This window comes from Lithobates pipiens, unplaced genomic scaffold (assembly GCF_037356315.1).
Source record: "Lithobates pipiens isolate NorthernLeopardFrog02 unplaced genomic scaffold, aLitPip1_a1.2 Scaffold_8, whole genome shotgun sequence".
Taxonomy (NCBI): Eukaryota; Metazoa; Chordata; class Amphibia; order Anura; family Ranidae; genus Lithobates; species Lithobates pipiens.
In genome coordinates this window covers 107,331,839-107,620,196 of record NW_027507903.1, presented here as the reverse complement: position 1 = coordinate 107,620,196, position 288,358 = coordinate 107,331,839, and the positions used below count along the sequence as shown (strand labels likewise).

The window sequence follows — 288,358 nt, the reverse complement described above, 5'->3', positions numbered from 1 at the left end:
AGTTCCCTGACACTGGGGCTGCAGGCCTGTTCATTGATGCTGCCCTTGTATTAAAGTATTAAATTCCGCTGCAGCTGCGTGACACTCCACTTTCCATTGAGGCTCTTGATGGAAGACCTCTACAGCCTGACCATGTGACTCATGAGACTGTTCCATTGTTCATGGCCGTAGGGGCTTTTCACCATGAGATAATCCAATTCCAAGTTTTTTCCTCACCTATGTTTCCGCTGGTTATTGGTTGTGCTTGGTTACAGAGACACAAACACTCTTTTGATTAGCTCCATGCTGAGGTTCTCTCCTGGTCACCACAATGCAGTAAGACATGCTTCCAGAAGGTAGCCAAGGTCCTGTGCACCTCTTCACTCTCCTCCTTGCTGGAGGAGTACCGAAATTTTAGCGATGTCTTTGACAAAGGTCAAGCCGGTAGTTTGCCTCCACACCGGTCATATGATTGCGCAATTGACCTTCAACCTGGTGCTATACCCCTTCGTGGCCAGGTTTACCCTTTGTCAGCCTTGGAGGATAAGGCCATGGAGGAGTACGAAAGGCGCACTTTCTCAAGGTTTCATCCACAAATCCTCATCTCCTGCTGGTGCTGGTTTCTTCTTTGTGAAGAAGAAGAGTGGCGAACTGAGACCTTGTATTGATTATAGGGGTCTCAATCGTTTCAGGATTAAGAATGCCTATCCGATTCCATTGATTACAGAGTTAAGGGAGCAATTTTCATGCTGCTTGATTTGAGAGGGGCATACAATCTCATGAGGATTAAGGAGGGCGACGAGTGGAAAACTGCGTTTAACACCAGAAGAGGGCATTATGAGTGCCTCATAATGCCTTTTGGCCTTTGTAATGCGCCAGCAGTTTTCCAGGGATTTATTAACGGTGTCCTCTGAGATTTGTCACAGTTACGTGCGGTGGTTTATCTCGACGAGATCCTCGTATTTTCCAAGTCCCTGGAGAGCCACCACACAGATGTCTGTCATGTGCTTCAGAAACTAAGAGAGAACAATCTCTATTGTAAATTGGAGAAGTGCAAATTCCATTGTGAACAGTTTAAATTCCTGGGTTATGTCATTTCCACTGTTTGTTTTTCGATGGACCCAGAGAAACTCTCAGTAGTCCTACAGTGGCCCCGACCCATGAGTTTATGTCCTCTGCAGCATTTTCTTGGCTTTGCCACATATTATCGTATGTTTATTCATAACTTCTCGTCTCTGGTCAAGCTCCTGACTTACATGATCAGAAAAGGCGGTAACCCACAGAGTTGGTCTCTGAAGTCCATTAAGGCCTTTGAGACTCTCAAGGCTGCCTTTGTTTCTGCTCCTGTGTTGGCACATTCTGATTCTACATTACCTTTTATCCTTGAAGTTGATGCTTCTGAGACTGGAGCTGGCGCCCTTCTGTCTCAGCATCCTACCTCTTAGAGCGCTATGCATCCTTGTTGCTACTTTTCCAAGAAATTGTCACCTGCGGAGTGCAATTACAAGATTGGTGACAGAGAGCTGTTAGCGATCATTTTAGCCCTGAAAGAATGGAGACAACTCCTCAAAAGTACAACTGTGCCAGTTCTCATTCTTACTGACCAAAAGAATCTCTCTCCCAGAAGGGCGCGATGGGCTCTTTTCTTGTCTAGTTTCAATTACATTCCCATTCTTACCCGGTACTAAGAATGTAAGGGCTGACGCTTTGTCACAACAATCTTCCTCCACTTCCAAGACAGAGTCAGTTCGGATTCCTGTGATTCCTCCTGATCATATTCTGGCTACGGTTCGCACCAGTCTCACTTCACCTTTGGGTGACAAAATTCTTGCTGCTCAGGTCCATGCTCCTCCTGAGAAACCTTGTGCCCGCTACTTTATCCCAGAGAGTCTCTGTACTGCTGTGCTCCAGACTTACTATTCTCCCAAGGCTGCTGGCCACCCTCAGAAGAATCAACTCTTTTGGGCCATTTCCCAACAATTCTGATGGCCTAGTCTACGTGCAGATGTAAACCCCTTTGTAGCTGCTTGTTCCGTGTGTGCTCACAGTAAGACTCCACAACACAATCCAGTGGGCCTCCTACAACCTATACCCAATGGAGAGAGGCCGTGGACCCACTTGTCTATGGATTTCATTGTGGAGTTACCCAACTCCCAAGGCAACACAGTTATCCTTATGGTGGTTGACAGGTTCTCGAAAATGTCCCATTGTATTCCACTTAAGAAGTTTCCCACTTCTAAGGAACTGGCTTCCATTTTTGCTCAGGAGATCTTTCACTTACATGGACTACCCAAGGATGATTGCCTCGGACAGCGGTAGTCAGTTTGTGTCCTGGTTCTGGCAAGCCTTTTGTGCACAGTTGGGAATTCAGCTTGCTTTCTCCTTGCATATCACCCACAGTCTAATGGGGCTGCAAAACGAGCCATCAGACCTTGGAGAAATTCCTACATTGCTATATTTCTGACCATCATAACAACTGGTTAGACCTCTTATCGTGGGCGGAGTTTGCTCACAATAGTGCCTTGAATTCTGCTTCCCGATTGTGGCCCTGTTTATGGCAAACTATGGTTTCCAACCTTCCATGTTGCCCCACTCATTTGTTGCACAGAGTATTCCTGCGTTAGAGGAGCATCTCCGTGGTCTTCGTTCCACTTGGGAACCAATCCAGGAGGCTTTGTGACATGCTAATGATAGGTACAGACTCCATCCGGACCACAGACACCTGCTTGCACCTTCCTACCAGGTTGAGGACATGGTCTTGCTGTCATCTCGCAACCACTTCGTGTTCCCTCTCTGAAGTACACACTTCGGTTTATTGGGCCTTTCCGTATTCTTTGCAGGATTAACCCAGTGGCTTACGTATTAGACCTTCCTTCTAATATGCGTATTTCAAATGTATTTCATGTCTCCATTATTAAAACCTTTGGTCTGCAACCGCTTTACCACCTCAGTACCTCGTCCTCACCTTGTACAGGTTGATAACCATGAGGAGTATGAAGTACAGTCCATTGTTGACTCCCGTAGGTTCCGTGGGTGCATACAATACCTGGTGCGTTTGAAAGAGTATGGCCAGAAGGAACGCTCTTGGGTCTCATCCTCGGATGTACATGCCCCTCTCCTCCTCCGTGATTTCCATAGATGTTTTCCCCTCAAGCCTGGTGGACCTCCGGGGGGAGGGGTCATTGCGGAGGGGGTACTATCAGGGCTGGGCTCAGCACTTCCTTCTAGCTGTCGGCTAATTGCCAGCTCCTATCTCTCTGCAGTGACTCACCTGTTGATGATATCCTGCTTGTCAGTCCGGCCTACCTAAGCCATCTATTCCAGAAAAAAGTCCCTGGCCCTTTCCATAAAATGCAAATATGTGAAATACATCCATAGGGAACCATGTTAAATGGACTGTAGTGTGTTTCTGGAAAACTGAAAATGCACTAAAAAATGCATAGCTGTGAACCAGGTCTTAGTGTGGAAAGGAAGGACAGGAGCAGTGCCCATCTCCACTGAAGGCAGTATGTTTAGGACTCTGTGTGTTCAGGGATGAAGGTCTGGAATGAAGAAGTCCTGTGTTCTGGACATTTGTCCCTAAACCCACCCTATTGCGCCAGAAACCACTCAGTACAGCTGTCAGCCCCATCCAGCCACAGCCTGTCATAGATTGTGGCAGGCTGCCTGCAGCAGGGCTGGACGCTGCACCTGTCTCTCTCAGGTGAACTAAAATACTGGGAGGTTTGCAGTACTCTTATGCCGCGTACACACGATCGGAATTTCGGCCAGAAAAAGACAGATGAGAGCTTTTCATCGGAAAATACGACCGTGGGTATGCTCCATTGGAATTTAGCTGGCTGAATTCCCGCCAGCAAAAATTTGATAGCATGTTCTCAATTTTCCCAATGGAAAAACTTTCTGTTGGAAATTACGATCGTGTGTATGCAATTCCGACACGCAAAAACTCACACATGCTCAGATTCAACTACAAGATGGAAGCTATTGGCTACTAGGTATTGAACTTCCTTTTTCTAGTCCCATCGTACGTGTTGTACGTCAATGCGTTCTTGGCGGTCGAAAAATTTGGTGTGACCGTGTGTAGGCAAGACAGTTCGAGCGGAATTCCGTCGGAATTCCAACGGGAAAACCATCAGAGCTTTTTCCGACGAGAATTACGATTGTGTGTACGCGCCATTAGATGATCCCATCTGCAAGAGGCCTTCAAGGACACATTCACTTACGGAGAGGCTGAGTCGCTGACGTCGGCCTACAGCGGGCTGAAGCCCGCTGTCTGTTGAAAGGGGTCACAGAAGTGCAGAACAAACTGCACTCCTTAGATCCACAGGAGAAGTACAGCTAAACAAGCTTTTTTTTTGGTAAGGTTAGTATCTTTATATATTCCCACTAGAAACAGTACGTTTATAAAGAAGAAGAAAAAAGACAAGAGTAGAAGAGCCCGGTGAAGTAACCTATCAAAGTCATGGGGCCATTGACTACTCCATATATGGATATTTCTCTTTAGTGTTTTTCTGAATGGTCTGGAGTTGTGAATAAAAATTTAAATCTCAGTGTTTGCTGATGGCCCGTGTGGTGGGATGACTATTGTACAATGTAACTGAACCAGAACATGCAGCAGACTTGCAGAATGTTTGTAAAGAAAGTTGATCTGGAGTCATGCAATTTAGACTTGCTGCAATTGAGCAACAAACTCGTGAAGCCTGGCAAGCCTAGCAATAGCTTAACAAGTCATTTTCAAACTTGCATCTCAATTGCTTGCTATCTGGGAGCTTTCCTTTTATAGATTTTCTACACCCCTCTGGGTGTAGAAGAAAAATTGCAGCTCAAAAGCTCCAGACCTGTTGAAGACACCCACCCTATATAATCTTGCAGGTGCTGTCTCTGCTCAAATTAGGAAGGAAGAAAAAATCCTGGACCTCTCACCGCTAAAGGCATCTTTATTGAAAGATTAAAATCCAAAAACAGTCATATCTTAGGCATAGAAGACAGGGAAGAACAGCTAACGTGTTCCACATCACAAACAGATGCTTTTTTTTTTTAAATCAAAAGGTTTTTATTGCTCAAGAAACACAAAACAACATCATACATACTTGCCATTACATTGTGTATCGTCAGTCAAGAGTCAGTTACACAACCATTAGTCACAACTTGCTGTATGCATATGTATGAGGATGCACATTTTGTATTAGAGGGGTTATTGAATTTTTTTTTACTGACATGGCCTTTCGCTCTCTTGCTAATGAGTCAGTAATCCTAGCATCTCCACCTCTGCCCTAGTGTTTATACTTTTGCCCACCCAAGCGTGTCTCCAGGTACCTCTATGAACATCTAAGCAAGGGGTGCCCAACCAGTGGCCCGGGGGCCACCTGTGGCCCACGGAGCCCTCTGATGTGGCCCGCGACCTCCTGCTCTGGGATGGAGTGTTGGCAAGCCCAGATTGTGGGTTGCCAACCCGCCATCCCAGAGCATCAGTGTTGTGAATAAATCCACTGGTAGAGCTTCTGTTAAAAAAAAAAAAGTCACTGGTAAAGGAAGCCGATGCTTCCTGTATAGCACCAACTCCTATCACAGGTGGAGTGACACCAAATGCGATCTGTCTGAGACAACAGCCAGCGATACCTGAATGGAAAACTGTTATTAAAGGTAAGTTTATTACTTAAATCACAGTGTATATATGGGCATATCTGTTCTTCGGTGGTTACTGGGCTGCTTTCAAACTGATCCGCGGGTGCAGCGCAGAACAACTGCGGGTTATCTACACTGAGCCATAGACTTCTATTATTACCTGCAAGATTAGTGCACTTTCAGAAAGTGCACCACACCCGTAGGATATAATAGAAGTCTATTTGCAAAGTACAGCTAACCTGCAGGAAAGCCACTGGTGAACTTGTCTGCACCATCTGTGTGGGTAAACCACAGCGCATCAGTGTGAAAAGAGCCTTAGGCCCCATTGACACTATCGGTCTGACCCTCTGTTCACTTCTATCGAGCCGCAGATGTAAACGGACTTGTGGCCATTTACACCCCACTTGCCTCCAATCAGATCCATCCCCTTCTATCTGGGAAGATGGGATCCAAGGGCCCATAGAGTAGAGTGGGTTGTAGCCGTGTTGGAGCTGCATATGCACAATGAACATGGAACTGTCATCCTTCTGCTCCACTCATTGTGGCCCGTGACCGGTTACCAAGTGGCCCTCGCTCTTCAAAAGGTTGGGCACCCCGGATCTAAGCAGTCTCACCTGTACCAATTCTCTAGGGCTTATACCTGGCGTATCCAGCCATACAGCCCACAACCTGTCAAATTTTCCAGGATTCCTGGTGCTGGTAGATGTACTTTTCCATGATAAGAGTGTTGCACATATGTTGAATCCATGTTTTAACCATCGGCGGTGTAGCATATTTCCAGCTCATAAGTATGGTTTTCCTAGCTTGAAACAATGCTCTGGCAAAAGCCGTCCTTATCATCTCCTCCGGGATTGCCCAGTGGATCAAGGGGGACATTAGTTTGAAATACCCGGTTGAGTAGGGCCAGTACCCCTGTCCAGTACCTGTAGAGTTTTGGGCAGTGCCAGAGGAGATGCGTTAGGTCACCCGGAACTATCCTACACTTGCCACACAGCGGGTCTGGCATTTTACCCATCTTATGCAGTTTTACTGGGGTGTAGTGCACTCTCAGTAAGAAGTATAATTGGGAGACTTTTTGTGATACGTTTAATGAACAGTTGTTAACAGCCTGAAGGGCCTCTTCCCATTGCCCCCCTGTGATGGGGCCCAAGTCTGCCTCCCACTGTTAAGCTGCCTTCATGGGGTATCCCTCCAGAAATGAAGAAAGAAGCATGAGGTAACATTGGGATATTATACCCTTTGTGTCTATTGCATGTGGAAAATAGGGGTGGGAGACTGTACCCATTCCACTGCGGCACCCTGAGCCTGAACAGCATGTCCTTATTGTAAGTAGTAGAAGAGCATGTTGGAAAGTAGTGCATATTTAGATTGCAAACCTGCGAATGAGAGCAAATTCCCATAATGGAAGACATGTTTGAGGTGAGTAATTTCCACAGTGCGCCACCTGGGACCCTGTTGAAGTTTGGCCAGTTCCCCATAGGACTTATTCCCCCAGATTGGGCTGTATGCTGTGTACCCCGTGACAGCTGTTTGACCTTGTTCCACACTTTCTGAAGAAGTGTATAAGTGGGCATTTGTTTGTTAGGCCGTTGAAACACCTGAGCCTCCAGTCCCTCTGGTACTGATTCTGCTCCTGTGCCAGTCAGCAGAAGTTTAGCTGACAAGCCTGCAGGAGACGGAGCCATAGCTCCTGTCAGATGCTGCAGATAGTATATCCAAGGGTTGGGGAGTGCAAGACCTCCCCCCTCCCTTGGATATTGCAGCTGTTCCAATTTGATCCTAGGGGGGTTAGTGTGCCATAATAGTAATCTGAACAGGGAGTTGACCACTCAAAATATTTTCAGTGGAATAACTACTGCCGTGTTATGTATCAGGTAAAGGAGTTGGGGCATCTTGATGAGATTCATCTTTCCTGCCAGGGACATCTTGAGTCTGTTCCATATATTTATTTTATCTCTGAACTGAGTCAGCAGGGGATATATGTTTAGCCTATTGTAATCAGTCAGTTTGGGGGATATATAAATGCCTAGGTATTTAAAGGAAGTCACTATGGGGACTGGAAAGGGAAGATCTGCATTCAAACCAGGAGCCCCATCCAGGAACATCAGTGCGGACTTGGACCAATTAATGATAAGGCCAGAAAAGTGGCCAAAGTCTGCAAAGAAGGGACATTGCATGAGACAATGAAGCATCCACGTCCTCCAAAAAGAGGAGCATGTCATCGGCGTAGAGCATTATTTTTCTCCTGCAATTCACAAAAAAGAAGGGGGTTGCGCTATGGATAAACTGAAAAAAGGATCGGTGAATAAGAGGACTGCTACTACCTCAGGCTCACAACAAAAAGTTGGAACTGTATATCTGTATTGTAAATGTAGGTAGTAAGGGCGCTCTACTCTAATATTTTGTATAACCCCAGGGAATAAAATACATGTGAAAATGAAATACATATAAAAATAAAATAAAATTGGTGAAAATAAAATAAAATAAAATTGGTGGGTGTGTTTTTATAAATCCTGGAAAAAAAAAACTGCACAATGTGAAAGATAAAAAATAATGAATGCACGGTGTGAAAATGAATCAATAATCAGATACTAATCTGAAAATTATACCATGTGCTAAATATATGTCCAAGTGTGCAATAACTAAATAATATAAAAAATATATATATGAAAAAACGTTTGTCACAATTGTGTACAGTGGTACAAATACTAGGCAAATGTTACTCCTCTACTTAGTGTCCATAATACACAGATTTAAAACATGTGAAAACAAATCCAAAGGTGCGAAGTGATAAGTGCAAATGATCCTTGGGGGGGTACAAAATCTGGTGCGATTTGGTGCAATTCTCATGCAATAGGCAGAATTCGCACTCACCAACTCCCCTGCCCCTGCAGGGGTAGAAGCGCCTTCACAGTATTAGCCAATGTGTAGCTATTTGTTGATCCTGGTGTTCCGCTCTCTATTGGTCCCAGTGGTCTGTTTGCTGTCTCAGGGATGTAATACTCTCGCCCATAGCGTGATATTGTAACCAAAGTTGGTGATATTGTAACCAACGTTCAATATTTATTACTTAAAAAGAGAAAAACTACTCACAAGGATACAATATTAAGACCGCGATATATGTAAACACTGTTTCTTGAAGGGAGAGTCCATGTGTGTCCTAGGCTATGTTAAATTAATTTTATTTACCTGAACCTTTTGTGTGCATGAGGTTCATGCACTCTTCCACCTGGGAGTAAGATCTCTTGATATACAACAGAATTTACACATATTTTCTTTTTTTGAAGTGTATGTAATTTTCTTTGCTTGAATTAGTGCCTTACTGGTTCATGTGGTTTGTTGCCACCTAAGCGCCACACTTTTTTGTTTAAATTTTTGTATGTTACTGTGTAGTCTTCAGTAGTGTTGGCAGCTGGGTAGAACACATCTTTTCACAGCGCAGTATTTTTTTACACCTTTATTCCTGTCTCAGGGATGTAATACTCTCGCCCATAGCGTGATATTGTAACCAACGTTGGTGATATTGTAACCAACGTTGGTGATATTGTAACCAACGTTCAATATTTATTACTTAAAAAGAGAAAAACTACTCACAAGGATACAATATTAAGACCGCGATATATGTAAACACTGTTTCTTGAAGGGAGAGTCCATGTGTGTCCTAGGCCACTCCCTACGCGTTTCGTCATACGACGTCCTCTGGAGCGGAGGACGTCACCATACCGAAATCCCTTAATTTTCCGGCATTCCCTCACCTGTGCAGTGAGGGGTTCGATAGCCAGTGCAACTAGCAGGGGAGACAGGGGGAAACCCTGCCTAGTTCCCCTGCCTAGTGCAAAGAGGTGTGACACAAACAGATGCTTAGTCATAGCTGTGTCAGATCCTCTGAGTGGATATAGGAGCGGGCTATACCACATGCATGCCATCATGGATTGGTATCAGGAAAGGAAAATTACGGTAAGTATTTGACACAGTTTTCCATTGTTTTGAAATAGGAATCAGACTCTGAAAATTGACATTAGAAGCCAGTTTGGAGGATTACTGAAAACAGCTTTATTAACCCTTTGATCGCCAATTAGGTATCTTATTCATCATGAAAATAAAACCATTAAAACAATAGTTGTAAGCTTATTTTATATATTATTTGGTGGTATTTAATTTCACTCTAGAAGTGATCCAATAAGTCACCCAATCACTCTTCAGTCTGGTACTCTCCCACTTCTGCTTCCAGTCAAGGGGTTTAACATTTTCACCAGGATCCACCGTAGGTAATGTCAGGGTCACAAGTGAAGAGAGATTTGTGAATTTCCATGAACTGATTTACTTTGCACAGTTTGAATTTAAAAGTGCTGAGTCCTAAGTGCTTTCAGGTTTACAAGGTCACTGACTCACCTTGGAGCTGAACCTGCAGACTAGGAACTTAAAATAAATGTAAAATAAATAATCCATGCATACACAAAACACTCATAGGACCCACAAACATACATAAATGCCTATTATCCTAATTAGCTGCACACATGTTAAGATTAGGATAACATTTTAGTTCTAAATAGATTAGTTTTGAAGGATTTATATGTCTGGGCTATTAAATATTTAGCATATTGTTGTTTTTTTATGATACACAATGCTAGCATAATTTTAGGTTTATTCATTACCATAACATTTTATTTAATATGGAAATTTTGAAAATTATATGAGGTCATTTTCCTAAGCTAAATGGGTGATTGGTGTTGATTTACCAAAGGAATTAACACTGTTTACTTTGAAAAGGGAATGTTCATTAAGGACTACTACGCATTATCAAAAATCAGATGAAAATATCTGTATTCGGAACGATCATTCAATTTTCTGTCTGTTATTATACTGAGAGTTGATGTTGATCGTTTAGATAAAAATTTATAAAGAGACAAGTTGGAAAATATTTCTTATTAGTTACCAGAATGATTTCCGTTTTATTAGTGAAGTATTTGTCCTTAAAAAAATTGAATAAGTAAGACTGTGCATGATCAGAAACAAAATACGACTCGGCAGAAGATCCCATCAATTTTTTTTCGTAAACAAAAAAGAATTATGGTATGCAGGATAATAAAAGATTGTTTTAAGGTGATAAAAACTGAAAGTTTTGTGATAGTGATAAGTGAATAGCAGTATATAGTACAGTTTACCAGTATACAGATTATCTTTTGGACTACAAATTAAGGGGTATGAATAGTTATTACTATTGTTGTTGTTTTTATTATTGATAATAATACTATTTTGATATTAATGAATGTTAATACTATGAATAAAATGGTCAAACGCACATTACATTCTGATTCTGTGCTGGAATGTAGATATGTACGTAGGAAGTTTTTCCGTGTCATTCAAGATTTTTTGTCTTATAAATGGCATTTTTGATTTCAAGATGGCACAGACAGTCATTAAAAAAAATCAAACCATTGTTCTTCTGATTTTCTTATATTGTGAACCAGGCTTTAACTTTGATTTTTTTTTTCTTTTATTTCCCTTTAGTTTTTTTTTAGTTTTTTTAATTTCCCATGCATATGAATTGGCATTCAAAGCGAACAGATTGTCACCTTATTTACTAAGCTATGTGAACATACACTTTGCAAAGTGAAAACTTAACTTAAAGGTCTGCCCCTATTTATTTACAAAATTTACCCCATTACAACAGCATTAAAGTGATATTAAACATAAAATATTTAATTGCCATTATTCCTTCTTTTTATGTATAAAGATCATGCCACTGTATTTAATTCAATATAAAAAAAAAATCGAAGCATCTTATTTAATAATTGTTGTTCAGCAGCGGTCACATGATGTTTCCTAGGTCTTTCCTGTCCTCAGGGAAAGCCCTGAAGGAGGAGTTTTTAATACTCTGTTTATTTATAAACAAATAAAGAGGGAGGCAAGGCTGGAGAAACTGCGGAAATTGGCGAAGCCTTTGGCCCCCAGGGCAAACATCAGTTTTTTAAAGGCAAAAATTGGTGGACTGAGGAGTCCATATCTAGGGGAGAACAGTCTGGTCCAGAAGTCCAAGAAATCCAGAACAGCAGCAGATGACATCTATGTTCCTGGGCTGTGGTCATACAAGAGCCTGCATCTTCTGTCAGACCAGACTGAACCCAGGTCATCACACTCTGGTCTTCCTTCCATGCTTCCTTCCAGGCTGTGGCTGTGGTGCTAGAGGTGTGGCAGAAGGAGGAGGAGGAGGAGGAGCATGGTCAAAGTCACACAAGTGCGTTTTTTGTGTCATTTGGCCCTTCAACCCCTTATTTAAAGTTTGGAAAATTATTTCCTCACACATGAGGCGTTGCCCCTCCTCCATTTGGTTCAGTTTGCACGCAGCTAAGGCGGCAAAGGCCTCTTGATATGTGGGGGTGGCTTTAAGGGCTGCAGAAGCCTCCCCAATTAGCCTGAGCACGACTCCTCCACATTCCCCCTCTTTCTGGTCCTTTTGGGTGGAAGGCGGAGGGGAGGGACCTGTGATTGAGTAAGGCTCCTAGCCTGCCCACCTCTTGGCTGCCACTTACCCCTGCCTCCTCCTGGCTGCCACATTCCACAGCCACCTCCTGGCTGTCGCATTCCAAGCCCTCCTCCTGGCTGAGGTCTTCCTGTGTATGAAAAAGGGACATAGTTTTAATTTTTGGTTCATCAAACACACACACAATTTTCAGCTCTTGACTGTTGCAAATTGTTAACAAATAGAAAAGACTATCATTCTAAGCCCAGCATTTTTCATTCTTGGCCCAAATATTTTGGCCACTACTGCCTATTGATATGTAAAACACTTTATAAAATCAGCAATTAGTGAGCAAAAATCAAGCTAACATCATTCATTATTACTCCAAAAATATGTAGAACAATACTATACCTGGCTCAAGCTGGGCTCCTCCACACCTTCCTCACTGGAAGGCCCAGGTTGGGCGCCGGAAGCCTCAGCAAGGGTGGAATGAAGCGTAGAAGGAAGTGTGGAAGGAAGAGTGGAGAGGGATTCCCTGACCTTAGTCTAGTCTGACAGAAAATGCAGCCTCTCATAGTACCACAGCCTGGGGGCATAAACTTCATCTGTTGCAGCTCCAGATTTCATGGACTCCTGCACCTTCTTGAGCTCCCTCAAATATGTACTCCCCAGGCCACCAATTTTCGTTTTTAAATAGGTGATGTCTGCCCTGGGGACCACCGGCTTCACCAACTCCAGCAGTTTCTCCATCGTTGCCTGCCTCTTTAATTTGTTGCTGTAGTGGGGATGTTTAGCTTGCCATAGACAGGGCAACTCTCTGTACTTGTTGATGAAGAGGGGGAGGAAGCTGTGGTCCTTAAACCCATCCATATTATCTGCAAGACACAACACAAGATAAACCCTAATGTCAGGCTAAACTCTCCTAATCGTGTCCTAATATAGGACTCAATCTAGAAGCAGTATGGGCTAGTGATGTACCAAGTTAAAATTGTACCTTAGTTTGAACGATCGGCGCGACAGCTCCTCCCTCTGCTCACAGATCGTATGTACGACACACGCATGTTACGTTTTATTTACAGTGCACATGCATGAAACTCCACCCACCCCTGATGTTCTTTCTACTCTATTCCCCGCCCCTTCTCTTTGGGTGCAGTGGGGAGAGCACATGGCGGAGACACAGCAGGTGCGTACAAAGTATACCGGTAACGAGGAGGACGAGGAAAGCCCGAAGCCAGAAATGTCCAGTTCCCGGTGGAGAAGATTTAAGGCCTCAAATATGTCTTTTGGAGAGATGTTGGAGATGGTAGACATATTGAAGAGGAACGACTATGATGGAAAGTATGGACCTTACCCAAACCCAAATGTCAGAAAGGCCAAGATCATGACTAAAGTTGTCTTTAAAGAAGAGTCTTCAGAAGAATTTTGGGGTACGACAATCCATGGAACAACTGAGGAAATGCTGGTCAGACCTGGAACACGATCAGTACAGAAGGATCAAGCGAGTTCTTCAAAAAAGTAAGTAGTTGTCGTGTGTTCATATTATTATTATTGCTTGCATACTGCTCCATGTGCTTTGATTTAATGTTGTACAGTTTAAAATGGCCACTTTCATGTTCATGGGTTCAATCATTCGTAATAAACATTGTTCGTTAGCCCACTCCAAAGACAATGTTTCTGCAAGTTGCACTTGACTACATTTGTTCACAAAACAGGTAAGTATTCCAGCTTTAAAAAGTGTCAAAAATAATGTTTTCAGCTTTGAACTCTGCCAAAAAACACAATTGCACGACACTTCCAAGCATGTTTCATATTCCTATTTCTGCCCTCAAATATCTGTGTGCTAAGTATTCCTTTTTTACATTCTCATAGGGGAGAGAAGACTCGGGATGTCTGAGGACACCAGGAACCTTACACCTCCCAAAGAAGGGGAAATACCAACACCACAAGTAGAGCAGGAGGAGGAAGGAGAGATTGTAGAAATTGGCGAAATTGGCACCACAACAGGTAAGTGTCTGAGACCACAGCTTCAGGTAAGCTAATCAATGTATGCCTGCATATTTATAATACACTGTGTTTTTTTTTTTTGCTTTATTTTTAGGTGATGTGGATGTTGTGGAAGGAGAATCACATTTTACCAGTGAAAGTGCCCAGATCATCGGGGAGATAATGGGGTGCAATCCCGATTTAGATAATATCAAGAAAAACATCAATGATGTTCAACAAAAAATGAACATCATTCATGTTTTAGGGAGAATCTGAAACAATCAAAACTAGCTAGCATCCATTTTCATTTTTAAAAAACACTTTTATATTTTTATGAAAGCCAAATTTGGAAGATGCACACAGTGTGTCAACATGTGCTATCTCCCATCATGGGGGATCAATGTACGCGTTTTGTGAGTGCAACCCCTTCCTTGCTACTAAAGTGGCTGAGAAGTGGCTGAGATAAGCACTGAAAAACAAAGCGTACTATATCAAGATATAGGCTGCAATGACAAACAAATGCGAACTAACTACATGCACTGATAAGCAGATACTCACCCACAAGCACAAACTGTAGAGCAGTAACGATCTGAAGCACAAATCTGAAAAGCACGAATCGTCTCTAACCAAACTTCTACTAACACGCGATAAACACGAGATCAGCAGAAGGAGCCCAAAGGGTGCCGCACGTGGTGCTGAGCTTCCCTTTTATAGTCCCGTTGTACATGGCTTACGTCTCCGCGTTCTTGACGACCGGAAATTACGATAACTTTGTCCGACTATGTGTAGACAACACCAGTTTCAGACAAAATCAGTCGGAAATTATCCAACGGATTTGGTGATCAGAAAGTCCGACCGTGTGTATGGGGGCTTAGTCCTTTTTCCAAAGATTTATTTGAAAGAAACATGAAGTTTTGCAATAGAGGGATAGAGGGTTAAGGGGAGTTCAGGTACCTTGTAATTGCGGGTTAGAGGTATTTCCTTGATCCAAAGGACAAACAATTTCCACAGGCTGGATCTAGCAACCACCGGATAGGCCCCTCTCACTGACCTAGCAGCCGGTGAGATGCTCGAACAAAGTTTCTGCCACAGACTTGTCAAATCATTGTGCAATCCTCTGCCACAGGAAAGCACAACCAGCAACTTGTTGAGAAATTAACTAGATGCTGACTGCCGGCTGTCAAATGACGGCCAGGTGGCGCACCTATTGTGGCGGGAGGCCGTCATATGACGGCCTCCCATTTAAACAGGGAATGCGCGCGATCGTCCCTGTTTCTTCGGTGGCGGCGCGTCACGGAGACACCGCTCACCACCGAAGGGGGTGAACAGCCATTGGTTATGGCTGTTTACCACGTGATCGGCCGTGATGAAGTCACGGCCGATCACAGATGGTCACACCCCGACTGTGCACGGCGCATGCGCACGTCGGTGGCGGCGTGTTCCCCGGGAACACTGCTCGTCACCGGCGCTGGTAAACAGCCATTGGCCGGCTGTTTACCCACCTGATCAGCTGTGATCCTTTCACAGCCGATCACTAAAATGTAAACAAACCGCGGTAACGAGATGTTACCGGGTTCTCCTCCTCACACACCGATCTCGTTACCGCCTACAGTGTACACCAATCATACTGATTGCCCCCCCCCCAATAAAGAGGACCTGTCACCACCCCTCATAGTACCTGTCAATCACAGTCCATCAGAGTACCTGTCACAGTCCATCAGAGTATTTGAGTACATGTCACAGCCCATCAGAGTACCCGAGTACCTATCACAGCCCATCAGAGTACCCGAGTATCTGTCCCAGCCCATCAGAGTACCCGAGTACCTGTCCCAGCCCATCAGAGTACCCGAGTACCTGTCACGGCACATCAGGGTACCCGAGTACCTGTTACGGCCCATCTGAGTACCCGAGCACCTGTCACGATCCATCAGAGTACCCGAGTACCTGTCACGGTCCATCAGGGTACCCGAGTACCTGTCACAGTCCATCAGAGTACCGAGTACCTGTCACAGTCCATCAGGGTACCCGAGTATCTGTCACGGTCCATCAGAGTACCCGAGTACCTGTCCCAGCCCATCAGAGTACCCAAGTACCTGTCACGGCACATCAGAGTACCCGAGTACCTGTCACGGTCCATCAGAGTACCCGAGTACCTGTCACGGTCCCTCAGAGTACCCGAGTACCTGTCACGGTCCATCAGAGTACCCGAGTACCTGTCACGATTCATCCGAGTACCCGAGTAGCTGTCACAGCCCATCAAAGTACCCGAGTACCTGTCACAGCCCATCAAAGTACCCGAGTACCTGTCACAGCCCATCTGAGTACCCGAGTACCTGTCACAGCCCATCTGAGTACCCGAGTACCTGTTCCAGTCCATCTGAGTACCCCGAGTACCTGTCACAGTCCATCTGAGTACCCGAGTACCTGTCACAGTTCATCTGAGTACCTGAGTACCTGTCACAGTTCATCTTAGTACCCGAGTACCTGTCACAGTCCATATGAGTACCTGTCACCGCCCTTCAGAGTACCCAAATACCAGTCCCCAAGCCATCAGAGTACCTGTCACCAGGCCATTAGAGTACCCGAGTACCTGTCACCAGGCCATCAGAGTACCCGAGTACCTATCACCAGGCCATCAGAGTACCCGAGTACCTGTCAACAGGCCATCAGAGTACCAGAGTACCTGTCACCAGGCCATCAGAGTACCCGAGTACCTATTTGCAGCCCATGTCTCATAGAATATACGTTGGGGTGTTTGCTTTCCAAAATGGGGTAATTTTGTGGGTAATTTCACTGTCCTGGTTGTCCAGGACCTTCACAAGTGTGATAGGTAGGAATAAAATGAGATGTGTCATTTATGCTCCTAGAACGCCTGAACGTACTACTTCAATGTTCGGCCTCTCTATGTGGCCAGGCTGTGTAAAAGTCCTACACATGTGGTATCGCCATACTCGGGAGGAGTAGCAGAATGTATTTTGGGGTGTAATTTTTGCTATATACATGCTATGTGTTAGAAATATCTTATAAATTGACAATTTTGTGTAAAAAAAAAAAAATGCGTTTTAATTTTTTTCCACATATTCCAAAAACTTCTGGAAAAAAATTAACCATTCAAAAGACTCATTATGCTTCACAGATTATACGTTGGGGTTTTTGCTTTCCAAAATGGGGTAATTTTATGGGAAATTCCATTGTCCTGATACTCCAGGGCCTTCAAAAGTGTAATAGGTGGATGAGAAATGAGATGCGTCATTTTTGCTCGTAGAACGTCTGAAGGTACTACATCAATGTTGGTGCTCTGTATGTGGCCAGGCTGTGTAAAAGTCTCACAAATGTGGTATCGCCGTACTCGGGAAGAGTAGCAGAATGTATTTTGGGGTGTAATTTGTTGTATGCATATGCTGTGTGTGAAAAATAACCTGATAATATGACAATTTTGTAAAAAAAAATAATAATAAAAAAAAATCTTAATTTTGCAAAGAATTGTGGGAAAAAATGACAACTTAAAAAAACTCACCATGCTACTTACGTAATACCTTGGAATGTCTACTTTGTAAAAAGGGGTCATTTGGGGGGTATTTGTACTTTCCTGACTTGTTAGTGTCTCAAGAAATGAGGTACACCTGATGTACTGAAGGCCTGATCAGAAGTGATCAATTTTCAGTGATTGGCACCATAGTTTGTAGACTCTATAACTTTCACAAAGACCAAATAATATATACTAATGTGGGTTATTTTTACCAAAGATATGTAGCAGTATAAATTTTGGCCAAAATTTATGAAGAAAAATTACTAATTAGCAAAAATTTATGACCGAAACAAAGAAAAAGGCATTTTTTTCACAAAATTTACGTTTTATTTTATTTATAGCACAAAAAATAAAAAACCCACTAGTGATTAAATACCACTAAAAGAAAGCTCTATTTGTGTGGAAAAAAGGACGCAAGTTTCATATGGATACAGTGTTGGATGAAAATTGGTCTGGTCAGGAAGGGGGTGTAACTGCACTGTATTGAGGTGGTTAAAGAGTTGTCACACAGTACCAGTTTCTTTCAGCCAGTCCGGCAGTACTGTGTGATAGGTGACCCGGGATGATTCCTCCAAATGAGTCTCCAGGCTCTTCCAGAGATACCAGCCTTGTTGCTCTGTCCTCTCCTGAAAAAGTCCTCCCCTGGATCCTCCAGTCGCTTGGCTTCTCCCCAAAGGCAAGACAGAACAGGACCACCCCTGGATTGCTAGGCCCAAAGACTTTTGGGCCCACCCTTTCAGTTACAAAACCTCGGGCCAGCCGGTCCCGAGACATAGAGACAGGCAGCACACACCTCAGGCCAGGAGGGCCATGAGGTCAGGATAACGAACCCCAAAAATATGGCGCCTGTACCTTAAGTACCCTTACCCAGCACAGCAGGTGAACAACTCCCACTGGGCTATTTCTGAGTAAAAGGGGTACCCAATGCATTCAGCCTGTTGCATTTACAACACTTACCGGTGGCCACACCCACGGCCAAGTGGAAACTAGTACAACCCAGCTGAACTGGTACAGAAACCAGAACTTTGACATAATTAGTCTGAGCCAAACTGCAGCTTCAGACAAACTTACATTTACAAAAACAATAGTGTCTGCTCATTAGGAGCAGGGTGCTACACGTATAACATGTTTGCTATTTTTAAACAAAAAACAAGACTTTGATTTCGCTTTAATACTGCTTTAAAAGCACTTTAGGTTATGTTTACCGATTGGTCACTGCCCCAAACCAGACCTTACGACTTCAAACCACATGCATACAGATTTGTCCAATCTGCATATAACTATATAATTTGTGATAAAAAAATTTAATAAACTTGGCACCAACAGTGTGAACTAGTGACAAAAAATGTGTGCAGCTGCTCCTTCAGACTGGCTTCACACTGCCGTATCACAGCAGGGGTCCGGTGTGTTAGTGTTCACCATTTCAGGTCTGATCAGAAGATGCACAGGAGCCGCTCTGGAGATGTGTGAACTGGCTTCATAGAGAGCCGGTCACAATCTCCTGACATGCGAATTGGATGCAGTGAAACCCACATCCAATTCGCAATAGTGTGAACACAGCGTTAATCACTTGCCGCCCGCCATATAGCAATATGACTTCTGCAAAGTGGTTTCAATATCCTGACCGGGCGTCATATGACATCCATCAGGATATCAAGCCACTGCACGCCTCCGCATCACCGATGGAGACTCTTTACCACATGATCAGCTGTGTCCAAATCTCGTGTAATCATCAATGTAAATAGGAAGAGCCGTTGACCTATCAGTGCCCATCCATGCCACCTATCAATGCCCAACCGTGCCGCCTTTCAGTGCCCATCCATGCCACCTTTCAGTGCCCATCAGTGCCACCTATGCATACCCATCAGTGCTGCATATCAGTGCCACCTATCAGTGCCCCATCAGTGTCGCATATTAGTGCCCATCATTAGTGGCACCTCATTGGGGCCCATTAGTGCCACTTTATCAGTGCCCTTCAGTGCAGCCCCATCAGTGAAGGAGAAAACTTACTTATTTACAAAGTTTTGTAACAGAAACAAAAAAAAAATTTTTTCTAAATGTTATTATTTGTTTAGCAGAAAATAAAAATCCCAGAGGTGATCAAATACCACCAAAAGAAAGCTCTATTTGTGGGAACAAAATGATAAAAATTTAGTTTGGGTACAGTGTTGTATGACCACGCAATTGTCATTCAAAGTGCAACAGCGCTGAAAGCTGAAAATTGGTCTGGGCAGGAAGGTGTATAAGTGTTGAAGTGGTTAAATGAAACTTGCCACTTTAAACAAACAGAAAATTGAAAGTAAGGCGCTACTATTACAGCAAATTAAATCATAAAAACAAATCCAAATAATACAAAACAGGAAGCGAAAATTCTAACAGGACGTGCACTTTCTAAACAGTATATAAAGACGAAGACAACAGATATGTGTATCAGGGATGTATATCATCTAAGCCCCTGTACACACGGTCGGACATTCTGCCAACCAAATCCGTTGGATTTTGTCCGACGGATTGTGTCCGAAACTGTTGCATACACACGGTCGGACCAAGTTGTCAGAAAATCCGATCGTTCAGAACGTGATGACGTTATTTCGTTACGACGGGACTACGTTCAGGCTAGTAGCCAATAGCTTTGGTGTAGGAATTTGATCTGAGCATGCGTGGCACTTTGTCCGATCGGAATTCTCTACACATGATCGGAGTATGTCCGATCGGACCAGTTTGTCGGAAAATATTTTCAAGTTGGAAAATTGGGTCCGACGGATATTCCGACGGAATCAGTCCGATGCATACCACACACAGTCGGATTATCCGACAACACGGTCCGATAGGACACATTCCGACGGATTCTCCGACCGTGTGTACAAGGGCTAAGGCTGTTCACTTCACTGGTTATATGTGAGGGTTTACATCCATTTTAAGAAGTCACTATATACTCTCAAACATGGTGATTGAAGGACTTATAAAAGGACTGTTTTATATTGCTGAACAGCGATGTTTTTTGTTTTGTAATATTTGGATTTGTTTTCATGATTTTTGATTTTTTGTATATATATATATATATATATATATATATATATATATATATATATATATATATATATATATATGAGGGCCAGTATGGTGGCCCGTAATTATGGGAGGAGCCCGGAGGGTATTTAATCAGACCACCCACAACAGTCTGTGTTGGTTCCAGTGCAAGGTACTGCACATCAAGGGGCCGACTCTGCTCAGCTCCCTCACGGTCAACTATCTGTGCGTCCAATCGCAGGTGCACTTCGGCTTCTTCATTCGTGGTCTTCGTCGGCGGTTCCTGCTCATGGTCGCAGATAAGTAGTATCCAAATCTTTTCATATCATGTGCAAAACTTGCGGCTTATCATGCTTACTATCCTGCACCCCTTTCGCAAAACCTACCTCTGAGTCGTTGACACTCATGTCCCGACATCTTTCGGCACAGGCATAGTACTTTTGTAAATTCCTTCTACCAAACATACGATTCATTCATAGCTCCAAGCCTCCGAGTCGCTGTCAGTCGTTCTCCAATATCACTCGCCATAGGTTTCACTGGTTATAAAATTCACTGTTCTCATCCTTTTTTGAGATAAACAGGTATTGTTTGTATGGGTTTCTGTGCCTGATTGAGGTGTAATTAAACCCGCCTGATGTCTTTCCTGCACTTGACTAGCCTGGGGGGATGGGTGGTTGATAGGTGTTTGGTTTCACAGTAAGGAATGGCATACACTCTACAACCAATTCGTATCAGATACTCCTTACTGCCAATTTATATCAGATTCATCTCCTACATTTTTTAAGCTGATTCGTGTCAAATGCATTGCAGAGGCTGACTCTGCCAACTCACTGCGTGTCCACGTAGTTGTACCTTCGAGATCAGTCGTATATCTTCATCGATTGTCCCACACTCGGACTGCTACACACTCGCTGTCGCAGGTAGAAATTTGTTGTTACCGCTCCTCTAAAACTCTAATAGTTACGTTATCATGTTCGTTTATCATGTTCGTTTTGCAAAGTCGCACTTTCGCCACCGTAAGTCTTTCTATGTCATCTTTCATGTATTTCATGCTTTCTACCCAATGCGGGTTTACTCGAGCCGTTCACTTCACGGTCGATGCGGTCAAATCCGACATTCAAGCCCCTTACTCACCTCGCATCTACGGCCGATTCGAATCTAGTCGCAACTTCGCTTCTATGTTTTGGATTCTCGGCAATCACAAGCCCCTTCAACCACCATCACCATTTAGTTGATTCAAACCCAGCCATATCATCGGCAATACGGTCAGATCTGTCATACGAGCCCCGTAGTCACCTCACATCTATGGCCGATTCGAATCTAGTCGCAACTTCGCTTCTATGTTTCGGATCCTCGGCAATCACAAGCCCCTTCAACCGCCATCACCATTTAGTCGATTCAAACCCAGCCATATCATCGGCAATACGGCCAGATCTGTCATACGAGCCCTGTAGTCACCTCGCATCTACGGCCGATTCGAATCTAGTCGCAACTTCACTTCTATGTTTCGGATCATTGGCAATCACCAGCCCCTTCAACCACCATCACAATCCAATCAATCCGAACCCAGCCATATCCTCAGCGATACGGTCGGATCCCATATACGAGCCTCTCAGTCGCATCTACGGAGGATTCGAGTCTAGTCGCAGCATCGGTGCAACGATTCCAGTCCTTGCCAAACACAACTCTAACAACTAAGCCGAATCCTGTTGCATCACCGACTCAAATGAGTCAAATCTTTCGCAGACTATTCCATAGCTATAGCCCAGTTCAAACTAGTCACATCGACTGTACGAATTCAGCAGTACTTACGTTTGACTTTCTCAGTCTATCCATACATGATCATACACAATTCTCTCCACCAATTTGCTCAGTGTCGCGCACGGTCATTCCTACATAATCACTTTTCCTCTATAACCTTTTCTTTCGCCTTTCAACAAAGCTGCGTTCTTGCAAATCGCTGCAAGTCTTTCTGCATTTGGCTCAAAACTGCCAATCGTCTCCAGTAGCAGCACTGCTGTTCACCTCATACCTACACACTTATAATTCCGAAAAACATTGCTTTCACCTTTCAAATAAAGCTGCTTCCTTGCAATCGCTGCAAGCATCGATGCAATGGCTCAATACAGCCACTCATCTCCAGTAGCAACACGGCTGCTCTCCTCATTCCTACACACTTATAATTAAATTTATAGATTCAAATAAAGCTGCCTTCTTGCAATCGCTGCAAGCATCTCTGCAATGGCTTAATACGGCCACTCATCTCCAGTAGCAACACAGCTGCTCACCTCATTCATCCATTCATTCATTCTCACCTCATAATTCAATTTATAATTCAAATAAGGCCGCTTCCTTGCAATCGCTGCAAGCATTTCAGCAAGCGGCTCAAACTGCCACTCATCGTCTCCAGTAGCAACACGGCTGCTCATCATTTTCTCTGTCGCTTTCCCCTTTTTAGGCCAGTTAGAACACCAGTTAGTCTACCCTGCACCAGGTTTGGATAGTATCTCCCAAAAAAAAACAAAAAAAACAAAAAAAAACATTGTCGAGGGCTTGCATCTTCACCAGGGGGCCAGCTTTGCCCCAAACAGCTCTTTCCAATCCCCCTTGTCAAAACGAAATTCTCATGTCACCTTTCTACAGGCTCCCGGTCAACTCAGTTCTCGACCCCAACCAGTCGACTTCACAACTAGGGCATAAAGTCAGGTGTGTAGTTCAATGGGATTCCCCCTTTCTCTTAAACACTCTTTCACTACATATTTTTACTTCACATACAGAATTTGACTTGCTCCTGGGGCGTTAGCAACTGTCACATACTTCTGTGCACTTCACTCTGTTTTCGAAGCACAAGCCTTCAATACGCAGACAAGGTCGCCTAATCTCCATACTTGCTGGCAGTGCAAGCATTAGTAGACCGAACCCACGTCAATTAACTACAGATCGCAATATTCCTACTTTGTATACCAGACTTTAGCTACCCACCCCAGTCCGCCCTGGGGTGCTCTGGTTCATTAGTCTGTGCCGAGCACAGACTGACACCCGAGCTATCGGTTACCTAGCCAGTCACGTCCTGGCTCACCTCGGTTGTCACGCATTCTTTTGAGTTTTCTAAAGTCACACTCAACAGCGCTCGAGCGCAAACCAACTGTCACTATGGCTGTCGTTCCTTGTCCTGTTCTTCTTCTTGTTTTTTCCTTCCGCCTTTCATCTTATCTACCCAAACGCAACTATCCCCTCCTACTTTTGCAACTTACCTCAAACATACGCACCCCCCCTTGCTTTTAGTTGACGCCATGTCGCAGGCAGACAGTGAGGATTTTGCCTCAGCCCTGCCATCACCCTTTTGCGGGCTCCGCAAGTGGCGGTTTACAGTCTCACAAGAGCTTGGACCATTAAATAAAAAATAAAAAAACTCATAGCAGAACGGTGTCGCAAGAGTAAATCCTAACCTGCCGCAGCCAGGAAACCAAGCTTTTAGGCTACTGTTTCCACTGCCAGTGGCAGCCCTTCCAGGCACCACTTCAGTCTATCTTCTTTGCGATTACTCAGCTGCACTCCTGGGTAACCACACTGTCAACAGCAGTTGCCAAAGTCCAAGCAGAGTGACAGCCCTGGAGGTACGCCCAGCTGTGCCCCTACCAGCTCCAGTCACCACCGTCATTCCCGTACCTTCACTTACAGGTACACCCAACTTCTGCACCATTGTCTTCCCTGCACACCTTGTCCTAGCAGGGCATCTAGGAGGACACCTTGGATGACAACGACCTTAACTTAGCATCCCTCCTCATAGCAGTACACAACTTGGCCTAGAACAAGTCATATTCGCGGGGAGATGTCTCCATCATCCTGAAGGCCAGAGACCCTTTACTTAATCGCAAGCTCACTGTCACAGAGTTTGTGCTGGCCTTGGGGACAGTCAGAGACATGCTAGGCAGAGCAACCCCAACAGGAGGGTATAATTGGACCCGTATCTGCATGCAGCAGGTCACAAGTACGCAGGGTGCCCATCCTTTGACTATCACCGCTCATTTTCAGCCAAGGCAGCAGCCAGACTCAAGGTGATCCTTTATCTCCCACCTTTTAGTGTTTCTCTCCCAGGTACAAGACCCTGACTAAATCCTTAAATTAAGATGTGCCAGCTATAGCAGATCTGCCCATGGGAGTCGAATTTCTCACAAATTGGAATGGCATGCCAATGTTTATTCCCTCAGCATCTCTCTCTTCATCTCAGGTAGTCATGGTCACCACAGCCTCCACAGGTCCTCGCCTCAAGTTTTGGCCAACTTGGGTTTATAGGGCCATGGCCGTCAGAAATCCTATTGATTCCTGGGTTGAGTTAGTCCTCCTCTTTGTTCGACCTCTACCCCATTGTCGCAGCAGCTCAAGTCTGGTGCAACAACTGGGCAGGACAAACAGTGACGTTCGCCACAGACAACCAAGCCACAGCCAGTATTATAAATAAAGGAGGTCCTAGTAGCCGGCCATCGTGGCCTTCCTGCGCAGGCTGGTGCCACTATCCCCACAGCACCAATCTAACGTCCTATGCGTCCACATCCCAGACAAATGCAATAATCTGGCCGACGCACTACCCGTTAACTTTGCTTCGTTATTTTTGCAGGAACCTGGAACCGACCCGACCATGTCTCTTATCCCACACTGGTCGTAGCTAACCTCGGATTCAAAGAACACTTTCACAACGCTACCTGCCTTATTAATCTTTCATTATCTCACAACACCCTGAAGGCCTACCGTGCAGCCTAGAGGTTCTACTGTATGTCAGGTTACTAGCCTCAAACCCCAGAGCAATACTAAGAGTTCTCCATCACATCCTGGTCTTCATATCATGCCACCACACACAGTTGGCATTGTCACACAATACCTTAGACTCTACTCAGCTGACATCCAGTATTTCATCCCCTTATGAGATCCTAACAAACCGTCTTGTGTGGTATTCACAGGCAATGACCCAAAATCAGTATCAAACGGCTACCCGTCACCAGCGCCATATTCCGAGACGTGTCTTTCATCCTGTCACATTCCCCTTTGGTTAAATTCAGCCTGGTCATTCAAGCAGCCATCTACCTGGCTTTCTACAGCTTCTTACGCCCCAGTGAATACTGTCACCATCCCAGTTGTAAAGTGTTACGTAGACGCCACCTCACACGCCATCAGACTTACTTCATCTTGCTCCTCAGGGTGTCCAAAACACAATAGTCCGGTCCAGGGGTCGACATCAAACCTTTCCAAACTCTCAAAGCCTGGTGCCCCGTGTCCATCCTAGATCAATTTTTTGGCCCATATGTTTGATCCCTCGCAGGACAGCCCATTACTACCGTTCCCGATTAGTACCCCAGGCAGCAACCAGTTCATTAGTCACGTCAGGTTCCTTTTGAGCAAATTAGGCCGGGACCCTGGCCATTTTCTTGGACATTCTTTTGCATTGGAGCAGCATCAGCAGCCTCACGAAACGGGGTCCCAGTCCATGCGATCAAAGATGGGCAGGCGGGAATCCATCTGCTTTACTCGATACATCTCCAATCCACAAGTGGAAATGTCATGAGCCTTCAGCAACTTTGCCCTGTAGTGTCTTGTTGTACATAAATTAATAATTACCTCCCTAAACCAAGTCTTTTGTGGCCTTCTCTTGGCATATCGCCCAGCAGACCAGGGCTCACCGCCCAGCTCACCAGGGCTTACCTTACAGCAGACCAAGGGCACAATTCAGGTCTATTTTATGTTGTTAGTCTTGTGACGTGTTTATGTGTTCTTTCATATCTCTTAGAGGGGAGAGCTCCGGCTATATATATATATATATATATATATATATATATATATATATATATAATTTATTTTGTGAATCATGGTCTGGGTGCACAATTCTCTGCAGCTCAGACCAACCTATATGCTAATAATATTCAGGAGAATCTAAGAAGTAAGGAATAAGTCTCCTAATTTGATTACTCTATTACAGCATAGCATTTCTCTACAATTTATTTTCTTGACCTTAAGTTGTGCTGCCACCATGTGGGTATTAAGTAACATGCCTTTTTTCGTTTTTCCTTTGAGCATGATCGATCACAATATCAAGTAATAAATATACCATGATTGGCTAGTTTACATAGCGTATCTTGCAACACACGACATACAGTGGGGAAAATAATTATTTGATCCCCTGCAGATTTTGTAAGTTTGCCCACTTACAAATAAATGAAGGGTCTATCATTTTTATCATAAGTGTGTTTTAAATGATGGAGACAGAATATGAACCAAAAATCCAGTAAAAACTCATGATTCAAATGTTATAAATTGAGTTGCAGTTCAGTGAGTAAAATAAGTATTTGATCCCCAAGCAAAATATGACTTAGTACTTACTGGAGAAACCCTTGTTGGCAAGCACAGAGGTCAGACATTTCTTGTAGTTAGTGACCAGGTTTGCACACATCTCAGGAGGCACTCTTCTTTACAGATCTTCTCTAAATCCTTAAGGTTTCTTGGCTGTCGCTTGGCAACTCGAAATTTCAGCTCCCGCCATCATTTTTCTATAGGATTAAGGTCTGGAGACTGGCTAGGCCATTCCATGACCTTAATGTGCTTCTTCTTGAGCCACTCCTTTGTTGCCTTTGGGGTATGTTTTGGGTCATTCTCATGCTGGAAGAAGGGAAGAAGGTTCTCATCCAAGACTTCACAATACATGACCCCATCCATTGGCTCCTCAATGCGGCAAAGTCGGTCTGTACCTTTAGCAGAGAAACAGCCTCAAAGTATACAAAAAATATAGGACAGGGGAAGAGGTAACCAACCTCACGGGACTTTTAAGGGTATCAATAATTATAAAATATTAGGGAGAACCTACATAGGGATCAGACACAATAGACCAGAGATAAAAAATCTCAGAAATGTATTACAAAGAAAACAGAAAATTGACAAAATTTGCTAAAAAACAACACCATATGTAAAGATCCATCCAATACACGATGATTTTGAAGAATCACTTTTGAACTCAGTCAATATGATACGATGCTCGACATGTTTCACTCATGAACGAGTTTCATCAGGAGGTTTAACCACTTCAGCTCCGGACCAATAAACACCTTAAGGACCAGAGGTCTTTTTGCAATTTCGCACTGCGCTGCTTTAACTGGTAATTGCGCGGTCATGCAATATTGCACCCAAACGAAATTTGCGTCCTTTTCTTCCCACAAATAGAGCTTTCTTTTGATGGTATTTGATTGCCTCTGCGATTTTTTTTTTTTGCTATATAAATGGAAAAAGAGCGAAAATTTTGAAAAAAAAAGATATTTTCTTCTTTTTGTTATAAGAAAAATCGAATAAACTAAATTTTAGTCATACATTGAGGGCAAAATTTATTCAGCCACATGTCTTTAGTAAAAAAAATGTCAATAAGCGTATATTTTTTGGTTTGCGCAAAAGTTATAGCGTCTACAAACTAGAGTACATTTTCTGGAATTTACACAGCTTTTAATTTATGACTGCCGATCTCATTTCTTGAGGTGCTAAAATGGCAGGGCAGTACAAATCCCCCCCAAATGACCCCATTTTGGAAAGTAGACACCCCAAGGAAATTGCTGATGGGTATGTTGAGCCCATTGAATATTTATTTTTTTTGTCCTAAGGGATTGAATAATGACAAAAAAAAAAAAAAAAATTTTTTTTACAAAAAGTTGTCACTAAATGATATATTGCTCACACATGCCATGGTTATATGTGGAATTGCACCCCAAAATATATTCCGCTACTTCTCCCGAGTATGGGGATACCACATGTGTGGGACTTTTTGGGAGTCTAGTCGCGCACGGCACCCCGAAAACCAATCACCACCTTCAGGATTTCTAAGGGTGCAAATTTTTGATTTAACTCCTCACTACCTATCACAGTTTCGAAGGCCATAAAATGCCAAAATAGCACAAAACCCCCCAAATGACCCCATTTTGGAAAGTAGACACCCCAAGCTATTTACTGAGAGGCATGTTGAGTCCATGGAATATTTTATATTTTGCCACAAGTTGCGGGAATATTACAAACTTTTTTTTTTTTGCACCAAGTTGTCACTAAATGATATATTGCTCACACATGCTATGGGCATATGTGAAATGACACCCCAAAATACATTCTGCTGCTTCTCCCGAGTACGGGGATACCACATGTGTGGGACTTTTTGGGAGTCTAGTCGCGCACGGCACCCCGAAAACCAATCACCACCTTCAGGATTTCTAAGGGTGCAAATTTTTGATTTAACTCCTCACTACCTATCACAGTTTCGAAGGCCATAAAATGCCAAAATAGCACAAAACCCCCCCAAATGACCCCATTTTGGAAAGTAGACACCCCAAGCTATTTACTGAGAGGCATGTTGAGTCCATGGAATATTTTATATTTTGCCAAAAGTTGCGGGAATATTACAAACTTTTTTTTTTTTTTGCACAAAGTTGTCACTAAATGATATATTGCTCACACATGCTATGGGCAGAAGTCAAATTACACCCCAAAATAAATTCTACTGCTTCTCCCGAGTACGGGGATACCACATGTGGGGGACTTTTTGGGAGCCTAGCCACGTACGGGACCCCGAAAACCAAGCACTGCCTTCCGGATTTGAATATAAAATGCTATAAAAAACAAACTAACCAGAGTCACCCGTAACACTTATACGGTGATCAGTGGTGAAAGGGTTAACTAGGGGCAATCAGGGGGTTCAAATTTTTATTAGGTAGTATATGGGGGTCCCTGGCGCTATATAAAAACCTGACGGGGAACCTAAATAACTAACTGGCTAACCAGCGTCACCAGTGACACTTATACTGTGATCGCTGGTGAAAGGGGGTGAAAGGGTTAACTAGCAGCAATCAGGGGGTTAAAACCATTATTGGGTAGTATATCGGGGTACCTAGCGCTATAAAAACCTGGCGGTGAACCTAAAAAAATAACTAGCTACCTAGCGACACTAGCGACACTGATGCAGCGCTCAGAAAAATTATCGCTTAGTGACACTGGCAAAAGGGGGTGAAAGGGTTAACTAGCGGAAATCAGGGGGTTAAAACCATTATTGGGTAGTATATCGGGGTACCTAGCGCTATAAAAACCTGGCGGTGAACCTAAAAAAATAACTAGCTACCTAGCGACTGTAGCGACACTAATGCAGCGATCAGAAAAACGATCGCTTAGTGACACTGGCAAAAGGGGGTGAAAGGGTTAACTAGCGGCAATCAGGGGGTTAAAACCATTATTGGGTAGTATATCGGGGTACCTAGCGATATAAAAACCTGGCGGTGAACCTAAAAAAATAACTAGCTACTTAGCGACACATGCAGCGATCAGAAAAATGATCGCTTAGTGACACTGGCAAAAGGGGGTGAAAGGGTTAACTAGCGGCAATCAGGGGGTTAAAACCATTATTGGGTAGTATATCGGGGTACCTAGCGCTATAAAAACCTGGCGGTGAACCTAAAAAAATAACTAGCTACCTAGCGACTGTAGCGACACTAATGCAGCGATCAGAAAAACGATCGCTTAGTGACACTGGCAAAAGGGGGTGAAAGGGTTAACTAGCGGCAATCAGGGGGTTAAAAACATTATTGGGTAGTATATCGGGGTACCTAGCGATTATAAAAACCTGGCGGTGAACCTAAAAATATAACTAGCTACCTAGCGACACATGCAGCGATCAGAAAAATGATCGCTTAGTGACACTGGCAAAAGGGGGTGAAAGGGTTAACTCTAGGGGCAATCAGGGGGTTAAATCTTTATTGGGGGGTGATAGGGGGCTACCCTGGACCTAACACTAACTGTCCTGACAGTTTTTACTGTCACAACTGACACTGAATGCATTGATCAGTAAAGAAATGATCAATGCAATCAGTGACACTGTGACTGGGGGGGGAGGGGGGGCGGGGGGGGGATCGGGGGGGGATCGGGGGGGGGTTTGTGTGCCTGTGTGTACCTACATGTCAGTGTAGTGTTGGTGCACACTTACTTTTAGTCTTCTCCTCGTAGTCCGGTCAAAAAGACCACCCCGAGGAGAATGACATCACTTCCTCCTTCCTGTGTAAACAATACACAGGGGAGGAAGCTTCTCATTGGCCAGGAGCGATCCAGAGGGGGTGGCCGAAAACCAACGGCCATCCCCTCATCACGGAGCGCTCCTGGACCGAATCGGACCGCCGTAAACAGCGGGAGGGGGTCCGATCGGACCCCCCACCCGCTGGAAGGCAATCACGTAGATGTACGTGATTGTGCCTGCCTGTGCCATTGTGCTGACGTACAATGGCAATACGGCGGTCCTGAAGTGGTTAAATATCTATGACATAAAATAATGCTGTACGGATAGACCTATGGAAAGAATTAGATACATAGAAAAATATTACAATCGAATGTTTCAACAAAATATATATAAATATAGGAATGAGCAAAAAAATAAACAAAATATACACAATGATTGGGGCATCTGGGTCATCAGAGATCAAAGGGCTGAAAGATTTTTGCTCTCGCCTGCAATTGATTCGACAAAAATTGAACGGTCAAAGGTAACCAAATACAGTAACAGCCAAAAGGGGGGAGCCTCAAAAATAGGTAAATTGGAAACGTCCGGATCTTTATTGCTTGCAGAGAAACCCTCTCAAATATCAGTCTGAATTAAGGAATAAAGATAATAGGAAAAATAGCATGTCAAAAAAAGTGCTGCTACAAAAATCGCAAAAGTTGCAAACAATAGGAGTACATGATCATTAAGCAAAAGGGAAATATTGCAGTGCAAATCACATCCGATCTCTGTGCGATTCGAGTTCAGCCATACAGATAGTATGGCTGAATTCGCGTCGCACCCGCCGCAAACTCGCATGGGACCCTTTTTTTGGTCCGCAGCAGAATCGATAGCACTGCGATATGCGAACTGATCTGGGGGTGTCATTAACATTTCACTCACACTCCCAGCAGTTCGCATAGGGCAGTGTGAACTGCCGCCGGGAGGCATGCGATGCGGGAACCCGCCGCGGATTCGTGGCGTTCCTGCATCGCTCCAGTGTGAACCCAGCCTAATAAGCGATCGTTTTTCTGATCGCTGTATTAGTGTCACAGGTGACGCTAGTTAGGCAGGTAGGTATTTAGGTTCGCCGCAGCTTTTTATAGCGCCAGGGACCCCCATATACTACCGCATAAAGCCCCCTGATTGCCCCCTAGTTAACCCTTTCACCAGTGATCACCATATAACTGTTACAGGTGACGCTGGTTGGTTAGTTATTTTTTTATAGTTTCAGGGCACCCGCCATTTATTACCTAGTCTCACTAGTGTACCCCTAAATTTAGGGGTGTCTACTTTCCAAAATGGGGTCATTTGGGGGGGGTTTGTGCCATCTTGGCATTTTATGGCCTTCAAAACTGTAACGCCCTTAGAAAGCCTGAAGGTAGTGCTTGGTTTTCGGGGCCCCGTACGCGGCTAGGCTCCCAAAAAGTCCCACATATGTGGTATCCCCGTACTCAGGAGAAGCAGAATTTATTTTGGGATGTCATTTCACATATGCCCATGGCATGCGTGAGCAATATATCATTTAGTGACAACTTTGTGAAAAAAAAAAAAAGTTTGTAATTTTCCCGCAACTTGTGGCAAAATATAAAATATTCCATGGACTCAACATGCCTCTCAGCAAATAGCTTGGGGTGTCTACTTTCTAAAATGGGGTCATTTGTGGGGGTTTTGTGCCATCTTGGCATTTTATGGCCTTCAAAACTGTAATAGGTAGTGAGGAGTGAAGTCAAAAATTTACGCCCTTAGAAAGCCTGAAGGTCGGTGCTTGGTTTTCGGGGCCCCGTACGCGGCTAGGCTCCCAAAAAGTCCCACATATGTGGTATCCCCGTACTCAGGAGAAGCAGCAGAACTTATTTTGGGGTGTCATTTCACATATGCCCATAGCATGTGTGAGCAATATATCATTTAGTGACAACTTTGTGAAAAAAAAATAAAAATAAATAAAAGTTTGTAATTCTCCCGCAACTTGTGCCAAATATAAAATATTCCATGGACTCAACATGCCTCTCAGCAAATAGCTTGGGGTGTCTACTTTCTAAAATGGGGTCATTTGTGGGGGTTTTGTGCCATATTGGCATTTTATGGCCTTCAAAACTGTGATAGGTAGTGAGGAGTGAAATTACAAATGTATGCCCTTAGAAATCCTGAAGGCGGTGCTTGGCTTTCGGGGCCCCGTACGCGGATAGGCTTCCAAAAAGTCGACCACATGTGGTATCCCCGTACTCAGGAGAAGCAGCAGAATGTATTTTGGGGTACAAATCCACATATAACCATGGCATGTGTGAGCAATATATCATTTAGTGACAACTTTGTGTAAAAAAAAATAAAAAAATTTTTTTTTGTCATTATTCAATCGCTTGAGGCAAAAAAATAAAATATTCAATGGGCTCAACATGCCTCTTATCAATTTCCTTAGGGTATCTACTTTCCAAAATGGGGTCATTTGGGGGGGGTTTGTACTGCCCTGCCATTTTAGCACCTCAAGAAATGAGATAGGCAGTCATAAACTAAAAGCTGCGTAAATTCACGAAAACGTACCTTAGTTTGTAGATGTGACAACTTTTACACAAACCAATAAATATACAGTTATTGACTTTTTTTTTACCAAAGACATGTGGCTGAATACATTTTGGCCTAAATGTATGACTAAAATTGAGTTTATTGGATTTTTCTAATAACAAAAAGTAGAAAATATCATTTTTTTTCAAAATTTGCGGTCTTTTTTACGTTTATATCGCAAAAAATAAAAATCGCAGAGTCAGTCAAATACCTTTAAAAGAAAGCTCTATTTGTGGGAAAAAAAGCACGCAAATTTTGTTTGGGTACAACATTGCATGACCGCGCAATTACCAGTTAAAGCAGCGCAGTGCCAAATTGTAAAAAGACCTCTGGTCATTGACCAGCAAAATGGTCCGGTCTGAAAGTGGTTAAAGCCTGATCTAAGATAAAGATAGAGAAGCAGACACAGGCAAAGTTAAGTGTTAACTATAACCATGCATTAGTAATGGAGATAATCTATCAGAAAAAATTGCAAAAACATCCAGCACAGACAGCCAAAATGCCTACCTTAGTTTGTAGATCACAGGGCATCCAAAAAGGACAATCCCCCTCAGAGAAAGTAAAGGCAGAAAGAAACTGCCTTATGAAGGGTCTTCCCCGCTCAGTGGCATCTGACATCGCTGCCGAGTGGCGGGCGGAAATGACCCTTCATACCAATCTCGGAAACGTACCGCGCATGCGCGTAATGACGCAGACTGTCGTCACACGCGCACGGCGGCCATCTTGGAAATTCCGCCAGCCATCAACAGTGACGGTGGAAGGGAGGGTCCAAAAATAACGTGCCCGCGCATGCGCCGAGTGACGCAACACTGCATCACCCAAGCGAAGACGCCATCATAACCCCTGGAAAGCCCACATTAAGAAGTGGGCAGAAAAGAATAGAAAGAAAAGGGGGAGAGGGAACAGACCGAAGAATACTACATCAACCCTTCAGGGAAAACCCAAAAAGAGGAGATGCGATGGATGAAATGCCCGCCTAGAGAAATACCCAAACCCAGCCGCATCAGAGGGGGAATATGATCTCCTTTTACCAGAGGGCGTACTGATCGCTCCGAGCTGAAGGGAAAAGCATCCCAGGTTATGTGGCAAATAGGCTAATTGGTATAAGGGAAAAGGGGGACTTACATGAATGCAATCATGCACAAATTGATTGATAATGCCAAGATTGCATCAAAGCCCCTTGCGCCCATGCAAGCTAGGTCCGAAAGTGCCCAATAATAATGATAAATCATACAGAAGAGAAAACAAAAAGTTTTTTTTAATTTATAAAGGCTTCCTAAATGGGTTTGAACATAAGTCAAATAAATATCAGGTAAATAGAGCAGATTGGCAGGTGTAATGCATATTCCAGCCCGTTGATCGCTTAACCACTTTATAATACAACATATCAAGAATAAAATAGTGCACACTTGTCAAAAAAAGACAAACCACCATTCATTGATCAAAGAAAGGGTTTATAACTCATCGCATCGTTTAACCCTGGGGCACATGTCGCTCTCAAAGTATAAATCCAACGTTCCTCTTTCTGTAAGAGTATGCGATCATAGTTCCCGCCTCTTTCACCAGGAGGAATCGACTCCAAAACAACTGCAGAAAGGGGTCTGGTATGGATATTAAGGGGAACCTCGCGTCAAAAGAAAAAAAAAATTGATGTGGGGGTCCCCCTAAAAATCCATACCAGACCCTTTATCCGAGCACGCAACCTAGCAGGCCGCAGGAAAAGAGGGGGGGACGAGAGAGCGGCTCCCCTCCCTCCTGAACCATACCAGGCCACATGCCCTCAACATTGGGAGGATGCTTTGGGGGTCTGTGACCCCTCAAAGCACCTTGTCCCCATGTTGATACGGAGAAGGGCCTCATCCCCACAACCCTGACCGGTGGTTGTGGGGGTCTGCGGGCGGGGGGCTTATCAGAATCTGGAAGCCCCCTTTAACAAGGGGACCCCCAGATCCCGGCCCCCCCTGTTTGAAATGGTAAAAGCTACCATTTCGCAAAGAAAGTGTAAAAAAATAGTTAAATAAGACAAACACACTTTTGAAAAATTCCTTTATTAAAAATAAAAAAAAAATTTAAAAAAGATTCCAGCGGTGGTAATCGACTCTTGCTATCCAGCGACGGACAATCATCTCTCCGGGGTCCAGCGATGGCTCATCTGAATCAGCGCAGCAAATCCCTCCATCTTCTGTCTCCACAGAGGAGACACTGCGGGGATTCCGGCGGCCTGACGTTTGTTATATGCGCACCCCTCTGATGTAACACAGGCAGGTTTCCCCTTGCGTCAGAGGGGGGCGGGGTCAGGTGACGGGTGGCCCCGCCCTCCGCATATAACAAATGTCAGGCCACCGGAATCCCCGCAGTGTCTCCTCTGTGGAGACAGAAGATGGCTGGATTCGCTGCGCTGATTCAGATGAGCCATCGCTGGACCCCGGATTGTTTCACTTTAATCATTATTAAAATCACTGCTCCCGAAAAAACAACAGTTTTTAAAACTTTTTTTTGCATTGATACATGTCCCCTGGGGCAGGACCCGGGTCCCCAAACACTTTTTAGGACAGTAACTTGCAAATTAGCCTTTAAAATTAGCACATTAGATTTTGAAAGTTGGAGTCCCATAGACTTTAATAGGGTTCTAAAGTTCACACGAAGTATGCTATATACTAGCTCCGTCGAATCTTCTTTATATATTCGACAGACACCATAAGCCTTCAAAGACAGATTCGACCGTAATTCATGTGGATTTTCGGACGAATGCAATTTTTGAACGAAAAATAAAATAAATAAAAACGAATTTCGGGAGTAACTAAATAAATGAATTTTTCGGACGAAAACGAAATTCCGAAACAAAATATTTTACTCTGCACATGTCTACATATGAGTGTTCTACAAGCTTAGTTTTCCTACGTGTTCTACAACAAGGTCTGTGGGCAGAGACTTATCCTTGTATGTTCTACAACAATGTCTGTGGCAGAGACTTTTTTCTGAGTAAGTACCTTGTTGGCTGCTAGGCCTTGTGAGAGAGGGACTGTCCAACTTGAGTGAACATCCAGTTGCGAATGGCTATTCTCTGGATGCAGTCAAAGTAAGCTAATTCTTCAACATTGACTGACACTAAGCCCACGTACACACGGTCGGAGATTTCCACAACCAAATCCGTCGGATTTTGCCCGTCGGATTTTGTCCGCCAGATCTTGTCTGAAACTGTTGCATACACACGGTCGGGCCAAGTTGTCTGATTTCGCAGGTGGCCAAGAACGCGGTGACGTAAGCCGTGTACGGCGGGACTAGAAAAAGGAAGTTCAGCTCCACGTCCAGCACCCTTTGGGCTCCTTCTGCTGATCTCGTGTGTATCGCGTGTTAGTAGAAGTTTGGTGAGAGACGATTCTCGCTTTTCAGATTTGTGATTCAGAGCGCTACAGCTCTTCAGTTTCTGCTTGTCCGTGCGTATCTGATAATCAGTGCGTGCAGTCAGTAAGTATTTGTTGATCATTGTGGACTATATCTTGGTATAGTACGCTTTGAAAGACAATTCTTATTGTCTGCTTGCTTCTGCTATTCAGGTCGTTCTTTCAGGCTTTGCTGTTTATCTGTGCTTTCTGGTGTCCGCTCTGACCAGCCGACCGTTTTCTAACCATGTTTCCTCTACGTACTCGTCGTAGAGTTTCTGCTGTGCAGGGGCTTCGTGTTGGGGTTGCTACTTTGACACAAGCCCGGTCCATGAACAGGGAGGGGAGGCGTTTGTGGACCAAGAATTGGTTGCGCCAGCGTGACCAGTTCTCGCACATGCCTTTGCTCCGTGAGATCCAGGAGAATAATCCTGATGATTTCAGGAATTATCTCCAGATGACGGACCCCATTTTTCACCGTCTGCTGGCTTTGCTGACCCCTTATATCACCAGGCAGGATACCTGCATGCGGCAAGCCATCACTCGGGAGTAGAGGCTCATCGCCACGTTGCACTACTTGGCGGCAGGGAGAAGCCTTCAGGACCTCAAGTTCTCTACAGGCATCTCCCCCCAGGCTCTGGGGATCATTATTCCAGAGACCTGTTCTGCCATCATTCAGGTCCTGCAGAAGGACTATATGAAGGTAAGTTTTCTCCTTTAACATCACATTCTATGTATTTCATGATTGCTAATGTCTGGCATTTCTTTCCTCATTCCCTACTTACCATCATTGCAATATGCTCTAATTTATATGCTGTGCCCCTTTGTCCTCATGCAGATTTGCCTCACTAACTTCCCCACCATGCTCTTCTTGGCCCCTAAAACTATAGTCTAGTCACTTAACAATGTCTTTTGTCAGCTCCATAGTATTGCTTTACCCTAAAATGTCTACAAATGTGATGTGTGTGCTTCAATTCATGCAGAGTGTTTTTTTTTCTTTTTTGGGGGGGGGTTGTGCCAAAGTCATTAGGAACCCCCCTCCCCCCAACTGCTAGGCCAGCTGATAGCAATCCTCTATCTGATGACTTTACCAAACCCAATACACACTATACCTACCTTTTTGATGCTCACATTTATGGATGAATTCACCTAAGCATGTAGTGTAAGGGCCTGCCTCAATACTTTAACTTTTTTATTTTTTTTTGGCTTTTAACCTATTAATTATCTGGATATGTAATAGCAGAATGTCAAAAAGTGCTTACATTTTGATAATTTTTTGGTATTCTGACACTTCTTACCTGTCCGGTGGGCTGCCAATAGTGTAACAAAGGAGGGGCTTCCCAAAGTATCACACATTATTTAGCCATTCAGCTCTCAATCAAGTGGAGAGGGTTACCTGTCCTAAACATCCCCCCCCTCATTTTTTTAGCAAGGGCCCATCAGATGGGGGGGGGGGGGGGATGACTCTCATAAGGGGACATTAGACTTTAGGCTTTAAATACTCAGTTCACAAAATGTTTAGCGAATTTAGTCCCAAAATGTTTTTGTGTAATCTGCTTGGAATGTTGATTGGTCAAACTAATAATTTTTGTTCTTGTTTCAATCCACAGTGTCCTTCAACGCCACAGGAATGGCAGACTGTGGCCTCCTACTTTGCCAGTCGTTGGGACTTTCCCAATTGTGGAGGAGCAATAGATGGGAAGCATGTCCGCATCGTCCCACCACCCAACTCGGGGTCATACTATTTTAACTATAAGGGGTTTCATAGAATCGTGATGTTGGCGGTGGTGTCTGCGACATATGAGTTTTTGTATGTGGACGTGGGCCAAAATGGACGGATGTCGGATGGTGGAGTGTTCTCACGGACGGAGTTCTACTGGCGTCTCCAGAGTGGCAGTCTGGGCTTGCCACCCCCAGAGGAGAATCAGGAAGGACTCCCGTTCGTCTTCGTCGCGGATGAGGCGTTTGCCCTGACGAACCATCTGATGCGGCATTTCCCCCACAGGACCCTCACCCCAGACCATAGGATTTTTAATTTCCGCCTGTCCAGAGCCCGAAGAGTGGTGGAGAACACTTTTGGTATACTGGCCAGCCGATTCCGCCTTTTTCTTACGCCTATTCACATGGCGGAATACAAACTCAATCATATAGTGCTGGCGTGCTGTGTTCTGCACAATTATTTGAAAAAAATTTCTGCTAACTATGCGGTCTCAGTTGGCCAACAACAAGCAGACTTGATGGACAATGCAGATAACTTCAGGGGCCTTCAACATGCTCATCCTGGTTTGCCCCCCCAAAGCGCCCGTGAGGTTAGAACACAATACATGGACTACTTTGTGGGTAGGGGGGCCATTGATATGCCCGAGAATGTCTGAGCAGCATTTTAAAATTAAATTTTTATATGAAACCCCTTCATTTACTGCTTGGCTTGGTTTTATGTGTCTCCTAGGTATAATTATGTTTGATAAAGTTGTGCCTTTTTCACCAACAGTGCAAACCCAAGTTCTGTGCGAGATGAGGGGACAGTCTCTTCTTCAGATAATGTTATTATGTTGTGGGTCTGCTACACACACACCTTCTTTTTTGGTAACTAATGTATGTAGCGCATTAGTGACCCAAATCGTGCTCATTTTTAGAACCATGGCAGGAAAATGGCATGATTGACCAAATTTACACATCACTGTGGGTGTTTTTTTTTAGTAAAGGCACATCCACTATGCACTACAAGTGCACTGCAAAAGTACACCTGAAACTGCCCTGGGAGTGCAAAGTGGAGTTGCCTATAGTAAATCACACTCCTTCTCAGCACAAACTTAAATTGTACTCCAAATACATTTTTGGTGCCGTGAACAAAAAAGCCACACATTGTTGCTAATTGAACTGTTTAATCCAACCACACTCACATGTGCGTTTTGAAAAGGTTTGTACAACCAACCTAGAAATTTTGTTTTTTCAACAAAGAGTTTTTTAAAAATTTGTTTTAATTATTGTTTTGGTGTAAACAGGCATATATCTAACTGTAAAATACAGAACACAGGAACATAAAAAGTTCCACTTTGAAAAGTGAAGACAATATCAGACATGAGTATGTACAAACTGGCCTGATCTTGCCTTCATCACATGGTGTGTCACCCCAGAAAAATCCAAATTTGGAAGATGCACACAGTGTGTCAACATGTGCTAGCTCCCATCATGGGGGATCAATGTACATGCTTTGGGGCTGCAACCCCTTCATCTCAGCCACTTTCCACAAAACACATACATTGATCCCCCATGATGGGAGATAATGCATGTTTCCACACTCTGTGCATCTTCCAAATGTCGAATTTGGAGAACTACAACATTTTGGTCTTAAAATTCCAAAAATAAGACCCTATCTAGTTTGGGGTGTTTCTCACTCTCCCCAAAACATCAATGATGTTTTTCCAATTTAAATTAACATCATTGATGTTTTGCAGGATATGTTCCCAATACCCATTGCACCCCATTATCTCCCTGATCTGGGCACTTTCACTGGTAAAACGGAAATCGTCTTCCACATCACCTACAAAAAAAAAGAAAAAAAACATGTAATTTAAATATGGTGACATACATTGATGAGTTTACCGGAAGCTGTGTTCTCCGACACTCACCTGTTGTGGTGACAATTTGCACATCCTGCACGATCTCTCCTTCCTGCTCCTCTGTTTGTTCTTTTGGAAGTTGTCCTTCTTTGTGAGGGGTGGGGTCCCTGGTGTCCTCATACTTGCCGAGTCTTCTCTCCCCTATGAGATTTGTAAAAATTAAATAATTATCACAGAGGGCATAATTAACAATATGAAACATTGTTTGGAAGTGTTGTTCAATTGTTTATTTTGGCCGAGCTTCAAGGTCAGAACATTATTGGGGACACTGTGTTCAGCTAGAATACTTATTTGCATAACAATGTTTCCTACGAACGAATGAAACCATGAACTTGAAAGTGGCCATTTTAAAATGCACAACATGAAATCAAAGCACAGGGAACAGTATGCAAGCAATAATAATCATATGAACACACAACTACTTACTTTTGTCCAGAACACGCTTGATCCTTATGTACTGCTCGTGCTCCCTCAGTTTCAGGTCTGACCAGCGTTTTCTCAGTTGATCCATGGATCGGTGTACCCCAAAATTAGGCAGAAGACACTTCACAACTTTATTCATGATCTTGGCCTTTCTGATATTTGGGTTTGGGTAAGGTCCATATTTCCCATCATAGTCGGTCCTGTTCAATATGTCGACCATCTCCAACATCTCTCCAAAAGACATATTTGCGGCCTTAAATCTTGTCTTCCTGGATCGGGACGTTTCAAGCTCTGGCCTTTCCTCACCCTCCTCCTCGTTTAGTGCAATTATTATTGCGCACCTGTGTGCTCTGCCCACTGCGCCGGAAGCGAAGGGGCGGGGAATAGTCTGGAAAGAACATCAGGGGCGGGCGGAGTTGCACGCATGCGCACTGTATATAAAACGTAACACGCATGTGTCGTCCGTACTATCTGTGAACAGAGGGAGAAGCTGAGGCAACGAACGCGCAAACAAAGGTACAATTTTGAACTTGGCACATCACTAGGCTACACTGCTTCTAGATTGAGGCCTGCATTAGTGGAGTTTAGCCTGACATTAGTGTTTGTCTTGTGTTGTGTCTTGCAGACATGGACGGCTTTAATGACTACAGCTTCCTCCCTCTATTCATCGATAAATATCGAGACCTGCCAATCCTGTGACAAAACACCCATCCTTTATACAGTAGCAGAGCAAAGAGGCTGGCAGAAATAATGGAACTGGTTGAGTTTGTGAAGCCGTTGGTCCCCAGGGCAGATGAGAAATATATCAAAAAGAAAATTGGGAACCTCAGGAGTACATATCTGAAGGAGAGGAATAAGGTGCTGAAGTCCATGAAATCAGGAAATTCAGCAGCTCAGGTTTATGTTCCCACCCTGTGGTATTATGACAGGATGAGTTTTCTGTCAGACCAGGCTGAGGCCAGACAATCACTCTCTACTCTTCCTTCCACGCGTCCTATGCTCCATTCCACACCCGCTGAGTCTTCCGACGCCCAACCTGGGCCTTCCACTCAGGAAGAACTGGAGGAGCCCAGCTTGAGCCAGGTATAGTATTGTTGTACATATTTGTGGAGTCAAAATGAATGATGTTAACTTGATTTTTGCTCACTAATTGCGGATTTTAGAAAGTGTTTCACATATCAATAGACAGTAGTGGCCAAAACCTTTGCGACAAGAAAGAAAAATGCTGGGCTCAGAATGATAGTCTTTTCTATTGGTTAACAATTTGCAACAGTGTTGATGTAAAAATTGTGTGTGTTTGATGAACCAAAAACTCAAACGATGTCCCTTTTTCATACACAGGAAGAACTCAGCCAGGACCAGGAGGGTGTGGAATGCAGCAGCCAGGAGGTGGCTGTGGAAAGTGGCAGCCAGGAGGAGGCGGGGGTAAGCGGCAGCCAGGTGGTGGGCAGCCAAAGGAGCCTCACCGAATGCCAGGTCCTTCCCCTCCGCCTACCACGCAAAAGGGCGAGAAAGGGGGGGAATGTGGAGGAGTCGGCCCTGTGGCTGATTGGTGAGGCTTCTGCGGCACTACAAGCAAAACCAACACACCAAGAGGGCTTGGCTGCCTTGATTGTGTGCAAGCTGGAGAAAATGGAGCAGGGGCAAGAGATCTTGTGTGAGGAGGTTATTCTCCATACCCTCAACACGGGTCTGTTGGGCCAAATGACACGAGAATCACACTTGTGTCATTTGGCCCATGCCCCTGCTCCTCCTTCTCCTTCTGCCACACCTCCAGCACCACAGCCACAGCCTGGAAGGAAGCGTGTAAGGAAGACTAGAGTGTGATGACCTGGGTTCAGTCTGGTCTGCCAGAAGATTCATCCTGTTGTAGTACCACAGCCTGGGAACATAGATGTCATCTGCTGCTGTTCTGGGTTTCATGGACTTCAGGACCAGACTTCTCTCCCTCAGATATGTACTCCTCAGGCCACCAATTTTTGCTTTGAAATATTTGATGTGTGCCCTGGGGGCCAAAGGCTTCACAAATCTCCCCAGTTTCAACATTGCTGCCTCCCTCTTTATCTGTTACTGACACCGAAATAAAGGTATTTTTGGTTTGGATGAAATACTTGCGTATGTGTTTTCCTTACAAAAGGCCAGTTTATTTGTGAGCAGGCAGGTACATTTCCAAAAAAACAAAGTGAAATAAATAACAAGGGGTGTTAACACTAAACAACCTCCTGTAGATTAAAAAAGAAAAACAAAATCCCAAAAATCAAATAATGTTGTTGTTGTTGTAAGTTTACACAAAAAAAAATAAAAAATAAGGATAAATGAGCAAAGTGTCTTTAACCACTTTCAGACCGGACCATTTTGCTGGTCAATGACCAGAGGTCTTTTTACAATTTGGCACTGCGCTGCTTTAACTGGTAATTGCGCGGTCATGCAATGTTGTACCCAAACAAAATTTGCGTCCTTTTCTTCCCACAAATAGAGCTTTCTTTTGATGGTATTTGATTGCCTCTGCGATTTTTATTTTTTGCGATATAAACGTAAAAAGACCGCAAATTTTGAAAAAAAATGATATTTTCTACTTTTTGTTATTAGAAAAATCCAATAAACTCAATTTTAGTCATACATTTAGGCCAAAATGTATTCAGCCACATGTCTTTGGTAAAAAAAAAGTCAATAACTGTATATTTATTGGTTTGCGCAAAAGTTGTCACATCTACAAACTAAGGTACGTTTTCTGGAATTTACGCAGCTTTTAGTTTACGACTGCCTATCTCATTTCTTGAGGTGCTAAAATGGCAGGGCAGTACAAAACCCCCCCCAAATGACCCCATTTTGGAAAGTAGACCCCCTAAGGAAATTGATAAGTGGCATGTTGAGCCCATTGAATATTTAATTTTTTTGCCTCAAGCGATTGAATAATGACAAAAAAAAATTTTTTTTTTTTTTTTTTTTTTACACAAAGTTGTCACTAAATGATATATTGCTCACACATGCTATGGGCATATGTGAAATGACACCCCAAAATAAATTCTGCTGCTTCTCCTGAGTACGGGGATACCACATATGTGGGACTTTTTGGGAGCCTAGCCGCGTACGGGGCCCCGAAAACCAAGCACCGCCTTCAGGCTTTCTAAGGGCGTACATTTTTGATTTCACTTCTCACTACCTATTACAGTTTTGAAGGCCATAAAATGCCAAGATGGCACAAAACCCCCACAAATGACCCCATTTTAGAAAGTAGACACCCCAAGCTATTTGCTGAGAGGCATGTTGAGTCCATGGAATATTTTATATTTTGCCACAAGTTGCGGGAAAATTACAAACTTTTTTTTTTTTTTCACAAAGTTGTCACTAAATGATATATTGCTCACGCATGCCATGGGCATATGTGAAATGACACCCCAAAATAAATTCTGCTTCTCCTGAGTACGGGGATACCACATATGTGGGACTTTTTGGGAGCCTAGCCGCGTACGGGGCCCCGAAAACCAAGCACCGCCTTCAGGCTTTCTAAGGGCGTTACAGTTTTGAAGGCCATAAAATGCCAAGATGGCACAAACCCCCCCCAAATGACCCCATTTTGGAAAGTAGACACCCCTAAATTTAGGGGTACACTAGTGAGACTAGGTAATAAATGGCGGGTGCCCTGAAACTATAAAAAAATAACTAACCAACCAGCGTCACCTGTAACAGTTATATGGTGATCACTGGTGAAAGGGTTAACTAGGGGGCAATCAGGGGGCTTTATGCGGTAGTATATGGGGGTCCCTGGCGCTATAAAAAGCTGCGGCGAACCTAAATACCTACCTGCCAAACTAGCGTCACCTGTGACACTAATACAGCGATCAGAAAAACGATCGCTTAGTAGGCTGGGTTCACACTGGAGCGATGCGGGAACGCCACGAATCCGCGGCGGGTTCCCGCATCGCATGCCTCCCGGCGGCAGTTCACACTGCCCTATGCGAACTGCTGGGAGTGTCAGTGAAATGTTAATGACACCCCCAGATCAGTTCGCATATCGCAGTGCGATCTGCAAACTCGGATCGCATGGTGTGAACACCCATGCGATCCGATTCTGCTGCGGAACAAAAAAAGGGTCCCGTGCGAGTTTGCGGCGGGTGCGACACGAATTCAGCCATACTATCTGTATGGCTGAACTCGAATCGCACAGAGATCGGATGTGATTTGCACTGCAGTGCGGTGCGAATCACATCCGTTCTCATAAACCGCTGCAATGTGAACCCAGCCTTAGTGACACTGGCGACGGGGGGTGATCACGGGGTTAAACCTTTATTGGGGGGGTTAGGGGGGTACCTTAGAACTAAAGGGGGCTAACCCTAACTGCCCTAACAGTTATTACAGTCACAAATGACACCAATGCAAAAAAAAAAAAAAATTACATTGGTGTCACTGTGACTGGGGGGCAGGGGTAATTGGGGGGGTGATCGGGGGGGTGTGAGTGTGCCTGGCATGTTCTACTGTGTAGTGTCGTGTTGGTGCAACTCACCGATCCTCTCTCCTCGGTGTCGCAACGAAAAATACCGACACGGAGGAGAGATTACATCACTTCCTCTCCTGTGTTTACATTACAGGAGAGGAAGTGATGTCACGGAGCATTTCCATTCGTCGGGAGCGATCGCGAGGGGGTGGCCATGAATGAATGGCCGTCCCCTCATCCCGGATCGCTCCCGAACGAATACCGACCGCCGCAGGCACCGGGGGGGGCCCGATCGGGCCCCCCACCCGCGGGAAGGCAGGGATGTACAGGTACGCCCATATGCCTGCCCGTGCCATTCTGTCGACGTACATCATCGTGCGGCGGTCGGCAAGTGGTTAAAGGAGATTTTTAGGGAAGCCCCCCCCCCCAAAAAAACATCCCAAAAATATAAAAAAAACAATCAAACATTGTGTAGATGTGACGCAAACTAAAATTGTATTACTGAAATGGTTAAAAAAGAGTAATGAAATCCGTTCGGGAGAAGTGTGTGTGACTAAGCATCAAAGGAAGTCGGTTCTTGCAGCATTGTAAAGAACAAGAGAATGTGCTTGATGAATGATTTTTTAACATTGCAGCGTGACGAATGTGCTATATCAATTACGAGCAGTAGTTTTACCTGAACGAGCACTTCCGTGTCGGAATTTGAATGTGAGCATGCGTGGCACTTGGTCCGATGAAAATGCTCTACACATGATCGGATTAGGTCCGTCCGGCCCAGTTGGTCGGGAAATCTTTCCAACATGTTGGAAAATTGGGTCGGACGGAGATTCGGACGGAATCAGTCCGATGCATACCACACACAGTCAGATTATCTGACGACACGGTCCGATAAGACTCATTCCGACAGATTCTCTGACCGTGTGTACGCGGCATAAGAGTACCTGAACTTCTTTTCCAATCCTCTGATCTCATTTTATAAGACTGTTTATTGTCTACATTTTTTGCATGCAGGTGGCATGAGTCGGCGGAATTAGCACTGTTTTATAAGAAAATAAAAAAGAAAATAAAGTTTTAAAAGTTTTAAGGTTTAGAGGAGAGGGATCCATTGAGATTGGATGGACCCTGCCTTATAATAGTCTGTGTATAACATATTGTTTGTATGTTTTTTTTCTTTCTCTTCTAGGATTCTATCAAGCTGCCGGAAAAATGGGTGGTTTAGGTAAATAGGTTTGGGTGATAATCTTTATGTATGATAATTCTGTGTTTAAACAATGTCTTCACACAATACTGGAAAGTTTGTTTTCCTTCCCTCTTCCCATTCCTACCCCAATGTTCAGGTACTCTAGGGTTTTTTTTTTTTTTTTGATAGAGCTAGTTTGTTGTCTCTGGGTTTTTTTTTTTTTTCCTGTCTTTCTCAGATGATGAGGACATTGTCTAAATTAGCAGGAGGAGTGTGTAGCACCAGCTCCTGAAGAGCACGCGCTATGTGTTTTTCAAATTTAAGGTTACACCTGAACTACAGTTTGGTTTGGGTATAATTGTCTAAATTTGGACTTCAACATCAGTCTGACTGGACTATGAGATGTTCAGCCTGACCACAGGGGACACTGTCTCTTCCGGCAGGCATGGAACTATGGTCTGGTTGGGGGCATAAATTACTCTCTCGGAGCCTGCCCAGTGGGAGTGGCACTCTTGCTGTGCTTTCTGGGAGAGGGTATTTAAGATGCGCACATCAAGTTGTTCGGGGGTTCCGGTCCAGAAGCATGTACTGACTTCATGGTCCTGGTCCTCCTAACCAGCCCCCAGGAAGGCTATGGCCTGGGGTGCGGATCCACCCAATCTTGTTGTCTCAGGGCTGGCTAGCCCAAGACAAGGAAACTAAAGGAGAATTCTGAGGTGTTTGGGTGCCGTCTCCGGTTTGGCAGAGACCCAGTGACTTCATGCTATCCAGGGGAGGACTCCTCAGAAGAAGGCCACGTATGGGTTGGTTTCTTAGCAAGAGCCTGGGGGAGCTGAAGTACCCAAGACAATCCGGTCTCGTGGATACCTTCGGCGGCGAGATTGACACCTCGCTGTCCCCGTCACCTGTTATGGACTTAAAGGGGAAGCCCTATGCAGAAAAAACGGTGTGGGGATCCCCCCAAAGTCCAAATCAGACCCTTATCCGAGCACGCAGCCCAGCCGGTCCGGAAAGGGGGTGGGGACGAGTGAGCGCCCTTCCTCCTGAGCCGTACCAGGCCGCATGCCCTCAACATGGGGAGTGCTTTGGGGAAGGGGGCCCCCCCACGCCAAAGCAGCTTGTCCCCATGTTGATGAGGACATGGGCCTCTTCCCAATAACCCTGGCCGTTGGTTGTCGGGGTCTGCTGGCGGCGGGGCTTATCCGAATCCGGGAGCCACCTTTAATAAGGGGGCCCCCAGATACTGGCCCCCCACCTTATGTGAATGAGTATGGGGTACAATGTACCCCCACCCATTCACCTGGTGAAAAAAGTGTAAAAAAAAACACAACACAAGGTTTTAAAATAATTGCACAGCTCCGGTGGTCTTCCGTCTTGGGGGGTCTTCTCGTCGGACTCCTCTGCTATCTTCTGCTAGCTCTTTTACTAGAGGAGGAGCCCGGCTTTCTTCTTCCCTGCCGCCGTCCGGGGGTCTTCTTCCGACTTTGCCCGCAGGCCCCCACCCGCAGACCCCGACAACCAACGGCCAGGGTTGTCGGGAAGAGGCCCTTGTCCTCATCAACATGGGGACAAGCTGCTTTGGTGTGGGGGGCCCCCCTTACCCAAAGCACCCCCCATGTTGAGGGCACACGGCCTGGTATGGCTCAGGGGTGGGGCGCTTGTTCGTCCCCACCCCCTTTCCTGACCGGCCGGGCTGCCTACTCGGATAAGGGTCTGATTTGGACTTTGGGGGACCCCCACTTCGGTTCTTCTTGCCAGGCCTTCGCTTTCTTCTTCCAGCTCTTTTACTAGCGGTGGCCGGTCTTCTGTCGCCACCTTCTCTTCTTCTTTCTTGAAATGTTGACTCGACGCTCTCTCTGGCCGCAATGACAGGGGCGCGTTGTGCGGCGACTTATATAGGGACAAGGGTCACTGTGACTGTGACATCGTAAGGGGTCGGGGTCACCATGTGACATCACCTGGTGACCCTGCCCCTTGTCCCTATATAAGTTGCCACACAACGTGCCCTGCCAGAGAGAGCGTCAAGTCAACATCTCAAGGAAGAAGAAGAGAAGGCGGCGACAGAAGACTTAAGGGCAGCCACCCTAATGCATCACACCGCAGAGCTAAGCAGGTGCAGGGCACTGCTGACTCCCCGCATATTTTAAAAAGTTCTTTGGTGTGGGTCTTTTTTGACACGTGTGCAGCAGATTGCAACATTGCTGTTTGCAACATATGTCTGAAGCGTATCAAGCGTGGCCAAAACAGCAGCTGCTTGGGCACCACATGTTTGACCAGACATATGACGACCTACCATGCAGTCCATTGGCAACAGCACTTAAAAGACCCACATCAAAGAACAAGGCAGACCTCTCCTTGCTCCTCATCAGCTGGGATCTCCAACCCCAATATACAGTACCTCCAGTCCTCTCAGGTGTCCCAAGTACTTGCAGCCAATCTGCTAGTGGTACACCAACATCTGATTTTAGTAGGCAAATTTCCCTACCCCAGTTGCTAAACCGTCAAAAGAAATTTGGTCCCAGCCATCCACAAGCTCAGCGTCTGAATTCTAGCTTGGCCAAATTGCTAGCACTGCAGCTGCTGGCTTTTCAGTTGGTAGACTCTGCCCCCTTTCGTGAATTTGTGGAATGTGCGGTACCTCAGTGGCAGGTTCCCAAATGCCATTTCTTTTCATGGAAGGCCATTCCGGCTCTCTACCAGCATGTGGAAAGCAATGTCTTGGTCTCTTTGGACAGGGCGGTCAGCAGTAAGGTGCATAATACCGCTGACTCATGGTCCAGCAGGCATGGACAGGGACGTCACCTTTCTTTCACAGTGCACTGGGTAACTGCTGGCAGCTGGGAAGGATGCAGAACAGGGTTCAGTAATGTTGGAGCTTGTTCGGCCACACGTCTCTAAAATGCTAGTAGGGGTGGTTCTGCCACAGCTCTCGCCTCCACCCTCTCCTCTTCTTCTTCCTCTGTGGCCTTTTCCTCTGCAGATTTGTCCTCTGAACCAGCGGTGCTCCGTAGGCATTCAAGGGGCTACGCAAAAAGATGCCATGTGGTGCTTGAGTTGGTCTGCTTAAGGGACAGGCACCACACTGGGGCAGAGATTGTCAGCTCTGCAGGTGCAGGCTCAGAGGTGGTTGACGCCAAGCCAGCTTCAGCCAGGAATGGTTGTATGTAACAATGGCACCAACCTCCTCTCCACCCTCCAACAGGGACATTTGACCCATGTTCCCTGTTTAGCTCACGTCCTGAATTTGGTGGTGCAGCAGTTCTTGAGCAGGTACTCGGGCTTACAAGATCCCCTGAGGTAGGCCAGGAAAGTCTGTGGTCATTTCCGCTGGTCATATAATGCCAGGGCTCGGCTGGCTGACATTCAAAGAGAATGCAACCTGCCCAAGAACCACCTCATTTGTGACATGCCCACCAGGTGGAACTCAACATTGGCAATGCTGCAGCGGCTGCACATGCAGCAGAGGGACATCAATGAGTACCTGTGTGAGTATGGCACCAGGACAGGGTCAGGGGAGCTTGGCTTTTTTTCGCCACGCCAGTGGCTACTGATCAAGAATGCATGCACTGTCCTGTCACCATTTGAGGAGGCCATGAGAATGGTGAGCAGTGACAGTGCATGCAACAGTGATACGGTCCCTCTTGTCTTCCCGTTGGAGCACACGCTTCGTAGAATAATGGACAGGGCACTTGAGGCACAACAGCGGGAGGAAGAGGACTTCCTTACCTCTCAAGGTCCCCTTTATCCAGATAGTATTCCTGATCACACAGGAAGAAGAAGAGGAGAAGGAGGAGGATTGTGTCAGCATGGAGGTTGAGAATAACACTCAGCATCATCAGCAGTCTTCAAGGGATCGGCATTAGCATTAGAAGCAGGCCAGCAATAGTACCTGCCATAATTTTCTCAAGACATGATCTGTGTTTAGTGCCAAATATATAATGTGGTTACTTCTGTGCTACCATTAACAATAGTGTCTAGTGTGACTGTGTTTAGGGAGCTGCGCACATTCAAATGCATTCCCGCACGTGAGAAATTATTAAATAATGAGGCAGTCACAAGGTCGGTGATGTAACATGTGGGAGGAGTCGGGTGACGCTAAGACCCTATTTGTAGATATATTTTCCAGTTTAAAGGAACGTCTACTTGTTTTTTAATGTAATTGCATTTCTATTAATAAAAGTTGGTTGATTTTACATACTACACTATGGATACCCACCTGTGTTTATTTGAGTGACTGGGAGCCAAGGAGACGGAGGATCCCTTAAAGAGATATAAGCCCACCAAACATCATTGAGGGAAGTGCCCACCATTAAGGATACCATTGAAGGAATAATATATCCATACACACCCCTCGAGCGTCCAAGCGTATTTGACCTAACAAGCATATGTTTCTTAGGTCCACTCCTTAGGGTGAGCGCATTGGATTGAAGGTGGTGGGAGAATGTTGTACATGATAGTGGGGGTCACATCATTCGCACAGGGATTGGAGTAGGAGTTCTGGTGGAAATTGTATATTTTAAAATAAGAGCTTTATAAAATAGACTTTCTATGGACTTTTTGTTCATATCACGGACACTAATGGTGATTTAAAATGTAAATTTGTATTAATTTTTGTTACTCAATTTTGTGTTCATGTGGGTCACATATTCACAATCTTATTGATGTTACATATCTCACAGAATATTGAAAGAGAGCGCCACATTATCTCTCATTATTTAACCACTTAAGCCCCGGACCAATTTGCAGCCAAAGGACCAAGCCCCTTTTTGCGATTCGGCACTGCGTCGCTTTAACTGACAATTGCGCGGTCGTGTGACGTGGCTCCCAAACAAAATTGGTGTCCTTTTTCTCCCCACAAATAGAGCTTTCTTTTGGTGGGATTTGATCACCTCTGTGGTTTTTATTTTTTGCGCTATAAACAAAAATAGAGCGACAATTTTGAAAAAAATTCAATATTTTTTACTTTTTGCTATAATAAAAATCCCCAAAAAATATATAAAAAATATTTTTTTTCCTCAGTTTAGGCCGATATGTATTCTTCTACATATTTTTGGTAAAAAAAAAATGCAATTAGCGATTATTGATTGGTTTGCGCAAAAGTTATAGCGTTTACAATATAGGGGATAGTTTTATAGCATTTTTATTATTTTTTTTTTACTAGTAATGGCGACAATCAGCGATTTTTATTGTGACTGCGACATTATGGTGGACACATCGGACATTTTTGACACATTTTTGGGACCATTGTCATTTATACAGCAATCAGTGATATTTAAATTCACTGATTCCTGTGTAAATGGCACTGGCAGTGAAGGAGTTAACCACTAGGGGCAGTGTAGGGGTTATGTGTGACGTTATGAGTTTTTTTTATTGTAAGGGGCGTGGCCTGGCATGTGACATCACTGATCGTCTTTCCCTATAAAAGGGAACAGACGATCGGTGACTGCCACACTAGGAAGCACGGGTAGAGGTTTGTTTACACAGACCTCTCCTCGTTCTTCAGCTCTGTGACCCGATCGCGGGATACCAGTGGCGATCGGGTCCGCTGGTCCCACAGTCACGGTTACGGAGCTCAGGACCGGGTCGGGAGTGCGCCGGTGGCGGCACGTTCCGGACCCACAGCTGGGCACCTAAAGAGCCACGTACAGGTACCTGATTGTGCCCAGCCTAGCCATTCTGCTGACGTGAGGTGGTCCTTAAGCAGTTAATATGATCTATGTTTAGAAATGTAATCAAGACCAGGGGAGGGCTGGCAGCCTTAGGCCTGGTGGGCAAGTCCAGTCAAGTGGCCCATTGAACCACTGAATCAGCTCACCACATTCCCCGTACAGAGAGAGAGGGAGACTGCTCCACATTGCCCCAAAGAGAGAGAGACTGCTTGACACTGCCTGCACAGAGAGAGAGACTGAGAAAAAGAGCTTGACCCTTCCCCACACCCAGTACACAGACCAATGAGACTGCAGGAAGATGAAGACTAAAGACTGTGCTGTCACTGTCACCACACTAAGCACTAGCTGTGGAGTCTGGAGCTTCTCTGGTGAGTGAGCACCACACCACTGGGCAAGCCAAGCAAGCAGAGTAGCTGAGAGTCACAGTGAGTGCAGCAGGCTAAACACGCAAGTCCTGCTGTCTCCCCAGCATGAACACCAGATTCACCAGGGTGCAGGTTCCTCCTGTCTCAATTGCGGATAGTAAGAAATGCACATGCAGGCGCATGCCGGAGCACCGGCCAGATTAAGGGCATTGTGGGCCTGGTGCTGCAGTGGAGCAGGTTTAGGAGTGGCAGGGATATGAGGTAAGTAATGTCATATCCCAGCTCTTGCCCAGACTTGGTCACAGCCCCACAGGGCTGTAATGTTAGGGAAGCCCAGAACTTGAATTACCAAGCTTCCGTAAGAGCCGTGTGTGGGTGTGTGCTCTGAGGTGAAAGTTTCCAAGCCATCAGAATACAGTGATCACTGCTGGCAGCTATAGCAGCCAGCACTGATCGCTAAAAAACATAAAGACACGCTGGTTGTACTGTCAGTTGATGGAGTCAAATTCTGTACAACCAGTCTGCACAGAGATAGATTGAAATGTCTGCTGAACCGGCAGAATTTCAATCTGTCTGTTGTGGCCTAAGTCCACCAGTCTCTGGGTTTAATAATATCCTCAAATCTTCTGAAAGGGGGGCTCCACTTAGGTGTAGAAATTCACTTTGAACTCCACCTTATTTCCAGAACTCTCTTTAGGGTCCTTTAACACTGAAGGCGTTTTACAGGCGTTTTAGTGCTAAAAAATAGCACCTGTAAAGCACTTCTTATGCCACCCCAGGTTTCCCACTGGGGCGGTGCGCTTGAAGGACATTCTGAAAAGTCCAGCAAGCAGCATTATTGGGGTGGTTTGGGAGAGGTGCCAAGCCCATGGAAATGAATGCAACACGGCCGTTTTTAAAACTTTCTTTGGCCACTAGTGGGGGTTAAAAGTGCCCCGCTAGCGCCACTAAAACAATGATAAAGCGCCACTAAAACGAGCAGCGCTGTACCACTACCGCCCACATCGCCCCAGTGTGAAAGTACCCTTTGGTATTAGATGTGCAAACAAAAAGGTGAGACCACATCTAATACCTACAGAGAGTAATGGAAATGAGGTGGAGTTCAAAGTGAACTGTGTCATTACCTGCAGGGATTGGCATTTAGGGGGGTTAAAGCAGGCAGGGATGAAATGTGATATCAACTATTCACTGCCTGTCAAATGCCTCTGAAAAGTGACCTGAGCATGGATCACTTTTCAGAGGAGTGGCAGTGGCTGCTGCAAGTGAATACAAGCATTTAGGCTCACACTGGTGTGCTGCAGTTTGGTTGCAGTGCGGGTGTACTGGCGGGTGTCACACCCCCTCAGACTTCTTTTAGGTTACTCATTGTTGCTGCATGTTCTGAAAGTGCACCAAACATGCAGCATGCAGGACGTTTTGTGCACTTTCAGAACATGCAGTAAAAATGTGCATCCTCTATGTCCCAGGGGCAACATGCAGGATGACTGCCAGTATACCAGCACTGCAGCCAAACTGCAGCATGTCAGTGAGAGCCCACATCATACCACCTAGCCCTAGGAGGGCAAGGTACTGGCACAGGCTGCTAGAAAAAAAACTCTTTGGCTGCAGAGAGGAGGAGAGAGGAGCAGCTCACTTACTTGGATGGTCCCAGCCTCCCAGGAGCCTCACTGGATTCCAGCCAACTGCTCAGATTGAGCAGAGAGCAGGTCCAGCCTCTGCCAGCCAATGGTGTGGAGTAGGGAGGGGCTGGGCGGGGCTGTGCTGTGTTGTCAGCCCTGACATGAAGACATGGCTGGCTCACAGTACTGGACTCGGCCAGCTCAAGAACTGTGCATGTTGCGGTTTTGAGCTGACGACACAGCAGCCTTTGCCACAGCATATCAGAGCAGCCCAGGGGGCAATTGCATCCCAGCCCCCTGGCCCAGCCCTCCCCTGATCAAGACCTCCCAGAAAAACCTCAATTGAGGCTAGGTTCACACTGGTGTGATTGCAGACATTGCATGTGATTTGCACCGCATTCCAGTGCACATCACATGGATGTCTGTGCGGTACAATTTCAGCCATACAGTTTGTATGGCTGAAATCACATTGCATTCACATCAAAATGCAGGAGCCTTTTTTCCCTGCACCTGAATCGCATTGCATGCATGTTCATGCCCATGCAATGAGATTCTGGCAATCACACTGTGTTTTACCATTTGTTTCAGTGTGTCTTTAAGATAACATTGACACTGCCGCATTGGGTGCCATGCAATTTTAATGCGATGCAGGAAACATACAGGATTTGCTGCTTTCCCGCATCTCATAAGTGTGAACCAAGCCTGTAGGGTCCCCTTGTCATCACCTCCTCTCTTGTGGGTTGCTAATCAATCTATGGTGCAGTCCTCCGTCAGGTGGTTGTGTACAGTTTTGGTGCCTGTCTAGTGGTCACAGTTTTCTTACTCTCATCCTGTTTAAGCTTTTGTGGCTCCCTCCATATCTGCCTCTGCACAGCTCTGTTCTCTACTCATACGATCCAACATGTAAGCCCACATGCTATTTTTGCTGGCAGGAGTGTTATGCCGCGTACACACGAGCGGACTGTATGGCATACTTAGTCCGTCATACAATCCGACAGACAGTCCGTCATACTTTCGACTGAACGGACTTGACCACACACGGATGCACAAACAGTCCGTCGAAAGCTTGCGCGATGACGTGTACAGCACGTACGACGGGACTAGAAATAGTCGAATACACAGCAAAGCAACCTTCCGCCGTGTAAATCCTTTCTGGGCATGCGCCATTCTTAGTCCGTCGAACTAGCCTACTGACGAGCGGATTGTCCGCTGAAACCAAAGTACGACGAACAGAATTTCGAAAAATCCGAAATACTTAGTACGCCAGACTGCACGCTGAAAAAGTCCGCTGAAGCCCACACACGAGCGGACTGTCCGCTGAAATGTGTTTCGACTGACTAAGTACGCCATACAGTCCGCCCGTGTGTACGCGGCATAAGTCTATGTACTGAGCATGCATGTGTGGCTGGCTAGTATCTCTTTAAATGAGTATCCTACTCCAGTGTCTGGTTGCTTACTGTAGAACTTAGGCTCAATTCACACTAATCCATTTTTTGATGCATTTTGCATTTTGTAGAAATGCAGGGAATTTTTTTAATATGGGTTCTTATGGAACCTGTTCACATCAATGCATTTTTGTGCCTCTGTGTTTTTGGAAAGGGTCGGGGACTTTTTTTCCCCACAAAATGCAGAGCTTTGCATGTAATAGAATTCAATGGACCCGCATCCAAAACCAAAACCCACATCCACGTGATTTTCCTGCGATTTTGGCACAATTAGCGTTTTTTTTTATACTATATATAGCTGGTTGCTAAGGGGGGTGCCGGGAACCTGGCCGCTGCATCCTTAACAACCGATGAGTCGTCAGCTGGCTTCCCGCTTTAAAAAAAAAAAAAAAAGTGAAAAAAAAGCAGCGTGGGGTCCCCCCCCAGGTCCATACCAGGCCCTTGGGTCTAGTATGGATTCGGAGGGGGCCCCCACACACCAAATTTTTTTTTAAATGCCGTGGGGGTCCCCCCAAAATCCATACCAGACCCTTATTCGAGCATGCAGCCCAGCCAGCAGGTCAAGACAGGGAGGGGACGAGTGAGCATTCCCCCCTCCTGAACCATAACAGGCCGCATGCCCTCAGCATCGGGGGATGGGTGCTTTGGGGCAGGGGGGGTACAATGTACCCCATACTCATTCCCATAGGGAGGGGACCCCCTTGTTAAAGGGGGCTTCCAGATTCCGCTAATCCCTCTGCCCGCAAACCTCCAACAACCACCAGGCAAGGGTTGTCGGAAAGAGGCCCTTGTCCCCATCAACATGGGGGCAAGGTGCTCTGGGGTGGGGGGGCACAGAGCCCCTCCTGCGCCAAAGCACCCATCCCTCCATGTTGAGGGCATGCGGCCTGGTATGGTTTGGGGGGGGGGGGCGCTCTCTTCCCTCCCTTTCCTGACCTGCTGGGCTGCCTGCTCAGATAAGGGTCTGGTATGGATTTTGGGGGGACTCACACACCATTTTTTAAAACATTTTGGTGTGTGGGGGTCCCCTTCGAATCCATACTAGACCCAAGGGCCTGGTATGGACCTGGGGGGGGACCCCATGCAGATTTTTCTCTAGATTTTTTTTAAGCCAGCAATTCTTTTCTTTTTTTACATTCAGCGGGAAGCCCGCTGACAACTAATGACTCATCAGATGTTAAGGACGCGGCAGACGGCTTCTCGACCCCCTCCTTAGCAACCAGCCATATACAGCATAAATATCCGCAAATAGCGACAAAATCGCTGTAAAAACGCCTGTCCAAAAAACGTGGCGAGCATTGCAAAGAGCATTGCAGAAACGCTCAAAAGCAACATGCCTAGTTGTGAATCAAACCTAAGTGTGGCTTTTGTGTGTGCTTTTATAGTCTTGCTTGCTGATCACCTGTTTCCCATCATGATTGTGCTGACTGAGCAAACTCTGCCTGTCCCACCCTTTGCTGTGGATGTCCCAGTACTGACTTTTGGCTAGTTATGCTTCTGCTCTACCCCCATTGTGTTGAATCCGACTGGTTGGTTTGACCGTTGGTTCATCCTCATTTGACCCTCTGACTTTCATGCATTATCTGTGGCCTTCATTCTGTTGGGTTCAGGTTCTTAGGAGTTTGCCAGAAACATAAGTCACCCAAATATCGTGCAAGAATTTGATGCTCTCAAGTGTAAAAATCATTTTAGTAATGGTTATTAAAACCAAATATGTTTGTCTTCCTTACAGAAGTAATGTTAAAATGGGTTTAAATGATTAAACTGTAAAGTGATGTAACATGAAACTATGTCCACTTTTCGACTCGCCTTGGAGATCTGTAAATCAGACCAGTTGTGTAACTTTGTACGTTTCAAATCTGAGCTCCCAGAAATAGCAACAATACATTTCTGCAAGGATTTTTTTTTCTATAAAATGAGGTAGAACTTCATTCTAGATAATAATATGCAATGTAAAGGAGACATTCATAAGAAAATTCAAAAATTTCTTAGAAAACTCCACTTAACTTTCCCACCACAGGGTTTTCTGTGGTAAAACCAACAGACCCAATCTTCACCTTTCACGGTGGGTTTCGTTAACAAACCTTCAGGAGCTGGGGACCCTCAGGGAACCCACAATCCTGGACCTATAATCACACCTCTGCCAATAAAACTTTATGGTTTTAATACCAAAAGTACTGGATCCCGGGTCCAGCTCTCTAAAAAGAGAAGCGTTTACAGGCAAAACCTAATTTCTCTTACGTTCACTGATTGACACAGCTCCTTTATTTTTTACCATTGGGTTGTTAGGCCACCTTCAGGAGAGGACTAGGCAGAACATGTTAACATGTACAAAAAATAGAACTTTCTAGTTCCGCCCAAGGGGCGGTCCCTTCGGTACCAACCCCCCAGCCTGCTTCCTGCAGCCTCAGTTTTTTTCTGCCTAGTGAAGGAGATGGACCTAGGAACCCTGTGGAATTTTTGCAGAAGTTTTGTCTTTTGCACAAGATTAAGATCCTGTGATCTGCTATCAACAGTCTGCTGGGTGACAGGCTGGATACCCTTATCATTGTAGTCCCGTCAGCCTGGCCAGCGAGCGTGTGCAGACCATAGCTACGTGCTGGGTCGGTCACGACATGCCCCTCAGGCTCCAGGGGCGGCCGGTGAGCGCAATGCTCCGGGGCACACATATGTATATATATATATATATATATATATATATAACGATTTCGGACTGTACAGGCCACACAAGGAGCAATTTGTACTATAAAATCATACAATTTATTCAATAACAATGTTAAAAAAACTAGGTAATTAATAATACAGTTGTTCCCAAAATGTTAGACGAGTAAATATCTTTGCAAACAAGTACTATGTTTATCAACATTGTTACCTTACTGAAATTTTCAAGATATTTATGAAAATAACAACCAATACAGAAAAACAGGCTATATGTAATTTCGAAGAGGACTTTTTCAGACTTTTGGGTTGTGGTAATATGCCCTTTGCGATGTGTTACCATATGCATGGCCATGAGCCTACCGCTGAGCATCCCAATTGCTGTTAATTTTGAATGGCTCTCCAATGTGTCACAAAGCACCTGCACTACAGCAAACCACAAGGCAAGACTTGTGATGTGCTGTGTTGGGTGGGCAAGCACCACACAAACCCAATTGGGCACTGTTTTTATTTATTACTATAAATACAACCAGCAATAGAGGATCATTATATATATATATATATATATATATATACACACATATACACACACACAGTATCTCACAAAAGTGAGTACACTCCTCACATTTTTGTAAATATTTTATTATATCTTTTCATGTGACAACACTGAAGAAATTACACTTTTCTACAATGTAAAGTAGTGAGTGTACAGCTTGTATAACTGTGTCAATTTGCTGTCCCCTCAAAATAACTCAACACACAGACATTTATGGCTAAATGGCTGGCAACAAAAGTGAGTACACCCCTAAGTGAAAATGTCCAAATTGGGCCCAATTAGCCATTTTCCCTCCCCGGTGTCATGTGACTTGTTAGTGTTACAAGGTCTCAGGTGTGAATGGGGAGCAGGTGTGTTAAATTTGGTGTTATCGCTCTCACTATCTCATACTGGTCACTGGAAGTTCAACATGGCACCTCATGGCAAAAAAACTCTGAGGATCTGAAAAAAAAGAATTGTTGTTCTACATAAAGATGGCCTGGGCTATATAAAGATTACCAAGACCCTGAAACTGAGCTGCTGCACGGTGGCCAAGACGATACAGTGGTTTAACAGGGCAGGTTCCACTCAGAACAGGCCTCGCCATGGTCAACCAAAGAAGTTGAGTGCACATACCCCGCGTCATATCCAGAGGTTGTCTTTGGGAAATAGATGTATGAGTGCTGCCAGCATTGCTGCAGAGGTTGAAGGGGTGGGGGGTCACTCTGCGTGGCTATCGTCCCGAAAGGAAGTCTCTTCTAAAGATGATGCACAAGAAAGCCTGCAAACAGTTTGCTGAAGACAAGCAGACTGAGGACATGGATTACGGGAACCATGTCATGTGGTTTGATTTGACCAAAGATAAAATTATTTGGTTCAGATGGTGTCAAGCGTGTGTGGCGGCAACCAGGTGAGTACAAAGACAAGTGTGTCTTGCCTACAGTCAAGCATGGTGATGGGAGTGTCATGGTCTGGGCTGCATGAGTGCTGCCGACACTGGGGAGCTACAGTTCATTGAGGGAACCATGAATGCCAACATGTACATGTACTGTGACATACTGAAGCAGAGCATTGGTTCCCTCCCTTCAGAGATTGGGCCACAGGGAGGTATTCCAACATAACGACCCCAAAACACACCTTCAAGATGACCACTGCCTTGCTAAAGAATCTGAGGGTAAAGGTTATGGACTGGCCAAGCATGTCTTCAGACCTAAACCGTATTGAGCATCTGTGGGGCATCAAACGGAAGATGAAGTAGCGCAAGGTCTCTAACATCCACCAGCTCTGTGATATCATCATGGAGGAGTGGAAGAGGACTCCAGTGGCAACCTGTGAAGCTCTGGTGATCTCCATGCCCAAGAGGGTTAAGATAGTGCTGGAAAATAATGGTGGCCACACAAAATATTGACACGTTAGGCCCAGTATGGACATTTTTACTTAGGGGTATACTCACTTTTGTTGCCAGTGGTTTAGACATTAATGGCTGTGTTTTGAGTTATTTTGAGGGAACAGCAAACTTACACTGTTATACAAGCTGTACACTCACTACTATATTGTAGCAAAGTGTATTTTCTTCAGTGTTGTCACATGAAAATAAAATAAACGATTGACAAAAATGTGAGGGGTGTACTCAATTTTGTGATTATATACATATATATATATTAGTACTGTGCAAACGTTTTAGGCAGGTGTGAAGAATTCTTAAAAAAATATATAGTTTAATTGTTTATTTTTAAATGAAAAGTGAGAGAACAGAAGAAAAATTTAAATCAAATCAATATTTGGTGTGACTACTTTTTGGCTTCAAACCAGCATTAATTCTTACACTTGCACACTTTGTACACTTGTACAAAGTCAGGGATTTTTAGGGATTAGAGTCAGGTGTATGATTAACAAAATATACCAAGCAGGTACTAATGATAATCAATTTTATATATACCAGTAGGTTTAAACACAGTCATTAACTGAAACAGAAACTGTGGCTTAAAATTGGGTGAGGAAGAGTCATACTCTGCTACTAAGGTGAGGTTGTTGAAGACAGTTTCATGTCACAGGTCATAGACCATGGGAAGAGAGCCCTGATCTCAACATAATCGAGTCTATCAGGGATTACATGAAGAGACAGAAGGAAATGAGGCAGCCTACATCCACAGATCTATGGTTAGTTCTCCAAGATGTTTGGAACAACCTACCTACCGAATTCCTTCACAAACTGTGTATAAGTGTACCTAGTGATGCTGTTTGGAAGGCAAAGTGTGGTCATACTAAATATAGATTTTATTTGGATTTCTCTTCTGTTCATTTAGTTGTTTCTTAATATTTCTGTTAACCACTTGACCACTGGGCACTTAAACACCCTTAATAACCACACCAATTTTCAGCTTTTAGTGCTCTCACATTTTGAATGACAGTTACTCAGTCATGCAACACTGTACCCATATGAAATTTTTGTCCTTTTTTTCACACAAATGGAGCTTTCTTTTGGTGGTATTTAATCACCGCTCGTTTTTTTATTTTTTGCGCTATAAAAGTAAAAAAATGAATTTTTCTTCCTTTCTGTTATAAAATTTAGCAGATTAGTAATTTTTCTTCATAAATTTTTGCCAAAATGTAGACTACTACATATCTTTGGTAAAAAATAAGTACAAATTGGTGGATATTATTTGGTCTTTGTGAAAGTTATGGAGTCCACAAGCTATGGTGCCAATATCTTAAAATTGATCACACCTGAAGTACTGACGGCCTATTTCAATTCTTGAGACCCTAACATGCCAGAAAAGTACAAATACCCCCCAAATGACCCCTTTATGGAAAGAAGACATTCCAAGGTATTTAGTAAGAGGCATGATGAGGTTTTTGAAGTTGTCATTTTTTCCCACAATTCTTTGCAAAATCAAGTTTTTTTTCCTTTTTTTTTTTCTTTGAACAAAATTGTCATATTATCAGTTTATTTCTCACACACAGCATATGCATACCACAAATTACACCCCAAAACACATTCTGCTATTACTCCCGAGTATGGCGATACCACATGTGTGAGACTTTTACGCAGCGTGGCCACATACAGAGGCCCAACATGCAGGGAGCGCCATCAGGCGTTCTGGAGCACCCAGGACAATTCTGACATTTCTCTCCTACATGTAAAAATCATCATTTATTTGCTAGAAAATTACATAGAACCCCAAAACATTATATACGTTTTTTTAGCAAAGACCCTAGAGCAGTGATGGCGAACCTTGGCACCCCAGATGTTTTGGAACTACATTTCCCATGATGCTCAACTACACCGCAGAGTGCATGAGCATCATGGGAAATGTAGTTTCAAAACATCTGGGGTGCCAAGGTTTGCCATCACTGCCCTAGAGAATACAATGGTGGTCGTTGCAACTTTTTATCACTTACGGTATTTGCGCAGCAATTTTTCGAACACGTTTTTTTTTGGGAAAAAAACATGTTTTGTGCTTAAAAAAAACCCAGTAAAGTTAGCCCAATTTTTGCATAATGTGAAAGATGAAGTTATGCTGAGTAAATAGATACCTAACATGTCACTCTTCATAATTGCACACGCCCGTGGAATGGCGCCAAACGTCACTACTTAAAAATCCCCATAGGCAACGCTTTAATTTTTTTTACTGGTTACATGTTTTGAGTTACAGAGGAGGTCTAGGGCTAGAATTATTGCTCTCGCTCTAACTTTCGCAGCGATACCTCACATGTGTGGTTTGAACACCGTTTTCATATGTGGGCGGGACTTACGTATGCGCTCGCTTCTGCATGCGAGCACATGGGGACAGGGGCGCTTTAAAAAAAATATATATATTTTTATTGTTCATTTTACTTTATTTATTTTAGTTTGACATTTTTTCCCCCCAAAAAAATTTTTTGATCACTTTTATTCCTATTACAAGGAATGTCAACATCTATTTAGATCTAGATCTATTTATTCCAAATGTCATACAGCTGTTTTAGGCTTATTGGCATAAAACAATAGCTTGCGTAGCGTCATCTTAAAGTGAGACCCCTTTTACACTGGGGCGTTTTGCGCTAGAAATAGCCTCTAAATAGCGCCTCCCATTAATTTCAGTGTTAGGAAAAGTCCTGCAATCAGCATCTTTGGGGTGGTTTGCAGTTTTACCCAAACACCCGGCCCATTGAAAAGCTCTTCGGAATCAGTGCAACACGGGTGTTTTTACCCCAAAAAGTGCCGCTAGATCTTGTGGTGCTTTAGCGCAAACAGCCGGCGCTCTCAGTGCGAAAGGGGTCTAAGAAAATAAAGATAATTTTCTTGTAGATGCAAACTTAGAACATTCAGGAGGATGACTTTCTTTTTCAAAAGAAAATGTAGCCAGGCAGGGGTGTGCTAAAGGGAATGGAAGAGTCCTCTATTGATACACAGTTGTGCGTTTTCAGATTGAGAGTATGTGAAGATTTCATTACAAATCCTTAAATACGTTTATTTATTCATCCTTTTTTAAGTGAGCAATTCTCATTTGTCAGCTTCAGGCATAGGTGACTTTAGCCAGTAGAATCATTCTTGAACTTGCAATACAAGAGCGACATCTTGTGGTTAACTACATTTATTACATTTGTATACAGCACACTTACCTGGTCAGTGCTATTATAGAGGAGAAGAAATTGATTCACACATATTTCTGTGCTGTGCTACTTTCCTTTTCACCAGCCTGGAAATTCGTATCATATAATATTATAATATATAACTTATATCATATAATTTAAGAACAGCTAGCTCAGCCCTCATAGAAAATGTTCTTGAAATCTAGCTTACAACAAGGTGCCCAGCCATATTGCTGTAGGCGAAAGCATTTTCCTGGTGCCAACATTGCAACATACATGTGGTCTAGTATGCTGCCATGGATTGGCGCAAGGAAACGAAAATTACAGTAAGTTATAGGTTTGATACAATTTTCTGTTTTATGTCATTTTCATTAGAGATTTACTAAGTACACCTGAACAGGGTGTGTATGTAAATTAGCAGGATACGAACTTTTCAGTGTTCTTCGTAAAGCTCTACTAAATACTTGTCATTGTAAAAAATGGACGTATTAACCGCTTGCCAACCATATACTGTATATATACGGGAGCAAGGCGGCTCTCCTGCGCAGGATCACAAGCCTTCGGGTTTGGGTGCACCATACCCAGCGATCAGCTCCTGCTGTGTCTCACAGTGGAAGTGGGACGCCATCGGCACCTGCCGCTGCTTTGACTACACAGGCAGAACGGCGGTCTGCCTATGTAAACAAAGCAGATTGCCATTCTGTTACTACAGAAGACATGGATCCTGAGGTGATCAAATACTACCAAAAGAAAGCTCTATTTGTGAGAAAAAAAAGGACATCAATTTTGTTTAGGTACATCTTTGCACGATTGCGCAATTGCTAAATTAACGTAGTGGTGTATAGCAAAAAAATGGCCTGGTCATGAAGGGGGTAAACCTTTAGGAGGTCAAGTGGTTAAATGTTACTGCATGTGAAAAGCAGTTAATTACAGGTCAACTCCCAAAACACATTTATGTAACAAAAAAAATCCAACACAATGAGGTGAGAGGCAGAGCTGAAATGTGAGAAGCACAAAATGATTGATAAAGCGTGCTGATACCTCTGCAATGCTCCAGGATCTCTCAATCTTGCTTGGTTTCAGTTTAGGAATCCAGTGGATCCCCTGTGCGGCTTAGGGTTGCCATCTGTCTGTGATTCACCCAGACAGACCGGGTTTTGAATCATGTGTCCGGGTTTCAGGGGGACTGAAACCCGGACAAATTATTCAGATTGGGCTACAGCTCCCCAAGTAACCAAGATAGTCACACACTAATCAATTTCCATCCAGGAGCTGTGGGCTGCTGTCTGAGGGCAGATTAGGCATCACAGGGGGGCCAGGGCGATGATGTCAGCAAGAGCAATAAGTGTTCAGGTTTGGCTTTAAGAAAAGGTGGCAACCCTCCTGTGGCTACAGCATTGTTCCAGCGAAGTTTTATGATTTGGCAGGTAAAAGGAACACTTACCCCAGAATGCTTGAACTTACAACAGTTTTCCGGTAGCATCCTCTTCTTGACGTGTGGCATTGTCCATGTTTTCTTGAGGGGGGCATTATGCAAGTCTTTTTTGTTGCATTTCTGCTCCTACCTTACAGAAGCAGTGATGCAGATGTCACTACTTTACTCAGCCTATAGCGTCAGAGAGAACACAGTGGTGTAGAGTTGGATTGCCTAGTAGGTTGAGTTTTCAATCAAAATCCAGAAACTTTCTAGCTATAACAATAATATGGCCCTATTTTGCTTAGCCGTTTTTTATGTAGGCGAGGTCTATGCCCAAAATCACACTAGGATTTCACAAACTACCTTTGACACAGTCAAATATCAGAATCGGGGCTGCCACAGAAGTTTGATTAGGATTAGTATGCAGAGAGAGGACATCGAACAGCACATATTCAGCAAGTATTGGCACATGCATTACTGGCATGTTGATACTTTTGCTACATCCCTGCTATATTTATGTACACCCGAAAAAAAGACCTTTGGGTCTGGGTGCGTTTGGGTGTCATTACCCCTTAATGGCAATGCAAACACAATGCAATTGTCACGCAACAGGCTCACACTGCAAATCACACTGTTCAAAATTGCCTGAGGCTTGTCATTCAAAGAGGAGCAGGAACTTCTTTTTGGGGGACAAAGGGGCCTAGGGCAGCTCATTCAAGTAAATGGAATGCCCCTTTGCGATGCGCAAAATCGCATAGCAGGAACACTTGTTCCTACTACACGATTATGTGAACAGAGCCGTGATATACATGTACAATAGTTATTTTAAAATGTACTTTAAGGCTCGATTCACATCTATGCATGTTCCTTGTAAGCGTTTTTGCAGTACTTTTTGTGGTGCTTGTCGTGTTTTTGGACACGCGTTTTACCGCGATTTTGCCGCGTTTTGCATTTTTTTTTCTTTTTTTACACAGTGGTTGCTTAGCAACCAGATATATACAGTGAAAAAAAATAAAAAGCAAAACGCAAATCGTGGCAAAAACGCGTTAAAAAAGCGGTACTTGCATTTTTGATGCAGGTCCATTGACTTCTATTACATGCAAAACGCTGCATTTTGCATGAAAAAAAGTCCCTGACCCTTTCCAAAAACGCAGAGGCACAAAAATGCATTGATGTGAACATGTTCCATAGGAACCCATATTAAAAAATTTCCTTGCATTTCTGCAAAATGCAAAATGCATCAAAAAACGCGCTCGTGTGAATCGAGCCTTAGTGAGTGCTGATTCAACCAGTGGGGTTAGGGTACTATTCAACGTGTTTCTTAGACCAGTGGATCTGTTTCATCAGGAAACTGTGGAATATGTCTGTATATTTATACATGAAAATGTACCTGTCACAGGTGAAAAAACAAGACCCACTCCAGCTGGCAAGTGGGTAAAAATCAAATGGCTGCTGCAATACACATTTCCATATTATTCAAAAGGTAGGCTCAATCAAATTCTAAGATAACGAGGTATTCAAATAGATGTTTCAATGTACGCTGGAAGTTGATCTTTCCCTTAACACCGGAATGCAGACAAGGTCTGGTAGAACTAATGTACCAGAAGCTTACGCTATATGATTGACTTTAACATTGGTTAGATCATGAACCTTGACTTCATCCTATATGCTATACATATACATACCTCCCAAAGTTTTCAGATGGGGAAGAGGGACACCTATTAGCAAAAGTAGACCCCTTTCGCAGGGCGTTTTGCAGGCACTATAGCGTTAATAGTAGCGCCTGCAATCTGCCCTCAAACAGCTACACCATTGTCTCCAGTGTGAAAGCCATCGGGCTTTGACACTGGAGCGGTGCGCTGGCAGGACGTCAGGAAAAGTCCTGCCAGCAACTTCTTTGGAGCGGTGTGTTTACCGCTGCTCCCTATTGAAATCAATGGGGCAGCGCGGCTATACCGCCAGCAAAACGCTCCTATTGCGGTGCATTCTGGGCCATTTTAACCCTTTCTCAGCCGCTAGCCCAGATTAAAAGCACCCTGCTAGCAGCTGAAATGCGCCGCAAATCCAACGGTAAAACGCAGCTAAAAATAGCAGCGTTTTACCGCCGATGCTATGGGCGGCGCAGTGTGAAAGGGATCTTAAATTATGGGTTAAACCCACAAGTCCTTTTTTTTCCCACTACTATTCCTTTATATTGGCTTTTGAAGTTTACAAGTACAATTTTGAAATTGGATGAACGGTTTAGCACTGGGAATTTGGGAAACACTTTTTGAAGGATAAAATGTGCACTTATTATACAACTATATAGATCAAACCAAAATGAGGGACAAATAAGGAGTAACGAGGGACAGAGGGACTTTATTTCAAATCAGGGACAGTTGGTAGCTATACATATGTACCAGGTATCTATTTACATTATTACACCTCCCATCTTTGCCCTGATGTTGGTGTAGCCAGGTACTGGGCTATGACAGTATTGAGACAAAGGCATTGCTGTTGATTTACATATATCTCTCATCTGAGCTATTGCTGTTGTACTGCACAATTCTCCCTCCAGCCAGGAGGGAGAAAGCCAAGTCAAACAAACCCATAGACATTAACAGAAAGCACCTGGACTCCTGGGAGGTGTAGGCCAAAGCAGCATAATGAAACAACTGCCTCTCTGAACTACAGGTCCAATAGACTCTATACAGCAGGAGGAGCCTCAAGGGGCATTTTATTATTTTGCACAGGAAAGTCTGCACAAGAGTCCATACCTACAGTTTAGCTTGTGCCACTGACTGTGTGCAGAAGGGCGATCCAATCTTCTCTAGAGCCTGAAATACAGAGCAAGTGGAGATCCAGCAGCACTTCCGACTTGCTGACCTTATGGGGTTGCCACTGAGAGATTGTAACATTCATCAGATTTCTCAGTCTAGCTAATGAGAATGCAGAAGCACCAAAACCAGGCCCAGCAGGCCTGCTTCCAACACAAGAGCCTACTGCCCCCTCCAGGAGTCAGTGAGAGGGCCACTGGCCCATTTTTACACTGTTCGCAGTAATCAAGTGCTGAGAGCACGACACAGACCACACAACCTGCATCTCTTTACAGAAATTTCTTACCTCATTACCATTAAGCCTTTACTGCACCTTTATAAAATCTGACCTGTGGTCATGCTGCATCATTTCTACCTTTGGCCCATTTTTACTTCCCTGTGCGCAGAACGAAAATAGGATTTTAATAAAAGCTTACCTGTAAAAATCCTTTTCTTTGAAGAACATCGTGGGACACAGACCCATAGTAATTACTATGTGGGTTAGTTACAGGTCACCTTTAGGTGATGGACACTGGCACACCCTAAGACAGGAAGTCCACTCCCTATATAACCCCTCCCACTACTGGGAGTACCTTAGTTTTTGTAGCAAAGCAATACACGTGTATACCAGAAAGAAGGGAGGGACCTCTGTGTCCCCTGATGTACTTCAAAGAAAATAATTTTACAGGTAAGCTGTTATAAAAATCCTGTTTTCTTAATCATACGCCACACAGAGCTATAGTAATTACTATGTGAGATGTCCCAGAGCAATGCCAACTGAAGGTAGGGAGACACAACAAAATTAGGGCACCATGAGATTAGATTTATACTGCAGCTTGCGGCACACTTCGCCCAAAGGCAATATCCTCATGATCTTTTAAATCTACCTGATAGAATCTGGTAAATGTATAGACTGAAGACCAAGTTGCGGCCTTGCAGATTTGAGCCATGGAGGCTTGGTGATGCACTGCCCACAAAGCACTAACAGCCCTTGTGGAGTGCGGTTTGATTTGAAAAGGTGGAATCTTCCTCTTTAAACCATCACTTTGAACTTGTCAAATCCATTTAGAATTAGTAGATTTCGATGCTGCCTGTCTTCTTTTAGGACCTTCAGGCAATACATACAAAACATCAGTTTTCGAATCTGAGCAGTCGCCTTCAAGTAGACTTTGACTGCTCTCACCACATCAAGAGAATGTAGCGACCTTTCTTCCTTAGAACCGGGTTATGGAAAAAATGAAGGTAATACAATATCCTGGTTTAAATGAAAACTTGACACTACCTTTGGTAGAAAGTTAGGATGAGGACGCAATACTACTTTATCCTTACGAATAAATATGGCTCTTTACAAGAAAGAGCAGCCAACTCTGATATCCTTCTTTCAGAAGATATGGCTACCAGAAAAGCTAGTTTCCTTGTCAAAAGGACCAAGGGAATGAATATGTTGTATTGGCTCAAAATGCTGTTTTTGTAAAGCTGACAGAACTAAATTCAAGTCCCAGGGGTTACCTAACCGGAGGATCAAGCCGCGTTACCTACTGCATAAAGTTATGAACCAAAGAATGCAAAGAAAGTGGTCGCTGAAATAATACACACAAGGCCAAGACCTGGCCTTTGATAGTACTCAAGGCAAGCTTCATTTCTAACTCCATTTGCAGAAAGTCAAGGATTCTACCTATAGATCTACTTCCTGGGGTGCCAACCCCTGGATTCACACCAAGAGACATATGCCTTCCAGACTCTATAATATATAATTCTGGCGGGCTGGCTTCCTTGCATTAACCAAGTTAGATACCACTGAACCCGACAACCCACACTTCTTCAGAATATGGGTCTCAATAGCGAAACTGTTAAATTTAGTGTTTGTAAGGTAGGATGGAATACTGGACCTTGCAAGAGAAGGTCTGGACGTGGTGATAGGGTCCATGGGTCTCCTACCACCATCTTTATGATCTCTGCAAACCAAGATCTCCTGGGCCACAAGAATCACTGACTTCCCTTCCTTCTTGATCCTGCGACTTTGTGGAAGCAGCAGAACAGGAGGGACTGCATAAATCAGTGAAAACTGATTCCACAAGGCATCTGTTCCCCAAGCTAGCGGATCTTTTGTTCTTGACACAAACTTTTCGATCTTCTTGTTGAACCTGGACGCAAACAGATCTACATCCAGAATCCCCCATCTTTTGACATACTGTTCAGTCTCTCGGGAACAACTGCTGGCGACTCAAGTAGTCTGTCTGCCAATTCTCTATTCCTGGAATGAAGACTGCCGATAGGCAAGGTCCATTGTTTTCTGCCCAAGTTAAAATATGATTCACCTCGTTCTGGGCCGCATGACTTCTTGTGCCGCTTTGGTGATTGATATAGGCCACTGCTGTGGCATTGTCGGATTGGATCCTGACAGGACAATTCCATAACCTGAACATCCAGGCCCTCAGGGCTAAAGCACGCTGCCCGAATTTCTAGAATATTCATGGGCAAGGTCATTTTTGATCTGGACAATTTCCCTTGGACATTCGCCTCTTCCAGGACTGCTCCCCAACCCGAAAGGCTGGCATCTGTTGTTACCACCTTCCAGGTAATTGGTAGGAAGGATTTTCCCTTCTGCAGATTCTTGGTTATCAACCACCAACTGAGGCTCTGGCGCACCTTTGGAGACAAAAACATTGGGAAATCTAAAGCTTGGACCTTCTTGTTCCAAGCTGATAGGATACTTTTTTGCAGCAGTCTCAAATGAAACTAAGCATAAGGAACGGCCTTGAATGAAGCCACCATCTTTCCCAACAACCTCATACAAAGTCGAATAGGATTCTTCTTTGCCTTGACTACCTGAATCAGCTCCCTTATGGCACTGATCTGCACCTGGGGTAAGAATACCCTCTTATGGACTGTATCTATGATCAGACCCAAGTATTCAAATCTCCTTGATGGTTTTAAAGCGGTTGTATAGTCATTTTTGTAACTTTTACCTACAGGTAAGCCTACAATAAGGCTTACCTGGAGGTAAAAAGAATAATCACCTAAACCTGTACGGTTTAGGAGATATTCCCTTCGCAATGAGCCGCTGACTTCAGCGGTGCATGCGCACTGGGGATTCTCAGCTGAATGTCCGACAGACCCCAGACCCTGCCGGGAAGAAGACTACAGAGTGCATGCACGGGAGTGACAACCGCGCTGGAACCGCAATACCCGGAAGACACGCCAAGGGAACATGTCAGCTCCCTCAGCGTGGACCGAGTGAATTGCCATCACCTCATTCTAAGGTAAGTATTTTTTATAATGAGCTAGTATGTGGTGTATACTAGCTCATTATGCCTTTTCCTTTACAGGTGTCAAAAAAAAAAAAAAAAGCGGGTTTACTACGGCATTAAGGAAGATTGCTCTAGGTTGAGAATCCAATCTAGGTATTCCAGGTAGTTGACCGTGGTGACCATACTTTGGTCTAAGTGGGCTACCGACTGGTCTATCAAGAGTAGATCATCTAGGTAAGCTATAATCGTTATACCCTGGGCCCTTAATCTGGCTAGCTTTGTAAACACTCAAGGGGCAGTAGCTAGACCAAAAGGCAGAGATACAAACTGGAAATGAAGATTTTCTACCTCGTAGGGTAGATATTTCTGGTGAGTGGAGAAAATCGGCACATGGAGGTATGCATCCTTGATGTCGATTGATGCCAGAAGTTCTCCTCCTTGTAGGATGGAGACTACTGATCGGATTGACTCCATACAAAAAGAGCAGATATTCAAAAACCAGTTTAGATCTTTGAGATCTAGAATGGGTCTGACATCTCCATTTGGTTTTGGTACCATGAAAAGGTTTGAATAAAAACCCAAGCCCTACTCTTGTATGGGGACCACCAATATCACCTTTTCAGACAAAAGATGGTCCGATGCTCGAAAGAGAGACTTCTTTTTCTCTGGATTTCTGGGAACGTTTGATCTGAGAAAAGGAGGAAATGGGGACTTTTGGAACTCTAGTTTGTACCCTAGAGTAATTGAGGAAGCCATCCATTTGTTTTGACACTTGTTCTGCCAGACCCTTGAGAACTGCAGAAGTCTTCCCCCCACTTGAGCGAATGGGGGCGCTCCTTCATAAGGAGGCTTTAGTATTTTGTTTTGTAGGTTTCCTTCCCCATGACTTCTTTTGTCCCGGGGTTGACCCTGAGGTTTACCTCTTGAATTTAACGGTGGAGACCATCGAGACTGCCTGGAGGCTGATGCTCCTGGCACTGGGGAAGAGGATTGTTTAAATGAAATATGCTTACTCCTTTTCCTAACTGGCAAAAGGAAATTCTTTGGATGTACTTATCCACATCATCCCCAAACAGCCATTCACCATGAAAAGGAAAACTAACCAGGAGCTTTTTGTAGGGCGCTTCGGCTGACCATTTTTTCAAACATAGTATTCTACGCATATGCAGCAGCGTAAGGCGTGAGGCCTGGAGGAGAATAGAATCTCTCATAGCGTCTATTGCAAAACATAACGCCGCTGGTAGCTCGGCCAAATCTTGGGCCTGCTGATCAGGAATAATCTTGAGCACCTCTTGAAACTGGTCTCTCAAGGATTGACACACACCAATTGCTGCCACCACAGGCTGAGTCACTGAACCAGCCAGAGAAAAAGGTGTTTTTTAATAGGAATTCCAACTTCTTATCCGTTGGATCCCTAAACATTTGAGCATTGTCTACCAGACAAGTTAAACTTTTATTCACAGAGGATATAGCAGCGCCAATTGCTGGCATCTCCCATTTTTTATTACATTTTTCCTCCATAGGATAAAGTGTTGCAAACTTTATAGGAGGATAAAAATGCTTATCTGGGTGACCCCACCAATACACAAGCTTTTCCAGCAAAGAATGGATACACAGCTTGGGGAGGCTTTAGCGAACCCAAACAAGAAGTAGGTTTAACAACAGACTCAGTTAAGGGTAGCATAAATGTGGAGCGGACCAATTCAATAAGGAATTGTACCATATAACTTTCAGATTGTGAACCCGATCCCTCTGCATCTGACCCCTCAGAAGAGGAGTCATCAGCCACTTCTCAGTCCCCTGAGAAAAATTCATCATCTCCCGCCTGCGGTTCCTCAGTTTGAGGGTCCTGAGTAATGGATGGCTTAGTCCTACTCTGGGAAAGCGATTAAAGCCACTAACCTTTGCTCCAATCCCAATATGGTTGAGGAAAAAATTTCTTCAGTAACATAGAAACGGGCTGCAGTGTTGCACCTCCAGAAGTCCCTGATGGCTCGCTCGGACCAGCCACTTCAGATCTCTCAGGGACGGATGCCAATTTAGAGATGATTTTAGGCTTTTTTGAGCTTGAATAAGTACCTCTTGAGCCCTTTTTTGGGGCGTTTTTTTATCCCCCCCCCCTTCTGACCATAGGCGATGCACAAATACAGAGGTACTACCAGAATAAATTGCATTCACTGCTTAAGCAATAGTCCAGCAACTGCTGCTGCTATTAATGCTCAGCCTGATGCTTTTAGTAAATGTGCCAAGGGAATGCCTGTGTGACCAACCTCTTACATGCCCCTTTTTGCTTGTGTCCCTCCAACAGCTGCAGCCAGCAAATAATGGAAAACTGGAAAAGAACTGCGCTATGGTAATAGAGATGCACTAATAAAGCGCACCTACAATTTAAACAGGGTTTCTATACAAAACCAGTGGAAGCTGCAACTCTCCTGTATGGCATAACTACAGTGACAAGAATATAGAAAAAATTGAATCGCACTAAATCAGTGAAAATGTGAACTTTGAGTTTATAAATAACCTCACTTGTATGTCAGAATCACACTGACCATGGAATTACCCACGATCAGCGTGAATCCAAGATAGGAAGAAGAGGTTATATTTTCAATTAACCGTGCTGTGTTGTGAAACACAGAAACTGCACCACATATAAACAAAATAAATCATACATGCATCTTCTTATGAGTTATTAAACAATAAATCCTCACAAGAATATAAATGACATAGTATAAAATGAAGAATATAGGAAAAATTGTGATGTACCTATAAAGTCCAATATAGAGTGAGAAATGCAATATGTAAACAAAAAGGTGATATCCCTTTAAATAAAATCCAATGGTATAGGGAAATCAAATATATGTAACATACACCTGTGTATAACTAAAAATTGTGATCTGTAAAGTCCATCCATAAAAGAAATCAATCTTCGGATCCTGATGTGAGCCGTGTAAAATCCACCACCACTATATAGAGTTACTTCTTACCAGAAGCCCATGATCCCCCATTACAGAGGATCACAGAGAGCATGTAGTAATAATGTAATCTCCTGGACACCTCAGGCACTCCTGTTGATCTCCCAACCCTTTATAAGACTTGCACAGTCTCCTCAGCGTGAAAGGTTAGCCCAAAACTGTTCAACTCATCTCATATGAACCCGGACTCATGGGCGTATATGCATGGCATGAAAAGATATAGAGGCTCCAAATAGTGTAAAACCTTCAATTTATTTTAGATAAACATCATATTGCACTTACAAGAACGTTGTAGTAGGAAAGCCTTAAGTCTGGTGTGCCAGCCGGTGTTTTGCCAAAAACTGTCCCATCGGATAGTGTCCGCCACGTACTGTGCAGGCGCAGCGCTTGCGCAGTACAGAGGACAAGGAGACTCGGAAAGTCTCCACAGATGAACGGCGCCTACGCACTGAGTCCAGGTTTAAGCCCCACCATCCAAGTGGACATACGGTAGCACTTAATAACAGGGCCGCTCGCCATGCTTCGGGCACGGCCTTGCTTCGCTCTGCAATTTTTTATTCTAACTTTATGTCTACTTGGATGGTGGGGCTTGAACCTGGACTTTCGGCGTCCCCTTGTCTTCCGTACTGCGCAAGTGCAGTACAGGGTGGACACTATCCGATGGAGGACTATATTCGACACAACACCGGCATTCACACAGACAGACCTGTCCTTCCTGGATACTTTAACACCGAACACGAGGTGGTATCAGTGCGTCGCTCCACCCGCAAATAATGGAGCTTTTAAAACATACTCTCGTGCTGGGCGTTGCCACACACCAACACTATGCTAAGCACCACCCTTGCGTCACATTGCACCCCCTCTTTTCAAAAAGAGCATTTTTACGGGCGGCTGCAGGCCTCCGATCTGACGTGTTGGGCTTGTTTGTGGGGGGGGGGGGGTGGCAAGGAGGAGAACCAGTAATTCAACCTCGGTGCAGGGGCAGTAAAAAGTGGAGCGGAATGGCTAACCGTTCTGGCCTCCCCCTATCCAGGGAGAGCTTTTTCCAAGAAAATCCCCCCCATCTTACTGGAGTTCTGGGGCTGCTCGCCAGAGGAATCTGCAGCTTCTACGGAGACAACGTGACACAGCGTAGGAAAGCATGACAAGGTACGTGCTCTATACAGCCCCCAGTGGTGACCTTTAGGCATAACAACATTTAATTTTTAAAGGAGACAATTCATTAAAAACTTTAAAATTCCTTAGAAATCTCCACTTAGCTTTCCCGCCGCAGGGTTTTCTGTGGTAAAACCAACAGACCCAATCTTCTCCCCTCAGGGTGGGTTCCATTTAAAAAACCTTCAGGAACTGGGGCCCCTTTTTATCAGGGGATCCACACTCCTGGACCCATAAAACACCCCGCCAGAAAGAAACAAAAGCACTGGATCCCGGGGTCTAGCTCTTTAGAAAGAGAAGCGTTACGGGCTAAACCTCATTTCTTCCTGCACAAGACCCGGGTACCATTCAATTTGGCCTAAAAAGACACTTTCAATGGATCTGGCTGCATAGCTAGCCCCAGCAAGGTTTGCTCCAGTGGAGCTTAGCGCAGCACATCTTTACTCGTGACCAACACCTAAGACACTGGCGAAAAAACTGAGGTACTGCCAGTAGCGGGAGGGGTTATATAGGGAGTGGAATTTTTGTTTTAGGGCGTGCCAGTGTCCATCACTTGAAGGTGGCCTATAACCCACATAGTGATTACTATGAATCTGTGTCCCGTGATGTACGATTTACCACTTCCGGACAGCCGCATGCTGATTTACGTCCTCACTTTGAGGACTGGTATCGTTATGGCAGCAGCTAGCTGCTATAATCCCGGTATCGCTGTGTTCAGCCAGCGGTCTGGTACTAGATAAAAGTGATCTCTGCTGCGGATTCGCAATAGGATCCTTTCCGTGGCTGTGCATGGAGACGAGTGTGGGGAAGATTTTTTTTTATTGCATTTTAGCGTAAATATGAGATCTGAGGTGTTTGTGACCCAGGCTCTTGTATTTAAGAGGTCCTGTCATGTTTTTTTTTCTATTACAAGGGAAGTTTACATTCCTTGTAATAGAGATAAAAGTGTCACAATTTTTTTTTAAACAGTGTAAAAATAAAAGGTAAAATAAATAAGAATAATTTTTTTTTTTAAATGTGCCCCGTCCCGCTAAGCTCGCGTGCAGAAGTGAACGCATACACGAGTAGCGTCCGCATAGCAAAATGGTGTTCAAACCACCACGTGAGGTATCGCTACGATCGGTAGAGCGAAAGCAATAATTCTAGTCCTAGACCTCCTCTAACGCAAAACATGTAACTTGCAGAATTTTTTAAATATCGCCTATGGAGATTTTTAAGGGTAAAAGTTTGTCGCCATTCAATTTTGAAGCGTGACATGTTAGGTATCAATTTACTTGGCGTAACATTATCTTTCACAATATAAAAAAAAACTGGGCTAACTTTACTGTCTTCTTTTTTAATTTAAAAAAGTGAACTGTTTAAAAATAAAAAAGTGCGCTTGTAAAACCGTTGCCCAAATACGGTGTCACAGAGAGTATTGCAACAGCACCATTTTATTCTCTAGGGTGTTAGAAAAAAAATGTATAATGTTTGGCGGGTACTAAGTAATTTTCTAGCAAAAAGTTTTTAACTTGTAAACAACACAAAAAAGAGGCCCAGTGCTTAAGAAATTGCACCTTTCACCATCTTACTGCATGCAGGCTTTGCAGAACAAACATAAATGCAGCAATGTTCAATTGAAGGGCCAGAACGTTAGCCGTGATCAACCTAAAGGATTGCCCCTTTTGTTCCCCCCTTTACTGTTCTTTTATCATTAGTGCACAGTGGCAGTGTAGCTCCCCTAGTGGCAGTTAAAACCTCATTACTGCCTTCTATTGCATTTGAGGTGGGGCTGCTACTGTTTAAGCTGGCCTGGGCATTATGGGTCAGTGATGCTTAGTTCTTTACTGTTAACCATCCTGTATGCAGAACTATGTTACCATAACTGCCAATGTGTTGTACTTGTTTGGCTATCAACTTTACTGAATAACATTGTTTATCCTTGCTAACTGGTTTGGTGCCTGCTTTCAAGATAGTACTACTATTGGGTGATAGGAATTATTTGTTGTGTTTACTGGTCTTTACTCTTAACCTGGTGTGTCAAAGGGCCTGGGGGCCCTTGAGAAAATCGAGGTGAAAAACAGTGGACCCATCCTATCCAGCAGCTCCTTCAGGGGTAGCACAACCATGGCAATAAAGCAACATATCAACAGGGAAACAGATTCAAATACCTCCTTATCTTGGAGATTGCCGATTGAGCCTACCTAATAAATATTATATACAGTGCCTTGAAAAAGTAATCATGCCCCTTGACTTTTTGTCATGTTACAACTTACAACCAAAAACATAAATGTATTTTATTGGGTTTTTATCTGATAGACCAACACAAAGTGGCACATAATTGTGAAGTGGAAGGAAAATGATAAATGGCTTTCAAAAATTTTCAAACAAATATCTGAAACGTGTGGCGTATATTAGTATTCAACCCCCTTTACTCGGATACCCCTAACTAAAATCTAGTGGAACAAATTGCCTTCAAAATTCACCTAATTAGTAGAGTCCACCTGTGTGTAATTTAATCAGTATAAATGCAGCTGTTCTGTGGTGCCCTCAGAGGTTTGTAAGAGAACCTTAGTGAACAAAGCATCACAAAGGCCAAGGAACAAACATCAGACAGGTCAGGGATAAAGCTGTTGAGAAGTTTAAAGCAGGGTTAGGTTTAAAAAAAAAAAATATCCCAAGCTTTGAACATCTCATGGAGCATTGTTCAATCCATTATACAAAAATGGAAAGAGTATGGCACAAGTGCAAACCTACCAAGACATAGCCGCCCACCTAACCGGACTGGCCGCCCACCTAACCGGACTGGCCGCCCCCACCCCCTATTCTTCCCCCAACACTACATGATGCGTTAACCAACCGAACCAGCCGATTGTGGATCCGTACTGCTATAATGATTCAAGGCTTATGCTCATATTTGATGATGCACCTTTTATGTACTCTTGCTTCCCTTGATATATGTAGTGCTATGTTTTTGTTTATGTACCTACTACTTCAATAAACAAAAACTGAAAGACCGATTAAGGAGAGCATTAATCAGAGGACAACTATTAGTCGTGCACTCAACAAATATGGCCTCCGTGGAAGAGTGACAAGAAGAAATCCATAAGAAGTCCTGTTTGTAGTTTGCGAGAAGTCATGTGGGGGATACAGCAAACATATGGAAGAAGATGCGCTGGTCAGATGAGACCAAAAGTTCACTTTTTGGCCTAAAAGCAAAACCCTACGTGTGTCGGAAAACTAACACTGCACATCACCCTGAACACCCCACCAGCATCATGTTGTGGGGATGCTATTCTTCAGCAGGGACAGGGAAGCCGGTCAGAGTTGATTGGAAGATGGATGGAGCAAAATACAGGGCGGTCTTAGAAGAAAACCTGTTAGAGTCTGTAAAAGACTTGAGACTGGGGCGGGGGTTCATCTGCCCACAAGACAACAGCCCTAAACATACAAGCAGAGATACAAAAACAAAAACTTGTAGCTGTAATTGCAGCGAAAGGTGGTTCTATAAAGTATTGACTCAGGGGGGCCGAATACAAAAAAATTACAATAAAATATATTTATGATTTTGGTTGTAACTTGACAAGCTCTTTTAAACTGCTTTTAATGTAAGAATCCATTTGTCTTTTGAATACATTTATATTATTTATACGTAGTACACTATGGGATGCCCCTTTTTTGTTCCTACATAATATTCAGAACCTTGAGATGACCATGTAACCAGGAGCCCTGAAGGGAAGGTTTTACACCATCATATGGGGTTTCGAGCCTGGTTTAACATCATCCAGAATCAGAACATTCAACATGCCTGGATATTAGATATCTGGAACTGTAAGCCCATCATATAAGAGCTATAAGGCTGATTATACTTCTTACTGAGATAAGAGCTCTGGGAGCATTAAGCTATTGCGTAGCCACAGAAATTGTGTTAAGAATCTGTTTATATCTCTTAGCCCCTGTACAAACGGTCGGGGATTTCCACAACCAAATCCGTCGGATCTTGTCCGAAACTGTCGCATACACACGGTTGGACAAAGTTGGTGAAAAATCCGATCTTTCAGAATGTGAAGACGTAATTTCGTTACGATGGGACTACATTCAGGCTAGTAGCCAATAGCTTTGATGTAGGAATTTGATCTGAGCATGCGTGGCACTTGGTCCGATCAAAATTCTCTTCACATGATCGGAGTATGTTCGATCGGCCCAGTTGGTCGGGAAATATTTCCAACATGTTGGAAAATTGGATCCGACGGATATTCCGACGGAATCAGTCCAATGCATACCACACACAGTCGGATTATCCGACAACACGGTCCGATAGGACACATTCCGACGGATTCTCCGACCGTGTGTACAAGGGCTTAGAAGAATCGTTTCACCACATTTGGATATTTTGGACTTTGATCACTCATTTCATTGGTATACGTGTTCATCTGGTTTTAGCACATTATTGATTTATCATTTACACTATTTATGAATTAGGACGTTGCGCTGATCACTTCTACTTACATTTATTCTTGTGCACTGTGTATACTTTAGGTATAGCAGCAGCTTTTGATGATTTTTATTATTATTATTATTTTAGTTATTCACATGGTAGTGCGAGGGACCACACCCTTCACAGTTAAAATCTAACTAAGGCTAAACCTACTCATACCCCTATTCTAAGACTATTCTATCTACCCTGTGAAATAATTTTTTTTTTATTCTGAAGCCGGCACTTTGTTACGGTCACCTGATCTCTTCAGCAGCATCTTCATTGGAGAGGAGAGCTCGCTGACAATGGCAGCAAATGCCTGTGCAGTGATATCACCCATATGCTTACTATGAGGCATCTGTTGATGGCTGCCCCTCTACACTGAAGCTGGCACTGGGACCTGATCATGTGACCGGACTGGCTTCAGAATAGGCAAGTATAAGCATCTTTTCTTTCACAGGATAGACAGAATAGTCTTAGAATGGGAAGAGGAATAGGTTTAGCCCTAGTTAGGTTTTAACTGAACTTCCACTTTATTATTTGTTACTACAGAAATTTCAGTTGTAAAGTTTGCATCAACACATGTAAGTCAATTCACTAAAAGCAATTAGTTACTTTAGCTGATATTTCATATATTCAAAGGTTAGTGCATTGATATATAGAATTCCCCATTTACTTCATGCATACTGACTAACTTCAAGATATCGGTAAGATGTGTGTTAAAATATGTCATTCAACATATTAATGGTTCTTTTAAAATAACTTTTGTATGTACATGTATTTAGGGGCATCTAGAAGTTCCAAAATATCAGGTTAATCTTAAGGGCCGGTTCACACTGCGGGCGATGCGAGGCGACACCGACTTGCCTCGCCGCGACCTCAGCGGCGACTTGCAAATGACTTCTGTATAGAAGTCAATGCAAGTCGCCCCGAGGTCGCCCAAAAGTAGTACAGGAACCTTTTTTCTGAGTCGGAGCGACTCGAGTCGCTCCTCTCAGAACGGTTCCATTGTACAGAACGGGGGGCGACTTGTCAGATCGCGGCGAGGCAAGTCATGTCGCCTCGCATCGCCCGCAGTGTGAACCGGCCCTTAATTAGGGCTTAGTAGAAAATTGTTTCTCGTTAGAAAATTGATCACACGTCACTTCTCTGCCTTTTGGCTAAGATCAAGTATAGAAAATTGAACACACTAACGCTGATTTCTTCACATTCATCAATCTGAGACTAAAGTACTTGACTTTTCAAAATAGGAAAGAAGCTTTAAACAAATTTCAGAAAAGATTTTGGCTGAATAGTTTCAGGTAACCTGTTTGGAACAAAATTGGTGAGAATATGAAAGAACTTACAAACTTGGGAATGTTGGAGCGATATTTTGTAGAAACCAGAAGGATAGAAACGGTTAGAATGTGTAGAATATTAAATATGTACTATTGTTGCTGGTCTGGTATTTTTGCATCTATTTTTCAGATGTGGCTTGCTGTGTGTTGAGACATTATTCTGTGGTATATGTGGGTTTTTTTTTTGTTTTGGATAGGGGCGGGGTAAAACCAGGCACTTTTCTTTTTGCTGTCTGGGTCCCCATGGAGAGAGTCGCCCCCTTATGTGGTGAGCATTGGAGCTAGGATAGAAAATCAAACATTTCACAGCTGTCGCCATAATAACAGGAAAGCTTCCAATGGTGATTTATGTTTCAGGCACAATTGCCTAAGAAATGACTATTTCTGACTTTCTTGCGTGTGTCCTGGACAAGAAGCAAAAAGGAAAACCAAAATGGGACAGAGGCAGGAAGGAAAAAATAAATAAATAAGGGTGCTTTATCCATTACATATGCCACCCATAACAAGAAAAAAAAAAGGAATTTTGACGTACATGTTAAATCCATATCTTAGGGTACAAGAAAAGGGAATCGACCATGAGTTATATGCTGCCATCTGCAGGTGATTGGACACTGGAAAAAGGATGCAGCCCCTAGTGACCCCATATAATGCCACCCACTCAGTGAGGCTTCAGTCTTGTTAGCAAGCACGAGAAGTGGAGAAATTAAGCTCAAAAAGGGGACTGTGCTGTAAGGAATTAAGATAACAGGGGATCAAAGGGCAAGATGTCGTGCTGGCTTGTACCCGAGTGGGTAGGATTATATAGGGACACTAGGGGCCGGACCCTTTTACAAAAGGAGGGTAATTAAACAACCTGGAACCCCAAACACCCCTTATCCTGAGCTCAAACACAACCTATGCCATCCCTTCCATGTCTATAGTTTACCAGATTGCCTATTCAGAATAGGTTGTTTAGTCTGACCTCCCCTGCTTGGGTCTTAGAATTAGGAATTTGTAGCCTGAGAGAAAAACTACCCCTGTGCTGTTGTAAAGCTGATCTAGCTTTTCTGCCATTTTAAATAGCTGGCCCAAAATATATATTATACTAACAGGTGTGCCTGCTGTAGGTTGCCTCAACTAACTACAGTTTGCAACCTTGTGTTCCAGGTGTGAAACAAAACTTCCTGTCTCACACCAGGCACAAAACAGAGTCAGGCTTGAGCAGCACACATAGGCAGTTTTGTATTCTCTCAATGAATTCAAATCTTCCTGATTGGCTGAGACAGAGGTGGGCTGAGGATGTAAAAAAAAAAAGCAAAAGGCATTTTTCCTGCTTCGGATCGGTAGCCTTGTATTTCAGCCTTAGGATCCTGCTCATATGACACACAGTAAGACATTCTGGAGAGCTGATGAATTAGGTTCTCCATGGCATTCACACAGAATATTTGGGCTGAAAATAAAAGTTGTAACTTTGTGTTGTCCACCTCGGGAGAAATTACATCATGAATTTTGTACCCAGTTTGCGCAATCGTGACTAGCAGGTCAGGTCCTGCTTGCGCCAAGTAGGTTTTTAGAAAGATCTTTAAACATCTAGTTACTGAATCTTTAAAGGAGGGGCTACCTTCAATAGGGATCATAGAATAAGTATTTAGCTCAAGAATGGCTGGGTCCAAAGTGGAAATGGACATTTTTATTTATGTTACTTAAGTCCATAGGACACAAGGCTTTAAAACGGTCAGGCAGGGGAAAAAAACCTCTCCAGGTTTGGCCAGTCGCTTGATAAGACTCAACTTGCCTGATTCAATCAGGCAACAGGTGGCAAACGACCAGCTTGCATTATCTGCAGACAATGGCACCCACAAGAGAGTGGAGGTAAGTTTAAGCAATTCAGTACATAGAAAGGAACTTCCAATCCCCAAATCTGAATTAGTAAATGCTATAATACCATAACCTACGACTATTGGAAGTCCCAATGCATATGTGCCCTTAGAGCACAGCACTGCAGTATGTCTTGTAGGATATAGTGTATACTACAGACCCAACAAGACATGTAAGGTAAGAACAAATATGTAAAAGGGGTACAGATGACCCTTTCTTACCTTTTCCATATTGACAATTCCAGCTAGGGTTCAGACTTCACCCATGAGAGCAGGCATAACCACAGAGGGGTCTTCAGGGTTTAAGTGTTACAGGTATTGACCAGGGCCCTGGACCTGTATAGCACCCTGCAGCTAAGTACATTTGTTGAAGCATACATTACAGGGCAGCCCTGTGACTGTGGGGTCTGGATACAGTTCCCAAGGTGTGCTTTAAGGTCACCTGAAACTGCTGGTGAGCCACGAAGGCAGTAAGTAATCTGATCTTGATAAGTGTCAGAGATTATTTGGTTAATTTTTTCAAGAAGACACTAGCAGGGTACTGTTCCAACAAAGCTTTTGCAGCGAGTGTGAAATCACCTGAAGGTAGCAGCATATAAAATAAAGTATGATCTATGAATCAAGGTTTGACTTTAAATTTTAAACATCTAAAAACATTAATATTTCTCATGAATCCATATTTTATCCCATAAGTCTCTCTCACTACCGAGAGCTGCTTTTTCTCATCCGGGAAAAATTATGTGATCCCCTGAAGATTTTGTAAGTTGCCCACTAAAAAAAAAACAAAAAACAAAATGAAGGGTCTATAATTTTTATCATAGGTCTATTTTAAATATCAACCAAAAATCCAGAAAATACACAACATACAAATGTTAAAAATTGAGTTGCAGTTCAGTGCTTAAAATAAGTATTTGATCCCCATGCAAAACATGACTTAGTACTTGGTGGAGAAACCCTTGATGGCAAGCACAGAGGTAAGATGTTTCTTGTAGTTGGTTACCAGGTTTAAACACATCTTCAGGAGGGATTTTGGTCCACTCTTCTTTACAGATCTTCTCTAAATTCTTAAGGTTTCTTGTGTTTTGCTTGGCAACTCAAAGTTTCAGCTCCCTCCATAAATTTTCTATAAGATTAAGCTCTGGAGACTTCTTGAGCCACGTTTTTGTTTCCTTGGCAGCATATTTTGAGTCATTGTCATGCTGGAAGACAAACCCATGAACCATCTTCAGTGTTCTGGCTGCGGGAAGAAAGTTCTCATCCTAGATATTACAATAAATGGCCCCATCCATTGGCCACTCAATGTGGCAAAGTTGGTCTGTACCTTCAGCAAATGGCCCCAAAAGATAGTTTCCACCTCTGTGCTTGACTGTAGGGATGGTGTTCTTAGGTTTGTAGTGAGCATTTTTTTTTCCTCCACATGGCGAGTCTAGTTAATGCCAAAGAGCTCAATATTGGTCTCATCTGACCACATCACTCCCAATCCTTTTCTAAATCATTTAGATGTTCATTGACAAACTTCAGACGGGCCTGTACATTTGCCTTCTTGATGAGGGGAAGCTTGTGGGCTCTGTGGAATTTCAATCCATGGCGGCATATTGTGTTACCAATGGTTTGTTTGGGTCCCAACTGCCTTGCGATCATGCTCCAGACCAACGGCAATAGATGTTATTTTGTAGTTCTTCCATTTTCCAATAATCGATCCAACAGTTGTCTCTTTTTTGCTAAGCTTTTTGCTGATGGTCTCTTAGCCCATTCCAGCTTGTGCAGGTCTACAATCTTGTGCCTGATGTCCTTTGACAGCTCTTTGGTCTTGCCCATGACGGCAAGGTTTGAATGGAAGAAAAATTCTGTGGACAGGTTTTTATGCACATAATGAGTTGTCATTAGGAGCACCTTCTTAAAGTTTAAGTAAACCCCCCCTATCGTTTTCAGCCAAGGAAGCTGCCATCTTTGCCTCTGTTTAATCAAGAGCTGTCATGATGCTGCACATGTGATCAGTTATGACACCAGCCATTGGATGGTTTTACAGTTTGGTTGAGAGCACAACCAATGGGAGTGTTACATTTGTGGCACATGCCGGAAATTAAACTGTTTTATGGATGAGTTTGCTTCCGCTTGAAATTGACAGGACTAATTCGTGTACTACATACTGTAGCCAGTCTGTGGGAGTTAGAATTATTGTTGGTTGGTAGAAGATCAAATACGTTTTGCTTACAGAACTGCAACTCAATTTACAACATTTGTATTGTGTTTTTTGGTTGATATTCCGTTTCTATCATTTAAAATGATAGACCCTTCATTGCTTTGTAAGTGGGCAAACTTACAAAATCTGCAGGGGATCTAATTAATTAATTTTCCCTACTGTATATCACCGTTAAAACCAGATAGAATGTAGTGGCACTTTAGGAAACCCTAAATCATGTAATAATCTTTGTTGTTTTCTACGGGCAACGTCAACAAATTAACATGCATGCAGAAAAATAAAGCTGTACAATATCTTTAGTGAGTTGAGCAAAACTGCCTGCACACTAAACACAGGCACAGGGAATACATTTCTATGTAAACACTTACTGGTTGAGCAAATAGCGGAGTTTTATAGCAAAGCATGTTGCACCGGAGGTCTGCTATTCTAGGTAAGGGATGTGGGGGAAGCCATACAGTATTTTTTCTGTGAAGTACACATGTATTTTAAGCGTTTACCATTACAGAGCTCAGCTTTCCACATATGTAGACTTAAAAAATAATAATTTGCACACATACAGGAGACCACCACTTTGATAAACAAAAGCGTAATACAAACTTGTGTATTTTTTTTTTCATTAAAACTGAAAGAAAAAAAAATCAACTTTGCCACAAAGACTTAAAATCTGTATGCAAAAAAAAGGAAAAAAAAATAGCTACATAACAGAAATATAACTTTACATCTTTATACAGATACGTACGAGGGTTGCCGAGGTGAGAAGGATTTTGTTCCCCAATCACCCACATTAAAGGTGTAAGGGGTAAAGTTTATTTCATATACAATAAGTTCTGTTTACAACCAAGCAATACAAAAGAACTTTATTGGAAAACTTCCAGAAAGGGTTAAATACATTTTTTTTGTATTTTTATTGAAATTCCTTCAAGTCACCTCTTGGTATGAAGAGGTGTCACTACCAGAGAGTTGATGCCTAAAAAATGTTTTGATATCAATGTGCATCTTTATAGGGTGGTGGGAGATTGACGACTCTGAGAATAATCCCCTTAAAGATTGCATTACAAAAATAACTGGACAGTCCCAGATAAATGAAGTTGAACTTAACCAAGAACAGAGAGGTCACTGAGACAGTTTTGCTGGCAGAAGACAGAGTACTAGACATAGATGGTTACAGTACCAACGAGCTGTTGGAAAATAGCAGCAGTCTGGATGACCCCATAATGACAACTGTATGTCATCTTCTGCATTCTCAAAGTATGATGCGCTCGACTGAAAAACCTACTTTTTCACCTAAATATAATTTCCCATAACTGTATCTACAGGGGAAAGAGTTTGACTTTACATTTATAAGACACTTAATGAAGGTCATGACTCATCTGGGATTCTCCTTATAGATATTTAAATACATTTTACTCCCTGTGGCCACAAAGGGATTTCTCACATGTGGTGATCACTTTCCTGGAGTCACAAATGCTTTTATTGTTGCCATCTAAAATAAGGGTGCCTGTAAACACAACCCAGAATTCAACAAAGTGCATCTTTTTAACAGAGGGACACAATCCTTACAGGTTTTATCATTCTCTTGTATGAGAACACGTATCTCCTGCAGATAAACGGGTACACAATGTACTTTGCATGCTCTCTAATAAAAAATATTTTGAAATATTAAATGAAGGCCAACCAGTGGGGCTTTCTTGCTGATCCAAGACAAGCATCCTGCCATATTTAGTGGTTAAACAGATCTAAAATTCACATGTGAAATATATCTCCCCATTTTTTAGATTAGTGTCTTACAAAAGAACCTTACCAGGTATATACACACACACATTATACACAGCCAAAGGGCATAACTGGGAGTCCTGAATTGTTACATCAATGTCTTCATGCCTCCGTATAATTATAATTAAAACTATTTCATTTGTCTGATTTTTTTTAGGGGATTATCAAAACAGGAGGTTAAGAGATTTATGGTTAATATTTGTGTTGTTTGATTAAGAAGAAAAAGCATTGGTGGGGACAAGTTGAGTAGTGCCTCAGAACTGCTCAGACAGTGCAAAGGGACATTAACTTTTAGCCTGTAGGCGCACAAAAGAGTACCCTCTGTATCTCTAGGTGGTTGGCCATTGTAGCACAAAACACCAAGTTCTAGTAACTGCCATGACAAAATGCAGATATCAGAAAAGAGAAATAAGGAACTGAATGATATTGAAAATAAACAGCTCCAGAACAATCATTCCCAGAATGTTTTAAACAAAACCGAATACCCCCATATTATGTAGATGCCATGTATGCAAAACCCTCCCTTGACCTGCGTAACCTGTGAAAATCAGATGCCTGAGCATGTGGTCAAAACAAATCTATAAACTGATGAGTCATGGTTGATGGAGTGTCAACGGGACAGGAACAAACTCGTCATAATAACTTGAAAATAACATTTAACCAAAGTCTGTAGGCACAGGATGCATTTTCCCGACCTTGAATGTTTCACAATTTGACTGAGGTGTTTGAAGCTGTGCACTCATATGCACTATGAAAAAGGTTAAGTCTTCTCCTCACAGCCCAGTTCACTGGAGAAATGCAAGAATAAATACAGTCATGTTTTGCAAAACCAGGTCTCCATAGAATAGGAGGAGGAGAGCTGAGCTTTTGGAGGGGCAACAATTAGACTTGTATGTCCTGGATCTGAAGAGGAACTGAAGAGCCCTTGGTGGAAACACCATTCAACTGCGCCAACTCATCCAGATGTGTCCTGTGATCCAGTCACATGACTTGTGTAGACAGGGACCTTGACAAATTTTTATCTGGAGAGAAAAATAAAGGCATAGTCAGAGTGGGCCCCCTGAAACAAAATATGTTTAAAGGCGAACTTGAAGCAGATATAAAAACCAACCAATGCATGCAGTTATGTATTATTGCCATTTCAAATGTAGCCAACGTAAGCAATTTTACTTGTTGTCAATCTCTTGTCCTTTTCATAGCAGCAGACTAAAGAGGGTGGGAGCAGACCTAGGGGCAGCTGTGATGTGCTATATGCACATTTGTTCATAGAATAAGTGCTAACAGTGTTGAAAAATCTGTATATCCAGTGTCCAACTACAGGCTAGGGGTGCATAGGTGACCCAAGGTATATTGCTTGAGTGCAGCAGAAAAAAAAAAATGTAATTAACCTGGTCATGCCGTCTGTCGAGGCTGTGTAAACCCTGGGACTGTATGGTCAGAAATATAAATGTGTGCAGTAAAACAACTCATATATGAATTTCAACTATGTATTTAATTGCTTGTCTGGAGCTGGGTTTTACTCAATGGTTGTCTAGATGATGTAGAACAGATAGAGCAGTGCAAGTCTGCACATCTATAGAGCATAAATTGTGCATAGTCTCTGCAAGACAAATGTCTTCACAGACAAATTTTTCAGTTTCCCGCATGCTTCCTTTTTTTTCATCTTCTTGAATAAAATAGACCTTCATTATCAAACTGCCTGAAGGATGGGATGTTCTTATTGACAATGGCACCCAAATTGTCCTTTTCAACCTCTCATACTTTATTGGGTGAAAACAACGTAGAATCTAGTTGAAAATGCTAACCAGTACACTTCTCTCTTCTAGATACAAACACTTTAGTTTATTTCACAATCTGTTTTCAATAGTATATAGCATTATTTTAACCGGTTCCCGACTGGCCGCTGCAGTTTAACGGCTCCCCTGGGTGAACCGCCGTAGCTGTAGGTCAGCCCTTTAAGACTCTGTAGGAGGCGCATGCCCAGAGCAGATGCAAGTGCCCGGTGGGTGCGATGACCGCAGAGCACCCGCGATTGATCGTGACAGGGCGAGAACCGGGATCTGTGTGTGTAAACACACAAATCCTGGTGCTCTCAGTGGAGATTAGAGAGATTGTATGTTCATACTAAGTATGAAAACCGATCTCTCTTCTCCCCTAGTCAGTCGCACACCCCCCAAAGTTAGAACACATCTAGGGAACGCAGTTAACCCCTTGATCCCCCCTAGTGTTAACCCCTTCAGTGCCAGTTACATTTATACAGTAACCAGTGCATTTTATAGCAGTGATCGCTGTATAATTGTCAGTGGTCCCAAAAATGTGTCAAAAGTGTCCTATTTATCCGCGGCGATATCACAGTCCTGACAAAAATCGCAGATCACCACCATTACTGGTAAAAAAATATATAATAATAATAATAATAAAAATGCCATAAATCTATTGCCTATTTTGTAGATGCTAAAACTTTTGCACAAACCAATCAATATACGCTTATTGCGATTTTTTTTTATACCAACAATATGTATAAGAATACATATTGGCCTAAACTGAGGAAAAATTATTTTTTTGGGGAAAAAAAATTGGGATAGTTATTATAGCAAAAAGATAGTGTTTTTTTTCAAAATTGTCGCTCTTTTGTTTATAGCGCAAAAAAGAATAAAAAACGCAGAGGTGATCAAATACCTCCAAAACAAAGCTCTATTTGTGGGTAAAAAAGGGAATTTTTTAAGTACAGTGTCGCACAACCACGCAACTGTCAGTTAAAGCAGTGCTGTATTGCAAAAATGGCCTGGCCATTGAGCAGCCAAATCTTCTGGGGCTCGAGTGGTTAAACAGGTAGATGTGCTCAGCAAATTTTACCTTTGGCTTTACCTTACAGAAAGGTTTTTTGTTTTCGTGAGCAGATGTGGAAAGACTACCGTATATACTCGAGTATAGGTCGATCCGAATATAAGCCGAGGCCCCTAATTTACCACAAAAAAAATGGGAAAACTTATTGACTCGTGTATAAGCCGAGGGTGAGACATGCCTGTCCATCTCTGTGTCCATCCCTGTGTGTCCAGCCTACCTGTGTCCTGTGCCTCTTTGTCCTTCTGCAGCCTGTGTCCTTCTGCAGCGATCTGCATGTAAAAACATACGGCGGCCATGCCAGGATCGCCGCACCTCTTCTCCTCGTCTGTGACAGACGGCGGCCATTCCACTGTTCAAAAGCCGCGCCTCCGTCTGTGATAGGCGGAACACTCAATTTCCCAGCAGTCAGTGTTCTGCCTATCACGGACATCCTCTCATCCTCGTCCGTAGTATGAGGATGAGTGGATGTCCGTGATAGGCGGACCACTGACTGCTGGGAAATTGAGTGTTCCGCCTATCACAGACAGGGAGGCGCGGCTTTTGAATAGTGGAATGGCCGCCGTCTGTCTGCACGACACGCTGATCGGGTAGACAGACGGCGGTGACTCGAGTATAAGCCGAGGGGGGCACTTTCAGCCTAAAAAAAGGGGCTGAAAATCTCGGCTTATACTCGAGTATATACGGTAATCAAAATATTTTTTATGTTTCCATGCTATATGCACAACTGATATTGCCAGTTAAACAGTAATTCATTACAGAACATGTCAGGGTTGAGATGTTTAAGTTAAAGAGGCAAACATTTCTAAGCACTATTTTATACTGTACAAACTTATTATTATTATTTTTTTTTTAAATAGTATTTATTTGCATTTTCTTGTACAACAAAAAAAAAAAAAACTTGACATACAAATAAAATCAAGTAGTTACAGGATCTCTTATTGTCAGTAATCAGTACTGACGTGACGATGAAGGATGAAGCATCTAAATGCACAACATGGTACATGACTACATTTGTTAAACTGCACATTTTACACACACACACACACACACACACACACACACACACACACACATATATATATATATATATATATATGATAAATAATACTCCATACACATGAAGTCTTGATAGGTGTCAGTGATGCTCTTTCTACTCAAAACAAGACAAGAAAGAAAGCTTGTGTGCTTCTTGCTAGACTGCTAGGAAAGCTGTCTGGTTCAAGAGACATCTAAGAACCATTATATAATGTTATGACAATAGCCTGTACACAAATTTAGATATTTAGTTGTTTAGATAAACTGTCTGGAGGACACAAGCTTCAGGATACTAGAGGAATACATACAAGTAAAGGTGCAGCTAAACCAAAAAAAAATAAAAATTTGAATACTAAACATGGCAGAATAACTAGAAACTTACAATTTTCACCTCCGCGGGGGTGGGTAAAGTGATGGAGCGGAACCCTGCTGACTTGCTACAATGGGTGTAGATGACAAACCTGCAATCAGAAAAGGTACTTAAATATGATATATATTTTTAAATCTGGAAATCAAAACAAAATCTTTGCCTCGCCTTTTAAACAGAGTGAGGAAGAATAGGAACCATTGCGCTTTTATTGCTATCTGAATTCTTGCTTGGAAAATTTCCCCTCATTTCCAGTCCAGATGGCCCCTGCCTCTTGAAACAAAAACCTCACAAGGTTAAGTGACCAGAATTTTTCCCCACTTCAAAAATAGGAAATACATTTGGCTGCAGTTTCATTTTAATGGTTTAGACTACCATACCTTTAGACCCCTTTCACACTGAGGTGCTTTACAGGTGCTAGAGCGCTAAAAATAGTGCCTGTAAAGAGCCGCTTCTTTCACACTGGAGCGGTGCGCTTGCAGGACGTTAAAAAAAAACTCCTGCAAGTAGCATCTTTGGAGTGATGAAGGAGCGATGTATACACCACTCCTGCCTATTGAAATCAATGGGGCAGCGCGGCTATACCACCGGCAGCGCTGCTGTAGTAGCGCTTTGCAGTGGTTTTAACCCTTTCTGGGCCACTAGTGGGGCACTTTTACCCCCCACTAGCCGAATAGCGCCACAAAATTGACGGTAAAGCGCCGCTATTTTTAGCCACCGCACCCACCGCCCCAGTGGGGCCTTAGAAAGTGAAAGCTCGTGACTAAAACAACTCTTTAAAGTACAAGCGTGGCCAAAAGTTTTGAGAATGACACAAATATTCATTTTCACTAGTCTGCTGACTCAGTGTTTTTAGATCTTTTTGTTAGATGTTACTATGATACACTGAAGTAGAATTTCAAGCAATTCATAAGTGTTAAATACAACGATAATTGCATTACGTTTATGCAGAGTCAATATTTGGAGTGTTGACTGTTCCTTTTGTTGGCAAACTTGTTTATTATTTAAATATAACAAAGATTGACAAATTGAGTACATACAAGGTTGGTGGTACAATATTCAAATAGCAATAAAACGAAAAATATTGATTTATGAACAGGATGACTATATAACAATGTAAAAATGTAACGAGTACAGCAATGAATAAAGCAATAAAGTATTACATCAAAAGCATTAGAAAATTCCATCAGAAGGAAAAAAGTAAGCTGGTGACTATTGGGTTCATTTTGCAAGAGCAGTAATAAGGAGCTCAATCGAATAGCTTTATTTTAAAAACAGAAGAGATAATGTGTATATAAGTACCACGCAATATTAAAAGAAAGGTAGAAAACAAAAAATATGAGTAGAGAGAAGAGGGTAGAAAAAAAGGGGGGGGGAAGGGGAGGGGGGCGGTTTACAAGTGGTGATGCGATCCCAAATGAATAGAAATGATAGTCAAGGCAAATGGAGTACAACTACCAAGGCAATAATAATTTGTCATCAAAGTCTGGAGGTAAACAATGCTCAACCCAAGGAAACCAGTTTTTCAAATTGACGATCCAATCTCTTTCGATTGCTTCAATTTAGAATGAATAAGAGCTTTATTAGTTCTGTGTATGGTTTCAGCTGGAATTAAATATTTAGTTTTCCATGCCTTAGCAATGGTTTATTTTGCGGCTGTTCGGAGCTCTAAAAGAAGGCAAAAATGATTCTGTGTGATTCCATCAGGTTTCAGGTTTAATAGGGCTGTAGCAGGATTGGGCTGTATAGGTGTAAAAAAGAGGTTGCCTTCCAGAATTTTTGGGCAATCCCACCAAATATGACAAGTGCCAGACTCTGAACAGCCACGAAAACAAGCTCCAGGGTAATCAGAAGCATATTTCGATATTCTAGCGGAAAGCAAATACTAATGGGTTAGCACCTTAAAGTTAGTTTCCACAACATTAGAAGAAGCAGACTTAGTGGTGGACCATATGACAAGTCAGTAGCATTAAATGAGCAAATAAGGTCTGGTTCCCATTTGAAGACATACAAGGGGTGACCAGTGTTAGTACTAGATAAAATTTGCTTATAGAGAACGGAAACAAATCCTCTAGCATGAGGGTCAGAAATACATATGCGCGACATCTGGGATAGTTGGGAGTTGGAATTGAGATAAGGTTGGAAACATTTTTTGATTTGCAAATATCGGAACAGTTCAGATTGAGGAAGTCCAAATTTATCACAAAGTAGGAAAAGAATGTATGGAGGAGGCAGATACCAAATTATATAAAAACTGGATAAATTAGCTTTATTCCATGCTTTGAAATAATTAGGAACGATCCAGGCAGGGTAAAAGGCTGGATTTTTAACAAAAGAAAAGGGCGGTAAATGAGGAGATTGAAGGCCAAGAGAAGTCTTGAATCTGTCCCAGATGGATGAAGAATGTTTTGTGATAGGATTGCGAACGAAAGTACAATCAGTTGGTCTTAACCATATCATGTTAGATACTGAAATAGGGTCACACTCAAACTCAATTGTTACCAATAAAGGAATTTCTTTAATTGCATGGTATTCTGGTAATTGTGCAAGGAGTGCAGCACGATATGAAGCAGAAATATTTGGGAGACCTAAACCTCCGCAGCATTGTGGGAGACAGACAGTGGATTTAGAGGTTCAGGGTTTCGTTTTACCCCAGATAAAGGAGATAATTCTACGCTGTATAAGTCGTAAAAAAATAGATGGAACTTGGATTATTATTATACACGATTTATCTAGCGCCAACAGTTTACGCAACACTTTACAATGTATAGGGGGGGGGGACAACACAATTACAGTACAATACAAAAGGTACAGGAGGGCTCTGCTCATAGAGCTTACATTCTAAAGGGAGAGGGTGGTGGTACAAAAGGTAATATCTGACTCTAAAAACCTGAGTAATATAGCCATCTTAATTACATACATTTTGACTATCCAGGATAGAGGGATGGAGGACCATTGTGATAATAATTCAGTAACCCGTTTTAGCAATGGAGGAAAGTTAGTTGAGTAGAAATCAGTTATCTTAGGATTGAGTTGTATTCCTAGGTATGGAAGTCTATGAGGTGTCCAAGATAAGCAAAGTGAATCTTTAGCAAGCTGAAGGTCTGAAGGAGGCAAGATAAATATTGAGTCCAGTCAATTTTTGATAGTTAACCGTTAAGCCCGAAATGTCTGCAGAATGGTTTAGGATAGAGAGGAGATTAGGTGCTTTGATATGGGGAGATCACATGAAGAGTAAGCTGTCATCTGCAAAAAGACATACTTTATGGCGACATCCATCTTTTATGTTTGGATCAGATCAAAATGAAATGGGCCAAGGGTTCATTAAGGAGTGCAAATAGGAGGGCGAAGAAAGGATATCCTTAACGGGTGCTTCTTCCAATAGGGAAAGGGTCTGATTTAAAACCAGCATATTTGATAGATGCATTCGGCTTGTCGTATAAGGATGAAATCCACTTCAAAAAGTGCAGTCCAAGCCCCCATTTTTGAAGAATATATTGTAAGTATGGCCATGAGACAGTGTCAAAAGCTTTTCTTATATCAAATGATAGGTAAAAAAAAAAAAAAACCCACACAGGTAGAAGGTAGAAGTCTGGATTTAGAAACATGGGTGAGTAAAGAAACTCTACGAATATTATCACTTGATGGGCGCAAGTCCGCCTATTACTTGATTCAAACGGGTTGTAAGTATTTCAGCTAAAAGTTTAATGTCAATAATAACCACTTCAATACAAAGCACTTGTATACCTTCCTGCCGAGACCAATTTTCAGCTTTATCACACTTTGAATGATAATTGCATGGTCATGCGACGCTGTACCCAAACAACATTTTTATAATTTTTTTCCCCACAAATAGAGCTTTCTTTTGGTGGTATTTGATCACCTCTGGGGTTATTTTTTATTTTTTGCGCTAAAAATAAAAAAAAAACAGGAAATTTGGAAAAACAAAAATAAGTTTTTCTTCGTTTCTGTTACAAAACAAAACTTTGTAAATAACTACGTTACGTTACGCTGGCAGGCATCACTGATGGGCAATGATTGCCATGCCTGGTGTGATATAGTGGGCTTACTTGGTGGTCATGGGTGGGCATCCCTGGTGGCCATCCTCAGGGTTAGGGGCTGTACTGATAATCAAACCCCCCCCCACTCCTTGTCAGGAGAGCAGCCCATCTGTCAGCGCGAGTAGAGGAAAAGCCGATACATGGCTTTTCCTGTTTACACTGTGATCAGCTGTGATTGGACACAGCTAATCACGTGGTAAAGAGCCTCCGTAAGTGGCTTTTTACCTTGATCAGAGATGTGGTGTGTCAGACACACCACACCACCAATCAACGCGACTTATGCTGCTGGACATCAGGATAATGAAACCACTTCTCAACCGTCATTTTGCTATATGGCGGGTGAGAAGTGGTTAAGAAGCGAAATAGGACAGTAATTTGTCCAGGAGGTTGTATCAGATTTATATTCTAAATGAAAAGAGTGTCCCCTCAACAACGTATTGAAGGACTTGGAATAGGAGATAATATATCAGGCAATTTCATATAGTAGGAAGCAGAAAATCCATCTGGGCGTGGACGTTTATTACGTTTAAAAGCCTTAAAGCTGCAATGACTTCTGTTGCAGAGATGGGACATTCAAGTCATCATCGGTGGGTTTGTGAGAGTGTTGGAAGGGTAAATTGTGAAAAAAAGGGAGTCAGCAGCAGCATGGTCAAAATTATGGTTGGAATCTCGTTGAAGTAATCCCAGGAGACATTGCGGCTAATGCACCCGACATCTCGCGAGATTTCGGGTGCTACAGCCGACATCTCGCGTGATTTGGGTTATCACAGCCGAGATCTCGCGAGATCTCGGCTGTAATAACCCAAATCACGCGAGATGTCGGCTGTAGCACCCGAAATCTCGCGAGATGTCGGGTGCATTAGCCGCAATGTCTCCTGGGATTACTTCAACGAGATCCCAGGAGACAGTGCGGGCTTCAGCAGGAAATGACGCTGATCCCCGCAAGAGACCGCCCATCGCCGCAGGGGTTTAAAATAAATTACTACAGATTACAAAAGGTAGGTGAATCCAAAAAAAAAAAAAACAGGTGGCATTATGAAATATTTGAACTAGAGGCAACAGAATGGGCAAATGTTTTATTATGAGTGCAGAACCCCTTTAAGGGAGGTTTCTTAGTCCTCGGTGGTGATTTTAATGTCAGTCCTGACCCCTTACTTGACACTAGAGTTGCACGATTCTGGCCAAAATGAGAATCCCAATTTTTTTGCTTAGAATAAGAAGATCACGATTCTTGCAACGTAAAATCTTTAACATTATACAAAAAAAAAAAAAAAAAGGGCTAACTGTACTGGTTATTTATAAAAAAAAATTTAACTAATGAAAGTAATTTATTCCCAAAAAACTGCATATAACTACATATAATGTTTGGAGGTTATAAGTAATTTTCTAGCAAAAAAAAAAAAAAAGATTTTAACTTGAAACCAACAAATGTCAGAAAAAGGTTTAGTGTTTAAACTTTTTTCACTTACACACAAAGTCTATTCCATTAACAAATTGTTACAATGCTTATACTTAAGTTCAACTGGTAAAGAATGTTTTGATTCTATTTCCTTCCTTTCTTTTGATGGCTGTGGCTTCAGAAAAGCAAAGAGAATTCTTTGTATAGAAAGTATTGGGGAACACTTTAGTAAAGATTGCAATAACGATTCTTGACGATTAATCATGCAGCGCTACTTGACATGTCCCACACCCGACCCTCATGCTCTTATGCCTTCCTCAAAAAATTTCGCTAGGCCCTTCAGTCACACCTCCTGATCGATAGTTTGAGGGTGCTTCACCCCACGGGCAGGGGCTTTAGTTACTACTCCAAAGTACACAATGTATATACCCAATTGGATCACATCTATGTAGACCACCCTACACTCGAGCTTCTGCAGTCTGCTTCCATTGGGAACATAATATCTGATCACGCTCTGGTAACGATGGCTTTCACCTTACCGTCTGGCACCCTCAGGGCCTGGATGTGGAGGCTAAACAAGAACCTGTTGGATGATACTGCAGTGGCAGCTAGGGTAGCGGATGCCATAACTCATTTCAAACAAAACACCACAGAAGACCTCAGTAAAGGTATAGTGTGGGAGGGTCACAAGGTGCTAGTCAGAGGGGAACTGATCTCTTTATGCTCCAAGCTATAAAAAAACGCGTCAAGCAAATTCCAAAAAGGTTCTTGATACCCTCCAAAAGGCAGATCTCCAACATAAACATAGTGGAGACCCTGAGGCACTGAAGAAACTGAGGGAACTGTTCTTGCGGTTGTTAGATCGCCAAGCACGTAAGCAAGCTAGACACGTCTCATAAATACTATGAACATGGCAATAAATGTGGTTGTATGCTCGCAAGGGCTCTTTGAAAGACGCACGCTGAGGCATACGTGCAGAAGCTTCACTGCCCCTCAGTCGAAATTGTGGGCCAGTCTTCTAAAATTGCCTTAGAGTTTCAGGAATATTGCTCCCAACTGTACAACTTAACCCCTGACCTGCCCCTGAATGCTCAGGAGCCCAGATCCATGGCCATCCAGGAATATCTGGCTTCGGCCGATGTTCCTCCCTTGATCACAGATAAATGTGCCACGCTGGAGCTGATGGATACACCAAGGCGTACTTATAAGGATTTATGTCCCCTCTTGGTGACCCCTATGTATACTAACTCCATAGCCGAGGGCAATACTATTCCCCCAGAGGTGCTGCTGGTTCACATCTCAGTACTTCCAAAAGGCAGCAAAGACCCTACAGTCCCTCAGAGTTACTGCCCCATAGCCCTCCTTAAAGAGGGCTCATTATGAATAACTTACCTGAGAACGAAGCCCCCGAAGCAGTCCTCCGTCTTCCTCTTCGCCGCTGCCACGTATCCCAGAGTGACTTCTCACTGTGATTCGCCGGAGCCACAATGACGTCACTCCCGCGATCTGCGGCCTGCCCAGTGTGTCGTTGTCTAGGGCGCATGCGCCGTAGACAGCGGTGGCTGTCTTCAGGTAAATATCTCCTAAACCGTATAGGTTTAGGAGATATTTCTTGGACCTACAGGTAAGCCTTAATCTAAGCTTACCTGTAGGTCAAAGTGGTTTGTAAGGGTTTACAACCACTTGCAGGTAACCATGGTTAATACAGGAAGAACAATGATTTCAAGCACCACAATCCTTTTAAAAGAGATGTTTTTTTTGTTTTTTTTATAGATTCATACTTACCTAGGTGGATGCAGCATCAGACCGATTGCTGCACCTGTCCCCTGCCGCCTCTTCACGGAGAACCAAGCCATCGCACATCGCCAATGGCTCGGTTCTCTCACCTCCCCGAGCAGAGAAATGCTGCCTGTCAGTTAGCATCTCTCCTGCTCTGCTCCTCTGCGCACATTGGAGCTCTGAGCTGTAGAGGGGCGGGGAGCAAAACTAATTGCACTCCTGTGACTAATAGGAGAAGCCCAGCCTAAAAAGCTCAGGCTGGACATCTTCTTTAAAGTTTCCAGTCTGCTATTTTAACTCGATCAGCATTACAGAGTAATTTCCAGCCTTGTCCTCGTCAACAGTGGCACTTGTGTTAATGAGAAAATCATTGACATGATTAGGGGCACCACCCCCCCAGCCACGCACCCGGCCCCTTTCAGGATGCCGGATGTATGAATTCCAATGGGGTGGCCCCAATAGGCTTCAAAATAGGGTTGGGCTCGGGGCGCAGAGCACTGCGCTACGAGCCTACCCAGGTGTGTTACAATACCGAATGTATGGTCTCTATTGAAACACTGATCCTCCTTTTGGCCAATCAGGAAGTGGTGCCACTGTTTACCGCCAGGTACGTGGTCAGCATTGTGCTTGCTAGTTCACAAGCCTGTAACTTTACACTTAATAGCTTAAGTTATTACTAAAATTTGTAATAATCAAATGCAGAGGCAATTATTTATGACGAAAAGTATATATATATATTAAAGGGCAACCGTAATGCTGATGCAGCCTGCGATGAAATGGAGTAGGACACTCCTGGCTTAGAGGAACTAAATCTTTGAATATTAAAGCGGTAATAACCCCAAAACAAAAAAGTAATATATTGCAGCTCATCTTTACCTACCAATCCTTCGATTTGGTGTGGCTGCTTTTGGTTTTCTTAGTCCACCCCCCCCCCCCCTCCCCCTCCTTGGTTTTCACCTGGTGATCTAGCCATTAACACACCTTCTGTATTAGAGTTGCCCACTCTGGTTGGATGAGTACATGGACACCTTTGGACAGCAGTATTGTTAATCTAGGGGAGGGAGTGTTAAATGTACCAGCAGGTTTAATTACACCAACAAGCTGAAGTTAATTTCCAGCTAATACTCTAAACTGTTACAGCAAACACTTTTTTTTTTAGATAAAAGTTTTACATAAATAGATGAAAGCAGACCATTGTAATCACCCTTGTCAGTATTAAATTGCTTGTCTCATCGCTGTAACTGATATATCTGTAGGAGAACTTGTTCTGTTGAAAAACTACTAACTTAATGGCAGGAACACCAGATAAAAATCAAAAATAAAAAGGAAAGCATAACAAAGAAAACAAATGCAGCAATCACATCTAAGAAGTGCTTAGCTGCAATATAATTAAGGTTTGTTTTTGTGTCTAATACTGCTTTAAACCCTTACAATTCACTGTTTGCTACAGGTAAGCCTATAATAAGGCTTACCTGTAGCTACCCCGGATATCGCCTAAACCTACACGGTTTAGGAGAAATCCCCTGCATCTGCATGTGCTGATGTCATCGGGATATGCGCACTGAAGTAATGGCATGTACATGCCGTTTACTTCAGTGTGTGCAGTTACTGGTGGCACCCGTGCACATGGCAGTCACAGTGCTGAGCCATGATACCCGGAATTAACTCCGGGTAGAACTGTCGCCGGCTGGTGCGGTGTACAAGCACCGCAGTGGGGGCTTCGATCTCAGGTATTACATAATGATCTTGTATGCTATGCATACTAGCTCATTATGCCTTTGTCTTGCAGGTCTTTTTTTTCATGTGGGTTTACAACCACTTTAAATTTCCACACATGAAAAAACTTCTCTACAGTGGCATAAACAGTAATATAAAATTACTCATGGGCTACCGTGGATGATAAGTTCTTATAATTTCGTATCCTCACAAATTGATCCTACAAACTTATCTTATCGTGTGTGTGCGTGTAGGATAATATGTTGCCAACAAAAATGAATTGCCTGCACACTGTTTCCAGCCCAAACGCAACTCCATACCATTGGATGACAGAAGCGCACAATGGTCTTAAAGTGGAAAAAAAAATTTTTATTGAAAAAAGAAAACAAAAATTTTGAAAACCATTTATCATTTTCCTTCCACTATACAACTATGTGCCACTTTGTGTTGGTCTATTACATAAAATCACAAAATACATTTAAGTTTTTGGTTGTAACCTGACAAAATGTGGAAGATTTCAAGGGGTATGAATACTTTTTCAAGCCACTGTGTATACTGCCAACAGTTCACACTAGGGGTCCAATGGATCAAAAAACTCACAGATCGGATCGTTCCTCGGATCAGAGTCACGGATCGGATCATTTTTCGGATTAGCAAATAATAATTTAATTTGCAAAAACCTGTGAAAATTCCACCACCATATAGTCCCCACTGTAATATCCACAATCTCCCCCACTGTAATATTGGCCGAGTATGTCTGGGTACGGCTGCGAATGGCTGGGTACGGCTGAGCATGGCTGGGTATCGCCGAGTATTGGCAGGCAGCGCATCATCGCCGAGTATTGGCAGGCAGCGCATCATCGCCGAGTATTGGCAGGCAGCGCATCATCGCCGAGTATTGGCAGGCAGCGCATCATCGCCGAGTATTGGCAGGCAGCGCATCATCGCCGAGTATTGGCAGGCAGCGCATCATCGCCGAGTATTGGCAGGCAGCGCATCATCGCCGAGTATTGGCAGGCAGCGCATCATCGCCGAGTATTGGCAGGCAGCGCATCATCGCCGAGTATTGGCAGGCAGCGCATCATCGCCGAGTATTGGCAGGCAGCGCATCGCCGAGTATTGGCAGGCAGCGCAATGCCGAGTATTGGCAGGCAGGGTATTGGCTGAGTATTGCTAGAGTATTGGCAGGCAGGGTATTGGCTTAATATTGCTAGAGTATTGGCAGGCAGGGTATTGCCAGGGTATTGCTAGAGTATTGGCAGGGTATTGCTAGAGTATTGCTGGGTATGGAGGGATGGCTGCCTCCATCTCTGGATCTCTCCCCTCCACTGTACAGATTAGTACAGAGAGGGGAGAGAGGAACCAGCGTCATGACATGACACCGGCTTGTGTACAAGTGATCGCTCCGTCGGAGCGATCACAGTGTAAACAGCCTGGATGTAGAAAGATGGCCGCTGCTTCGGAGCTAGGCCGAAGCCACGGCCTTTCCTAAGGCCGAGACCGCGGAGCGCTTTGTGGATCACGGCATGTGGCGATCCCAGCGGGTGACCTGTTCGGATCACGGATCGGTGACGATCCGTTGCACCCCTAGTTCACACCGTGCTTTACAATATAAAAGGGAGACAATACAGTTACAAAACAATAAAATACAGGAGGTTTAAGACGGCCCTGCTCAAAAGAGCTTACAATCTAACAGGGTGGTACAAATAGTTTTAACTGTGGGGAATAAGCTGACGGAAATGGTAAAAGATTAGTTGGAGGCATGATAGGCTTCCCTGAAGAGATGAGTTTTAGGAACAGCCTGAAGGCAGCTAGAGTAGGAAATAGCCGGACAGATTGAGGTAGAGCATTCCAGAGGATGGTATAGGCTCTGAAGAAATCCTGGAGAAGAGCATGGGAGGAGGAGACAAGGGAATTTGAGAGCAGGAGGTCTTGAGAGGAGCAGAGAGGATGGTTTGGGTGATATTTAGGGACAAGATTGGCGATGTAGCTCGGGGCAGAGTTGTGAATGGCTTTGTACGTTGTGGTTAGTATTTTGAATTTAATTTGCTGGGCGATCAGGAGCAGGTATAGGGATTGGCGGCAGACACTGAGCAGTAGGTTGGTAAGGTAGATGAGTCTGGCAGCAGCATTCATGATAGGCTGAAGAGGGGATAGCCTATGGAGAGGTAGGCCTAATGAGAAGGGAGTTGCAATAGTCAAGGCAAGAGATAACTAGGGAGCGTGCGTGTGTGTATGTGTGTGTGCGTGCGTATATATATATATCTGCAATGTTGTTTATGTCACTGTTCAACCCAATGGGCTTTCTTCACCTGTTTTTTCATTTATTTAGAGAAATGGTGGTGGTGTGTTTATACATACATACAAAATAAGCGTTAGCGTATTTTATCCTGTATAGACAATGTAGCTGATAAAAACTGCCCTATTTTCGAAGATATCAAGTTGCTGGCTATGCTATTATGTATGCTGCTGCAGTGAAGGTGTGGAGACACTTAAGCCTGGACATAGATTTTTCTTTTTTCCCCATTGGTAATGATTAAGCAGTGCGGATTGGATTTGTTTTGTGAACAGTAATAAAGCTGTGAGGAAACACAGATTTAGCTTTTGGATTAATAAAGTATTCTAAATCTAAAGACTGCTAAAATAAATATTTGAAAATCAAAACACCAAGCCTTAAGGCCGGGTTCACACCGCTGCGATGCGGGAACGCCGCAAATCCGCGGCGTTTTCCCGCATCGCACACCTCCCGCCGGCAGTTCACACTGCCCTATGCGGACGGCTGGGAGTGTCAATGTTATGTTAATGACACCCCCAGATCCGTCCGCAAATTGCAGTGCGATCTGCCGACTCGCACAGGAATCGGATCGCATGGTGTGAACCCCCATGCGATCCGATTCTGTTGCGGACCAAAAAAAGGGTCCCGTGCGAGTTTGCTGCGGGAGCGCTGCGAATTCAGCCATACTATCTGTATGGCTGTACTCGCATCGCTACGGAGATCGGATGTGATTTGCGGTGCGAATCACATCCGGATCTCCCCCCGCAGCAGTGTGAACCCAGCCTTAACCACGTTACTGAATATAAAGGCCAATTTCAGCCCAAACTCTTTGTTTCAGTTTTCTGGGCTCGTTAAACGTATTTTTTCCTTTTATCCCTTTTCTGTTGGAAGATTTCCCCTCATTTCCCCCTGACTGATGTTAAACTGAACAGAAAGTAAGGGGGGGAAGTCCCTAAAATGGGGACACAGCAACAAGACGTTAGTAGGGGAAATAAAATTTGTCTTTCCCATGGCAAGAAATGTTTACATTTCTTGCCATGGGATCAAAAAAATTTAAATAATCAATTTGCTAGGGTCAACAAGAACTTTTTGGAAAGATGAATAATAAACACACTGGTTAATGTTAACAGACTGTCTAGAATGGACTCCACATCCTACAATATTTTAACAATGGGGGTGGAAACAAAATTGACTTCTTGACCTTACAGAAATTGCATGGAATGTGAAGAGTACATTACCTGCGCCATATGGCAGTTGATACTGGCCAGGCAAAAGGGAGTATCCAAGATGATGGTGGTGATGGTGTGTGGACATTAACCTTTGGGATGGGGAGGTTCGGGGCCTTTCTGAACTCCTGTCACTTACACCTCGGTCTGGTGCCCCCATACTACTGCAGCCACCTGCTGTAGAAGCACCTGATAGACTGCAGCCCCCTCGATCACGGTCCTGGGGGGATTTATCTGTGATCTTTATGTACAGAAAAGAAGAAGATAAAGTGACATTATTAGGTGGCAATTCATTTATCTTTCATTTTAAGTATCAATGAAACTGTTATCAACACGTCAATCAAAATGGAGAACACATGGAATGTTATACATGACCGTTACAAGGGTACATTATTCAAATTGTCATCTGCATTATTAGGATGCACTCCTACTTCAAAACTAAAATATAAATGACAATTATTGTTTTAAGGTTTAGAACTATGTATTCAAGTAGACAGAATACCCTAGACACAAGAACAGCATTTTACAAAGCTGTTAAAAAAAAATCTGTATGGTATTGTAGGTCTGTAATGAGCACACTTGGTATGTAGGCAAAATATTAAACTAGCATTCAAACCCCTTAGGTTCTGTGATGCTAAATTCTGCACAGCTTTAGCCTAACACTACCACTACCCACACAAATCACAAATCTTAAAGCAGGGGACTCCAAACTTACTAAACAAAGTGCCAGTTTATTATCCTTTAGACTTTAGAGGGGCCGGACTGTGGCCACTAGGAGCAGAAAATGTTTTGGCATCGGTAACAATGTCCAATCATTGGTGTTAGTAGGAGGAATAGTATCCTATTGTTGGTGTTAGTAGGAGGAATAGTGTCCTGCCATTGATGTCAGTGGAAGTAATAGCGCCCGTTATTGATTTAAGTGGGAGTAATAGCGCCCCACCATTGGTGTCAGTGGGAGGAATAGTGCCCCATCATTAGTGTCAGTGGGAGAAATATTGCCACATCATTGGTGTCAGTGGGAGAAATATTGCCACATCATTGGTGTCAGTGGGAGAAATATTGCCACATCATTGGTGTCAGTGGGAGAAATATTGCCACATCATTGGTGTCAGTGGGAGAAATAGTGTCCCATATTTGGTGTCAGTGGGAGGAATAGTGCCCCATCATTAGTGTCAGTGGGAGGAATAGTGCCCCATCATTAGTGTCAGTGGGAGGAATAGTGCCCCATCATTGGAGTCAGTGGGAGAAATATTGCCACATCATTGATGTCAGTGGGAGGAATAGTAGCCCATAGTTGGTGTCAGTGGGAGGAATAGTGCTGCAAGGGTCGTGTAAAGGCAAGCAAAGGACCGCAGGTTGGAGATCACCGTGTAACTAAAGGCAAAACGTTTTTTTTCGTTTTGGATAGAGTGGAGAGAGATTTCAACACCTATCAGTTTTTATTGCCGTCTGTGCTCCCATTAGGGAGATTCACCATCTCTATTTTTCCTGTTTACCATTATCATTGAAGGTGAAAGTAAAAGAAAATCACACATTTTGGGTTGTCCCCAGAAAAGTAAGAAAGGGGAAATCTTTCAATGGGCACAGTAATTCTGGTGACCTGGGTGTCCCCAAGGAATTCCCTTAATTTGCAGGGATTTCCCCTCATTTCCTGTTTGGCTATGGGACAGGAAGTGAAGAGAAATCTCTGCAATAGGACACAAATGTCAGAGAAAAAAAAAATCTGACAGGGGTTACAACTAGAGGTCGACCGATATATCGGCCGGCCGATATTTGCCGTTTTTTAAATAATCGGCATCGGCCGATTGTGTTGATAAAAAGCCGATTCTACAGCGGGACTTTGAAATGACTTCTGTAAGAAGTCAGTGTGAGTTGCCTGAGTCGTCATAGCAACACTTTCCTCCTCTCTGGGCAGACTGCCAAGAAAAGAACTAAATGATACAATGTTTACACTGAATGAATGAAGTCATCTCTGTGTAGAAGTTCTCAGTTTAACCATTTAAAGACTAAATCTTTTTTGACACTTGTTGCTTACAAGTAAAAATCCTGTATTTTCTGCCAGAAAATCACTTAGACCCCCCCAAAAATTATATATATTTTTTTAGCAGAGATCCTAGGGAATAAAATAGCGGTTGTTGCAATATTTTATGTCACACGGCATTTGCACAGAGGTCTTTCAAATGCATTTTTTTGGGAAAAAAATACACCATTTAAAAAATAAAAATAAAATAAAAACAGTAAAGTTAGCCCATTTTTTTTTTTTTTTGTCCAAAAGTTTTGACTACCCGTTTTTTTAATCTAGATCATACATACAAGTAAACTGATTGGAGGTTTGTTTTGTTTAATAAATGTTTAAAGCGGGAGTCCGCTGGGGCTCCGCGTTTTTTTTTTTTTTTTTAAAAGCCAGCAGCTACAAATACTGCAGCTGCTGACTTTTAAAATAGTGACACTTACCTGTCCAGCGCGCCCGCGATGTCGGCACCCGAAGCCGATCTCTAGATCGACACTCGAGTGCTGCCGCCGCCATCTTGGGTATGGGAATCAGGAAATGGAGCCTTTCGGCTTAATTTCCCGGTTCCCTACTGCGCATGCGCGAGCCGCGCTGCGCAATGAGGACAGTCCCCGCTGCCTCTGGGATCTGTGTGTTTCCCAGCAGGCAGCGGGGCACTTGCGGAAGGGGGCGGGCACTTGCGGAAAGGGGCGTAATGTACGCCCCTTTCCGCAGAGAGCTAGCCCGAAAGTGGGTGCAGTTACCTGGATTATCCAGGTAACTGCACCCCCCTCCCCCCTGAAAGGTGCCAATTGTGGCGCCGGAGGGGGGGAGGAATCCGATGAGCGGAAGGTCCATTTTAGGGTGGACCTCCGCTTTAAGTGTAAGAAATTTTCTGCATCACTTATGAAGGCTGCTTTCACACTGGAGCGGGCAGACGTTGATGGTAAAACGCAAGTTTTAGCGGCTCTTTACCATCATTTTAGCGGTGCTATTTGGCTGCTAGTGGGGCACATATAACCCAGCTAGCGGCCAAGGAAGAGGTTAAATGCGCCCATGAAGCACCGCTGCCAAATCGCATTGCATGCGCTTCGGCAGTGGTGCCCATTCATATCAATGGGCAGGAGTGGTGGAGGAGCGGTATACACCACTCCAAACGTGCTGCTTGCAAGACTTTTTTTTTTAAGATCCTGCCAGCGCATCGCCTCAGTGTGAAAGCACTCTGTCTTTCACACAGACTGCAGGAGAGCCATTTTGCAGGCACTTTACAGGCGCTATTTTTAGCCCAAAAGCACCTTAAAAAACGCCCCAGTGGGAAAGGTGTGTTAGATCAAGGGGGATTAAAAATAAATAAAATAAAATCGGCCTAACATATCGGCCCAAAAAAATCGGCATCATATATCGGCTATCGGCCGCCATGATTTCTAAATATCGGCATCGGCCAGAGAAAAACCCATATCGGTCGACCTCTAGTTACAACCCTCCCTTAGTCTATCAAAAATGAAAATAAATAAATAAATAATAATAAAAAAAAAAAGTTTTGCCCATAGTTCTACTTTAATTATAGTTATGACACAAACACATTAAACACTCAAGTTATGTACTAAAAGTGACTGGTTCTCTTTACAGCTACAGTCATGCAAGCCCTCACATTAGTTGTAACACAAAAAAATGAAAAAACTGCACTTACCGTTGGAGATTTGCTTTTGTAATGGCTAGCATGCTGTTGTAAAATATCAAGTGCTTTGGATTCAGAGGTGGGTTTACAGCTGACACTTGGACTGGTTCGGGATTTCTCCGATTCCTCGCTACTAGAAACTTTGTTGCCATATGGGGAGAAAGGATAACTGGAGGAGAGATAAGAACCTAAAAAAAAAAAAAAAAAAAAGGAAGAATATGAAAAAAAGAAAAAATTTTTTATTAAAGTATTGCATCAAAATAAATTTTAGGTCCACACGTCAAATGATTTAAGATAACAGATGGAAAATGAAAAGCATAATAAAGTTAATCAATGTTCATATATGTTTACAGTTTTTGATTTAAAGGAGAAGTTCACCTTTGGGAACATGTTAAGTTACACCATTTTGTAGGGTGGAACATGTAGCATCTTGCCAATGCTGCAGCCACTGCCTGCATTCCCTGTGGTGGCAGTATGGGTAGAAGTTTCCCAGACTAGCTGTCACTTTTTGAAATCAGTGTGGCTGTGTGAGGCTCCACCCACACGACCATGTCATTCATTCACAAAGCTCTGTGTAAACTACAAGCTTCTACTTCCTTTGTGGCTGTCGGCTTGTAGTTGTCAATGATCTACCACAGCGCTGTTGTCCGCCATGAAAGTTCATTGATTCTTCCCGTCAGTGTATCTGCTTGCCCATACGGGATGTATGGCACACAGATACACTGACAGATCAGCAGGAGTCCTGCACGGCCCTAGTGACATGCTGATCGCTGGTGCAAAGCTTTACAGGCTCCAAAAAAAAAAAAAAAAAATTACATTTTATTTACCTGCAAAAAAAACGTACATTTTTATTTTCTTTAATGTGAAGTTATCCGTTGACACTTTTCACTTTTTTTCAAATGTAATAGATAAAAGATTTTTTTTTCTTTTATACTGTCACTAGCGCAGTACAGCCTAATTATATAACTGATGTGGCAGTGATAATTTTAAATTTTTTGAAATTATTATTATATTATAATACAGGATTTATAACACAACAGTTTATGCAGCGCTTTACAACATAAGGACAGTACAATTACAATAATGTTTAATAAAAATAAAAAAATTTTTTTTCTGTAACATACTGTGACCGGAGCAATGCAGTGTTACCATAGTTTTTAAAAACATTATGATTACTTACTGAAATTGAAAACATTTTTTTTTACCAAAACGGATTCTAGGGCCTTAACAACTACCGCATATACTCGAGTATAGGTCGATCCGAATATAAGCCGAGGCCCCTAATTTACCACAAAAAAAATGGGAAAACTTATTGACTCGTGTATAAGCCGAGGGTGAGACATGCCTGTCCATCCCTGTGTGTCCGTCCCTGTGTGTCCGTCCCTGTGTGTCCGTCCCTCCCTGTGTGTCCGTCCATCCCTGTGTCTCTTTGTCCTTCTGCAGCGATCTGCATGTAAAAACATGCCAGGATCGCCGCACCTCTTCTCGTCTGTGACAGACGGCGGCCATTCCACTGTTCAAAAGCCGCGCCTCCGTCTGTAATAGGCGGAACACTCAATTTCCCAGCAGTCAGTGTTCCGCCTATCACGAACATCCTCTCATCCTCGTCCGTAGTATGAGGATGAGCGGATGTCCGTGATAGGCGGACCACTGACTGCTGGGAAATTGAGTGTTCCGCCTATCACAGACAGGGAGGCGCGGCTTTTGAATAGTGGAATGGCCGCCGTCTGTCTGCACGACACGCAGATCGGGTAGACAAACGGCGGTGACTCGAGTATAAGCCGAGGGGGGCACTTTCAGTCTAAAAAAAGGGGCTGAAAATCTCGGCTTATACTCGAGTATATACGGTAATCGATTATGAAAATAGTTGTAAAGTATTTTCATAATTGATTAATCAGCCAGGAGATTAGTTGGCCTGCCTACAGAATGCATTATTATCTAAAGGCTGATGTCTTTTTTACTTAGCTATAGGGCCTCTCTATACTATACTTTGCAGCTTGCTATTAGGGCATTTTGAGGGCAGGAGGAGCCAGAAGAGTCGTTGGGGGACCCCAGAAGAGGAGAATCATGGCTGTTCTGTGCAAAATCGTTACACAGAGCAGGCAAGTATAACATGTTTGTTAAAAAACAAAACAAAAAAAAAAAAACACTTTAACCAGTTCCCGACCAGTGCACGACGATGTACGTTGGCAGAATGGCACGGGCAGGCAAACTGCCGTACAGATACGTCCAGTTGAAACTGCTGCCCTGCCATTGCGTGTGCGCGACGGTCGGGACCCCCGTGAGGCCGGTCGCTGATCCCATAGACTCGATCGCCATGGGGATACCCGCGATCGTCTCACGGGGAGATACCGATGTAAACAGCATCTCCCCGTTCTGCCTAACAACAAGTGACACTGATCTCTGCTCCCTGTGATTGGAGCAGAGATCAGTGTTCACTAACACACAGCCCAGCCCCCCACAGTTAGTAACACTCCCCTAGGACACACTTAACCCCTTCACTGCCAGTGTCATTTACACAGGAATCAGTGCATTTGTATAGCACTGATTGCTGTATAAATGACAATGGTCCCAAAAATGTGTCAAAAATGTCTGACGTGTCTGCCATAATGTCGCAGTCACAATAAAAATCGCTGATCGCCGCCATTACACTTATAGTAGAAATAAGTGGCACTTATAAAGAGATCAGTGCTAAAATGCAGATTACTGTGTAAATGTGACTGACAGGGAAGGGGTTAACAGTAGGGGGCGATCAACGGGTTAACTGTGATAAATAGGGAGTGATTCTAACTGTGGGAGGATGGGACTGCCTGGGTGAGGAGAGCGATTGTTGTTCATACATAGTATGAACAACAGATTGCTCCTCCTCACCCCTGACAGCAGACAGATCTGTCTGTTAACATTGACAAATCTCCGTTCTGTCTCTATGTGGAGCGTTCGCGTCCGACGGTCACACGCATCGGCTCTGGAGTTGCAGGCGTGTGCCCCCTAGTGGTCAAAAGAAGAACTGACGTATAGCTATGTCAGTTCGCCCAGGGGAGCCGGTTGTACTGCGGCGGCTGGTTGGAAAGGGGTTAAAGACGTTTAGTACTACTTTAACATAAAAGATTTCCATCTCCCTTCCACCCTTCATATAGATTCTCTGACTCCTAGTTAAATGCCCATATATCCTACTTCTGGGTGTAGTGTGTACGTGTGCGTGTGCGTGTGCGTGTATATATATAAAATATATGTTTTCACTGTTTCATAGTATAAATTAATCTCTTATAGTAGGGAGTATCTGATCTTTTTGTACTATAAAGGGCTAATTTTAGTTTTTTTAACCCCATTTTGTCAGGTGACAGAAAAAAAAAAAAAAGCATGCTGCTTCTACTAAACATCTTAGGTCTGGTTCACACCTATGCGTTTTTGGTGCTTGATGCCGAAACGCACTACAGTTCATTTAACATGGTTTCCTAAGGGACACGTTCACATCTATGCTTTTTTTCAGCAGTTGGAAAAGGTCAGGGACTTTTAAACGCAAAACTGTGCTTTTTTTTTGCTTCAAGGTAGAAGCTGCAGAAAAGCAAGTAGTGTGTTTTTGCCACGATTTGTGTTTTTTAATCTGCCACAACAAATTGGCAAGAAAGCATAAATAATGCACAACGTTGCCATGATTTGCGTTTTTTAATTTGCTACAACAAATTGGCAAAAAAATGTAAAACGCAAATCGCAGCAAAATCAAACGTGCAAAAACACACAGCAAAAAGCACTGCAGAAACAGATCAAAAGCAAACTGCATAGGTTTGAACAGAGCCTTATGATGGCCATATACTTATCAATTTTCGGATGAGAATATTCATACCAAAAATCTTTGTGCATTTGATCAATGAATGTCGTTGAAAATTTTTCTTGCTTTTAACATTCAGTTTTAATATGAATGTCATTTCTGAACAAAAACCGCATACACTGAAAATTCCTTTCAACAAGAAGTTTTCTATTCTGCACCTTCAAATTTTCCCATCACTGTGGTAGAAAACCAACGTCGAATTGACCCCACTAAAAATTAGAAAATCGAACAAAAGGTTCTTAAAATGTATTTTTATTTTGAAGGAAGACATTGTTTTTGCATGGCCAGCATAAGTGATAGCAGACACAGGGAGCTTTCATCAAGCCACCTGCCTATGACAAGGGAGTCAGTCATCCATAATATATTACAGTTCTGTCTGAAAATCTGCAAAACTGTCTTTCATTTTTTTTTCTTCTTTAAATAAAAAATTTGAACTTGGAGTCTGATTATATTTAACAGATTCAACCTCTAATAGTATATACAGTATCTCTTCTGCCTGGTATTCTCAGAGTGGATTCGTATATATACTGTATGCTGGATACATTCTTTGTGCATACAGCTATGACCTCCACAATCACTGGCTACTCGCACACACCTGTCATTTCAGATGCAGAGATTTGAAAATTTCTTGCCACTGCAAATTGCAGGGTGTGCTAAACAACCCTCTGAATGTTGCCTTATTAACCTCTTCCCGATCAGCCGCCGCAGCTGTACTGTGGCAGTTTGGCTCTCCTGGGCAAACTGGCGTAACTGTACATCAGTCCGCCTTTTGACCATTAGGGGTGGCGTGACGCCTGAGCCGATGCGCGTGCCCAGTGGTCGTGATGACAGCCAGGCACCCACGATCACTCCACACAGAGACAGAACGGAGATCTGTCAATGTAAACAGACAGATCTGTCAGGCGTGAGGAGAGCGATCTATTGTTCATACTGAGTATGAACAGCGATCAGTCTCCTCACCTTGTCAGTCCCACTCCCCCAGTGTTAGAATCACTCTCTAGGTAACACAGTTAACCCCTTGATCACCCCCTGTTAACCTCTTCCCTGCCAGTGAAATTTACATTTATACAGCACTGATCGCTGTATAAATGCCAATGGTCCCAAAAAATGTGTCAAAAGTGTCCGAATCTGTCTACCATAAGGTCACAGTCCTGATAAAAAAAAAAAAAAAAAAAAAAAAAAAAATCGCAGATAAACTACCATTGCCAGTCAAAATAAAACAAAAAAATGCCATAAATCTATCCACCATTTTATAGACGCTATAACTTTTGCACAAACCAATCAATATACGCTTATTGTGATTTTGATTACCAAAAATATGTAGAAGAATACATAATGGCCCAAACCTAGGAAAAAAAAATCGCTTTTTTAAAAAAAATTGGGGATATTTATTATAGCAAAAATAGTGTTTTTTTTTGTTTGTTTTTTCAAAATTGTCGATCTTTGTTTATAGCGCAAAAAATAAAAACCACAGAGATGATCAAATACCACCAAAAGAAAGCTATATTTGTGGGGGAAAAAAAAAAGAACGTAAATTGTTTGGGTACAAAGTCGCATGACCGCGCAATTGTCAGGTAAAACGACAGTGCCGCATCGTAAAAAAAAAATGGCCTGGTCATTGAGCAGCCAAATCTCCCAGGGCTGACGTGGTTAAAAAGCAATTCATGGTGCCATACAAACTATAGTAAGGCCTGGTTCACACCCTATGCATTTTTTTGTGCATTTTCAGTTTTGTAGAAACACACTACAGTCCATTTAACATGGTTTTCTACGAATGTAGTTCACCTCTGTGTATGTTATGGAAAGGGCCAGGGACTTTTTTCTGGCATTTGGTTTCTTCAATGGATCAAAAGCGTGTATTGAAAAACGCAAAATGCACCTGCAATATGCAAACGGCATAGGTGGGAATCGGCCCTAAAAGGATGAGAAGGTTTTCACGTTTATTGGTGGAATATCAAATAAGTTAGATAAAAACAATGTTTTGGGGCCACACAGGGTCCCTTCCTTAAGTGGACCTAGTGATGATGGTTTTAAAAAAAGGTTGACCACACACCCAGGTATGAAGCAGTGATGATTACTTTATTGAGGATAAAAAGCCATCAAGATGCATCATTAGACACCATGAGACCTCTATGCAGGTATAGCAAGATTAACGCGGTTCACAAAGTCAAAATCTTAACAGGGCCGCACCGGACCCCCTGCTGCAAGCCGGAGCAAGCGTGAACCTAGCCTTAAAATATCAAATCAAGAATAATGTGCTGGTGCTTTATTCCTGTCAAACCCTGCACTGGGACAGTGAACTAATTTGGTGGAATTTTCCATAAGATGATTGTTGATATATCAGTGTACTACTGTAACAACACATCTAAGTATTGTTCGTGAAATCCTTTTTTTTTTTTTTTAGCACTAACATTTTCAGGACATGCTCTTGGAACCTAAAGTTTACCCAAAACTAAAAAAAAAAAAACAGCAAATTTATAAAAATACACTTGAAAACCAAAATTCTTCTGTGAGTAAATAAACATCCTGAACCAATACCTGGGTAGTTCTGCATCATGACTGCTGGCATTCCACGATAGCTTGGATGGTTGGGGTCATAAGCTTGACTATAGGTATAGCCATGCATATATGGGATATAGGACTGGTGTTGAGTAAGTGGCGATGACACAGGAACATGAGTACTGGTACGGTGGTCCTTAGGCAGAACACGAAGGTCCTCCGTTGCTTGTGGTCCCTTCACTTCCAAATTAACACTTTCTTTGCTTTCCTCTTTAGGGGCAGCTTCCTTGCTGCGGCTCCGCTCTTCCTTGACCTTCCTTTCCCGTTCTTCTTTCCATCTTTCATCGTCCGCTTTTAAAGCATCTGTGTACTTGGGATAAACATAGGACCACATGCGCGATTCTGCCTCCTGCTGCTAAACATTGTTAAAAAGGAAAAAAATTTAATCTTTAAGTTCCTCATGAAACAATGCTGAGCATATGCGCACAATGGATTTAAATTACAAGCTTCAAATTTCTTACTGAACCAACATGAAAACTACTGCCCAAGGAAGAGTCAAGCATACAACACATTGGATTCAAGCAAACAAAATCTATATATATCCATACATGTATACACACACATATGCAGTACTGTGCAAAAGTTTTAGTCAGGTGTAAAGAAATGCTGTAAAGAATTCTTTTAAAAATATATATTTTAAATGTTTTAAATAAATTTACAAATGCAAAGTGAGCGAACAGAAGAAAAATCTAAATCAAATCAATATTTGGTATGGCTACCCTTTGGCTTCTAACCAGCATCAATTCTTAAACTATACACAAAGTCAGGAATTTTCGTAGGATTAGCGTCAGCTGTATGATTAAACAGGAATACCAAGCAGGTGCTAATGCTCATCAATTTTGCATGCTGGTTGAAAAACAATCATTAACTGAAAGAAACCGTTGTGCAGGCGGCTTAAAACTGGTCGAGGAACACCCAAACTCTGCTACTCAGGTAAGCTTGAGGAAGACTGTTTCATGTCACAGGTCATACACCATGGCAAGTCTAAGCACATTAACAAGATAAGTAAACTGCATCCGCAAGGTCTCTCCCAGGCAAAGACTTCAAAGCTGACTGGGGTTTCAAGATGTGGTGTTCAGGGGTTTTTGAAGAACAAATAAATGGGCAAAGCTGAGGACCGTAGATGCAGTGGTAGGCCAAGAAAATTTAATGCGACAGCTAAAAGACACATCGGGCTTACTTCTCTGACATCAGAAGATGTTTAGCAGTGCCATAAGCACAGAAATGGCAGAAACCAGTGGGACCCAGGTACACCCATCTACTGTCCGGAGAAATCTGGCCAGAAATGGTTTTAATGGAAAAATTGTGATGTGAAAACAAGGCTAAGCGACTCAACTATGCACAAAAATAGGATGTTTATAACAGCTTACCTGTAAAATCCTTTTCTTCGATGTACATCAGGGGACAAAGAGCCATAGCAATAACTATGTGGGTTATTACTACTGTCCATCAGGTGCTGGACACTGGCACGCCCCTAAAAGCGTGAACTTCTCCCATATAACCCCTCCCACTACTGGGAGTCCTCAGTTTTGTAGCCAAGCAATCAAAGTGTATAAGAAGGGAGGGACCTCTGAGTCCCCTGATGTACATCAAAGAAAAGGATTTTACAGGTAAGCGGTTATAAAAATCCTATTTTATTTTCTTACATCAGGGGACACAGAGCCATAGTAATAACTATGTGGGATGTCCCATAGCAATGGCAACTGAAAGAGGGGGGGGGGGGGGGAGGAGACAGAATCAAGGAAACAGGAGGCCAGAGGACTCGTACTGCAGCCTGCAGTATATGCTGTGCCCAAAAGCAATATCCTCATGACCTTTAATATCGATTTGATAAAATCGGATAAACGTCTGAACCGAAGACCAAGTTGCGGTCTTACAGATATGAGCTATAGAGGCCTGATGATGCACCCCCCAAGAGGCACTAATTGCCCTGGATAAGTGTGCTCTTAATCTGAGAAGGAAGAATTTTCTTCTTTAAGCTGAAGCTTGAACAATCACTTGACAAATCCATTTGGAAAATAGTAGATCTTGACGCTGCCTGTCCATATCTTGGACCCTCTGGCAGTACAAAAAAAAAACTGTTTTGCGAACCTGAGTGGTCGTCTTTAAATAGATTCTGATCGCTCTTAATACATCAAGAGACTGTAATGCTTTCTCTTGCCCAGATTAAGGCTTCTGGGGAGAAAGAAGGAAGAATAATTTCTTGGTTTAAATGAAAACCTGTTACCACTTTTGGTAAGAATTTAGGATTTTAGGATGAGGACATAAAACCACCTCATCCTTATGCATGCATGATGAAATATGGCTCTTACAAGACAGAGCCGCTATTTCCGATACTCTTCTAGCAGAAGAAATGGCAAGCAAACAAAGATCATCTTTCTTGTCAAAGAACCAAGAGAATTTCTCGTAAGGTTCAAACGGCTTATTTAACAAAGCCGATAAGACCAATCTTAAACCCTAAGGATTTAAAGGTGCCCTGATAGGGGGAGGGATAAACCGTGTTATACCATGAATAAGCTACGCACCAAGAGTGGGAAGCAAGAGACCATAGGAAAAGGACATCGACACAACCTGGATCTGGCTCTTGAAAAAAGTCAAGGCCAGCTTCATTTCAGATCCCATATGCAGGAATCCTGCCTATGACATACTTCCTGGGGTGCCAACCCCTGGATCCATACAAAGAAACATATGCCTTCCAGACTCTATAGTAAGTGTTTCTGAAAGCCGGTTTCCTGGCGTTAAAGTAGACACTACCGAAGGAGTTATAGAGTGGGATTCAACAGTCAAACCTGTTAAATTTTTCGTCTGTAAGGTATGATGAAATACCGGACTTTGTGCAAGAAGGTCTGGCTATAATGGCAGAGTCCAAAGGACTCCTACTGCCATCTTTATGATCTCGATAAATTAAGATCTTCTGGGACCAGGCTGGGGCCCCCAGAATCACCTCCTATAGTTCCTGCTTAATCCTGTGGAGAAGGCGCAGAAGAAGCAGAGCTGGAGGAAATGCATAGATCAGTGAAAAATGATCCCCTGGGAAGACTAATGCGTCTGTTCCATCTGCTAGCGGACGCCTTGTTTGACATAAAGTTGTCGACCTTATTAACGAATCTGGACGCGAATAAGTCCATGTCCGGAGCACCTCATCTGACATATTGCTAGGAAGAGGTCGGGGTGAAGAGATCATTCTCCCAGAAAGAATTGTTGGCATCTCAAGTAGTGCGCCTGAAATATTAAAATTGCAGATAGGCAAGGAGTGTTGTGTTCTGCCAAAGCTAGAGCATTATTCACCTCTTTTTTGGGCTGCACGACTTCTCGTGCCTCCCCTGGTGATTGAGGTTAGCCACTGCCGTGGCTCTGTCAGACTGAATCCTGTCAGGACAGTCCCGTAATCTGACCGAAGAACTCCTACTGCCATCTTTAGGATCTCAGTAAATCAAGATCTTCTGGGACACGCTGGGGCGACGAGAACCACCTCTTTGTTTCTGCTTAATCCTGCGGAGAAGGCGTGGAAGTAGCAGAGCTGAAGGAAATGCATAGATCAGTGAAAAACTGATCCCATGAGAAAAATAATGCGTCTGTTCCACCTGCTAGCGGACCCCTTGTTCTCAACATAAAGTTGTCGACTTGGTTTATGAATCTGGACGCAAATAGGTCCATGTCCGGAATACCCCATCTCTGACATATCGCTAGGCAGATGTCGGGGTAAAGAGATCATTCTCCTGGAAATAATTGTTGGCGACTCAAGCAGTACGCCTGAAAAAATGAAAATTGCCAATTAGGCAAGGAATGTTGTGTTCTGCCCAAGCTAGAACATTATTCACCTCTTTTTGGGCTGCATGACCTCTCTTGCCCCCCGGTGATCGTTGTAAGCCACCACCGCGGCCTTGTCAGACTGAATCCTGACAGGACAGTCCCATAGTCTGACTGTCCAAGATTCTAGGGCCAGACATACTGCCTGAAACTTCCACAAAAGTTGATAGGCAAGGTTCTCTAACCTGGACCATCTCCCCTGGACAGAATCTTCTTACAGGGCTATTCCCCAGCCTAGAAGGCTGGCATCTGTTGTTAACACCTTCCAGGATAAAGATTTTCCCTTTTGCTAGATAACAACCACCAATTTAGGCTTTAACTTATGTCAGGAGCCAAGCGTATTGGAAACAAACAAGGCCTGAATCTTTAATTCCAGACCGACGAGATGGTGTCTTGAAGCAGCTTTTGAGTAAAACTGCGCATAAGGGGCCACCATTTTCCCTAAAAATCTCCTGCACAGCCGAATGAAGGAAATTTCCTTTGTTTTGGCAAGTTGAATTAGTCCTACAATGGAACTAATTCTGGTCTGTGGAAGAATACCTTCTTCTGTATGGTATCTAAGCCGAATGGCAGGGCCACAACTGAAAAGATAATTTTATATTTCAAAAACGAAGAAATTACTGGTGAGTGGGAAAATTTTGCACATGGAGATATGCAACTCCCCTCCTTGCAGGATGGACACAGCCGATCGAATTATGAAAGGATCCACTGTTTAAGTGTCGATTCAAATCTTCAAGATCTAGAATGGGTCTTACCTCTGTTCGGTTCTGGAACCTTAAAAGGTTTGAGCCAAAACCCCATTCCACTAAGGGAACCTCTAACAGCTGATGCGGAGGCCAGAAAGAGAGACATCTTTTTTCTCTGGATCCTTAGGAACATTCTCAGAGGAGAAGGAAACTCTTGCATAAAGACTGCCCTATCAGCAGCTCAAGGACCTCACAGACAGCACCCAAACAAGGACCCTCAGATTAAAAGTCTGATGCTCTACGGACCGGGCTCTCAGAACTATAGTCGTGACCTAGAGAAAAAAATTGCAGAAATCCATCTGTCCTGACATTGTTCCTGCCAGATCTTTAGAATCGCAGGACCTTTCCCCTCACCCAAACGAGTGGGGGTGTCCCTTCATGAGAAGGCTTTAGCCTTCTGCTTTGTGGTCTTTCTGCCCCAAGATCCCGATGCTGCCCTTGGGGACTTTCCCTTGATCCTGACGGTTGAGGCCGCCGAGACTGCCTAAAGGCAGATGCCCCAGGCATAAGAGAGGCAGCCTCCTAAAAGGAGAACCTCTTTTTTACAAGTAAAGAGAGCTTTACCCTCGTTTGGATGTACTTATCCAGATCGTCTCTAAATAGCCGTACCCCAGGAAGGGAAACAAACTGGCTAAGAGCTTTCACATGGTGCTTCGGCTGATCAATATTTCAGCCACAGAACTCTGCGAGAATGCACTAGTCCAAGCATAAGCCAAAAAGGCTTAAACAATAGAGTCTTTCATAACATCTACTGTGAGACATAGTGCGTCAGATACATCAGCCCATTGCTGGGCCTGCTGATCAGGCAGAATTTAAGGAATCTCCACAAACTGTTCCTTAACACTTTGAAGTCCACATTTTTCAATGAGTTAGCGTGACTCAAAATGTGACCCACCAAACTGGTGGAGCAGAACATTAAAGGGTTAATAGACTGAGATACACCAATTGCAGCAAGAACCAGCTGCGCTACTGAACTTCAAAAGATATCTGGTCTTTAAAAGGAAGTTCCAACTTTAATTTGCTGGATCCTTTAACATCAGTGCATCCCCCGGACACGAGACAAGAGATAATCCAAAGCTAGAAAGAGAGAGACTTCTTTTTCACTGGATCTCTGGAAACGTTTGATCTGAGAAAACGAGGAGACGGGAACCCTCGGAACTCTAGTTTGTAACCTAGAGAAATTGAGGAAGCCACCCATCTGTCTTGACATTGTTCCTACCAAATTCTTGAAAACTGTGGAAGCCTTCTCCTTACTCGAGCGAGTGGGGATGCCCCTTCACAAAGAGGCTTTAGTATTTTGTTTTGTGGGTTTCCTCCCCCAGGTCTTCTTTTGGCCCTCGGACTAACCCTGAGGTTTAACTCTTTAACCTGATGGTAGAGGCCCTCATGACTGCCTGGAGGCTGATGCCCCCGGCACCGGAGAAAAAGTAAGTTTTAAAAGAAAAAAAATGCTTAAACTTCTTTTTAACGGGTAAAAGGGAACTTTTCCCATTAGAAATTCTTTGGATATACCTATCCAGATTGTCTCCAAATAACCGTTCACCATGAAATGGGAAATTGCCCAAGAGCTTTTGCATGCAGCTTTGGCTGACCAATTTTTCAACCATAGGATTCTATGCACATGTACCAGCCCTAGCATGAGCCGCGAGGCCTAGAGAATAGAATCTTTCATAGCGTCTACTGTAAAACACGCTTTTGATATCCCGGCCAAATCTTGGGCCTGCTGATCAGGAATAATCCCGATTACCTCCATAAACTGCTCCTTTAAGGACTAAGAAACTCTGATCACTGCCAGTGCAGGCTGAACCTGTGAGCAAAATATAATTTTAAAAGGGAATTTTAACTTCTTATCTGTTGGAACCTTTAGCATCTGAGCATCGTCTACTGGACACTTCAGGTACAAAGGTTATAGCAGCATCAACTGCTGGAAATCTTCATTTCTTATAGAACTTTTCCTCCATAGGATAAAGTATTGAAAACTTTTTTGGAGGAAAAAACGGTTTCTCTGGGTGCTGCTCCCACTCAGAATACATAAGCTTTTTTAGCCATAAATGGATAGGAAAAGCATGAACAGATGGGAGGAGGCTTTAGTGAAACCAAACCAGAAGTGGGCTCATCGATCAACTGCACTTACTGGTGGTAAAAATGTGGAGCGGACCAATTCAGTGAGAGACTGTAAGAACCACCTTTCTTGCGAACCTGATCCTTTTGTATTAGGTTCTTTGGACATCAGCCTCTTCCTGGTCCCTTGAGAAAAATTCGTCATCTCTCGCCCCTTGTTCCTCAGCATGAGGGTCCTGAGCAATGGGCAGGGACCCGTTATGCTTAGTCCCACTCTGGGATGCGATTAAAGCATCCTTTTTTTTTGCTCCAAACATAGAATGGTTGGAGAAAAAACTTCCTTGGTCATATATACAGGGACTGTAATGCTAAAAGCAGCTGCAATGCTTGCCCCTCCTGATGGCTCACTCTGACCATCTACATTACTCTCAGGGGAGGAGGCCCTCTTTTTTGAGATGGGTCTCTGCTCCCTAGTGACTATAGTTTTTCTAGAGCCCTTTTTTGAGGGGATTTAACCTCCCTTCCAACCATAGCCTGATGCACAAAGCAGAGGTACTACCGGAAGGAAAGCATGCATTGCTTGAGCAATAGTCCAGCTCTGCTGCTGCTATTAATATTCAGCCTTATGCAGTAGCAAACTGTGTCAAAGGAATGCCTGTGTCGCCAAACCACATATATACCTCACTCTTGTATCCCTCCCCAGCTTGAAACACCAAAAATGGTGCCTTTAAAACACACATTCCCCACACTGGGTGTTGGAGGACGCCAACACCGCGCTAAGCCCCACCCCCCCCATCGCTACGGCCCTTCCTCTCACCTTTTAAAAGAAAGCTTTTACCGCGCAGGCTCCGATCCTATGGGATCAAGAGAGAAATGGAGGGGGCGGGGCCTGGAAGCACACGAGCGGCGGGTCATTCGCATTTTTTTTTTGAGCGCTCTTTCCCCCGAAGAAAAAAACAGCACGGGGGAGGGGGGGCGGGACCTCTGGTGGGGAGGCAAACTCCCCCCCCAGACTTACCAGAGGTCTGCTGCCAGCCGGAGGAAGAGAAAACTGCTGTTTCCTGGACACATTGTGGGCTCTCTGAGAAGCATGAGACGTAAGTGTTCTATACAGTCTCCAGTGGTGACACATAGGCATGACAACATTTACTAATTAAAGGAGACATTCATAAGATAATTTAGAAAACGTCTTAGAAAAACTCAACTTACCTTTCCCACTGCAGGGTTTTCTGTGATAAACCAACAGACCCAATCGTCACCCTTCATGGTGGGTTCCGTTAAACATTCAGGAGCTGGGGATCCTCAAGGAAACCCACAAACCTGGACCTGTAATAGCACTTCCGCCAGTAAAACTTTATGGCCTTAATACCAAAAAGTACTGGATCCCGGGGTCCAGCTCTCTAAAAAGAGAAGCAATACAAGACCCCGTTTCTTCAGATACGAGGCTCGGGTACCATTCAATTCAGCCAAAAAAACACTTTGAATGGAATTGGCTGCATGGCTAGCCCCAACAAGGATTGCTCCAGTGGAGCTCGGCACAGCACATCTTTACTCGTAACCAACACCTTAGACACTGGCGAAAAAACTTAGGTACTCCCACCAGTGGGAGGGGTTATATAGGTAGTGAACTTTTTAATTTAGGGCGTGCAAGTGTCCATCACCTGAAGGTGACCTATAACCCACATAGTAACTACAATGGCTCTGTGTCCCATGACGTACGATAAGAAAATAGGGGCTCTTGATACCAAGCCACGGTCAGGTAGACCAATAAAGATTGCAGCCACAACTGGCAGAAGAACTGCTCAGGATACAAAGAAAAACCCACAAGTAATCGCAGGAGAAATACCGTCTGCTCGCCAAAAAGACGGCGCGGTTGTTTTTAAGGAGCACAATTAAACAATACATGAACAAAAAAGAGCTGCATGGTAGAGCTGCCAGAAGGAAGCCCTTACTGCACCAATGCCACACAAAAAAAAAAAAGTAAATGAGGCATGTCAAGGTGGTGTTGGGCATATTGTAACCATTTTTTTTCTGTGGAACTTGTAGAGTAAAGGCTTCTTTCTGGCAACTTGACCATTCAGCTTTTTTTTTAGTTCAAGTATCGTTGTATTCTGCTCCTTAACAACAGTGACACCATCTGTTTTCAGAACAGCCTGTATTTCTTTTGAGGTTACCTGTGGGTTTTTCTTTGTATCCCAAACAGTTTATACAAAGGAAGCACTCCTATGGCCACATCCGTATAGGAAATTTGGTAACTAAAGAAAAAATGGGCAAAAAATAGCCCAGGGTCAGACTTTAGAGGCACATTGGACAGTAGTGGATATAAAAAAATATTTTATTTGTGACAAAACATAGTACAGACACGGCAAATAATAACAAAAATAATTAAAGGCATTTAATACACTCTAAACATAATACATCACAGGGAAGAACATGCATCATGTACATAACAGGTAGTCCGTGTGCGTCAACGTGTTTCGCTGTTTAGCGCCATCAGGACACATTCAGGGGCTGTGGGAAAGAACAAGTCTCACTATCTTGCAAATTAGCCCATAGAAGATAATCTCCCCAAAAAAATATCAGGTATCACCACAAATAGTATTCAGATACAGAAGTGACTCAGAATATTATATACCATGTATATTAATAATTTTAATGGGTAGAGAGAAAGCCAAATGACAAAGATGATGGGGGGGGGGGTGCATAGACACAGCCAATGGGACCACAGCACTAAGATGTTTGTATATGTGGTTGTGTTTGGCCAAATATCTATACTATTAGTGCTGTGGTCCCATTGGCTGTCTATACCCCCCCCCCCCCCCCCCACCATCTTTGTCATTTTGCTTTCTCTCTACCCGTTAAAATTATTAATATATGTGGTATATAATATTCTGAGTTACTTACTTCTGTATCTGAAAACTATATATGGTGATACCTGATACTTATTGGGGAGATTATCTTCTATGGGCTTCTTTACAAGATAGTGAGACTTGTTCTTTCCAACAACCCCTGAATGTGTCCTGATGATGCTAAACAGCAAAACGCATTGACGCACAAGGGCTCCCTGTTATGTACATGATGCACACGGGCTCCCTGTTATGTACATGATGTATGTACATGATGCATGTACATGATGCACATGGGCTCCCTGTTATGTACATGATGCATGGGACCACAGCACTAAGATGTTTGTATATGGGGTTGTGTTTGGCCAAATATCTATACAATTAGTGCTGTGGTCCCATTGGCTGTGTCTATGCCACCCTCCATCTTTTGGGTTTCTCTCTACCCGTTAATATTAATATACGTTGTATATAATATTCTGCCACTTATGTCTGGTCATAAATATTCAAGTATCTGAATACTATATATGGCGATAACTAATTAGTGGGGAGATTACCTTCTATGGACTTCTCTGCAAGATCGTGAGACTCGTTCTTTCAAACAACCCCCGAATGTCTCCTGATGAAGTTAAACAGTGAAACGCGTGGGCGCAGAAGGGGCTCACTGTTATGCATATGATGCATGTTCTTCCGTGTGATGTATTATGTTTAGAGTGTATTATATGCTTTTAATTCTTTCCAATGTGCCTCTAAAGTCTGACACTGGGCTATTTTTTGTCCAATTTTTCCTTGTATCCCAAACAGTTCCTGTGGCCGTTGTGGCTGAAATCTTTCTTGATCTACTTGGCCTTGGCTTGGTATCAAGAGATCCCCAAATTTTCCACTTCTTATTAAGTGATTAAACAGTACTGACTGGCATATTCAAGGCTTTGGATATCCTTTTATATCCATTTCCATCTTGTAAAGTTTCATTACCCTGTTATGCAGGTCTTTTGACTGTTCTTTTCTACCTCCTCATGGCTCAGTGTCTAGCCTGCTTAGTGCATCCATTTGAGAGAGCTAACAAACTCATTGACTATTTATACACAGACGTAAATTGTGATTTAAAAAGCCACAAATGTGGGCAATTAACCTTTAATTGCCATTTTAACCTGTGTATGCCACCTTCTATGTCTGTACCAAGGCCAAACATTTCAGGGTATGTAAACTTTTTATCAGGGCCATTGGGGCGATTTCTGTTATTATGATTTAAAAAGTATCCAAAAAATTATGCGATAATAACTGGCTTCATGTGATTGCTTTTCTTAAATAAAAGACAGTTTTTTGGCATGATCAGTTATATTTTCAATATTAATGCCAAAATTTCACAATTTCTGCCAGGGTATGCAAACCTTTGAGCACAACTGTATACACACACAGTATCTCACAAAAGTGAGTACACGCTCTCACATTTTTGTAAATATTTTATTATATCTTTTCACGTGACAACACTGAAGAAATTACAGTTTGCTACAATGTAAAGTACTGAGTGTACAGCTTGTATAACAGTGTAAATTTTCTGTCCCCTAAAAATAACGCAACACACAGCCATCAATGTCTAAACCGCTGCCAACAAACATGAGTACACCTCTAAGTGAAAATGTCCAAACTGGGCCCAATTAGCCATTTTCCCTCCCTGGTGTCATGTGGCTCGTTAGTGTTACAAGGTCTCAAGTAGGGCTGCAACCAATGATTATTTTCATAATCGATTAGTTGGCCGATTGTTTTGATTAATTGATTATTCGGTTAATAACCATAAAAAAATTGTGGTGTATAATTTAATTAATATGTAAAGTTTTGAAAAAAAGGTAATTCATTGCTAAATATCTCTATGCAGTGGTGCATATAAATAACCAACTAGATGGTTAGGGAGTAAAATATCTAATCCAGAGTAACAGACAGAAGAGACATACTGTATATACTATTAGAGGAGATATACTGTATATACTATTAGAGGAGATATCGCTCCTATAAACTATTAGTGGAGAGATATACTGTATATACTATTAAAGGGTGAATCTGGTAAATATCAGACTCAGAGTTAAAAACATTTTTATTAAAAACAAAAACAATGTCCTCCTTCAAAAAAAAAAATATATATTTTTTTAAGAGCGTTCGGTCGATTTTCTAATTGTTAGTGAGGGTCAAACTGACGTTCATTTTCAACAACAGCGACAGGAAAATTTGGAAATAATAGAAAACTTCTTGGTCAAAGGAATTTTCAGACAGTGTATTTGGTTTTCGTCCAGAAATTACATTCATTTTAAAAACAAAATGTTAAAAACAAGCGAAAATGTTGACCAGCATTCTTTCTTTCAGCGAATGTACAAAGATTTTTCGTCTGTATATTCTCATTTGAAAATTGATCCGTGTGGCCAGCATAAGGCTTGGTGTACACCAATGCAGTTTGCTTTTGCTCTGTTTCGGCAGCGCTTTTTGCTGTATGTTTTGATTTTTGCACATGTGTTTTTGATTTGCATTTTTTTTGGCCAATTTGTTGTTGGGCAGATTAAAAAACACAAATTGCTGCAAAAACGCATTACATGCTTTTTCTGCAAAAAAGCACCATTTTACGTGAAGTTGTCCCATAGGAAACCATATAAATGAACTGTAGTGCGTTTCTGCAAAAGGCACAAAAAAAAAAAAAAAAACACAGATGTGAACCAGGTCTAAGATGTTTAGTAACATAATGGGGTTAATAAAACTAAAATTAGCCCCTTATAGCACAAAAAAAAAAAAACTGATAATTACTGCTGTAAGGGGTTCATTTTGTTACTGTAGAACTGTGAAAGTAATATTTACAGTAGCGATTATTTACACTATATTTTGTAGTGTAAAGGACTCATTTTAGTTTTTTTTTAACCCCATTATGTTACTGGTCGATTAATCGATTATTAAAATAGTAATCGATTTCATAATCGATTAGTTGTCGATTAATCGATTAGTTGTTTCAGCCCTAGTCTCAAGTGAATGGGGAGGAGGTGTGTTAAATTTGCTGCCATCGCTCTCACTCTCTCATACTGGTCACTGGAAGTTCAACATGGCACCTCATGGCAAAGAACTTTTGCCAAAACCCTAAAACTGAGCTGCAGCACGGTGGCTAAGAACATACAGCGGTTTAACAGGACAGGTTCCACTCAGAACAGGCCTCACCATGGACGACCAAAGTTGAGTGCATGAGCTCAGTGTCATATCTAGAGGTTGTCTTTGGAAAATAGACATATGAGTGCTGCCAGGATTGCTGCAGAGGTTGAAGGGGTGGGGTGGGGTGGGGGTGTCAGCCTGTCAGCGCTCAGACCATACGCCGCACACTGCATCAAATTGGTCTGCATGGCTGTTGTCCCAGAAAGAAGCCTCTTCTAAAGATGATGCACAAGAAATCCCGTAAAGAGTTTGCTGAAGACAAGCAGACTAAGGACATGGATTACTGGAACCATGTCCTGTGGCTTGATGAGAGCAAGACAAACTTATTTGGTTCAGATGGTGTCAAGCATGTGCGGCGGCAACCAGGTAAGGAGTACAAAGACAAGTGTGTCTTGCCTACAGTCAAGCATGGTGGTGGGAGTGTCATGGTCTGTGGCTGCCTGAGTGCTTCTGCCACTGGGGAGCTACAGTTCATTGAGGGAACCATGAATACCAACATGTACTGTGACATACTGAAGCAGAGCATTAACCTTCTCCATTTGGAGACTGGCCCGCTGGGCAGTATTCCAACATAACAACCGCAAACACACCTCCAAGATGACCACTGCCTTGCTAAAGAAGCTGAGGGTAAAGTTGATGGACTGGCCAAGTATTTCTCCAGACCTATTGAGCATGTGTGGGGCATCCTCAAACGGAAGGTGGACAAGCGCAAGGTCTCCATAACATCCACCAGCTGTTATCATGGAGGAGTGGAAGAGGACTCCAGTAGCAACCTGTGAAGCTCTGGTGTACTCTATGCCCAAGAGGGTTAAGGCAATGCTGTAAAATAATAGTGGCCACACAAAATATTGACACTTTGGGTCCAATTTGGACATTTTCACTTAGGGGTGTACTCACTTTTGTTGCCAGCGGTTTAGACATTAATGGCTGTGTGTTGCGTTATTTTGAGGGGACAGAAAATGTACACTGTTATACAAGCGGTATACTCACTACTTTACATTGTAGCAAAGTGTAATTTCTTCAGTGTTGTCACATGAAAAGATAGAATAAAATATTTACAAAAATGTGAGTGTACTCACTAAAACAGTAAGCTATATTTGACATTTCGTAAAACATAAGTATATATCCACTGTGATAACTTTGTAAATTTTCAGGGATAAAACTAGAAGCGCATTACAATTTTCTCACAGAAATTGCAGAAAATTCAAACACCACACAGTTATAGAGCCTCACAATGGCAGTGATATTAACCAATGAATTACATGTGCAGCCATCTTCTAATGATTGATGCCTGTAGCATTAAATTGGCACAATTTAGCAGTCAAGATATCTTTAAAGTCATCTTCCTAAATCTCTAGCCTTGGACTAGCATGACATGAAATGTCATGATAGACAAAGTATGTTTCCGGGTCAATGCATAAACTATACAGATCCATATACAGGTACCTGCACTGAGTGAAAAATCTCATTGCCAAAACCTAGCACTTCTAATGTGTCACCATAAATACTTCCTGCAAAAGTATGTCAGGTGTTATCAGGTCTTAGAGCATGTTAATACTTCCTGCAGGGGCTTACAGACAACTTAAAATAATAGCCTCCAATAAAAACAGACAGCATACTGAATAGAAATGGTGGAGTAGACAGTAGTGAAAAAGCAATACAACTATGCACAATGTAATTTATTTGTACTGGCGAATGGTCTTTGCAACATCAATTTTTTTTTCACAGAGCACCAATGATACCTGTCGTTTGAGGGCGTTTATTTAGTCTGTTTTGTAGCAATATATTTCAGGGCCTGGATTTGAACCAGGAAGCTCTACTGTGTCAGACAATATGTCTTCTTGCTGAGCCATCTGGAATGCTGGACAATTCCTTGAATGATCTTGCCTTGAACCTTGAACTCTTTGCTCCTCCTATGAACTTTTGGCGGTCTCTGCACTTCCTGTTTGCCAGACTATTATGCTCTCTCCAGCCAGTCTCTCACTTTTGCCTTTCCTGCTGCTGTCCATATCTTTACTACCACTTGTTAGCCCTTGTACACACGGTCGGAGAATCTGTCGGAATGAGTCTTATCGGACCGTGTCGTCAGATAATCCGACTGTGTGTGGTATGCATCGGACTGATTCCGTCCGAATCTCCGTCTAACCCAATTTTCCAACATGTTGGAAATATTTCCCGACCAACTGGGCCGGACGGACCTAATACGATCATGTGTAGAGCATTTTCATCGGACCAAGTGCCACGCATGCTCAGATCAAATTCCTACATCAAAGCTATTGGCTACTAGCCTGAATGTAGTCCCATCGTAACGAAATTACGTCATCACGTTCTGAAAGATCGGATTTTTCGCCAACTTGGCCCGACCGTGTGTATGCAACAGTTTCGGACACAATCCGTCAGACTAAATCTGACGGATTTGGTTGGCAAAATCTCCGACCGTGTGTACGTGGGCTTACAGACCCTTGGCTTGTTCGTCAACTATGCTTCAGCTTGATCCCAACCTGCAACTATTTGTTACCGACCTTTGGCTTGTTTACTGACTACACTTCTGTTTAATGCTTACCTGCTATATCTAGATATCTAGTACTGGACCCATGGCTTGCTCACCTCCTGGAGTGGTGATCCTGGAGGACTGCGACCTGGTACTAACACATAGCTAAACCAATCTCCACCATCAGGAGCTCTGGTGAACACTGGTTTGTACTTAGATTCTGCACCACAGGTGAGCCTGCGTTATTTGCCAGGGTGACCTCCTTGAATACCAATCATGCTGGTCAGTGGGAGTCCCCCTACTGTTTTAGCTACTGGTCACCAAACCTGACCCCAAACCGTGAGACAAAATGAAGATCACAGGAACAGAGAGGAGAGTCCTCAACTGTATAAACAGATTTTCCTGGTACGTCAAAATCCTAATTTTCCTGATTGCACATTACATGACACAGGCTTCTTTAAATCAGTACGACTGGGGCATCCAAAAGCAGTTCAACTGAGTGGTGGGTAACACAGCAAACAATGCTAACAAGCCCATGTAACAGGTCAAAAGGGCTCAAAAGTCTCAGAGCAGCTTACAAATTAAACAGACATCAGAGGCTTCAAAGCAGAGTTCCACTCAGTTTTGCGCTTATTAAAAGTCAACAGCTATAATAAAGTGTAGCTGCTGACTTAATAAAACATACACTCACCTGTCCCACGATCCAGCGATGTGGCGGCCTGAACCCTCGGTTCTCTCTGGCATCACGAGTGTGGGCACCCGGCTGTGACAGCTTGCAACTTCACAGCCAGGTGTGCACAGCGTACGCGCGAGTCACAATGCGCCTCACCAATGGCCGGGCAATATTCTAAGATCTGTGACCTGTCACAGAAGATTGCAGGTAAGGAGGGGGGAGAGGAGACCTTCTGCTCGAGTTGCCTAGGCAGCCCGAGTGGAAGTGGGAGCTGGGTACCTATGAAAACTAGGTACCCACTACACCCCCAAAAAATTTCATGCCAAATGTAGCATGTCAAGGGGTTAGGAGTCCTTAAAGAGGAAGTTCCACTTTTAGGTGGAACGCCACTTTAAAGTGATTGTAAAGTCTCCTCTTCCCACCCTCCCTTTTTTTTTTTTTTAAATAACAAACATGTTATACTTACCTCCTCTTTGCAGTTGGTTTTACACAGGCCACCCTGGATCCTCCTCTTCTGGGGTCCCTCTTCACTGCTACTGGCCCATAGGAAGCAGCTTGCTAGGGAAGCGATGTTCCGTCGCCGCCATCTTGCTAGACCCCACACTCGTCCACAGTAAGGATACAATAAGAAGGGGGAAAGCGGACATGTTACACCCACCGGAGGTTTTCATTTTACACGTATTTATAAGAGTAAAGTGAGTTTCTATAGTAAAATACAGGTCTTAGAACCTATGAGATGAGCAGGGTTGCCCCTGCTTTTAAAATTCAAGATCTAAATAGTCAGACGGAGTTGTAAGTCCTGTATTAAACTATATAAACTGACTTTACTGTTATAAATACATGCAGAATGCAAAACTCCGGTGGGTGTAACATGTCCGCTTTCCCCCTTCTTAGTGTATCCTTACTGTGGACAAGTGTGGGGTGTAGCAAGATGGCAGTGAAGGAACATCAGTTCCGTAGCAAACTGCGATGGGTCACCGAATATGTCATTACAGGGGCACCTGAGCGGAGCTGCAGCTCTGTGTCCATTCAGACACAAAGCTGCCGTTCGGCCCTGCCCCTTCTCTCTTCCAATTGGCTAACTGACTGACAGCTGCGGGAGCCAATGGCGCTGCTGCTGTGTCTCAGCCAATCAGGAGGGAGAGTCAGGGTCGGCCGAGGGACTCAGACATCGCTGGCATGCATTAAGTTAAAAAAAACCTTCTGCCTTTACAACTCCTTTAACATCCCCCTGGAAGAACTTAAAGTGATATTAAAGTAATTCATTTTTTTATAAAAAAATAAATAAAAACATAACATACATGTCATACCTGCTCTGTGCAGTGTTTTTGCATAGAGCAGCCCCAAGCCTCCTCTTCTCAGGTCCCCTCCTTCCTGCCGGCTCCCAAGTCGTGGCACTGCGTGTCCGTTCACACACAGAGCCATGGCTCGGTTCCACCAGTCTCTTCTCATTGGTCCACTGGCTGTGATTGACAGCAGTCGGAGTCAAATGTCACAAAGTTCAGTGCAAGAGACAACAGCACAAGATGCAATGAGGTGTGGAAGCAGCAAACCTATTGCCTCACTGGTGTCAATGCAGCCAGGTGGTGAAAGGGTTTCTCCATATGAAGAACCATGGGTAGCGTTCAAGCTTCCCTGATCAAAAGCAGAAGTCTTCTTTCAGAAGTGAGAGGTTGTCTGTCAACTAAGGACACTAGGAAAAATTGAGGATAAAAGGTAACAGGATTCAACCCATGGTCAGACCTTTGAGGAGCCTAAATCCTCTTCAACTAGCAAATCCTTTTTTTAGTGGATAGAGTACAGAGCAGTTACAAACATTTGTGTGCTGTTTGAGCGATTTTCCTTTACTTTCTGTCCAGACAACAGGACAAAAAAAGGAAATCTCTCCTAAAAAAAATAAAAAAAATCACCTTTACACATGTATTCCCATGGTATGGATTTTCCTTATGTTATGGTGACAACCATAATAGTTAAGACTTTCCATCACTTGTTACAGAGATAATGATCGCCAGTAGGGATGAGCTCAGTTGTTCTTGAATCCTAGTTTCAATTCACCTAGGATATCCCACCAAGATACTGTCAATGCACACCATCAATCATAAGATGCAGTGTGCAGTGACAGGTTCTTGGCAGGATCGCTTAGGTGGATTCAGACTAGGATCTGAACACACACCTGAGCCCATCCCTAGTCACCAGGATAAATAGAGAACCTATCTCCCCCAAGAGGGAACCAGGCAGCAATACAATCCAGATAAGGGATCTAAATTTGACCTACTATTTTCTTAATAAAAAAATATTAAGATGGACATACATTGAGTGAAGGAGGGTTAGACACTTCTTACTTACACCCTCAGAGGTGACAGCTGGCCATTTAACATGGAACTTTATGGAAAGTATTAAAAATAGGCAAAAAGGCAGGATTTTTTTTATCAGAAAAAAGACAGGCTTTGTCTCTTCTGAATCAAAGTTTTCTACCTTCCTGTCCACGGAGGTAAGCCTGCGCTGGTCATTGAACAAATTTGGCAATGTTGCGATAACTGATGCGCGGGAGTTACATCATCTTGGCCTGGCCAATGAAAGTGACTGGTGATTGAGAGCTGGAAGCCAGGCGCCCAAAGATGTCAGGAGCCAGAGTGGAGCATTAGGACGCAGCATCGCTGGACTGAAGGCAAGTATAGCTCCGCTTTAACTAGAAAAAGATTATAAACCTTCCCCATTCTATGCAAAAAATAATAATTGACTACTAGAGTATTGCTTTGATGAAGTGGGGTGGTAAGAAATGCAAAAAGTGCTATTACAGTTTGTAGGAATATTTTTCTGAATAAATAAAATAATCAAACTATAGTGACAATAGAAGCTTTAAAAACAAGGCATCTGATTATAATGCATGCTTAAATACCCTATTTTACAAAAACTTTTTAAAGTAGCCAAAACATTACCAATGCACTTTTATTCAAATAAAAATTAAGATGATCAATTCCTTACCTGTCTATACCAAAGAACAGGGTCTAGACCAGTCTGTCTATTACATTCGCTTACAGGTTTGGAAGGTTCTGGAGTTTTTACTGTGTGTCCTGCGCCATCCAGTATTTTTGTCTTTAATCCCTCTGGCTGCTGCACTGACATTTTTGCAGATTCCTCAGGCTTTGGAATAATCACAGATTTGCCAGGGTCAGGCACTGGTCCTAGCTCCTTAGGCTTACTGGAAGATGACTTCCCTAAATCTGTCAGACTTGGAGCTTTTGTGAGTGTAGGAGGTACTGAAGACTTGTGCTTCCATTCTTCCTTTAAAGTGGCCTCTCTGTCCCTCATGGCCATCTCATTTTTTTTTTCAATGCTACGTTGCTGCTGTTGTTCCAGGTTCTGCCTTTGTTTCTGATGCTCCTCATACTGTTGTCTATATGCTGGGTTAGTACTAAGTAGATGGGCATGATATCCTTGATCAGTATACCCATAAGGAGGAACATAGGCATACTGATTATAGTAGAGTGACTGCATGTACATGTTAGGACGCTGTTGGATCACTGAAGGTTGCTGGCTAGTGCTAAGTTCTGGCTTTTTATCCTCCTGTTGTTCCACCTTCATTTTCACTTCAGTAACTTCCAAGTCTTCCTCTTTCTTGACTTTAAGTGGCTGACTTTCTGGTGTAGTTTGACCAGTAGGATTCATGGCACCAGGACCAGGACTGGAATGTGCATAGTTTGGAGAATAATAGGTTTCAAATGTCTGGTAGTATGGGGATTCTTTGTTCTGGGGCTGAGGTGGAAAAAGGGACTTTTTGGCACTTTCCTTTACCATCTGCTCTGGATCCTTGACCTTGGTCCCCTCCATTTTACCTTCTCCATCTTCTCCTGCATCAGAAATATCAGAGTAAGCAGGACTGTTTGTTTTAGCTGAAGTCCCTTCTGCCCCATTTTGGGTCACAACATGTAGAGGTGTCATAGGCTGATTAGGACTAGGGTTTTCCATTCGGTTTGAAGTACTTCCTCCTCCACCTATAGAGGGACTGGGCGCATTGTCTGTGAAGCTATAGATTTTGTCAGCCTCAGCCTTTATGCTGGCCAGGCGGCTCTGGTGAGCATCAGAGCCATTAGGAAGTCCATCACCTTTGGTTGAAGAATCTGTGACTGCTTCTCCATAAGGACTTTTCCCTTCTTCAGGACGCACAACTTTCATGGAAGTTCCAGGACTTTCTTCATCCCTTTGCTCTTTCTTCTTTTTATCCTTTTTCTTTTTATCTCTCGATGGAGTTAATGCTGGATTTATACTAGATGGCTCTCCCATAACTGTTGGTTTGGGTTGTATGGGCTTAAGTTGTGGGCTAGTAGGCATGGTTTGTACTACTGTAGGAGGGAGGCCAGATGATGAGCCAGGACTTGAAGCGGTGAAGTTGGTCGCCTGAATGGTATACATCTGTTGTGGAACCAAAGCAGGAGCAATGGGACGGGCAGACTTGATACTTTTTGAGGAAGTCACCTTATCTTGTTTGTTATTCCCATTACCTTTCTTGGCTGCATCTTTTTCACCCATTCGTTTTTCCTGTGACTCAAAACCATCATTGCTCGTATCATCTGCTGCCATGGGGCCTTCATCTGACCCATCATTAGAAAGTGCTCCAGGGTCAGTGTCACCTTCAGTACCCAGTTTCTTTTTGCATAATCCTTTACTTCCGAGCTTGGAAGAAAGTGTAGGACTTTGTGGTTCAGTTAAACGAGTCTTGGGTGTAGCAGATCTAGCAGGGGAGAGAGAACCTTTCTGAGAAGGAAAAGTACCATTGCAGCCACCCATATCAAGGTGAATATGAGGCTCTTCACCACATTCACTATCTCCATCTGCCTCCGGCTTACTGTCATCATCTGTATGTGCATGAGCCTGATGGTATTTCAGGCCATTAATGTGCTTGTATTTCTTGTTACAGTTAGGGTGTGGGCAATCTATTAATATTGGTGAAGAACAATTTCTATCCAGTGCAGCTGGCTCTACCTTGATAGTGCTTAATGGTACAGTTAAAGGCAAGGATCCAGCCAATGGGGCAGATGAAGATCCCATGGAATTTGTGCGAGCACGTTTACTTCCTTTGGAATCCTCTGAGCTTGAAGTAACTTCAATGTCAGATGGGGGCTTGCTTTTTCGCTTGCTAGCAGATGAAGGGCTAGCCTTTATATCCTCTGATGTATTACAAGGTGGTGGACGATGATCTCCTGAATTCTGGCTTCCTCGTCTCCCTTTGTTGTTTGCTCCAGCACGAGTCTTGCTGCTACTACTGCTGCTACTGCTTGCACCTTTACCATCAACAACTGATGTGCTTTCTGCAATGGGAGCGTTGCTACTTGGACGCATGCGTTTACCCCTACCCCGTCCATTCCGCATCTCCAAGTCACTGGTGGGAGAGTCGCAGAATCTGGAGGGGGAAAGGGAAAAAAAAGGGAGCGTGAGGCACTAAGTTTTAAAAAGCAAAAATCATTTCATTTTTGAGAATTAGCTAGATGCCATGATTCAAACTCACCTAGGTGGTGCCCAATCATGCCGTGTGCAATCCAACAGTGTGCCAACATAGGTCTTGTTTCTCCAAGTCACATTTACTACCAGCATACCTATAAATGTAAAAGACAGTCATTTAGTGGCAAGTGAAAGTAAAGGAATTTTGGCAAAATCCTTACAGCATTTAGAATGTTGATCAGTGTAAAACTTAAAAGTGACTGTAAGTGCTCATGCACACGGACGTTTTAAAAAACTGGCTGAAAAGCTAGCTCTGACACCTGGAAAATTTTTACCGCATTTTTCATTGGCGTTTTTGCGCTTTTTAGCGTTAGCGCTTAAGTAGCGTTTTTTAAAGAAACACATCTCTTGGCTATAGCACTCCCAAATTTCCCACAATGCCACAGAAAACAAAGAAAATATGTTACGCGTTTATGTGCGTTTTTCCGCGATTCGTGTTTTTACAGCTCTAGCTCCGCGCCATGGAACGCACTGGTCCTGGGTTTTTTTTACAGCTTAAAAACACCCATGCCATTTGCAGCTCAAAAACGCCTAGGTGGGCATGAAGCCATAGACTAACATGGACAGCCGTTTTTAAAGCTGCAAAAAAAGCTAAAAAAAAAAAACAGCTGTAAAAACGTCCGTGTGCATGAGGCCTAAAGGTTTGTTTTTTTAACCACCTCAATACAGGGCACTTACACCTCCTTCCTGCCCAGACCAATTTTCAGCTTTCAGCGCTCTCTCACACTTTGAATGACATGCAACACTTTACCCATATGAAATTTGCATCTTTTTTTCAAACAAATAGAGATTTCTTTTGTTGGTGTTTAATCACTAGTTTTTTATGCTATAAATAAAAAAAACTGTACATTTTGTGAAAAATAAAAAATGCCTTTTTCTTTGTTTCCGTCATAAAATTTTGCAAATTATTATTTTTTCTTCATACATTTTGCTCAAAAATTATACTGCTACATGGCTTTGGTAAAAATAACCCAAATTAGTGTATATTATTTGGTCTCAATGAGTGGTATAGAGTCTACAATCTCTATACCTGGTTGATTGGTGCCAATCACTGAAAATTGATCACATCAGGTGTATCTAATTTCCTGACACTAACAAGTCAGAAAAGTGCAAATACCCCCCAAATTACCCCTTTTTAGAAAGTAGACATTCCAAGGTATTACGTAAGTAGCATAGTAAGTTTTTTTTAAGTTGTATTTTTTTCCCCACAATTCTTTGCAAAATGAAGATTTTTTCCTTTTTTTTTACAAAATTGTCATATTATCAGGTTATTTCTCACACAGCGCATATATATATATATATATATATACACACACACATATACACATATACATACACACACACACACACACACACACACACGTTAGACCCCTTTCACACTGGGGCATTTTACAGGCGCTTAACGTTAAACAAAAGGGCCTGTAAAGCGCTTGAAAGAAGCCGTAACTGCAATCCCAATGTAAAAGCCCGAGTGCTTTCACACTGTGATCCCTTTCACACTGGGGCGTTTTTCAGACGCTTTAGCGTTAACGTTTTTGGAAAATGTGTAAAAAAAAAAAAAGCGTTTTCATTTTTTTAACACAAAGTTGTCAATTTGTCAAAAATGACATCCCAAAATACATTCTGCCATTTCCCCCCCCCCCAAGTATGGGGATACCACGTGTGAGACTTTTACACAGCCTGGCCACATACAGAGGCCCAACACTGAAGTAGTACCTTCAAGCGTTCTAGGAGCATAAATTATACATCTCGTTTCCTACCTATCAAACTTTTGAAGGTCCTTGAGCACCAGGACAGTGGAAATACCCAAAAAATGACCCCATTTTGGAAAGTAAAACACCCAAACCTATATTCTATGAGTCATGGCCTGGTGACAGGTACTCAGTACTCATGTGAACCGTGACAGGCATTCGGGTACTGTGACAGGTACTTTGATGGGTGGTGACAATCAGTAATTGGTGTACACCATATGTGGTAACGAGATGTTACCGCAATCTCCTTCTCACACACTATCGGTGTGTGAGGAGGAGAACCCAGTAAAATCTCGTTACTGCTCTTTATTTACATTTAGTGATTGGCTGTGAAAGGATCACAGCCAATCACGTGGTAAACACCCGTTGGCCAATGGCTGTTTACCAGCGTCGGTGACGGGTAATGTTCCCGGGAACACACTGCCACCTACGTGCGCATGTACCATGCAAAGTGGAGCATCGCCATGTGTGATGTGGTAAACAGCCATGCCCAATGGCTGTTCACCCCTCAGTGGTGAGCGGTGTCTCTGTGACATGCCATCACCGAAGGTACAGGGCTGCGGGCATACAATTGTGCACATGCCCTGTTTAATTGGACGGACATCATAACGCCCACTCACGCCTGGCCATCATATGACAGCTGGCGGGTGGCAATCGGTTAAATAACAAACATGTCATGCTTACCTGCTCTGTGCAAGGGTTTTGCACAGAGCAGCCCCAATCCTCCTTTTCTGGTGCTCCTGGCTCCTCCTCTTCATTGAGGGCCCCCATGGAAAGACGCATTCCATGGAAGCACTCGTGCAGGCACGCTCCCAAGTTCTGTTGTGTCCATAGACACAGACAGCAGGACTTTACCCACCCCGTGTCACTGAAATTTGATTGACAGCAGCGGGAGCCAATTGCTCTTGCTCCTATCAATCTATCCAAATAAGGACCAGAGACAGTAGCTAGAGATGCCGGGCTCCTTCCTGACGCTGGAACGATCAGGGTCAGGTAAGGAAAAGGGGGACTCTGGGGGGGCAGCTGCAGCACAGAAGGTTTTTCACCTTAATGCATAGAATGCATTATGGTGAAAGACCGAGACTTTACAACTCTTTTAAGACGTCTGCACATATCATCCAGAGTAAAAAAAGTATCCTAAACCGTGTAGTCTTTAAATCAATTGTACCAACATTACACTGTATAGGGGTAAGCAATGTGTACTGTTAAACAGATCAGCTGCAAAACAGATTTAGCATGCTGGCAGATTAGAGATCCGATGGAAAGACTCTTAAACTTTACTAACCAGTTGCGGACCAGCTGCCAGTTTCACTGTTGCAGGCTGGCCCAGCTGCGCAAAATCACGTAGCTATATGCTCCGCACGCTCCCCCGCCGATCAGATTCGATAAATCCCCGGGCCAATGATATCTGGCCTGGACCTGGTTATCAGTCCTGACAAATGAGATCCTCCCCCTGTCTGTAACTGTAAACACTGACAGGGGAAGTGATGTCATCTCTCCTCGTGTCAGTCTGTTCCATTCCAGACCGAGAGGAAAGAGCATATAAAAGTGAGTTGCACAACACTACACTGACACCAGGTCACATAGGGACACAATTCACCACCCGATCACTACCCCCCCCCCCAGTTAACCCCTTCACCCCCTGTCAATCAGTACAGAAATAAGATTTTTTTTTTGATCGCTGTACTGGTGTCATTAGTGACAACTCAGTGTTGGGGTAATTAGTCTTAGGCACAGATAGGTATAGAGACCCCCCCCCCAATAAAGGTTTAACCCCTTGATTACCCCATCGCCTGTGACCACAGTATAAGTGTCACAGGTGACGCAGTTTAGCTAGTTTATTTTTTATAGCATCAGGGCCCCCACTGTATTTTAACCCGACTTAGACGACGGGGGCGGGGGGGAGCCTGCTTGAAGTGTAATAAATTGTTAGCAGTGAACTGGAGGGATTCACGGAATGTTTTTGTTCTGTCCTTGCTACACGCAGACACGGCAGTCCAAATTCCTATGGCGACTGGTGGTGTGGAGAAACCCCTCTGTGTCCACGAATACAACCTTAATATGGTAGGGGTGAACTTCAATGACCAGTTGTTGGCACCGTACCTAAATGCCGTAAGGCCAGACGCTGGTACAAAAAAGTGTCTGTTTATTTAATTTGGCTTTGCTAAATGCTTTTGTGCTGTACAAAGAGTGAGGGCGGACTGGATCCTTCCTTAAATTCCAGGAAGAGATCGTCAGAGCCCTTCTGTTTCCAGACGGTGCTCTTGTCCAACTTCCCAATCCAAATGCAGTGAGCTGGCTGCATGAGAGGCATTTTCCTTTTGTCCTCCCTGGTAACCCTACCCAAAGAAACCCCCAAAAAAGATATTGTGTCTGCAGCAAACACGGATTTAGGTGCGACACCAGCTTTTATTGTCCCTCCTGTCCTGACCAACCCTGGTCTCTGCATTTGCGAATGTTTCAAACGCTACCACACACTAGTGGAGTTTTAGCGTAGGGTACAGCACCACACAGCCAACACACTAACACTCTCGAAAGATGTGACGCCCATCACATTTGGAGAGACCTTAATCTGCAACTTTCAGTTTACAGTTTTTTTTTTTTTTTTACAGTTTTAATAAAAGTGAAAAAAGTGGGGGGGAAAAAAAAACACAAAAAAATATAAAATTAAAAAATCCAAAACTAGTTGTGTTTGTATTTTTCTTCTCTATTGTTCTCTCACTTATGGTTGCACTCTACTGTCCGCTCACTGTTCTATATATATATCGTTCTCCCTCTGTTTTACGGTATTTATTTTGCAGGTATTGCATGTTATACTGTAATGTTTGTTTTATTGTTAACCATCATTTCCTTAGCAGGTACGCCTTTCAGCTGCAGCACAGGTTTATTTATCATGACAGCAACAGCATTTTCTCCCACAATACATAAAGCCGTGACTCCAGCGCTGTCGGAGGTGATTTCACCACCACAGTTAAAAAGCAAACAAAAAAAAAAAGTTTCATAAAAAAAAAAAAAAAAAAAAAAAAGCAATCCTAGTGGCCAATTAGCCTCTAGACGGCATTTAAAAGCAGTGGGAGGGAACATTTCCCCTCCCCCCATCCCAACAGGGAGCCAGAGAATGCAGCCAGTGGTTCAACCAGCTGACCATAGAGCTGATCAGTGACCAGAACCGCTCCAATCATCTCTATGGCCTAAGAAACTGGAAGCTACGAGCATTTCATGACTTCGGTTTTGCCAGATATAAACAGCATCATTGAGAAATTGGCAAAGCATTTTATCACACCAATCTTGGTGTGGTCAGATGCTTCGAGGGCAGAGGAGAGATCTAGGGTCTAATAGACCCCAATTTAAAAAATTAAAAAAGGAGTACCTGTCACTACCTATTGCTATCATAGGGGATATCTACATTCCCTGAGATAACAATAAAAATGATCAAAAAAAAAAATGAAAGGAACAGTATAAAAATATAATTAAAGCAAAATAAACAATAATAAAAAATAAAAAAAGCACCCCTATCCCCTCTTGCTCACGCGCAAAGTTGAACGCAAGCGTTAGTCTGGTGTCATATGTAAACAGCAATTGCACCATGCATATGAATTATCACCACAAAGGTCAGATCGAGGGCAGTAATTTTAGCAGTGGACCTCCTCTGTAGATCTAAAATGGTAACCTGTAAAGACTTTTAAAAATGTATGTAGTTTGTTGCCGCTGCACGTCTGTGCGTGATTTTAAAGATAGTGTTTGGTATCCATGTACTCAGCATAAGATCGCCTTTTTTATTTCATCAAACATTTGGGCAATATAGTGTGTTTTAGTGCATTGAAATTAAAAAAAGTGTTTTTTCCACACAAAACAAATTGCGCTTAAAAAATCGCTACGCAAATACTGTGTGGGAAAAAAAATGCAACACCCACCATTTTAATCTGTAGGGCCTTTGCTTTAAAAAAATATATATATACATGTTTGGGGGTTCAAAGTAATTTTCTTTAAAAAAATATATTTTTTTCATGTAAACAAAAAGTCTAACTAGCTTTGTCTTCAAGTGGTTAGAAGAGTGGGTGATGTGAGACATAAGCTTCTAAATGTTGTGCATAAAATGCCAGAACAGTTTAAAACCTCCCCAAATGACCCCTTTTTGGAAAGTAGACACCCCAAGCTATTTGCTGATAGGCATGTTGAGTCGATGGAATATCTTATTTTCTGTCACACGTTTTGGGAAGATTACACTTGTCACTAAATGAAATATTGTTCAAACATTGCATGGTTATATGTGGTTATATGTGGAATTACACCCCATAATACATTCTGCTGCTTCTCGAGTACGGGATACCACGTGTGAGACTTTTTTGAAGCCTAGCCGTGTACAGTATCCCGCAACCAATCACCGCCTTCAGGCTTTCTAAGGTTAGGGGGATGTGCCACCTTGTCATTTCATGGCCTCGGAAACTGTGATAGGTGGTGAGGAAGTGAAATCACCATTTTATGCCCTTAGCAAGCCTGAAGGCGGTGATTGGTTTTCGGAGTCCCATACACGACGAGGCTCCCAAAAAGTCTCACACATGTGGTATTCTCATACTCAGGAGAAGCAGCAGAATGTATTTTAGGGTGTAATTTCACATATTCCCATGGCATGTTTGAGCAATAGATCATTTAGAGACAACTTTGTGCAAAAAAAAATATATATATATTTTTTTTAATTTTCACACTTGTACCAAAATATAAAATATTCTATGGACTCAACATGCCTCATCAAATAGTTTAGTTGGGGGTGTCTACTTTCTAAAATAGGGTCATGGGGGGGGTTGTGCTATTTTGGCATTTTATGGCCTTTAAAGCAATGATTGGTAGTGAGGAGTGAAATCAAACATTTATACCCTTTGAAATCCTGAAGGCGGTGATTGGTTTTCAGGGTCCTGTACGTGGCTAGGCTCCCAAAAAGTCTCACACATCAGGTATCCCCATACTAAGAAGCAGCAGAACGTATTTTGGGGTGTAATTCCACATATAATCATGCCACGTGTGAGCAATATATCATTTAGTGACAACTTTGTGTAATTTCTTTTTTTTGTCATTTTTCAATCACTTGTGACAAAAGAATAAAATATTCAATGGCCTCAAGATGTCTCTCAGCAATTTTCATGGGGTGTCTACTTTCCAAAACTGGGTCATGGGGGGGTTGTACTGCCCTGCCATTTTAGCACCTCAATAAATGAGTTAGGCAGTCAAACTAAAAGCTGCGTAAATTCCAGAAAATGTACCCTAGTTTGTAGACGCTATAACTTTTGCGCAAACCAATATACGCTAGACTTTCTTTTTAACCAAAGACATGTGGCTGAGTACATTTTGGCCTAAATGTATGACTAAAATTGAGTTTATTAATTTTTTTTTGTAACAAAGTAAAAAATATAATTTTCTTTCAAAATTTTCGGTCTTTTTCCATTTATAGCGCAAAAAATAAAAATCGCAGAGGCAATCAAATACCAACAAAAGAAAGCTCTATTTGTGAGGGAAAAAAAAGGATGCACATTTTGTTTGGGTACAACATTGCATGACCGCGCAATTACCAATTAAAGCAGTGCCAAATTGTAAAAAAAAGTCCTCCGGTCATTGAGCTGCTAAATCATCCGTTGCTGAAGCGGTTAAAGAAACCAAAAATAAAAAAGAGCATATTTCCCTCTACTTTTTGAAAGAGTGAAGCATACACTGTATTGCTTTATATCAACTTTAATGATCACATGTAGCAGCATAAAACCTTAGTGTTCATTATATGCTTTAATACTCTATATAATACCCTATAACAGAAACACGGAGACAAAGTGGTTTCAAAATCCTGACCGAACGTCACATGACGTGATCAGGATTTTGAGCCGGTGCGCATGGTGGCGATCGTTGTTGTGGGGTGTCAGTCTGACACCCCACAACTACGATCTCAGGAAAGAGTCTCCAAAGGAGACTCTTTACCACGTGATCAGCCATGTCCAATCACGGCTGATCACAGTGTAAATAGGAAGAGCCGGTGAACGGCTTTTCCTCACTCGCGTCTGTCAGACGCGAGTAGAGGAGAGCCGATCGTCTGCTCCTCTGACAGAGGATGCCCACAATGGGCCACCAGGGACGCACACCCCCGAGGATGCCCACACTGGACCAGCAGGGACACCATCAGACCACCAGGGATGCCCAGCACCAGGTATGCCCCCCCCCCTAGACCACCAGGGATTCTAGTCAGTGCCCACAATGGAAGCCAATCAGTGCCCACAATGGACGCCAATCAGTGCCCACAATGGATGCCAATCAGTGCCCACAATGGATGCCAATCAGTGCCCACAATGGGCATCAATGATTGGCATGCACTATTGTTTGGCACTGATTGGCATCCATCAGTACAGTATAATACAATACAATGCCGCTTATCAGTGCCCATCCATGCCCATCTGTGCCGCCTATCCATGCCCATATGTGCCGCCCATCAGTGTCCATCAATGCCACCTCATCAGTGCCACTTCATTGGTGCCGCCTTATCAGTGCCCATCAGTGAAGGAGAAAACTTATTTACAAAGTTTTGAAACTGTATTTTTTTATTTGTTTAGCAAAAAATAAAAACCATAGAGGTGATCATTTGCGTACAGTGTAGCATGACTGCGCAATTGTCATTCAAAGTGCGACATTGCTGAAAGCTAAAAATTGGTCTGGGCAGGAAGGTGTTTAAGTGCCTGGTATTTAAGTGGTTAAACTGTGCATATTTTACTAGTTGCAGAATCAGTACATAGATTTTCAAAAGCATACTGACTCCCCTCTAATGTTCGGTCCCCGGCATTAACCGGGGGCCCGCATGGGACAGGGCAGAGGGCTCTTTGCCTGTGCATTTTCTCTCCTTTCTCTCAGCAGGGCTATTGGTGCAATATCCCTTAGCAACAAGCCGTCATTGGAGGAATTTGGCGGGCTGTTTCTTCGCTCCTATGACTGCTTATATAAGCCGGACGCTACCTCAGCTTCACAGCCACCTGAAGAGGACCAGTTTGCGCTCAGGTGTACAGTTAGAATGGAGTCTCTCCTTCGTCAGCTTCTGGAAAAAGCAGAAAGCTCGGGCGGTGAGGAGTGGCTGAGGCACTGCTTAGCTGAAGACCCTCCTGCTTTTTCTTCTCTCCCTGCCTGTTTGACGCCCATGCCGAACATTATGGAGGAACACAGGAATTCTCCTTCAGCTGGCAACTCCCGCACACCTGTAGGAAAAGGAAAGAAGCAGAAAAAGTCGGCAGCCCCTGCTGTTCCTTATTCTAAGGAAGATTCTTTCACCTCTACTTCTCGTTCCAGGTATCTTAAAGATGCTGCAACTTTATCCTCCTCATCCTCCATTCCAGAAACCAGCGCTGCAGCTCCTTTGGGACAGAATGCTGTGTCAGATATCCCGCCTGGTGAGAATCCTGTTTCTTCGTTACCTGACTTAATTGTTATCCTTAATTCTTTAGCAAATGCTTTTACTAGCCTGTCAGAAGGGGAACAAGGATCTCCCTCTCCCTCTCTCATTGCCAGGGCTCTGTTTGCAAGCGCTGGCAGTTCTTTTCAGAATAGACAGCAATTAAACAATGTTTCAGTTCAAACAACTATCCCTGTACAGGAGGCACTGCCTTCTGGTACCTTACAAGGGGCACATTTATTTGGTGCAGCTCAGGAGACACAGCCTGCTGGTGCTCCTATTAATACTTTGTCAGGTGTACAGTCTTCTGGTACTTTTTCCTATAATTTGCAGCCAGGTGCACAGTATTCTGGTGCAGTGTCAGGTGCTCAGTATTCTGGAGCGATATTACAAAATCCTGTTAATCATTTGAATATCAGTACTGCTCCCCCTATTGGTGTAAGGGAAGATGTGCAGCCTTTGCTTGCTTGAGGTGCACAAAATATTGGTGCTTATCAAGATGGTACTGGATTGCAGCAGTCAGTCACTGCGGATGCTTTAAAGGTTGGCCCTGTCTGGAACGCTATGCGTTCGCAGGGTAATGTTACTATTCCTATGGAGAAACAGTTTAACCCTTTAAGAACTCAGAGCATTTTAGTGAATACTGGTGGTCTTTTACAGCCTAGTTCTTGTAATAATACACCTTGTCAAGTAGCAGAAGCTTGTATGAAAGAGGCGCTTCCGTGCGAAATCTCCCCGTTAGGTTTCCACTTGTCTTCCTCAGTTAAGGAGAAAATTTGGAGAGGAGAATTTGTTGATTTATTATCCCTCCTGCCTTCTTCTAAAGAATTTCTTTCTAAATTAGATAAGAAATCAGAGGAGCGTTCAGAAGAAGATAGAAGGAGAGCAGTACCTAGAACATTCCAGAATTGGCTGCAAGCATTCTGTATTTTCGCTTCAGTTATGGGTGAAAAATTTCCAGAAAAATGTTCTGGGCTATTTCAACATCTAGACATTGTTGCTGAGGCCTTTAGGCATTTCGGGGGTATTTCATGGTTTCATTATGATGAGAATTTCAGGCAGAAGCTGGCGGTACACCCTTCCCTACGTTGGGGTGTGAAAGACGTTGGCCTTTGGTTAAATCTGATGTTGCCTCCAAAACCGCAGGTGCAATTCAAAGCACCCAACTCTACTAATAATTCATTTCGCAAAGGTTTCTGCTTTGCATTCAATGAAGGACAATGCAGATTTCTGGCCAACTGTAGATACAAGCACGAGTGCTCATATTGTACAGGGTCACACCCGGCTTGTAGATGTTATCGAAAGGCCTCTGCCATGTCAGGTCAGCCTCAATCCAGGGATGGGTTTTCAAAAGGCACAGACAACTGTGAAATTGTCAAACATGCTTCCTTGGCTAGAAATGTATCCAAACACCAGGATGGCGGAGCTGCTTTATAACGGCTTCAAGCATGGTTTTTTAGTCCCTGGTTTTTCTGGGTCTGGTTGTAAGTTAGTGGACAATTTGCGTTCGGTCTTTTCACACCCAGAGGTTGTTAGGGTTAAAATTGAGAAAGAACTAACAGAGGGCAGGATTGCGGGTCCGTTCTTCTCACCCCCTTTCTCCAACTTCAGAATTTCTCCATTGGGCGTAGTTCCCAAAAAAGAGCCAGGCTCTTTTCGCCTAATACATCATTTGTCATACCCTGCTGGCGAGTCTCTTAATGATGAGGTTGCTGATTTCGATGCTTCAGTTACGTATGCTTCTTTCGATGAGGCTTTGGTTCTCCTTGAGCATTTTGGAAGGAATTCATTAATGGCCAAGGCGGATATTAAGTCTGCATTTCGTTTACTTCCAGTACACCCGCAAGGCTTTAGTTCTCTAGGTTTTCATTTTAACGGATATTTTTATTTTGATAAATGTATGCCAATGGGCTTCTCCTTATCTTGTTTTTACTTTGAGGCTTTTTCTTCTTTTCTTCAATGGGTAGTGTCTGTGGTGCATCCCGGTGTTGGTTATATTCATTATCTAGATGATTTTCTTTTCATAGGTCCACCTGAATGTTCTGTTTGCTCTGATTCTTTGTCAGCCTTCTTTGATATTTGTGAAAATTTTGGCATTCCCCTTGCCCAGGAGAAGACAGTGTTTCCATCTACTAGTCTGGAATTTTTGGGCATTGTCATTGATTCAAATGCCATGGAATTCAGATTGCCTCCATCAAAGCTTTTCAAGATTAGGTCGCTAATATCCTCTTTTATATCTAGACGGAGAGTTCTGCTTAAAGATGTCCAATCTCTATTAGGCTTGTTTGCTTTCGCTGCAAGAGTAATTCCGGTAGCTAGGATTTTTTCTCGCCGTTTTGCTAGGGCTACAAAGGATTTAAAAAATCCTTTTTCTCATGTTACCATGTCAAAAGCCATTAAAGATGATTTAAAGGTATGGGATGAGTTCTTGTTAGGTTTTAATGGATCAACGGTATGGCAGAAAGAATTTATAGACGATTTTGAATTAGGCCTTTTTACCGACGCTTCAGGTTCTATAGGCTTTGGTGCCTTCCTGGCAGGTCATTGGTGTGCTTCAAAGTGGCACACATCTTGGAGGATTCCTGAGATTGCGCGTAACCTAGTCTTGTTAGAATTATTCCCAGTAGTGGTGGCGGTAGTTATTTGGTGTGATTTGTTTAAAAATCGGAGAGTTTTAATTCACACGGATAATAAAGGTGTCCTATTCGCGATTAATTGTTTATCTTCTAAGTCTGATTTTGTAATCAAATTGCTTCGTTTCTTAGTTCTCCATTGTATGAAATATAATATTTGGCTTAAGGCTAAACATTTACCAGGTGTAAGCAATAGCATTGCAGACTCGTTATCTCGTCTTCAGTTTTCCAGGTTCCACGAATTGGCTCCGGAGGCAGACCCAATTGGCTCCCAATGCCCGGAATTCCTCTGGGGCTTGATTTGGGATTAATCTCCGCCAATTTAAAGAACTCCGTTTCACTGAGAACATGGGAGGACTATCTGCGAGCATGGTCGAGATGGGATAGTTTCTGCTCTACATACAATTTAAGTATTGCCAGTTGTAATGCTTACACAGCTCTGTCTTTTGTTACTTTTTTAATCCATTCTAACCTTAGTGCAGCTTCTATACATAAAATTTTGGCCGGGGTTTCCTTCTTTCTAAAATTTTTTGACCTTCCGGCCTTGTCTTCTTTCTATACAGTACGTCAGGTATTGAAAGGTTTTAGGCGTTCCCATTTGGTTAGAGATGGTAGGAGACCCATTTCTATTGATCTTTTGGTTAAATTAATTCAGACTTTGCCTTCAGTATGCTATTCCCCTTATGAAATTTTATTATTTAACGCAGCTTTTTCTTTGGCATTTTTTGGCGCTTTACGGGTGGGTGAGTTTTCCGCCTCAAATAAGTCTTCATGCGCTATCCTGTTAGATAGTGATGTGTTTGTTTATTCAGATTCTATCACTATATGCATCAGAAGATCAAAAACCGATCAGGTTGGTAAGGGACGCATGATTAAGTTGGGTCGGGCAGGGTATATTCCTATCTGCCCGGTCCAAAATAATTTAAATTTTATCGCCTTTAGACCTTTCTTTCACGGGTCATTCTTTATTCACAATGACCTGTCTCCTCTTACTCGTTATCAATTTTCTTCTGTCCTTTCTTCTTGTCTAAAAACCCTTGGTTTGTCGGGCTTTTATTTCTCATCTCACTCCTTCAGAATAGGGGCTGCCACTGCTGCTAACTCTATGGGTTTTTCTTCTGAGGAGGTTCAGAGGTTGGGTCGTTGGGACAGTGTTAGATATAAGTCTTACATTCGACCTGAGTTAGTTACTAATTAAGTTTCTTTTCAGATTTTCCTAGGTTCAAGGTCTGGATTATAGGCCATTCATTTATTCATTGGGCCTACAAAAGAGCCGAAGCACGGAATTTCGAAAAGACTTTGGGTTTTAAGGTTCATGCTTTGCAAATCTTTTGGCATGGTGTTAGGGGGTTACGTTGGAAAGATGTAAGAAATGAATTAATTTATTTAAATAATGTTTGGCCCAGCCCGGATCTATTAATAATCCACGCTGGGGCAAATGATATTGGTAAAGTTAAAACTTGGAATCTTTTATGTGAGATGAAACAGGATCTCTTTTCGTTTAAGGTCCTTTTTCCATCCGCAATTATCGCTTTTTCTGAGATGATTCCTAGGTTACTTTGGTCCCCCTCTAGCAATTTATTTTATCTAGACAAGATTCGTAGACGCTTAAATAGGACCATTCATAATTTTTTGGTTTCTTCCAATAACTTATCCTATCGCCACGTTGAGTTGGAAGGTTTTATCTCAGGTCTCTATAGATCAGACTTGGTACATTTGTCGGACATAGGTCTGGACATTTTCAATGTAGGTTTGCAGAATATGATAGAGAAAGCCACGGTGTTGGGGGGGCCTCAGCGTTTTGTTTCACAATTGGCTTCGGCCGGTGGGGTTCGTCTTCCAGTATAAGTCTGGAAGGACATGGTGATTGAGATCTGGTATTGGATCATTTTGTTAATTTTGAAATTTAATTCTATGCTGAAAGCTGATTTTTTAGTTAATGTGAATGTAGCTAATTTGGGTTACCCCTTGAATAAACACCGTGGCCATTTATGACCAAATATACTGTGTGTCAGTTTCATTTATTTATTATTAGCTACTCTGTACTGTCCCATGTTCGGTCCCCGGCATTAACCGGGGGCCCGCATGGGACAGGGCAGAGGGCTCTTTGCCTGTGCATTTTCTCTCCTTTCTCTCAGCAGGGCTATTGGTGCAATATCCCTTAGCAACAAGCCGTCATTGGAGGAATTTGGCGGGCTGTTTCTTCGCTCCTATGACTGCTTATATAAGCCGGACGCTACCTCAGCTTCACAGCCACCTGAAGAGGACCAGTTTGCGCTCCCACCCCCCCCTCCCTATTTTTATGATTGTTTAGTCACGGTGATATTCAGTGGGGGTTCGTCTTCCAGTATAAGTCTGGAAGGACATGGTGATTGAGATCTGGTATTGGATCATTTTGTTAATTTTGAAATTTAATTCTATGCTGAAAGCTGATTTTTTAGTTAATGTGAATGTAGCTAATTTGGGTTACCCCTTGAATAAACACCGTGGCCATTTATGACCAAATATACTGTGTGTCAGTTTCATTTATTTATTATTAGCTACTCTGTACTGTCCCATGGGTTTTATTTTCCAACTTGCAGAGGGCTACTGTCCAGATTCTAGAAGAAGCCAGATGCCATTACAGCGAGGCTTACTGGCTGTTCATAGTATCAATCAGCTCCACAGATATTGAGCTAGTCAACTTACTTCATGTAGAAGATGGCTAAACAATCTGAAAACCACCATACAATTCCAGTGTTCTGTAAATCTAAACTACAAAGACATTTTATATACAGCAGGGATAACCAGCCTTCAGGCAAAAAAAATAAAATAATCATTAACTGGGTAAATTATTACACAAGTTGGAGAAGAAAAAAAATGAATATGCAAACTAAAATCAATTCACTACTATGCAGGCAACCCAGGAACTTTCAGAAAAGGCAATTCATCTCTGCACCTGCAGCTTTCCGGAATCATTTCAGATAGCAGATGTCTGCACAGCTGCAGGAGCTCTTTGCAGCGTAAGCAGGTATGAATAAACCTGCTTTCAAGCAGTCAGTAGTACTGTCTCCCAGACAGCATGGCACTGATACAAACCCTAAGGAATCCCATATTACATCATATCTGAAGCCCAGAGACAACAGTCAACCCGATTCCTCTGGAACATGTCTGCACCAAACATCTGCTATTATAATTAATCCATAGGAATGCCTAAAGCAGAACTAAAACCGCACCACATACGTTCAATTTCAATAACTCACCCTCAAATTTTACTTTTAAATGTTACAACTGGTAGCAATACTCTAAATGAACATAAACCTGAAGCCAAAATTAATAAGCTACGAAAAACATCTGTGAAAAAATGCAGCATTTAAAAAGTCCTTGGTCTTTTCTTCCAGGTAGCTTCATCTACCCGTTTCCAACATTATTCCAAATCCTACAAAAGCTCAGCATGCCTTCTGTCTAAGGCTGGCCAGATATCATACAATTTTCCTTTATATTTACCAACACCATATAATATGAGGTCAAACCTACACTTTTTATTCATATGCAATCAGGCAGGATCTTGCACTACATAAGTGAAGGTAAATCTAAAAGGAAATTAAATAAGAAAACTGTATAATGAATCCCAACCACGACACTACCTGCCTGGAGTTTGCATGTTCTCCCTGTGCCTGTGGGGGGTTTCCTCCCATACTACAAAAACATGCTGGTAGATTAATTGGCTCATGTTTAAATAGGCCCTGTGTGTATGAATGTGAGTTAGGTACTTTAGATTGTAAGCTCCTTGAGGGCAGAGACTGATGTGAATGTACAATGTATATGTAAAACACTGCGTAAATTGATGGCGCTAATGTAAGTACCTGAAATAAATAAATGTACGGCCAGCTTAAAGAGGAAGTAAACCCTAATGGGTTTACTTCCTCTTCGATTCCCTGCAAAGGTAAGACATAATGGACTACTATGCATCACATAGTAGTCCATTATGTGTCACTTACCCGACACAGGAGCCAGCGAAGTCACCGCTGTCCCCTGTAGTCCCGAGCATCCATCTTCTTGGTGGGTCTCGCTGCTCCGCCGCACGGGAGCCGCCACTCACGGCATATCGCCTTTAACTGCGGCGCTCTCAGTGCGCCTGCGCACCGCTGTCTACGGCGCATGCGCCTTAGACAGCGATGCCTGTCTTTCGGCAAATATCTCCTAAACCGTTTAGGTTTAGGAGACATTTCTTGGACCTACAGGTAAGCCTTAATCTAGGCTTACCTGTAGGTCAAAGTGGTTTGTAAGGGTTTACAACCACTTTAACTATCAAGCTACCTTAACAATGGTAAACACCTCTGAGCTTACATGGAACCCAGGGTACTCTACCCCTCCTTCATTCACACTTTGTTATAGAGCAGGACCCACTGTAAAACTGAAGATCAGCAGTAGTAGCCGGCTTCCTGTGCACATTGCATAATACAGTTCTAACGCTGTGTTCCACAACCTATTTCCCTTGCAGCTTTATGCTTTAGGTCAGGGATATGCAATTAGCGGACCTCCAGCTGTTGCAGAACTAAAAGTCCCATAAGGCATAGCAAGACTCTGACAGCCACAATCATGACACCCAAAGGCAGAAGCATGCTCACCACTCTTCGGGCACGGCCTCTCTTCGCTCGGCTATTTTTTATTCTAACTCTATGGTGGGGCTTGAACCTGGATTCAGTGCGCAGGTGCCGTTCATCTTCGGAGACCTTCGGCGCAAGAGCCGTACAGGGTGGTCACTATCCAACGGGTGACAGTATTCGACAACACCGGCACCTAAAGTGTGCCAACAATGGAAATACATAGTGCATGGTATGTCTTTAAAAAAATAAATTGGGGGTCTAAAGTCTTTGTTATTTTATCATTGATATAAAATAATGTTTACACAGTAGGCGTTGCTCTGGTTGAAATTTACAGGTAATTTTGTAGACTATGATGTCCACATTTTTTGTAAAAACTCAACATTTCTGGAATTCAGAGCTGGCGGTTTTATTGTTGCTAATAACTAATTTGAGGTAAGGTCTGAAAGGTGCCCAAAAAACCATTATATAACTAAAAGGCTGTCAGCCACAGGACAAATTACTACAGGAAATTAAACATTATGGAAACACTATAGAAAGCACAGAAACCCAGAGGTCCCTTTGTTAAGATGCTTGCTGAAAGTTACAGTGGGGATGGAAAATATTCAGACCCCCTTAAATTGTTCACTCTGTTATATTGCAGCCATTTGCTAAAATCATTTAAGTTCATTTTTTCCTCATTAATGTACACACAGCACCCCATATTGACAGAAAAACACAGAACTGTTGACATTTTTGCAGATTTATTAAAAAAGAAAAACTGAAATATCACATGGTCTTTCCTTTTTTTTTGTGTGTTTAGTTGTTTAAGCCCTAGACAGCACCACATGTACCCACACAGCAGCGAAACGCACCAAATTTTCTGTCACTATGCATTGCTTGCAATAATGCTGAAAAAAAAGTAAGCCCTGCATGCACAACACTGACAGTAGACCACAGAGTGCAACAGTGTGTTTTTATCCTGTGGCCTCTAGCGTGTGCCTATCCTAAATAAATCCATTCCAATTTATTTACATACATTATTTTAGACCCATTGACCCAGTTAGTGGGTATATCTGCTTCGTTATACAATGCAGGAACACCATGACTAGTGTTGGGGCGTTGTACATAACCTTCTGAAAAAACATCACAGCACACTGCTTTATTACTCAATTTAAGAGCCCCCCGTCTTCTGTGGCTTGTAAAAGCTATCCAGCGGCTAGTTAGCCATTAGGATTGCTTTCACACAAGAGCCAACTGTCAGCTCTAAAACAGTACCGGACACCTGCAGCTACAGGCATCATACCGGTATAACTACTCAAAACTCTAGCGACTTATGGGTATTACTTCATATGGGCAGAGAGCTGCAGGAGCTGGAACATGTTTAATGTTCCACCTTAAAAAAACAGGTGGAACATGTAACATGTTCTGAAAGTGAATTTATCCTTTAACTAGTGGGAACTTGGACAGCCATAAGACCTTTAGGACAAATTCACAGTGATGTGATAAAATGCAGAGAATATGGATGTAATTTTTCATCCATTTTAAGCACGTTTTAATGCGTGCCGACACATGTTTTGGCTCGCAGGAAAAAGTCATTGCATTTAGCAGAATTTCGTGTGACATGACATCCTGCGAGTCAAAAAAATAAATCTTTAACAAATTGGTACTTAACACCAGTCAGACTTAGCAAATGGTACCCAGGTACGTCAGAGCTCTGCTGGAGCTGTGGAGGGGCAGGGGGTGATATGATGCATATATGGTGGGATTGTCCGAAGTTGCGAGGTTTCTGGGATGGGATGGGATTTGCGCGCAGATCCGGGTCATCACCGAGACCAAAATTGCCCTCACGCCTGAGTGCTGCCTACTCCACATCTCCAGCTACTCTTTAGGCAGGTACAAAAAATCAGTGGTGCGCCACATGCTGAATGCGGCTAAGACGATCATTCCTCGGCACTGGAAGTCGCCCCACCCTCCTTCCCTGCGGGAATGACTCTTAGAAGTAGACTTTTTATATAAGTTGGAAGAAACTGTAGCAATGGCCTCAGAAAAGACCGACAAATTTCATAAACTGTGGAGACCCTGGTTTATTTTTAAACTTACAGATGAGTATGCAAAACTTTGTACTGGTTGATTTGTGACAATTGGCTCGTTTAACTATATCTCTGTATAATGTGACTTTACCAAAGTTGGTTACTATGATATACACCTATGCAAATTGGTATATTATTGAATGAAGGACTGAACGGCTTGCCCTTGTCTTGTACTTCAGTTAGGCCTCTACCCAAGGTAACATTGGCTCACTATTTGGGCCGCTTGTGCCCTGTTCACCCCTCGGGTCTGGGGCCTATGGAATTAGGGCCCTATTAATTGTCCCCCCCTCCCTTTTACCCCTCCCTCTCTATCTTGTCCCTCACCCCCCTCCCCTAACCCTTTTTAGACACTTAAAAATTTCTACCCCCACAATTGAAGATATTATGTTGCACGGGCTAAAGGGGGTCTTTGACATTGACGTTCCATTCTTTGGCCCCTGCACCTATAGAGACCTTCCTCTGGCTTGTCTTTTCTATGTATCAACTCTCAACACTGAACTATGAGGTTCTCTATAGCGGATTTATGTAATAGAACAACATGTTTCTCTTTTTTATGCCCTACGGGCTGAATGTTTATGGATATATTTGTTCTTTTCTTGTATTGTATTAAGCTGTCAATTGTTTCAATAAACTATATTGATATATAAAAAAAAAAAAAAAAAATCTTAGGTCAATGCAACATTGTAGTGTGAACAGGCAACATAAAGAATTTTTTTTTTTTTTTTTTTTTAGGTGTCCCTGTGTTGACTTGTGTTTTACAACTAAAACGTAGATCAATGCACTAGTGTGAACTAGCTCTTACAGATGTTCTAATCTTTTCCTACTCTGTCCAAAAATAAGGAGAAGGTTTTGGAGATATATATATATATACACACATACACACACACACACACACAAACACACACACACACACACACACACACACACACACACACACACACTAACATTCTTATGAGGCTTTTTATCATGCTATTCATCTACTTGGGACTTTTAATTAACCTTTTAAGTTTCAAAGGACAAATACACCAATCAGCCATAAAAATTATGACCACCTGAAGGTATGCTGTGATATCTGGCAGCCAAGCCATCAATTGGATTGAGAACTGGAGAATTTGGAGGCAAAGTTAATTACCTTGAACTCATTGTTTTGTTCCTTGAACCATTCCTGAATTCGTCAGACCAGGCCACCTTCTTCCATTCCTCCGTATTCCAGTTCTGATGCCCACTGTAGGCACTTTTGCCCGTGGTCAGCATGGGTATCCTGACTGGTCTGTGGCTACGCATATCCATACACAACAAACTGCTACACACTATGTGTTCTAGACACCTTTCTATCAAGACCAGCATTAACTTTTTCAGCAATCTGAGTTACAGCAGCTCTTCTACTAGACTGGGCCACACCAGCCAGCCTTCACTCCCCACATGCATCAATGAGCCTTGATTGTCCATGACCAGTCATCGGCTTTCATTCTTTGGACCACTTTTGGTAGGTCCTGACCACTGCAGATCGGGAACATCCTACAAGAGATGCAGTTTTGCAAATGCTCTAGCCATTACAATTTGCACCAGGTCAAAGTTGCTCAAATCCTTACACTTGCTCAGAGACAACATGTTCACTTGCTGCCCAATATATCCCACCCACTTGCATATGTAATTAGATAATATATATTATTCACTTCATCTGTCAGTGGTAATATTGATATGGCTGATCAGAGTATGTTTCCTAAAAAATTCACCAAGTGTAACACTTACCATCTTCTGTCTCCTGCCATACAATGCCTTCCAAGTTCACGCTGGTGCCCGGTTCACATGGTCCAAGACATTCTGGCTCAGTGGCTAGAGCAACATCACTGGTGTTAACACCAACAGATCTTGTGCGTACCATAATCTGCTCACATGGAGAGGAAATGTCACTGTTCACCATTGGGACTAGAAGATGCAGAGGAAGCCCCGTAGACGCACACACAGGAGACTCCATCTAAGAAAAATACAAAAAAAGGTATAAATTTGTTATAAAAAAATAAAGAAAGAATGAATTAGATGTCCATTTTACTACAGGAATTAGGCAAACTATAACGTCTATGTTTTGCTTTACCTGTTTACAGGCTTGAGCTTTCCCTGGGAGACCTCTGGGCTTTCCCAGGCCAATTCACAATCTTGCCAGCTTTTTCCAAGTCTGCAAGACCTTTCCCGAGAGAATGCATTGGAAAACTCCAAAGGGAGTCTCTGTACCACATTTATACAGAATGCCCAAACAACATTCAACTGACATCTCTGCAAATGGTAACACTGTAAATCTTCACAACCTTCAAAGATATTTTTGCACCTTACAACATTTGTCACATAAGCTACTCAGACTGCATATAATTGCCCTTGCTAACTACTACTTGCAGAACAGAAAAGAGCGAATGTCAACCTGTTTACAGACCTGTGCTGCACCAAATCAACCAATTAGACAAGAGAGGGAAGAAAATGATCTCCAGGCTGCGGTGGTCACTAGTATTCTTACTTCCAGATCCTTAAATACATGGAGTCCAGTAAGAGAGCACCAGGATATTGTCTCCTATTGCACCCACCATATCCAAGTCAAATATCAGTAAAAGTAGAGCAAATGGTAATTTTTGGGCAAACTGTGTGGGATGTTCAGGATTGCAGAAACTATTTTTCAGCAGCATGGTAGAAGCACCCATTCTTGGGTGTTTGAGCCAGTGTGTGCGTTGGGGCGAGGGATGAGAAAAAAAAGGCCTAATTTTGCATGGTCATCAGTGGTTAAAAAGACAGGGAATTCCTCCTGGCTGAATAAGTTCATTATTAGTTTGCATGAATGGGAAAAAAAAAAAAGGAATAGTGGTGGAGCAGAGATATACAGGACAAATCAGCGTGAGCACAAAGGGACTTTAATTACAGCTGCTCTGCTAATTAGCAAGCAGTTGTGATGTTAATTTGTACGGCACACAGAATAATTACAAGAGCTGCTCTTTCAACTAATAACTAAGTCCTGGAGTTTAGATTTAAACTTTCTATTGGAGAGCAAACAGGACAGCAAGTGACAAACAGGTCATAAACTAAGAGCAGAGAAAAACATGGTAAGGTAGCGCAGGAGCCAAGCAAGGCCCAGTCTGAAATCATCCACACAAGCCTTTGCACTTCTCCAAACCCATATGTGCTTCACTGCCTCGCCACAAATTCCTAAATTCAATACCCAGGTATACCAAGCCAAACCTTTAGGTTCCATGCACACTAGTGGTTTTCATAAGCTCAAAAAAAGCTAGAAAAAAAATGCTGGATGAAAAATGCTAATAGCATTTTTGTGCCAGCTTCTAGTAGCATTTAGCAGCTTTTTGAAGCTTTTAGGAGCATCAGCATTACATAAAGAAAAAAGTGGTTAGTAGCATTTATCGTTTTTTTTTCTGCTGAAAAAATGCTCCAAGAAACTTAAAGATGTTTTTCATGCTCCTAGACGCTGAAGCTCAAAAAATGCTAATTTCTTAAAGTAGTGTGCATGGACACATTGGATAACATGATTTAGCCTCTAGGAGCAGAAAAAAATGCCAACAGCTTCTAGGAGCTTTAAAAAAAAAAATGCTAGTGTGCATGGAGCCTAGAGAAAAGATATTACAACAACAGTCCCTAAAAAACCAAGCACCTAAATATCGAAGATGAAACTTAAGTCCACGGCTCAAGTACAAACAGATTCCTAAGCATAAGCCACTGCACAGCTGCCTTTACCAAATCTGAATATAGAAATTGCTTGTGTAAAATACCAGAATAGTTACATGCTTTGTTTAACAAAATGAAATATGGCTGCAAGCAGGTTTTTCCTGGAGTAAAAGTGTTGACTTTCAATTAGCAGGAACACTCCCTCTCTGGCAAGGCTCCAGCTTGCAGTCATGCTCATCTCTGGCCTTGGTGCCCCCTATCTAGCTTCATAAGGCTCACACATCAATTTTCAGGAGTACTGCACTGTATACTGAGTTCTTACAATGGGTTTCCTCATAGACATGGCTGTGCAGCCACCTAAATGCAAAGCCCTTTACAGCACAGCAGTCTCAGCTTCACATGGGATGCACTGCACTCACCTCAGTAACAGCCCTTAAGCTTGGTAGTGCCTTTTGAGAGCTTTGCTGTGAATACTTAATGTCATATGAATATAGGCTGTATATGTTGTCATGGAAGCCCTTTGGGCAGGAAGAGGTTAACCTGCTTTAATGCACGTCAGTGGTCTCAAGCAGCAAGGCGTTTAATGAACCAAGAGAGGTGGTAATGGAGGTGGCGACAGAGAAGAGCGAATAGTGGGAGGTGGGGGTGTGAAGGAGACGATGGCACAATTAGACTGCTTTTTATAATCAGAAGCTGGTACAGCACAAAAAAAAAAAAAAAAAGGAAGCAGACTGAGGATTCAGGCATTAAATTCGATCAATTAAATACGCACGCACCCATAGAACTTACATAAACATAAATGTTTACACAGCCACATTTACAGGGACAGTCACATAGCAGCACGTGCACAGGAGAGGCAGCATCAGAAGCACACAGACATGTACTCACCTGACACTTTCTCCCCTCCCCCACACAATCCCCCTCTGCTCATAATCACACCCCAGTACTACCAACCTCACACTCCAGCCGGCTCTCTCTAGCACAGGCACAAGGACAAGATGGGGAGGTATCCAATTAAGTCTTTATTTTACCATTACCTGCAGGCTGGGAGGAGACGGTGTGTGTGCCTAGAGAAAGGGGAAGGGGTGGCCAGTGGCCCCTTACCAACACCTACAATTAGAGAGGGCTTGGGAGCAATACCGCTGAGATGACAATGAGGATTGAGCACTGACTCTCCTGTTACACAGGGGGAAACAAAGGAGAAAGGAAAATACGAACGCAGGATTGAGGCAGAGGGAAGAGTAAAAATCACTCACAGTGAAGCATAGAACAGGAACAAAACATTCTGCAGACAGCATAAATGCTGCTTATTTCACAGTAATCAGCATGGCAACCATTCTGCCTGCTATCACATTGGAAATTAGCAAACTGGCCTTGAAGCTCTCTTCTGGGAGGATGTCTGCCAATCATAAGCTGTTCTTTAAACATTTTCCTATTACAAATGCCATGTTTATTCAAGACAAGCCAATTAAAAAAGGAAAAAAAAAAAAAAGAAAGAAAGAAATGCTGCTTGCAGACAGAAAAAAAAAAACACATATAAAACAATCCGTATACTCTGGATAAGGAAGGGACTGCTAATTTAAATAGGTCACTGCTATAGGCACTCTCTGGTTTGGGAAGTGGTTAGATTATTGATGTGTCACTCTCAATACTACAGTTCATTGCTACAGAGCAAGGCAAAAACCAGCACTGTGCAAACCATTGCAGTTCTTAAAGTGATACTCACCAAGGCAGTGTAGCGTCTATAACCACAAAAACATAGAGAAGCTCTATTCTCAGTTCTCCATATAAGCACAAGACAACCAAATGCAGCATCATGTCTTGCCCTTATATAAGATTCCACACAGGCCTTGATTTGAGCAGCAAGTGCCAACACTGAATTCAAGGGAACGTCTGTATGTGAATGCTTAGACCCCTTTCACATCGGCTGTTCAATCAGATCCGCCTCTGTTTTTCAGGCAGACCTGATCGGACGCTGCATTGTCTTCTATGGAGTGGCGGATGTCAGCCAATGCAAGTCCGCTGATAGCCGCCGCCATCCGATCCTGTCCACCAAAAAACAGACGAATGGCGGTTCTATTTAACCACCAGTCCAGCGGATCAGATGGAAATGGACAGGGAATATGTTTCCATCTGACAGAGGAGAGTGGGACTGTGTCCGCTCTGCATAGCGGAAGAGACACGTCATCCGCCTGCTCAACAGGGATCAGCGGACAGACCCCCCACTGAGCAAGTGGAATATGCAGAAGCGTCTGTGTGAATGGGGCCTAAACTACCAAAATATTTGTACCAGCTCAACTGTTCAAGTAATATGATTCACACCACAACACAGCTTTGTACCCTTTCTCACAGACAGCCTGTGTAAATGGCGATCTTGCCTCCTGCAGGCAAGCTTCCAACATCTGAAACCAAAGAAAGGCAGCAATGTACGATAAAACGCCTAACGTAAAGAAGAACTTTACCCATAAAAAATGTTCCTTAGCAAGGAATATACATTCTACATTAATAATTATGCTACCAAAAATATTGTGTGCTGTAAATTGCCTCCAGCATTGCTCCTGTTTCTTCTTGCTGGAGGCTGCCCTTCTGCTGAAGCCCAGAGCCCCTGAACAGAAGTAAATCATAAAGCAGAACTAGACTCATCAATTTAATGGTTTCAGAAAAGTTACATTCCTGGAACGATGGGATTGCCAACTGTCATATTTGCTTATGTCCTCAACCAAACTGTCAACAGCTGGTGTCATAACTGATGACATCTGCATCACCATTTCAGTTGCAGCTCAAACAGAAGCAGCTTCCTTCTGTAAAGGATAGGATGGTTTTACAAACTCAGCAGCGTGGAAAATAGAGAGAGACTGAGAATGGGCAGAGAAGCATGCGACAGTGTATTACTGGATTTTAAACAGTATAGGCATATATTTTTAATGTTTTACATAGCTATACCTGTAAAAGGAGTCAGCTTGAAGGGATCTAGCTGGACCTCATTTTCTGACTGTTCCAATTAAGGCTAGGCATACACAACTCGAATTTTGGCCAATTCCCACTAAATCTGATAAAATGTGAGCCCTAGGTGGCTCTGGTGGCACCGCCAGGGCCAACAAATTTAATGAGCCAGGTAGAAAATCACTTGCCAAACACTGACTGCGTCCCTATTCAGGGAGTCAAGTAAATCCAATCCCTAGAACAAAATTTAGAATGTTGCATCTTTCCAGTTCTTAGAGGTAGTGGCTTTATTTTTCTTTTTTCACTTTATTTTTACCTGCTGATCCAGTAACACTTCCTGGGCAAGAACACTTAGGGGCCGGGTTACATTGGAACATGCGTGTTCCCATACAATTCTCTCATGGTGCAAGTTGATGGAGCTGCAAAACACACTGGAATGTGGAAAAAGTAGTACAAGTGCTACTTTTTCAAAATGCATTTCACTGATCTGCATGGTACTGCGGCATCATGTGATTTGGTGCCAGAAAAACGCACTGCAATCTGCACATGGCGTGCCATTAACAATACGTTGGCACCCACATGCAGAGGACAAGGGCATTGCTTAAACCTGCACAGATTGCGATTTTTATGCACTGCGTTCTGGTGGGTACCGGCCTCTACTCGTTGTACTTTAGAGGTTCACCCTTGGATAGGAAGTGTGTTAAGATAATAGAATACCTCATGCTCTCCTCATCTCCAAAGAAACGGAGGAAATTCTGTAGTACACAGAGAGAACTGGGAACAATGTAAGTAATAAGTGCAGCACAGGTAGCTTATTGAAGAAGTCATCAACTACAGCATTTCTGGCAAGATCAACAGTTCTTTTTTATCTAATAGACATAAATAAATACTTATGATATATTTAATGAACCAAATTGTAAGGGTTTTCTGCAGCTGTCTGACAAAAATAGCCAGCAGGGGAAATTCTGCTATCCACGCCGTTTTACTCACTGATTTCTCTCCTGTAGGCTGAACGAGCAAAATCTAGACATGTATGGTTAGCAGCTCAATGCACATGGTGTGCATTGCACCTTTAAACTGGTTCTAAAGGCTGAAGGTTTATGCATGAAGGTAAAGAACCTTCTGCGTGCAGCTTCCCCCCAGAACCCCCCCCCCCCCCCAAAAAAAAAATTCTCTTACCAGAGTCCCATCACAATCCAGTGAAGTGCACAAGAGCAGCAGCTCTCCCTCTCCTCATTGACTCAGACACATCAGCAGGAGTCATTGGCTCTCGCTGCTGTCAAACACAACCAGAAAGGAGGGAGTGGGGGTGGGGCTGAGTCCCAGTCTATATGTCCTATGGACACACAGCATGGCTCGGGAGCAAGCACACACCAGTGCCACCATAGGAAGTGGCTTGCTACGTGGGCACTCGGCAAGGTGGAGGAGCCCAAAGCAATGGCGGGGGACTTGAAAAGAGGAGGATCGGGGCGGCACTGTTCAAAACCATTGCACAGAGCAGGTAAGTATAACAGGTTTGTTATTAGAAATAAATAAAAAACGTGCCTTTAGTATCACTTTAAAGTGGGCCTGTGATTAAAAGTACAACAATAATACCAAGCAGGTAACCATTGATATGTTATTTTATATAAGTATACATTCTAATTATACAAGTATACTATGGTGCATAGGTTCTACACAACACAGGACATTCATAGTCTGAGAGCTCTGCCTTGTGCTATTCCCACAGCACCAACTGGACACGAGGCTACCCTATCAAATAAGAACAGGTTAGTGGCAGAAGGTTACAAATTAAATACACTTCTCACAGACTGGAATTGCCAAGACAGATATCACTGTGTATTTGTGTTTGTCACACATGGCCTCATCTTGTGCAATCAGCCTGTGTATGGGAACCCTAAGGCTGCATTCACAGTACAGGGGCACCTCCTAGGGCTGCATTCACACTACAGGGGCACCTCCTAAGGCTGCATTCACACTACAGGGGCAGCTCCTAAGGCTGCATTCACAATACAGGGGGCACCCCCTAAGGCTGCATTCACAGTACAGGGGCACCTCCTAGGGCTGCATTCACACTACAGGGGCACCTCCTAAGGCTGCATTCACACTACAGGGGCACCCTAAGCCTGCATTCACACTACAGGGGCACCCTAAGGCTGCATTCACACTACAGGGGCACCCTAAGCCTGCATTCACACTACAGGGGCACCCTAAGCCTGCATTCACACTACAGGGGCACCCTAAGCCTGCATTCACACTACAGGGTTTATGAAGCAAGCTAAAATTCTGCATTGCACTTTGAGTGTCATTCACTGTTAAATGGCACCCAAAATGTAACATTCAGATGTGCATTTTTGCATGATAAACACAAACGTGGTAAAAACGTGCACTTAAAAACACGCAAAGCTCAAAAAAGTGCATGTTACTTTGTTCTGTGTAGGGCAAGCCATTAAACATGCACAAAGAAAATGTGCATATGCATCATTGTGTGAATGGGGCCTGAAACCAGCTTTAGATCCAAAAGAGAATACTGAAGAAAAAAGGGGGCACGGCACATCTACTAACTGGAAACCCGCACTTACAACAAGTAGCCTCATTGGTGCTTCAGACTGCTGGATATGGTAACAAAAGCTGGTTAAGCTGGTTTTGTTAAGGTGAGAAACAAGACAAACAAATACTGCCTTTACCATAATGAGACACACATTACAGTCACAGTACTCAGGAGAAAACTGAACATTTGTAAAAAGAAAAGGCTGCCAATACCGCCACCGAGGAGTCCGTGTGAAATGTGCTGCAGAGCCCTATTCGCTAATAAAACAGGGATCCATAATGCAACCTCTGGGCTGACGCAGCTGCTTGTTATGAACCCCAGGAGCGGTGGCTAACAGCAGATCAGTCAACAGGCACCTTGCTTAGCTTTTTTATCTTGAGCCTAGTGTGTGCTTACAATAGTAAAAAAAATAAAAAATAAATGCTATAATATTAGGTACGGTAGTTTGAATCAGCTTAGGAGGTCAAAAGGCAGTCAAACCAGAGGTCAGTTGCCCATGTCAATAAATTGTGATGAATTTCAGAAGCTTTTCATATAGATGACAAACGAAAACTGAATGCACCTGAAAGCAAGTTGCCCTTGCCCATCGGCGCAAGGCTGGGTTCACACGTGTGGTGCGAATTGAAGCTCCATTTTCCCAGCTAATTGACAAAGTAGTTGTTCAGTGTTTCACATCAGTTTTTGATCAGTATCAGGTCAGGTTTACATCAGGATTTTATTCTGTTCACAATGGAATGCATCTGCAAATCAGATGCATTCCCATAGAAGATAATCTGCTTGCAATTCACACCGCAATGCCCAGAAAACGCACACACGATTTTTGGGCAATGCAAGGCACATAAGTGAACCCGCCTCATTCAAATGAACGTATTTTAAAATGTCACGCAGATTGGATGCAGGTGTAAGCTGCATCCAATTTGCATAGATGTGAACCCAGCCTAAGTCTTTACAATGCCAGGCTTAGCATGCACTGCAGTACAAATACCTATAGCACTGAGCAGTGCACTGCGGTGAACTGCAACAGATGAGAGCTAACCAGAAGACTGTGTTCTATCCGTTTTTACCCTACATAGATTAATTGTCATTTGATATTTCAATAAAAGTTTAAAACTAAAAAACAGCATAAGAGTACACTCTCAAAACTATAAAAAGTTAGGCCTGCAGTACACTGGGGTGCCATGATGTGGCCAGTGCAGCTCATGCATGTATTTGCAAATATGTGCCAATTAAACCCATTGGTTTTATCCAAGGATGAGCTCAGGCATGTGTGCAGAGTCCGCCAGGAAGTCGGCACTGCGGAGCGCTAATTACAGGCAGTGAGACATTAACCAGATGTGTGGCTGCAAAGAGGGACAATGTCTCACTGCTTGTGATTAGCGCTCCGCAGTGCCGACTTCCAGGCAGGCTCTGTGGGTGCTGTTTGTGAACACGCTAGAGCTCATCCTTAACTTTAACGAGAACTGTAAGACCCCATTCACACCTGAGCATTTTGTAGCTTGAAGCCTGAAGCTACAAAACGCTGGAGGTGGAAAAAATCTATTATTCTCAATGGAGATGGTTCACATCTCCACTCCATGTCGCCTGAAGCTCAAACAAGTTCCGGACCTTTTTTTGTCGCTCTAATCGAGCAGATTTGGGCGTTTTTCTTCTTTTAACATTGGGGACCTTTTGCCCTGCACAAAATCACGGCAAATCGCGGTAAAAACGCAGCAAAAGCGTGATTTTCTGCTTGAAAACGCTACACTCAGGTGTGAATGCAGCCTTAGACAGGGTCAGTTGGGTTTGTTGCAGGCTGGCAAGTGAGCTGGGAATTTAGGTTTGTTGTTTTTCTTAAAATGCATCACAACACCCCTTCCCAGACCTTAAACCTTCAGCTGCCCACACAATAAAATGCAGCATTTTACTATGCAGGCCCATGTGATTGGGCTCTTACAGCTGAAGTTTAATTTGCTTAAAAAGGATAAACGCACCTTTCTAGAAAAAATAATAGATGCACATATTTCTGCAGGAAAAAAATGTGCATTTATTATTTTTCCTGCAGGAGCCTAAAAAGAATGGGCCCGTAATCAGTGGATAAGGAGTGCAATGTAAGGATTCTGCAAACAAGCCCTGCAGCCTTCTGCTCGTACTTTCATACAGGTTGTGTCTGAAAGCTGCAGGGCTTGTGAATGAACTACAATAAATGCTCATCAGCACCCTTGCAGTTCATTCAGAACTACAAGCAGTCAGCAATGGTGGATGACAGTAGTTGTAGTTGCATTCACATCAAACTGAGAATGACTGAAGTGGCTGTGTGGGTAGAGCCCTGCCCCGCTGTTTCCAAATTGTGACAGCGGGTGCAGGGAGAAGATGACCCGTCTGCTGTCACAGGGGAAGGCGGGTGAATCAGGAGAACTGGCGGTAGGATCTGAAACACGAACATGTACAGTGAGGGGGAAAAAGTATATAATCCCCTGCTGATTTTGTACATTTGCCCACTGACAAATGTTCGGTCTTTCATTTTAATGGTTGGGTTATATTAACAGTGAGAGACAGAACAACAAAAATATCCAGAAAAATGCATTTCAAAAAAGTTATAAATTGATTTGAATTTTAATGAGTGTAATTAGTATTTGATGTCCAATCAGCAAGATTTTCGGCTCCCATGTGTCTTCTATACAGGCAACGTGCTGAGATTCGGAGCACTCTCTTAGCCCACATTCACACTGAGGGCCGGTTTGAAATTGTGCGAGTTCAGCTGGACTAGCATGATTTAAAACCAGCATGTCAGACCGACTTCGGGGGGTGATTTGAAAGAAATTTGTACGGCTTCATGCACAGATGTCCATTCAAATCAACCCCGAAGTCGCCAAAAGTAGCACAGGAACTACTTTTGGGAATCAGTGCGGCGCCGCACCGATTTGGACGGTGCCATTTGCAATAGGATCCGATTTGGCATGCATGTTGACATGTGAACGTGACCTTAAAGGGAGTGCTCCTAATCTCAGCTTGTTACCTATATAAAAGTAAAATGTAAACAAACCGATCCCTGTTCTGACAGGGGAGAGGAGAGAGAGAGAGATCTGCTGTTCCTAGTGATCAGGAACAGCGATCTCTCTCTTCTCCCAGGCAGCCAATCCCCCCATACAGTTAGAAACACCTAGGAACTCAGGGAAGTCAGTTAACCCCTTCCCTGTCAGTGTCGTTTATACAGTAATCAGTGTATTTTTATAGCGCTATTTCGTAGACGCTATTACTTTTGCGCAAACCAATCAATATACGCTTTTTGCTATTTTTTTAACCAAAAACATTTAGCAGAATACATATTGGCCTAAACTGATGAATAAATTATTATTTTTTGGATATTATAGAAGAAAATAAAAAAAATATTGTTTTCAATTTGTTGCTCTTTTTTTGTTTAAAACATCACTAAAGATAAATAAAAACAAAAAAACAAACATGTTTTACTTACTTCCACTGTGCATCTAGTTTTGCACAGAGTGACCGGAACCCGGTCTTCTGGGGTTCCTCGGCGGCTGTCTCGGCTCCCCCCAAGCACTCAACACCTTCATATGAGCTCCCTCGCATGGGGTGGAGTGCTTGCGGGCGCACTCCCGTGATACAGCCAGCGGCCATAGCCGCTCACTGTATCACTAGGCCTGGCACCCCACGTAATTGGATGTGATTGCCAGCGGCCATAGCCGCTCACTGTATCACTAGGCCTGGCACCCCACGTAATTGGATGTGATTGACAGCAGTGCGAGCCAATGGCTGGCTGTCCATCCACTGTAACCAATGAATGGCCAGGCTGAGCAGCCAAGAGGCTGTCGGGGGCGAGCGCGGGACTTTCGAGGGGTCAGGCAAGTAAAACGGGGGGCTGGTATTGTCGGATGTTTTTTCACCTTAATGCATAGAATGCCTCAAGGTGAAAAAACACGTACCTTTACAACCACTTTAAAACCGCAGATGAAAAAAAGCTTTATTTGTGGGTGAAAAAAAAAAAGACAAATTTTGTTTGAGTTCAACACCACATGACTGCGCAATTGTCAGTTAAAGTGACGCAGTGCAATATCGCAAAAAAAATGGCCTGGTCAATAAGGGGGTAGTTAAGTGGTTAAGATACATTAATAATTTAGTTTATTCAGCATGAAATGGAGTTTAGCTATGTAGCATGAGGCTGTATAGTCTGCAATATTTTCAATTTTGGTACTCATTTAATAAATCCAAGCTCTGCAAGCTAAGATAACATGTACTGCATTGATGCATTCACACCATTTCACAGTTACCATGAGATAAAACAAAGTTCCTTAAATATTCCTTTATCCCATTGTTTTGCACATCTATGTAAACCAGGGCTCGACAAACTCCGGGCGCCTGGTCGCATTTGCGCCTAGAATTCGTGTCCTGGCGACTGGGGCAACGCTGCTGGGGTATCCCGTCTCCATTTGGACCCCGAACTCCGTCGCGCAATTGCATCGGGCCGCGCCGGCCAGTAATTGAGGCCGCGGCTTTGCGGCCTTCTAAAATCTTTCGGTAGTCTAGCGCCATCTTGTGGTGGATGTAGAAATTACACCCTATTCCAATAATGCTAATTCCTAATGGAGTGAAGCTCCCCTGCCTGTTTTTCACTGCCCGCCCATTTCCTTCCCAAAGTGAAGAGAAGGAAGTGATTGCGGGCGTCATCTGGCGCCTTTTGCCCAACGGTGAGTGTGGTGGCTGGTAAATGGCTTCTCATTATATTATATATATATTATTAATTTATTTAATTTTATATATATATATATATATATATATATATATATAATTTTTTTTTTGTAAAAAGTAAAAAAAAAAATTATTTTAATTAAGGAAAAAAAAAAAGGGGGGGGGGGGGGCTGCGGCGCTATCTTCCCCTCACTCGTCTCCATGTCAGGCCAGGGACAGGTCCGGATCGCCGTTACCGACCTGGCTCCTAACTTTTTAAGCTGGCTCCTAGATTCCAAGCAAATTTGTCAAGCCCTGATGTAAACAACAAACTAAACCTATTAACCTAAAATTGGTTCTGATATCGCCGTTTTACTAACCTGACAGCTTATTCTAAATAGGAAACCTTCATTTTGTGGGCAAATATTAAAGATTGTTACTGCCAGCAAGAATAAGTCCTTGCATTTAAAGAGCACCTGTCATTACAGATGCATCATGGCAGCGCCTGTTAGTGGGCATGCACGTCCACGTGACTGCCGCCACGTCCCGCACTTTGCGGTGTCACTGTTGCATCACCAGCCATCCCATTAAAGTGAATGGGACTATCGGTGAGTCAACAGAGGGTCAGAGGAGGAGCCGCTGCAGGAAAGAGATGACAGTTGCTCTTTAAACATTATGATTTAAATCAAGTATTTTTAATAGTGATTGAAAGCAGGATTTAAATTGTGATTTAAAGCAAATCCACCCTGCCACAGAAGCAATCAGATACCAATCTCTCCACCATCGCTAAGACCAAAGAGCTGTCCAAGGATGCCAGGGACAAGATTTTAGACCTACACAAGGCCGGAATGGGCTACAAGACCATCGCCAAGCACCTTGATGAGGGGGTAACAACAGTTGGTGCGATTTTTCGCAAATGGAAGAAACACAAAATACCTCTCAATGTCCCTCAGCCTGAAGCTCCATGCAAGATCTCACCTTGTGGAGTTTCAATGATCATGAGAATGGTGAGAAATCAGCCCAGAACTAGACAGGAATATCTTGTCAATGATCTCAAGGCAGCTGGGACCATAATCACCAATAAAACAACCAGTAACGCTATTGAGCGAATAACTGAGATCCTGCAGCTCACGCAAGGTCCCCCTGCTCAAGAAAGCACATGCACAGGCCTGTCTGAAGTTTTCTAATGAACATCTGAATGATTCAGAGGAGAACGGGGTGAAAGTGTTGTGGTCAGGCGAGACCAAAGTCAAGCTCTTTGCCGTGTTTGGAGGGGGAGGAATGCTGCTATCACCCAAAGAACACCATCCCCACCATCAAACATGGAGGAGGAAACATTATGCTTTGATGGTGTTTTTCTGCTAAAGGGACAGGACAACTTCACCGCATCAAGGGACGATGGATGGTGCCATGTACCATCAAATCTTGAGTGAGAACCGCCTTCTCTCAGCCCGGGCATTGTAAATGGGTCAAAGATGGGTATTCCAGCATGACAATGACCCAAAATACATGGCCAAGACAACAAAGAAGTGGCTCAAGAAGAAGCACGTTAAGGTCCTGAAGTGGCCTAGCTCCAGCTCTTAATCCCACAGAAAATATGTCACCAAACGTCAGCCTCGAAACCTTAATGACTTGGGGAGGCTCTACAAAGAGGAGTGGGACAAAATCCCTCCTGAGATATGTGCAAAGCAAACCTGGGGGCCAACTACAAGAAACGTCTGAGTTTCAAAAGTTTAAATTAGCCCTTAAATTTTGCCTTCCCTGCACCCTTCACTTACAGTTTGTAGACTAAGGCTTCATGCACATTGGACACTATTAAACCGCCAGTAGCGTTGCCGCGTTAAAAACGTGTGGTTTTCTACTTTTCTGCATTAGCAGCTTGCCGTGTTTTCAGTAGTCAAACATGCTCAAAAAAACAGATTAGCCACGTTATACCAGCGTTAGACATTTTTACAGCTCAAAAACTCCTCTCATAACCCACTAGTTCTGGGTTTTTTCCAGCCAGAAAACACCTAAGCCAAAAAAAAAAAAAAAAAAAATGCTGATAACAGTCTATTTGTGCACAGGATAAAGCCTCATGTACACTGCTGCTGCTAAATGGATGTTTAGGAGCAGTTGGGCATTTTTTTTAACTGTTCCTGGACTCTCCTCTGTATTATCTTAACAGTACATGTACACAGGGTCGTTTATATTCATTTCTAGGCAGTTGACTTTAGAGGCTTTTTTTTTTTTTGGAATGCAAAAAAATGGGTTCAGAAACAGAGTTTAGAGGCATTTCAAGTGCCAATCGCTTATAAAACATGGCTAAACGCAGTACCTCCTTTAGTTTCCAGGCGTTTTTCATTTTTGACTATTTTGAAAAAAAAAATAAAAAATAACGGGGCAAAAGACAGCATGTAAACGTGGCAAAACGGACGTTTTAAACGCAAATTACTATCTGTCAAGTTAAATCAGGAGAGGTTGTAAAAACGTCCCGTGTACATGAAGCCCGACACGCTGGGGAGTTTACTGGCTGTAGAAAAAAAACAAAACGCTGGAAGCCAAAAACAGCAGCTAACCTCCCTCTCCAGAACAAAGAATAATCGCGTTCAGGAAAGGAAGGTTTTGCGTTTTCCTGTGGCCGGTGATCAAAGTAGTTCAAGCGTACATTAAAGTGGTAGTAAACCCGCAATTTTTTTTTTCTTTTTTTAAACTTGCAAAGCAAAAGGCATAATGAGCTAGTATGCACCGCATACTAGCTCATTATGAAATACCTTAGAACGAGGCCCCGACATCTGGCCCGATCCACGCCGAGGGAGCTGACATGCTCCCTCGGCGTTTCTTCCGGGTATCGCGGCTCCGGCGCTGTGAGTGGCCGGAGCCCTGATATCGTCACTCCCGCGCATGCGTGCGGGAGATTTCAGTCCGGCCGGTCGGCCGCTGCCAGATTTTCATGGCGAGAACCCCCTTGTGCGCATGCGCCGCTGCAGTCAGCGGCGCATACCGAAGGGAATATCTCCTAAACCGTACAGGTTTAGGAGATATTTTTTTTACCTACAGGTAAGCCTTATTATAGGCTTTCCTGTAGGTAAAAGTTAAAAAAGTGAGCATACAACCACTTTAAGCCTTAGGAGAGAAAGGAAATCTCTTCAATATAAAGGAAATCACCTTCTTGCACAGTCTAACTCAAGTACCCCCCATTGGAAGATCTCCACTCTATTACCGCTTTGGTGGCAACTCAACACTTTGGATTTCCCCCATATTCATGTGGTGACAATTGGTCACTAGAACAAATAGAGAGTGTGAATCACCTCAGCATGGGGTAAGACAGCAATTGGTCTAACCAGGCTAAAAAATAAAAAAAAAATAAAAAAATAAAAAGTTTTGGCTTTAGACACACCTTAATGTCAAGCTACCTATATCTTCAACTTATGGCATGCAACAAGCAGACCATCATTTTATCATATGGTTGGCCACAGTCTTCAGCTTGGTACATGAGCAATGAATAAAAGAATCACAACAAAAAGAGATACTACACCAGCCAAGGGCAGAGACAATATTTCTTCAAAATGGGGAGAACACAAAAATGCAGCAACCAGATACCATCCACTGAACTGCTCAAAAGCACATGTAAATGTACTGCTTTAGGCAACTGCAAGTTCTTCACACTGCCCATATAAAAAAAAAAACACACAGTAGAAGCCAGTACATAGATTTATGACCAGCTCAATTGACATTTAACGTCTCCTCCAAGAGCATATATATAGTTTCAGAGTTTCACAAGCAACGAGACTTTATTTCCTGGGATAATTTGAAGCTGTAGCATTACCCCTTGTGTGCATGTGCAAGATTACACTTCAAGTGCACTGTCGTGCGTATGGTGATTGCAAGCATATCTTATCAACCAACGCTATAGATGCATGCAAAAGTCCAAAAGGTAGCATCAAGAATTCTTATGTACATTACACTCTGGGGGAATAAATTCCAAAATGAAATTGGTCAGAAAACACAAAATAAATCAGATGGTATTTATAAAATGTTGGCATGTTTTAGAAGATCAGTACTGGCTAGTATTAATCTAGCATATGGATGGGATTTTCTAATGGCCACTACAGCGAATAGTCAACAGTAAGACCCCTTTCACACTGCAGCGCCCATAGTGTCGGCGGTAAAACGCTGCTATTTGCAGCGCATTTCGGCCACTAGCAGGGCGCTTTTACCCCTCACTAGTGGCCAAGGGTTAAAACCGCCCGCAATAGCGGTGTTTTGCCGGCGGTATTGCAGCGCTGCCCCATTGATTTCAATGGTGAGCAGCGGTGGAGGAACGGTAAACACACTGCTTCAAAGAAGCTGCTGGCAGGACATTTCCTGACGTCCTGCCAGCGCACCGCTCCAGTGTGAAAGCTCTCAGGCTCTCACACTGGAGACAATGGTGCAGCAGTTTGAGGGCGGATTGCAGGCGCTATTTTTAACACTATAGCACCTGCAAAGCGCCCTCGGTGTGAAAGGGGTCTAAGGCTCCATGCAAACTTCCGTAAAAAAACATTGCTTCTACAGGCGTTTCAAGTTCTGCCTGTAGAAGCAGCTTAATGTTATCCTATGTGTCCATGCACATTAGGACATTTACAGGCATATTTTGAGATCAATGTTTAAAGGCAGGGGGAAAAAAAACCTTTTCATTCGCGTTTCTGATTGGCGCTCACTGCCAGGAAAAAAAAAAAATTTAAAACTCTCCTAAACTTTGCATAAAAAATGCTCTACATGAGTGTTTTTTTTTTATACTACAAAGAGAACAGACTTTTTTTTTTAAGCTCAGAGTGCATGGAGAATAAAGCTCTGACATATATGAAGCTTGTAGCAGTAAATGACAGGTTTACACAGCAAATTGGGCAGCGATTACTGCTCCCCAGAGACCATTTACTTCACATGAGGGAAGAGACAAGCACAGCTCTAGGCTGTGATCAAGCTTAAGACCCTATGACCCTTTGCTCAGATTACCATTTGCCAAGGTCACACGAGGCCGATTTTCAGACAAGAACCACTGTCTGCCTACCTCATCATGTCACTGGCTTACTTTCACAAGATGCACAAAAAGGTCTAGCTGTTTGACCGTTCTTTTTATGATGAACTCCTATTAAAATATAATAAAAAAACAAATTTCCTGACATTTAAAAAATAAACCTCACTATAATAGTCATATGTACTACATCAAATTAGTCTTGGCCCTGCTCAGATTCTATGTAAACAGCTGCTCCAGGGATGGGGTGGAGTTGCACGCTTGGCAATACCACCTTTCATAGAACGACTTGTATTTTATTTTTTTCAATGAATACAAGGCATTCAATGAAAAAAACCTACAAGGCGTTCTATTAATAGTGGCATTGCCGAGCAAGGAACTCCCCGTGGTCAGTGTGCAGTGAGACAGACACTTGCAGAGAACCTGAGCAGGACCCAGAAGATCATGGTTACTACTCTAGCAGTGCTGACTACGAAAGTGACTTCCAGCCACCCCAGTGGTCTGTCATGGGTAGTGCACAATTACATTGGGCCAAGGTAAGTATGCAGTACAGATAATTGCTGGAGTTTAGTTTTAACAAAAATAATCTTCTGTATCTCCTTGAATCCTTTAGGTCTGGCACACAAATTGCTATGACATTTTACCTACCCACAGATATACACATCTCCAAATGTCGCAATGTATCTGCTAAAGTAGATCCACAATGCATTAGTGCAAACAAACAGTCAAGGAAGTCACATGCGGGAACAGATCACAATATGAGCATTCCAGTGTTTGTGCAATGAAAAGCAAACACAGCAGAGGACAGCCATCAAACTTGTTTTAACAAGATGAGAGAAACATTTTATTCCCCGCAAGTAGCAAAAGACCCAGCCTACAACTAATGTTATTTGGTTTTGTTCTAACAATTGTACTTTTATTTTCTCCACCAACACCCCCCACGGTTATTGCCTTTTGTACCACTTGACCCTCCCTTTTAGATTGTAAGCTCTAAGGGCCCTTTGATTTTTCCTGTAATGAATACTGTACTGTCTGCCATCATGTTGTAAAGTGCTGTGCAAACTGTTGGCGCTTTATAAATTCTGTAAAATACTACTTTAGGTAGAGTAGCCCAATATAACTAACACACAGTCAGTTTCTAATATGCAGGCACAGAACTCAGCTATCAGACAGTTCAATCTCACAAGAAGGCAAAGAGTAATGTTTTAATCACTTTCACTGGGTGTGTGGGAGGCTCCAGTTAAAGCGGATTTCTAACTGTTCCTTCCTCATATTTTCTATAAAAAAAAAAAAAAAAACGCTGCTTCCTTAGTGGTGAATTAAAACATTTCCGATACTCACCCACCCAGCTGATCCAACATTCTCCAATTGAGAGTCTCTTCTCTTCTGGCAGCACTAAGTCCCAAGCTGCCATGTTTCCCTGGGACATCATTGATAAGCTGCTGGCTGTTACGTGTTCATCCAGTGCATCCTACCGAAGACACGTTGGTAGGCCCAACCCCTACTCCTTTCCTTAATGAAAGGTTATGCTTCCTGGGGTTTGTTACATGCATATCCCAGGAGGCCAAAGGGAGCACAGAGCATGTCATTTGTCTAGGTGAATGACATGTAGAGGGGGAGGGGGCGCAGGGTTTAAACATTCTTAAAAAAAAAGGAATGAAAAGAAAAAAGCTTTCCAATAGTGTAGAGAACTCCTCCAGTCTCCTAGTGTAGAGGGCTGGAGGAGGGGTGGAGCGAAGGGATAAAGTTTAGGAGGCTGAAGATCCACTTTCAAGTATAACTAAAAGGAATTTTTTTTGTTAGGCTGTATAAGTGATGAGGGATTAGAACAGCTGCCCACTGGCTCAGGGTTTTTTTTTTTTTTTTGCTATCTGTGCCCCTTTAAGGAGATTTATGGGCTGGTTCACACTACTTGTGTGAAACACGCATTTCTATACTGCATGGAATTTTGCTTTCCTCTGCAAATAAACACAGATTCTGTTAATTATTAATGGCACCTCCAAGCATTTGGCAAACGGGGATCTCCAAAATGAAGAGGGGTGAACATGGATGGAGCCTCCAGAGGGGACAGTGTGGGCTTTGTTTGCAGGTGTCACAATGTGCTAGTATGCGATGCTACTAGCACATTATGCTTTCAGTTTGCAGGGGACAAAAAAGGAAGAAAAACCCATCAGGGTTTACTTCCTCTTTAGGAGGGCATTTCACCTACATTTGAAAGATATCCTCTCACTTCACTTTCCTTGAGTCTACAGGATAATAAGAAGTGAACAGATATCTCCCTAATGAGACAAGGTGACAAAAAAAAAAAATATGACAGTGGTTTTAATGCTCTCCTATTCTTTTCAAAATGAAAAAAATATTTTTTTTTTCTTTATATAATCATAAAAAAACATAGTTTATTCTAAACTTTTCATAAAAGAGTCGCACATACCAGAGAACTCACAGACACTGTCCCTCCTGAACCCTATATATACAAATCCACCCAAGAGGAGAGGGAGAAGGAGCCAAGTCAGTGCTCGGAACCAGTTATTTGTGGATGTAAACAGCATATTATGCTTTGTAAACAGGCTCATCTCCATAGGAGGCAAGAAGAAATCGGCAACTGAACAGAAGCCTAGAGCTCCTTCTGCTGGTAGCATACTAAAATACAACATTCATATGCAATATTTCATACTGCATTCCTTAAGATAAAAAAAAAAAAAAAAAAGACCGGACCATGAGAAGAAAAGGAAATCCAAAGCAATCATATATTCTCTTTAAAATAAACATATGCAATTAGGTCTAAAAAGGTTTCTGGAACATTTACAAAAGAATTGAAACAAAGAAAATGGTGGCTGTCACCAAAGTACCATGGTGACCGCAGATAAGCTGACTGAACTATCATTGGAATGTTATAGTGAAACCTACCAGTGTATGACTTCTAAATGCAGTACTGAGGAAGGAGTCTGAAATGGAGAATAACATGACAGAAGAGAGAAGGATAATTGTTTCCAGTAAGACTTAGCTGGAAGGATAACCGCGCCATGACGTGCATTACATCACAGTAACCCGAACCTACAGGGTAGGGTTAGGTCTTGACAGCAAACTGCACGCATCTCTTAAGTTAGGGATTTGTGGTTGTATTTGGCTGAACAGAGTATTTTTTATTTTTTTTGCAGTGTTTCTAATTCTGCAAATCTGAGTTTCTTTTTTTGTTTGTGCTGAACATGTCTCCTCCTTGTTACAGTCTCAGGAAGGGGTTACTGTGGCATTCTGCCAGCTCAGGGCTCTCCCAGCCAACAACAATAAATCTACGGATTAAAAAAGCATTAGAGTCGCATTCCAGAGAGGATCAGCTCCAATCCTGGATGGGTTCCCGCAGCCTAGTGAAGAACGGGGGCTAGGAAGGCCAAGAGAGGCCTGGAAGTAAGGAATCATAAATAGAGGGAGCAGCCAACAGTTTTCACATACACCGACATTTTACTGATACTAAATCTCTATGTACAGAAGGAAGCACGTAGCAAAAAAACAAAACAAAAAAAAACGAATATATCCTAGACAATTACAATACAGAGCATTTAACAAAATAGCTATAGGTTAATAACCTAGACATTACAAGCCAGTTAAAGGGTCAGCCCAGATAAATGGGACATTTCTGGCACCCACCTGCTACAGCCGTTGTGGACAGGCCTATATAATTTGGATGTTTCATTCACCATAAATGACTGAGAATGCAATAAGAGCGGCAAACTGTTTCGGGGGAGTGAAAGGATACCAGCCAAAGAGGTCTTACTACTGAATTATCACAAAGACCTTGACTGAAATTTCAGTATTTGGCAGATTCAATAGAAAATGAGGGGCTTAAAAACACAGTGATGCTCTGATAGTGATACAGAAGGAACAATCGTCAAAATTCCATACAAAACGTCTTTCGGTCGGCCCGAGCTGTCCTCAAATCTGATTATCACCAGGTTGAACCAACAGTATTTCCTATACTGGAGGATGATCATCTAGTCTTACTGGATCTAAGGCCCTGTTATCTTTCATTAGGAGTAAGCAGATCCCTTTGTCAAATCCATAATTACTTTTTGTCAGTTACAGAGCACCTATATTTCACAAACATTTCATTCACATTACACCCATGGCAAATGATTCACAAAGCATTGTGGTCTTTCTAAATACATCACAGCAGGAGTCATTTGCTTTCAGACTCTTGTAAACCTTAGGCTGGCCACTAATGGATTGTTTTTTTTTACCCGCATCAGCTCATTGCTAGGTTGATCAAAAACAAAAGTATTTCCCCATCCACACAAGTGTGGATAGAGGTCTCCACCCACTGCACTATTGTAGTCCGACAGCAGGGACTCCCTCTGCTGTCAGGATACACTGACCGGTGCTGCAGCCGATTGGCTAATTTCTATAGATCAGGGATCTTCAAACTACGGCCCTCCAGCTGTTGCCAAACTACAAGTCCCATGAGGCATTGGAAAATTCTGACATTCACAGACATGACTATGCATGATGGGAATTGTAGTTCCTCAACAACTGGAGGGCCATAGTTTGAGGACCCCTGCTATAGATGGATCGAAATTCAGCTGGTCCCTCCTGAACAAGCTGAATTTCAAACCTTCTATGGCCAGCTTTAGTTATATTCACACCAATGCATTACCACCAATACGGGATGATGGGATGTGTTGATGTTCATTTAGAATGCACCACAACATACAAGTGGGCGAGGTGGAGACATGAAATTTTCCGATTTTAATCAAGAATATAATGAATATTTTTTTGAAAAGGCATCCTTTAGCCCTTAATATGTACACACCTATACACTTCAAATTCCTACAGAAGAAGAGACCTTGTCATATAGGAAAAGGGAAGCCTCAAAATTAAAAAAATCAAAAAAAAAAAAAAAAAGACATGCCTTTTTTAATCCTAAATACCTAAACTAAAAGAGAAAACAGATACCACCAGCAACAACCAGTTGTCTCACCAGCAACCATGACCAAGAAATTAAGCATGAACAATGACAGCAAGTAGATTAATCATAGAAGGAAGGTCAATAATACTGTAGCTATTCTTCCGATAATACGCTATAAAGGTTTGACAAGGGTGACGCAAAAACCTATTACTATTGATCAGCATGGAGTGTGTTGAGCTACAAATATGTTTGCAAAGGCATCTACTATAGTTATGTGTTAAAGTGCTATTCTAAATGAATTGCACCATAACAAGCACTCTGTTGTCTGTTACAGTTAAAGCTGCCTTAAAGTGTTACTAAACCCAGGACCCTACATTCACTATATCTGGTCTCCCATAGAACATGGAAATATTTCAGTAAATAACTATGCTAAATAACTTTTCTCATTAGCAGAATATAGCAGTCTTGTGACTTCTATCAGTGTCTGGTTAAAGCTTGTAGGAAAAGTTTTCATTCTCTGCTGACTGCTCAGGACCCCTGACATTCTGTCTGGACAATGCTGATCACATGCACTCCCCCCAAGAAAAAGAAAAAACGCTCTAGCAATACACATCAAACTGAGCATGTGCAGAGTGCCCCAGGCTATACTATCAGGAGATGGATGGGAGGCAGTAGAAGGAGGATAAGAGGAGAATCAAACAACCCTTACACAGTGCAGGGGATTAACCCCTTAGGTTCCACAGCAAGTATTAAAGAGGGATTCCACCTACAAAAAAAAATATTAAAAGCCAGCAGCTATAAATACTACAGCTGCTGACTTTTAATAAATGGACACTCACCTGTCCCGGGGTCCAGCGATGCCGGCAGCCGAGGCCGATCGATCGGCTCTCGGCTGCTGCCGCCACCATTCTAGGTGAGGGAATCAGGAAGTGAAGCGAAACGGCTTCACTTCCCGGATCCCTACTGCGCATGCGCGAGTCGCGCAGCGCAATAGGAATTGTCCGCGCTGTCTCTGAGGCCCGTGTGTGTCCCAGCAGACAGCACGGCAGGACAGGAAGAGGCAGACTCCCACGGGAGTCTATGCCGGGAAGTGGGTGTAAATACCTGTCTGACAGGTATCTCCACCCCTCTCCCCCCTGAAAGGGGCCAATTGTGACACCAGAGGGGGGGGGGGGGGGTTCCGAACAGCGGAAGTTCCACTTTAGGGTGGAACCCCGCTTTAACAAGCAAGCTTTACTGTTGTCTGTTCAGTAACACTTTAAAGTGGTTTTAATTTTTCCTAAATAAGGTTCTAAAAAGCAAAGGGATCCTCTTACTAATCACAATTGAATGAATACAATCCTGAAAAAAGTCACCATTTGTCTTTGGTGACAGAAACCCATACTGAACTCATGTCACATAATTATGCTATCTAGAAGCCAGCAGGACCAATAAAGCAGCAATTGTAACACACACCCAGAATCTATAGTTTGCTTTGTTTTTTTGCTACTGTGGCCATTGTGACGAACATTTATACGGGTATGGTCTGCAATAACCAATGATAACAAGGCAAAAATTTTATTTTTACTAGACTACAGCGAATAGACATACAGAATTGAAAATATCTGCTACAAGTTATGGCATTCCACTGGTACATAACATAAGTAAATAAGCCTACTTGTACTGCTGATACCTTGTTGGGTCAAAGTACAAAGTTTGGTAATATAAACAAATGTGATTTATTTATTTTTTTCAAACAAAATGGCCTCCTTGTACATTAACTAATCTGTGTATTCATTACTGTAATCACAGCAGTAGAATGTTCTGTTTCTACATAGACTGGCTCTAAAAACATACATTGTTTGCTCTGTATTATACTGATAGGTGTTATTAAAATGTCCCCAGCATCATAAAGTCAGTTTATATAGTTGGTGATGTACACACAACCTCTACTCTTGAGTACGAAATATGCAACGACCATAAAACATATGCCCCAAAAGTTCTATTAAGTTGCGGCATATCGGAATGAGGCTCAGAGTCTTTTTCTAGATGAATATCAACTCAATTCCCAATCCCTACACCTTACCTGCTGTGATCAGAAATTGAGTTTGTGCATTAACATCTGTTATTCTGAATAGTCTTCCCCGCTAACAATCCTCCTCACCATATAACAGATCTTGAAAGTTGCTTAATCCGGTTTTCAAAGACAGTTGCAACCCCAAATAACTCCCTGGCACACATCCACCTTCCTGCCTACAGTAGATCCAAGCACTGACGGACTTTTTTTTTTTAACCTCATTTAACTTGCAGAATGCTAAGGGTTTAGCTTTTAAAAAAACAAATCTTTAAAAGGCAAACTTTTAGGTGCATTTGATGCAATCTGTAGCTTAACAGGCATATACAGCAATTATGATCTTCAGGGCTTTTCTGAGTTTACATCTAAAAATGACAGGGAACAGATGGCTCCTAGAATTGTAACCTGTCCAACTGATCATCCCCCACTGTAATAAAAGCAATGTCATTAAACTTGTGAATAAAATCACCAGTGTTTGAAATGGCCGTTAGAGTTTTTACAACAACCATAAACTGGCATGCACTTTTCACTTTCTGAAATGACGTTAGACTTGCCAGCGATTTGTCACTCAATAAATTGCTCAATGATCCTCAATGTGCTTGTGAGCACTATAGCGATTACAGGACTGCTTGAGCACGTGTGTGCGTCTTTAAAATCAATGTTGGGTCTAACTAGATAACTTAAGTTTGCTAAAGCCTATTGTTTCAAACAATTGCCTTTTTTTTTTTTTTTTAACAATTGTTTTTACCCTTTCCAGCATGTGCAATAGGGTTACACAATGCAGGAGAACAACTGGGAGACAGGCACAGGACATCAAATATATAAGTGCCTGAACAAAGACCTTCGTAACAAAATCACTGAACATATGAACAAATTAAAAATAGGCCTTTTGAAATGATATTAACATATTATGATTAGGGGCTCATGCACGTTTGCAATACAGCATGAAAACCAGGTAATGTACCTAACTGGTGTAGAGAAGATGGCTGTTCTCTGCTAAAGGAGTTGTTTCATGTAAAGGAAGATCTAAACCAGACCACTAAATTCCTACAAAGGGCTCATGCACAGTGTAAAAATCAGGTACATTTAGGAGTCACAAGTGGTGCCTATAGGCAGCAGCCTTTGCGAATCAATGACAGACTAAAATACGCAAAGCCTCTATATACAGCCGAGTGGTACTCACACACAGGGCTGTATACATGCAGGGACGTACACCGCTAATGCAGTATTTTTGTGAGTGAGGAATACAACTCTGCAAAAGCACAGCTCAGATGTGCATATGTTGCTTCATATTTCAGCCTGTCATTGTCTCAATGCCAATTACATACATTGCAAGGTTTTTAGCAAACCTCTGCTTTCCTTAGACTGGCCATAGATCAAAACCTTTTTTTTTTTCTTTTGAATCAGTTAGGCCAGGGGTAGAGAACCTCGGCTCTCCAGCCATTTTGAAACTACAAGTCCCATGAGACATTGCAAGACCCTGACGATCACAGGCATGACTCCTACAGCCGGAGAGCAGAGGTTCCCTACCCCTGCAATAGGCACAAGCAAGGTGGATGAAGGAATCCTTTCTCCTGTACTATTGTAGTCCCTCTCACCTGGCATGTGTCTGTTTACAGAACATGAGCAAGTAAAGCTGGCCATAGATTGATCAAAATGTTTTATTTTGGGCTGCAACTCTGATCTGTGTGTTATAACACAGATCAGAGTTGTAGCCCAAAATAAAAAATTTCCAACATACCTGTTTGAGAGAAGTCATTAGATCAACTTCTCTCGAGCAGGAATTTAGCCATCCCTGCTAAAACGATACATTTTTGATTAATCTATGGCCAGCTTTACTTGCTCATGTTCTGTAAACAGACACATGCCAGGTGAGAGGGACTACCTGCAATAGCCAAAATGGCCAGACCCCAATGTTTCTTATAAGACAAGGCCCGATGGGAGAAATCAGGAGCAAATGATATTTCTGGGGATGGTTTGTATAGTGTATGTCATGCATCCTGCTGCCTTGGGTAAAGCGGGCCTGAAATTCATAAGTTATTTTTTGCCATGTTATGGGAAACTGCTGAAAAGTTATTTTTAAAGTGGTTGTTAAGCCACTTCTATAAAATGCGCCCATCCCTTCTGTAATATAACAATAAGTTCCCCGGTGCCATATAAAAAATATTCTTATCTGTACCTATAACACAGAGGCTCACGGCAATCAGGTGAATCCTCTGCTCTCTCCGCTGACAATTCCAACAGGCAGGGCTGAGTACTGTCGCTAACATCAGCCGGGGAGGAGAGGAGAGCCGAGAGACACTGTGTTATAGGTACAGATAAGCATATTTTTATATGGCACTAGGGAACCTATTTTTATATTACAGAGGGGATTTGAGCATTTTATTTTGATTATGAGAGCAGCAGGAGTGGAGGGGGCAGGCACTGACATGAGCAGACAAGCAGGGAGGGGAGAATGGAGCAGACGACAGAGCAGAGCTGCCCCCAGTTTTACTCACCTGTATTCCCCCACCAGAGATGAGCTCTTCCTCTCTGCCAGGGGTTCTTGGCGCTTGATTGGATATATTGATAGCAGCACAAACCCCCCTGTCCCCTCCCCAACATGTGTCTATACCGGGAAATGCATCTTCCTCAGGGGGAATTCCACATCTTGGGGAGGGGACAGGACGGTTTGTGAGACAGTGGAGTATTCTCAGAGCAGGAGGGGATACATCAGCACAGCGCCTTTAGATTTGTTTTGCTTGATACAGAGTGGTGTGCTCATAGCACCTATTAAATGTGAGTACCCCAATATAGGGAATAAAACTTTTAAAACGGTAATACACTATCCAGTTTCCTCTCTTTTCCATATGAATATTGCTGCAAGCAACCATCCAAGGATCTAAATGCTGACCATAAACCCAGAGGTTTGTTTAAAAGCATGTTTTGACTGAGCTTAGGTGCAAGGTCCCACGCTCTAAGGTGAACGCATACACCAGAGGGGGAGCACAAGAGTGGACACTAGCACCTTACTGTTATATCATCTATTTTATCATCTTCAATGAGCACCAGAAGAATGGAGTAGTTAGAAATGGACATTTATGCTGTGATTTTATGGACACAGATTAATGCATGAATTCGTTTGGGCACTTTAAACACAGTTTACTTTATTTCTATATTGATTATTGTATATTAATGCACTTTTATATAGATTTATGTAAATTACAGATTGCCACTGCAATTATCTCAGTATTGCAATTATCGCAACAGGGTTACAAATTTCTCTATTGCATATGAATGCTACATGTGTGTGTGTGTGTGTGTGTGTGTGTGTGTATATATATATATATAGAGGTGTGTATGCTACACAGGTTGTCATTGGGAGGATCGCATAGAACTGCAATTTTTATTGTTCATGGTCGCAACTTATAATCAAATAAGATTGCATTATTATATTCACTAGATTCCTCCACCACTATTTAACTACAGCCAGTAATATTATGGTTTAGTATGGTATGGTAGTAATATATGGTTTAGTATGGTATGGTAGTAATATATGGTTTAGTATGGTTACGTATAATTACATCTGGATAAGGCAGCATTATATTGGTATAAAACTTAATATATAGAACTGAAAATGTTGAAAACACTTGGGCATCACATATTCAAACAATACAACAGAAAACAAACAAGCACAGTTCCTTCCACAGATCACTCATGCTCATAATGGAGGACCGGAAAAACAGGTCTTGACGCAACAACATAAACAGGGCTCTACTAAGGGCTCTTTCACGTGGCCGCTGTATTTCAATGGCAAGATTCAGCAGAATTTTGTGGCTGGAATGACCGGCGCATGCTCAGCCTATTTAATGTGATACGTACTGTATTTTTTTTTTCTAAAACATACATGCCATTAAGGGTGCGCATCTTCACTGGCCTCACGTTTCGATTATGATTATACTGTCCACGATTCGATTTGATTCCGTGATGCATCACAATTACTGCGCACAGTTTTCAAAAATTCAAGCAGTCAGAAGAACTCTTTTTATTATATCTGTTCTTAAAAAAAAAAAAAAAAGGAGAGAGAAGAAGAAGACCACACTCCCTGCATGTAGCAAAGTGTAAACACAGCAGGCAACTTAAAGAGGAGCTCCAGACTGACCCAAAAATACTACAAGAGAGGGTCAGAGACTGCGGACATGTTAGAGGAGATGGTCAGACTGCAGACATGATAGAGGAGATGGTCAGAGACTTCGGACATGATAGAGGAGATGGTCAGAGACTTCGGACATGATAGAGGAGATGGTCAGAGACTTCGGACATGATAGAGGAGATGGTCAGAGACTTCGGACATGATAGAGGAGATGGTCAGAGACTTCGGACATGATAGAGGAGATGGTCAGAGACTTCGGACATGATAGAGGAGATGGTCAGTGACTGCGGACATGATAGAGGAGATGGTCAGAGACTACGGACAATGTCCCAATAACGTCCCCACAAAACAACAATGTATGCCATTTGATTAATTATGGTTTATGTACGTCTTAGTGATTGATTCACATCACAGCTTCATTGATACCTTTTTTTGGTATGATTTATCGTTTTGCTCAGTACTGCCCAACACATGCAATGCATGGCTGCATCTGTGGGGCAGTGATGAGCAAAACAATAAATCATAAGGGTATCAATTTCAAATGAATGAAGTTGTGATGTGAATCAATCACTAAGACAATAGACAATGACATACATAAACCATAATTAATGTTGAAACTTGAAATGGCATGGTCATGCTCATTGGTCACTTTAACGTTTTCATAATTTGGCAAATTTGCAGTCCACATAATGGTGCTGCAGATGTATTATATATAATATGTTATATTATTACTAGTAGTAATGTTGTCAGCATCACTGTCTAAGTAGTACACATCTATATAGGAAGGCTTAGGTGTACGTAACTTTTGTAGCTACACAAGACACTGCACCTACCCTCCTATGAGTTCCTCTCACAAATCCTTGCACAAAGACTACCGCTGCTGGCGACCGTTTACTTAAAGTGGTGTAGGAGATCTATAACAGCTCACAACATTTGGATCCTTGCACAAGGACTACTGTTCATCTGACTATGTATATAGTATACTATACAGGGTAGGCAGGTTCCCAGCACCACACAGCCAACCCTTTATCCCACAAACAGAAGGACAGGATTGGATTTACCACTATGATAATTCTACTTTGCATGGTCACAAATGATAAAACTTTGGTGCTTTTCTTTACGTGCCCAGTCCACTCTTTAAGCCACAAGAGATGAGATGGTGCTAAGCTGTTCACAGGAGACAGCTCATTCTCTATACTACAAGATGGTGACTGGTTCCCAAAGTAAGTACCTGATAACGACGACGACTCTCCAGCGCACTCAGTGCTGGTCTCTGACTCCTGTCAATGTCCTGCTGTCCGCAGCAGCAGCCTGTGAGGACTGGAGGATGGAGGACAACCACAGCCGTCTGGTGTCTCCCACAGCAGCCTGTGCACAGTGTGAGGTGAGCCAAGGAGGAAGGCTCTGGGGACCGGGTCATGACTTGTCGGGAGTTGGGGGGACACTCACTCCACGTATCTCGCACAGCCAGCTCAACACGGTGACGCCGGTCAGCTGGGGAAGATGTCAGCAGGGGGTGGGAAAAGAGGCATGGCTAATGCCCACGGCTCCTTCGGCTGCTTTTGGTTCAGTACAGACTTGGAGGCAGGGCATATAGCGGTGCACAGGTGTCATCAAAAAAGAGATGCTGAATCATGGGTGGTCGAATTGCAATGCATCGACGCTACTATTAATTTCAACACCCCTACATGCCATTATGTGCTTTGTGCAACGGTTTTGCACACAGCAGCACTGATCCTTCTCTTCTGGGGACACCGGCTGGTACTCCTGACTCGTCCCCCCTTTCCCCCATGGTCCCTGGCACTTTAAGCTTTATATGGTTAGAACACGTAGCATTCTCCATATCAGTGTACCCTTCAACAATCCAAGCACCAGGGGGTATCTTTTGCCCCCAGTACAGCCACATTACCTATTACACCTATTACAACATTCCACTGACTTATGGCAGCCATATACAGATTGAAATTTGGCCTGTTAAGTAGAAACTGGCCAAATTTTGAAATATCTATGGGTAGGCTGGTTGTACTGAAGTTAATCCACTGATTGAACGTACAACAAGCCTGCCAGATTTTTCCCATGTCTCGGCTACAGCAGCTGGCAGTGATCATTGTATTCTGATGACGGGAAACCTCTTGCTGTCAGAATAAAAAAAAAAGCACAGCGGGGGGGATTCACCCATCAACTGTTATGATGGGGGAATTGAGCAATTTTCTTTCCTTCAACCCGTGGCTAAAGTAAAGAAAATTGCATAAAACAACAAAACTACAAGCCACAGACCCACCAAAAAGGTAGAACGTATATTCCTTTGCAACAAAAATAAATTGGGTAGATGAACCCTACTTCTCAAAAGACCTTGCAAAATACTTTTGCCCACTATCATCAGTCTTTCTACAGCATTCGGCCTGGAGAGTCCTATACTGTAACTCATTTACAAGACAGCAGACATTGCCAAATACTCAGGCCCTGGAATTGGAAATATCCTCTCTGCTGTGACAGAGGCTATGATGGAGGAGCTAATTTAGAGCATGCCTAAAGTAAAGAGCCCGGGCCCAGATGCCTAAAGTAAAGAGCCCGGGCCAAGATGGCTACATGGTCAGATATTACAAACTCTTTTGTGCCCCTACTGATCTGTTCCTCTACTTTCTCAATTTAACCAAGACAATCATCCTCGGAACGACCTCTCACTAGGATCCAAACTAGCATGTACTAGTTATCTAAAAGGCAAAAAAAAGACTGGCTTATCGGGCCATTTCTCACCTTAAAATTTGCAATTGAGAAAAAAAAAAGGTCATTTTGAAATTGATGGTAGCAACAGGTCTGAAAAAAGTTAGGACAGGGAAACAAAAAGCTGGCAAGGCAAGTGGTACTAACAAGGAAGAGCATTTTGCAACGGGTCAGGAACAGGACGGATATAAAAAGTGCATCTTAAAAAGAGTCAGAGTACCGCAGAAGAAGATAGACAGAGGTTTACCAATCTGTGAAAAAAAATTCTCACACAATTGCAGAATAATGTTCCTCAATGTAAAATTGCAAAGACCTTAAATAGATCATCATCTACATCACATATTATCATTAAGAGATCCTGAAAACCTGGGAGTAATCTCTAAGCGCAGAGGACAGGGCTAAAATGCAATACTGGATGCCTGTGAGCTTTGGCCCTTCAGATGGCATTGCATTAAAACAGGCATGATTCTGTGATGGACATCACTGTATGGGCTCAGGAAAAAATGTCAGAAAATCACTGTCAGTGAACACAGTTTACAACTCTATTCAAAAATGCAAGTTAAAGCTCTATCATGCAAAGAAGAAGCCATATCCAAACACAATCCAAAAATGCTGCAGTCTTCTCTGGACCAAAGCTCATTTAAAATGGTCTGTTACAAAGTGAAAAACTGTTCTGTGGCCAGAGGAATCAAAATTTTACATTCTTTCTGGCAACCATGGGTGCCGTGTGCTCTGGATCAAAGAAAAGAGGGACCTTCCAGCATGTTATCAGTGCTCAGTTAAAAAGCCTGCATCTTTGATGGTACGGGGTGCATTAGTATTTATGGAATGGGAAGCTTGCACCATCTGGAAAGGCACAATTATGCTGAAAGAAATGCATGTTTTCTAACCAATGTCTTTTTCAAGCAAGACCTTGCATATTTCAGCAAGACAATGCTAAATCGCATATACCATCTATGACAACTGTATGGTTATGTAGTAGAAGAGTTTAGGTGCTTAACTAGCCTGCCTGCAGTCCAAACCTTTCACCAACTGAAATATTTGGCACATCTTGAAATGAAAAACACTACAAAGAAGATCCAGGACTGTTGAGCAGCTGGAATCCTATTCCTCTCCCAAAACTCCAACCGGTCTCCCCAGTTACAAGTGCTGTTAAAAGAGGGGATGCTACACTATGGCAGACAGCTCAGCATTTAGAGGCAGAACAAGAAAAAAATAAAAAATAAATAAACTTCTGGTTTGCGTTTGAGAGCAATTTTCTGGCAGAAAAAAAAAAAAAAAAAAAAACATTAAACGCTCCTAAATGCCTGTAAAAAAACGCTCTATAGCAGTGTTTTTTCTGCCAAAAGAACTGGCTTTTTTCTTTGTCCTGCATAGTTGAAAGTTAAAAATGTATTCCAAAAAAAAACCTTGGTTTCTTAAGAATGCTACCATATCCCAGATTGATCTAATTTGCTTTTGAATTCAACAAAAAATGTGTCCAATGAAGCCAGCAGAAAAAGCATAAACAGGCACCAATAGTTTCAAATTAGCTTAATGTTAAGCATGTTTCAATTCGTTGATAAAAATAAAAAAAGAGAACTAAAAGACTGTGCAGATAGACCAAATGCTGCATCTGCAAGGAATATTCTAAGAATATCTAACAAGATTTATTTTCTTGGACAGAACAGTAAGCCAGCAAGGATTTGCTTTAGGATCACATGCACACAGGAGCAAAGTACACTACGTTCTGAACTACATACATTTTTTACAGATCTGAATGCAGCTGCAGGTTATTGCTTTATTGCTATGGGCCCTAGCACAAAGCTACAGTAATCTAGAGTGGCGTTCAGTTGTGTCCTAGCAAAAAAGAACACTTTGCAGCAGGAGCTGCCTCATCATTTACATACTACACATGTAAATATTAGCATAAATGTTACATGTGTACAATGTACAGATAAGGTTTTATGTGGGATCTTGCTGCCAGCAAGATTCTGTGTAAATTGCCTTTTCTTTTTAAGAAGCTCTAACTGGCTTAGAGCCTGCGTTGATGGCTTCAATTTGAGACCATTCAGAATCAATTGAAAAGGTGCATGTGACCTTCCGTTGCACTCCTTTGAGTCTGCATTTTAGACGCTTGAACAAGGTCATGCATTTCCAATAGATTTTTATGAGAGTGCAAAAAACACTTGAATCACACAAAAACCCATTAACACGGGCCCTTATAGTGCTAGTGCTGCCCAATTTTTTTTTTTTTATCAAAGACCTAGTGAAGATTGTGTACAGGATTTCAAAATTTAATATCGAGAGATTTAGGTAATTTTAGGTCATTATTCAGAAACAATTTTCACAACTGAAAAGGGGGTGCCGAGAGGTGTGACATTTACACAATATACTCAACTTACACCTGTTTATTAAACAGCTTTTAAAAGCATATTTAGGCCTAATGCACATTTCAGCTCAAAAACACAGCATTTACAGGCGTTTGCGTTGTTGATCCTGCCTCTAAATGCCTCTCCATGTTAGCCTATGTGTCCATGTACACTATGGTCCTTTAACCACTTGCCTAAAGGGCACTTTTAACCCCTGCCTGCCCAGGCCAATTTTCAGCGCTGTCACACTTTGAATGACAATTGCGCGGTGATGCAACACTGTACCCAAATTACATTTTATCTTTTTTTTTTCCCACACAAATAGAGCTTTCTTTTGGTGGGATTTAATCACCACTGGGTTTTTTTATTTTTTAAATTGCTCAATTCCCCCATCATCACAGTCAGCGTTGATGTTGGAATCACTCCCACAGAGCCATTGTGCTCTCCCAGCAGGGGGGGGCAGGGAAAGCCATCTCTGCCAGGTGAACACAGTAATTCTTGCTAGCAGCAAACAAACTTTGCAAGTTGCACTCATTTTCCCCAGAGCTCAGTGAATGTGTGGAAGATTTCCTGAATTCCATCATCCAATCATGTTGAAGCAAAAATGCAGTTTTTCTTTTTCCTTGCACCCGATTGCGTATTTTTTTTTACAAAGTGAAGCTTCACCACATTCACTAAGGAGTACAACTGCAGTCTGTTTGCCTTTAGTAAATCAACCCCATAGCATCTCATGAACTGAACAAAAACATGCTAGACATATGATTAATTAGAAATTATAATCAGGGAACTCTCCAGCTAATCAGTGTAAAGCAAAAGTAGAGCTTTCCTTAACCAGTTCTGAAGATGTACGTCGGCAGAATGGCACAGGCAGGCAAACTGGCGTACAGGTATGTCCAGTTGAATTCCCCGCCCTGCCATTGCCTGCGTGTCGGTCGGGGCCCCCGTGAGTCCGGTCGCGGGTCACACGGACTCGATCGCCGCGGGGATACCCCCGATCGTCTCACGGGGAGATGCCGTTGTAAACAGCATCTCCCCGTTCTGCCTAGCAACTAGTGACACTGATCTCTGCTTCCTGTGATTGGAGCAGAGATAAGTGTTCACTAGCACACAGCCCAGCCCCCCACAGTTAGTAACACGCCACTAGGACACACTTAATCCCTACACGGACACCCCCTGGTTAACCCCTTCACTGCCAGTGTCATTTACACAGGAATCAGTGCATTTGTATAGCACTGATTGCTGTATAAATGACAGTGGTCCCAAAAATGTCCGATGTGTCCGCCATAAGGTCGCAGTCACAAAAAAAAAAAAAAAATAAAAAAAAAAAAAAAAAAAAAAAAAAAAAAAATCGCTGATCGCCGCCATTACTAGTTAAAAGAAAAAATGAATAAAAATGCCATAAAACTATCCCCTATTTTGTAAACGCTATACATTTTGCGCAAACCAATCAATCGCTTACTGCGTTTTTTTTTTTTTTACCAAAAATATGTAGTAGAATATGCATCGGCCTAAACTGAGGAAAAAATATGTTTTTTTATATATTTTTGGGGGATATTTATTATAGCAAAAAGTAAAAAATGTTTTTTTTTCAAAACTGTCGCTCTTTTTTTGTTTATAGCGCAAAAAATAAAAACCGCAGGGGTGATCAAATACCCCGAAAAGAAAGCTCTATTTGTGGGGGAAAAAAGGACGTCAATTTTGTTTGGGAGCCACGTCGCATGACTGCGCAATTGTCAGTTAAAACTACCCAGTGTCGAATCGCAAAAAGTGGTCTGGTCATTGGCCTGCAATGTGGTTAAACAGAAAGGATCGACATGTCATTACCAACCACAAACAAAAAGGTGCAATTCTTAATTTTAGAATATAATAGTCACATACATGCATACAGTATAAGGCATTAAGCAGCCTTCACAGTCACAAGTGTTGCAATACACAGACATACCACTATTTAAATTCCAGTAAATCACTGTCAAAGAAATCTGCAATAAAGTACACACTGCAGAACAGCTGCATAATCTCTGACAACTATCAGTCTAGTTACCTATTAAATTAACACTGTAATAAACCAGTTATAGCACCCAATCCCTCCCCCCCCCCCCCCCAAAGACCTGCCAACATTGCAGTGACCTGCAATTACACACTGCAATATTGGCTCCATTTACACTTTTTTTTGCCAATGAAAAGCAGGCACACCTGTTGAGGTCTATTGAGGCCAAAACATTCCCCAAAAGAAGCTCATGCACTTTTTCGAGTGACGAGCTTCAAGCTGGGTTCACACTGCCGCACGGAGCGGCTCACAGCAGGCGTCCGGCATGTCACTGTTTCAGGTCCGATTTCAGTCCAAATTTTGGGCTGAATTCGGACCTAAAACAGATCACGAGATGCATAGGACTTCTGTGCTTTTTGGCTCCGGAGATGTGTGAACCGGCTCCATAGAGAGCTGGTCACAATCACCTGACATGCGAATTGGATGCGGAGAAAGTCACATACAATTCGCAAGTGTGAACCCTCAATGGGAACTCTATGCTCAGGTGTTAATGGGCACAAATGAATAAAATGGAAATCCTAGTGCCACATGTTAAAGCACTTCTGGTGAATCTTGACATTATTCAGGAGTGAACAAGGCCTACACATTGGGGTAAAAAAACAAAACAAAACACACACACACACACACACACACACACACACACACACACACACACACACACACACACACACACACACACACACACACACACGGAGAAAAAGTATCTAATAAAGAAATGTTCCGTGTGTGAATGAATGATGCTGATACTGCTCACACAAGTAGCTTTACCAGACACACAGACTATGAAGGGGGGGGGGGGGGCAGCGCTCATATAGTCACCCACCATCATCAAAATCAGAATGCGTAAATGTTGCATTTTTGTTCATTGATCCGGCAAGCTTCAAAATTAGTAACATTGGACTGTTCAATGAGAAACACGCGTGCACACACACCGCCCGCTCTCAAACTGCTTGCTTTAGGGAGGGAGGGCGGTGGGTTCAATCAAAACAAAACAATTTGAGGTTCACAAGCCTTAAAGATAAAACAGCAGTCACACAAACACAGCTTCTAAAATGTGTAAAGGCAGCAGCTCTGAGCTATAGTGATCGCCTGACCATGGCAGCTCTATCTGGAAACACTTCTCTGCTCCCCGAGGGATATTTAGCAGCGATGCAAACTGTCTCACACTTTTATTAGTCCGGCTACGTGACCGTGGCTGACATCTGGCTGTAGCTGCCAACTCTCATCTGTCCGTCTTGCTGGCATCTGTCCCCCCTCCCTCCCACTCTCTTTAGCTGCTGACAAGTTCTGTACTCCTGGGCCTCTGGAAATTACCCTTGTACTCTCTCCGCTCTTACGCCATGCTTCACCTCCCTGGGGTGCTGGAAAGAGGCGGGAGAGAAGGAAGATGGAAGTGGCAAGTGGCCAGGGTTCTGTCAGCAGCTACAAAGTGGGAATGGCAGGCGCTTGTGTGAAGTTCTGTAGTATTCTTTGATGCCACCTCCTTCAGACACAGCTTAGCCATTGTGGAAAAAGGAACAATTCCCACAACAGATCTGTCTCTTTAACCCCTTTTGGAGAGCATTCATTATTACCATCATTGCACTACCTAGGCAAGAATGTATACGAACATCAGTGGCGTACAAAGGGGGGTACGGGGTGGACGTGCTGGGGATGCTAAAGCCACTAGCATTTCTATTTTGTGTGTGTTGCACAAAGCTTCAGGCCAGGGGGTGTCTGTACTGGGTGGGGGTTTGTTCCTGTACTTGGGGGATGTCTGCACTGGGAGAAGTCCATTCTACTGAGGGGCATGAGTTGGAAGGAAGTCTGCACTGAAGCGTATGTGCTGGGGAGGAGGGAGTCTGTACTGGGATGAGGGTTATACTGAGAATTCTGTACTTCAGGGTGGAGGGGTATGTTGGAGGGGAGTCTGTGCTGCAGGGGGAAAGGAGGGAGTCTGTACTGGGGGTGGGGAGGGGGAGGTTTATTCTGTACTTGGGGGTGGGGGATATCTGCAGTACTGAGGGGTATGTGTTGGAGCGGAGTCCATGATGAAGGGTTTGTGCTGGGAAAGGAACGAGTCCGTTATACTGAGAATTCTGTACATGGGTGTAGGGGATAGAGGGGCCAACTGCACGGAGGGAGGGGGGGGGTCTGCTGCACTGAAGGATGTGTGTGTTGGAGGGGAGTCTGCACTCAAGGATGTGTGTGTTGGAGGGGAGTCTGCACTCAAGGATATGTGTGTTGGAGGGGAGTCTGCACTGAGGGATGTGTGTTGGAGGGGAGTCTGCACTGAGGGATATGTGTTGGAGGGGAGTCTGCACTGAGGGATATGTGTTGGAGGGGAGTCTGCACTGAAGGATGTGTGTTGGAGGGGAGTCTGCACTGAGGGATATGTGTTGGAGGGGAGTCTATACTGAAGGGTTTGTACTGGGAATGAGGGAGTCTGTACTGAAGTGTTAAGCTAGGAGAGAAGATTTTTGACTGAACATTTACAAGCTGGCCTTGTATTGCATTATAAAGTGAACATATGACAGATTAATAAAGGTTACCCTAATTTTTCGGTAGTAAAAAAAAAAAAAAGTGATGTGAAACTTTACTATACCCGAATATAGTTCTAGTAACAAACCACAGGATGTATAGCTTCAGAAACTCAATAAAATTATCCATCTGACATATTTCCTTTCCTTCTACTTATAAGAGAGCCAATGTTTCTTTCTAGGTCACTATACACCATACACCTAAAAACAGACAATGGTTAATGAGGTAACCTTGAAATAAAAAACAGTAGGTAAGTGATATCCGCCACAGCTAAAGGTTTGAAAATATACTAAATATAATGTGCAATTCTTAATGAGCTATGACCAAATTCAAGCAAATGACATACCGTATATACTCGAGTATAGGTCGATCCGAATATAAGCCGAGGCCCCTAATTTACCACAAAAAAAAGAGGAAAACTTATTGACTCGTGTATAAGCCGAGGGTGAGACATGCCTGTCAATCCCTGTGTGTCCATCCCTGTGTGTGCAGCCTACCTGTGTGTGCAGCCTACCTGTGTGTGCAGCCTACCTGTGTGTGCAGCCTACCTGTGTGTGCAGCCTACCTGTGTGTGCAGCCTACCTGTGTGTCCAGCCTACCTGTGTGTCCAGCCTACCTGTGTGTCCAGCCTACCTGTGTGTCCAGCCTACCTGTGTGTCCAGCCTACCTGTGTGTCCAGCCTACCTGTGTGTCCAGCCTACCTGTGTGTCCAGCCTACCTGTGTCCTGTGCCTCTTTGTCCTTCTGCAGCCTGTGTCCTTCTGCAGCGATCTGCATGTAAAAACATATGGCGGCCATGCCAGGATCGCCGCACCTCTTCTCCTCGTCTGTGACAGACGGTGGCCATTCCACTGTTCAAAAGCCGCGCCTCCGTCTGTGATAGGCGGAACACTCAATTTTCCAGCACGACACGCTGATCGGGTAGACAGACGGCGGTGACTCGAGTATAAGCCGAGGGGGCACTTTCAGCCTTAAAAAAGGGGCTGAAAATCTCGGCTTATACTCGAGTATATACGGTAATTGAGTGCCAAATGTGGGTGTTCTAAGATTTCTTAACACACGCCAGGTTAATGTTAACGTTAATCCAAATGCTGAACTACATTGTGATCAGCTGGGTCAATATATAAGAATGCTAATCAAAACAATTGAAGTATGCTTAAGAAGGAACTGTAGTCTGCTTACATAATTTGTAATAATAACATCTTTGCCATTCTGAAGCTTCCCTCCATCCACTTTGCATATTTTATATATACTGCGATTCTGTACTTGCCAAATATGCTTCAGAAATGGCTCTCCACTGAGTCCGGCTGCATCCATTTTACACACACCTCCAGCTCTGCAGCTCATTGGCCCTCTTATGACTCCTACCCCCTCCCTTCCTGGCAAACTCACGAGAGAGAGAGAGCTGTACATGATGTCATAAGCCTAGGCTAATGACCAGACAGGAAACAAGACTTGGGCTGTATAAGTTATTTACTGGCAGAAAAAAAAAAATGTTTTACTATCCAAAGTTAAAATAACAAGGGAAGAAAATTGAATAGATGGAAAGTTGAAAAAATTACTGAAGTTGCACTTTAAACAACTTATAATTATCAAATAATGGCAGCTAACATAGCAGGGTAATTCCTAGTACACACAATGAGAAAATCAGACAAACTATTGCCCTGTTTCAGTTATTTTCCTCCGATTTTGTACTAATGTAATATCTTTTTCTTGGAAGTGCAACGAGGGACATAGGAATCACACATTTGGGTTATACTGACACCTGCTGGTCACTTTAAAAAAAAAGGGGGGGGGGGGGGTCAACCTGCAGATAACTCCTAATCACGACATGCCTCCAAGATATGGGTCCTGTGTTCTAGAAGATTATACGAGTACAAAAATGTTATTTTCTTCTCATTCATTGAGAGACACAGGATTTTAAGTCATTTGTGAAAGCCAAAAGAAAAGTCCAAGGAGAAAAAATACAAAGAGGCCCAAAAGAAAAATAAACTGGGGAATGCCACCAGCAGGACCTTGCTTCCAAACTTGCATCAGAAAAAGCATGAATAATCATCTGGTAATATTTAGAATAAGTATAAACAGAAAAACAGGTTGCAGCCTTGCAAATCTGGAAAAAGGTTGCCCGATACAGAACTGTCCAAGAAGCATGCTCAGACCTAGTAAAGTGTGTCCCTTGACAGGAAAAGGTGGAACTCGAGCCTTTAGACCACAAGCTTGAATGATGATTTTCTAGGTCACCAAGAATGGTGGTAGGAAAAGCTGGTTCCCCTTTACAGAGACCATAAGGGATGACAAAGAGAAGGTCAGTCTTTATTTTTATTTATTTTTTTCAAATCTTTTATTTATGTAATGGGCAAAGACACACGAAATACAACATCCCAAAGTAACATATGCAAAAGATACCATGGTATACAATAGGCTGAGCAACTCCACATGACATATGTGGGAAATACAATTATAAATACAGAACAATAGTCTTTGAAACGTCAAACAAACCCATCTGAAACATCAAGTATCTCCCGGATGGAGAAAAGTATTCATTGCAATCCACTGCCCCTAGATGTGATGGGAGGTATCTTACAGACGGATCTCTTGGACCACAGGATGGTTCCGTGACTCTCGTCACCTTTTTCCAGTTTCGTGTAGAAGTGGGAAGGTCAGTCTTTATAATAGAGAGCAATGGCTGCAAAGTAGACATGCACAGGTAATAACTACATCCAGACAATGAAGGGAAATCTCCTTTCGATATACTGTGGGGTCAGCAAGCCACCGATCGCGATCAACAGGGTGTTCATGTGCAGCCAGCGGTTCGATCGAGGGAACACAGCCCACACACAGCCCTTCCTCCAGCCACCGCTCTCCTCTTCTCTGCAATGTGCAATCCTAGCAACCAATCACCAGCTTGTTAATGTAAAAAGTTAAATCCGTCAGATCCCGCCCCCACTCTCTATCCAGTACTGTGTGACTTCTCCCGTTCTCTGCTATACATCGGTGTTAGGTAGGAGAGTGCTACCTACACACTGCTGTGAAGGGGAGAGAGGACACTGCAATAGTAGAAGGGGCAGAGAACACTATAGTGGGGGGGTGGTGATGTGAATAGGGGCAGGACACTGCTATGGGGAGGCAGAGGACACTATTGTGAGGGGAATGATATAAAAGGAGAGTGGAGGACACTAGTGGAAATGGGGGGCACAGGACATTATGCTATGTTTTAATTGGGTGCGTGATAGTTTTTTTTTTTTTTTTAAAGGACAACCCCCCTCTCCCTGGGGATCTTTGATTTCCTCCATGTTGTCCAGGTAGATCTCAACCTCTGAAAGGTTGCCATACCTGATCTACTGGGACCAGATGAAGGGATAGAACCAAAATGTCCTGAATAAGGTGAAAAGCCAAAATCACCTTCGAAAAGGAAACTCTGTGCCTCAATGTCACTTGGTTTTATTTTATTTATTGCCGGTATTTATATAGAACTGACAATTTACACAGCAATTTACATATATATTGTACATTCACATCAGTCCGTGCCCTCAAGGAGCTTATCATGCAAGATGCCCAACTCACATGCATAACTACAAATACTAGGGCCAATTTAGACAGGAGCTAATTAACCTTAGAGCATGACTTTGGTGTGTGGGAGGAAACCAGAGTACCCGGAGGAAACCCACGTAGGCAAAGGCAGAACATGCCTCATGTTCTGAGATCTTACCCTTAGTACTCAGGACAATGGGTTCTGAAAATATCGTTCCTGGCACCAAGTGAAGTAGGTCTTCCATGTGCGATAGTAGACCTTAGGAGAAGTGGTCTTCATTGCTTTTAATATTGTGGGCAACCAAGAGGGAAAGACCCCTGTCCCTTAAGATCTGGGCTTCAAAACCCAAAGCCAGCAACTGTGAAGCAGGATGTTATACAGTCCTTGGGACAGAGGATTTAGTCATTCTGAAGATCCTGATCAGGTCACAGTACCCTTTGAGTGGGATCAATGCAGGCCACCCTGCAACTATTAGTGGAGCAAGAGCCAGAGGCAACAGCAAAACTGATCCTCTTATATTTGGGATCTGACATGTTGGAAATCAAACAGGAATAACGTACCTCTAATACAAGGAAAACTAACTGCTGCAAGCAGAAGAGGTTCAAAAGGCTGGAGAGGACCAGATCACCATATGCAGTAGCAAGAACTAATTAAGGTGAAACTGTTTGTTTTTTCTTGTAATAAGGGGAAATGATTTAAAGGTGTAACATCACACTGAATGGCAGGAGAAAGTGCATGTGCATACAACACACACAAGTTAGTGAGCAGAACTCATCTCCTCAGTGTATGAACCCTTTCCATGGAAACCAACGGTTTCAATAAAAGAAGCAGCTCCTAGTGCTCAGCCTACACATTAACGAGTCTTCAGAGATTGGATCAAACACCAGAAGCTGCGTCAGAACTCTGGACGTAAAAAAAAACTCTGCAACTAAGTATGGGCTGCACCTGCTTTGATGTTTAAAAGCGAACCATGTTGGAATTTCTTTTAAGAGAGCAATAGACAAGAGAGGAAGGGGAGTTCTATTGTCTTCTCAATGCCTATATTTCCAGACAACTGCTCCGCAACAGCACTGTTGCAGTAGGGCCCAACTCACTTTAATGGTGGTACTGCCTGCCGTGAGCAGCAGGGGGTACCATACCTCAGCAAAAGAGGGAGCAGTTGAGACACAGAAAAACCGCAGCTAAACCACAGGGCTTTACACCCTCCCCCCCCCCAATCACAAGTGTAAACAAGCCTTAACACAGTACAAAGAGGTTCAGGTATAGCCTCCAAAGCCATTGCTCCGGACAGCTGGAAAGATCAGCTTAAGCAGCGTGCATAAAGTCTTGAATGAAGAAAAAATAAACGAAAAGAAAATGTACCTGCTAATAAATGGTAAAGTTTTCTCTGGAGAAAAAAATTAAAAAAATTAAAAAAAAGACACCCATCTTCCTAGGACAATAGCAAAGAGCTTAGGCATGCTGAGTGTGAGAGGTGATATATCAGGCTGGTTACCTTTGATTGCCAGCGTCCAAACATACAAAAAAGTCTGTAAACTGGTGCACATCTAAACAAAACGCTGATACACTCACTGACAAGTCAGTGCTCTTAGAAGGCTTAAGGTGCAAATAAGAAAATGTATACATTTCTGTAAATATATGTGTATGATTATTATTTTTTTTAATCTGTCTGTGTGTCTCTTAAAGGCACAGTCCAGGTTTTTTTTTTTTTTTTTAATACTTATTTTTACACCTTCAAGTACAGTGGGTCTCACAAGCAGGATGAACTAATAGTACCTCTTGGGCCATGTGAAACACAGTAGTTCCATTAGGCATTGTTCCCCTTTAGTAAACATTCTAAAATTCACCTACAGCACCATCTGGTGGTAAACTCTGGTATTGTGGCACCTTCAGTCACACATTCAATTCTGGCAGATTCTGCAGGAAAAAACAGGCTTCACAAATTGCCAGTGAAAAATGCAAAGACGAGTGGAAAATATTCAACCAGATGCAGTCAATGTTCAAGTAATCAGACACCGCTATCCAAATACAATAGCCAGCGGGTGAGACTCTTCCATTTATGCTGTTTTAGTGATAATTGGTAGAATTCCCTAGTTAAGCTCATGGGGCTAGCTTAAAGTGGTTGTAAACCCCAAGATATACCCAGTGAAGCAACTGGCCTCAGGTTATACACAGAGATGAAACAAATCCTCAAACATAAGATATGCCAGTTTATCTGCAGTCTTCTCCTCAGTACAGCCATTTAAAGTGCTCAATTTATACAGCTTTCTGAGATGTCAGAAAAAAGGGGGCGGAGAGCTGAAGTTACACTCTGCAGAGCTCAGTGAGAAGAGCTCTGAGAGCTGATTGGAGAGAAGGGATACAACCCCCTTCACACATCACACAGGAAGATAGCTGTGGCTGTCAATCTGTTAGAGGTCCCTCCTGTCACCTTTTTTTTATCTTGGTGTCAAGAAAACTTGAAATGATTCATGCTTAAAGCAGAGAATAGAAGCAGCAGACAGAAATGATACTTAGTGCTCTGGATTGAGACAAGTCCACACTATAGAGCAGGGGTAGGCAACCTCGGCCATCCAGCTGTTTTGAAACTACAAGACCCATGAGACATTGCAAGACTCTGACAATCACAGCCATGAATCCAAGAGACAGAAGCATGATGGGATTTGTAGTTTCACCACAGATGGAGGGCCAAAGTTGCCTACCCTTGCTATAGCGATATAGGCTTTGTTCATATTTCACATCTGAGGTTTACAACCACTTCAAGTACTACAAAGGGACGTACATGAACATTTTAAGTGGTTGTAAAGACTTGTTTTAAAAAATAAATAATAAACATGTTATACTTTCTTGCTCAATGCAGTTGGTTTTGCACAGAGCAGCCTGGATCTTCCTCTTCTCGGGTACCTCGTTGCTGCTTCTGGCACCTCCCTCCTGTCAAGGGCCCCACCACAGCAAGTAGCTTGCTATGGGGGCACCCAAGCCAAGCTGCAGCTCCCTGTGGCCATTCAGATATGGAGCTGCCGTTCAGCCCCGCCCTCCTCTCCCCTGACTGGCTGACTTTATCAGCTGCAGGAGCTAATACTGGCTGAGACACATCAGCGGCGCTAAGAAAGAGTTCTGGATGGCCGGGGGATTCACAGACATCGCTGGACAGAGAGGGGGCTCAGGTAAGTATTAAGCAGTGCTGGGGTGGCTGCTACACACACACACACACAACTTTTTTTTTTATCTTAATGCATAGAATGCATTAAATGGGTTGTAAACCTTTGTGTTTTTTTCACCTTAATGAATCCTATGCATTAAGGTAAAAACTTCTGGCAGTGACCGGCCCCCGAGCCCCTCGGTTTTACTTACCTGAGCCCTATATTTCCCTCGGCAGAGATGCGCTGTCCCGGCTCTTGATTGGATAGATTGATAGCAGCACAGCCATTGGCTCACACTGCTGTCGATCAAATCCAATGACGCGGGTGCCAGGGGGCGTAGCAGAGTCCAGCATTTATGTCTATGGACGCCGAATACTAGACACGGGAGCATGCCCGCAAGGTAACCCCCCGGGAGAGCACTTCTCCTAGGGGGATATCTGATGAGGGCAGGAGCCGCGAGAGCCAAGGAGGGACCCCAGAAGAGGATGATCAGGAGCCACTGTGCAAAACGAGCTGCACAGTGGAAGTATGACATGTTTGTCATTTCAAATAAAAAAAAAAAGCAAGTCTTAGAATCACATTAAGCTAAAAAAATAAATTTTGACTCGATATACAAGAGATATCTTGATATACAAGTAGCATTCACAACCGAGTATGAAAAAGAAGAGATGCACCTATAAGTGTAGCAATATGGTTACATTTAATGAGGGTACAACATTTAGCAACATATTGCTACACTTAGAGGTGCCTCTCTTCTCTTTAAAACTCTGTAGCTTCTGCTGGATTTTGCTTCTAATCCCTTTGTGGATAGAAATTTTATGGTTACACAACCCGGTCACATTGCTATAATCTCTTTATATCAGGGGTGCCCAACCAGTGGCCCAGGGGCCACATGTGGCCCGCAGAGCCCTCTGATGTGGCCCACAACCTCCTGCTCTGGGATGGTGGTTTGACAAGAAGCAAGAAGCTGCAGAGTAGAGCCGCATAAGCTGATGCTTCCTGTATAGCGAGAACTCCTGTCACAATCAATACCAAATGCACTCTGTCTAGGACAGCAACAGCCGGGGGAAAACTGAATGGTAGATTTATATTAAAGGTTTATTTGTTACTGAAATCGGTGTATATATGGGCATATTTGTTCTTCAGTGGTTACTAGGCTGCTGTTAAACGAATCCTGCACATGCGGGTTACCTGCACTGATCCATAGACTTCTGTTATTACCTGTGGGTTTGGTGCACTTTCAGAAAGTGCACTATACCATCAGGATATAATAGAAGTCTATGACAAAGTGCAGCTAACCTGCAGGAAAGCCACAGGTGCACGTGGCGCATCAGTGTGAAAGCAGCCTTAGGACCCAATCGCACCCTCCATTCACCTCTATGTCCATTTATCCCTGCTTACCTTCAATCTGATATGCAAAAAAAGGGAAGGGGAACCGACCCTTCCATCGGATTGAATTGGAGGGCCCAAAGAGTAGCATGGGCTGTGTCCATATCCGTTCTGCATATGCAGCGTAGATACAGATCTGTCATCCGCCCATTACACTTATTTTGGCCTGCGACCGGTTACCAAGTTGCTTTAATGGCCCTCGCTCTTCAAAAGGTTGGCCACCCCCGCTTTATATGGACTATAAACTGAAGGCCCTATGAATTAATGGTTGTGGAATGAATCATTTTAGTTTCCATTATTTCTTGTGGGGAAATTTATTTTGCAGAAAAAAAAAAAAAAACCTCAAGAAAAAAATGCATCCCGTTAAGTTCTATGAATGTCTTCACACTGGTCTGTTACGGTGTTAAAAATCCTTCTTGCTGGATTTTTGGTGCATATTTGGCAAGTTACACAAACACACCTCCCCATTGAAACCATGGCAAAAATGCATCAAAATCGCACTAGTGATGCAATTAAGTCACATGACCTATGAAAAAATGCACCAAAAACACGATAGAATTGCTGCAAACTTGTGCGCGTTTTTATGGCGGCTATTAATCGGCACCTTTTTTTCTATCGGCAATATACAGATAACCCCATTTTCAACCGATATATCAGTACATCCCAAGGAATTCGCATTTTAGCACAAATTTCTCTTAAAAAAAGTTAATACAAAGTTAATAAAAACTTAATAAATTTTAATTCAAAATGCCAACCGCTCTTGCTCATCAACAGTTCATAGTTGAAGCTACCTCCTTTGCATCCGGAATAATAAATCTTAATCACAGGGTACCATTACCATTCTATCTTTATTTTAACCAATCCCTTAAAATTGCAAATTGGACAAAGTGACAGATATAGTGCCTATTGAACAGCAGGCAGAAAATACAAAATAACTATGGATGAAAGGTTTTTGAATATACAGTCAGGTCCATAAATATTGGGACATCAACACAATTCTAATCTTTTTTGGCTCTATATACTACCACAATGGATTTAAAATGAAACAAACAAGATGTGTTTTAACTGCAGACGTTCAGCTTTAATTTGAGGGCATTTACATCCAAATCAGGTTTACGGTGTAGGAATTGTATAAGTGCCCCCACTTTTTAAGGGACCAAAAGTAATGGGAAAATTGGCTGCTCAGCTGTTCCATGGCCAAGTGTGTGTAATTCCCTCATTATCCCATTTACAAGGAGCAGATAAAAGGTCCAGAGTTCATTTCAAGTGTGCTATTTGCATTTGGAATCTGTTGCTGTCAACTCTCAATACGAGATCCAAAGAGCTGTCACCATCAGTGAAGCAAGCCATCATTAGGCTGAAAAAAACAAAACAAACCCATCAGAAAGATAGCAAAAACATTAGGTGTGGCCAAATCAACTGTTTGGAACACCCATAAAAAGAAAGAACGCACCGGTGAACTCAAAAACCAAAAGACCCGGAAGACCACGGAAAACAACAGTGGTGGATGACCGAAGAATTCTTTCCCTGGTGAAGAAAAAACCCTTGTCAACAGTTGGCCAGACGAAGAACACTCTCCATGAGGTAGGTGTATGTGTGTCAAAGTCAAAAGTCAACAATCAAGAGAAGACTTCACCAGATTGAATACAGAGGGTTCACCAGAAGTTGTAAACCATTAGTGAGCCTCAAAAACAGGAAGGCCAGATTAGAGTTTGCCAAATATCTAAAAAAGACAGATGAGACCAAGATCAACTTGTACCAGGGTGATGGGAAGAGAAGAGTATGGAGAAGGAAAGGAACTGCTCATGATCCAAGGCATACCACCTCATCAGTGAAGCATGGTGGTGGTAGTGTCATGGGGTGGGCATGTATGGCTGCCAATAGAACTGGTTCTCTTGCATTTATTGATGATGCGACTGCTGACAAAAGCAGCAGGATGAATTCTGAAGTGTTTCAGGCAATATTATCTGCTCACATTCAGCAAAATGTTTCAGAACTCATTGGACGGTGATTCACAGTGCAGATGGACAATGGCCCGAAGCATACTGCAAAAGCAACCAGAGAGTTTAAGGGAAAGAAGTGGAATGTTATGCAATGGCCAAGTCAATCACCTGACCTGAATCCGATTGAGCATGCATTTCACTTGTGGAAGACAAAACTCAAGCGAAGAACTGGCAAGAACTGAAGACAATTGCAGTAGAGGCCTGGCAGAGCATCACTAGGGATAAAAACCCTGTGTCTGGTGATGTCTATGCATTCCAGACTTCAGGCTGTAATTGACTGCAAAGGATTTGCAACCAAGTATTAAAAAGTGAAAGTGTGATGGATGATTGTTAATCTGTCCCATTATTTTTGGTCCCTTAAAAAGTGTGAGGCACATATACAAACCAAACCATTCTAATTCCTACACCGTTCACCTGATTTGGATGTAAATACCCTCAAATTAAAGCTGAATGTCTGCAGTTAAAGCACATCTTGTTAGTTTCATTTCAAATCCATTGTGGTGGTGTATAGAGGCAAAATGATTAGAATTGTGTCAATGTCCCAATCTTTTATGGACCTGACTGTACCTTATACAGGATGCCAGGAATGTGCTATAGGCATATTTCCTCATTATTTTAAATTATAGTCACTTTAAAGGGGGGGATTTTAATGCAGTTTGAGAGCTCAGGGGTTAAGCCACATGTGAGGGAGTCTTGAAAAGCAGCAGGAAAGAATGAGAACTAGTGTCAGTAAGGTAGATTTGGGGGACAAGCTGTGAGCAAGTGCGACCTCTCTTGCAACTGAGACCCTTGCTGCTGAACCCCTAAGGCCTTTGCGGCACCCTGAGACCAGTGGGAACCCTAAACCCTGTGGGGAACTGGGAGCCTGGCGTTGAGGCCGTTGCATGCTTTATTGATACCAGGACTATGAACTGTATGTTTTACATTTTGCTGATTTTTGTTTGATTGTTTTGAGAGAAAAAAAAAAACAATAGTGGTTTGCTGGTGATCTTGAACCCTCCATATAACAATCTATATATCAGTATTTCTCCAACACTTATTTTCTTTTAAGATGTAATTTCTGGACTCAGATGTACATTGGCTAAAGAGCAACAGCTTATATAGCATAAGTGATTTAGGAAAAAACAATATATTAATCATGCATGCTTACCATTTCAGACTTGACTTTTTTCAATCCACGATTATCTATTTCAGTATCCTCGTTCTCTGTTTTTATAACACTCAAAGCACTTCCATTGTCTGTGGCAATGCCCCCACCCAGCTGCTCTACTGCAGTCCCCATAGCGTCTTGTACAGTTATACCCCGACCCCCCACTCCAGGGGGTGTCTGCAAAACTCCAAGGGATTCTTTCTCACCACTTGCCCCCGGTACCTCATTCTTGTCCTTTTTGGCCTTGCCACTTTCCTTTTTAGAGCTAGATGAGCTCCGGGCAGCCTTGCCAGATTTTTCTCCCACTTTTGAAGGGGTTACTGTGGAAGAGGGAATTCCTGAGCTGCCCACACCTTCTGCTGAACGTCCTGACACTTCTTTTTTACTTGCATCCCCTGCTGGGAAGAGTCCAGAAGAAGTCTGACTGCTCCTTCCTCCATCTTTGCTACTTTTACTCCTCTTTGACTTTGACTTTGACTCCTTGCTTTGGCCACTGGGCACAGGTGTCACAAACTTAATGTTATCGGGTAGAGTGGCCACTGCATTGGGGGCTGGCATGCCCACCTCTTTAGATCCTGACATTTCAAGCTTCTGCTGGTCTTTTTCTAAATCAGCATCCAAGTCAATAATTAGATTGCCCACACCGATGTCCCATTCATCACCACTATCATAGGTCTCCACAGGATTTGTGTCCAGACCTTTCCCTCCTGGTGCGCCACTGCTCAAGGACATCTTAAGTGTACACACCCTCCTGAGGCCTTGTAGTGTTCCAGGGGGTGATGCCGGCCTCCCTCCACTCCAGCCTGGACCTGGTGCAACGCTTTTACTAAAGGCCGGAACAAAAGGAGAAGATGTCCAGACTATACATGTAAAGCGTGTGGTCGAAGATGCAGCATTGTCACTGTAGACAGAAAGAAAACACAAGTTTAATTTATTACACTTTTTCAGGAAAAAAACAAGGACGGATAAACTATCGAAGAGCAGATGTTGTTTTCTTAAGCTTTGAACACAACTAACGAATTTTACAACTGGTAAATACATTCCTGCAAAAGAAAGGGTTTTTACATACCCCTTCAGCTGTGCTGATCTCTGCCATCTTCCTGAGATACAGTGGCTGAGAGATGTGCAGCATTCGTTACACTTCCAGGTGTGTCAGATGTTTGACCCCCCACTGCACTCTGTGGTTTCTTCCTCTAGCCCAGTGATGGGAACCTTGGCACCCCAGATGTTTTCAAACTACATTTCCCATGATGCTGTTGCACTCTTCAGGGTGGTTGAGCATCATGGGAAATGTAATTCCAAAACATCTGGGGTGCCAAGGTTCGCCATCACTGCTCTAGCCTCTACGTCACTACTGTTTCCTAAAGTGAGATAGTGACTGGAGAAGTAACCACCAAGTGCAGAAAGGGACCAAATTTGCAACAGTCCTGGAAGATTAACGAAGTGGCGTGTCAGGCAGTGGGAGGGGAATTAATGCTTTCTATGCAGAGATTTTTGTCTATACACAATATAAATGAATCAAGCATTCGAAAACTCATTAAAAATGCCAGCCCCCATCACCTGAACAAAATTAGCAGTACACCAGAAAAACAGCAGTGCCATTTATCATTTGATTTGACTGTTCCAAATCGCATCCTATTGTCGGCAATGGAATAGTTCAAATTGCTGCAATGACTTTGAAAAAGGTTCCTGTACCACTTTTTTGCCAATTTCATTGCGACTTGCATAGACTTCTGTTACCACTTAAAGCTGGGTTCCACCATAAAGGGGAACTTCCACTCATCGGAACCCTTCCTCCCCCTCCAGTGTCACAGTTGGCACCTTTCAGACAGGTATTTGCACCCACTTCCAGGTATAGACTCCCACGGGAGTCTATGCTTCTTCCTGTCCCGGCGCGCGCTGTCTACTGGGACACACACGGGTCCCAGAGACAGCGTGGACCATTAGTATTGCGCTGCACAACTCGCACATGCGCAGTAGGGAACCTGGAAGTGAAGCCGCAATGCTTCACTTCCTGATTCCCTCACTCAGAATGGTGGCGGCAGCTGCCGAAAACTGATCGATCTCGGCTGCCGATATCGCTGGATCCTGGGACAGGTGATTGTCCATTTATTAAAAGTCAGCAGCTGCAGTATTTGTAGCTGCTGGCTTTTAATAATTTTTTTTTTTTTACAGTGAAATCCCTCTTTAACCACTTTCAGACTAGACCATTTTGCTGGCTTAAGACCAGACCACTTTTTTCGGCACTGTGTCGCTTTAACTGACAATTGCGCGGTCATGCGACGTGGCTCCCAAACAAAATTGAAGTCTTTTTTCCCCCCACAAATAGAGCTTTCTTTTGGTGGTATTTGATTACCCCTGCGTTTTTTTTTTTTTTGCGCTATAAACAAAAATAGAGTGGCAATTTTGAAAAAAAAATGCATAATTTTTTACTTTTTGTTATAATAAATATCCCCCAAAAATATATAAAACAAATTTTTTTCCCCTCAGTTTAGGCCGATACGTATTCTACATATTTTTGGTAAAAAAAAACAAAAAAACAACAACACAATAAGCGATTGATTGGTTTGCGCAAAAGTTATAGAGTTTACAAAATAGGGGATAGTTTTATGGCATTTTTATTAATATTTTTTTTTTTTTACTAGTAATAGCGGCGATCAGCAATTTTTATTGTGACTGCGACAATGTGGTGGACACATCTTACATTTTTGACACCATAGTCATTTATACAGCAATCAATGCTATAAAAATGCATTGATTCCTGTGTAAATGACACTGACAGTGAAGGGGTTAACCAGGGGGTGGCAGTGTAGGGGTTAAGTGTTCCTAGGGGCGTGTTACTAACTGTGGGGGGCTGGGCTTTGTGTTAGTGAACACTGATCCCTGCTCCAATCACATGGAGCAGAGATGGGTGTCACTTGTTGCTAGGCAGAACGGGGAGATGCTGTTTACAACGGCAGCTCCCTGTTCAGCCACCCAGTGAGACGGGGTATCCCCAAGGCGATCGAGTCCTCGGAACCCGTGACCGGACTCACGGGGGTCCCGACCAGAACGCCGGCACGCACGCGATGGCAGGGCGGCATTTAAAAATGGACGTACCTGTACGCCAATATGCCTGCCCGTGCCATTCTGCCAACGTACATCGGCGTGCGCCAGTTGTGAACTGGTTAAGGACCAGCATAGTTTTGGAATTGACATGCTTAAAACAGGTTTTTTTTGCTAGAAAATTACTTAGAAACCCCAAACATATATATATATTTTTTTCAAACACCCTAGAGAATAAAATGGCAGCCATTGCAATACTTATTTTCACACCGTATTCGCGCAGCGGTCTTACAAGCGCACTTTTTTGGGGGAAAAAATCACTTTTTTAAACAAAAATATAAGACCGCAGTAAATTTTGTCCAATTTTTTGTTATATTGTGAAAGATAATGTTACGCAGAGTAAAATGGTACCCATGTCACACTTCAAAATTTTGCCCACTCGTGGAATGGCGTCAAACTTTTAACCTCAAAAATCTCCATAGGCAACTTTAGAAAATTAGACAGGTTGCATGTTTTGCGTAAAAAGGTCTAGGGCTAGAATTATTGCTCTCACTCTACCGATCATGGCGATACCTCACGTGTGGTTTGACCACCTTTTTCATATGCGGGAGCTACTCACATATGCATTCGCTTCTGCGCGCGAGCTCGTCGGGACGGGGTGTTTTAAAAAAATAAATAAATTGGGTCACTTTTATTCCTATTACAAGGAATGTAAATAGAAAAAAGCATGGCAGGTCCTCTTAAATATGAGATCTGGGGTCAAAAAGTCCTCAGATCTCATATTTGGACTAAAATGCAAAAAATAAAAATAAAAAATTGGCATTTGAAAAAATGACAAAAGAAAAATGTTCCTTTAAGAGGTATGGGCGGAAGTGACATTCTGACGTCGCATCCGCCCTCCTATGGTATGGAGACGGGTGGGGGCCATCTTAGCCTCACCCGTTTCCATACCCAGGACATGACAGGTCCCGATCGCCGTCGGTAGCGGCGGAGGGCGCGGGAGTGGCACCTCTTCTGTTGCCGATAACTGGGATCTCTCGCCGAATCCGCTGTGGAGACCACCATTATCATAAACACGACCACCTCCTGTAAAGATGGATATCTCGGTTGTGGCAGCAGCTTCCCCTCTTACTGAGATATGCCTCTTCAAAGTGCCGACGTATATGTACAGGAGGCGGTCGGCAAGTGGTTAAACAAAGTCGCAAGCAGCAATGAAACTGGAGGTGTCAAATCGCACTGGTCGGCGGCTTTGAAATCACTCTGAAAAAACAACTCGATTTCAAACCTGCACCAGCGTGAACCAAGGCTTAAAACAAAAAAATAGACTTGGTCCTGACTTTGAGGCAAGGATGAAATCACTGTCTTTTTGCTGCCTCTGAGGACAGCAAATTCCACAAGAAGGCATCCAAGCCCACTGCAGGACATTCTCACAGGATAAAAAGCGTCAGAATACTTGAACAATGTCTGCATCTGACTGGATGCAGGTGCTGTTTGGCTGATAATCTTCCGACAGGCTCCTTAGACACAAGAATATTTTGCATTATTTACAAAATGCAAAGCATTCTCTGAATGGCACCTATGCCAGATGGCCAACCTCCAGCATTCACAATGCAGGAAGGCTGCTGTTTAGCACTGAGCCTGGATGATAGTGAAGATCAGTGGACTAGGTGTGTCTAATAGAGTGATCTCCAGCTTTGAGGGAAATGCGACAGGTATGGTATATGCAGTTACATTGATCCAAGCTGGACCAAATGCCATTCTTGGAATTTTTCTTGAATGCACTCAGACTCACAATCATAACATTAAATGGTAGTTGGACATGAGACCCCAACCACCAGAAGTTATATTTTTATAAACTTGCTCATCTGGATTGAATTAAACTTGCAGGTTTGTACTTTTGAAGTAGAAAAACTAGGTATTCCTAACATTACTAGGGGTGAGGGTATAGTGGCCAAGTAACTCAAAGCTAACTAAGCAATTTTTCTCTGACACAGGTCTATCCAGGAAGTGCATATACCATTGTGTTCATAAGTTTATATACCATGGCAGAATTTACGATTTCTTTGCCATTTTTCAAAGAAAAATATTTCTTTCATTCATGGTTAGTGGGACGAACCCTGACCCTTAACGGTACTTAAGGTCAAACGCCTTTCTTCTACAGATTGTTAGAAAGAAAGAAAAGCTCCCACCCACATATTTCTGCGGGTGCCACTTCCTGGCTTCACACCAGGCAAAAATATATTTTCAAGTCCTGTAATTGAAGTTCCCTGAAGCTGGCTTCCAGGGGCTCAACAAAGCTGAGATACAGGAATCAAGACCATCAGGTCCCACTGGACCGGGAGTGTCCAAAAGCAGTAACCCCTGCAAGACCCGCTATGTCTGCGTACCAAACCCCATTGGGCTAATTCGGCAAACACTAATATTAGTGTTACCACCTTACAGATTCTTCGCAAAGGACGTGTCAGAATCCAAAACCATGAAAAAAAAAAAAATCATCAAATAAGGGAGAACCAGACCTTAAGGTGCTACCAGTACATGTACCACCATTGGCAGTGGAACTCTTGTCTCAGACACACACACCCGTCCCAACCGTTGTAAGAACTTGGAATCTAGTAGATCCTCCTGCAGAGTTCCCCTTGACCCTATCCTATACCTGGAGTATGTATTGGCAATGGAGACAGCACTTGTACTGTCCCAGAAAGAATGTGGTTCACCTCCCTGGTGGTTGAGATTATAATATATATTAGGGGTGCACAGAACGTGTTTTTTAGTGCCAAAACCGATACCGAAAAAGAAAAATACATTAAGGCCGAAAACCGAAAATGACCAATGCCGAAGCTTTTTTTTAAATAAATATATTTTTATACAGGAGATGGTCAGGGACTGCGGACATGGCACAGGAGATGGTCAGGGACTGCGGACATGGCACAGGAGATGGTCAGGGACTGCGGACATGGCACAGGAGATGGTCAGGGACTGCGGACATGGCACAGGAGATGGTCAGGGACTGCGGACATGGCACAGGAGATGGTCAGGGACTGCGGACATGGCACAGGAGATGGTCAGGGACTGCGGACATGGCACAGGAGATGGTCAGGGACTGCGGACATGGCACAGGAGATGGTCAGAGACTGCGGACATGATACACGAGATCAATGCAGCCTGCCTGTGTCCCCAGTGCAGTCAGCCTATGCAGGGGAAGAGAGGAGAGCCGCCACCAGGTTGACTAGAGCCCGGGTGTGTTCCCTGCCGCACGCCGTCACATATAGCCCCTCGCCCTTGTCTGGGGAATTTTGATAGACAGATCACCCGTCTTAGGATTGGACAGGTGATCCTTTTATCAAAGTGCCTGGACAAAGAGGAGGGGCTGTACGTGACGGCGCATGGCGGGGAACACACAGCTACTGAAATGAAAGCTGTGATGTTCCCAGGGCTCTAAACAACCTAGTGGCGGGGGCTTTCCTCCCTCTTCTGCACTATACGACACCCCCGTAATGGGTGGCACCAGGGGCGGGAGGCAGACCCCGCTCCATTCTCAGATCCATTAATCAGCCTTTTTTTTCTTTCGGCAACAAAGGCCATTTTCGGCCGATATGTTTCGGAAGGGCTGAAATTTTGGTTTATAAATATATGCAGAGGCATTTTCAGATTGAACCTACAAGGGGTTTGTCTTATAATCCAGAACAAGGCATACTGGCCAAAAATTCCAAGCTATTGGACAGTATTTTCTCCTGCGAAGACCAAGCCCACTGAACTGTAGTCAGCTTTAAAGCGGGAGTCCGCCGGGAGATCCGCCGTTTTTTTTTTTTTTAAAAGCCAGCAGCTACAAATACTGCAGCTGCTGACTTTTAAAATAAGGACACTTAACCGCCCAGCGCGCCCGCGATGTCAGCACCCGAAGCCGATCTCTCTATCGTCTCTCGGGTGCTGCCGCCGCCATCTTGAGTATGGGAATCAGGAAGTGGAGCCTTTCGGCTTCATTTCTCGATTCCCTACTGCGCATGCGCGAGTCGCGCTGCGCAATAAGGATGGTCCCGCTGCCTCTGGGATCCATGTGTTTCCCAGCAGGCAGCGGGGGACTTTCGGAAAGGGGCGTAATCTACGCCCCTTTCCGCAGATAGCTATGCCGGAAGTGGGTGCAGATACCTGTACTGTACAGGTACCTGCACCCCCCTCCCCCCTGAAAGGTGCCAATTGTAGCGCCGGAGGGAGGGAGGATTCCAATGAGTGGAAGGTCCACTTTAGGGTGGACCTCCGCTTTAAGTCAGCTTAGAGGAACTGGCATCAGTGGTTATTTTCCAAATTCCTGAAAAGGAAGAATATCAAGTATCAATCTATGCTCTGCAACACCCTGGAAACAGAGCCTTCTGGCAATGCAATGCCTGGATCCTTAAGTTCCTGACAGAGAATGAACCTCTACCAAGACCTTGAGTAGGGCTGTATGTAGAGAACATTCTTTGACCTAAACACAGCTTCCTCCTGTAGAAATATATTGAAGGAACTCCTGGAATTGACTGCTTCTTGAGCCAAGATTGAGCTAAAAGAATATTGAGGTGTCTTCAGCAAGCCCAGCAATTGGACTAGATGCTTTGAGAATCCTCCAGAGCTGTGGCCAACCCAAAGGCAAGATTCACAAAAAAAAAAAATGGCTTTCCACTGCAATTACAGAAATCTTTGATGAACCTGTGAAGATGAGGATTTATAGATAAACATGGACTCATGGAAGTCATCACTGATCCATCTACCCATCTAAAAACAGAATGATGTTCAGCGGGTTGAGATCTTAAGATAGACTTCATGTTCCTTTTTGAGTGGAACAAACCACCTCAGAGACTGCCCTAAGTCTTACTGGCCTGAGATACTCTAAAAAAAAAAACAACAGCCTCAGATGCTTCCCCTACCCCGGCGGGGAATAGCTTACAGCATCTGGTATCCCCGGGCAGTCTCCCATCTGTATACTAACCAGGATTGTTCCTGATTAGGCTTCAATCAACCAAGATCAGGCATGAACAAGGTGATGTGGTCGCAGTCTGAGAAAAATTAATGCACCAGGACATACTGAAATGCCAAACACCACAGTGGTTCAGATGCACCCGAAACTACTGTCCATCAGGGGATGTGGATACCTGCCAGATAACTGAACTTGAGCGGTGCTCCTGCTTCCCCCAGCTGCCTCTCTTTTCTGGAACCATTTAACTGGTATAACAGGTAACCTAATAAAAACAGTCCTCCAAGGATGCAGGCCTAAAATAATGTTGGTTTACCTCTATGCAAGCCCTTAGGTATGCAAGTACCTAGGCATGAAAACATGCAGGTATACAAGCACTCTTGCCATTCATGTATGTGGTACAGGGTCAATACGCTCATACGGATGCACCCTCAGGCAAACAAGCACCCAAGCAAATAGGGCCATATGCATGTAGTCCTATGTAAAGAAGTACATAGGTAAATAGTCCCAGAGAAAACAAGTACATATGTATACAGCTTAATTTAATAAACATATGTATGCAGTACAAATGAAAACATGCTAGCATGTGTTTAGCCAATATGCTTCTATGGAAGCATTTGTTTATGTAAAAATGCATTTGGCCAAAATATGAAAGTGTGCGCTGTATACACGCATTCATGCAACACGTGCCCATGGAAACAAGCATTCTAGCAATAAGCAAGCATGCATTTATGAAACATGTTTATGCAATACGTATCTATGTAGACATGTATAAACTTGCATCTTTAAGTTATCATACATCGTTATGCGATCATGTATCTTTATATGATCCAGCATCTATATGCGATTCAGCATTTTTATGCGATCCAGGGTCTTTATATGATCAAGCATCCTTATGCGATCATGCAGCTTTATGCAACCATGGGGGCTATTCACCAAAGGCAAAAATCGCACCACAAGCGTACTGCAAGTGCACTTTGAACTAAAGTCGCCGTAGAGCCGAGGAAGATATGCAAGAAAATTAAAAAACGGTATTTCAGCTTGCACATGATTGGATGATAAAATCAGCAGAGCTTCCCCTCATTTCAGATCTACCCCTTAGATTTAGAGAGAATCCAAGTGCACCCGCAGTGCAAAGTGGATTCAACCTCCTCCAACAACCCCCAAGTATCCTTATGTGAATATGTATAACCGTGTATATCCAAGCAAACATGTATAATCATGTATCTTTATGCAATCAAGCATCTTTATGCGATAAAGCATTTCTATGTGACCACGTATCTTTATGTGATCATGTAAAATCATGTATATGTACACAAACATGCCTAAACACGCATCTTTATGCGACCATGTATCTTTATGTGATCATGAATAATCATGTCCATTTATATAAACATGTCCAAACATGTATCTTTATGTAAGCATTAATAACCATGCATCTCTGTGCGATTATGCATTCTGTGCAACCATGAACATGTATCGTTATGCAAACATGTAAATTCTTGTACATTTATGCAAACATGAATAAACATGCAACGTTGTGCATCCACGCATGCTTAAGCAACCATGCATTCTGTGCAACCATGATCATGTATCTCTATGCAAACATGTATCATGTATAACATGACAAAAACATGCGTCTTAGTGCAATTATGTATCCTTGTGCAACCGTGCATTTTTAACAACCGTGCATTCCAGCAACCGTGCATTCCAGCAGGTTTCCAAAGAACCTGCTTAACTGAAGTTGGACCCAACTAGACCTGCAGGATTTAGCCAAGCACATATTCACTATACTGGAGATACATCTCCTTAAAAATGCATTCATGCTCACGTTTTCCCAAATGTGTATATTTAAACATGCATTTAAGCAACAAGATTGCAAGCATTTATACGCTGCACTTGCTTATAGAGCAGTCAACACTTTACAGTGAACTGCTAACCATCCAGGGGTGTTTTAACTTCTAGTTGCACAGTCCCCCCCCGGATAAGCAGTAAATATGCAGCATATAATCATGACTTGTCTTCACATAGTTCTCCCATAGTGAGTACTCACACTTTGTTAGTATCTTTAGGCTGCTGCTGTGTCTCCAGAGGCTTACTGAACCTGTTGCCACATGTCATGGCCACGCTTCCACTTCCTGCCTATATAAAAAATAGGCCATACTGAGCGTCCCTCTTTTTTTTTTTTTTTTTAAAGAAAGTGAAACTGCAAACTAATGCAGACTAGAGCTGCCACGACGCGTCGACGTAATCGACTACGAAAATTTGTCGACGTGCGTAAATGGCGTCGACGCGTCACGCACGTGTCATCTCGCGGGTAAATGGCGGTAATGGCGGCGGCAGCTGCTGCTCCTGCTCCCACTCCCACTCACGGGAATGTGGAAAAAAGTTCCGGTGCAGCACGAAAATCCAGACCACGACTTTCAAAGGTATGGGAATTCTTTAAACAGAGGCCAGATAAAATGGTCCTTTGTTCCCTCTGCAAAACCGAACTAGCGTACCACGGCAGCACTACTGCGATGCACGAGCACCTCAGAAGAAAACATCCTGGCGCACTACGGCCTCAAACGGACGAGCCATCTTTGTAAGTACTTACTACTTACTTACTAGTATTTTGTTCATTTTGGGAGTAATTTGTGGTCAATATTTATTAATATATTATTGCTCATGCTGCTACTGCTAGTAAGTAAGATACATCATTATTAGTGCATGCTCAGGGGCCAGGGGTATTTGTTGCTGTGCTGCTTTGCTAATTTCTTTTTAGTGGCCATCTCATGTTTTTTTTTTAATGTTTCACATTCACAAGGCACTTTTTGCACTGCAGCCGTCTTGCTGATCTGGGGATCCCTCAGGGCATGGTTTGACAACTTCCTGCAATGTATGAGCTGAGAGAAGAGATGCCATGCTTTTCTTCCAATACACAGAGCAGCAACAATATAATATTAATTTAATTGCAGACATTTACTACACTACCCGTGCCCTCTTTTAAATATGCAGTACAAGTACATTATTAGCAGCATTGAGCATTCATGTTGGTTAAACTTGGTTCAGGTTCCTAAATGTTAATTATTATTGTGTCTTTTTTTTTTTTTTTTCTCAGGAAGAGGCAAAGCTGTGTACAGGAGTTCTTCTTCCATAAAAAGGATGTCACTGTTTGCTCACCCCAAATGGCCGTTGCATATACCAATAGCATACTCAACATGATTGTAAAAGATATGAGACCAACTTCCATTGTAGACGGTCAAGGATTTCGTGAGATGATCAACACGTTTTACCCAGGATACACACTTCCCTCCAGGTCCCATTTCACTAAGCTGATGGAGAAGAAATATGAGGAGAATTTTGAAAGATTGAAAGCATCACTCAAAAGATGTGAAATCAAAAATATCTCTCACCACAGACGCATGGACCAGCATTGCCACAGAGGCATACTTGGGTGTCACATGCCACTTCATCAATGAAGACTGGAATCTTACATCGTACAATCTGACCACTATGCCACTTGAAGATCGGCACACAGCTGAAAACATTGCTAACTGGGTGGAAAAAGCAGCTGAAAAGTTTGAGATATCCATGGCCAATGTAAATGTAGTTGTCCATGATAACGCTGCAAATGTTGTCGCTGCTCTGCGTATTTTGGAAGAAAAGCATGGCATCTCTTCTCTCAGGTGTGCTGGTCATACATTGCAGTTAGTTGTCAACCATGCCCTGAGGGATCCCCAGATCAGCAAGACCCTGAGGGCTGCAAAGTGCCTTGTGGAACATTTAAAAAAAAGTGAGCTGGCCACTACAAAGCTTAAAGCAAAGCAGCAACAAATGGGTACCCCTGAGCACACACTAATAAATGATGTATCCGTAAGATGGAACAGTACTTTACACATGATCAGCCACCTGCTTGAACAGAGGTGGCCGGTGACTGCAACTCTTTCTGATCCTGATGTCACACCACGAGGGAAGCGCTTCCTAGATTTAAAACATGATCAGTGGAGCTTACTTGAGTCCTGAAGCCATTTGAGTGTGCTACTGTTTTCTTGAGTGGAGAGTCCTATGTGACTGCTTCTGCTCTACCTCCTCTGGTAAAGGGCCTCCAGAAATCCATACAGAGCACAAATTTGCGAGACAGCAGCAGTTAAAGCTTTCCAAAGTGTTGCTGCACAGGAGATGACATCAAGATGGGAGCGGGAAACTAAATTCAGAGATGATGGTGGAGAAAATATATGTCTTATTGCAGCAGCCCTGGACCACAGATTCTGCAAACTAAAATTCCTGCCAGCAGAGGACAGTTTAAAAGTTCACCTCAAGGTCCAAGCTCTTGTTCTTGAAGTGAAAAGAAGATACGAGGAAGAGCAAACGCAACATCGATGTGAGGAACAACGGTCAACCAGTGCAGACATGAAATTTTCTGAGAAGAGGCAAGTGTCTCTGTTAGACACTTTGCTCGGTTCTTCAGATTCAGATGACCACCACAGTAATGGCGAGGATGACACTGGTCACATCCAAGATCAAGAAACCCACAGTGAAGTTGTGCGGAATGAGATACACATGTATTTCAGTGAGCAGGCTATTCTAAAGGAAGAAAATCCGCTGAAATGGTGGAAGGAAAATGAAAAGAGGTTTCCCATCTTGGCCATGCTGGCAAAGAGTTACTTGTCTGTGCCTGCAACATCAACCCCATCTGAAAGGCTTTTCTCAATTGCTGGCAACATTGTGACTAAAAAAAGAGCAAGCCTAACATCAGAGCATGTTGATATGCCAACCTTCCTCCATTGCAATGCTAAAATATAGCATTGTAATGGAGGAAGTAACACAGGCCCCCAACCTTTTGCACTTGTCATGACTGTGTTGTGTTCTTGTTGGGCTGTATTAGTGTATTTATGTTGAGATGGCTCATGGCTGCCTTCAGTGTTGTATTGGCCATATTTTTGCACAGCCACAGTGTTGAGCAGTGCTTTTGGTGGGCTTGGTTCCTCCTTGCTTCCTTCCTTGAAAACTATTACCTCCTCAGGTATGTTTTACATTACAATTAAAAGTAACACACCACAAAAATACTGCTCAATCAGCACTCTGACTCTACAATAACACTATATATTCAATCATCAATGATTACAATTACATAGTGTTATTGTATGTTGACCAGCATTTTTGTGGTGTTAAACAACACTTTAGGTCAAGAGGCATAATGCCATATAAATTCTGCCTAACACTTTGCAAAAGATGCATTCTGAAGGCATTATGTGTGGTTGAGTAGTAAGGTAACACACAATGCCTTCAGAATGCATCTTTTGCAAAGTGTTAGGCAGAATTTATATGGAATTTTCATGCCTCATGCCCTAAAGCATTACCTTTTTATTTTTGGGCACTTTATTTTGGTATATTATGTCTTTCATGTGTTTTGTACACACTACACAGTGTTGAGCATGAGCAGCAGTGCAGAGCAGCAGTGCTTTTGTAGCATTTTTATATGGCATTTTTTTTAATGCTTCAGGCTCTGAATAAATGGCAATGGCATAACCATTATTCGTGCCTGATGGTAAAGTGTTGTTTACATTTTATTTTTGGCACTTTTTTATACTGTAAAAACTTTACCACATTGAAGTACTTTTTGGAAAAAATGTAATAAAAGTTGAAATATTATATTTAGAAGTTGTACGTATCATTTTTTGTAAAGTTATCCAAAGGATTATTATCTAATCACAAAAATAACACACTAGATTCATAAAAAAAAAAAAATAATAATAATCGGATAGTCGTTGACTAATCGAAAAAATAATCGATAGATTAGTCAACAGACAAATTAATCGTTAGTTGCAGCTCTAATGCAGACTTAGCATTCCTGCTGCAGGACTCTGAACATAACAGTCCAATCTTCACCCATCATGGGGAACTTTGTCATAAAAAGACCTTCAAAGAAAGGGACCCCCTTAATCTGGGGTCCACTCTCCTGGACCTGTATAGCACCCTGCAGAAAAGCACCATGGTCAGAACAAACACTGCAAAGGTTTCCATTATGCAGGGACCAGCATCATAAGGCTGCATTACAGGCAAAACCTCCCTCAAGGAATTTTCTCTCCTTCACATGAGGCTCGGGTAACATCCATTTTAGCCTTCATGCCATCTGAATTAGGACTTAAACGATTAATCAATATTATCACTAATAATCGATATTGAAAATCGTTGTTAACGATTTTCATTATCGATTAGTTGATCCACACCATGCGATCCGCCGAGCAGGCCGCGGCCTTAGGAAAGGTCGCTGCTTCGGCCTAGCTCCGTAGCTGGCGGCCATCTTGGTACACCCGGCGGCGGCGAGCCGCTCTCTGACGTCACCCCCCAGCGCGTTGTTCAGCCTGCGTCAGCCCAAGTGAAGGAATTCTGGAGGAGTCACGCTGGATGCCTTGCCTGCCCTCATTCAAAACTTCTTTTATGCAGGTACCACTACATTTATTACCTAATCTAACCTAATCACTAACTACTATCTATTGGATAGTAGTTATTATCTAATCCTATCTAAGCCTTTCCACTTGCTCGGCACAGCCACATTGTTGATTTAAATAAAAAGGTACAACACTATCTCTCCCCCCCCAATAAAATGCAGCTTATTACAAGCATAAAAACATAGCATATCACTGACGATTTGCGCCAATAGGCATCCCGGGACTCATCACGGCAGTCTGTTTGGAGGAACTTTGATCGGTGGTGAGCTTGGAGCAAATCATCAAGCCCTCGCCGGGCTGCTTTCCAGCGCTGCCGTGATTGGAGGTTGTGCTCTGCACATGCGTGCATCCATCTCCCGGCTTCGGGGTGCCCTTCGCTCCATTTGGAGGAGTCGGCCGAGTCACTTGTGGTGGGTCCGGACTGAGACTCCGCCCCACACCACCCCGGCACACCGAGGAGGAGCCGCTGTAACCATGAAGGGGTGAGAAAACCCAATACACCAGAGGGGAGGACTGAGAGGAGGTGGGGCAGTGACACCATGTGAGAGGGGAGGAATGCGCCATCTATACTGGGGGGGACGTGTGTGTGTGTGTGTGTGTGTGTGTGTGTGTGTGTGTGTGTGTTTCTCCCCTTTTTCAAGTTTTTTTTTTTTATACGATTAATCGAAAAAATAATCGACCGATTAATCGATTATGAAAATAATCGTTAGTTGCAGCCCTAATCTGAATGGATCCGATCATAACACCCTTTACTGGGATATCATTACGTTTTGAAGAGCTTCAAACAGCCACAGCCATCACATTCAAGACACTGGTGAAAATACTGAGGTATTTCCTATATGGGAGGGGTTATATAAGGGGAAACTTTCTGTCTATTGGTTGCCACTGTTCAGTCACCTATAGGTGGCGTACAACCGAGATAGTCATTATTATGGTGCTCTGTGCCCCATGATGTACGATAAAGAAAAGCCCATTACTATGCAAATGCCACAAAGTATCCCATTTATAATATGCCAAACAGCACAGAGACGAGCCTCAAACCTTCTGGCACAAAGTAATTTTGAGTGACGAGACCAAAATTGAGCTTTTTGGCCACAACCATAAACGCTACATTTGGAAAGTAGTCAACCAAGCCTATGATAAAAGGCACACCATTTCTACTGTGAAACACAGACGTGGATCGCTGATGTTTTGGGGATGTATGAGCTACAAAGGCACAGGAAATTTGGTCAAAATTGATGGCAAGATGAATGCAGTATGTTATCAAAAAATACTGGAGGAAGATTTGCATTTATGAGCCAGGAAGTTGCGCATGGGACGTACTTGGACATTCCAACATGAATGTCAAGGCCAAGTCGACCTGTCATTGACTACAGCAGAATAAAGTGAAGGTTCTGGAGTGGTCATCTCAGTTTCCTGACCTCAATATCATTGAGCCACTCTGGGGAGATCTGAAACGTACAGTTCATGGAAGACAGCCCAAGAATTTACAGAAACTGGAGGCTTTTTGCCAAGAGGAATGAGCAGCTTTACCATCTGAGAAGATAAAGAGCCTCATCCACAAATGACACAAAAGACTTCAAGCTGTCATTGAAGTTAAAGGGGGTAATACAAGGTATTAAGAACTGGGGTATGTAAACATTTGGTCAGGGTCATTTGGCTAGTATCTGTTGTCATTATGATTTAAAAATGGTAAACACAATTGATTGATAATAAATGGCTTCAGTCAAACACAAAAGTTTGTGATATTCATATTCTCTGAAAAATGGCAAAGAAATTGTAAGTTCTGCCAGGGTATGTAAACTTATCAGCACAACTAAATACATAACTGTTTTTAACTGTGTGATCAAGCAAACGTGTACTTATGCCTGCAGGAAACCTTAAATGGACCACGTCACTAGACCATTCATTTCAACAAAAACCTTCCCACAAGATTACTTGCATTTAAATTATTCTATGCATATTATTTACCAGTACAAAGCCTCCCTTGTAAAAAGACATCCAAAAGCCCCAAGACTGCTGCTGAACTTTACCATCTCGGATTTGATGTTGGCAGCTCCAGCAAACTTGGCTTTCACTTAAAGTGAAACTTCCCCAATAGGGGGAAGCCCCACTCTTCTTCCTCCTCTCCCTTCCTCCTTTACATCTGTGTTATTGGGGGGGGCAGGTACTTGGTTTTGACAGGTACACGCTTCCCCATTTCCGGCCAAATCTCCCCGATGATCCGAGTGGAAGTGAGGCCCCCTCCTTCACAATCAGCGTGGCTCACGCACGCGCAGTGAGCAACTGGCTGTGAAGCAGCAAGCAGTCACAGCCAGCTGCCCACACTTAGTATGCAGGCACCAGTGGCGGAAGCCTGTTGAAGAAACCAGCTGGGTGAGAACACCGCCAGATCCTGGGACAGGTTTCTATTTATTAAAAGTCAGTAGATAGTTTTTGTAGCTGCTTATTTTAAATTTTTCAAAATATGACTGAAGCACCTCTTTAAAGTAGAGCTCCACCCAAAAAGCGAAGTTCCGCTTTAATACCTTATCCTCCTCTCCTTTTTTAGAAATTGCACCGATTTTGACATGTATCTGCTCCCACTTCTGTTCCGATCGCCTAAGTGATCAGAAAAGGAAGTTCTTATCTCCCCCCCCCGGGACATGCGACGGGGACCTTTCACAAAGTGCAGCACAACTCACGCATGCACAGTAGGCAGCCGGCTGTGAAGTCGCAAGCTGTCACAGCCAAGTGCCCACAGTCAAGATTCCAGGGGCCAAAGACAAAAGATGAGATGACAGAATGGGTAGAGTGAGCCCATTGCTGGATTGTGGGGTGGCTGTTTATTAAAAGTCAGCAGCTACAGTTTTTATTTTTTTATTTAATTTTTTACACAAGAAACAGCATGGAGCTCCTCTAAGTTACACTCTGCAGTATATCCCTTTACTTATCCCTCTGTAGCTACATGAATTTTATGTAGGGAGTGGAGGGGCAGAGATGCTGGGCCAGCAAAGGAAAAAAAAAAAAAGTTATCAGACACACACTAAAGAGAAGGGGGGGACGGGACTATGCTATGGAATGGTCTTTTAAAGAAATGGTCTATTTTGCTAGCAGGTTAAAAAGACACTTCGCAAAACCATAAAGTTCAAATGGGATTCATGAACTGCTCTCTAGGTCAAAGTGTCACAGCAGCCTAACATACATCTACTGCTGCTAATTGAAATCAAAAAACTCTCTCCCCTAGCCTTACTCATTATTATTATTTAAAGGTACTTATATGGTGCCATCTGTTTAACCGGTTCCCGACCAGCGCACGACGATGTACGTCGACAGAATGGCACGGGCAGGCATATTGGCGTACAGGTACGTCCAATATTCAATGCCGCCCTGCCATCGGGAGCGCGCCGCCTCGCTCCCGCGCTGGTCGGGACCCCCGCGAGTCCGGTCGCGGGACCCGCGGACTCGATCGCCGCGGGCATCCCCGCGATCGTCTCACGGGACAGCTGAATGGAGGAAATGCCGTGTAAACAGCATTTCTCCATTCTGCCTAGCAACTAGTGATGCTGATCTCTGCTCCATGTGATTGGAGCAGAGATCAGTGTTCACTAAATGAAAGCCCAACCCCCCCCACAGTTAGTAACACACCCCTAGGAACACTTAACCCCTTCACTGCCACCCACTGGTTAACCCCTTCACTGCCAGTGTCATTTACACAGGAATCACTGCATTTATATAGCAGTGATTACTGTATAAATGACAATGGTCCCAAAAACGTGTCAAAAATGTCCGATGGGTCCACCACAATGTCGCAGTCACAAAAAAATAAATAAAAAAAATCGCTGGTCGCCGCCATTACTAGTAAAAAAAAATAATAAAAAATTAATAAAAATGCTATAAAACTATCCCTATTTTGTAAATGCTATAAATGTTGCGCAAACCAATCAATAATCGCTTATTGCGATTTTTTTTACCAAAAATATGTAGAATACGTATCGGCCTAAACTGAGGGAAAAAATTTTTTTTTTTAATATTTTTTGGGGACATTTATTATAACAAAAAGTAAAAAATAATGTGTTTTTTTCAAAATTGTCGCTCTATTTTTGTTTATAGCGCAAAAAATAAAAACCGCAGGGGTGATCAAATACCACCAAAAGAAAGCTCTATTTGTGGGAAAAAAAGGACGTCAATTTTGTTGGGGAGCCACGTCGCACGACCGCGTAATTGTCAGTTAAAGTGACGCAGTGCCGAATCGCAAAAAGTGGTCTGGTCTTTGACCAGCAAAATGGTCCGGTCTGTAAGTGGTTAAGCAGCGCTTTACATATACATTGTACATTCACATTGGTCTACTTATTCCCACTGTACATCCTACTGTATAAATAGTATAAACCAGCCGCAAAGCGCTGCTGCAGCAGCGCTTTGCCAGCATTATAGCCACGCTGCCCCATTGATTTCAATGGGCAGGAGTGGTATATACACCTATCCTTCACCGCACCAAAGATGCTGCTAGCAGGACTTTTTTTTTTTTACCATCCTGCCAGCTCACGGCTCCAGTGTGAAAGCCCTCGAGCTTTCACACTGGAGTGAATAGAGGCTCTTTCAGGGCAGCTCTTTCATGGCGCTTTGAAGATGCTATTTTTAGCGCTGTATTGCTTGCAAAGTGCCCCAGTGTGAAAGGGGTCCAAGTATTTCATAACCTACCAAAAACAAAGAATTCCGGCTCTCACGGACCTGTTATTTTTTCTTTAAGAAGCCCTCTTGTTCTCCACTCATTACCTGTATTTACTGCACCCGTTTGATCTCGTTAACTGTATAAAAGACACCTGCCCACACACTCAAACAGACTCCAGCCTCTCCACAATGGCCAAGACCAGAGAGCTGTGTAAGGACATCAGGGATACAATTTTAGACCTGCACAAGGCTGGGATGGGCTACGGGATAATAGGCAAGCAGTTTGGTGAGACGGCAACAACTGTTGGCGCAATTATTAGAAACTGGAAGAAGTTCAAGATGACAGTCAATCTCCCTCGGTCTGGGGCTCCATGCAAGATCCCACCTTGTGGGGCATGAATGATCATGAGGAAGATGAGGGATCAGCCCAGAACTACACGGCAGGACCTGGTCAATGACCTAAAGATAGTTGGGACCACAATCTCAAAGAAAACCATTAGTAACACACAAAACCGTTGTGGATTAAAATCTTGCAGCGCACTCAAGGTCCCCCTGCTCAAGCCAGCGCATGTCCAGGCCAGTCTGAAATTTGCCAATGACCATCTGGAGGATCCAGAGGAGGAATGGGAGAAGGTCATGTGGTCTGATGAGACAAATATAGAGCTTTTTGGTCTAAACTCCATTCACATTGTTTGGAGGAAGAAGGATGAGTACAACCCCAAGAACACCATCCCAACCATGAAGCATGGAGGTGGAAACCTCATTCTTTGGGGCTTTTGTGCAAAGGGGACAGGACGACTGCACTGTATTGAGGGGAGGATGGATGGGGCCATGTATCGTGAGATCTTGGAAAACAACCTCATTCCCTCAATAAAAGCATTGAAGATGGGTCATGGCTGGGTGTTCCATCATGACAACAACCTGAAACACACAGCCACAGCGACTAAGGAGTGGCTACATTAGAAGCATCTCAAGGTCCTGGAGTGGGCTAGCCAGTCTCCAGACCTGAACCCAATAGAAAATGTTTGGAGGCAGCTGAAAGTCCGTAATGCCCAGCGAAAGCCCCGAAATCTAAAAGGGACTGGAAAAAGTCTGTATGGAGGAATGGGCCAAAATCCCTGCTGCAGTGTGTGCAAACCTGGTCAAGGACTACAGGAAACATATGATCTCTGTAATTGAAAACAAAGGTTTCTATACCAAATATTAAGTTCCGCTTTTCTGATGTATTAAATACTTATGTAATGCAAATTACCTAAAAATCATACAATGTGATTTTCTGGATTTTTGTTTTAGATTCCATTTATCACAGTTAAAGCGGGATTCCACCCTAAAGTGGAACCTCCGCTGATCGGAACCCCCCCCCCCCCCCTCTGGTGTCACAATTGACACCTTTCAGGGGGGAGGGGGGGTGGAGATACCTGTCAAAGACAGGTATTTTCACCCACTTCCGGGCATAGACTCCCACGGGAGTCTACGCCATTTCCTGCCCTGCCGCGCTGTCTGCTGGGACACACACGGGTCCCAGTGACAGCGCGGAGATTTCCTATTGCGCAGCGCGGCTCGCGCATGCGCAGTAGGGAACCGGGAAGTGAAGCCGATTCGCTTTACTTCCTGATTCCCTCACCTAGAATGGTGGCGGCAGCAGCCGAGGGCCGAGCGGTCGATCGGCCTCGGCTGCCGGCATCGCTGGAACCCGGGACAGGTGAGTGTCCATTTATTAAAAGTCAGCAGCTGTAGTATTTATAGCTGCTGGCTTTTAATATTTTTTTTTTTTTGGGCGGAATCCCTCTTTAAAGAGTATCTATGATAAAAAATTACAGACCTCTACATGCTTTGTAAGTAGGAAAACCTGCAAAATTGGCAGTGTATCAAATACTTGTTCTCCCCACTGTATCTGAAACTTTTCCCGTCTTCAGAGGCAAGGCTATCTTTAACCCTTCTGCTTTTCACCTTTGCAAAAGAGGCCTTAACACAACTTAAGAGAGCACACAGATATTACAGTTCTGACTGTCACAGAGTTGAGTTTATTCAATGGTGACATAATACTATTTCTTAACAACCCAATCAATCACCACCCTGCCCAATTTAACAGCCCTCGTACATCACTTCTAAATCAAAATCTAAGTCTTTACATCCACCATGTTAAATCCAAAATTGTTAATATCTTAAAGCAGAGTTCTACCCAGTTCTGTGTTATTAATAGTCAGCAGCTAGACTTTTAATAAACACACACTCACCTGTCCCATGGTCCAGCGATGCAGGCACCCAAAGCCTCGCTCCTCTCCTCCCACCTGTCCACGCACCAGCATTACTACTGTGGGCACCCGACTGACAGCTTGCGGCTTCACAGCCGGATGCGCACATTGCATGCATGAGTCACGCTGTCTGTTGTCAATGGCCATGCAATCTTCTGGGACCTGTGAAGTGTTCCAGAAGATTGCAGGGAGGGAGGGGCCGCCTAAGGGGAGGGGAGGCGTTGCCTAGGCAGGCCCAGAGCAGAAGTGGGAGCTGGGTAGAGCTCCCGAGGTAAAAATCTAAAAAAATCTATTTGCTGAAATTTTTAATCGATTTGACCTCTCAACTCGATTAAAGATTTAAATCGATTTTTTTCCCCAGCCCTAGAGCTGGGTACCCACTCCCCACCCCCCTCAAAAAATTACTGGCCAAATTTGGCATCTCAGGGGTAAGAAGTACTTAAAGTGGAAGTTGCACTTTTGGGTGGAACTCTACTTTAATACTAGGTTTTTACAAGGCTCTTTCCCTTATTATTGGGAACCCAAATGCCTTTCATACCTGGGAATTTACCTCACCACTTCTTACCATATACTATATGATATCATTTATCTACCCCTTTTTTGTAAGCTTAACACAGTATTAAACCCAAAAGCAAACATAATATTGCAGCTTACCAATTCTTAGATTTTTTTAGGCTCGCTTTCCTTTGTCACCTGGTGATCCAGCCAGTGAATCTGTTCTTCATCAGAACAAGCTCTCCTGCAAATATATCAGTTAGAGAGATGAGGTAAACCATTTACCACTGACAGGGTGCTTACAATGATCAGCTTTTATTTATTCTTGTAAACCTTTACTCCAATGGTTTCCGCTGCTGTCTATGAGCCAATGAGGAGAGAGTGAAGAAAGTCTCTGCTCTCATGCAAAGCACTGGATCGAGATCGGGCTCAAGTATAATGGATGTTGGTGGGGGGCTGTACGCAGGTGTTTTTTTTTTTTACCTGAACCACTTCCCTGGGGGCCAATTCTGATACTTTTCACATACATGTAAAAATGTAATTTTTTTTGCTAGAAAATACTTAGACAACCCAAACGTTATATATAATTTTTTTTTTTTAGCAGATGCCCTATAGAATACAATGAGGGGTGTTTTTGGGAAACATACACTGTAATGCATTTTATTGCACACAAACACAATATCTAATTTTTTGGTAAAGTATAAAAGACAATGTTACACTGAGTAAATAGAAACCCAACATGTCACGCTATAAAATTGCGCACACCCATGGAATGGCGCCAAACTATGGTACATAATTCACCTTAGGAGACACTTTAAACGCCTTTACAGGTTACCAGTTTAGAGTTACACAGGAGGTCTAGTATTAGATATATCGCTCTCACTCTAATGTTCGCAATGATACCTCTCATGTGGTGTAATCACCATTTACATATGCTTTACTTACGTTTGAATTTGTACTTTAAAGTTTATTTTTTTTATTATATCTAAAAAAAAAAAAAAAATGACACCGTCTCTATAATTTTTCATATTAACTTTATCACAAAGGATCTGGGTTCTATTAGATCTGGCCTCCAATGCAGCCCATCAGATACAGATTGATCAGCGGTTTTCCTGGCAACAGCCAGGTAAACAAAGGGCCAAAATTGGAAGCGACCATATCCTCTCTCTCTGTCTAGTGCAGCCTTTGGCCATGAGTCACGTTGATCCAGGGCCCTGCTACTGAATGGGAGAGCCTGGGAAAGGCTACAGCAGGGGGGGGGGGGGGTTAGATTCTGCCAACCGCATAAGTGATTGAGTGGCTGTGCAGCCACTCAAATCACTTCTGCTTAAAAGGGAATCGCTGGCTGAAATTTTTCATACTGGGATGATGCCCCGTAGCTGGTGGTATAACCACTTCAACTCAAGGGTGTCACTGGACGTCCTTGGGCAGAAAGTGGTTAAAGCGGAGTTTCACCCAGTTTCTACTCCTCGGCATCCCTCACTAATCTGTGCACTAGAAACAAATTGGCATTATTTTCCTGCATCACTGCATAATTCCTGCATTCATTTTTCACTTCTTCCTTCTAGGCCGCGGCCTCATGCATCATTTCCGATTTTGCATTGCATCCTGGGAGATGTCCGTCATTAATCCCAGGAGGCAATATCCAACCCGACCTGCAAAGTATTACACTGCCTTTCTGCACTGAGCATGTGCGAGTGCACAGTGGGTAGCCAGAATGCACTTAAATACAGGAGGGAGATGCAGTCTGGCTTCATATACCCACACAAGAGATGGCTGCGGTGATAAGCACTGTACAAATTGCTGTGTATGAATTTTTCTAACCTGCTCCATTTGCTTGTAATCTGTCTTTTTCCTTTACATGATGTCAGCGGTACATGCGCATATATCACCCAATTAACGGCATTCTCATTGTGTATATATTAACGGACAGTCCATTCATATGCATCTCTTCTGTGCGGCATGGCACCGAGATCCCGCAAGATCACAGTGCTATTCACAAGTTCCTGAAACACCCCATGTGACTTGCTATGTCACAGGGGGTATGAACATCAGGAGCAAGAAGATCAGCTTCATCAAGTAGATTGTGTCAAAATCATATTAAAGCGGGAGTCCGCATTTTTTTTTTTTTTTTAAAGCCAGCAGCTACAAATACTGCAGCTGCTGACTTTTAAAATAGTGACACTTACCTGTCCAGCGCGCCCGCGATGTCGGCACCCGAAGCCGATCTCTCGATCGTCTCTCGGGTGCTGCCGCCGCCATCTTGGCTATGGGAATCAGGAAGTGGAGCCTTTCGGCTTCATTTCCCGGTTCCCTACTGTGCATGCGCGAGTCGCGCTGCGCAATAAGGATAGACCTGCTGCCTCTGGGATCTGTGTGTTTCGCAGCAGGCAGCGGGGGACTTTCGGAAAGGGGCGTAATCTACGCCCCTTTCCGCAGAGAGCTATCCCGGAAGTGGGTGCAGATACCTGTACTGTACAGGTAACTGCACCCCCCTCCCCCCTGAAAGGTGCCAATTGTGGCGCCGGAGGGGGGGGGGAGGATTCCAATGAGCGGAAGGTCCACTTTAGGGTGGACCTCCGCTTTAAACCATCAATAAATGTGTTGCAAAGCTTGCTCATCTCTATAGGTTTCAATATGTGGGATATTATTGCTATACTAAGTGGTGAATGAAAACGAGGCTTGGCTACATTACTGAGCACGTGCAAGGTTACAGCAGGGACAAACAGAAACACAGGTAGGGCAGAAAGAAGTAAACTGCTCTTCAGACAGGAGCTGAGATGGCTCTGGCTGCAACCAGGAAGTAGGAATTACAAATCATCTGGGAAAAAAAGTAAGAACCATCCTTAGGGGGAAAGAATAATGCAGAATGTTATGGAAAGCTTTATTAGACTATATTTATTAAGAAGGAGCATTTGAGGGGCTGCGTTTACTTCCTCTTTAAGCTTGTGTATTATAGGGGTATTTTTTTTATCTGAAAAGTATCATTTCGGCAATGACATAGAATGCATTAAGGTAAAAAAAAAAAAAAAAAAAATAAAAACCTGCCTTAAGAGCCACTTTAAAATTACTTATTCCCCAAAATTGTTATACCTGCTCCGGGTTCTACCCATACCAATTCTGTCATATGTCTTGTGGGGACTGCAACGACAGGTCTCGAGTTTTATCTGGCTTCACCATAGACCTAGAATTCCAAGAAAAACGCTTTTGCAGTCAACCTCATGGTAGACTTGGAGTTTCTCATTTGCATAAATATCATCCTTCTGCCAAAACACCTTTTGTTAACAAGTACTATGCTACCACCGAATTGCTTATATGGGTATGTGTCGAGAGTGTGGATTGCGATCTCTTACTCAAATAACTTTTTATGGCTCCTACCTCAAGAAAGATATTTCATATGGAATCCAATCACACTACATTAGCTGAAAATATGGGACACCCTTAAATACTCTGGAAAACTTTAATCCCCCTATTTTCCATTAGTGTCTTTTCCTAGGAACCCCGCCTTTCCACTATGTCTCGGAGAGCCAAATAACCTTCAACACCGAAGCAAAACAGACCATGTACAACTTGATGACGACCACAGGAATTAAAACATTTCAAGCCTTTCAGGCAGACTATAAGTTGCCCAAAGCGGAAATATTCCATTAGCTAGTAAAACACTTTGTTATGTCTACCATTTTTGTAATGACCATCACCCCATATCTGGTCTCTTTTCTGTATACTTCACTTCTTGCAGGCCCCTCATCAACCCAACACACCCATATGCACAAGTTGGAAATAGATCTTGGTATCACCATTAATACCAGAACAGAGCATCCAAATTGTTCTGGTCCTAGAGAGTAACTAAGGTACTATATCACTGGTTAAAAAACAAAATTACTTGCGTTATGTGAAAAGTGAAAAAAATTACTCCCTTGGATACAAGTTGCCATAGTTACTTGAACCCTAGGTGGATAAAAGTTAATGATTTTTTTTTATTATTATTTCAAATATGATTTCTTTAAATTTATTTTAACAAAATGCTTTTGGAATAAAAAATCTAAAAGATAGATTTCTATTTAAGATACATTAATAATTTATCTTATTCAGCATGAACTGGAGCTTAGTTTTGTAGAATGAGGCTGTATAGTCGGCAATAGTTACACTTTTGGTAAACTCATTGAATGAATCCAAGCTCTGTAAGCGGAGAACATGCACTGCATTGATGCTTTCATACAATTTCACCGTAACCATGAGATAAAAAAAATTTCAGGAATATTCCTTTATCCCACTGTTTTCCAAATCTATGTACACTACAAACTGTATGATTGAATAGGTTCTGATTTCTCTAAGCTGACAGCTTATTATTCTAAATAGGAAACCTGCATTTTATTTGAAGATATTAAAGATATAAAAGATTCTAACTACTAGCAAGAAAAAGTCCTTAGATCATCATAGCAGCGCCTGTTAGCGGGCATCCACTCATCTGCTACCGCCATGCCCCTCACCTTGTGTCACTGCCGCAACACCAGCCGTCCCATTAAAGTGAATGGGACTGTCAGTGAGTCAACAGGGGGGTCAAAGGAGCAGCAGCTGCGGGATAGAGATGGCAGTTGCGCTTTAAAAATTATGATTTAAATCAAATTCACCCTGCTTGAACCTTCATACCAACAGACAATCACAGAACTATCCTATTTACAAAATAGTAAAAATAAATACTCATGGTTCAAAAATAAGGGTGCTTTCACACCGAGGCGGTTTTAAGTGGCGCTTTACCGTAGTCTTTGCAGAGGTTTTCACCCCCTAGCAGACCGCTTATAACCCCCGCTAGTGGCCAAAAAAGGGTTAAAACCACTCGAAAAGTTGTGCTTTGCCAGGACTGCCCATTCACTTCAATGGGCAGGAGCGGTGTTATACACCGCTCCAAAGATGCTGCTTGCAGTTTTTTTTTTGTTTTTGTTTTTTTAACGTCCTGCCAGCGCATAGCCTCAGTGTGAAAGCCCTCGGAGGGAGCAGTTTTACAGGCGCTATTTTTAGCCCAAAAGCGCCTGAAAATCGCCTCAGTGTGAAAGGAGTCTAAATTGTGATCAATAATAATAATAAATCCACCAGTTCTTGCATTAAAAAATAAAAATAAAAAAACACACAAGAGCCCAGTGCTTAAAGAATCCACCAATATAAGTGCCACAGTGAATACATTTGTGACCGTCCCTGCGAACGCTCCGTGGTCGCTCTGTGCTCCCACATGCACCAGAGGTATGTGGCTCTCAGTGTTAGCACAAGAGTCAATCAAGCATCCTTTTACCTCCACTCGCAGATCTCTCCTACTACTACATTATCCCTCAGCTGGCGAGGCATGGGTTTATTCCATATACCAGTTGTCGATCAGTACCACACTCCTCAGGCAGGCATAAGGAATATCAAAGGTAAAGCTACCACAATTTAGTATTTATTAGATGTAAAAGCATTAAAACCAATGCATTTACATAAACATGTAATAGAATTGCATAAAAACCCAGCAGCACTGTTCCGGTGTGCGATTCACAGGTCGGAAGTGAGGTCACTGAGATATTAGCGTACTGGGGGAGATCTGCGAGTGTAAATAAAAGGGATCCCCGATTGACTCTTGTGCGAATGCCGAGAACCATATACCTCTGATGAATATGGGAGCGCACAAGGGGGCTCACAGATTATTCATAGGAACAGTCATGGACATACTCATTTTTGCACTATACTGGTGGACTCTTAAGCACTGAGCACTTTATGCATTATTATTATTCTTCATCAAAATTTATTTTGAATTCTGAGTATTTACTTTCACTATTTTGTATAAATAGAATAGTGCTATGATTTTCTGTTGGTATCACTATAATCACAGGTACCGGATTCCAACCTGAACTGCACTCCAGGTCACATGGGATCTTGTCATCAAGGTTATTCAGAGCCAGGGTCCTATAATTATACATGGTAGAACTGCCCAATTGTTCAAACATTACGGACTCAAGTCTATGATATGCTTTCCCCTCTCTTTGACCGTTTGCCATTACTATTCCAGCACCACCTGGTGAAGCTTTACCTAAAGCTGGATAGTCTTACGAAAAACCATTTTGGTTAATGACACATTCTCATGGCAACTAAGCAGACTATAGCAAAAGCATGGTCGTTGGATTCCTTCTCCATAACAGCTCTGAAAAACTAGATATACTGGACTTTCACTAATGAGAAATTGACAGCAAAAAGTCCTAAACAAACACAAAATTTTTACAAAATGTGGGACCCGTGGGTCTCATTTCCTGCCCACAGACTTTCACAGATGTCCAATGGACCTATGAGATACGCAAGCTAATGCTCATTAACACAACAAACCTTACACGGGTTCTGAGGTACTCCCCTTATTACTTCTCTATATTACACACTTACATAGTGAAGTATACAGGCTCTCTCTATTCATATAATTATGTTTAACTGACCTGTTATATTCATTTCTTTGCAGACTATCCCTGATGTCACGTTTTTAACCTGCATCATATCAATGTACAGTATAGGTGTATAGTGACACCAATGACTTTGTTGTCTCAAAGGCTTGCGTACTTTATTTTTTTTCACAAAAAAAAAAAGTTACTTTGCAAGTGAACAAAAAAAACAAACAATTTATTTAAAGGAGTACACACTACATAAGCATTTAGAATGTATTTTAATGACAGGGTTTCTTTATAGCACTCCAACACCCACCCCAACACAGAACAGAATCATGGGATGCCTGTCACCCAAAAAGAAGTTCTTGTACTTCTTTCGGGGTGACAGGATTACCACGATTATCACCAGCCAAAATCGCAGAAAAATCGCAACGCAATTGGGGTGCCATTGGAAGTCACAGGGATTGCATGGGTGTCCCACGATTTGCCACCATTTAGAATTGCAGGCAAATCCGTGACAATTGCGCCCATGATTCAGAATACAGAGATGTGAACGGAGCCTTATGCACTGTACACACGGTCGGACTTTCCAACGGAAAATGTCCGATTGGAGCATGTTCGATCCATCAGACTTTTTCCATTGCATTTTCCGACACACAAAGTTTGAGATCTGGCTCTAAAATTTTCCAACAACAAAATCTGATCGTGTAAATTCCGATCGTGTGTAGACAATTCTGACGCTCCAAGTGCCATGCATGCTCAGAATAAATTACAAGACTAAAGCTATCGGCTACTGAACTTATATAGTCCCGTCGTACGTGTTGTACACCACAGCGCTCTTGACGATCGGAATTCCCGACAACTTTCTGCGACCGTGTGTATGCAAGACAAGTTTGAGCCAACATCCGTCGGAAAAAAACTGATGGATTTTGTTGTCGGAATGTCCGATCGTGTGTACAGGGCATTAGAGCTACCATAGCATATATTATTGGATTGTGGGTTTCTTTAGCCACTTGACGACCACAACAGTTAATTTACATCATTACTTCCACGCTTAATACCACTGTTATGGCAGCAGCTAGCTGCCATAAACCCGGTATCCTCTTGTTCTGTTGGAGATTGTCTACAAAATAAAGTGGTCTTAGCTGCGCATTCACAAGATCCCTTTCATAGGCAGCAGGAGAGGTCCTTCCCACCTCCCCGAATGTTTCCTGGAGAGATCGCTAAAGGCAGAAACAATCCAATCTGCTGGAGGGATGGGCAGGAAGCAGAGAGGGGGAAAGATGGCCCCTACTCGACTCTATGCTATTGGAGGACCAGAGCGATCTCTAACGTCACATCCACCTTGGGCTGATTTTGTCTTTTTTTTGCTTCTAAAGTTAAAATAAGATCTCTGGTCTTTTGACCCCAGATCTCTCAATAAAGCTGATCTGTCGTGCTTAAATCTATTACAATGGATGTTTATATTCCCTGCTGTTATAGTAATAAAAGTGATAATAAAAAAAAAATATAGCACCCAGTACCTCCATGCTAATGGGCAGAAGCAAACGCATACATAAGTTGCGCCCACATATGTAAACGGTGTTCAAACCACATGTGAAGTGTTGCTGCGATCATTAGAGTGGCAGCAATAATTCTAGTGCTAGACCTCCTCTGTAACTTTAAACAGGTAACCTATTAACCACTTAAAGACCGGTACTCTTTTTCAGACTTGGTGTTTTTCTAGCAAAAAAATGTTTTTAGCTTGTAATTACTTAGAACCCCCAAACATTATACATTTTCTTCTAACACCCGTACTCCTTCCACTAACCACACAATGCAAAGATTATTTCTCCTGTTGTGGTTTTACGCATCATCTCCCTTGTATTTTAGAGCTCTGAGCTTTGTTATAAGGTGTGGATGGCAGAAGAGTGTTCAGAGATTGCATCCTCAGCTTGGCCTACACGCTGCTCTGTCTCTGACACCCAAGACCAGAGCTTATCAATGTCCTGCCTGAGCAGACGCTCGTCAAGCTGCACCTTCTCGATCTTTGCAGTGAGCATGGCCTGGAAGGTGGCAATCACTGACATATCTTTATCTACTTCTATTTTATAAATTATTAATTAAAAAAAATTTTTTTTTTTGGTATGCTTTGTTCATTAATATTTTTAAACCTTTAACCACTTTCAGACCGAACCATTTTGCTGGTCAATGACCAGAGGTCTTTTTACAATTTGGCACTGCGCTGCTTTAACTGGTAATTGCGCGGTCATGCAATGTTGTACCCAAACAAAATTTGCGTTCTTTTCTTCCCACAAATAGAGCTTTCTTTTGATGGTATTTGATTGCCTCTGCGATTTTTATTTTTTGCGATATAAACTTAAAAAGACCGCAAATTTTGAAAAAATATGATATTTTCTACTTTTGGTTATTAGAAAAATCCAATAAACTCAGTTTTAGTCATACATTTAGGCCAAAATGTATTCAGCCACATGTCTTTGGTAAAAAAAAAGTCAATAACTGTATATTTATTGGTTTGCGCAAAAGTTGTCACATCTACAAACTAAGGTACGTTTTCTGGAATTTACGCAGCTTTTAGTTTACGACTGCCTATCTCATTTCTTGAGGTGCTAAAATGGCAGGGCAGTACAAAACCCCCCCAAATGACCCCATTTTGGAAAGTAGACCCCCTAAGGAAATTGATAAGTGGCATGTTGAGCCCATTGAATATTTAATTTTTTTGCCTCAAGCGATTATATAATGACAAAAAATAATTTTTTTTTTTTTTTTTTTTTTTTTTTTACACAAAGTTGTCACTAAATGATATATTGCTCACACATGCTATGGGCATATGTGAAATGACACCCCAAAATAAATTCTGCTGCTTCTCCTGAGTACGGGGATACCACATATGTGGTACTTTTTGGGAGCCTAGCCGCGTACGGGGTCCCGAAAACCAAGCACCGCCTTCAGGCTTTCTAAGGGCGTTACAGTTTTGAAGGCCATAAAATGCCAAGATGGCACAAACCCCCCCCCCCCCAAATGACCCCATTTTGGAAAGTAGACACCCCTAAATTTAGGGGTACACTAGTGAGACTAGGTAATAAATGGCGGGTGCCCTGAAACTATAAAAAAATAACTAACCAACCAGCGTCACCTGTAACAGTTATATGGTGATCACTGGTGAAAGGGTTAACTAGGGGGCAATCAGGGGGCTTTATGCGGTAGTATATGGGGGTCCCTGGCGCTATAAAAAGCTGCGGCGAACCTAAATACCTACCTGCCTAACTAGCGTCACCTGTGACACTAATACAGTGATCAGAAAAACGATCGCTTATTAGGCTGGGTTCACACTGGAGCGATGCAGGAACGCCACGAATCCGCGGCGGGTTCCCGCATCACATGCCTCCCGGCGGCAGTTCACACTGCCCTATGCGAACTGCTGGGAGTGTCAGTGAAATGTTAATGACACCCCCAGATCAGTTCGCATATCGCAGTGCGATCTGCAAACTCGGATCGCATGGTGTGAACACCCATGCGATCCGATTCTGCTGCGGACCAAAAAAAGGGTCCCGTGCGAATTTGCGGCGGGTGCGGCGAATGGCTGAACTCGAATCGCACAGAGATCGGATGTGATTTGCACTGCAGTGCGAATCACATCCGTTCTCATAAACTGCTGCAATGTGAACCCAGCCTTAGTGACACTGGCGACGGGGGGTGATCACGGGGTTAAACCTTTATTGGGGGGTTAGGGGGGTACATTAGAACTAAAGGGGGCTAACCCTAACTGCCCTAACAGTTATTACAGTCACAAATGACACCAATGCAAAAAAAAAAAAAAAATGCATTGGTGTCACTGTGACTGGGGGGGGCAGGGGTAATTGGGGGGGTGATCGGGGGGTAAAGGGGGGGTGTGAGTGTGCCTGGCATGTTCTACTGTGAAGTGTCGTGTTGGTGCAACTCACCGATCCTCTCTCCTCGGTGCCGGAACGAAAAATACCGACACGGAGGAGAGATTACATCACTTCCTCTCCTGTGTTTACATTACAGGAGAGGAAGTGATGCAATGCTTCACTCCCATTCGTCAGGAGCGATCGCGAGGGGGTGGCCATGAATGAATGGCCGCCCCCTCATCCCGGATCGCTCCTGCACGGATACCGACCGCCGTTGGCACCGGGGGCAAGTGGTTAAAGGTATATTTACACAATTCACATTGAAAAAAAGCGCAAAAAAAATAATTTGATTTAATTTGCAAAATAACTTTTCAATGCTTTGTACCATTGCTGACAGCTGAAGCGTAAACAAAAAAGTTTGCGGTAAGTATCGGTAATTGAGGAGAAAGAACGGGTGGGACTTTATACGAGACCAGGACTATCCAGCACCTAGGTCTCCATCCCTAATAACGTAGAAAATAAAAGGAAAATGGGGGGAAGGGGAAAAGGTTGGGACTTTATATGATAACACAACCCTCAAGGTAGGATGGGACATACAATCTAATATCGAAATTAATCAAAGATGACGATCATGGACATAATACAATGATGAATATGCAATTGATACACTAAATATGATACAAATTAGTAGACAGGTATCATATGACGAAATCAATATAAGCAGTACGTCCAGGATAGTCAACGGAACAGTATAAACATCTAATATTAAATAAATTGATGACTCATCTAAATAGAACCCATGGTATGGACATGGTTGCTGTGACATGACATCAAATATATAAGCTCTACGCGTTTCGTGGATTTATATCCACTCATCAGGAGCAATTTAAATAGGGATGTCTAAAATAAATATTAAGTAAATAATTAATATTCATTGATTCACACAGGAAGAGAGGGAGCAGCAACTACAATCCTAACACTCTTACCTGTGAATGTAAACTAGATTTGTAGAGAGACATTAAAATAGGACTGTTGATAATGAGAGGCACCAGGGTATGAAAGAATCATCCACTCGGGAGCTGAGGTGGTTACACAAAGGCAGCAGGGCAAAGCCAACCAGGGAGCAAAAAAGTGCAAGAGTGCATGAGCAAGGTCCCCCTTCCAATACTGTAGCAGTCGGTGAAAGCCCCAATGGGATCTAAAATAAAATAAAATAGTAACATATATATATAGGATATATATAATATACCCAAGTATATATTGTACGGGACTGTAGAAAGAAAGGTGGGAAGGAAGTGAAATGGTGAAAAGTAGGTGTAAAGAAAAGTGAAGGAGCTGATAAAAAACACCAAGGTGCAAAGAAAAAAGGGGGCAGTCAAGGTGAAATTAAATAGAAAAGGTGACAAACTATCAGAAACACCAAGTAGCAGCACATAGGGCAGTAAATATCTTGGTTTTATTTATTTTAGACATCCCTATTTAAACTGCTCCTGATGAGTGGATATAAATCCACGAAACGCGTAGAGCTTATATATTTAATGTCATGTCACAGCAACCATGTCCATACCATGGGTTCTATTTGGATGAGTCATCAATTTTTTTAATATTAGATGTTTATACTGTTCCGTTGACTATCCTGGACGTACTGCTTATATTAATTTAATCAAATGATACCTTGTCTACTATGTTATTTTATATGATGTTTCAACAAGGTTTTACTAATTTGTATCATATTTAGTGTATCAATTAAATGCACATTCATCATTGTATTATGTCCATGATCGTCATCTTTGATTAATTTAGATATTAGATTGTATGTCCCATCCTACCCTGAGGGTTGTGTTATCATATAAAGTCCCAACCTTTTCCCTTCCCCCCCCCCCCCATTTTCGTTTTATTTTCTAAGTATCGGTAATTGGTATCAGGGAGTACTAAAAAAAAAAAAAGACCCCAATATAAAACTTAATGCAAATTATTTTTTTTTATTTCTTTACACATTGAATTTCTTTAAATTGGATTGAAGCAGTATTGGGTCTTATTTTATTGACATCTTGTTTGATGACCTAATGTTCAGGGGTTGTAAATCTTTAAAATAAAGCTCTTCAGAATCGTGATCTTTATTCCAAGCAAAAAAATTGTGATTCTCATATTATACAGAATCGTGCAGCGCCATTGGCTCCTGCTGCTGTCAAAGTCAATTAGCCAATCGGGGGGAGAGAGGGGGAGGGTCCAACCGCAGCTCCATGTCTGAATGGACACCGGGAGCTGCAGCCTGGCTTGGGTGCATCCATAGCAAGCTTCTTGCTCTGGGGGCACTCAACAGGAGGGAGGGGCCAGGAGCAGCGAAAAGGCACCCGAGAAGAGGCGGATAAGGGTCGCTCTGTGCAAATCCACTGCAACAGAGCAGGTAAGTATAACATGTTTGTTATTTTCATAGAAAAAAAACAAGACTTTACAATCACTTTAGTTAAAGAGGAGCTGCACCTTTAAAAAAAATTATTAAAAGTCAGCAGATACAAATACTGCAGCTGCTGACTTTTAATAAATGGACACTTGCCTGTCCCGGGGTCCAACGATGTCGACATCAGATGACGAGCGATCGCTCGTCTCTCGACTGCCCCCGCCCCCATCCTGTCAGGGAATCGGGAAGTGAAGCACTGCGGCTTCACTGCCCGGTTCCCTACTGCGCATGCACGAGTCTCGCTGGGCATCTCCACTGGTCCCCACTGTGTCCTGGGAACTGTGTGTTTCCCAGAACACAACGGGGGGGGGGGGGGGAATCTGCGGCTAGCTTGTCCTGGAAGTGGGTGCAGATACCTGGATTATATAGGTATCTGCAGCCCCTCCCCCCCGTAAGGTGCCAAATGTGGCATCGGAGGGGGGAGGGTTCCAATGAGCGGACCATCCACTTTAGGGTGGAGGTCCGCTTTAATATATTTGGGCATATACACTCACCGACCACTTTATTAGGTACACTTGTTCAATTGCTTGGTAACACAAATTGCTAATCAGGCAATCACATTGCAGCAACTCAATGCATTTAGGCTTCTAGACATGGTGAAGACGACTTGCTAAAGTTCAAACCAAGCATCAGAATGGGGAAGAAAGGATATTTAAGTGCATTTACACTGGGGCATTGTTGCTGGGGCCAGATGGGATGGTCTGAGTATTTCAAAAACTGCTTATCTACTGGGATTTTCACACACAACCATCTCTAGGGTTTACAGAGAATGGTTTGAAAAATACAAAATATCCAGTGAGCAGCAGTTGTGCGGATGAAAATGCCTTGTTGATGTCAGAGGAGAATGGGCAGACGACAGTTCGAGATGATAGAAAGCTAACAGCAACTCAAATAACCACTCGTTAGAGCCAAAGGTATGCAGAATACAATCACCGAATGTACAACATATCGAACCTTAAAGCAGATGAAATAAGTGCCACTCCTGTCAGCTAAGAACAGGAATCAGGGGCTATAATTCACACAGGCTCCCCAATATTAGTCAATAGAAGATTGGAAAAATGTCGCCTGGTCTGAGTCTCGATTTCAGCTGCAGAGGGTAGGGTCAGAATTTGTCATACGCAGCACGAAAGCATGGATCCATCCTGCCTGGTCTCAATGGTCCAGGCTGGTGGTGTAATGGTGTGAGGGGTATTTTCTTGGCACACTTTGGGCCCCTTAGCACCAACTAAGCATCGTATAAATGCCACTGCCTACCTGAGTATTGCTGCTGACTATGTCCATCCCTTTATGACTACAGTGTACCCATCTTCTGATGGCTATTTCCAGCAGAAAAATGCACCATGTCACAAAGCTCAAATCATCTCAAACTGGTTTCTTGAACATGACAATGAGGTCACTGTACTCCAATGGCCTCCACAGTCACCAGATCTCAATCCAATAGAGCAACTTTGGAAATGGTGGAACGGGAGATTTGCATCATGGTTGTGCAGCCGACAAATCTGCATCAATTGCATGATGCTATCATGTCAACATGGAGCAAAATTCCTAAGAAACACTTTGCTGAGTCTATGCCACAAAGAATTAAGGCAGCTCTGAAGGCAAAAGGGGGACCAAGCCCGAACTAGCACGGTGTATCCAATAAAGTGGCCTGTCAGTGTATATGTCCATATAATATAGAGGCATCTCTTGGATCTCATCCAAGTTACTTCAGTACAACCAACCTGTTGGGGCTTTTTGTGTACAATTGTTGCGGGTGGCTATAGCTGCTGGCAGTGATCATTGTTTTCTGATGGCTTGAAACCCTCACCTGTCAGAATACATTTGCGCAGTGGAAGGGATTCCCCCATCAACATTGACTGTTATGATGGGGGAAACTGAGCAATTTTCTGAAGGAAATAAAATTGTATAATGTATGGCTTGCCTAACTCCAGCGATCTCCTAAATGCTTCATTTTATCATCACACTGACACAAGGAATAAAAGTTCATGTTCGCCGCTGTTTGCCTTTGGTTGGAGGCTAAACCTGCTGGCTGGAGACTCACAGCCCAGGCAAATTATGTGCAGATTCACAGAGATGAATTTCTTTTTAAAACCACAATGCACTCAATGTCTTTTGTCCTTTGAACTATGGTTAGCAGATTTAGAGGAGTCAACAGGGGACTTTTGGATAAGCAATAGTGTCAGTGTATTGGAAAAGTATGGGGAAAGCTGACAAATTACATAGGGAGAGAACAGGGTCAGTTAGGATAGGAACTCCTTCCTTGCAGTGGGGCTGTCTCTGCACTACAAAGGTCAACTGATGGTTTAGACCTAGGGACTTGGAAAAGCGGTTTTATTACCAGATCCTTTGCTCCTGTACACTGTTCGACTGGTCTCAGCAGTACCTTCTCCCCTGCACTCCTGTGTTCTAAGGTCCTTTTATGTAATAGAGAACGATGCAGCGCTTATAGACCTGCACTGAAGGGAACATCGTTTGACAGAAGAGTTGAGGATCAGATAAGGAAAAAGTAATTTTCCGTCCCCTAGACCAGCAGTCTCCAAACTGTGGTCCGGAGGCCCGGGTCTGGCCCTTTGCTCACCTTTATCTGGCCCTTAAGGTACTTTTCCTCCTACGGATACAAGACACTACAGGGGGTCCCCGGATAACGAACTAGTTAGGGACTTTCCTCCTGTTTATAATCCGGAAACGTTCGCAAGTCTGCTGCGCAGAATGACAATTCTGGACATTTACGATGTTCCGTCGAATGCCGTTCGGCGCATGCATGGCAAATTAAGGATATTTCCAACATTTTCTGAGGCTCCGTCTGCCCGAGCATGCACAGAATAGCAGATGGTCGGTGCAGAACGGCAGAGGGTCCCCGCAGCTCCCTGTTCTTAAGTAGGAGTGGTTCTTAAGTTGAGACCCCCTGTATTCATTCCATTGACACCAACAATGAGGCACAATTCCAGGTGGTGACATCCAGAACAGGGCACTATTTCTCCCATTGACACCAACAAAAGGGCAGTATTCTTTTGACACCAACAATGGGGCACCATTTCTTCTGATGATACCAATGATGGGTCAATATTTCTCCTTTTGATACCAACGATGGATTAATATTTCTCCTGCTGATAACAATAATGGACCAATATTTCACCCACTGATACCAATGATGGGGCACCATTTCTCCTATTGACACCAATAATAGGAGACTACTCCTCCGGCTGATACCAATGGGACACAATTCCGACCACTAAAACTATTGATGTGGCACTATTCCTCGCACTGATACCAATGATAGGGGACTATTGCCCCCATTGAAACCAATGATTGGTCACCATTTCTCCCACTGATACCCATGATGGGGCACTATTCCTCCCACTGATAATAAAGATTGGGGAACTATTCTTCCCACTAATACCAAGGATGGGGCATTATTCCTCCCACTGACACCAACAGGGTACTATTCCTCCCCTAATATCAAAGATGCATGGTTTAATCTCACTGACACCAGGACAATTTCTACTCCCACTGGTCACAGTACGGCCCCCCTAAAGTCTGAAGTACAGTAAACTGACCCTTTGTTTAGAAAGTTTGGAGACCGCTGCCTTAGACTAAACAAGCAGTTAACACTTGTAATGCAGATAAAGCACAATTTCAAGAAAAGATGTGTTTTACTGGAGTTTGGTTTTAACTCTGATTGTTATCTCGTTAAGCAATCAACTTCCTTTGTCACAAAGTTTGGGTTTGCCTAATTTCAAACAGAAATCATTGAATGTTTTGCAAATCAAACCCAGTAAGGTCTGCCCATGTTACTATTAGGGTGGATAAGAAATCAATTAATGAAAAAACTAAATAAAATAACGTTTGTTTTTCTTTTATTTACCCGCTTAAGGGCAAGCCGCCGCAGTTGTACCGCAATGTTTTTGATTCTCCGTCATTGTACTTTGGCTCGTACACGGCGACTTGTGGGTCAGTGGGTGGCACAGACACAATATCCTCCGGCCACCCTCGATCATTCCCTGCAGTGACAGAACAGGAATTTGCCTGTGTAAACAAGGCAAATCTCCATTCTGACAGGGGAGATCACACATATACTGTCTTTCTTCTATGCAGGAAGATGGCTCTGTGCATTTCCCCAGTCACGTAGTCCCCCATACAGTTAGAAAACACACAGAGGGAACACATTTAACCCCTTGATCGCCCCTCATGTTAACCCCTTACCGGCCAGTGTCATTAGTACAATAATTTAATTACTGTAATAAATAATGTCACTGGATCCCAAAAAAAAAAAAGTCAAAAATGTCAGTTAGGTGTCCGATCTGTCCACCGCAATGTAGCAGTCCGGTTAAAAATCAGATTGCCACCATTACTAGTATAAAAAAAATAATAAAAATGCTATAAATCTATCCTCTATTTTGTAGGAGCTATAACTTTTGCAAAAACCAGTCAATATACACTTATTGCGATTCTTTTTACCAAAATTATGTAGAAGAATACATATTGGCCTAAACTGATGAAGAAATTCATTTTTAATTTTTTTTGGGGGTATTTATTATAGCATAAAGTAAAAAATAAATATTTTTCTTTCCAATATATATTTTGCTCTTTTTTTGTTTATAGCGCAAAAAATGTTGGTTTGGGTACGTCGCCGCACGACCACACAATTGTGAGTTAAAGTGACGCAAAAAAATGTCCTGGTCATTAACCGATTAAAATTTGATTTCTTCTTTTTTTTTTTTTTTTTTTTTTTTTTAAGCTTTAAATTGAAATTTTAAACGAAATGCTTTTGGAGTAAAACTCTATCTAAAGATAGTTTTCTATTTAAGATACATTAATAATTTTGTTTATTCAGCATGAAATGGAGCTTAGTTATGTAGCATGAGGCTGTATATCCTGCAATATTTACATTTTTGGTAAAATCATTCAATGAATCCGAGCTCTGCAAGCTGACATAACATGCACTGCATAGATGTATTCAAACAATTTCACAGTAACCATGGAGATAAAACAAAGTTCAGGAATATTCTTTTATCCGATTGTTTTGCAAATCTATGTACATTACAGACTATATCGGTTCTGATATCGCTGTTTTACTAACCTGTCCACTTATTATTCTAAATAGGAAACCTTCATTTTGTTTGCAAATATTAAAGATTCTAACTACCAGCAAGAATAAGTCCTTACATTTTAAGAGCACCTGTCATTTCAGATCCATCATGGCAGCGCTCGCTAGCGGGCATCCACTCACCTGCTGCCGCCACGTCCCTCACCTTGTTGTGTCACCGCTGCATCACCAGCCATCCCATTAAAGTGAGTCAAAAGCAGGTTAGAGGAGGAGCTGATGCGAGAGAGATGACAGACGCGTTTTAAAAATGATGATTTAAAATCAAGCCTTTTTACTAGTGATTTAAAATTGACTTGATTTAAATAAAATCCACCCTGGTAACTATGATTGGACATAGACAGTATCTTGGGTAGGGAGATATTTGCCCGTCCTTTCATGACTTGTTCCAGACCCCTTTCACACCAGGATGTTTTGCAGGCGCTATAGCGTTAGAAATAGCGCCTGCAATCCGCCCTAAAAAAGCTGCACCATTGTTTGTAGTGTGAATGCCTGAGGGCTTTCACACTACAGCGGTGCACTGGCAGGACGTCAGGGAAAAGTCCTGCCAGCAGCTTCTTTGGAGCGGTGAAGGAGTGGTGTGTTTACCACTCCTCCACCACTGCTCCCCATTGAAATCAATGGGGCAGCGCTGTAATACCGTCGGCAAAACGCCGCTATTGCGGAGTATTGCCGGCGGTTTTAACCCTTTCTCGGCCGCTAGCGGGGGTAAAAGCGCCCCGCTAGCGGCCGAAATGCGCCGCAAATCCAGCGGTAAAACGCCGCTAAAAATAGTGGCGTTTTACCTCCCGCGCTATGGGCGTTGTGGTGTGAAAGGGGTCTTAGGGGGTGCACCAAGAAAAACCTATTGTGTGATTGCAAAGGTCTCCAAATGCTTTAGACGCTGAATATTAAAAAGGATCAGAAAAAGCAATAAAAAAAATACACAAAATTACCAGATTGCACTACTTGCTTAAAAGGATGTTTATGGTCAGCTTTGGACCACCCAATATCTGTTGATGAAGAGATTCCACCCACTTGAATTACTTGGGCAGTCACTATTGCTCATTTCTGTTCAGTAATCTCCCCAATAAATTTTTGGCAGAGTAAGGCTGGGTATTGCCGAGTATGGCAGGGTCTGAAGGGATGCAACTGCAATTGTCACAGAGCAGTGCTGTGGACACTACAGATCCAGCCCACATCGCTGCCGTCATCCCATCTCCCCCCTCCACTGTACAGATCAGTACACAGAGGGGAGAGAGGAACTGGTGTCATGACATGACGCCGGTTTGTTTACAAGCGATCGCTCCGTTATTTGACAGAGTGATCACATTGTAAACGGCCGCCAGGTGTACCAATATGGCCGCCGCATCGGAGCTAGGCCGAAGTCGTGGCCTTTCCTAAGACCAAGGCAGCAGAGCGCTCTGCAGATCATGGGGTGTGCCGATGCGAACAGGTTGGCCTGTTCAGATCATGAATCGGTGACGATCCGTTGCACCCCTAGTAAACGATTTACAGCACTATTACATGTAGGTACTGCGACGATCTCCTAAGTCGGCAGGACTGACGAGCAGGGCATGACATCACCGGCGCATGCGCTCTGAAGGTTCGGCTTACAGTACCGGTTCTTCAGTGCCCATGTCGTAAATGACAGCTCCCGTGCACATCGCGTCCCCGCCACTCGTGTAGCCTAAAGTCCACAAACCCAGAACGAAGACCTGGGAAAGATGCCAGCCCTCTCAACCGTGACATTGTGGCGATAAAGGGATTCATTCTAAAGTAAGTTTCTCATAATGTGCTAGTATGCGATGCATACTAGCACATTATGACAATGCCTTGCAGGGAATTTTTTTTTCTTTTTAACCACATCCGATTTACTACTGTTTTAAAGATGGCGTTAGAACCGCCAAAATCCACTACTTGAACAGCCCTATTGACAAGATCTGGATCAACAAATATGGTTTATCTGTAAAGTCCTTTTTGTTTTTATGTGGAGTACACCACAGGACATAGAGCATCCTCATGTCTATGACAATAGGATACCTTTAAGTAACTGGACACTGTCACAAAAAGAAATCCTCTCCTAGGTACACCTCCCCGGTTAGTCAAGGCTTCAGTTTTTGCAGGCAATAAACCACAAAGAGGTGCTGGATCTCTGATCTGTAGTGTACACACACACACAAAAAAAAAATATTATATCTCAGTTTTATTATTCTTCTCTAAGCTGGCCGTCTCAGATATCGGCTAATTTCCAGCTCTTGTCTTTCCACAATTACTCAGCTCTTGATGATATCCTGCTCATCATTCCTGCCGACTTAAGCCGTCCAGTCCAGAGGATCTCTGCCTTGGTCTAGGTCAACATCAAAAAAACTATTTCCTGAGATCCCGTTCAAGACTTACTTTGCTGACATCCCTTCTGGTTCCAGATCCTGCTTGCTGTTCCACTACATTGATCACTGACTTCTGGCTTGACTGACTACCCGTTCCAGTTACTGAACTCTGGCTATGTTTTGACTACATTGGTTCTTTTTACTTTTATTAACCAAGTGTAATTTAACTGTACTTCTGTCTCGGCCTGATTTCATGATTTCTGACATAATAATAAAACAAAAATCCTATTTTCTTTATGTATTGCTCAGGACACAAAAGGATCTTCATAAACTCACGAATATGAGGGGAAGGTAAGGTGGGAACAAGCCAAATGGCCTACAAAAAAAAAAAAAAACTCAGATTAGAACCTTGCACTGGTGTCTGTTAGGGATATACCGATACCATTTTTTTTTTTTTTTTTACAATGAGTACAAGTATCGATACTTTTTTTTTTTTTTTTTTTTTTAAGTACTCGCTGATACCAATTGTAACTGTTTTGTTTTAGCTTTCAGCTATGGTACAAAGCATTGAAAAGTTATTTGCAAATTAAATAAAACAGATTTTTTTAATTTAGCACTTTTTCAACGTGAAATGTATAAATATATGTTAATATATATGTTTAAAAATATTCACTAACAAAGCAAACAAAAATTTTTTTAGTTTTTTTATAAACAAACAGGAAAATATTAAATGGAGGAGAATACGGAGTTAATTAAGACTGATTAGAGTAAATTAAGGGTTATTAAGGGGGTAAACAGAGGAACATTTGTTCATCCCTTTGATCTGCAGATGAAGAAACAATGTTTTTTTTATTTTAGTGTTTCAGGGCTGAGCAATGTTAATAAACATTTCTGCTTTTTCTTTTTGACAGCTCCAATTACTGTACTTCTTTAACATTGGGGAGACCCACTGACAGCTCAAAGAACGGAGCCTGAAAGTATCGGTGCATTTGCAAATACTCTATAGGCACTGATACTAGTATCGCTGCACGCCTGGTGTCTGTGAAACAAGATGGCCATATGAAGGATCCTCAGTGGCTCTAAAGCAGCCTACAGATGACAGATGGTGGTAGGAAAGGAAAAAAAAAAATAGCTCAATTCCCCCAGCTTGACGTTCTGCCATTGGAGGGGAGCAGAGGGCCTTCCTGGCTGACAGAACACAATGAAATGGATTAATGCTAGTGGCTACAACCGCCGGCAGTAATTATATGCAAAACATCCCACAGGCTGGATGTACCCAAGTTGATCGATAGATTGACTTGGGTACAATCAGACTGCCCCTACATGGATCAAATTTTAGCTAGACCCTGCTGAACCAGCCAAACTTTAATCCCTGTAGTCTGGCTTAACATCCACTTTGTAAAACAACATAAAAGTATACTTAAGCTACTGAAGCCCACACCTAATATCCCTGATAATACCCACACTCCTAGTATAAATAGCCATCGCTGATGCTGTGGAGCTTCGACATTTAGACCCCAGAAAAATTAGCCGACAGATCCATAGAGAAATGGTAAATCTTCAAGTTGTGTCACCCTTCCTTTGGCCCTCAGGAAGCATAAAGAGGGAATCTGACTGACAAAAAGCAGCAGTTGACTTCATGTAACACCTGATAGCAGGAACCATATCATAAGTGTGTGCACTTATGATTCCCCCGACATCTGCAGCTTAGAACAGAAAGACAGCAACACAACGTCCTGCCCGAGATGTAATAAGGAAACCACACGACAGCTGAAGCTGTAGAACCACCTTGTCACAGTGGAGCACCAAGGATGGTTCCTTACAGGAGAAAGCAGCCAATCCCCAAACTCTGCAAGCTAAAGTAAGAACTTAGCCATGGTTCACAACTATGCAGGTTGCATACTCCAGGTGCATATTGTGTTTTTCAATACACGTTTTTTGATCCATTAAAGTCTATGGAACCAGAAAGAAGTCCCTGGCCCTTTCCATAAAATGCATAGATGTGCATCCTACCACCAGGAATCCATGTTAAATGGACTATAGTTTGTTTCTGCAAAAACTGAAAACACACAAAAAAAATGCATAGGTGTGAACCAGGCCTGAATATATTTCCTGGATGGGTTCAGATACAGTACCTCAAAAAATTGAGTACACCCCTCACATTTTTGCAAATATTTTATATCTTTTCATGTGCGAACTCTGAAGAAATTACACTTTGCTACAATGTAAAGTAGTGAGTTTACAGCTTGTTTAACAGTGTAAATTTGCTGTTCCCACAAAATAACTCAACACGCTGCATACTGCATAGCCATTAATGTCTAAACCGTTGGCAACAAAAGGGAGTATACCCCATGGTGGTAGGAAAGAAAAAAAAATAGCTCAATTCCCCCAGCTTGACGTTCTGCCATTGGAGGGGAGCAGAGGGCCTTCCTGGCTGGCAGAACACAATGAAAAGGATTAATGCTAGTGGCTACAACCTCCGGCAGTAATTATATGCAAAACATCCCACAGGCTGGATGTACCCAAGTTGATCGATAGATTGTACAATCAGACTGCCCCTACATGGAGTGAAAATGTCCAAATTGGGCCCACTTAGCCATTTTTCCTCCCCGATGTCATGCAACTCGCTAGTGTTACAAGGTCTCGGATGTGAATGGGGAGCAGGTGTGATAAATTTGGTGTCATCACTCTCATACTGGTCTCACTGGAAGTTCCACATGGCACCTCATGGCAAAGAACACTTCAGGATTGAAAAAAAAAGAATAGTTGCTCTACATAAAGATGGGCTAGGCTATAAGAAGTTTGCCAAGACCTTAAAACTGAGCTGCAGCATGATGACCAAGGCCATACAGCAGTTTAACAGGACAAGTTCCACTCAGAACAGGCCTCACCATGGTCGACCAAAAAAGTTGGGTGCACATGCTCAGCGTCACATGCAGAGGTCATCTTTGGGAAATAGACGTATGAGTGCTGCCAGCATTGCTGCAGAGGTTGGAAGGGTGGGGGGGGGGGGGTCAGCCTGTCAGTGCTCAGACCATACACCACACACTGCATTAAATTGGCCTGCCTAGCTGTCATCCCAGAAGGAAGCCTCTTCTAAAGATGATTCACAAGAAAGCCCGAAAACAGTTTGCTGAAGACAAGCAGACTAAGGACATGGATTACTGGAACCATGTCCTGTTGTCTGATGAGACCAAGATATAATTATTTGGTTCAGATGGTATCAAGCGTGTGTAGTGGCAACCAGGTGAGGAGTACAATGACAAGTGTGTCTTGCCTACAGCCAAGAATGGTGGGGGAGCGTCATGGTCTGTGGCTGCATGAGTGCTGCTAGCACTGGGGAGCTATAGTTTATTGAGGGAACCATGAATGATGCCAACATGTACTGTGACATACTGAAGCAGAGCATGATCCCCTCCCTTCAAAGGCTGGGCTGCAGGGCAGTATTCCAACATGATAATGACCCCAAACACACCTCCAAGACGAACACTGCCTTGCTAAAGAAGTTGAGCGTAAAAGGTGATGGACTGGCCAAGTAGGTCTCCAGACCTAAACCCTATTGAGCATCTGTGGGGCATCCTCAAACGGAAAGTGGAGAAGTGCAAGGTCTCCAACATCCAACCAGCTCCACAATGTCGTCATGGAGGAGTGGAAGAGGATTCCAGTGGCAACCTGTGAAGCGCTGGTTAACTCCATGCCCAAAAGTGTTAAGACAGTGCTGGAAAAAAAATAGCAGCCACACAAAATATTGACACCTAGGGCCCAATATGGACATTTTCCCTTAGGGGTGTACTCACTTTTGTTGCCAGCGGTTTAGAAATAAATGTCTGTGATTTGAGTTATTTTGAGGGGACAGCAAATTTACACTGTTATACAAGCTGCACACTAATTTACATTGTGGCAAAGTGTAATTTATTCAATGTTGTCACATTAAAGATAGAAGAAAATATTTACAAAAATGTGAGGGGTGTACTCACTTTTGTGAGATACTGTATATGTGATAATAGTTTACCAACTGAATATCCACACAATTCTTGCACCCCCTCATATATAAACTATTCACAGTATAGGAATGCCCTACACTTCTGGGGAACAGCTTTTAATTTGCAGTTTTAATATGATTTTTTTTTTTCAAATTGTAGTGTGGTCAGAGACTCGTTACCTAGATCGGTGTTGCGGGGTGTCAGACTGATACCCCGCAACAACGATCGCTGCGACGCCCAGTCAGGATATTGAAACCACTTTGCCGACGTCATTCTGCTTTATGGCAGGCAGCAAGCGGTTAATAAATGTAAAATAAATAAAAAATAAATTCAATAAATGAATACTAACAATAAATAAATTAACCCTTAACTTTAATCCTTACCCTTAAAATAATAATAATAATAATAATAATAATAAATAATATAACTAAACACCTAACACAAAATAAATTATTATAGTATTTTTTTGCTCGAGTTTTGTTATTTATTTTATTTTGTAGTATTAATAAATCTTTTTTTTCAAGGTTAGAGATTATTAATGTATTACTACATATTATTAACTTATTTTACTTATTTATGAATTATAGTTATTTGTGGGATTTATTTTACATTTATTCATATACTACTTTACTATTTAAAAGTTTTTGCATTTTCCATTTGAGCAGAAAAAAAATAAAAAAAATTAAAAATAAAATAAAAATACAAGACAAAATGTGCAAATAGGCACAAAAATAGACGAATGGTGCCGTTCCAGTCATTCCTTTGGGAATAAAAATGCGCCAAAAATACCAAAATTTGCACGATTTGAGCGACAAAAAAAACTCCAGAACTTTGAGCTTCAGGCGGTTTGGAGTGGAGATGTAAACCATTTCAATAGATGATCAATGATCTTTTATTCCCCCTCCCTCCAGCGTTTGGAGCTTCAAAATGCTCAGGTGTGAATGCAGCCTTAGTACTCACCTAACGCTTCAGGGCTGGGCTCCTCCTCTCTCCCTCTTTTATTTTATTGTACTTTGCAATTTTTATTTCATCAAGTCAGATTAATTTAGGTTGGGTTCACACCTATGCGAATTGGATGCGGGGGTTTCTTGGCATTCGATTCACATAGCAGAAGAATGTGACCAGCTCTCTATGGAGCCGGTTCACCTATCTCCGGGGCAGCTGCGGAGCGCACAGAAATGCTGTGCGTCTTTGGCTCAGTTTCAGGGCCGAATTCAGGCAAAGATCCGGCCCCGATTCATCCCTGAAGCGGAGACGCCCATCATTCCTGTGCGATCCACAGCCGGTTAAAGTGTGAATCGAGCCCAAGTGTGATACATTTTACGTACAGTGGAGTGGATTATATGAGAATAGCGCTGCACCATTTATATATGCAATCATTGAGTAATTCCTTCCTGCCATCAATACTCATGTACATTGCATTTATAAATTATTTAGATCCACTTCATCTTTTTCAATTTTGTTATGTTGCAGCCCGATATTACACTTGTTAAATTCATTTTTTTTCCTCATTAAGCTACACTCGGTACCTCCTAATGACAAAGTGAAAACAGAATTTTAGAAATTTTTGCGAATGTTTGAACAAGGAAAAACTGAAAAAAATCTCATTGGAATATGTATCCGGACCCCGCACCATGTTTTAGCTCATGTACCTCCCTATTTCTCTGGATTGTTGCTTAGATGCCTCTACACCTTGAATGGAGTCCCCCTGCGGAAAAATAAATTGATTGGACATGATTTGGAAAGGGGCACAAGACCCCTTTCACATTGTGCCGCCCCGGGCGTCAGCTGTACAGCAGCTCTATTTTTAGCGGCTCTTTATCATAATTTTAGCAGCGCTATTCAGCCATTAGCGGGGCTGTTTTAACCCCCACTAGCGGCCTGCAAAACACCGCCGCAATGCCGGCGGTATAACAGTGCTGCCCCATTGATTTCGATGGGAAAGAGGGGTGAGCTCACCACTCCAAAGAAGAAGGAAGAAAAATAAATAAATGAAGATGGTGACGGCCAGAGACTGCAGACATGGTTACAGGAGATCCATGCAGCCTTACCAGGTTCCTTTGAATGCAGCCTGCCAGTGCCCAGCAGCCTACCAGTGCCCATCATTTGCAGCCTGCCTGTGCCTCGCCAGTGCCCATCATGCAGCCCGATGGGGGGGGGGTTAGGAAAAACTCTGAATAATGTCCTTGAGGGGCCCAGCCAGAGCACTGGCTTGAACCCTATTGAACATCTCTGGAGAGACCTGAAAATGGCTGTCCATCAGTCCACATTCAACCTGACTGAGCTTGAGAGGATTTGCAAAGAAGAATGGCAGGTGTGCAAATCTTGTGGTGTTATACCCAAAAGACTCAAGGCTGTAATTGCTGTCAAAGGAGCTTCAACAAAGTACTGAGTAAAGGGATACTTAAGTACATGTGATTTCAGTTTTCATTAATACATTTTTTTAATAAATTCATAGACATTTCTAAAATTCGCTTTTCACTTCGTCATTATGAGGTACTGAGTGTAGATGCATGACAAAAAAAAAAATGAATTTAATCAACTGTAGTATGAGGCTACATACAACATAACACTGAAAAAAGTGAAGGGGTTTGATTACTTTATGAACGCACTGTATGTGGAAGCCAGAAGGTGGGTCTTACTTCATGCCTCCGCATATATGCATCACTGCTCAAATATGTGCCCCCAGCACTATATTCGTGTTGTCAGTCATTCCATGGTCACAGAGTGATGATTGGAAGCTGGTAGGATGGACCCCAAATTACATGATCACTGTGGCAGCCAATCGTAATTAGATTTGATTAATCAACCTCTCTGAAGGCAAAATGCACACTATTGTCTCTCGGCATGACTATGGGTACAATCCACAAACACAAACGTAGCATCCTCCATGCACGTCAGGAGTAGAAGAATTGTATTTGGGTTGTTTTTTAGTGGAGGATCAAGATAATGGCAAAAATTATCATGCTAAAGTCTAAAAAAAACAAAAATAAATAAAATAAAAAAAAGATTTGGGGGAAGATTTTGTCGATCCCAACAGAATTTTTTTTTATTTTGCACATGTGAAATAAAAGTTTGAGGGGGCGGGGGGGGGGGGGGGGGGGATAGGAAAAGCACAACTTCCCCTTTTGGGTGATGTTCCATATTAACTTACTTCAGCCCATAGAAAAAGCAACAAAATCATCATCATGCGCACGTTATAGCCACAGATCACCCAAGTTGATAAGGAAAACCACAGGGCCTGCAAAAAATACAAATCATGTAACCGTATTATTTTCACAGCGACCGGTTTATTAGCAGCCTAATTTATGATTTTGATGCCGTTGATGCATGCCCACTTCACTCACTTCCAAGTTGTATTATTTAAAACCAGAACATGCAGTGATGGAAAAAAAATCCTAAAGGAACACAGCGCAAGAAAGGCATATGTTCGGGCATGTTTACAATCAAAGCAAGGGCTTTATTGCTAAAAATAGTAGAGCACAGTGAATATGTGAACCAAGATTCACTTTCATACGTACATTTTAGAGTACTTTATAGGTCAGGGCCAAATGTACAGTATTTGCACACCCAAGAGGTAAAATCTGGGAATCTAAAGTTAACAGTGGGCACAATGAACCCACCAGATATAGAACAAAAGACTGTCCTTTTTCCTTATGCCCAAGCCTGATGCACACAAAGGCTCCTGGCATGTGTCAAGATGTGCTGCACCTCTCCGCTGTCCTTGAATCACCCACTCCAAGAACATTACCAGCTTTCTTATATAAATATAGGTTACAGTGTGCTGAGGTATGGAGAGCAGTTTACTGGAGCAGAGAAGAGTATGGGGGAAAAAACGAAGGGGGAGGTGCGATATGGAGAATTGGTTACTAGGAAAACAGGGAGAGGGATGTGAATGGAAGAAAAGGGAAGAGGGAGAATAGGGGAGCATGAAGAATGGAAGCAATACAAGAAGGGAAACCGGGTGGAGTGAGGGGGCTGGGGCAGCTGCAGCCTCTTTGATAGCAGTATTATTGTTGTAACCCAATCTACTACTGCAGATGCTATGGATGAAAGAGAGGAGAGCCTAGACAATCGGAGTGGGGGATGGAGGGGGTTCCCATGTCTAATCCTAGAGCTAGTGAGTGAGTGGCTCTACTGAGAGATGCTATGGCCCTTGATCAATGCAACATAAGGGACATTTTCCACATGCAAGGAAATGAATTACAGTGAGGGGAAAAAGTATTTGATCCTCTGCTGATTTTGTGCATTTGTCTACTGACAAAAGAAATGATCAGAATTTTAATTATAGGTTAATTTTAACAATGAGTTAAAAAAAAAAAAAAAAAGTTATAAATTGATTTGCATTTTAAATGAGTGAAATAAGTATTTGACCCCTTTGTAAAACATGACTTAGTACTTGGTGGCAATCAGAGGTCAGACGTTTCTTTTAGTTGGTCACCAGGTTTGCACATATCTCAGGAGGGATTTTGTCCCGCTCCTCTTTGCAGATCATCTCCAAGTCATTAAGGTTTCCAGGCTGATATTTGGTAACTTGAACCTTCAGCTCCTCCACATATTTTCTATGGGATTAAGGTTTGGAGACTGGCTAGGCCACTCCAGGACCTTAATGTGCTTCTTCTTGAGCCACTCCTTTGTTGCCTTGGGCCCCCTCCCTATGCGTCCAGCCCCCTAATCTACATGCAGGGCGCCGGACGCATGGATTCCAATAATTTTTTTCTTTTTCTTTCAAGCACGTGATTAGAGCCAGATGTTCTAATGGGCTTCAAAAAATGGGTGGGCTTGGGCCCACACACAACACCAGCCGCCATTGTCATATGCTGGAATACCCATCCATTACCCACTTTTAATGCCCTGGCTGAGGGAAGGAGGTTCTCTCCCAAGATTTGGCGGTACATGGCCCTATCCACCGTCCCTTTGATGCAGTGAAGTTGTCCTGTCCCCTTAGCAGAAAAACACCCCCTCAAAGCATATTGCTGGTGTTCTTGGGGTCATAGGCAGCATTCCAGCTGCTCCAAACACAGCAAGTTGAGTTGATGCCGAATATGATCAACCTTATGGTCTTATCTGACCAAAACACTTTCACCCAGTTCTCTTCTGAATCATTCAGATGTTCATTAGCAAACCTCAGACTGGCCTGTACATGTGCTTTCTTGAGCAAGGGGACCTTGTAGGCACTGCAGCATTTCAGTCCTTCAATGGGTAGTGTGTTACCAATTGTTTTCTTGGTGACTGTGGTCCCAGCCGCCTTGAGATCATTGACAAGATTCTCCAGTGTGGTTCTGAGCAGATTCCTCACCATTCTCGTGATCACTGAAACTCCATTAGGAGAGATCCTGCATGGAGCCCCAGACCGAGGCAGACTGACAGTTATTTTATGTTTCTTCCATTTGTGAATAATCTCACCAAGCTCCTTGGCAATGGTCTGGTAGCCAATTCTAGCCTTGTATAGGTCTACAATGTTTTCCTTGACATTCTTGGACAGCTCTTTGGTCTTGGCCATGGTGGAGAGATTAGAATATGATTGATTGCTTCTGTGGACATGTGTCTTTTATACAGGTAACAAGCTGAGATTAGGAGCATTACCTTAACTTGTATAAAAGAGCCTGGGAGCCAGAAATCTTGCTGATTAATAGGGGATCAAATTGAAATAGCCATCATTAAAATGCAAATCATTTTAGAACTTTTTTGAAATACATTTTTCTGGATATTTTTGTTGTTATTCTGTCACTGTTAAAATAAACATACTATTAAAATTATAGGCTGATCATTTCTTTGTCAGTGGACAAATACAAAATCAGCAGGGGATCAAATACTTTTTTCCCTCATTTTAAGTTTAGTCCAGAGAAAAAAAAAAAAATCTATATAAGTGAATATATAAACATATGAAATGAGATGGCTGATTACATTCAAGGCAGGTACTGGCTATAGACTAACTCATTTCTTTCTCAGAAGATGTGAATTCAATTAATTTTTAAAGGAATAATTTTTAAGTAAGTAAAAGAATATAGAGAACATATTGTGACCATTATACGCGACTCATGGATTTAGGGTAATTGCTCAATCTTTTTGTTGATTTGCAGCAATGTGTGTTAAACAACTGCTAGTTCTAAAATAACTTGGAAAAAAAGATTGTGTGCAGAATGTGGATTTCCAACTTCAATCATTTTGGAAAAGCATAGATGCCAACTTTTTCAATCAATATTCAGTAATGCACCTAGAATGCTGACTTTTTTTGTGTTCATTGAAAATTCTGTGAAGATTCAAAAATTATTAGTCAAATCTTTCCAAAAAAGTGTCCATGGTTATTCTTACATCCATGTTCAACAAAAACACACTGTAGATCTTAGGAGGGTGAAAAAGGATAATGAAAGCCATAGATGATGAAATTTTCTTTCCTACAACCACGGGTTGCAGAAAAGAAAATCGCTCTATTCCCCCATCAACACAGTCAGGGGGGGAGGGGTAGCCGCCCCTGCAGGGAGAACACTGATTATTGCTAGGAACTATAGCCACTGACAATCACATGCTAGAAATTTGACATGTTGGTTGTACCCAAATCCATCGATGGATCAGCTTGGGCACAATTAGTCTTGCCCATACAGGGGGGGAGGGGTAGCCGCCCCTGCAGGGAGAACACTGATTATTGCTAGGAACTATAGCCACTGACAATCACATGCTAGAAATTTGACATGTTGGTTGTACCCAAATCCATCGATGGATCAGCTTGGGCACAATTAGTCTTGCCCATACAAGGATCAAATCTCTGGCGGTCCCTGTTTAACTGCCAGAGATTCAAAACATCAGTGACCAGCTTAATAGTAATTATTGCCATATTATACATGTACAGTATCCAGTGCTAGGTATGCAACTGATTTGATAATCACTATAAATATTCTGGCAATTACTAATGCCTGGAAACATACAAAATTGTGGAGCTCACGAGGAGGTCTCTGTACTATGTGATGTTAGTACAGAGATCTCTCCGCACGCTATTGTGTTCTGACAGGGGGACTGCCCACCCACCCCATCAGAACACACCGGTCATTAGCCGTGAGCGCTGATTGAATGCCAATCAGATGTTTTTTCTGGCATGCCCATTATACAGAAACCAATCGTTCATCTGGCTTCTGTCAGACAGGCTGCCATACACACAGTCCGAACATGGGCAGATTTCTGTTGAACCAACCACAACCAGCTGATATTAGACCCGTGTGTACAAGGCTTAAAGCCTTTATCTGTAGTGTTTACTTCTCTCTCTCCAAAGCTCTAAGTGTCATTTCTCTCTGGTGCTTCTTTCCTCTGTTATCCGCATGAGTCACTTCTTAGAAGTTTTCCCGAAAACATGAGATAAATTTGGATGGAGGGGGAGCTCAGAACAAATCTAGTCTATTCAGAACACTGAGGGGGGGGGTTGCCTTTCCTCCAATCAGCTCCCACACGCACTGTTACCTCTCCAACCCCTCCTCTGCTCTGTGCTCCTGACAGATGAAGAAAGATTTTAACACTTTTCTGCCATTTTAAGTGGGTGTAGGGTAGAGAAGACTGCAGATAAAAAAGTAAGGCCAATGTTAGAGGCTTTGTTTCATCTATGTGCATCATCTGAGGCTGCCCACTTCATTGAGTATATGTGAGGGTTTACAAACACTTTAAACAACTGATACGAAGTGTTTGCATCTAAAATCGATAAACTTTAGATTGCTCCCTTTCCATAAGAGGGTTCGATTGTATAAATAAGAGCTTATTCACACTATTGCTCAGCCACTTGTTTATTATTCTGTACTAGTGCTGCAACATATAAGTTAGTGGACACAGACTGGCTGTATCAATTCAGCCCCAAAGCCAAGTTTGACAGGTGCATGAACCCGTATCAGTCCATGAACCTGTCGGGTGTGTGTCTTCTGTACAGCTGTAGCTTAATGTTAGTACATAAAAATAAACAAACAGCTCTGTACAGGGCTGAGCATCCGTATGAATGCACCCTAGAGAAGTTTACTTATCCATATGAACTCCAAATTACACACTCACTTAGTGCTTCTGAAACTGAGAAAAAAACAAAACAAACAATCAATCACATACACACTGGACTGCATGTTACACACACACACTTGTAAAGAGAAGCATCTTGCATATAGTAACAATGTGTACATATTGTATTTAGTGTGGTAGCTATATGTACATGAACCCTTGGAGACCTCAGCATAATAGTAACGTGATCAATATGCTAGACCTTTTAAAAAAACTGGAAATGTTAAAGGCATTGTATAACGAAAACTGAGAAAGATACATACAGTGCCTTGCGAAAGTATTCGGCCCCCTTGAACTTTTCAACCTTTTGCCACATTTCAGGCTTCAAACATAAAGATATAAAATTTTAATTTTTTGTGAAGAATCACCAACAAGTGGGACACAATTGTGAAGTGGAACGAAATCTATTGGATTTTTGAAACTTTTTTAGCTAATAAAAAAATGAAAAGTGGGGTGTGCAAAATTATTCGGCCCCCTTGCGTTAATACTTTGTAGAGCCACCTTTTGCTGCGATTACAGCTGCAAGTCGCTTGGGGTAAGTCTATCAGTTTTGCACATCGAGAGACTGAAATTCTTGCCCATTCTTCCTTGCAAAACAGCTCGAGCTCAGTGAGGTTGGATGGAGAGCGTTTGTGAACAGCAGTTTTCAGGTCTTTCCACAGATTCTCGATTGGATTCAGGTCTGGACTTTGACTTGGCCATTCGAACACCTGGATACGTTTAATTGTGAACCATTCCTTTGTAGATTTTGCTGTATGTTTGGGATCATTGTCTTGTTGGAAGATAAATCTCCATCCCAGTTTCAGGTCTTTTGCAGACTCCAACAGGTTTTCATCCAGAATGGTCCTGTATTTGGCTGCATCCATCTTCCCCTCAATTTTAACCATCCTCCCTGTCCCTGCTGAAGAAAAGCAGGCCCAAACCATGATGCTGCCACCACCATGTTTGACAGTGGTGGTGGTGGTGTGTTTAGGGTGATGAGCTGTGTTGCTTTTACGCCAAACATATCGTTTTGCATTGTGGGCAAAAAGTTAGATTTTGGTTTCATCTGACCAGAGCACCTTCTTCCACATGTTTGGTGTGTCTCCCAGGTGGCTTGTGGCAAACTTTAGACGAGACTTTTTATGTATATCTTTGAGAAATGGCTTTCTTCTTGCCACTCTTCCATAAAGGCCAGATTTGTGCAGTGTACGACTGATTGTTGTCCTATGGACAGACTCTCCTACCTCAGCTGTAGTTCTCTGCAGTTCATCCAGAGTGATCATGGGCCTCTTGGCTGCATCTCTGATCAGTCTTCTCCTTGTCTGAGCTGAAAATTTAGAGGGACGGCCAGGTCTTGGTAGATTTGCAGTGGTCTGATACTCCTTCCATTTCAAAATGATCGCTTGCACAGTGCTCCTTGGGATGTTTAAAGCCTGGGAAATCTTTTTGTATCCAAATCCGGCTTTAAACTTCTCCACAACAGTATTACGGACCTGCCTGGTGTGTTCCTTGGTCTTTATGATGCTCTCTGCGCTTTCAACAGAACCCTGAGACTATCACAGAGCAGGTGCATTTATACAGAGACTTGATTACACACAGGTGGATTCAATTTATCACCATAAGTCATTTAGGACAACACTGGATCATTCAGAGATCCTCGCTGAACTTCTGGAGTGAGTTTGCTGCACTGAAAGTAAAGGGGCCGAATAATTCTGCACGCACCACTTTTCAGTTTTTTATTTGCTAAAAAAGTTTAAATTATCCAATAGATTTCGTTCCACTTCACAATTGTGTCCCACTTGTTGGTGATTCTTCACAAAAAATTAAAATTTTATATCTTTATGTTTGAAGCCTGAAATGTGGCAAAAGGTTGAAAAGTTCAAGGGGGTCGAATAATTTCGCAAGGCACTGTATGTACAAGTCAAACAGAATGGGATTATTAAAATAAACATTCATGTAATTTGCATGTTCAGCCTTTTCCTACCAATCATATCATATTCAGTGAGGCAAATTAAAATTAGCAACGCCTCAATTTAAGAAAAACCTATCATTCAATTGTTCGTTGTGACACAACGAAACTTCATCATATTAAAGCATCTCATTAAAGAATTATATTAGACTAAAAAATAAATATGAAAGTTTTAGTGCACTAAGTAAGGGTATCTAAGGCCTTGTTTATACCAGGTGTACTAAAACTGTACATCTGTGCAGGGCTAGTATTTACCAGCGCAGGACTGTGCACACTCAAACTGGCAGAATTTGGGAAAAGGCACGATCGCCCACATGGATGTCAAATTGGGAGCAGCAGCTGTGTCCGTGCAATGGATGCATCCCAGCAGACATCAATGGGACTGCCCGCACGGACATCTATGTATTCCCGTGCGGGTGCAAACGGCCACACCGATATCCCCCGTGTGAACGAGGTCTTGTGCTAGCCATAAACATTTCTCTTGTCCAGTGTGCAGGAACCCTCCCCCCTCCCCATCCATGCTAAACAAGAGTCGTCTCCCTGTCAACTTTCACATTCAGACAGACGCAGCAAACAAGCTGTCTGAAAACCCAAACAGTCACTGCATCTGACTAAAGGCAGTCACTAATTTGGCAATTTGGCATTTGCAGTTTGTCGAGCCGGGAAGTGTAGACAGGGCCATCCACAGCTTGAATTTTGGCCGATTAAGCAAGATTCGAGCAATTTAAATTTAGCTTAAATCTTGAACCCTTTCTTAGACTGCTATGGCTTCACATTAAACTGCTACCTCTTAGGAACCGGCAAAAATAAAATAAAAATAAGGATATCAAACTAGCACATAAAAACAACTTTGCGCTCTGTTCAATTTATCAGGGTTCCTCCCCCATAAATAGCATCTTTAGAAAAAAAAAAAAGGGTGTGGGATAGTTAGCCTTCCCTAGAATCTTGCCAGAAGAATGGCGATTCTACCTTCACCTGGGTACTAGGAGGGAGCGGAGGGATGGTTTTTTTTTGTTTTGTTTTTTTCAATAACCTTTTTCTACTGGTTTATTTTTTTATGTTGGGGAGGATACCCCAAAGTATTAAGTAAACCTTGTATTTTTACTGCAAGGTCTGCTTTAACATGGATAGCACAGTTATCTTGCCACATGCTGTTATGGCTACAATTTTTACAATACCTGCATGTTTACAAATGGCGAGAACCCTCATAGTGGGACTTTTTTTAGGCACCAAGTCAAAGAGTACATTAATAGAAAGAAAAGACTGGAAGGTTATTGAAGGTTTACAGATTCTTTAGGGTTACACAAAATTTACAAAAGACTGACAATACATATTAAAAATATGCTGCTCAGACAGCCACAATACACGGATGCAATCTAAGGCTCCAATCTTTGGAGATATGACCCTGAGAAAGACAAGTCAGTGGAGTGGGGTCTGCCTATAAAATGTGGATCCATACCCTTATGGACAAATGCATCACGATAACTGCATGATGTCTGACTATATGGAAACCGCATCCAGATAATGCAAGAAATCCATATGTCATATGATATAATATTATCTTTCGGTGACCCAATAATTGAAGCATCCCCAAGTATGGCTGGCTGTGCGTGGGTGGACATTGCAGATGTTGCACATATGATATTTACTTTTATACTGAAACCATCTGACCCCTTTGGATCACTGCTCTGGCACTGACCCCTTGCGCCCCCTGGTGACACTCAGTTGACAACTTGCATCTTATTTTAAAACTGGGTATTTCCTTACCATCTCAAAAGAAAGCACATTGTTCCCTTTTGTTCATGTTCATGCACTCCTGAAAAGGAAAATTCATTTTCGAAACATGTTGGGCGTTTTCCATCATCATTCTTTGTTGGGCGAATTTTTTGCCAATATACTGTATCTAGTCCTAGCAGCCAACTATTTTTTATGTATTGTCGTTTTTTTGTAATTGTTATACAACAATAAAGAATATGCAAACTTTCAATAACCTACCCAATCTTTTCTTTCTGCTAATGTACTCTTTGACGTGGTGCCTAAAAAGTCCCACTATGATGGTTCTCTCAATTTGTATAATATTATATATATATATATATATATATATATATATATATATATATATATATATAGGGATGTTGGCACACCATCAGCTACTCTCGTCATTTTCAATACCTGCATGTTTTATCCAGCACTCTGCTTTCCTCCCACAGCCTGAAAACAAGTGGTGAGTTACTGAATTTCTGTTTAAATGGACCCTTGTGAGTTTGCAAGAAATTAATATTTGCGGAAGGGCACCAGTGAATGACCTATGTGATCTGCATATCCATAAAAATCAATAGAATATTCAAGAACACAAATTAAAGTAAAATAAAAAGGTCCCCAAAAAATTTAAAACCAAGTAAACAGATATACACTTACGCTGATGATAAAACTTTAACAAAGACATAAATATCTTTCATAACGGCAGGGTAAGCAGGACAGTGCCATTGGCAGAAGACAAGAGCTTTGTAACACCCAAGATTCATCTGACATTAACATCCACCAGGCAGCATTTATGTGACATGTTACAGGGTTCACCTTAAAATGGAAAAATTGTAGCTGCTGACTTTTAATAAACAGCCACTCCCCTGTCCCACAGTCCAGGGGTGTACTCACGCAGCCATGTTCTCCCTATGTCCTACCTCGGCGGCGCCGGCATCTCTACTATGGGCACTCGACTGTGACAGCTTGCAGCTTCACAGGCGGGTGTCCACTACACATGCACGAGCGGCGCTGCGTTCTGTGACGGGCCCCGAAGACTTCTAGGATCGGTCATAAGTCTCAGAAGACTTCAAGAGGGAGAGCTTCTGCTTCCAGTCACCTGGGAGACCAGAACAGAAGTGGGAGCAGGTACCTGTCAAATTTGGGCACCTGCTCCCCCCTCCTCCCCAAAAGCTCCATTTCACAAAACAGGAGGCGGGGAGGAGGACTTAAGGCGGAAGTTCCACTTTTGGGTGGAACTCCGCTGTAAGGAAGCAGCCAACTATTACATGAAAAACTCAGACACTTCCATATTAAAGGCATATGGGCTTCTACTGGTGACATGTAACACTACCCTTATCACAGGGCTAACAGATCAGATGGTTTAAGCTCTTTCTGGTAAAAACTGCTGTACCTTACTTTACAGAGTAGAAAAATGCATTTGATCGGGTTCCTGCAATATAGCAAATACCCTGTTTCCCCTAAAATAAGACCTAGCGTGATTGACTGTGTTGGCTGCAATATAAGCCCTACCCCACAAATAAGCCCTACCCGGTTTCCGCGTAAATAAGCCCTACCTTGAAAATAAGACCTACAAGGACTTTAACTAGGGCTTAGTTGGGGGGTAGGGCTTATATTGCAGCCATCACCGACAATCACGCTAGGTCTTATTTTAGGGGAAACAGGGTAGAATTTGAAAACGTCTGCAACAGACAGACTAGTTTCCCAGGCATAGATATACAAAAACCATTAGAAGATATCTAGCAGCTGTTTTCTCTCTTTGCAACCAATCAAATCTTCTGTTATATCAGGTGTCGGTCACTGGTCTTAGGTCAAGTTTCAAATTTAATTAGCTCCCAGAGGAATTCTTCCATACAGTGCCTTAAGCCGGCTATAAACCATTCAAATATCGGCCTGTTCAGCAGAAAATGTAATCAAGTATGGGCAAGGCTGAATGTACCCAAGTAGATCGATCAACTTGGGTACAACCAGCCTGTTGGATTTTAGAAGCATTTATTGCTAGTGGCTATTACAGCTGCCAGCAGTAATCACTGTCTTTTCCAGGTGGGGACAGCTCCCCCCTGCCGGGAGAACACAATGACTGCATGAATGATTCCACCATCAACACTGTGTTAATGGGGGAATTGATCGATTTTCTTGCAGGAAAGAAAAATCCTTCTATCTATGGTCAGCTTTATAAAGCCTGTTTATGCATATGGGTATATAGCGATACAACAAACTGTTAATACACGGCCATTCAGCTGACTGTAAGGGCCAGTTCACACCACATGTAGTCCAGTGCGTTTTTTTCGGCATCAAAAACACATGGAAAGTAGGTTATATGATTTTCAATGGCATAGTTCACACCAGGGCTTGCAGTTCCAGTGCGTTTCAGTAAAAAAGTAGAACATGCTGCATTTTTTTCTGCACTGGGCTGTACTGCACTGCTGTAAAACTTATCAAAAACGCACTGGAACGTACCAAAAACATATTGCAACACAATTGTCCTTATTTAAAGTTAAGAAAAAAAAAAAAAGAGGGGGGGGGGCAAGCAGTGGAATGCATCAAAAACACGCATGCAGAAAAGCACCTGGAACGCATCCGGACTGCGTTTCTATGGTGTGAACTGGCCCTAAAACATGATTTACACACCACAGTCTTTTCCTGCTGAGCTGGTGGGCTTTCTCATTTAGTTTTCCAGACAGCCTCTGAGTTATCAACGATATTAGTGCTAACTGCAGCTAAAAAAAATTGCTTCAGCAATATGTTTCTGCCAAGAAAATCATTCAAAACCTCATAACAAAAACAGCCAATCGTCTTGTATGATGGTAAGGGTCGTCCCAGGATGCAATGCATTTTAACATTCAGAGAACTCTCAAATGCTATTGTTACACAAACATGCAGATGTCTGTTTTATCAGCCAAACAACCTTAGGCTGGGATTAGCTAATCCACATTAACAACTATTACACCACTTGGACTACTTAAAAACATAAAACATCTCAGGTTCAGCATGTGTAAATTTAAAAGTACACATAAACCCCAACTGAATGACACCTAGTTTCCAAAAGCAGTGTAATAAACAAGTGCAATTGTTTTTTACTAAAAATCTGCATGTTAGCCAATCAGCTTCTAACATCAGCTTGTTTAATTAAGCTTTGACAATAAAACCTGGAAGCTGATTGGTTTCTATGCAGAGCTGCACCAGTTTTTGTACTTTTCAATTTTAGTAAATCAACCAAATAGTGTTCCTGTGTGTGGAATACATATTAAACAATTGATCTCTATCACAAATCCCAAAATTTTGTTTTCCTGGTATTAAATAATTTGTATACACATAAGCAGGAGTACTATAGAAAACAAAAAAAAAAAAAAAAAAAAAAAACACACAAAATGTTCCAAAAATAAAAAAAATCTGCCACTGGTTTATGGCCAGGTCCTAGGATTTGGGCACAATTTATGCGCCAGTCTCACCGGAATGTTTCTTGAATGCATTTAAAAATTCTGTTGTTTACGCTAAATGCATAGTGCAGCCTCTTCATTTCAATGGACTACCCTATACACGTCCAAAGTAGCACAGTGTGTTTTAACACAATTGTCGAGCATTTTTCTGCGCTAGGGATGTCATGTCATTTACATAAAAAAAAAAAAGCGCAATGCACGTTTTTTTGCACCTTTCGTAAACCAGCACAAAAAAGTACATTTTTGCGTACATTCACAAAATGCTTAGGAGTGAATGTGACCTTAACGCTTCAGAGGCTGCAAACAATTTCTCAAAGGAATAAAGTCTTCTGAACTGGCTATACTCTTTATCAATATGTAATGAAAACACATCTAATAGCTTGGCACAACAATTCTGAACTGAAGACAACACGAAACAAAAGTTCAATCTGAAGTATAGAGGGCTAAATTCACCAAGCTCACACACCAGGGTAACAAAACTTTCCAGAGGAATCCTATCAGATCTGAAGATTAAGCTAGGTATACAATAGTAGAATTTTGTACAAAAATTAGAACGCCATTCGAAAGTAGTTGAAGATTTTGTTTGCTTTTAACATTTGTTTTTGGACTGAATGGATTTTACAGAACAAAACCCACATACCATCTGAAATTTGTACATTCGAGAAATGTTTTTCAACGTTCTGCTTCAAATTTTCTCGTCACTGCAGCCGAAAATTTATGCTGATTTGACTCCAGTAATGAGTCGAAAAACAAACGAACGTTCTTCCAATGAAAAATGTCAGACATATTCTACTAGTGTTTACCCAACTCTACACTCCCATAGCTATATGACCCGCTTACGCTAGAGCGATTGGTCATGCATTACAATAGAAATAATGTTATTTTCTATGGTGCCCATTCACATCTGCGATTTTTAAAATGTCTTTTGGCCCCATACAATTTAATGAGACCGCACAGAAAAGCATGTACATGTGTTTTTGGTACAATTTTGTGCTTCGCAGTCTTTTTCCTAGCAACAATGATGTCAAAAGCAGATAGTGCAAGTGATTGGCCAAAACAAAAGCATGATACAAAAATGCACTAAAAAATGTGTAATCACGCAACAGCACTGATGTAAACATTGGCTTAATAAAGATGGTTATCCTTGTAAACATTCATGTTATCTATAAACAAAGTACACATAACTAGAGGATCCGGAGAGGCAGATCACATAGCCACCTTAGGGCCTGTTCACACCGGTGAACTTTTGCTGCACTAAAACATCTTCCCAGCAGGGAAAAAGAGCATGAAAATGACCCCCCTTTAAATCCTCTCCTAGACTGTAAGCTCTAATGAGCAGGGCCCTCGAATTCCTCCTGTATCGAAACTGTACTGTCTGCCCTCATGATGTAAAGTGCTGCGCTATATAAATCATGTATAATAATAATACCTTAGGCCTGGTTGGCACCAGTGTAATTTCAGATGCACAGAATCACATTATTTTCCATGGTGCCATGGTGATTCTCATTTTATCCAAAATCGTGAAGCTCTAACGCCTATTGACTTCTACGTTTTCATGAGAGCGCATCAAAGTCCTGACAGGCTAATCAATGTCAATAGGAGCACACCTATGGCCCCATGTAAAACATGGTTACAATCGCACAGCACCCAAGCGGCAACACACTGGTGTCAAACCTTAAACACATGTAAAATGCACGTACATGCATTTTTGGTAGCATTTTGTATATAAAATCAGGTCTCCTACAAAAAATGTTTAAAAGGAACATGAAAATACATCAAAAAAACTATAAAAAAAATCTAGCCTAACCATTAACCACTGTACGCTGCGTTTTTCAAAAACCCTGCTTGCTCGCTGCATCTGATGGAAAAAAACACAACAAAAACACACCTTCCCTTTTAATTCATGGAATGTGCCAAAAATGCATGGTGCATTTTGAGTCGCATGTCAATTTCTTGCCAGGTGACAGTGATGAAAATGCATGTGCATGAGTTGTGTGTATAAAACCCAGTCTCCTATAACAAAGAAAACACTTAAAGCATAAAAAACGCACTACAAAATAACGTTAAACGTGAGATCAAATCACGGCAGCATTAGTGTGAACCCCAGGCTTGGGGTTACCATAAGAGAATTTGATGCGGTTTTAACTGCACCCAATTCGAATCGGACCAGCTTTCAATGGAGCAGGTCCACACATGTGCGGAGTACCCACGGTTTTAAAAAGGGTCCTGTACGCCTTTTGTCCAGTTCAGGAGTGATTTCAAGGTGGAAAAAAACGTAGCACCTGAAACAGTGAACAATAACACACCAAAAAACTGCAGATCAAAGCAAACTGCCTATCTGTGAACTGGCCTTAAGATGAATACACATTATACAAATTTTTGTTGTTCAATTTCCTTTAGATTTAACTTCAACTACGTAGTGCAAGGGCCTGCCTGACTGCATACAAATTGAAAGTGTTTAGGTTTGACCTCATATTTTACGGTTTTGGTAAATGTACAAGAAAATTGTATAGTGTATAGCCAGCTTTAGTGCCCTGTTTGAAAAATGCACCTGCCATTATATTACATATAAAGAATGTATGTTTGCTTACTGTATCCTGTGATTAATATGCATTTTCATAGTTATGTGATAATCATCTTTTAATCTCCCTCTAATTGTATAATAAAGCTCCTGAAGAAGCGGCTAATGTAAACCCATGAAACATGTAGAGCAACCAATGGTCTCTATGTTCTAGTTGTCACAATGTGATGCGACTATAGAATTGAATGTTCCATTTTAATTATCACTATTGGTTTTAATCTGTAAAAGTCCATCAGCACATGTATTTTAGTAAGAAATCTTTTCAAGTATTTTACCTCTGTCTAGCATCAGTTGATATAAAGTACCATTAAAGTCCAATATAGCCACTTCCTTCCTATTGATACACCTTGCATTACAGTCAATGGATGTTGAAGGCTGAGTTCACACTGGTGCACTGTGTTTTAGCCCAGGTTCACACTGACAGCGGCGATCAGATCAGCTGAACTCCCACCATTTCATTCCCGCAGGTCAGTCCTGTCTACGGGGGAGATTTCAGAGACATCTGTCTGCTGATGTCAATGGAAATCGCACTCCAAAGTCGCTAAAAGTAGTACAGAAACTACTTTGGGTAATCGCTGCGTTGTCGCACCGATCCGGCAATTGCCGACTTGGCATGCCATGTGACATGTCAAATCGTGCCAATGTAAACCAAGGCTTAGCCACAGTGTGGCTTTACGTGCGGTTTATGGGCTTTTTAAAAGCATTTTTTAGCAGCGATTTTTCATCAACTATTAGGTCGTGCGTATTCTGAAAGCGCATGAAAAGTCATGCACGGCACATTTTTAGTGCGCTTTCACAATACTCATGACCCAATAAAAGTCGATGAATTTGCGATTAAAAACGCACATAAAATGCACATACACCCGTGCCGCAGCCAAAACACAGCTGCACCAGGGCGAACGTTTTTTTTTTTTAGTCACATCAATTTTTTTCGCAGTAACCAGGGATGAAAACGCGTGCAAAACACTTTATCCATTGGGAAAATTTTGAACGCAAATCGTTAAAAGCCACAACCATCGCCTAAAGCGCAGGGCCCTCTGATTTCTCCTGTATTGAATTGTATTGTAACTGTAATGTCTGCCCTCACATTGTAAAGTGCTGCACACACTCTTGGCATGATATAAATTCTACATTATAATAATAATAAAGTGTTTTTCAATGCAATGATGTGCATGGGCCCTCAGTGATAACAAAGCTCCTTCCCAGAAGACAACAAGGGGCTGAGAGCCTCCCTCACCCACACATGCCCCGTGATCTCCTCACACACACACACAACACACACTGTGTGTACAGGAGGACGGCCAGCAACAATGAAGAGATCTGTGTGTGTGGTGGGGGGGGTGAGGGAATCCCCGCACACAGCACAGCCTCCACCCGCACATACATGCCCGGACTCCGCACGTAAACATTCCGTGTGACTCTCACTCACCCGCACTCTGGCCTTAAGTGTCCTCCATCTTGTCCTATCCCACAACAGCTCCCCGGAGGTGGGGGTCACACGGGGCCCAGGCTCCCCCCCATCCCTTCGCCCTCCCCCCAAAACAGCGGATTTCGCACAGGCGACTACTCCAGCTCCAGGCTTCCCCGTACACACAAGGCCGCAGCAAGACACGGACCGAGAGGAGGACAGCGCTTCCGGCGCGGCCGGAGACACGCCCACTGAGCCGACCGGGATCTCCGCCCCCTTTCGCGCGAGAGGTCGACGAGTACACCCATAGGGAGGGCGCCGCGACCAGACGTTGATGCTGAGATGGTAGGCCACGCCCACGGCAGCAGGAGGCTTGGCTGCGCGAGGAGCGAGAAGCTTTGTGTGATCCGAGGCCTTACTATCGGGGTGGAGGAGGCGCGGACACCGGCGTGCTGCTCGGGGATGTCTGGACAGGCCGGCCTCTGCATTAGGAACGGATTATGGAATGGACGTCATGCCCGGAGCACCGGCCTCCTCTCTTATAGTCTGTAGGCCGCCATTACAGACGGAGCTGACCCGATACTCCCACCCCTCTACATTACATTTCCATTGCAAGTTCACAGAACGTTCATGGCCTCCAACATAATTAACCCTTTTACTGCCAGTGTTTTTTTTTTTTTTTTTTTTCCCCTTTCCAAATTCATTTTAGGTCTGAGGCTTCATTAATATACGACCTACTTTCTGAAAGCAATGACCCCAGAGAATAAAATGGTGGTTGTTCCAATTTTTATATCGTGCAATCCCTGCCCAAGGGTTTATCCAGCACGAATTTTCAATGAATAACCCTCCAGTGTTCATTTACTGGGACACATGCAATGTATCGACCCAATTTTTTGGGTTGAAGGTTTATTTCCTAAAACTGGAAAGCGTGAAATCTGCCGCCGCTCTGCGCACAAACCAATCAGCTTCCAGGTAGAACTAATGCCCACTAAACACGATGAGAGTTCATTCGAATGATCGTCCATGTTTTTTTTTTTTTTTTCTTCATGCTAATCCCAGATCGAATCTGATGAGTACTTAAGTCATGAAAATTGTCATGTGACAATAAAAAAAAATCACAAGTGATGTCACGTGTTGTAATGCATTTGTATTGCATTTTCAAACGACAGCTGTACTAATTAACCACTTCAATACCATGCACTTCCCCCCCTTCCTGCCCAGGACAATTTTCAGCACTGTCGCACTTTGAATGACAATTACAAAGTCATACAATACTGTACTACTGGATTTGATCCCCACTGGGTTTTTAATTTTTTGCATAAACTAAAAACCCTTTTTTTCTTTGTTTCGGTTATTAAATTTAGTTTTCTCCTTCACTGATGGGTACTGATGAGGCGGCACTGATATGTAGAATTGATGGGCACTGGCAGGGGGGTTATGATGGGGCACTGACTGGGCACCGATTGGCAGCTTTTAATTACATCTGATGGGGCTGTGCTGATAATCAATGCGCTGATTATCAGCACAGAACCCCCCCCCCCCCTCTGACAGGGAGAGCCGTTCGTTTACCGGCACTTCCTGGTTCACGCTGTGATTGATCATGAGGTAAGAAGCCTCTGACAGAGGCTTCTTATCATGATTGGAGATGTGGCATCTCAGACTGACACGCCACACTCGCTATCGCCGCGATGCACGCGCCGGAATGTTGTCCTGCTGGATGCCGTATGCCGCCTGGTCATAATAACGGAACCACTTCCTGGACGTCAACCTGCTATTGACCGTGCGGGAAGTGGTCAAATGAAAATCGTACAAATTTTTTTTTTTTGTGCATGTCCAATCAAATATCGCATGAACTGTCCTCAAACTCTGTACTATCTATCAGATTATCGTGTGATCACTCCGAAATCTGTGTTTTTCCTACAATTTTCTGATCCTGTGTACACATTGAATGAGGCTTTGAAAACATCACCTGAAATTGCAGTTTCAAAGCCGCATGTCAGTGCGACTGAAGACATCTGTGCGACATGCACACATGTCTATTCAAGTCGCACCTGAAATCGCCAAAAGTAGCGCAGGACGTACTTATTCGAATGGATGCGGCACCGCAAAGTCAGGGTTGCATAGATTTGAAAATGGAAATTGCTGACTATAGGGTACAACTTGTCATGCGATTTGCCCTGTCAAATTGCATGACAAGTCGTTACAATGTGAACGAGGGCTAAAGGTAAATTTTATTATTATTTTTTTTCCATTTTATATATAGAGTGAGAGAGGGTCACAACCCCTGTCCATTTATTTTTTCCATCTGTATCCCTTTGGGGAGATTTAGGAAATCCCTGCACACTAAGGGGAATCCCTTAGGGCCCCCCCAAGTCACAGCAGGGAAGATTCCTCTTCTGAATTTACTCGCCTGCTGCTGCTGTTAACCACTTGACCTCTGGAAGATTTACCCCACTTCATGACCAGGTCATTTTTCCCCGATACAGCACTGCGTCACTTTCAAGAGGAAGTACGCTTACATCTTTAAATTTTACCTATAGGTTTAGCCTATATTAAAGAGGTTGTAAACCTCCATTTTCAAGTTGTACCTACAGTTAAGCGTATAATGAGGCTTAACTATAGCTACAATAAATCTCTCCTAAATGTACGCCGTTCATGAGATATGTACTTTGTATTGCGCCGATGATGTAATTGGCGCATGCATTGTGAAGAAACGGTTCTCTGTGCTGTGCGGATGTGATGTCATGCGACTCAGGCCAGTCACGGAGCCGAAATCCATGGCTGTGGAAGGAAGAGAGGCAAACATGAATGCGGGGACAGCGCAGGCTTCGTATGCCATGCATACTTGCACATTATGCTTTTACTTTGCAGGAAACAAAAAGAAGTAAAACCCATCAGGGTTTACGTCCTCTTTAAGGCTTACCTATAGATAGTGTAACTATCTCTTAAACATGCACCATTTAGGACAGTGGTTCTCAACCTTGTCCTCAAGTACCCCCCAACAGGCCATGTTTCGGGAATTTCTCTTAGATAAAATAGCTGTCCAAAATACCAACCCATTGACTCTGATTTAAAGATTTAAAGCACCTGTGCAAGATAAAGGAAAACTGCAAACATGGCCTGTTGGGGTAGGACAGGGTTGAGAACCATTCGTTTAGGAAATATTTACTGTCCTAGCAGCCAGTTACGTCACTGGTGCAGGTGCTCTGAAGGAACTGCCGTTTCTTCAGAACAGTGTGCCGTGACGGGCGGCTCTCGCTCACATGCATGGAAGTGATATCATTGCAGCTCTGGCCAGTCATAGAGCCGGAGCCTGCGAACTCTGAAGGAAGACTGGGTATAGATGACATTGCTGGAAGGCTTTGTTTTCAGGTAAGTTTCACATAAATGTGCTAGTATGCGTTGGGCATACTAGCACGTTAGGCATTTGCCTTGCAGGTAAGGAAAGAAAAAAAAATACTAGGGTTTACCACCTCTTTAAGTGACAATTGCTCCATCATCTACCCAAATAAAACGTTTCTCTTTTCCCCTACAAATAGAGCTTTCTTTTGGTGGGATTTGATCACCACTGGGTTTTTTATATTTTGCGTTATAAACAAAAAAAGACAGTCAATTTTGTAAAAAAAAAAAAAAATTTTATTATTTACTTTGCGCTATGGAAAATATCCAATAAAAAAACCAGTATCAAGTTTCTTCATACATTTATGTGGTGTGCTACATCTCTTAACTTTAAAATTGAACCCCTTTTTATTTAATGAAACCACCAAGGTACTATTCACTCCCTTGTTATCTCTTGACTTAAAACTCCTTCAAATGCTTACGTCTCCATCTCCCCTTCAGTCTATCATGAATGCTGCTGCCAAACTAATCTACCTTACCAACCACTCAGTGTCTGCCATCCCTCTCTGCCAATCCCTACGCTGGCTTCCGATCACCCAGCGAATTAAATTCAAAATACCAACAATAACATACAAAGCCATTTACAACTCTGCCCTAAGCTACATCACCAATCTTGTCTCCAAATATCACCCAAATTGTCCTCTCTGCTCCTCTCGAGACCTCCTGCTCCCAAGCTATCTCATCTCCTCCTCCCATGCTTGTCTTCAGGATTTCTCCAGAGCCTCTCCCATCCTCTGAAGCTCTCTACTTCAATCTGTCCGGCTATCTCCTACTCTAGCTGCCTTCAGGCGATTTCTGGAAACTCATCTCTTCAGACAAGCCGGTCATGCCTCAACTAATCTTTAATCGCTTCAATCAGCTAATTTCCCACAGTGAAAACCTTTTGTACCACTTGCCTCACCCTATTTGATTGTAATCTCTTTTGAGCAGAGTCCCCTTTTTGGTTAAAAATAACATCTTTTAGACGTAACTACTCTATGCAGTTGGTTTTGCACAGAGCAGCCCGATCATCCTCCTCCCGGGTCTTTCTTGTAAACAAAGAGTGTCAGAAAAAGGCCTGGTCAGAAAGTTTTGCCCTGGAAATATCTAGCGTGCGCAAAGATGTAACAGGTAGCGCAATAGGCATTTTTATACATAGAAACCCCGGGGGGGCGTGTGTTAAGTTCTTGACGTAAATCTTTTTACTTTTTTTTTTTCTGAACTTTATTGCAAACACATACGGCATAGGTTCTTTTTCATGAAACATCAAGTCTATTAGACATCTGCTGTCCCCCCTGCACCCCACTAAAGCACAAATCGTTCCTCCATTAGCTTCTTCCCTGGTCAGCCAGTGAAAGTGGCACAAAAAAATAGACATGAGAGCCTCTACACAGTAATGGAAACTGTCCTCTTACACAGTTATCCTCATTGGAAGATTTCTTCTCTGTTCCTGTTCTGGGTACAACTATAAAATGTTGGATCTTCAGTCCTTTTCTATTTAAAGTACAACAGCCAACAGAAGAAAAAAAGTTGGACCTCTACAGGGGGATACAAGCCACAATAACATAAAAAGGGGTTTTAATCCTTTCCAACTTTACCCAAAACTAAAAAAAAAAAGTTGTAGCTTATTTCCATTTAGAAGCACCACGTTCCGTGTCGTTTGTCTTTTTACTTTTTATGGTTTTACTAAATGATTTTGTATGGAAATATACTTCCTGTCATAGGGAGACAACCCTGCCCTTGTAGTTTCTCACTGTAGGAGCATGGTTATCCCCCTTTGCTGCATATCTCAGTTGAACCCACACAAATACACAACCATGGCTGACAGTAGCTACAAGGTCAATGGCATGTACCAAAAGCTGGGTGCCATGGCCTTTGTAATGTGTAAGGCTGCATAAAGAGTACATTTATGAACCTCACCAAAAATACACAGCAAACCTGCATGTTTTATTAAAAATGAGGATATAGCAAAGTATTTCCAGTCTATTGTAACCTGCTGAAGAAGCCCATTAGGAGGGTGTAATGCATATGGTTGTGAAGATCCATAACCTGTGACGTCACAGCTAACCATTTGTATTAGCGTTGTGAGAAGATTATATGCTTGTTTTTTTTTATACATCCATGTGAGTGTTTTTAATCCCTTGATTCCGTTTTAATAAATATTTGGAAGCAGAGAGCACTATGGTTTCTCAATTTATATTCCATGACATGTTTCATTGTTGATCGGGAACCAAGAAGTAGAATATCGTTATTCAGGGATGATAGTAGGAGGAGTGTTCCAGTACCATCTAGAGTGGAGTTCACTAAGGCTATAATGACTCTGTAGTGGGGTCAGATACTGGAAGTGAGCTGGCACTTTATCTAAAGGTGGTGGGCACCAAACACATTGGACATTACTATATGAACTATCCCTTTATGCTTGCACATCAGTGGAGCGCTAATATATGGGACTCTGACACTGTATTTACTACATTGGCTATTTTAGCTGATGTGTTTTGTTTATCAATTAATTTATGTTGTATTTAATATGTGATTGCGCTGCACTTATATTTTGCACTTTATGTTTATGAGGAGAGTTTGGTGGACACATTCAAGAAGGTTTTAGCAGCCGTCTCAGCCTTTGTCATTAGGCAAATGTTAATATTTGGAAGATATTTGCACATATATTGTAGTTGTTTGCGCTGATTATATTTCACCATACAATCATAACACTCTACAGTATCATCCCACCAGATTTTTAATATAGCTTGATAGTATACATAAACGTAATCACTTAAACCTTAAATGAGCCAACATAATTTTTTAATTTCAAAAGGAACTCATTTTTTAAACTGCACGCCAATCACTTGGCGGCCGCAATACGTATATATAAGAGGTGGTTTGCCAGGATTATGGCTGAAGATATCAGCTATAACACTAGTATTGTTTTTTGCAGCCGGCGGCTGGCTTTTTTATGAAAGCAATCTGAGCAGCTCCTGAGCTGCTGGAACGCTTTCAGAAACGGCAGGAAGGGTCACCCCTTTCCCGCCGCTCACTGATGTTTGTCTGGCTTACCGTTTTTGCCAGTTCACCCAAGAAACGATCTGACGGTGTCGCTGGCCACACAGGCGACCAAAGAGTAGTGAAATAAGAAATAGTCCACTGCGCTAGGTGTAATCAATATAAATCTTATACAGTGCCAATATGGCGATGTAAAAAGTGCTCAATAGTATATCCATGTTCCAAGATGCTCAGACTCGGTGGCCCACATAGATGTAAAATTCACGCCTAGGAGTTGACCAGCTATCTCTCTAGTATGGTTGATTAGGCATGTGTGGAGACCCCTGGGGAAATCCGTGTTGGCGCCTCTTGCAGTATGTTGCCTCATATAGATCAGTGGGAATAATGGAAAAGAATACTCATTGCGTAATACCGTTTGAAAAATGTATTGATAAAACCAGTTAAACGTTACTCACGTGCAATGATGCCTAACATCCTGGCACCCGGCGTGTATAGCAGGTGATTGGGGAATCGGCCCACAAAGTTTGTGTAACCGCTAGCTGTGGTCCGGCTCTATTGCTGAGGGATAGATTGGGTGGAAGTGTGTCGCAGTGATGTGTTTCAGCCAATCAATGTTCCATCATCAGAAAGCGAACAGAGTAGATCTGCTTTGATCTCGTCTATGGCCTTGGAGGACCGTAGTGACATCCTGATGTCACTTCCAGTCCAGGCTGGAAGTAGCCAAGTTTTTTTTTTTTGTTTGTTTTTTGATCAAAAAATCACTTTTTTTTGCTTTTAAAAGGTAAAGCAGAGATTTGGGGTCTTTTTAAGCCCAGATCGCTTCATAAAGAAGAGGAACTGTCATCCTTATTTCCATCACAAGGGATGTTTACATTCTTTGTAATAGGAATAAAAGTGATGAAAAAAGTTAAGGTACAGTGTAAAAATAAAAAGTTAAATAAGAAGAAAAAAAAAAGTAAAGCATCCCCATCCCTCCGTGTTCGTGCGCAGAAGCAAATGCATATGTAAGACACACACGCTCATGTAAATGGTGTTCGGACCACACGTAAAGTATTCGCCGCAAATGTTAGAGCGAGAGCAATTATTCTAGAGCTAGGCCTCCTCTAACTCTGAACAGATAACCTGTAAAGGCATTTAACGCCACACCTATGGAGATTTTTAAGTACCTTAGTTGTTGCCATTCCATGAGTGTGTTCAATTTTAAAGCGTGACATGTTAAGTATCTATTTACTAGGCGTAACTTCATCTTTCATATTTTACAAAAAAATTGGGGTAAATATTGTTTGTTTTTGTTTTTTTAATCAATTAACCACCTCAATACAGTGCACCTACACCCCCTTCCTGACCTGACCAATTTTCAGCTTTCAGCGCTCTCACAGTTTGAATGACAATTACTCAGTCATGCAACACTGTACCCATATGAAACTTGCGTCCTTTTTTCCACACAAATAGAGCTTTCTTTTAGTGGTAATTAATCACTAGTGGGTTTTTTATTTTTTGTGCTATAAATAAATAAAAAAACTTACATTTTGTGAAAAAAAATGCCTTTTTCTTTGTTTGCCATAAAATTTTGCTAATTAGTAATTTTTCTTCATACATTTTGGCCAAAATTTATACTGCTACATATCTTTGGTAAAAATAACCCACATTAGAGTATATTATTTGGTCTTTGTGAAAGTTATAGCGTCTACAAACTATGGTGCCAATCACTGAAAATTGATCACATCTGATCAGGCCTTCAGTACATCAGGTGTATCTCATTTCTTGAGACACTAACAAGTCAGGAAAGTACAAATACCCCCCCAAATTACCCATTTTTAGAAAGTAGACATTCCAAGACATTAAGTAAGTAAAATTTTTTTAAGTTGTAATTTTTTCCCACAATTCTTTGCCAAATTAAGATTTTTATTTTATTTTATTTTTTACGAAATGGTCATATTATCAGGTTATTTCTCTCACACAACATAGGCATACAACAAATTACACCCAAAATACATTCTGCTACTCTTCCCGAGTATGGCGATACCACATGTGTGAGACTTTTACACAGCCTGGCCACATACAGAGCACCAGCATTGATGTAGTACCTTCAGCCGCTCTACGAGCAAAAATTAGACATCTCATTTCAAAGCCACCTATTACACTTTTGAAGGCCCTGGAGTACCAGGACAATGGAATTGCCCATAAAATGACCCGATTTTGGAAAGCAAACATCCCAACCTATAATCTGTGAGGCATAATGAGTCTTTTGAATGGTTCATTCTTTTCCAGACGTTTTTGGAAATTGTGGAAAAAAATAAAAACGCATTTTTTTTTTTTTTTACACAAAGTTGTCAATTTATAAGATATTTCTAACACATAGCATGTATATAGCAAAAATGACACCCCAAAACACATTCTGCTACTCCTTCCGAGTATGGCAATACCACATGTGTAGGACTTTTACACAGCCTGGTCACATAGAGAGGCCGAACATTGAAGCGGTGCCTTCAGGCGTTTTAGGAGCATAAATGACATTTCATTTAATTCCTACCTCTCACACTTTTGAAGGTCCTGAAGCACCAGGACAGTAGAATTACCCACAAAATGACCCCATTTTGGAAAGCATACCCCAACGTATATTCAAATAGGTACTCTGGTACTCTGATGGCCTGGTGACAGGTTCTCTGATGGCCTGGTGACTGGTATTTGGGTACTCTGAAGGGCAGTGATAGGTACTCATATGGACTGTGACAGTTATTCGGGTACTCAGATGAACTGTGACAGGTACTCGGGTACTCATATGGACTGGGACAGGTGCTCGGGTACTCATATGGACTGGGACAGGTACTCGGGTACTCATATGGACTGGGACAGGTACTCGGGTACTCATATGGACTGGGACAGGTACTCGGGTACTCATATGGACTGGGACAGGTACTCCGATGGGTTGTGACAGGTACAGGGGTACTCTGATGGGCTGTGACAGGTACTCGGGTATTCTGATGGACTGTGAGTGACAGGTCCTCTTTATTGGGGAGGTTGCAATCTGTGTGATTGGTGTACACTGTAATCGGGAACGAGATGTTACCGCAATCTCCTCCTCACACACGATCGGTGTGTGAGGAGAAGAACCCATTAACATCTCGTTACCGTGGTTTGTTTACATTTAGTGATAGGCTGTGAAACGATCACGTGAGTAAACAGCCGGCCAATGGCTGTTTTCCAGTGTCGGTGATGAGCAGTGTTCCTGGGAACACGCCGCCACCGACGTGCACATGCAGCGCGATCAGGCGCCGTGCACAGTGGGGGTGTCCCAATGGCTGTTCACCCCCCTCGGAGGCGAGCGGTGTCTCCGGGACACACCCCCACCAAAGGAACAGGGATGCGCAAACACACCCTGTTTAAATGGGAGGACATCATATGACGCCCTCCCGCCACAAGATGGCGGTCGGCAAGTAGTTAAAGTGTATTTTAAAAAAAAATATGTTTGCAAAACCACAGCACAAATTTAGTGAGACAAAAAATTGCAATGACCGCTCTGCTAGAAAAAAAAAAAAATTATATATATATATATATATATATAATCTATAATGTTTGTGGCTTATAAGTAATTTTCTAGCAAAAAAAAAATACTGATTTAACCTTGTAAAGAAAAAGTGCCAGAAAAAGCCTTTATGGTCTTTATGTGGTTAAAATAATATCTAGTGATATTACTTTAATATCCTTCTTGAGGTTCCTGTTACAGAGTGACAAGGTTTTATCTCTGTCTCCTAGGTGCTCTCTGGCATTGTCAGTCATAGTTGAATCTATAAGTGACTACCCAGATACTCATTGCACAGATATGGTCTGCTGCTTCTAGGCTTGTGCAATTCGTTTCGTAACGAATCGAAATTCGGCCGAATTTTGCATCTTTCGGACATTCGGATGCATTTGAATGTCCGAATAAAAAAATAACGAATACGAAAGAAATATAACAAATGAATTTGAATGAATTTGACATGATTCGGTAATTCTTTAAAGCTCTAATGAAACAAAAGGTCAGCTCAAAGTAAATTTTATAGTCCAATCAGCTAATAAATTTTGTGCCGGAGGATGGATTACTGGCAAAGTACATTCCTGAGACCTGAGTTAGAAGGGTGTTGTATTGTATTTGAGCCGAGGAGAAGAGACGTTGTCATTGTATGTGTTAAAAGATTCAATAAACAAACGACTTTCCAAACTACGAATCATTATCACGAATGTCTATACATACATAAATAGCGAATTTCAACGAATACGAACGAATGAATTTGACACTCTACGAATAATAAATTATCCGAAAACGTAACATAACGAATATAACAGAATGAAATTATGTATTTTATGAATGACAACGAACCGAAACTAAAAAAATGTTTCCGTTGTGCACAAGTCTAGCTGCTACCACTATCGGGAAGCCCTCTCTGAGTAATGACATGCAACCACTGCTGGAGCAAGTGCATATAATCAGAATGGAAACATTGTTTTTTTAAATATGGAAAAACCTCAAAGTTTTAGGTTTACTGTAAAGTAAATCCATAAAAAACCTAAGTATATCTGAGCATAGATGGAAAAAAATGCATAAGCAGTGAGTTCTAGGGTGCGATTTATTTTTTGCATACAGTTTGGTTGGGATTCCTCCCACAATCTTGGGCTTCATTAACACAGGCGTAAAAATTTTACTGATATTATTAAGTGTTTTCTAGGAGAAAAATTCCTGCGTAAAGATCAATAAAATACTTGCATATAGATGCATTTAAATGCGTATGCATACACAATTTGTTTTCATGATACTTCCCCCCCCCCCCCCTTTTGTTTGTTCACGTCAGCCGTGAAATAGGAACAAAGCATATACACTTCTATAGTGTGTACATATCTCAATTAGGAGCACTGAGGCTGCATTCACACCTAGGTGATCGGATTGTGGACGGAATCTAGATTTCTGGCAAGACGTGATTATGATGCCATTACTTGTTAATAGCGCGCCAATTGTGGTGTGATTTTGCCACGGGTTGTCCGCGATAAATCAAGCTGCAATTGCAGCAAAATCACAACGTGCCACGCAGCCCAAAAGAAGCGGCCACTTTTAAGTGTTGCGATTATACCGTGATCGCAGAGCGGTTTATCACAGGACAGCCGTGGCAAAATCTCACTGAAATTGGGGTGCCATTAACAAGCAATGGCATTGCTATTGTGTTCCACGTTTTGCTGTGATTCTGGAATCCTGGGCAGTTTTGCAACAATTTTGACTGCAATCAGAATCGCTAGGTGTGAATGCAACCTTATGCCCCATACACACTATCAGATTTTCTGCTGATTGTTTCCTTCAGATTTACCAAAACCATATAGTGCAAGGGTCTGCCTGATTGCATACAATTTGAAACTCCTAAGGTTTGACCTCATATTATATGGTTTTGGTCAATCCGAAGGAAAAACTCAGCGGAAAAACTGATAGTGTGTATGGGGCTTAAGTGTCATTTCTGTCTGTCTAGCATGGATCACATCTGATAAGTTTTCCTGACACCAAGAGAAAAGAGGTGACAGGGATCTCCAGCAGATTGACAGCCTTAGCTCTGTTGCGGTGTGAAGAGGGTGAGGGGTCTTTTTCCTCCAGTCAGCTCTCAGACTTCTGCACTGAGCGCTGCAGAATATAACTTCAGCTTCTTGCCCCCTTTTTTTTTTTTCTGAATTCCCGGTGTCTTGTCAAATAGGGTCCTCCATCAGATGCTGTCCCCTGCGTACTGCGCATGCGCAGTACACAGGAACACAGATTCCGAAAATTGCCGAGGATGAACGGCGCCTGCGCCGTGAGTCCAGGTTCTATCCCCACTATCCAAGTGGACATAGAGTTAGAATAAAAAAGAGCCGAGCGCAGCGAGGCCGAGCCCAAAGCGTGGCGAGCGAAGCTCGCCCGCGAGGGGCCCTCTAAAATTCACAACCCTATGTCCGCTTGGACGGTGGGGCTACCACCTTCTCTCACGGCGCAGGCGCCGTTCAGCTTCGGAGATTTTCCGAAGCTTCGTCTGCTCCGTACTGCGCATGCAAGACAAGATTTTAAATTCTCCACTTTGAACAGATGAAGAGAAGACTGCAGGTAGACAGTATGACTTCTGTAGGAGGATTTGTTTAACCACTTCAGCCCCGGACTAATTGTCAGCCTAAGGACCAGAGGTCTTTTTACAATTTCGCACTGCACGAACTGGTAATTGCGCGGTCATGCAATATTGTACCCAAACGAAATTTGCGTCCTTTTCTTCCCACAAATAGAGCTTTCTTTTGATGGTATTTGATTGCCTCTGTGATTTTTATTTTTTGCGATATAAATGGAAAAAGACCGAAAATTTCGAGAAAAAAATATATTTTCTACTTTTTGTTATAAGAAAAATCGAATAAACTCAATTTTAGTCATACATTTAGGGCAAAATTTATTCAGCCACATGTCTTAAGTAAAAAAAAAAAATGTCAATAAGCTAGTGACACTAATGCAGCGATCAGAAAAACGATTGCTTAGTGACTCTGGCAAAAGGGGGTGAAAGGGTTAACTCTAGGGGCAATCAGGGGGTTAAACCTTTATTGGGGGGTTAGGGGGCTACCCTGGACCTAACACTAACTGCCCTGACAGTTTTTACTGTCACAACTGACACTAAATGCAGTGATCAGTAAATAAATGATCACTGCAATCAGTGACACTGTGACTGGGGGGGGGGGATTTGTGTGCCTATGTGTACCTACATGTCAGTGTAGTGTTTGGTGCACTTACTTTCTGTATTCTCCTCACAGTCCAGTCAAAAAGACCACCCCGAGGAGAATGACATCACTTCCTCCCTGCCTGTGTTTACAATACACAGCGGGGGAAGCTTCTCATTCGCCAGGAGCGATCGAGAGGGGATGGCCAGAAACCAACAGCCATCCCCTCATCCCGGATGGCTCCTAAAGCGAAACAGACCGCCGCATCCAGCGGGAGGGGGTCCGATCGGACCCCCCACCTGCTGGAAGGCAAGCACGTACATGTACGTGCTTGTGCCTGTCGGTGCCATTGCGCTGACGTACATTGCCATGCGGCGGTCCTTAAGTTGTTAATCTCTGTCCCTTCACTGGGTATATGTAAGGGTTTACAATCACTTTAATTTATACGCATACAAACGTTATTCACTTAAATGTGCTAGTGCATAGGGTTTTGGATTCTGTGTTACGGATCTGAAAGCAGCTCATGTTTATGCACCTGCGTAAAAGACTGAATTGAAAACAATGCAACTGCATGCAGATTCATAATTGAGAAAAACACTTACTGTATATACAATGGTTAAAATAAGTATTGAACACGTCACCATTTTTCTAGGTAAATATATTTCTAAAGGTGCTATTGACATAAAATTTTCACCACGTCAGTAACAATCCATACATACAAAGAAACCAAAACAAATAAGTTCAGAAATGAAGTTATGTGTAATTAAAAGGAATGACACACGGAAAAGGTATTGAACACGTTAACTGAAATATATTTAATAATTGGTACAAAATCCTTTGTTGGGAATAACGGCTTCAAGACGCCTCCTGTGTGGAGAAACTAGTCGCATGCATTGCTCAGGTGTGATTTTGGCCCATTCTTCCACACAGTCTTCAAATCTTGAAGGTTCCATGGGCCTCTTCTATGTTCTTTAGTTCTTTCCATAGAGTTTCTATTGGATTCAAGTCAGGTGATTGGCTAGGCCGTTCTAGCAGCTTTATTTTCTTTGTTTGAAACCAATTGCGAGTTTCCTTGGCTTTATGTTTGGGATCATTGTCTTGCTGAAATGTCCACCCTCGTTTCATCTTCATCATCCTGGGAGATGGCAGCAGATTTCTATCAATAATGTCTTGGTACATTTTTCCATTCATCCTTCATTCAATGATATGAGGTTTCCAAGTACCATATGCTGAAAAACAGCCCCTAACCAGGATGTTTCCACCTCCAAACTTTACTGTTGGCATAGGGGTGTTTTTGGGGTGATGTTCCATTTGACCTCCAATGAGTTCAATTTTGGTCTCATCTGACCAGACTATATTCTCCCAGTATTTCACAGGCTTGTCTAAATGTTGTGCATCAAACTTTAAATGAGCTTCAATATGCTTTTTCTTCAGTAATGGCCTATAAGCACGCTCAATACGCAAGACTCCATGTTGGCTGAGTGCATAACTTATTGTTTTCTTTTAAAAAAAATGTACTGGCTAATTCCAGGTCTTGCTGAAGTTCCCCACAAGTGGCTTTTAGACAAATCTTTTGATAATTATTTTCACTCCTTTGTCAGAAATCTTGCAAGCAGCACCTGGTCGTGGCCAGTTTATGGTTAAATAATGTTCTTTCCGCTTCCGGATTATGGCCCAAAAGTGGTCACTTAAACTTTCAGAAGTTTAGAAATCCTTCTGTAACCAATGCCATAAGTATGTTATGCAACAATAAGAATGTGAAGGTCTTGAGAGCACTTTTCGCTTTTACCCATCATGAGATGTTTCTTTTGTGACACCTTGGTAATGAGAGCTCTGTTTATAGGCCATAGGTTGAGACTGAACCACCTGATATTAATTTGCACTGACAAGGGGCAGGATTGTGTTCTATTTACTGATAGATTTCAGCTGGTGTCTTGGCTATCCAAGCCTTTTTGCACTTCCCTTTCTTTGTATTCAATGCCTGCAAATGTACTTGTAAGATACTTGTATTCCCTGTATGCTGCCCTTTGTGTGTGCCTATGTGTTACTCTTAAGACCCAGGCTCACCATAACCAATCCTGATATGGATGTATACATGTGAAAGCCTAAGTCAATGGCTCTCCTTGGGCGATGCCCCCTAACGTGTTTTGCCCCACCCACTAGGGGCTCAATCACAGGGATCTCATGAGCTTTCACATGTATACATTCATACCAGGGCCAACTATGGTGAGAAGCAGACTTATGCTTAAGGTTACTTGCACACTGAGGTGATTTTTCCAGGCACTTTAGTGCTAGAAATAGCCTCTGAAAACCATCTCCCATTCATTGCAGTGTGTCTTTTCACACTGGGGCAGTGCGCTTGCGGGACTTTCTAAAAAGTCCTGCAAGCAACATCTTTGGGGCAGGTTGGGAGCGCTTTATTTAGCACTCCTAAAATGCCCTTCCCATTGCAATGAATGGGCAATGCTTTTGAAAGCGATGCAAAACTGGACCTTTTAGAATTTTTCTTTGGTACAAAGCACCTCGCCCCAGGCCGAAAAAGCACCACTAAAACGAGCAGTGCTTCAGCACCAACGCCCAGGCGCCCCAGTGTGAAAGTAGGCCCCTTTCACACTGAGGCACTTTTCAGGTGTTTTAGCACTACAAATAGCGCGCCTTATGCCTCCCCAGTGTGATAGCCGGCGTGCTTTCACACTGGGGCGGTGGGCATGCAAGTAGCATCTTTGGGGAGGTCTGGGAGTGGTGTATACACCACTCCCAAAACGCCCTGCCCATTGAAATGAATGGGCAGTGCTACTGAAGCATCTGCAAAGCTCTTTGGCAGTGCTTTCAACCCTTTCTTTGGCTGCTAGCGGGGGATTAAAAGCGCTGCACTAGCAGCCAAAAAGCGATGCTAAAATAGCGACTGTTTACCACTAACACCGGGCACTTTCAGTGTGAAAGTAGCCTTAATGTTCACTGCTCACTGGATGAGTTTTTCTTAAGCTGGCATTCCCTACTATCTTAAGTGCCAACAAGGCCCTACATCTCAGCCTGGAGTGGCACCACCAAGCACTAATGATCTTATTATGTCTTAGCCCTTGTACACACGGTCAGAGATTCCGTCGGAATGTTTCCCATGGGAGCATTTTGTCGGATATTCCGACTGTGTGTGGTCTGCATCGGACTGTTTCTGTCGGAATATCCGACGGACCAACTTTTCCAACTTGCCGGTAATATTTTCCGACAAAATGCTCCCATCGGACATACTCAGATCATGTGTAGCCTACTCCGATTGGACAAGGTGCCACGCATGCTCATAATCAAATTCCGACACGGAAGCGCTCGCTCAGGTAAAACTACTGCTCGTAATTGATATAGCACATTCGTCACGCTGCAATGTTAAAAATTCTTTCATGAAGCGCATTCTCTTGTTCTTTACAATGCTGCAAGAATGAACTTCTTTTGATGCTCATAGTCACACACACTTCTCCCGAACGTATTTACTGACTCTTTTTTACTAATTTCATCAATACAATTTTTTAATTCGTCACATCTACACAATTTTATTTTTCGTTTAATGTTTTTTGGGTGAATTTTGTGTTTGTTTTTTTTCATAAACATCTCCTTTTTTGATAGTTTGCTCATCTTTCCATTTTTTGGGGTGTGTTTTGTGTGTAAACTTACTACAACAACATTATTATATTTTTTATATTTTGTTTTTCTTTTTTAATCTACAGGAGGTTGTTTAGTGTTGGTACCCCTTGTTATTCATTTCACTTTGTTTTTTTGAAATGTACCTGCCTGCTCACAAATAAACTGGCCTTTTGGAAGTAAAACACATACGCAAGTATTTCTTCAAACCAAAAATACCTTTCCTGACAGGCTCCATGGCAGCATACGTGTGGGTTAGCCCCGCCTCCATAATTACCCAATAGGACCTCTACTCCCATAAATCTTTGCTCCAAGCTGCTATCCGTGTTCCTTTTTTGTCCTCCTCCATAGGACAGGTGTTTGCTATCTGAAGAGATCTTCACTACGATCAAGTCGGCCGACTATCAAGCTTTTGTTCCTCCGATAGGCCCTGTCTGTTAAGCATGGGTATGGAGTGTATGGCAGAGTAGCGCTGAAGGCTTGGTTTGTCCGAAGATAAGTGCGCACGGCTTATTACCTGCTATGTAAGGTGGCCATTATCTGCCCGGTGGATCGGTGGTGTGTGCTTGAACCTGTTCGGCCAGACGATCGTTGGTGGAGTGGTGAGCTGTAAAAATTCAGTTTTTCATGGCAGCAGTGTTTATGTGTTTTTCTTTTTTCTACCTGTGTCTTTTCATATGCCAGCTGGTTCTTGTGCATAGGTGCTGACGCTTCCGCGTTCCAGCAGCCTTTCTCCCCCTGTTTCCGGGTCCAGAGCTGCGTTCTGCGCATGCGCGGACCCAAATCCAAAGCGAGGCTTGGTTCCCGCGCATGCGCGCGGGCATCTCGCTTCTGACGCCGCTGATGACGTCATGGGCGCCATATTTGAAACAGAGTGAGAGATGTCAGAATTTGGGAATGATTGCAGGAAATTCAGCGACTTCCCGGGGCCATTCTCTGGTTGGTGTAAGGTAGGTTATGATCTGCTCTGATGTATTATTGCTCCTGTGTTTTGTATGGCTGCTTATGAGGGTCTATTGTTGTTACAGTCAGCGTTCTTAGTCAAGGATGCCTCACTGCCTACTAGTGACCTACCCGCTTGTAACAGGTATGTGCATGGCTGGATTGCTGTGTATTTGTGGAGTATTCCTTGGCATTTGATACCGGCCTGGTCTGTATCTCTCTCTCTCTTTCTTGTATATTTCCTAATAGCCCTTCTAGGTCTGAACCGCATTACAGTGCGCATAGTCGCAGTGGATCGTCAAAATCGCACCACCGCAAATCATCATCAAAGTCTGGTTACCGCAGGTCTTCCAGATCTGAACAACGCAGTGGTCACTCGCACTCAAGCAGAGGACCAGATAATTCATGTTGGGGCTGTAAGATGCCCATTCCATCAGACAAATCGCTCTGTGATCATTGCTTCTCTAAAGTCGCAGATGAAAGAGATGGTGCAGATCAACGCTTGGAATCTATGGTGAGAAGAGTGGTAAAGGAATCCCTGCAGCAGAGGGAAGCTCATCACGCTATGGAATCCCCCTCAGACCCATTATGTTCTTCAGGAGGTGAAGGGCTCTTACAAGAGACTGGGGAATCTTCTCAACCAAGCCACCACTCTGTGCTCTTGTCTGACAGCGAATCGGATCCAGAGGATCCAGGAGTAGGATTTGATTATGCTTTAGTACCTGCTCTTGTCAAGGCAGTGAAAGAAGCTTTAAAATGGGAAGAACCCACTACTTCCCCCCTCCCCAAACAAAGAAAGTTTTTCAAACAAATCAAAAAGGAACGGCAACATTTTCCTTTCCTATCTGAATTGGGAGAAATCATTACTGAAGAGTGGAGCAAGATTGATAGGAAGAGCTCCATGCAATCAAAGGTGTCTAAATTGTACCCCTTTAAGGAGGATGATGTGAAGCACCTTGAATCAGCTCCTCTGGTAGACGCAGCACTTATGCGTTTAGTTAAATACGTGACTCTCCCTTTGGAAGACACGGTATCTTTCAAAGATCCGTTAGAGAGAAGAATTGACTCAGATCTGAAAATAATTTATCTAACTTCAGGGATGGCTTGTAAACCAACTTTGGCTTTAGCCGCAGTCTCAAAGGCTATTGAAACATGGGCCGACAATGTTGAAGAGTTCTTGAGAGGTATCTCAGTGAATACGGCTAAAGACTCTCCTATTCAGGAGATCAGAATGGCATCAGCTTTTTTGGGGGAGACATCTATTGACATTACCCGCCTTCTGTCTCGGGCTATGTTGGCAGCAGTCTCGGCACGCCGTGCTTTGCGGCTCCGTCCCTGGTTGGCGGATCCAACATCTAAGCAGGCATGGTGTCGTATACCATTTGAGGGTACCTCCTTGTTTGGTAATAAACTAGATAGCGCCATATCCTGGGCCACGGGTGGGAGGTCTGGGTTCCTCCCTCAAGACAGACGTCTGCAAAACCAAAAACGTATTTTCTCAAGAAGGCAGACCTCGGATCGCGCTAGAGAAGCGCGCAGTTATAGGCCCGGCAGGGAGTTCTCTAGATCTTGGAGGTCCAGACAATCCTCCCTTAAGAAAACCTCAAAGGGGGCTTCCGCAGGTAATCAAGATTATTGGACCGTCAAGACGGTTTCCTCGGGTCACAAGTGGACTTTCATCAACACTCCGAGGTTAAGGTTCATTCCCACAACAATTCCAGGCTCAGAGGAAAAGAAACAGGTCCTATTGACCTACGTAAGTTGTTTGCTGGATCAAGGCGCAGCCGTGCCCGTGCCAGAAAACGAACGTGGCGAAGGCATGTATTCTCCTCTGTTTATGGTTCAGAAAAGAAATGGCGCATGGAGGCCGGTGATAGATTTGACCCACCTCAATTCCTTCATTCACAAGGAAAAGTTCAAGATGGAGTCTCTTCTTACAATCCAACAGTCAGTACAGCTAGGGGATTGGTTAATCTCAATCGATT

General features: G+C 42.8%; 1 protein-coding gene across 5 annotated transcripts; it reads right to left on the bottom strand.

Moving 5' to 3' along the window:
- Positions 1-85,146: 85,146 nt before the first annotated feature.
- On the bottom strand, positions 85,147-269,005 carry ZNF609 (zinc finger protein 609). Of its 5 annotated transcripts, XM_077472283.1 has the most exons (12): positions 268,755-269,005; positions 252,719-252,805; positions 225,597-225,681; positions 203,611-204,511; positions 154,608-154,833; positions 134,407-134,494; positions 131,886-134,301; positions 113,073-113,448; positions 106,718-106,893; positions 103,050-103,278; positions 90,597-90,675; positions 85,147-87,354 (listed from the first exon to the last, which is right to left on the bottom strand). In XM_077472283.1, exons 4-11 carry the CDS (start codon positions 204,340-204,342, stop codon positions 90,602-90,604), a joined length of 4,317 nt encoding a protein of 1,438 aa, XP_077328409.1. In that variant the 5' UTR covers positions 204,343-204,511; positions 225,597-225,681; positions 252,719-252,805; positions 268,755-269,005; the 3' UTR covers positions 85,147-87,354; positions 90,597-90,601. The 5 variants fall into 5 exon arrangements, with proteins under 5 accessions (XP_077328409.1, XP_077328408.1, XP_077328411.1 ...); XM_077472282.1 differs by lacking the exon at positions 252,719-252,805; XM_077472285.1 differs by lacking the exon at positions 252,719-252,805 and having other exon boundaries at positions 131,886-134,226.
- Between the last annotated feature and the right edge of the window lie 19,353 nt (positions 269,006-288,358).

What these genes read in the sequence shown, in the direction of transcription:
- ZNF609 (XM_077472283.1), bottom strand. Translation starts at nt 204,342, where the DNA reads ATGTCCTTGAGCAGTGGCGCACCAGGAGGGAAAGGTCTGGACACAAAT. An exon ending in CATGATTGGGCACCACCTAG is followed by an intron (nt 134,302 to 134,406) that starts GTGAGTTTGAAT and finishes TTCCCCCTCCAG; the next exon opens with ATTCTGCGACTCTCCCACCA. An exon ending in CATGATGCAGAACTACCCAG is followed by an intron (nt 106,894 to 113,072) that starts GTATTGGTTCAG and finishes TTTTTTTTTTAG; the next exon opens with GTTCTTATCTCTCCTCCAGT.